Here is a 261,551-nt window from a genome sequence, read left to right as displayed (position 1 = left end):
TTCATGGTGTAGTAAAAGCTACTTTTCACTTCATCAACAAGGAATAAGTTGATAGGCCAAATTTCTCAGTCAAAGTAATGGTGGGTTTTTTTGTTGTTGTTGTTATTTGTTTGTGTTTTGTTGTGTTTGTTTGTGTTGTTTTTTTTTTTTTGTGGTGTTTGTGGTTATTTTTGATTACTTTTTTTCCTTTCTGTTACTGCTTTTATATGGAATAGATCAGGAGCTAAATCACAGCTTAATGCAAAGCAGTAAGTAAAATTCCTGAATGTAGACTATACTTTGATGAGTAAAACTCCTCAAACAGATGCAGTATATAACAATGTCCTGCGATAAAGTGCTATGTCATCAGGTAGTTATGGCAAAGAGCAAGAGAAAATTCAGGTTCTATTTACGCTGGCAAAAATTCTTTTCACCTGTCATTTTCAACAGTGTAAATGAGGTACTATCTTCATTTTCCAAGGGAATTTCTCAGTAATGAGATTTATAAATCTCTGCTTAATTTTCCACATTGATGTAAGAAATGACAATTTTTCCCAATCTTTTAAAAAAGTATATATATATATATATGATTATATGAATACCAATCCTTGTTTTTCCTTTGTGACACATTATTTCCTATTCAGACACACCAATTAATAATAATAATACAAATAATTTGTTCTCCTAATTGCATGTAACTATGATGTTAAACCTCAAAACACTTCAGTCAACACAAGTCTACTTCAGTTGCCAAATCAATAAGAAAACTAAACCTTGCTATGAAATACTACTTTTATCCTCTTTTGTCTACCAGAACACTACAGTCTGCTTCCTTAATACCCAGAGAGAGCAGGAGAAAAGGTGGCTACCTAGCTACTACAGTGAACCTTCAGCCCAGCACAGCAGTGTAATGCAGAGTCCAGACTGATGATGACCATTTTCATTTCCACCAAAGCAAACAATATTCAGTACAGACAAATAACAGGAATTAAGAGGATTTTAGTGCTTTCTTTTGGTGGGTAGGGTTTTTAGGTTGGTTTCTTTCTGTTTTTGTTGAGGTTTTTTTATTTTTTTTAGAAATATTCTAAATGCGATTAAAGGTTTTGTTTCGCATCTCTTTGTTTTGTAGCATGCAATTAATTACCAAAGCTTTTATATCTGGCTGTTACAGTTTGAATGTCCCCTAAATTGTGATATTTATTATTCATCTGTCAATGAAATAAATTGCTGCACACTAGGATAGATTCTGAGAAAACTGTGAAAACCTGCTCAGTCAAATTTATATTTAATTGGCCAAATTTCTCGCTCTCCTAAGAAACATCTCAGGCTGAGAGAAATTTGTAGAGAATTGTCATTTTAATTTTCCCCAATCTGTGACAAATGTATGTGATTTATTTGCACTACAAACCTAATTCATATAAAATAAAGGACAACTTCTTGGAATTAATGTGATATTACTCTTCTGATATTTTACCATTTTATATCTACTTTACATTTAATTTGCATGTGAACAATTATTAAATGTATACAGAGAAAAAATGATTAATATATCTCTGTCAATGCACATCTCCTGGAAAGGTTTACTTCACTTCTAAATGTTTTTTCAGTTATTCACTTAATATTGCAAGAAAGCTACTGTTATTCAACACAGACTAAGGCTAAAGCTGTTTCATCAAATTACTAGTCTCTGCATTATGGAATTATCAATCAATTAACATAATAAAAACAAATTTTAGATCCTAAATGAAATGACAATTTCATGACTATTCATGGTTGAATCATAATTCAGAAAGTCACGAATCTGATACTGAATCTCTGACTTTAACAGAATACTTCCCAACCTGGATTTCTCAAAAGATTAAGAAGAATACCAACAGTTTCATAAAACTGTATGACATTTCTTCTGTTTGAATTGATTCACAGTGGTGGAAATATTATATATTCTCAAAGAATATGTCTGTTGCATTTTTTGCTATATGCTGTTAGATTATATGACTTGCTCTTGCAGTTTCACATTCCTAAATCCTATTTCCGAACAATATATTTCAAACATCTCACACTGAACCTTCAAATCCCAGCACTGCATACGTTTATGACTGCTGTGTTTCTGAGTTTGCTGGCATGAAAAATCATGGTATCGCAATTATTACAATTATTACATAACTGATTCAGTTTTAAATATTGAACACAGTAATATCTTATTTCTTCGTTATTTGTGTACTTGTTCATTTTCTCTTTGAGGGACACAGTTCCAAATGCAAAAGATCATCAGTTATCTTCTCCTTTTTTCATTTGCTTCTCTTCAAGCAAATATTGTAAGACTTCCACATTTTTTATCATGTTCACACATTATTGTATTCAGCTTCACCAGGAAAAGAATACTCCTAGAAATTCTTCAAGAACCAGCCAAGCAAATTATCCATCAGAATTATGAAACTTACATAATTGTATTCAGAACACTGGCTTAATTTTAACTTCTGTTGTCACTAGGACTTCATACAGACGGGATTCTTTCCATTTGTGAGGATGAAAAACTGGAATGCCTCAGTATATGCATGCAAGAAAGAGTATTTTCAGGTGGACAAGCTGAAATGTCTCTGAAAGGTGTTCTGAAGGACAGCTCAAACAACACCCATAACTGCTACTTCACAAATATTAACCTATACAATTTACAAAACTGAACATATTAATTTTACAGTGTAATACCATGGACCTATTCATAAACTGCTCCATAAGGTAGAAAGTAATCACATTAACAAAACCCGTGGTTTCAGGTCTTGGATGCAAATCTGCTACTATATGACACTACATCAGATCACTGAACCTACCCTGATTTTCAAATTCTGTTCACAGCCTGAAATGGTGTCATCTCTATGTTAAAAATAATTTATTCAAACTGCTATAATGCCATTTACAGATGTTAGTATGTTATTTTTCAAGTGACTTTTACGATATGGTAACTCTTCCAAAACCTAATAAAATTCTGAAGAGATTTTTGTATCAATTTTACTTATCTGGTTTAATTAACGCTGTCAGTTCAAATAATGCACTTCAAACTATAAATCATCCTCTGGTTTTCACGTTTCTAAAGTGGGAGTAATAATACTTATTCACTTCTCTGATCTTTGAGTGGAACATGCTATTGAAAAATCAGAACACTCTCCATGTTAGTATCATGGCACTAACATGCAAGTTACCAGAAAAATGCACCCAGAAAGAGTTCAACGTACTTTAGTATAAACCTCAGAGAAGACAATTCAAAAGAAGGTGGTCCTCACAGAGACTTTGGATCAACATTTAATCAAATCCTGTCTGTTATCTCAAAGCAAGTCCGGATGCAGAATAAATCCAGAACCAAAGACTCACATTTTATGGAGTAAGTCACAAGCAAAGACCTGAAAGCTTTTCCCTGCCTCTGTACAGGGTCTTAGAAATTAGCCATATGTATAAATATATACATCCGCAAGAAATACACATTTTGGAAATACTTGTTTTGAAAAACTTTGCAAGAGAAAAAGTTACCTTATACTACATTGGAATGAGAGCTCTACTACAAATATTTAGATGCAGTTTCTCCTTAAGAATGAAGAATTTTGAGTAAAGACAAAGGACAGAAAATCTCCACTAGTGGAGATTCAGCATCTACCCCCAGGCAGCATTAGAAGAAGCCTGACAGGAACTTATACTCACAAAAATTAGTGTATTTGAGAATTAAACTGAAATGCTCTGAGGTACATGCACTGGTCAGTGTGTAAAAAGTCATACATCTTCCAAATCCCTTGAGAAAGTAATGAGCATCCGTCACATTCAAAAGGAGCCTAGACAACCTTAAGGGAGAACTGATTCATATCTGTCTTCAGTTTTATTAGCACATACATTAGAAAGAGCTAGACCTAAATCTAGGTGTATATTTGAGACCCAAATACCAACTGTGGCTGCATTTCATACTTGCTGCATGACCTTCAGCAAGTCATTTAATCTGTCTGTGCTTCCAGTTCCTCAGCTGCGGAGTGGAGGCATCTCTTACTTTTTGTTGTAATCTGTGAGGATGGAAAATGCTGCATACGAGGTAAAAAATATTCTTGTAAGTCAAAAAGAATGAATCTAAACAGAGTCTACTTGAGTCCCCTTCTTACCTTATTTCAAGTGCTATGCACACATTCAACTTAGACATTTACTGTTCTTTCTGATTTGCCACATCATATGGAAGACAGAGTCATGCTTAGCTGAACATTTGTTGACATAATTAACATGCTGAAAGACTTGCAAAGCTCAGGCTCACCAATACATAAAGATATGCACGTTTTAGAAAACTGAGAATAATGTACAAGAAAAATTAAGTTTGATGATTTATCATCAGTCCAAATTAAATTAATTCCCAAGGAATGTATTTTGGATAAAGATCAAATAAATCCCTTTAGACAGAAAGCTTGAAATGGGGCTTTGTTGAACATCATTAATGGTACAGTTTCTCTCTGCACTGATTAAGCTCATTGGCTGTGAGCAAGAAGTTTGCCCAGCAAGTGATCTTTCTTTTTTCTTTCTTTTTTTTTCTTTTTTTTTTTTATTTCAAGCATGTCTTGTTTGAAAGGGATAATTGTGCCCAGCAGATCTTGTTTCTAACGCTTCTTATATATAGTGAAATACTGTAATTTAACAGCTTGCTGGGGGAACAAGAATTTGTTCCAGTTCCTGATTTAAATGTTTATGCTAATTGCTATTTATTGGCTCAGATGCAAATGATAGGTTGGCCAAAGTGAAATTTTATGACGAGCAAACTCCCCCCTTTTGTGCAAATTGAAAAAGTGAAACAAGAAGAGGATGAAATGAGCCGAAGATGGTCTTAATGGTTGCTTTTTAATGGGGAAGATAAAATTAAGACTGATTTACGTGGCCAACTCCCCTGTTTTCTCTTATCAGCTCATTTGGCAGGAAAAATGGAAAAGTAATTGTTCCTCTTTCAATGTGGGCCTCAAACCATTATTTATTGGCTGAAATTAATCGCTGTTTATCCTTCATTCACGTGGAAACCGCTCTATCAGCATTATGAACCCCAGCAACTCAACTAGTCCCTTGCAATTTAGCCAACAGCAAGTGCAGATCCTGATGAGCCGTGCCTTAATTTTCTGGGCTGTGGGAGTTAATGAAGACTCCTTTCTTAGGTGGACATATTTGTATTTCTACAACATTAATAACAAAGGCCCACACTTTCTCTTCTACAGAATGTAAACTTTTTTTTTTTTTTTTTTTTTTAATAGAATAAAAATAAGACTATTCCTAAAGTTCAACAGGGATGAAAGAGAAAAAAGAGTGAAGACCAGTATTTCTTGGTACACTGAAGATGCTTGTGAGCTGAAGAATACAATAGGCAACTCTCTGACCGCTTCACAAGATGACCTGTGCTATGGAGTGTGTAGTGCAATTGTAATGGCTTGCCACTGAGTACTGTTTACATTTATCCTTCTCTCCTTATGTTTTATTTTCATTGCATCCACCTTCCAGCCCAGTACACTCACTATACCGGCTGCCCATGCAGTTAATGTCAAAAGGAAACTATGCGTCTGGGACAGACACAGCTGCATCTTATCTAATTCTGCCAAAGGGAACCAACTGGTGTTAACAATATGCACTTCAGGCAGAAGACTTCCACCACTTCTTTTTTGAGATGGTGCAAAGCATCAACAGTTCTCCTTTCCACATAGCCAGGAGGAGACTTAAATTCTTTCCTTTCCATTTCTTTTTTTTTTTTTTTTTCCTGGCCCCAGAATGCCCTTGGAAATAAGATGTTTGACTTCAGTAGTAGTAGCAGTTGCTGGCTTGAAAATATCATCAATAAGCAGAAGCAGTTTACATCATAATAGAGTGGAAAATGAATTTTTAAGCAGAGACTGAGGGAACTGTCAAGCTGGTTCAGGCCTTAGATGCACCTGGTCCTTTTCTGCACCTGTGACAGTGGCCGGTGGATAGGGTAAGTAAGAAGGTGTGAAGCAGTCTTGTTTGCTTCTTTTGTCCAAGGGCCAGCTTGATTTCTAAATGGTCAAGACAGGCTTTACCCTGAAGCACGAAGTTTAAAAGGTTGAAGACCAGCAAAAGCAGCAAGAGATGAGAAATATGCTTCTGCTAAACACTGGTTCTGAACATCACTGTTCAGGGATATATATGTGCTTAAATACATCCATACTGAAAAACCATCCTAATTCTCTAGATGTCCATGGGTCCAAAAGTACATGTTAAAACTGAGCAAGTTTTACATAAAGCAATATGTGCAGCAACTTCAGCTATAGTGATGTATTATTTAACAATAAATATTGGCTTTGTCTTTCTTCACTGATGCTGTGAGGCAGATCACTGGACCCAATGCATCATATTTTTCATGGGCCGGATCTAAAATTACTTTGCAAGTCAGTAGACATTTTTCCACTGATTTATATGTGTTTTGGATCTCATCCAAGCTTGGCACGTTACTGGTTTAGAAAGGGCAGAGGTAGTGAATTTGTCTCAGATTTGTAAACCCATTAATGAATTTCCAGATTTGACTTATGTTCCACTCACTTCTTACAGAGAGGGCAAGAATCTGTGACATACGTGTAAAACTGATATTAGTAGCAAAAGCAACTCTAAATGTTTTTAATTAGTGAATTAATTTGCAGAAAACGATTTCTACCTTAATCAGTATATAATTAGAAACTAGAAGAGAATACAAGCCTAGTTTTACAATAAAAATAAAAAATACAAATATTCTTACGTTATGATTCTAAGCAATGCAGAAGGAAGGGATTCCCTTCCCTTTGGACATGATCCAGCTAAAACTACATGTGTACATATACTTCAGAATCCCAGATAGACTGAGAATACATTTCTTGCAACAGGTTACACAAAACAGCAAAGGCACAGAGCTAGGGCAAATTCTGATGTGGATGGGAAATAGTATTTATGTGAATAAGCTGACAAGTCAACAGTATTCCTTTGAGGTCTAACTGATTCTTTTTACTTCCAGTTTGATGTTCACAGTTGCACACACCAAGAGAATAAATGTTCACAATTGCAACTTTGGAAAGGTTCCATCTGGGTCTTGTACTCTCATTGGAACGTACAAGATTTTTCCATTTTGTTTCTTATCTAAGCTATGGCCTTGGTCCTCCTTCCAGTTAATTTAGTGGGATTTTTTCCATTAACTTCAATAAAAGCAAGTTTAGACCCCAAAGACATTGATTGTGGCTGTTTTACAGTTCACCTCTGCTTATTGGAACACACTTCTTTTTTTCTAATTAAAGACAAGCCTGGGTCTTGGAGCTAAATTCTGATTATATTTTGGTCCAGATGTCTGAACTTGCTTGCCAAAATGGGACTCATAATCCTGTATATAAAGGCTTTGTTGAAAGTCTGAATTTCAGAGATAATGTCCATGAAGTAAAAGCCTTTCAGGTGGAGGTCTATGTGTTGTGAGAAAATTTGGAAGGATATTTCTATATCTAGAACCGATCTCAACTTCAGTCTTGAAGCTAAGAATGATTTCTAAGTCACAAGATTATCAAACTACAGTTACATATTTCCAGAAGTAAATTCTTTCACATCTCTTGAATCCCAGTTGTCTTCATTAAAGAAAAGTAAGTTTATCTTCCCGGTTTCCAGAAACAGTGCCTGTTTGTTTTGTGCTGTCAGGGAGTTCAGCATGAATGGAGAATTTCAATGAAAAAGAAAAGCTGATCTTTCACTGTCCAGTAGACTAATAAGTCCCATTGTCAGTGCCAAGGTGAGTTCTTGACTACTAAGGATCACTCTCTCCACTGCAGGAATGCGTGCTTCTACTTTGTCATTCAAAGTACTGCCGCTTTAAGATGAAAGACATGACAAGGAACAGATCTGTTTAACTTTACTTTGACTTTACAGATTTATCATTAAATTCAACAGTGTTGAGGTTAGCTGAGGATTCAGAATTTTATTAATAGTTAAGATTGTCTTTAATATTTTTTTATGATTAAAATGTTAAAATTATATGATTTTCCTATTTAAGAGTATTCTTGTTATTTTTCAGAATTGTTCGAGTCCACTTGAGTAATCTGCACGTGGACCTTTAATGCAGCTGTATCAATGACTGAATTCTTTTTGGCCTTGTTGACCATAGTCCTTTCCACCTAAACATCATAATTGGTTCTGAATGCAACAGCACTTGGGTGATACAGGAGTCCTGAAAGGATCTGGAATTGGGTTTTCTTTTATTTGTGTTGTACAAAGGCACAAGGTACTTAGGAAACACAACAAGATAATTCCATGTGTGGAAAAGGTCCACAATGAAACATACTCCCAGTAGAAAAATACAGTTCTAGGGAAATGCAAGAAACTTGTGTGGAAAACTACCCGGGGACAGGGAAGCACTGTTACTGCTTTTCTTCGAGTGCTTGTTTCTTATCGATGCGCTGAACAGGAACTTTGCCTTAGATCGCTGAAGTCTGTACACAGAGAGAATCTACTTATGTGGATAACTCACTCATATCTACTTAACTAGAAATAATTATGCAATTTGGGATATGCTATCATTTTTTTGAAGGAGTCTTATGAGAGCACATTCATGGAAGTGGGTCATAATATGTCTCCAGAGCAACCAAACAGAACTCACATGCGAACGAGTGTAACCTTCCAACAGATGTTCTGATTTTTCTGTATCCATAACTCATGAAATTTCCCAGGTACAGTTTTACCCTCTCAGGTGGATCCAACTTCCTGGCAACATTTCTGTCTCCCTCAGGAATCTGGGAACCTATTGCCTTACGTATTATACTGTCATTCAACATATACAACACAAGTGAAAAACACCGCAGTCTCTATTTTAACACTTACTTTGCTCTATGTTTATCTATTTATATCATAAAGAGATGATGACCCTACATTCAAATATGTCAGCCTTCTAATTGCACTTTCACTGGAGAAACAGACATTCAGTCTACAATAACAATAAAAAAACCAAAAAACTATTACCTCAGATGCATTTGATGATAAAATCATTTCAATTAAGTCCTTTGCTCTTCAAAACAAGTGTAATATTTTCCTCACAGGAGTTTGGGGAAAGCCTTCTCTTTCAGCTGAACTGCTAATCCATTTGAGAATAGCAACCTGTCTCATTTTTGCTGGGATTTTCTCAGCTGTTTATCTCAAGCTAACAGACTTCAGCTGAACCCACCTTTTTCATTTAACATGGCAGAAGCCTTGGAGAGAAAGGGACCAAGTGAACTTTCACAATATTTCTACCATCTTGTTTTGAAGGCAAAGATACCCTACCTGGGTTTACTGAAATATAGACAGTTTCAGTGTAAAGTATATATTATTTGTCTAAGATCGAAGACACTGCTACTCAAATCTGTCTATTACAACAAGGATATTTATAGATGGAAACTCACCACATACTCTGGCATAACCTGGTCCTCACTGAGATTGACTGGGATCCATGATAAGCAACACTCCGTTGTTTTTTATGGATGTCCCCTGCAGCTCTTCTTCCAGGGAGGCATCAGCCTTCTTTTTCTCTTGCAGGACGATTCATCTTTAAGAAATACAGTAATTCTGGATTAGAAATTAAATCACGGGTTCACACATTTGCTAGTGTTGAACAGAAATGTAGATCAGAAATTTATAGGTGATACACACTTCTACAGGCACATGAACCAGACTCCTGGATGGAGCAATTGACTAATAGATTCTGACTCACTTTCATAAAAGGAGCTCTAAATGCCTGTAAAACCTCAGAGTAAAGATGGTGCCCACTCTGAGCTAAGCCCTCTGGCCAGGAGATGTATGCAAATTCTGTCTTGTTGGGCTGCCACACAATACTGTACTGAGAGTTTCGTTTCTTACTCTGATAGACACTTGTCTGTTCTGTAGATTCACAGTTTTAAAACAGATTATTGTGTGCAGTGCTTACAATTTTCATATAGAAGCATAGAATCACTCAGGTTGGAAAAGACCTTAAAGATCATCAAGTTCAACCAGAAAAAAATGAAATGTGGAGCTCATCATTTAGTCCGTGCTCAGATGAGAGTTTATGAAAGTATTTTTTTAAGATGCCTTTTCATTAAATAAGACCAATTTTTTCCTTTTACAGTTTCCCTTCAGTTGGAAAACCTGAGCAGGTAGCACTGCTTTGATGGAAACACGCACAGTAATGCCTACCTTGCTCATGAAGAAGGTTTCAATGACAGAAAGAAATATGATAGTCAGTGGAGAAATAACTTCACTCTAAGGAGTGCAAAGCAGGTATCTTCCCATGGTGCAAAAATAAATTTGCAAAATATTCCCACTCAAGGAAAAGTTCCCAAAACTGAGGAACTATGTGTAAGGATACACTGAGAACAGATGACCTAAAAAAATATCTTTGTTGAAAAGGGACTCATATAGCTGAAGTAGTACAGAGATTGGAAGTTCAGAGAGTCTGTCCATAAAATTAGCACAGCCATCACTGTAATGTAGTGTGAAGAATGCTGAAGAACAAGCAATGAAGGCAAGAACTTGCGTTGATGTGCTAATTTATGTCAGACTCATTTAGTGTCATGAAAAATATTTTTGTGTTGACAAAAGACAAATTTGGCTTCTGGATTCGTATCAGGGAGAACCATTTCTGATTTTGCCTTTTGTTTATCCAAACACACCACTGAAAGCATAGATGTTCTGAAGCAGATATGCTAAGCTTGGTTCAAGTGTTAAATACCAAGATATTGGGACCATGAGGCGAGAGTAATTTAGGAAACCAGAAAAATGTAATAGCTTTTATTTTAATCTGATAACATTCTCAATCCAGTTTTCAGTCATTATTTTTTAATTGTTATTTAAAATAACAACAACCTAATTATCTCAAAAGTGCAAAATCATAAAATTAAGAGGACATATTACTGATGGATCTGTACAGTTTATAAGCAATGAGTGCAAATATGCAGTATAACTAGGCCCCTGCAATTTCCTGACAGGTCCAAGTTTTCAGGTTATTATTAAATGTCATTGCTTTAAGCTTGCTGTGGGCAAAAGGTGCTGGGGTAAATTAAGTACAACAATCTCCTACTTTCCTTTCCATAGACATGTTCCCAAGTTGTTTCCTTCAACCATGAGACCTGTAGGTACTTACAATATGTTTCCATCTAGCAAATCAATCTACACTATGCATTTGCCAAATACCAGGAAATACAAACTACATTTTGGCTGACATCTCTATCTCAGCATGACAAATGCTAAAAATCTCTCCATCTCTCAAAAATTAAGTAGAAAAAAGAAGTAGAAAACCCTAATATTGGTTAAAATGTCAGTTGAATTAAATGAGAGTGGTGTGATCTCTACCCATGAGGGGAGAAAAAAAGCAGAGCAGGTATGTTAGAGGTGTAAAAAAATATTGAGTTTCACACATAGCTTGTAGGAGTTGACAAGTCTGCTGGCAGCTGCCTGGTCATGGGGGGCTGTGAGAACACAGGAAAATGCAGACAGTGCCTTGATACTGAGAAATGGGAGAGAAACAAACAGAGCAGGGCAATGGATGTATTTCCTGACTCATTAAAGCTCAAATTGCTTTGGCCTCAATTCTGAGTTCCCAGAACTGAGAAGGACCAAAATGATACTACCAAGGGAGTTAAGGTAAAATGAGTCTCCTTTCTTTACGTAGATGATATTTTACAAGACAATATTGATTCCTATTGGACAGCAAACTGGGAAGACGCAGCGAGGAGGAAGCAAAGACAGGGTCATTTAACATGTTCATCTGGCAGACAGCATGGACAGGGTGCAGGCACCTTCTCTAGGGAGAGCTGCCCTTCTTTTCCTGGGCTGGGAAGACATAACCCCTGTTCTGCTGGCCTTCTTCATAAAATCTGCCTGCCATCACTTCCCTTATTTAGCTAAGATCTGACAGGCACTATCCATCTCTCCTTTCTGCTGACATAATTTGCTACAAATATATATAAATGTATATTTTAGGTACATTTGTGCATATGGTTGTGGCAACTGTAAACATCTGCATGCACAGATCAACATCTGAAGTGGGTTTTCTTTACCATAAAAATTTCCCATGAAAACTGATGTAAAATTCTTTTCTTTTCTGTCCATTATCTAGCCTTTTGCTTACTCTGATTGATCATCTGGCCTTTCCCTACAACCCAATAATGGCTTCATTGTAGTGATGAATCTGTATGCAGCATGAAGTCTATACATATTGGGTGCTGGTCAGACAGAAAACAAAATATAAATAAAGATTGTCATGTGTAATCTCAGTTTTTTTTCAGTATTAGTGTGAAGCTTGAGCAAGTTAATGAAAATGTGATTCTACAGATATTATTTCATACCTTACTCCTGGAACTTTTAAGCTATATTGTCAGTAATTTCCAGGTGATGAAAGAGAACGCATTATGGTTATTTTCAGTTTAGAACTATTATAATGTTCTTATCTTTCTAAATTTTTTACTTGTTTAATAGAGGTATCATTTTCTCTGCAAAATCAGCTTTAGTAATAACTGTTCTGACAACAGCATCTTATACTGTCTCAAGTTTTTGAACTTTTCCAAGTAGTCAGTGAAATAATTCATGATCACAGCCTGTCTTTCCAAATACAAAAATTAATGGATAATTAGGGATTTTACTGGTCAGTCACTGAACTCCAGTTCCCGTATATCCTGTAAGTATCCTTTTTTGAAATGATGTTTTATCCAATTGCCTTTGATGAATTCCTGCTGTGTGGTTCAGGGGATGGTGCTGTTTGTTTCTTTAATCTGTTGCAGTGGCTAAAATTTGTGATGGGTATTTTGATGCTAATTTTATGTGAATTGAAATGAACTATTACAATATTTTTTATAATTGTTATTAATTCAAAGCTGCACTCATTGTATTGTTCCTATATGCTTATTATTTTACTTGGCAGAAGGAAAGGTTTCATTACCATCAGCCAATCAACTCTGTGGCAGTTTGGGGGGTGAAAAACCCCACTTCAGCACATCACTTGAGCAAGCTCTTACCTCTTTACACATACTCAAATTTAATTGGCTTGGAGGTTTAAACATAATCTTTGCTGAACAGGACTGTAAGCATGGTTTCCTCATTCTTGGCAAATGGAGTGATATGGGAATGAGGATCTGTGCAGACTTTCCAGCAACTCATAAACCAGCCCTGGGGCTGTGGGGCTTTGGGATGCCCACATGCAACCTCAGTGTACATCCATATCTCAGCCTGACATAGGCAACAATGCAACTGCAGTGGAATGAAGCTTTGTTATGCATCAACCCATCTCACTGAGTAGATGTGATTTTTACATCAGAAAATGCAGAACCTAAATTTCAGGTTAAAACTGATAACTATTCATTGTGTGGGAAGTCAGTCTTCTTACTTTTTTGGTGCCAATATTTTCATAACCTTCATAAGAGCAATGGTTCAGAAAAGCCAATGTGAGAAGAGGCGCCCAGTGTGGGCAGCCACCCAGCCACGCCTACCTTGTGAGTCTGGCACACTGTTCCTATTTTGGCTAATGACTTCATACTTTAAAGCACCATGGTATCACATGGCAGGTTTTAGCAGATTTGAATTGTGTTGAAATCTTTAGACTTATTCCACCTTTCTGCCGAACATCGGAGAAGCTCCAGTTAATCTTCTTTAAGGCCCTATTCACTTAATGGAAACGCTTAGCTGCATAATTGCTTTGAGTCTATTGCTATTCCAAAAGGAAAATATAATAATCTAATGGTATTGTCTCTATAAGCGAATGAGAATTTCAGGAGTGGATGTTGGTGCCACCCATGTGATCCAGAGAGGTTAATGCAGTTAAAGTTATTTCACAGTCCATTAAGGAGCTTACGGTGACCCATCGACCTTTGAGCCAACAACACGGAATCCATTATCATCACCACGGAGGAGCCGGGGCTCCGCCGGCTCGACAATGGGCCCGGGAAATCCCAAGTTAGTACTTAGTCTAAAAAAATGCACTTTTCTTTCTGCTTCTTGGGTATGGCTATTAATACACCCTCCCATAATTTGTAACATTAACATTGCTGAAGGTACAGAAAAGGACATTGAAATGAAGACGTCAAAACTGCTGACTTGGTTCCATGTATGATAATATTAGCTACATATTGAAATGGTGGATACAGAACGGGTGAGCTCAAGATGAAGAAAGTCAAGGAACTCGAGGAAATTTAACAATAAATTATTGAAGGAACTGAAGCTCATTTAAGGAAATACTATCTTTACTCAACATTTGCTGTTGCCAAAAGTTGGTATTTTGCTTTGTTTCTATTTCTATTTTAGTTATGATTTTCAAGGTTCCAGATTTCTTTGTATGACATAGAAACTCAGGGAAAAAATAAAAATACTTGGAGTTTTCTGTATGCAGCACAGGCATGCTTTAGTTAAACAAATATACTTAATTTATATTCCTTTATCTAGAATGTTTACTGTTCTATTACTATAGCAATTCTATGAAAACACTGCTAACACTCTGCAGGAGGTTTATTCACAAGTAATGCTAAAATGCATACACATTTCATAACGTGCAAAGGAATTTCTGAAAGATAGTATTGGTCACAGAGAAAACAGATTTGTGGTGCCAAGAAGTAAAAATTTAATTGTAAAATCTTGAACTTTAGCAATAAAGTGTCACAAATTTCAATATTAATTCTGATGAAAATGCAACCTTTCATGTTGCTTAGCAAAATAAATAAGGATAATCATGTGATATACACACCCTCCTGCATCACTCTTTATAAAAATGATACTACATTCTAATACAGAAAAGCCTTTTGAAAAAGCTCCAAAAACATTAAAGTAATTTGTTGGCTTTATATTTACAAATATGAATATTAATATTGTAAGTGCATTTGTTTTGCTTAGAGACAAAAATGTAAAAGATAAATCTCTGTAAAATACTCGCAGGTAATTAAGGATCATGTAACTGGAAAGCTGGTCAGTGTCTTTGGTACCTCAGGATCTATTTTAACTAATTAGAAAATAAGATTACTGTGAACATTATAGCTCTGTGTGTCTGAAGTAAGGTAGGAATGATGAAGAAAAGGTATGCATAGCCATACAGTTTTCAAGAGAGCAGGGTTTTTATAGCTGAATGTGTGCTGAAATATTTGAAAGCAGGTTTACATCCTGATTACTGTAAGAAAGAATAGTGTTTCTTTAATTATATTTTTTAATCACAGCACTTGAGTTGAAATTTAAGTATATACTGTGGAGAGCTTAAGAAATTATTCTGCTTATCCCTTGTACAAAACAGTTAAAACTTATACATACCCTAATTTCTTGTATGTTTACAAATCTTATGAAAATAGTATGCTGGGACAAGATAATGTAGAAGTGGTTGTAATAAATACAACAGAATATTTTGTAAAATTCCAGAGCATTGTTGCAGACTACAAGTCCCTTTTCACTTCATTTTTGAAAAGTAAAATTGGCTAAATGACTCCATTAAATGATGAAGATAATGTCTCTCTGCCTGTTCAGCAAAAATGAAAGGAGTGGGCAAATCTGTGCAACAGAGTTAGTAGGCTTTGCAATATTGCAAATGTTAAAACAGCTTTCTTAAAAGTATATTGTTTTCTAGCTCACCACAGAGGCAGCCAACTCTTTTTAGAGATCACTGTGGTCACCCTGTCATTAGCTAAATAATTCAGTAAGTAGTGAGTGGAGAATAACAATTTAGCCCTGAACGATAACTAGCCTTAAAAGATATTTTATGAGATACGTGTTATTTTAGAAAACTGGTGAAGTCATCAGGGTTTTACGTGAGAAGAATACCATGCTGGCAATATTCTTTCTGTTTCAAGTCCTTATTTTTAATAATGAAGGGGTCATTCTGTTAATTCCTGTTCTCTTTCTCTACAGCAGTTTGCAGCCTCACTGAGCCTCAGTCCTCATTCTCTTTCTTTCACAGACACACAGCGGCACTCTCAAATACATTTACAGAGTAGCAATTATTGAGAAAGTAATCACAGTAAATTTAGGTGGGTATAATAATATAATACAAGTAATTAATCATGGGGTGTAGAATTCATTATGTCAACAAACTAGATGAAACCTCCTTGGGAGTGTGATATGAAACAATATGTAAGAATGATTTCTTTAAAATGACAGGCAGAGAGAATCAATCACAAAACTATCTGACAGAGCAGCATATCCATAAAACTGGAACATTTGGGATCAGGAAGTGTAGATAGCAGTGCTGAAAAATAAGACACCTTTCATGAAATTCTTTTGCAAATAGTATTAATGAGTGATATATCAAAACAACTGGTGTATTGTATTGCATCACTGAGGTAAAGAAATAACAGGATTTTTAGATACATTTTTTCAAAGGAGGGGATCCCTGTAATCTTTACAGTTATAAGGGTTAAGTCCTCGGGGGGGAAAAGAAATAATTAAAGATTTATGGAAAGACTGCATTTTAGAATAGCTGCAAAAGAAAGAAATAGCATAAAAGGATGTGTAGCAAGTCCCATCATCAGAAATGGGCAGAAAGCAAAAGCTGTTTTTTCTATCTGGAAACCATGTATACATCTACAAATCTGAGGCAAAAGTTAGCAATAACTCGGAAATGAAATAGTAACTGAGCAGTGAAAATCTTTGGACACAAATGAAGATCCAAAGTGAGTCTCAGACTTCAGTAGCCAAAAATAAACCAGTTCTTGGCTGAAAGACATTAGTGCTATTGTGAAATTGATATCCCTCCTTGGCTTATTCCCAGACAATATGTTGCCTTTCTGGGGGCTGATCAATGTGATTGATGTGATGTGTGAAATCCAGGAGGGAGCTCCCCTTTAATCAAACCCACTGTCCTCCACTGATAGGCAGCTGTGGACTAACACATTCTTCCCACTCGTTCCCTCCGGCTCGCCTGAGAGATCATACAGTCAAATAAAAAAAGGACGAGAGGGGAGAGGAAAACAAACTGCCAGACAGGACATGAGAGGGCAGCAACTGAGCAGTGTATTTAGTCCTCAAAAAAGAAAAGGCTGAGTCTCCTCACACAGCACCAGGCTCACAAAAGACAGCCCTCCTGCAATGCTTCAGAACTGGGATCTGTCCCACCTAGTCTGGTCCCAATGCACCCACGATGAAGCCCCCTCAGCATTGCTCACCTCTCTAACCATCAGTTTCAGCACTGATCTGATCTCATTCTCACTCCTCGGACTCGTACAGAGGTAAAATAATTAGGGCTAAAATATACCTTAAAAGGTTCTTAGATTTTGCTTTACTAATTTAGACATGATGTAATCGTCTGTGTAAAGAATTTTAAATACTGACCCGTTCTAATTTTACACATCACCGGCTTATGATCTTATAGGTCTCTATTTTGCTCATATTACAGAAGACATGCTGTACCTGCCCGACTGCTTTTGTTAACTGTAGTTCATGCAGGACATCCTTTTCAGTATAAAAAAATTGCTAATATTTTTCCTGCATGTGGAATGAATTAAATTGATCTAGCTTAGAAGATTAACATTACAGGATGATAGTTATTTTTAACAGGCTTACACTGATCATTGTAAAGAATTCAGAGTAACAAATCTCATTTGTTTAACTTTTATACAATTTGCTGTATTATTGTAATACTTGCATATCCTACCTTGATGACAGATTGCCAGCTAATTATGTCATAAGCAATCAACTAAGAAAATGCAGCGAGCCCTTACATGGAAAATGAATATGGTTTTGAAGCTAAACCAGAATAAAATAGCTTTTTTTGTTGTTGCTTGTTTCATAAATGTAGCATGTAAAAGAGCTTTACAATGTAGAACAAACTGAATCCATTACTGATCATTACTGAATCCAAAGTAGCCAGAGAAAAAATAGTTGGAGTAGTACCCATAACCTTTGAGTAAATGAAAGTCATTCTACTCAAGTTTTAAATGCATCCCAACTTTGAGTGTGTGGGCAACATCACGATGTCTGTCACTAATCACAGAATACATCTTAGTGTGTTTTAAAATGAATTTACAAAGACAAACTATTTTCTTCACTGAATTTCAGTATGGCTCTTTGACACTGAAGGAGCAAAGGCTTTGATTGGTGCAGCTGTTCTGCTCCTGTGATGGTGATGGTAAGTTTTATCTGATTGTTATTGCAGTCAGATGACTCCAGGAGTATTAAACCTGAAGAACCGTATTGTTTAAATGTATCCAAGAGCACAGAGGTAGGCATTCCTGCAAGAAGACCTGCCTTTCTCCTTTGGCATCTTGAGCATTAAAAATACATATTAGAAAGCAGACAACTATCTTTGTTGTACAGAGGTAAAGGCATGAAATGAGGCTTCAGTCACACTGGAGGCAACCATCTCCTAGCTGTCATGCCAAAATGTATGTTGGCCAAATGTTGTCATGGAAGTCAACCTGATCTAGAATATTTTTTAATGGAGAGCAAATACGTAACTTAATTCAGGTTAAGAGTAAAGTTTTGAAATGTTTATTTCTATCAAAGGAAAGCTGCATAAATTTTATCTCCAAATCATGTCTGGTGTGCAAGAAAATTTATTTTGACATAATTGAGCTACACTGTGGGAAAACTTTCAATAGAAAATAGTATCAATAAAAAAATAATTAAAAAAAAACAAAAACAAGAACAAAACAACACACAGTGAATATTTAAAATGTTACTCAGTTCACTAAAGTAAGGCATCAGTGAATATATATAGGTAGCTCTGAAAGTAATGCTTCCTACTTATTTCTGTGAAAACAACAGATACAAAGAGAATGATAACATGATTTGATAAAGCAGATTCCAAGCTACAAAACACCATTTTTCAACACAGACACCACCATTAGCTATGCATTTTCATCACTGATGAACAAAAGATTGAATGCTGAACTCATAAAAATCTGCACCAGCAGAGGTGATCCTCTGTTTCACAGCTGCTATGACAATGCCATTACTAGGAAAATGTTGCCTGCACAGTACAACTTTCAAGGTGCTCACATCCACTGTTTGCTCTCCATAAATGTACAGTGTCAATGAATGCCAGTGGGTGCGAAGTTTTCCACATGGAGGAGTAAAAATCTACACCTTTGCTTAATACATGTTTCCACATCAGATACCAATTTGTCAGAGCGCCGCTCTATCTGTCACATGATAACAAAATGTAATGGATTATTTGTGAGAAGGTTACACCTCTACTGCCATACAATCAACACCCACCTCTGGCACTGTGGCCAACATTATGAAATAGGAGGTGTTACTTTTGGAGCAGGGCTAATATATTGAGAGTAATGCTCATAGTAATGCTGGTACACATTCACTGAATATGCCTTCAGAATGAGTATCCTACTAAATACATTTTCATTGGAGTTGCACTTAAAGACTTCATGCTGTGATCTCAGTTCGGCTACTGCAGTGAGTTCTGCAGATAATGTCTAAGCACAAAAGCTGAACAATGGGTAGTCTGCCAAATTCTTATTTGTCCTTCACATGAAGACCATATTGACTGTTTCAAAAACTCTTTGTATGAGCCATTATTTTCAAATTGTTTCCCAACTTATACTGCAATTGAAAATTGGACAGCTCTTCAATTGCTCCTGCATTCCAATTGATTACCAATACAGGTTTTCAGAATTAAGAATATTGCTCTATTCTTTTCCACAGCATCATGTTGACTTTGGGTTGCGATCATTTAAATATTGCTGTACAGTTTATGTTGGGCTCCGGTGTTAAGATAACAGAAGGGAGAATCAATTAGATATATTATCTCTAAACTGTACAGTAAGTGATAAGACAACCCTTACACATAATGTAGCATTCATTTTCAAGGACTTATATAGTTGTACAGTTTTAGTAGCTTAAGTACCAGAATGACTTATGGTGTCATATTCAAAGGAAAATATTTCAAAATGAAATTAAAATAGTCATATTGTGGAAAAAATCAAAAGGATGGTAGATGGAAGCCCTCACTCGTATTCATGAGAGGCTTACAAAAATCTTGCAGTGGTTGACATCTAAAGCCTAGCTTACAGCTTGGAGATAGTATGAACTGGAGCACTCTGTCCAAATTTCTTGAGCTTTCCTAACTTCCTCTTGTCCAGAAATCTGTTTCTATTCTTTACCAATACATCAGGCTTAAAAATGCCTTAAACTTCCTTAACTCCAGTAAACTCAGACTCCTATTGTAAGTAAAAATAATCAGATGTTGTAGAAGTGATGGCTGATGATTTTTCATCCTTTAAATGAACTGTCTCACACAGAGTAAGTACTATGGATTGCTGCAAAGTCAACAGAATTCGAGTGATTTTCTGATATCAGCAAACTTGTTCATAATGAACTTGATTGTATTAATTGCCAATCTACAGTAACTAAAAGTAATAAAGAAATTCCAGCTTCTTAATTGAAAAGCACAAGTAGCTGCCTTTTTTTTCTAGTCAACATTAGAGATTTTCCTCCATTCATTCAAATTCCAATCAAACTAACAATCAAATGGGATAACATTGTGAGGAAGGTCATATATACAAAGGATAGTGAGCTTGATCTATCCTCTACAAAATCAATGGAAAGTTTCTGGTTGGTTTCAGTGAGAGTAAGACTGGGCCCATAGTCCTTTTAATATTTGCATGTAATTCTTCAGAGTCAAGTAAGTGCTCTGCTTTTAGTGACTTTGAAAAAAGAGAGGACCATTCCTCTGAATAAATTATTCAAAATCAACCTTGGAAATATCTCCCTGTCTAAAATACACTTATACCTCTGTCTTCTTTTGAAAGAAGGTAAGGAATTGGCTTCTCAGTAAATCATTTCCATGTCTATTAACTTCTAATATATTACTTTTTCAATTTTTCTACCGTGATAATACCTCACGTGAAATGTAAGGATGTTCTCTTAGATTCATGGCTTTTGTAACACACGCAGCTCATCCAATAGCCTATTGATCTGTATGCTGTTTGAACTGGATTTGCCAGTTTAACATTCTTAAACTGAGACATCTGAAGGCCCAAGTAACCAACATGCCATGGAAAGTTAAGGCTCCCATTGGATCTAGCAGACATACAGATTCCCTAGTCTTAGGTTCTCCAATCTGTTCATAACACATATTGCCTAAATAACACTTGAGAAATATTTTAGCCCTGCATCTGTGAATAATGTAAATTGGAGCATGCCAACTTGTGTGTATATAGAGCAAATCTCTGGCAAACTTTCGCTCTTGAAGTTTCTTTTATTCTTTGCAATATCAGTCTTATCTGGGTAGCTACAGAGCCCTTCTTGTAGTCTCTGTACAATATTATAATGTTATTAATTACATTGTTATTATATTATTTATATATATATAACATATTACATATATATATATTAATTATACTTTTATTATTGTCTTATTGTCAAATTATAGTCTAATTTTCACTGCTCTTTTTTTTTCTTCTGTGTTTTAATTGGGAATTTTAAGTAATTATCAGTTTGGTAATGAAACATTTTCTAATCTTATACAGTCCTATAGAATTCCCCTTAATATCGCTAGATGTGAATATTTTCAGTAGCCCTGCAATTCTATATCTGATCCATTTTGTGTTTCAATCAGATGGAAATGTTCAGCATCATTTTGCACAGGTGGTGGATCCAGTCCTACTTCAGGCATCATCTGGTTAGATATATTAAGGTGTAAGACAGCCTGCATTTCAAACATAAGCTCCAAGGTGCTGCATTCTGATGTTTCTGCAATACTGTGTAATCCACTGAGAAATGTTGCAATGACAGTATTTCTTTGAAGTACTTTTGGATGAATAGAAGCAATAAATTCTATAGATTAATATGTAGGTAGTTCATCATGTGTCTTTAATGTCACAACAAAATCTGACATAGATGTAGAAATTTAAAACTCTTCTTAAAATATTTGAGTATATTACAGAAATGTTATAATTCAAAACCCTATTGTTTTTGTTAAAACAAATCTGAAAAATAAACATAGAGCTAACGTATAATTTAACTTAAAATTGATGTTGTATTCTGAAAAGAAAAAGTAAAAAGTAGGCTAGAATTGAATATTTTAATTGATAACTATTGAATTTTATAACAATTTTATGGAAATAGGGCCTTGCAAACCACCATAATTTTAGACCACAGAAGACTCACAAAAGAAATTTTCTGTGCCATATTTGCTCATTCTCAAATCAGGCTGTAGGTTTCATAAGACAGAAGAGCCAAGCCACTTGGCATCCCCAGCTTCTCCTCCAGTTGGACAGCAGATTCACTTCCCATAGTCCAAACTGTCCAAGGGAGCATCCTTGAAAGCATTAGAGCACATGTAAAACAATCTCATCTACTTTGATGAGCCACTCTCCTTGACAGTCTGCATGCCAGAGACCCCAACAAACAAGAAGGCAGATGAAAGTACATATATTTATCCCACATCCAATCTCAAAGATGTACTTCGGGAGAGAAAAGTTCACTTAAATTCATTCACCCAACACAAGGAAGGGGAGTGAGAGCCAGAAGGTGTTGTGGCTATGATTAGCCCATGGCTGTCCTAGGACCAGGGTTGTTTAAACCCTCCCATCAGCAGCTGGTCAATAGAGGCAGTTGCTCTTATCTAGTCTTAAGAGTGGTCTGTGTGACTTTGGTCATTCCTTCTGTATACTGAAAGAAAAGTTAAAATTCAAAAAAGATCCTCAAATACAAGAGACTCTAGGATCTTATCATTTGAGCAGGTACTGTGAAAAGTCTGTATTTTGGATCTGGGAGCCTCACATGGCAATGAGGTGACAGACCAGAAAAATATCCATTATCAGCTGGGCAATTGTTATCCTGTCAGATGTGAGGGGTTGCATGGTAACACTCTGCTGGATTTCTGAGGTTACATCTGGTGAGAAACCATGACAAAAAGTGGAAATATTTTACATCACAAAAATAAGCCAAAGGAAAACTCTTCAAATACTGAGCTTAAAAAAGAAATCTCAACGATGTTTTTAACCCTCTGTTTTGATTTGGAAGTCAGCTGGATCAAGTCAGTTCTCTCAAGTGAATCCACATATACTGATTTATACTGTAGTTGATCTGATTATCTCAAAGGAGACGCAGCAGCTTTAATAAAAGCCTCCCTGTAAAAAGTGTACCTATTTATTGTTACCTTTAATATTTTGGTAAAACAAGAAATACTTGAAGGTAAGCAGCTTTAATGCACGTATTGATTTCCTTTATTTAAAATATTAATGAACTGACCGAAACAAGCTATGTTTAAAAATATATATCAGATTTAAACAACATGCATGATGTTTTCTACATGATCCCAAGTGTTTATATATTAAAAACCAAATTTAAACTGATTAGTTGATAATGACTGCAGATGCTGACCTTTGGAAAGATTTATTAGTCCTGCAAACTGTGAACTGGGCTACCTGCTCATTCTGACCTTGATACAAGAACAGAAACAGCGAATGGTAGATTTAACCCTTGCTGATTCTAAAAATAAATTCCAGCTAAAAGAAACATCAGTTGTGGTCTAACAGCAGAACTTCTAGGCTGTGAATACTAAGACAAGTTCTTTTTCTTCATATACCTATATGGTTTTTTTTCATATATTTATATGCCCTCTATCTCCCTGGTTTTTTACTAACAAACATATTTTTACCTGATGTAAAAGACTGGGGGAATAGTTTTATTGTGCAAGCTATATTATCACACTTAATTTCCATTCAACAGCAAAGACTGAAGAATGTAGATAATACAGAAAGAAAACAACTGCCTAGATTCGGTCTTATGATGGGTCTGGTCTCTCACTCACTGTCCATTGCAGGCAGCACAAATATTCCCACCGACTTCAATGTGAGAATGCACAAGTCTTATATGTGGAAAAAACTAACTTGAAAGCGGACATTGATCAAGCTAAGAAGTCAATAAGAATCGTAAATATCTGAGAAAATGATTTAATCACAATTTAGGCTTAAATAATGATGATAACTGGAACTGCCTTAGCTTACTTTTATTTATTTATTGTACCTTGTTTTCAAGAGCCTGTTAACAACTCTTTTCAAGCTCACAATTCATGCCTAATGACCTTAATACTGCCCATTACAACACTGATAAAGCCTGCTTTCAGCAGCTACTGTATGCCTTACTAAATTAACACCAAACATCAGTGATTATTCCTTTGCTTTTAAGGATAAAGCGCTCTAGTCTCAGCTGTCTGGGAAATGGATTCAGATCAGCTACAACTGGTTACACAAGCTAATCTTAGATAGTGGGGGAAGGAATAGGAGCAGGACTAGGAGGGAACAGGGTGGTTGCTTTTTGTTACTTTTTCTTTTTATTCTTTTCTCTTTTCTTTCCCCTACCACCCTGTGATCTACACTGCAATCTGTTTTGTCTGTTGCTTCTGACAGTATCACAGGGAACCTCGCGTGGTTAGATTGATTGGTACCTCCAACTTAGCCATTTCCTTGCAGAATGGCTGCCTGTTTTTGCCTAATGATGTTACATTTGTCCTGCAGATGATGTAGAGCATGCTGCAGAGGATGAACGGCTCTGCTCTGATCACTCCTTACTTGGCAAGTACTCACGCTTCACACCAACACTCCTCAGAACCATTAATATTACATATAGATACCCTTGTCACAGATTTACATTCGGTGATCCGAAATCAGGACAGGAAGGGTGAAGCACGCGGGGGGTGTGTGGGTGAGGAGGTGAGCTGATTTATTGTGAGGACTGTTGGTGAATAAAAAGGAAGTGATCAAATTTATATTAATGTCTTGACCTATATTCTCAGCGCTGATTTTTTCGCCACTCAACCCCAAAGTGTCTTTCCTCCTGCAACAGATTTCAAGAAGACTTTACAAACATGATGGTTCTGTGTGTAGATCCGCATTTACTTGCCATAAAATTTTTGCAATCGCAATTTTGTGCATCAGTAACAGCTCCTGAGGAGATTAACCAGACAAGAAGTAGAGGCCAGTCTCTCAGTATCTAAAATAGTACAAGCATAATCTGGGCATTTACAACTGGAGCCCCAGTCACTGATGCTATAAAACATAGAGAGCAGTTGCTGTGTTACCTCCATTTATGTATACATTCATTTGATCCTACGTATGCAATTCTGTAATTCTATATATATAAATAAGTCAGACTCTATGCATTTAAGTCTTGTGGCTTGCTTGAAAGTTCACTATCGAAAATCTCTGGCTTATGCCTTGCAAAGAAAATATCAAGCCATTCTCTCAAGATGAAGAATCAAAGAGCTCAAACTTTGAACAGCAGAAATAAGTTTACTCATAATCTTCCTCTGATGTCTTTTATTTATGCCTTCTAATATCTAATTATTTAGCAAAATTTTCATCTGATGTTTTCTTTTGTTCTGTGCATGAAGGGACAAATCAGAATTCCAGAAGAATTCCAGCTTTATTTTTCAAATGAGGTAGACCACAAAAAGTAAGTTGCAGAAGATTTTCTGAGGCTTCTTATGAGGTATTTGCTAAGTCATCTACATTCCTTACTGATTTCTCAGTGAGTCCTTTTAGGTCCAGAGGTCAGGTTGCTAAATAGCAAAAAAAGACCACAACATTTCAAAGATCTGTACCTTTCCTCTGTCTGAGTCCGGTGGAGAAAATAAAGCTAATTTAGGTGTGGTATGACATACAGCAAAAGTGCTAAATGTAGTTTCCTACACCTCTAAAAATAAATGTTATGACTATGTAAATATCGGCAGAAAATTCTCCCTAAATATAATAATTTCAGAACCTGAAAATTTTCAATATGTCCTGAACAGCACGTTTAACTTATAACTTTCATTTTGCTTTTGTAGACATATGTTGGTTTTTTTTCTGTGTGATAAATTTTTTCAAAATGAAAGTGCAGTTTCAATTAGAAAGCACTGAAATAAAATGATGTGTTGTGAAAGATCTGTTGTTGATCCAGAGAAAATTGAAATGTACAATTTTGACCATCTGTTTTAAAGACAGTTTTTTATTCACCTTTATGTTTTGGCTGTAGCAGCTGTCTGAAATTGTTACAAATTGTCAAAATATTTTTGGTGCCAAAAAGCTGTGTCTTCCAGTACAGAAAAATGTTCTGACTGTTGCTCTGCTCTGCCTGATATGCCCTGAACCATGCAAATATAACAAGAGAGATTATAAAAGCAGCCTGAATGGTTCTCATATGGAAAGCTGTATTGACTCCAGCACTGTAGAAGAGTTTGAACCCACAGTCAATGCAATATTGCAATGGAGTGATAAGGAACAAATACCACTATTATGAGTACTGTGTAGTGACCCAGTGCGCCAAGCACTCTCTCCTACTTACTCCAGGTGGCTGGTCAGCAGTAAATTAATGGTCCCTTAATACTTCTCAAAAGTATATTCAAATAAGTCATTTATGGTTCATTGAATATATGCTCTTGGTATTTGAAAAACACAGCTTTATAAGAATGGTTTGAGATACCTGATATAAAACACGGTCTAGGACTATTCTGCTTTCCTAATCTGGCAAAAGAGAACTTTGTCACTTTGCAGCTTTTCCAAAAGTATTTGGTATGAGCACCGCTGCACTTTTCCCGTTTTGGTTAGTGAAGCAACAACACTTAGCAAATGACCTGAATCATTTTGGTACTGTAGTCTCTCATTTCCAACTCAAAAGTTTATCAGTATTTGCAAAATTAAAATGTTCTAGATCTGAAAAATATGAAAAATGAAGACTACTTATGCCTCAAACATGTTTTCTTGTGTGTTCCTTAACATCTAGATTTATTATCAATACTTAACCACAATATCAAGCATAAACTGATATTAGCCGATTACCACCAATGCAACTGAAGGCATGAACTAATGCACCATCTTGCCTCAATGTAATTATAAAGTTTTCTAATAAAATGCTTTAAAATTACTTACAGTAATTTAGTTAACATGTTAAGGCTAACATGTACTGAGCAGGAAATTATGCTGTATTAATTTCAGCACTCACCACTCTTATTAGCCAATCATATTACTCTTCTTCTTCACATTTTATAATTATCATTAATTACCAAGTTATAATAAGTTTATTCAGCTAATTCAGTGCTGTTCATGCCCTGAAGCATAAACCAATACTGGTATCATTTGAACCTATGACTAATTAGAAAATTCTAATACCATTAGGTAACTTGTTCTATAAATGAAGTAACACAAGACTTCTTTAAGAATTATGAATAGAAAAGAGAGGTGTTTCTGCTTAGTTCCCTTCACTTTTGCCACATCAAGGTTTTCTAGGCTTTTGTACTGAAACAAAATATTTATCAGCAATAAGAAATCAGAATAGGTTATTACAATCTATGATAACTGCAGCTAGAAAATAAGAACCAAATACTTGCTAACAGATTTTAAACTCAGTGAATTGAGAGAAAATACATAGCAGAAAAGCCTGGAGACACAGACTCCTGAAGGTAAAATTTGGGTATATCTCTCCCAGGTACCAAAGAAAATTGTTTAGTGAATAACTTCTTCTTGTATCATTTTAAATGGGACTACTTAATACCTTTGACCGGGTACTCCAAAGAATGGTTCTGTAGTTGACAGAAAATTTTTCTTCTCATTATAATCTCCTAAAAAGATATTTTATGAATTATTGATAAGAGTATCCTGCAAGTTGATCTGGAATTTCGATTATGATGTAACAGCCCAATCTTATAAAGGAATATTAACACAGTAATGTTAATTAACACTAGCCTATTCAGTAGGAACAGTACATGTTATAGTCACATATTTTCCATATGGAATAATTAAAACATACCTAACTAGAATAGAAGAACTTGCAGTAGCATTTTTTTTCCACTTTCCCTTTTGTGTAGGGTACACAGGATTTCCTTCTCTCAGTTTAGATGATTCCTCAACCGTTCCTCAGCAAGTTCATTTTAAACATCATACTTCCCCTAACACTCAAATGCAAACAATCCTCCTTCTGCTTTTCTCCTTAAGGGAAAGCAAATCTGTCTTGAACCAATCACCTGTAGTCTTGAAGTCCCATTGAAACAACCAAATTTTAGCTGAGAGATTGCTAGTCATTCAGTCACTTTCAATGCATATTAAAAGAATGAACACAAGGTTTTAGATATTCCACACAAATATTCAAGTAGGAGCTTTGGACATATATACAGCTGACTGACCCTGTTGAAATTCTGAAAAATTACCAACATTTCAACTGCTAACTAGCAGAACTAAGTGACCATCTGTCATGCAGATCAGCTAATATCCAGACATTATAACTACTGTGCTAGGAATCTTGAGTGCCTCCCCTCAAAGCTCCCAGCCCATTTGGTTGAGAGTCTGTGATTTCTAAATTTTTGTCTGAATTACAACCTTCCAGGGCCTACCTAAATTTTCTCGTACATTTTTGACAGCCATAAGAGATCCACCTCAATTCTTTCTGTGTTGTCTTCTCACTGCTCTTCTGGTGCTCCCATCTGCAGGCAGACAGAGAAGTAGAGGACTGCAGGAGGAGGACACAAAGAAAATGCTGACTTTGCAAAAATCCCTCTGGCACACCTGCACCTCTCACTTCTCAAAGCAAAAAAATAAAAATCTAGACCATGCTCACCAGTTCAAATTATTTTCTAAACTAAAGACAGGGTCATTCTCTAGGAATCTGACCCTAAGCCACTGATTGTTTCATCTGTGGATCTTTCTTTCCTGTTGAACCACAGCTGCTAGCACCATCTGCAGAGGCAGTTGTCTTCCATGTTTAGCCTTTAGTGAAGGAAGAACAGTGAGGAATAGACAGGTAAGGCACAAAAGAACAATCCTTCCCTTTGGATGTTGCTCTAGAGACACCCTCTAGATTCTCCAACTTAGAGTCTGTCATTACTAGCCCTTAACTCATATGCTTCTCATTTAAGCCTCCAATACATGGATAACTAAAGGATGACAATGAATCTTAGTGGAGATAGTGTCATGCCAAAGGCGTTTTATTGTCATTTACCACATGGCTTCTAATTATGAGATTACTTGAGTCCATGAAGACAGACATGTTCGTGCATTTTCTTAAACAACACAGAAGTCAAAATACAGGTTTAGTTTTGGCTTCCATAAGCTTAGGTAACACAGTTCTGTGAATGCTTTGAGTTATGTAGGAGGACTGGCATAGTGATTGCTACCCTGCCAAATAAGTGATAAAATTCTTGATTTGTTTTCACATTGTGGCAGTGCCTTCAAGCCAGTCACTGCTGATTTACAAATTGATATGTAGATGTACAGATACTGAGGTTAAGATTTTTCCCTCTTACCTTGGTGACATGCTTCTACCTAGTATCTGTCAAAAAACTGACCACAGAATGAACCCTAAAACCACTAAGCACAAGGAATGACAGATACTGCCTTGTATTTCATCATCTTTAGACAGCACTTAATAATTTTCATATCATAAGTAGGATGCAATAAGCATAAACACATTTTAATAGCAGCTTTGTTCTTTGAAGAACTGTATAGTGCTCAACATAAAATGCATTGGGAGAACCTTGCTAGGACAGTGTTAGAGAAGGGAACTCAAGCAGATGCAAATGAATGAGAATGAGACTCAAGTCATAAACTGAATCAGAGAGTGATTAGTTCAACATAATACAGCATACTTGTTATCTCTGAAATCTAGTATGATCTCCTCAACATTTTTGTCAACTCTGATTCCTCCTTTCATAGTTCCAGTTGTGCAAGGATGATTACTGTCTATCTATCTGTGCTTTGGATTATAGAAACAACTTCACTGATGAGAATTAGTAGTGATTTTAAGTCAAGTTTTAAGGAGAGTTGAAAGAAACCATCAAGTGTGAAAGTACAGAATAACTGTTATTTCACAATGATGCTCACTCTGACTGAGGAGTAGGTTTTATTTGATAAATATTTCTTATGAAATAAATTTTTCATTCTTGCTCTTCATATTGCTACAGCTTGTGCACAGTGATTAAAAATTCTGATCTCACACGGATGGTTGCAAATCACGGTTTTGATTAATCAGAAAATTGGTTTAATCATTTGTTGCTCAGAATAATAAATTAATGCAGATGACGTCCATACTGCTGTCTGATGAACTATGAGTCTTATACAGCAGACATTCCTAAGAATTTGGAGAACTACTTAGGTGAGAAAGAATATTCAGCAATATGTTTGATCTATACATCTGTCTTTGCTACTCTGTTTGAAGTATTTGAGGTAGTTTGCTGTTGTATCTGTCCAACATTTAATTTCTTTTTGTATTCACAGAGAGTAAGCAAATATTAGGAACTAATGTAGCGAGGCGTATTAATATTATTAGCTGGCATTTTGAATAATGGAGTCATGATAAAATGCTACATTGGAGATGTACTCTGGACAAAGATAATTAATAGTCTGCTGACTTTATTCCAATATTTTATGTCTTTTCTACTTAGATAATAACTCTGAAATCCATGCTTTAAGAACTGATATGTTGGGTGGCATTGTGGCTTGGCTAGATTGTGTCAGTCCAGATACAAATATCAATAGGAACAGGATTTCTCTGATATCGTCACGTTTTAGGAATACAATTCCAGATTAAATATCAATTATATGGTTGTAAAGTCACCATAAATTGCAGAACTTTTATTTATCTTGTGCCTAATAGGGCAGAAGACAGGGTGAAAAAAATAGAAATCATACAGAAACACACTCTATAATGAGGAAAGGCTTTCAGGGACTAAGTAGGGTTTTCGCAGGCATTGCTAATGCTGGTTTTTACCAATGTCAGAGATTTTAAATTTTTGATCTGAATTGTGCCCTATTAACAATGACATTTATTATTTTCATTCAAATACAACTGTTTTCTTTATTATTTAAAAAACAATAGGTTTTCATGTACACACAAATGCACTTTCAGACAGAAATAGATTTCTCAGTTTCACTGAGCACAGTCCTCTGTTGATGGACTTCATCACTTCAGTAAGAAGAGCATGTTGAAGAAAGACAAATGTCACATGGACAGCTTTTTCCTAGATAAAAGTCATCTGTAAATAAATGATTACCAATCTCAGAAAACTGATACTAACTCTAGATATATGTCAAGCACCTTTATTTGGTGCTTGACATATATATATATATATGGTGCTTGACGTATATATATACAATATACATTTCACCACAGGAAATGCATCAGAATGCATCACCACAGGAAATGAATCAGAAATATATATATATATGAAATAGACCAAGAAATGAAATAAAAACTAAACCTGTTTTTGGCAGGTTGTTTCTCCTCTTTATCACTGACATAAGGAAGCATTTTACTCTTTCTGGATATTGATGTTTGCACCCCTCAACTTCACATCAACAATTATTCTACTCCAAAAAATTTCTGTCAATTTGACTTTACTTTGCTGCTTTGAAAGGGCTCCTGGAACCTCAGCTTCTTTCTGCACCTGAAGGTTGGTGATGTGGCTAAATACTATGGGCATCTTGTACTCAGCAGTTGCTCACGCCTCTCTCCAACTGGTATTGTAAATTGAGGAACTGCAGCAGAAAGACTGTATGTTAATGCTGAGTGCCAAAAGGGTGGGATTTCTCTGTCTTCTTGTTTATCTGAATATATAATAAAACTTCATGTTGCAGATTGTTGTAAGAAATGTAGCTAAGCTACATATTGTGTTTCTGCTCCACAACTTTACAAAGTACACAGGTTTCAGGGTTTCAGAGAGACTTCTTTCATCAGATCTGTTTGGAAATCTGTCCTGTAAGATATGGCAGACCTGAAGAAATTAATTTCAGGTTCTGGAGAACAGTGAAACATTACAGGTCTTAGAATAAGCACCAGGACAGTAATTTTGATTTACTATTTATGGAAACTGATATGTGGGATCAAAAGAGAGAGGTGAGATCAAATCCTAAGCAACGTGTCAAGAACTAAACACAGGAGATTTTGTGAAAGGACAATCAAACCTAAAACAGCAAAATATCTTGATCTTCAATACCCTTCTGTTAGAGGATGTTCATTTCCATGAACTGTTTAGTTTACAAGAATTGATGCACTGCATGAGTTTTAAGAAACAGCAGGGGATTTATGGCTTTCTTATTTGTTATCTGGGTCATGAATATAAGAATTTCATTCTAATGTCCTGGAGCCATATCATGCCATTGATTTTTTTAAGCAGATTTTGCCATTGATTTAAATGGGGGTTCTGCTTAAAAATCAATGGCACAATATGGCCGTAAGACATTAACACATTCAGAATATTGACAGAAAAGGAAAATAAAACCTTTTTTCCAAAAGCTCTGCCAGTGAAACTATCCTTTAACCAAAGGGTCCAGACATTCTGCTGTAAATTTTTAGCCTAAGAATAAATATTGTTAAATGCAGGTTAATAATTAGATTTATTTTTCTTTCCTGAAATGTCCATATGACTGGCATCCAATATTTTAATCAAATAATTGACTAGTCACTCACTATGATACAGCTTCACAATCGAGTCATCCAGCAAAACCCATCTTTCCTGACCCTCTCCTTGCCACTTTCCCTCTGCACTTCACTTCAGAAAATGTTCAGTACAGTCCATTAAGGAACACTTTAATTCAAGAGGGTCTGGCTGATCAAGAAAAATTAAGCTCCTAATAACAGCAAAATCGAAAGAAATTTGGACAAAATGACTCTCCGCATCACAGATTTTGTTTACTAGTGGGTAATTAATTCTCCACATATGTTGGGAACATCTGTCGCAGTGACCTGCCATCGTATCTGTGAAATGACTGCTGTGCAGCTCCTCCTCAGGTCATTAGCAATGCTCTGAAAGGAATCTTCCTCTTTCTGTCCCAGATGGGTAGTGCTCTCTGGGATGCCCACATCCCATGAGTCACCCAGGTCCCTGCCATCCTGCTTCTCACCTGCCTCCAGCTCCTACTGCCTCTCCTGAACCAAGCAGTGATCGAAGAAGATCTGGTGCCCGACAGAAAAATGAGCAAACAAATAAATAAATAAAGGAAGGAAGGATGGATTTAATCTTCTGCTACATCAACCAGAATCTTGTCACACCTTTGCAGGTTAGCCTTCCAGGCTAAGAAATCATCCTAATTTAATGCTTTAGCAGCCAAACTGTCTATTCTATTTCCCCTTGTCCAAAGGGCTTTGATGAACAGAGAAGAGAATGGGAGATATTTTTCTCTTCTGTGCTGGGCTTCCTTTTCTGCCCATACAGGGACATCAAGAAAATATAAGGATGTACCGAAGGAAGTAAGGAGAAGCCATGTTCCTTGGCCTCTTCTTCCATGCCTATATTAAATTGTTCGGTCCAAGAGATGAGCAGGTACAAGAAGTACCAAGTAGAGATGAGTGACCCATGAATAAAAATATACATGTATAGATCTGTTTGTTGTTTTTTTTATCAAAAGTGAAGCAAAAACCATAATAAACAAATACAAACATAAAGAGGAAAGCCCAGTATCTGTACTTGAAAATCAGATTTAGGTCATATACAGGCCAAGTGCTGCTCATGTGCCAATGCATAATCATATGCTTCAGAGATTTAGACGTTATTTTCAAGGTCACGCAAAGAATATTTTTCTGGTGAGACAAGCTCCCCTCCCTCCCCTCATGCCCATCGGGACTAGAATAAGCTGAGGAGGGTGAACACCTGCAGCTCTTCCAAGACACCTGTGTTTACAACAAATGCCACAGAGCCAACAAATCTTCTTTCATAGGAAACAAACAAAAAAAGAAAGAAAGAAAAAAAAAAGATGCAGACATCAAAGAAAATTAATCTATCTGAGATATCATTACACAGAAAAGAAAGCATTTACTGTTAGACTTACTTATGCATCTCTCTCTCTCTAATATCTCATTGCAGACAATAATCTCTGCTGTTTTCAAATTTCTTTTGCTTTTAAAATACCTTTTCTTACCTCTCCTAAATGTATATTATATCCTGATGTCCAGGATACGTGTCTGCCTTTAACTAATATACATATGTATTTTCCAATTGAAAGCTCTCTCACTTTTAAATTTGGGGAGGATTTGATCCAAAGGAATTGGCTGCAACTCCATAACTACCTGAGAAGCAAACCTGATTTACATCCAGGGAGATTGTTGGACATCTCTATTCATTAAAAAAAACCAACAAAATTTCTTTACTGCTGCTTCAGATAATAGTATAGAAGAAAAATCCCACTATTGATATTTCTTCTTAAATTAAGAAACTGAATATGAATGAATATACTGAAAATAAAGTAAAATATACTTTCTAGTTTTATTTTTCCTTCTGTGATACAAGCTGCTCTGTGAGTGAGCTGAAAATAAACCATAATTCTATGATTCACAAGGAAATCATATTTAGTAAATTGTGCTATATAAACAACACAAATCTTACCACTAAACTAAATTGGCTGCACTCACTTTTCAAGACGTTGAATTTGTTCATATTTTCAGAAGTCACTCAAATGAAATAGCAGCCAGAGCATAGGGCTGGGAAATGGGAATCTCTCCTCAACACTGAAAACTACCTGTGTGACCTTGGCAAACATCTTAGGACTCACAGGACTGATGACTGCTTAATGAGATAATCCACTATGAAAAATGGGGGGTGGGAGACTGTGGTAAGAACACGTGTGCATGAAAAGAACAAGGAGTTCCTGAGTGCCGTAGTCATGGAATCAGGCCAGTGTTTTAACAGGTGTTTCTATGTCTTATATACAAAGTCTGAAATTTTCAAGATTGTAGCCACACACAACAGGATGGGTGATATGTTACCATCCCTTCTATACAAACAGGAAACTCGGGAAATGAAACATTGAAGGCAGCTATCCTAAAGCACTCATTTATGTGAGTTTCTTAAAGTTTCTGAGGCAATTATTTCTAAGGTATCTGGCATGTATGTTTAAGACAAATATATTATTACTTTCATCTTCTGCATTGCACACATTTTCATAATGAAAGAGCGAACAAGTAATAGCTACCTACAACTAAACATCCAAGTCTACACAAGTAGACAGCACTGACACTAGAGTTGAATTTGACTTATTAACACAGTAACGGAGGAATTACATAGATTATGCTAAGGATTTCTGTGATAAAAACATTTTGTTTTCATTTTATTGCTGAAATCACAAAATTCCTTTCAGGAATGTACAGCAATAGTAGCCTACAAGCCTATACACAAAGAAGAGAAGGCCTTAAAGAACAGTATGCTGTCAGGGAGAGTGATACTAATCCCCAGGAGAGCTGTATATAATTAACTGTCATCATTTACATGGTTAGTTTCTTCAACACATACAAAATATACATGATTACAGTTCACTTACAAAGGATACGTTTGCTCTGTTCTATACCTTATGAATTTTTATGGCATGTAAGCCATTTGCCATTGAGTTGAATTCTTGACCAAACTTTTTAGCAAACTTCCAGTTTGCATTGCCCTTAAGATGGCAGGAGATTATATTCTTACATCTCCGTATTACATTTAATAATCATTCTAAAACTCAACTTTTATTTATTTGTGACTACATTCACTGTAACATTTGACTTATTTACAAAAAAAAAAAACAAAAAACCTGATATTCACCCTCTTCACAGATGTGTCAAAATTTCAATTCAGAAAGCTTCACCCAAGATAATTTTGATATTTTGCTATTGATATATTGCTATACCCAATCTCATGCTGCAGGATGTTGGTGAAGGTAAAACAAGATCCCGTAATACTATATCCTGTCTTGAAAGCTCTGGATCTTCCTTCTACAGTGTTAGAAAGGGAACAAGAGAATCCTGACATGAGCTAGCACTTCCCAACTTTGATTCCTCCTAATGTGCACTTCCCACAGTGGCAGCAAAGACAAATCCATGTGCTGGGCACAAGCCTAAGGATAACGTAGTTCTATTATGTGCAATGACACTTTTAAAGGCTAGAATTGAAATCAACAGAGGAAGAAGCTGAATTAAATTCTTCCATTAGGAAAGAGAAATGTGGTATTTTTAGAAGTTAAATTAATGAAGATCTTTGGCTGTAGTGAGAAAACATCTATTTCTTGGTCTGTGCATTGCTACATTAATGAATATGAATTTCAAACTGTAATTCTGTAGACTAGACTGTCTTGAAGGTGACTGACTTTAGACAAATACCCAGCATCAACATGGCAAAAGTGTCGATTTAGTACAAGTGCTCATGGTTGGCTCAAACATATTTAACATGGCTGTCCAGCTCTCTACTGCATTTACCTTTGTGGACAGAAACCAAAGCTTTGGCAGAGCTCAAAAGTTTTCAATAAATGTGAGAAACTGGTAAGTGCTTAAAGAACGTGTTGCACATGGCACTTTAATAATGTATTTAAAGTGCTGAATGACACAGCTAAGGAGACATGCATGTACCACACCTTCCTACGCACTGCATGCAAGAGTGCATTTAAAAATTTGTGAAGTCTAAGCAGATGCTGTTACCATGACAAATCGCTTTTTAATCAGTCATAATTTTGCACTAAGTGCTGTATAAGTGCCCTTTGTTTCACTACTTAAACCGTCAATGGCTAACACTGGAAGTCACAGACTAGTGCCTGTCATTAAAAGCAATTGGAAAAAATCAATAAAATTTTTAATTAAAGGTGCCCAATCACTTGAATTTTTAAGGAAGGAATCCTCCTTGCCAGTATATCTTGCCTTCAAGCATTGTCAAGCAGTTCAGAGATTAACATGCAAGCAAACGGAGGTATTCGCAGTGTGCATCTGGAAATGAGAAGGGGTATGATAATTCAGGGAAAATATTTCTTATTTGTTTGATGGTATCAGAAAAGGGATAAAGTACATAAGTACTGAAGTCTGCAGAAACCCTAAAACATGCTTTTCAGTAGATTTTTAAGAATATGGAAGAATATAAAAGAAGATAATGCTGCCAGTAAAATGTGTAGTATTGGTTTTTCTGTACACACTGGTGAAGAAACAGCTTGAAGAAAACTTCATATTGCTGCCATTAGTATTGAAGTATTTGTGTTATTGACTGCCTCAAGCATCTCATCTTTGTTTGGTCAGGCTTTTTTCATGTAGTGTTTTTACTGATACCTTTTCTTTCTCCATCATCCACGAATGCATTTGTTGAAGAAGCAGATGTATGTTTCATCCACAGTGATAAAATCTTCACTAGTGAATCTCTAAAAGTAGCATTCAAGAACAGTAACTGAACTCTAATTTCTCAAAAGAAATGTGACAGAAATAAATGTAAGGTCTGGACCAAATCGGAAGTCTTTCTGGGTACTTTCTGGATGGGTGTCCTTCCTAAGTAAGTATGTTTATTTTAAAATTAAAATAGCATTTCTGGATTGGGTTAAATTGTATCCAGTCATATGATATGATACCAATAAAAAACCACTTTAAATGAATGGTGTATGTTCATTTACACTAGCAAATTATCAAGTAATTTTGTAGCATATATGAGTCTGACCTGATCTATAAAATCTTAAATAACTGGTGTATTTTGCAGAGATTTATAATACTGGCAGGAAAAAGAGAGAGAGAATATATATATATAATATATATATAAAATCTGTGGGGTTTTTCATGTAAATAATTCTAGGTTTTTATAGATTTCAATTTTTCTTCTTGTAGTTACGAAATGAAGAACATTAGACCATGAACCACAATCTGAAGTGTAAATAAAACCTTTGTAGGAAAGATCTGCCTGAATTTGCCTTTTGATTAAATATTAATAATTACAGACTTCAGGAGTACTATAACTCTTTCAGTAAACTGACCCTGTGAGGATTATGTGGTTACAAGTTGTTGCCATACCCAATGCTTCAGCTTTTATTTTTTCCTTTTCATTTCCCTTTCTGTAGCATGTAACCTGTTTGTGATAACAGTAAAATAATGTATTTATTTTTCTTGCTTAAATTGCAGGGTTTCCATTAGGAGTAGTGAAGACAACTATGGGCATGCTGTACATATGAAATGTTTGCAACACTAGAAAATGAAAAAAAAAATGTCACAGTGACAATGCTTTGGGGTTTGAAATGCATCCAGTGCTTTTAAACACAGACAGAATGGCTTACTCTCATGGGCTAAGCTCAAGGAACTTCTTACTCTGTTTCGGCATCAGTCAGTCCTTCTCACTTGGCCCTTCACAGAGATCCAGATGTCTGGAATTTGGTTATTGTAAACATCAAGTCACATGCCCTCCTTTAGCATGTTAGCATGACTGAATCAGAGTACTCAGCTAAGCTGTTACTTCCACACTCAAAACTGAGAGGTATTCAGGAAGAAGTGACTGGGAAAGAGGCAACAGTAAATGAGACAGTGGAGCTCCACCACCTGGCACTCACAGAGTATCACCACCTTGGCTCTTGGAGTGCCTACTTGCATGGCCTTGAACAAGTTCCTTTGTTTCCATACCTCTAGGTCACACTCTAGTTTGGCCTTGTAAGAACTATGAGTTCATGAGACAAAAGTACCACATAACTTTAAAGATTTGCTGCCCTTCGATTTGTTTAGTATCTACTGAGGGTCTGTGTCCTCCATCAGTGCATTTTCCCATTTCTGTCTCAGAAAATAAGCAGCAGTATTTCTGGGGAGCTTTTGCCTTTTGATCTCCTCTCTGATCTAATGCAATTGTCCACTGGCAGAAGCGCTGCGAGGTGCAGAATAAAGTAATGAAGCTAATCTGATTTCCACCCCTAACCCCAGTATCTACATGTCCTTATTATATTAGATTCCTAATGAGATTCTCCGTCTGCACTCCAGAAACGGGGCTGAAAACATATGTATATGTGAGGAGGAGGGGATATTGTGGAAGGTTGCCTCCATTTACATCCCATCTTTAATGGATAAAATCTGCCTGTCCTTGAGTTCCAAGATATCTACCTTCAAAAGAGGGAGAAGCTACTGAAATTGCCAAGAAAGATTCATGCATTTAGGTCTGACGCATGTTTGGTACGGCAACAACATAAGCACAGAGAAATAAGGAAGAAACTTCTTATGAAGGTATTGGAGCTTCCCACCTAGCAAAATATGAGGATATCCTGCAGTGGGTGGAGAATGAGTTGAATGGATGCACCTGAGTCACACTTGCCCATAGGAACATGGGCTAAATGAACTTTATTTCATTAAGTAGTAAGATTTTGTTTCCCACTTTGTCAACACAGAGCCTGCACTCTTCTAAAGGGCCCATGAAAGGCAGTAAGGCTTTGCTTGCTGCTATGCAGCTCTGGGGAAAGTCAAGTAAATGAGGGAGGCTTGAATCCTGCTTCATGCTAGAAGGACCAAAACTTGATCACTTCAACACTAAGTTTGTCATTTGGTCCCAAGACAGAACATTTTTGTTGCAAATAACCCTCATGACAGATAAGTGTTTATGGATAAAATGCTTTTAAAGGAAGTTTAACAGCCTCAGCTGGGTCTTTCATGGACAAAGGCCCATATCACAGCAGCACCATACATAATTCACCACAAGAGAGCCCCAGAACTAAGCAAGAAAGCTAAATTGCCTGTCACTTCCAGAAAAAGTGTTCCCTTTGGGTCAAGGTTGAAATCATTGGTAAACCAATGTGAAAAAGATCGCATTGGTCTCTGTATGGATTCTCTCCCTGTGTCAAGACAGCAGAGAAAATAGACAGAACAAATGCTTACAAAAATTTCCATGTTATTCACAATTCCAATTTGCAAACCGGTGCATCACTCTCCAATCAAAGTGTGAGGGATGTGTGGCTGCAAAGGGGAGAGTATCAATATTTTCAGAGCAGCATTGATTCTTCTGCTGAAGCACAACAAGGCTGCTCGCAGAACGTGTATTCCATTCACAGGGGTGTCCTGTCAGAGGTGCGAGGCATTACCACTTAGTCTGAATACAAAAAACACCTCATTATTACCCAGGGTAGGAAATGCTGCTGGTTACAGGCAGTGAGTATGACTTCAGGAGTACAGTTCATGAGAAGCTGATGCCATCTGGCTGTCATTAAGTGGGTGATTGTGGCTTCCTGTGATTGACTGGTGATTGATTGACAGGTAGTTGGGAGGAAAGGGATACAGCATGTCAGCAAGGAATGTGAGCCTTCTGTTTCAGATCTGTAAATTTTATGGTGCATCTAGCTACCATGGGGGCAATTTTTTTTCTTAGTCCCATTGGCACTGCAGTTTCCATTTCAAGTAGGCCTGAAATCTGCAGAGAAGAGACGGAGAGTGTAGAAAGCGCTTGGCCAAACACTCCTGCAAATATTTACAGCTTAATTCTGTGATGAAGTGTCATTTAAAGAAGGTGTGTTGTTGTTTTTTTTTCCTTCTTCCCTTTCCATGGCCACATTTCCAAAGGCTGCAAGAGTTAATGTTTTTCTGCCATATTTTGTTTGTAACAGCTTTAAACATTATAGCAGTTTAATAACTTATTTCCTAAACATACCTAGTTAAACAAGCAGAAACATAGCTGATATTCAGAAAATAAAATAATTTTTAAATTACACTTTCAAGGACCAAAACTGCTGCATTTCAACAAAATACTTGAAACTGAAGTCTTTCTGCCACACTGAAAATTTGAGGTGTCAGCCTTGAATTGTGCTGAGCAAGGTTCATTTTCTTTAAATATGCATGGAGTAAACTGGAGCCTAGAACAGCAAATGTGTACAGCAAAGGCTTTATGCAGAGATGGATTACAAGCATTCCATGTCATCTCTATGAGGGCTGCACATCATAAGAGTCAGTAGGATGTGTTTTTCTTCTCCACAACACTGGCATGTATTATAATGACCATGCTTAAAGTTGCTTCTCGTTATAGGATCTATGCTGGATGCAGAACTTGTCGTTTCACTGGTGCAGGCTCTTGGCTGCCAAACACCCAGAGACAGAGCATTGTTGCAGTTAGGAGTTACTCCATACTGAGCACATGGAGCAGCATCTGAAGAAGGCTTCCAGGTCAGGAAACCTGTGTGCAATAAATCCTCTTGCAGCTCAACACAATCAATGGTACCTAGCAACTTATCTCACAGAAATTAGAAGGGTTTCTTTTCCAGTGCATTGGTTTAAATTTTACCTTAGTGCAGGCTTTGTGAGTGGGACAGTCTGTGCACATGTAGTGACTCATCGAAGTTTGGCCCTAATTAAAGAATTAAAATAACCTGTACAATATATTAGGTCATAAAAGTAGTAAGTAGTCCCTGTTGATATTAAAAGGGATTTCTTCTCAAAACTTAGCAGGGTGCGAGTCCAACCCGAGCCTGCTTGGGGATACCATGTGGCCTGCAGATGCCTAGTTTCTTAGCTCACAATATTTAATCTGCATATAATGCTATAATGTGATGGAAAACACAGCAATAATGGAAGGATGGCTAAGTCCTAGACTACTGTAAATGAGGACAAAAAAGGCTGTTGATGTAGTCTAGACTTCAACAAAGCCTTTGACACTATCATCTCCCACAGCATTCTCCCACAGAAGCTGGCAGCCTCTGGCTTGGACAGGTACATCCTTGGCTGGGTAAGGAACTGGCTGGAGGGCCGGGCCCAGAGAGTGGTGATGAATAATACATTTATATACACAGTAAGAAGCTAACTTTGTGCTTAGAGCATAACTAAATCTACTCGGACAAGTTGTAATTGTTCCCATGGTAACTGTATTATACAAGAATCCACTAAGTAAATAAAAAATAATAATTCATATTTGAACACCTGGATTCATAAATTCCTAATAATTCCTATTATTTTTTGGTGATACTAAGTGGGAAAAAAAATATTTCACAGCAAGGAAAAGGTAGGACCCTAATTTTACTAGAACAAACAAGGTCATTTTTTTTATTTCTTTTTTTTATGTTGGTGCCCTGATAGAGAAAGTAGCATGAGCACACAGTGCAATACCTTTCCTCCAAGTCAAAGCTTATGTTGCAGTGTGGCAAGCCCAAACAATATGTTCTTACAAGGAGAAAGAGTGAATTAGCTCAGCTTGTACAAATTATTACATTCAGCTCAAGATTTTACTCAAGGATTCGACAAGACTACTGCTGCTTTAAGGAAAGATGGTCTCCAAATGGTTTATGAAGTGATAGATCATATATAAATAGGTTGTTTGCTCTCAGTACAGATGCCATCATTACTAACTACTTTCAGGCTCTTTGAGAGCTAAATAATTTCGTAATGCATCATTGAACATTTAGTTGCTTCCATAGCAGATGGTTTCAGGGGTCCATCTGCTCACAGCAATGTTTTCAACAAGCCCCCTTCACCTTCACCAAAAGGTTCACAAGCATTAGAATATTCATTCCTCACCACAGGTGCCTTTCCTGGAGCCTCCCCATACACAGGCAGAGTAGGATGTACACTCAGAAAGACAGAGATGGCTTCTGAAACATGTGACTTAATCTATTGTCTATAGATTACTTCTGTCAGCACGTAAGGAGAGCAGTAATGTTAGGAAATACGAAGCATCAGGTTACCTGGAGCACAGCTTTCATTTGTCAGAGACAAGTTTGTTTTTAAACAGGCTCCCATCTAAACATAAAGAGTTGAATACATTTTAACAGCATTAGCAACATTAAATCTGTGTACAGTAACAGTTACATTTAACTCTGTGTACACAGCTGAAATTATTACTACTATTAAAATTTTTGTCCTTAGATGCACATGCTGTTGAAAGATCAATGCACAGCACAAATACCTGGGTAACAGCTGCTGGATGGAGAAATCCGACACAGTGAAATTCTAATACATAAAATACATATTGCCTTGTAATTTCAACAAGCACAATAGCCAGGGAATAAGTTACAGTTATCTTTTTGTAAGCTGCCTGTCATGCATTAACTCTTGTAGTAGAGACACACTGAAGACACTCAAGAATGAGCTGTGAACCCTTTGTTGGGCTTTTTACCTTGAAGTGAGTAAAATGCAGGCCAAAAATTACAGGAGGCACAGACTCCATTTTGCAGAAAATACGGATACATTTGATTTCTTAATTAACTACAGATGTGTCCTTCTGTTATCTGTTTCTCAGGTAGCCATGTAATGAAAGAATTGCTGCAGTTTTCTCAAATCTGGTAAAAGGGATCTCATAGAAGAACACCACTTCATGAAGACAGATTGAACACAATTGGGACACATGAGTTGGAAGAGCCTATGCATCTGAGTTACCACCTCTGCTTTTCATGGGATTTACCTAGAGTTGCATGAACTTATTTTCTCAAAATGTGTATATTCCTGCACAGATTTTCAGTTTCTTAAAGTATTTGGAAATAGAAATTCATGCAGAATTAATCAAAACTATCTTGGAGGATCAATGAAGCCCTTCCATCTACTAGAAGCTAAGAGATGTGTGTTAGGGTTAGTAATACCAGTTAATAACAATTAGTAAGTAAGAATGCATCACAGTTATGGGGCATAATTCAGGCACTGAAATAAGAGATGCTTCAACTCTTACATCAAGATTCTTTACAAAAATATAAATATGCAGATATATATTTATATACAAATATATAAATGCACAGAATCTGCTGAAATATTCCGTCCCAAAAACATGAAGTCTTTTACATACATCTGTAATCCCTAACTTAACACTGTGCTTCCGTTCATCAGAAAGCCTAAACCTGTATAATAGGAACTCAGTAATACTTTTGCCTGTCTAAGGCTGAAGAAACTCACACCTTTAAGCAAGGCAATGAATGTTACACTTGCATCAAGATAATCCCAGATATGCACACAGACTGGGAGAACACATTGAGAAGACCCCTGAGGAGAAGGACTTAGCAGTCTCGGCAAATGAAAATCTGGACACAAGCCAGCAGCATGCTCTTGCAGGAAGGCCAACAGTATCCTGGCCTGCATCAAAAGAGGATTGTTCTCGTCTACTTTGCATGTGTGATCCCTACAGAAAGATGTAGAGCTGTTAGAGTAGGTCCAGAGTGGGACCACGAGGACGATCAGAGGGCTGGAGCACATCTCCCATTAAGAAAGGTTGAGGAAACTGGGCTTGTATGAAGAAGAGAAGACTCCAGGGAGACCTCACTGTGGCCTTTAAGTACCTGAAGGGAGATTATAACAAGAGGGGAGAGACTGACTTTTTACAGGGTTTGATAGTGATGAGACTAGGGGGAATGGCTTTAGACTGAAAGAGGGGATGTTTCTAGGTTAGATGTGAGGCAGGAATTCCTTATTCAGAGAGTGATGAGGCCCTGGCATAGCTGCCCAGAAAAGCTGTGAGTGCACAAGACCAAGGTGGATGAGGCCCTGGGAAGCCCTACCCACAGCATGGAGTTGGGACTGGATGATTTTTAAGGTCCCTTCCAACACAAGATATTCTATGATCTTACGAATATATGTCATCTAAAATCATTTAATGAAAGGTTTTATTTGCACTGTACTTAGTAGTTAACGTATCTTAAAAAAATAAATAAATAAATAAATAAATAAAATGTAGCTTTTCCTTAGCTAAAACAAATAGACTGCACCTGCCAGAGTTAGGGTAACAAAGCAACAGCTTAAATCTATGGATAGATGATGACTAAAATAAGAGTCTTTCTGTCTACTTTGTTTTGCTATAGCATCATATTATTGCTTGAGATGGCTGTGTAAGGTTGTGATGCTGCAATCTTTCTCTATTGGGTAGCATTACTGATGTTTTATGGTACTGCTCATTTTATGAGTGTTAGGGTTTTTTTGTTTGTTTGTTTGTTTTTTTGCAGCTGCAGAACCTCAGTAGATGACTATTTTTGGTCACTCACTGCATACTCAGTTTCACGTTCTTGGGGAAAAAAAACCTGATAATTAACAAATAATTAGTTCTAACTATTTTTAAAAATTGAAAATAAGAGGGCTGAGAGACATGATCTGATAAAACCTTTGCCATTCACACCCTAAAAATATTATTTCATAAATCTGTTACAAAAATACTCGCAGTGCAAGAAAGAGTTGTAAACTGTCTCAAATTCTGAGGTGTGCGGTTCAGTGCACCATCCAAGTTAACTGAATTCTTCCCAAGAAAAGTAAATCCTCCAGGTAGGCTATTGCATCTACTTCTCTTATGTGCGAATGCAGCTTACTCACCTGCTACTCTAAATGCAAATATCAGTCTCTGTTCTTGAGTTCTCAGGGGTGGCTCTCATAAACATAGCTTGAGTCTTGTTGTTTTACAAAACTGAAAGACTATTTCCCCATATACAAGATAGAAGAGGGAAATACAATGAAAAGATGCAATATGTATTTTTAACTACAAAGAATTAAGCTAAGAACACTTCATATGAATATATCAAATAAAGAAGAGTCTTACATCTGATTCCAGAAACCAAACCAGCCTACGTATTCTATGCAGTCTGATAGTATTTCTTTTTTCCTAGTGCTTGGTGAACAAGAATCTCTTGCTCATTCAGATCACCCCATGACAAATTTATCTTAATGAACTTTCTTGCTCCAAACGGTGGGCAATTGTCCACAGAAAGTGACATTACATCACATTCAAGGTACAGGACTGGCTAAAACATGGGAACAAACAGCTGCAAATAATCATAATTTAAACTGAGGCTGATTATCACAAGATAGGCTCCTAGCAGAAATACACTCCAGCTGGTCCTGAGATTTTACATCAAAAGTCCAAAAAAGCCCTCCTCTGAACTCCAATCTTATGAGAATAGCACCCATTGGAAATAAATCTGACTTCTTCCAGATCAAGAGAAAATAAATTTCTTTTTTGCTTGTTTGTTTGTTTCCTTTCTGTTTGTAGGCTGTTGTTTTATTTCCCCTCTCTAAAGGAACAGTGTTAAAAGAACGGGCGTAATTCCAGGCCCTGTTCTTTATGCCTCACTGTAGTAAGTGTAGTAAGTAAACTATAAGTTTATAATCAAGTAAGAATAGTATGGGAAAAATAAAGTGCCCTATATCATTAAATAGAAAGACATGAAGGAAGAGTGCTGAAGAATGGAAAAGAAAATCATTTCTTTATCTAAACTGTTATTAATATACACAAGCATACATCATATATATCAGTACATTTCGTATTAATCAGGCCCAAGGAATTTATACATTTTAATTACATAAACCTTAGCACAATGTCCTCCACTATGCTTAAATACAGAGCGAGATCTACCTAATGGCTTCTCAGGCTTTACACCTGCTGTACTTCATTTACTGTGAGTGGATGTCCGATAAGCCTTGACTGATAGCTTTTCCCTTCTGTTGCCATCATAATCTTTCCAATCTTCCAGCATAATTTCATAAGGAATTTGAGTCATTTTCTGCCCAGACTGCTGTGCTTCTAATACTAGCCTTGCTTACATGTCTAACAGAATGCAGGATTCTTCCTCTCTTTTTGGCCCCTGGGTCTTTCTTTAAAAGAAAAAGCTAACAAACATGCCAAGTGGTATAAAAAAGTGGGATGTCAGTGCACTGGTGAAATACTGACATTCCATGTCTACAACCCCAATTTTCAAGTCAGTGTACAAGTTGGAAAACCACCAGTGGCAAGAACAGTTGCCATTTTGAATTTCATTCCAGCTCTCACAATAACACTGTGGAAGAGACTATCAAGCTTTTAATTTCTGTTTACAAATGCAGGTAGACAGAGGTCTAAGCAGGAATGATGCAAAGCATGCCAAATCAATTACTGCATAAGTATGGGGCTGCACATTTTATATTTGTATAGAGAGAGCTATAGAGATAGTTCACCAGATAAGTTCTTTAAAACATGTAAGTAAAGGATGGAAAAGATGAAGGATGAGGGTTTTTTTATTTTATTTTCAAATTTAAGGGTTATAAATGTACTGACAATCGAGTGTGTGTTTTATGAAATATTTTCCTGACATTTTAGTGTTTATATTCAGATTGAGTTAATTAGTACACAGTTAACTTTTTGCTGAAGAATATAATGCATTAAATTATAGAAAATAAAGTTTTTCCACTACTAAATTACAAAGAACTTTCTGATATCATTGTGTGAACAGCCTAAAATAGATACATATTCAATTTGTTTCATGCTATCATAATTCTGAGAATATTAATCTCCCGTTTTTAACTAATATATCTCTGTGTTTTTGCTAGTAAGTGTGGGAAACTGTGCATATTTATCTAGCTCAAGTGTAAGCTCAGTGCGGCGCATGGATCTACTCTAACACATTTCTTAATGTGCTATCAATCCGAAGAATCTGCCTGAATCTTCAAATGTAAATTAAAGCACTAAAATTAAAGTTATTTATAAACGTAGTTGCAAATCTGCATAAACTTCAAAAGATGGGATATAAAAATGAAACTGAAAATATGCTGTGATCCAATTATGAGTCTGTAGACACAGAAGTAAAGAATAATCCAATTATGTCATTCGTTGGTTGCTTATGATTAAAAGGTAACAAAAGAGTTCATTAAAAAAATTAATACAAATAAGAATTTTATTATTCTTAGAGTGAATGTGTGGTGGCAGTAATTTCCAATTATGTTCTTCTCGGTCTGTTTAGATGCTGAGATTCTATTCTAATGGGCCACAGTTTTATTCATGAGTGTATATAAGCATATATCAACGCAGTAAAAAATAAGCAATACATAACAATCACCTACCCTAATAATTTTATCTTGATTTCTTTATGATCTTAAATTAAATTGAGTCAATCTCATCAGCAGTAAGTGAATCTGTATCATAATTTTAATCTGAAGATTTATCCATGTTATGTAAAACTTAGTATCTGGATGATATCATTGAACTGGGTGCAAAGATTTATTTTCAGGAGTAATACCAAGCGGCTCCTCTGAATAATCACTAGGAAAATGTTCCATTTATAGAATGCAAGATTACAACGTAGTGCTTGGATATACTCTCAACATGTTATGAAAGCTAATATTTGAGGAAAGAGTTTCACTCAGACATTTTTAATATGTTTGTTCCTGTGTGATTGCTCTGGAGAGGAAAATAGTTTAACGTGAACTAAAAAATCCTACAGGAAAGCGTAGTACAATTAAGTACCAGATTAAGCTTTTTGAACTGACCTGTTATTCAGTTCATATCACACCAATTGCTTATATTAAGTATTATTTATAAAATCATACATTCCAGAGGTATGCTTATTAAGTTGATATTTTGTTCCAATATAAAATTGCCTGAAGACACTTCAGTTCATTGACAGCATTTTGACCCAATTCAGAACACATACAGTTTGCGCTTTTTTCTCTCTGGGGAAAGCAGGAGTTTCTTTCTTTCTTTCTGGCTTATCTATGAAAGTCATCTCACCATTAAGAAGCATCACAGTATCTGAAATTTTGCAGCAATCCTATAAGCTCCATCTTTAATTCATACAGTTTTCCTTCCTTGTCTGCATGACTGATTATTTTCAACCTTTGGAGTAAAGAAAATTCCTAGTGTTGGCCATATAAACGATGCATTAATTCTATATTTTAAGGAAGAGTGTTCAATTCCATTTAGAATAAAAGTAACATCAGGTTGTTGTAGGGTGGAAGAGAAGGGAAGGCTCTGGCTATTCAACTATTTAAACGAGTGCCCTGTGCTCATTTTGGAAAAAGACAGGGGCTCCCTGCACCCATTTCTGCTCCAATTTAATGAAGTCGTTAAAGTAGCAAGACTGACAGGTTAATTATCCTTTATAAAAGGGGGACAAATTGAACTGTGTCTTTCCATCATTTTTTGATATATCAAGAAGCTCCTGAGGTGCTCAGATGCCACTCTGGTGAATAGAACAACTAATCCACTCTGCTATTCTTTGCTGACCCTGGTCCCCCCATCGGGGCCTTGGACTATATTGCAGTTGGGGTTTTTTGCTTCACATTCAACAGATTCCACATTATTATAAATTCAGAAGGATTTTTTTCCTCCATATGTTGGCTGACAGCTCCCCTGAAATAACTGATGGCTAAATTTAAACTCTGATGAAAATTAACCCGAGTGTTAAATGCAAACAGGAGCTGCTTGGAAAGAAAAGAGTTATCATGGTAAATGCCAAACAGTGGAAAATGTGTGTAAATTAATGGAGTCTCACTGGTGACAAGCTGTCAAATGGTTTGATGGCTCTTGCTAGTGCTTCAATCCCACTGAAGTTGGCCAGAGGGCAACATGGACAAGTCCTGCTTTTCAAAAAGACCACGGGATGCTTGACAGTAACGCTAACTAGATCATCTAAAGTTCATGGTCAAATAAGATATGGTTTTTTTCTTTTTGCAAAGCTTTGCACTAAACAGAAATCATGCACAGCTGGGCTATGAATGAGATATCAAATTGCAGCTTCAGTACAGCGATCAAAACAGAATGGAGAGACTAAAGAGCAGCGGGGAAAGGAATTAAGTTGAAGTTAGTATCAGGTGGACAATAAAATTCTGGTATTGCTGTATTTGTTGAGCACAGAGAAATGCTTGAGAGCTTGCTGGATGAACATTTATTTCAGATTGGTATTTTAATTTGCTTTAAGAAACAAAATTCATTTTAGTCTTTTACAGAATCCTTCAGCTGAAGTATCCTTCAACACTAAAGAAAGCTTTGATATGTATGGAAAGATAGAATTCTCCCCCCCTCCCCTCCCCCTTACATATACATATGTATATATATAGCCTACTCTGGCAGAGTTTGATTATAGATTAAACTAATTTAGAGAGAATTAAGCTGAAACTGATACAAAAGATCTTTACCAACCTAAGAGATTCTGCTTCTGAAAGTTTTTTTCTGAAGCTCTCATCATGAAATCTTTTCTGTTAATTGCATTCCCAGTCAATTTAACCAAACTTTTGTCTAAATTTTCTGTAGATTGGGCATGGAGTGCAAGACTCTGCAAGCAGCCACTCTTGTGGATAATTAATGATTGCCAGTATTTACATGAAAGTAGTACAGCAATATGCATTCTGGAAATGACTGTCTGTATTGGTCTGGGACATTTCTTTGTAAATGTCATACAGTGTAAAGAGAAACTATATTTGAATAATACCTTGGAGAGGACAAAGGATGAAGTGTGTAGCACTACCCTCCATGAGCCATCCAACTCATGCGACCCCCACTGCTCCATGTCACCGCCTGTGACTGATGTCACCTGTCCACTGATCTGCATCTCCATGGCCTTTCTCCAGGATTACAAATAGTTTTGCCAGTTCAAAAAAGGCACTGACTTTTTGAAGTTCTCCTTCTCCTTCCACAGAAAGTTGATTCCTTCATGACAATAATCTTTGCCTAAAGATCAGGACAGACAAGACTACATCCAGAGTCTGTTTCCACTATATGAAAGAACTTCAGTCTTGCCTCCTGATATACTGTTTAACAGGAGGCCTGGAAGAAGAAAGCCTGTATCTCTTAATACATAAAGATTCAAAATCACATTTGGAATTCTTAATTATTTTACATGAAACAAAACTAATATTACTCATAACTAGAGGTGCCTGATGTTCCCTATAAGAAATGAAGAAATACTTTGCTAAGAGGGTGGTGAGGCCCTGGCACTGACCTGAGAAACTGTGGTGCCCCATCCCTGGAGGTTCAGCAGGCCAGGTTGGATGGGGCCCTGGGCAGCCTTAACTGGGGGGGGCAGCCCTGCCCATGGCTGGGGGTTGGAACTGGGTGATCTTTAAGGTCCTTTCCTACCCAAACCAATGTATAATCCTATCATTTTCATAATCCTCCTGTGACAGCACTCAATGTTGCTGCTTTTGTCTTATATCAATCCATTTTTAAATCTAAGTGATATAGAAGGAAGTCTGATGATTACAAAAATACTTGCCAAAAGCAAATCAGTCTGTACTGTGTTTCCAAGATTGTAACACCCTGGACAAGTTCATAACTGTAAGTGCTTTAACTGGAAATCCTTTTTTCTCTGTCCTGTACAAGCTGTGTTGTGGTGTTCATTAATCTCAGCAACCCTTTTGATTGCACACTGCTGTATCAGGGTCTGGAGACAGAGGTTGTTTACAAAATAGCCTGGAGTAATCCTGATTTCCTGAGAGAGAATGGGATATTTTTTGCTACTTCATGTGGACCATGGGACCTCCTCTGCAAAGTCTGAAATAAATGAAATTTGCCTGTGCATATAAAGGCTAGAACTTTGAACTCAATATTTCTCACCAGCTGCACAGATATGATGGAACTCAGTTTGCTGTCTGGATGTGCTTTCATTAGTTTTTTCATACCACCAGGAAGGTTCATTTCGAGCACTCAGCTGTGTAAATAACTGAGTAACATGTAATTCATTAGGTCCACACCTTCCAGTTGTTGTTCAAGTGTTATGACCAACTCATGCTTAAGTGCAAACTACAGTGAGTGAAACAGTCTGACTTTGCAATCAAAGCACAGTACAGAATAGGAGGAACTTAGAAAGAGTTCTGCAGCAGAGATAACCTTAAAAATACCTAAAATATGGATCCCACAGATCCAAAGCAGTAATGTGAAGCTGTGATAGGTGGGCATCTTTAGGGTTTTTCAGTGGGAGCAGATGAATATAAATAAGGTGCACAGACAGTGTATAGAGGAGAGGGGGAAACTAATGAATGTTCTAACTACTGGGTTTGGTAACAAGATGAAAACATGTTGAAGTTGACTTGCCTTGTGCTGCTGCTTTTGTAAAAGCTGTTAGCAAAACTGAATGCCTCTTTGATGCAGAAAAAGAAAGCTATGTATCTTAGGGATATTATGGTAAACATTTCATTCATTTGCTTAATCAGTAAATAGCTGATTGGCTAACAAGTGTGACTTTGGCAATCTTTCTGAACTGGGGCATTTTCAAGAGAAAATATTTTCTAACTCTGGGATCTTTAAAAAAATCACCAGCCCTTAGGGAGCTGTAATCTCCAGTCCCCAATATTATTCTACGTCTAAAAACACAGGGCTGTACAGAGATAGAGCTCATCTGTTAAACTCTCTCCAGAACAGGAGGCAGTAGAAATCTGCCAGCATGGTCTTGTGTGAGTGTTATTTGCACAGCTGGAAATGTAGAGCAGATCAGATTAAAATACTTTTAGTCCTCAGCAAGTGTCTCTTGCATAGGGTTGTGCTGTGCCATTCCTCAGCCTCACTGGGAGCCAGAAGAGGAATTGCTAATACAGCTCATTTGTGCTTGGTGCTGACATGCCTGTGTCTACCAGAAGAGCTCCCGCAGTGTTTACCACTCTGTTGATGTTTTTTCCTAAAACTACCTCTCATTCGGGAAGAGTTAAATATGTCAGCAGTGACCAGGTCCTGTCAGATGTATTTCACGCAGCTACTCTTTGAATAGTCTTCAATTGAAATTCATAACTGATCTTTGAAATCTGACTCAAATATGACTGCTGTTCTGATGAATATCCTACTCCCTGATCTAGAAATCCCTATCATTTCCCTAGGAAGACTGGGAATTATTTCTTTGGAAGGAGAGATCAGTAGGATGGGTGGAAATTAACCTGCCTAGAAGACTAGGCTTCTGATATTTCCCACATCCTTCTTTTATCAACAAGCACGTGTATGAGCACAATGTCATATTTCTCTGTACTGACTTTTTGTTGTTATAGGTGGGAGTTGTTTTTTTTTTTATCTTAACATAGCTTATAGCAGCTGGTTTTGGTTTAGAGTTATTCCACTAAATGAAAGGACATGGGTTAAAGTAGAGTCTACTCCATACTTCTGCATAATGTCAACATGGGAAGTAGTTGCAACATGTAGATACAAAGAAAAGAAGGGGAAATACAACCTAGCAAATCAAGCACCTTTAGTCTGTGCGAGAGCTTATAGGATTTCTGCTGTTGATATCATTGCATATATGGCAAATAAGAAACATAATGACAGTTAAATATATATGTACAAAGAAAGCTAGCAAAGCACACTTTATAGGAATCAGCTTTTTGCTTATCATGAAGTGATGGATAATTTCTGGAGTGCTTCAGGAAGGGAGAGTAAATGATGCAACTCAAGAAAAAAGAAAATGATGCTGGAGTAATCAGGATGTGAGGTGAGGAGATAATGTCTGGGATTTATCTTTATACAGTCAGATATGAAAACAGGTATCATGGAAATGGCACACAGTAAATATCTCCAGTGTTTAGATACAGGCTTCTGTGTAGACTCTGTTGGTGATAATGTCCAAAGTATACACCAAGACAGCTGATAATAGAAAAGAAGGGAAGAAAGGAAACCTGGGCAGGAAGTCATTTGTCTGAAAAAATAACAAAGTTTAGGGTTTTTTTCTGAGTAAGTTTACTGTTTGATTTACATTAAACACATTTGAAGGGAAGTAATAATAATGCAATATTTTATTTTTGAAATTATATAACAGATTTATGTTTCAGTATAAAGGTTGGCAGAATCTTTAAAAGGAAAGTAAAACATATATCAAAGTTAAGCAAGGATAAAAAGAACTCCTATGCAGTACGCTTAGGGAGGTAAGAGGAGAATGTGTCAAAACTGATGGGCTGAAAGTCATGGCAGGAAGCCAGACTGATGGGCAATGCTGAAGAGGATCAAGTCAGAGAGATGGGATTCAGCAGCTAAGAGACCAGAAAGAAACAGTAGTTCCAGTTTAACTTGGAACAGGTCAAATGAGGAGCCATTTTCTTGGAGTTTAGGAGAGTTGAAATAAGGTTTCAGAACAAATGAAAGATGTCAAGATGGGTACATGCAACTGATATTCAGCCAACTCTTCATCATATCAGTATCAGAGGAAGAAAGATGGTGGGAAGAGCAGAGGCCATCAGTCAAACTGAGAGGAAGACTAAGGCCAAATGAAGCAACTTGCCACAGCAGGATTAGATGGGGAGTGAGAAGTAAAGAAACTAAGTTTCTGAATGAAAAAAAGACAGCACTGGAAAGATTAGAGGGGAGTGAGAGTAGCCTTAAGCACATGTGAGATTTAAAATGTCTGAGGAAGGAGCTCTTGTGCTAAAAGGAAGGAGGGATGGGAAGATCTTGAATAACCTTTTTATGGAAAAAAGAACATGAGGAGAAACTGTGAGGAGAAGAGCACTTTATCCATAAGAGTAAGAAAATTCACAACAGAAAGATGGAAAAGTAATATAAAAGCTGGAAAAGTAATATAAATTCAGTGGATGAAAAACTGTCAAGATTTGTACGGGTGTCACTGAGGAGTAGAGAAGAAGAAGAGAAGAACTGACAGAGTTCCTTAGGAACAATCATCTGCACCCCCTACAAAGTGGGATGCAGAAGATGTATTTGTCTACATATTTCTAAGCTGGTGATCACAGGATACATACTAGCAGATTACCTTCAGATCTGTACCTGAAAGGTATTGGAAGCCAAATCTCTTAAATGTTGTGTTGTTAGTTGTGTTGCCAGAAAGCAGTTATTAGTTCTGTTAGCAGAACATCAGTCATCTCCCCTAAAGTCTATGAATCTACTTTGGTCATAATACTGACCTGCTTATTTGTCTAATGGGTTGGAAATTAGCTTTCGCGCCCTGTCAATATATTATTGCAATTATTACAATTTCTAGCCAGATAATCTGAACAATTATTAAACAGGGTGGATATAGAGGTGTTTTGTGCTGTTTTGTACTTTTTTCTGTTTGCTTAATATAGGATAGATGTGAAGCTCTGGTAATTAATTTCCTAAAATTTCTAAGAGGAAAAATCTATGTATTTGTTACAAATTAGTTTTCTTCCATTTTCCAAATCCAGCTTAATTCTTAGTAACAGCTATTCACCTTAACATCTTCAAATCTATTTTTTTTCTCTCATTCTTTTGCTAAAATGATCTATTTATACCACCAGTAAGGAGAGAGAGATTTGCTCCCTTGAAAGTGCTTACCTCTCCAATTAATGTATTAAAAATTCTACAGTTTCTGCTTGCCTGCAGGTATGTCAAACGAAAGAAGATTTCAGACTTCCCGAAAAACAAAAACTTCACAAATAATAATAATAATAATAAAATAATAATATAAAAACTCCCAATAAGATGCCCCTGGTCTTGTTACCTTTTTAGATGTCAGAAAACATTTCCATGAAATGTGTTCTTACAAGGTAGTCTGAACTGCTCTGAAATGCTCAGTGGTTTGCGTTGAGTGACATTACTCTTGCAGACCTCTTGTAAAAGTGCGTTATCAGATGATGTTTTGACAGATTTTTACAGGCATGATTTTGTTTTCCCTTCCTTCTTTCATGAATAATTGGAGAAACTGATTTTAAATCCTTCCCTCTCTTGTGTATTGAGAGGAAAAAATATTTAAGTCTTTACCTACTCTTGAAAGGCAATTTAAAAAACAAAAACAAAAAAAAAAAAAACCAAAAAAAAAAACCTCCAAAGCTGCTGGAGTTGGAATTACACTGTTATTAGGACTTAGCAGTCCATAGGCCAGCATTAATAGATAACCAAGCTCCTTGCTGGTTTAAAGCAGTATTAGCAGGCTTTCAAGCATCCTGAGTGTAAGGATGCTGTGTGACGCCTAATCAGTGACCGACTTTCTGATCCCCAGCGGATTAGAAATAACAACTCTGCAAAGCATAGCAGACTGAAAGATGCAGAACCGTCCTGTAGCGCTGTATCAGTCTACAGGTAACTGACACTGTGACTTCCTCTGAATAACTCGAGCCGGTCTTCCTTCTCCATCTTTTTACCTTTCTTGCCATCTGTTCCTGCTGCTCCGGCAGCCTCCCCGCTCTCCTCCCGCCAGGGTCTGTCTAAGCAGAAGGGTACGAGAGCCTCTGATGAGGTAGGCCTCGGGCCCCTCCATCACTCCTAGCCACGAGGAGAGCACCAGCTGTCTGGCTTCATTTGCATTTTCTCTCCAAAATAATGAAATTAGCCATGAGTATCCTGAGGTGATGCGAGACGCAAATTTAGGCTCAATGTGTCAGTGTGCACTAGGGAGGGAGAGGGAAGGTCATGGAGGCATTCGGAGGATGCTCACAGCATGGAAATTGAGGGCAAGGAAGCTTCTGCCTCCTGCAAGAGGCACAAAAGCACTGTGACCAAGGGAGGTACTCTGTGTGTAGCAAGCCTTTCCACAACCCCCACCCACATGTTCATGTTCTTACATGCAATGGACATGTCTGTGCTGCCCCAGTAAAAACTTTATTCCAAAGAGTGATAAAATACAGCTGTGGTTTATCTTCATGCCAGCCATGCTCTGAGGTCCAAATTATGGCTAGTATTTTAATTTGTAGGTTATGGATGTTTCTGATGAAGCTGCTCTTGCCTGCCACCACAGGTTTGCCACAGCGCTAACATTTTTAATTATTTTAATTAATTTGGTCATTTAGGACTTGCCACAGCTGTTGTACAGCACCACAGCTCCCTGGCTCTGCTTCTTTTTTCTTCTTGCCTGAAGTAGAGGAAAATGTTTGTGAAGTATTCCTAAAATTATGGCTAGTGGAAATGAACGAGGAGAACAGGCTGATAAGTAAGCTCTGCAAGCTCTGTCTGTGCTAGGGATGATCATGGATTCTTTTGGTTTTGCTTTTATTCTTTGCATATATCTGAACAGCATGTATTTATACAGCATAAAAGGAAGCTGGCTTTTCAGAGTCTGTACTTTCTTTGTGTTAATTATTCTCCAGAGATAGTGTATCTTTGGATAGTCTTTAGGATACATGTAGATTTGCAATGGAGAACTAACACTGCACCTAGATGAAGACTAAAATATTTAGAAATATGAATTTTGAAAACAAAATATTATTTTTTCTTCTGTGCAAATTTGTTCACACATGCTTATGAACTAGTTTATGCATGCAAGCAACAGATTCTGAGAGTATGTTACAAAATACTATCAAAAAGTTGAAGTTTTCATATTTAAAAGTTAATGTTCTCACTCACCAGTGGATCCTATTACACACTTATCCTCCCAAAATAAATCAGTGCACTCAGATTTTACTATCAGATGCTCATATTAAACTTCTTGTGGAAATGAAGAATTAGCTATATATCATAAATGTATCCAAGTGGGAGTAGTTTATGCAATTAATACATTTAAGAATATGGTAGACTACAGGAAGTTATTATAAAGTATTTCTATACAAATTATTTGCTCCACTGCAGCAAGCTAGGTGGCTACATGCATATAAGTATGTGTGTATCCATAAAGAAATGAAGCACCAGCTACCAGAATGGATTTGGCAACTCATTGCATGTCCAGTCTATGAAGCTGGTGAGAGCTTCAAGTGTAACCTGCAATATTGCATGTCCTTGTATCACTGTGAAGTCATATGTATCACACAGTTTTTCATCTTTCATTTTATCTACATATTGACTATATGGGTTTTCCATCCAAGAGGTTTTTACAGGGTAACAGGGTGTTGTGCTGGGCAGCAATATTTAATTATAAATATTTATCAAAAAGCTTGAGTATGATTTGCCTTGATTTGCACTAATTACAGACTTCTGATACCTTCAACTCTAGCTCAGTTATCTACCTGCATCTTCAAATATTTTGTACTTCATTACCTGTTCTCTCCTACCACGGTTCACATGTGCTTAAAGAGTAAATAAAGTTAGAAGAAACTAACATGGTATTGCCCTTTTAAAATCTTCCATTACTCTGAAGTGAAAACAGACGCCATAAGATTGGGCCAGGATATTTTGAATTCATTAGAGTTTCCAGTGGTTAAAGCCAAACTGATTTTGCCATTTGTAGTACAGTGGTTTTTGTCATACCCTTGTAAGTTTAAGATGTGATAGAAGACAGTAGCTGGCATCTGCGACATTCCTGTATCTTATTAAGGAGGATATGGGTATCTCCTATTACAGCCACGAAAAGGAGTAGATTCATATGCAAATGCTGACTGCTCAAACTTATTAGGCATCTCCTTCTTAGGAGTTTCAAAGTCCTGGCTTTGTTCTACTCAAGTTCAATGGTAGATACATATCTGACAATGCAGATGTACCCATTTTTCTTAGTTGACTATTCCATTGTATCTCCCTGCTTGCTTACAGTTCTATATCATCTATTGTTTCCAGCAGTGAAATAACTTTTCCAACACAAAATCCTGAATATATTTGGCTAGTAAAACGTGTATAGCAAATGCATAGTAAAAAAAAATACAACAAAACAGTCCCATGAGCCTCCCTATTTTGGGGGGGAAACTTTATATCTCATGAGTATAGGGAACACAGAAATACAAAGTGTGCAGGTTCTCTGGGACAGAGCAAGTTAAGAAGTACTTTGGCATCTACAATTATTCTCAGATATACTCAAGATATCTTTTTTTTGACTTACTGTCCAGATAGAATTATTTAAATATATGGTAAAGAGAAAATGGGAAGTCAATATTAGAACAATTTTTAACTGTCTAAATCTCAGTAAAATTATATTCCTTACATTCTTGCAATCTGGTTCTCATCTTTCTATCACAAGTTATTTTTCCAAACATACCAATGACTCAGACCCCTTAGTGCTTACTCACCACTTACAATGATGCACCTTACCTGACAGCTCTTCATGTCAATCAAAAGTCTGGGTCAGGCACTTATCAATTGACCCTGAGTTAAAGATAGACCCTCATTTCAGCACCTGTCAATAGCATCTTCTGATGCATTTAGAGTGGAGGTTGTATCAGTAGAGTGATTTGTACCATAACACGTGTGGAGTCAGAATAAAAGGAAATATTTCTAAAGTTGGTTTCTGGTTTATTTTCTTATTTAAAAAGAAGAAGAAAAAAAGAACAACAAAAAAAGAACATTTTTTTCTTTGTCCATAGGACAATTTTCACTATATTGATATAACTGGGAAATGTGCCGATAGCGAGCAGTGCAGTAAGCCCTACCAACACATACTGTTAAAATCTTTGCTAACTTCCCATTCCTTTTCTAATATAAATGAACACAAATCAAATGCTGGTCTCTTGTACTGTGCTAATGTGTAAGGAGAACCTTTTGATTATTAGCTGCAGTTACCATGAGCTCCCAACCTGGGATGGTGTCTACACTTCTCCTTCTGAGGTGTTAATCACAAATCTGCCAATCCTGTCCCACTTACAAGACAAGGAAAGAAATGTGAACATGTAAAAATTCACAGAGGGGCCCAGGAAAATTTCCCTGACACACTCCCGCTGTGACACCACAGCAATTGAAGAAGGCCTGTCATTTGGTTGTCAACCTTTGACCTCAACCAGACATATTTTGAAATGATGTGAAAAGAATTGCTGTGCTGTACGGCTGGCTCCTTACAGCTTTGCATGTCTGTCCTTGATGTCAGTCAAAAGTAGTTAACTGGCACCCATGGAGTCTTAACAAAAAAAAAAAGAAAGCTCCTTTAAAATATCAGTAATGACTTCTGTTAGCAAGACTAGCTCTTGTCAAGTAATGACTTTACGACATAAGGTATTGTTTATCTAGGCATCGTTCTCTTACTTGCATTTTAATGAGTCTAATTAATAATAAGTTAGAAGTCCTCAGCTATTTCTTCACAGCTGGACCATATGCACTAATTACACTGAGTGTGCAAACTTAGACTAATCCCTTCGTCAAAAGAAATATTTTAATTTAAAAAACCTCAATGTACTTTTTTTTTTCACCTGATTACTTTCAAGATGTAATCTTTCCATTCTGGCAAATTTGCACAGAATCAAAGTAAACCTGGGAGTGGAGAAATTCCATACTTTATAGTTTTTCTCCTGGCAGACTTCATTCTTAAAATAATTGAGGAAAAGAGCAGAGTGGTGTCAGGTTCATTTTCGATGCACGTTAGGTTCCATAAAGGTAAGAGATAATAACTTTTAATTTGAAGGATAATCACTAGTTTCTAGGAAAAGATCCTTCCTGAACAGAAGGATGAAGGATAACTAAGTCTTGGTGCAGATGAGGGGGGTTTGTTTCTATTGTCAAAACACAACAGCAACAACAAATCTGCCTAAAAGTGATATTATTAGTCCCAGTATAATAATGTGAATATTAGATCAAGTATTACCATTTGAAATTAACAGGGGTGTTTCCCCATAAATATACATATTTGCCAACTAATTAAATATTTGCATTTATAATAATTCCTCATTTTATTCTGATTAGGCAAGTTACATGATTGGTGTTTGCTTCTTTTTTCAACATGAAAAAGGCCCTTCAATAATTTTAGAATTCTTTAATAGTACATTTAACTACATAACACTCTATAGATTGCAATAGAGTACATTAAGAGCTACAAATAAGAACTACAGTTAACTTCCTACTGATTCTATGTCTGTGTTAGAGTTAAGTAGATTAAGTAGACTGATATCAAAATAGGGGTGGTTCAGTAACTTAGAAGAGAATGTAGAATAAATTCTGATATCCAAATCCTGTTACCAGATGTGAAAGTGTTTAGTCATCAGATGTCCATAAAGTCTTTAACTTCATATGAGTTCAAACTCGCATTTGTCTGCCTGTTTTCACATCAGAAGCAGAAGTCAAACAAGTCTCATAAAACATGGAGCTCCTCAAGTCTAGCTGACAGTATCACTGTTGCTCAGAATTAAAGTTTCACTCAGCTTTTTTTTGTTAGCCAGTAAAATATGTTACATTCATATCCTTAAACAATGAAAACAATTGGATTTTTGTTCTTGAGTTGAAAGGTAGATTTTGGCACTTTCAAGTTATTCCAATCAATTCTGCATTCACAGCAACCTCAAATATGATGGGGTTCATTCTTAACAGATATTCTGTGCCTGAGTCCAGGTCCTCTACTTTTCAAAAGTCACAACTACATATGGTTAGCTGAAATGCCCATAAGTATCCAGTTCATTAGCATGTGAATTTCAACGGCAGCAATGGAATGAATAAACTAGAATGAGCAAATATTGCTATCAGGAGGAGAATGTTTGATTATAAAGTAGTATTTCTATATATACACACTGTAAAGACCTTTTCCACAACAAAACATGTTAAGCAGTTAGCTGAGCCTAAGTTCATTTGTTGAACTCATGAGGCATTTCATCAAAGGAAAAACTGAACAAAATTTGGGTTACCAGACAGAGACCCAGTTTCATCCTGAAAACTCACTGTTGATGAAGTGAAAGCAGTTATATGTGGAATTCATATTCTCACAGGCCAGTCAGGGACCAAATCTCTAATACATACTGATCTGAGGAATAGGAAAGGTTCTTTTTATTTTATTTTATTTTGTTTGTTTGTTTGTTTACTTATTGATAAAAGCACAAAGCTTATGCAAAGATTTGCGTATGTTATGGCTTTTCCAAAGTGTTTCAAAGGCCAGTGGAATGAAGAAGTGAACACCAGCATTGGTTTTGCTAAAATATTTTACTATATTTTATCCAGAATCATTTTAGCTATTTCTGGGAATCTCAGCAATTCCAGCATATTCACAGGGAGGCTGTTAGGCCATCTAAAAAAGCTTTGCCAATAACTGTTTTACTGATGTGCTCAGTTTACATTTTCCATTTCTTATCTTCATTCCATTAGCCCCTGCTGCACATCACTGTATATTTTTATACTTCTTCATTCCTTCTGGCTCATCCAAGCTACATATCATTGCAAACTAGTATCTCATGCTCCCCTATTTGTTGTTTAGCCTAGCTTTCACTATGTATCTTCATACTTTTCAAGCATTGCTACAGTGAAGTGCTATTAACCTTTCAAGCATTGACTCTGGAAATAAAACAGTTCTTTCATAATTACATACTCCATGCATAATAGTTTGCATTAAAAATTAATAATGATAGTTTATCTTCTTTACAGAAAAACAGTTGAGTGAAATTAAGAAGAGCTTTTACAAAACTGTAACATGCACTGTTGTCATTTGGAACAGAGGGAAACTTTCCAGAAATACAATTCATTGAGTTTGAGGTTTCTATTTTATGCCGTTCACTTGGAAAGCTGAATCTATTGATTACTTCTCTAATTTGTATCATTTCCCTGGGTCTCACCAGACAGAGTTATTACTCCAGAAAATCTCCCCTCAGTTAAACACTTATAGCCTAATCCTCAGCATCCAAAGAAGTCTCAGCCTTCTTTGGACAGCAAGTTCCCATATGTACAGACTTCACTACTCCAAAGAGCAATGCAATTCTGGTATAGTCTCATCTGTGACCCACACCTGCAAAAGCAACCCAGCATAAAACAACTTTTAGGAGATTATTATCAGGGTAGAGGGGCAGATACAAAGGAGTAGTTCTCTTAGCTCTGTGCTCTGTTTTCTGACGGCAATTGCATGTTTCATAATAGGATTTTTCTCTCCCTCATAGGCTTATGTTCACCTTTTTTCTTAAGGAGGTGAATGTTTTGGGTTAGGTACTGCCCATCCACAGGTGTCCTTGATGTGACAGGGTGAACTCCGGAGTCAGAGTTTGACAGCACCACTAAACCACATTACATTAAGGAATAAACAGAGGAAAGGCAGCAGAAAGGACCCTGAGTGGAAATCCCTTTGGTTCCTTTCCTGAAGAACAGCTGCCAACTACAGTAATTTAGGGTTTGATCCAAAGCTCCTGGAAATCAGCTTGCTTTCATTTTTGGTGGTTATTACCTGCAGCAGCACTTCCCCTGAATGCTCAAGACCTCCAGTTGTGAATCACGGCATGGAAGAAAAGGAGGCCGACTGTACCTAAATTACCTCCTCTGTACTTAATTTATGCTGATGCTAAACTTTGTTCTCTCAGGACCTTCCAAATATAGACACAAAATTCTCTTTCCATTGGAAAGCTGAGAATCTTTCCTCTCCAGAAGGTTAGAGCTCCAGTTTATAACCTTGATATATTGTCTCATTCTAACCTTGTTATTTAATTAAGTCTGGGCTCCAGAGCAGTGCATTTCTGAGATGCTAATACTATGTCTGTTGAAGAAGAGGACATTGCTTTGCTTTTTTAAAGGCAGAGCACCTATGTAAGATTTACATTTTACGTACAATACTAATTATGATCACAGAAGTTACTTCTCTAAAGCCTTTTGCTCTTTGCTTCTCATAAGGTAGATCTAGATAATTCAGGTGCATTCATAATATTCCCAATTATTGTTAGCTACGATTAATGTATTAATCTAACCATATGGAATTAGCATATTAGTCTCAATATTGCAACTACTGTCCTATTACCTTTATGGCTTAGGACTTGGAGAGTTTGTGCAACTGGATAAATTCGGAGGAGTGTGATTAATTTCCTTTCATTTTCATCTTTTATTTCCAGTACAACCAATGTACTGTTTCCAGAATACACTGGGAGACTGTCACGGAGTGAGCTTTAGAGAGAACTCCGTGACAGCAGGAACAAACTCGGGGAGAGAAGGAACAAAGTACCTCCCCTCCCCAACAGCACGTGTGGCGCGGACCGGCCACGTGCGCTCCGAGAGAGGGGAAGGGAAGGGAAACTGCGAATGGGTCTAGGAGGGAAAAGGTGAAAAAAAAAAGAATGATCTGAGAACGAACGGCAGTTTAATGAACCCAAATAACACTAAACAACAACGAGAGAGTTTCAACAAGGAGAAAATCAAGTCCAAATCTCACCTGCGGGCTGTAGGAGCCGAGAAGTTCCGACCACGCTGTCTCCTCGCAGGGAACTGGGCCAGAAACCCCGTCGCCTTCCCGACCTCCCCTCCGGTGCCAGTACCGGCCCGCCCCCCCCATGCCCAATTAAGGCAGTGCACAGAAAAGAAATGACGACTGACCTCATCTCTCAGGTCCACCTAAGATCTCTACTAAGAGCTCTGGCAAGGCATTTAGGTACATTGTTTCAAGATTTTTTTCCCATGTATAGCTCTTTAAGATGTCACAAAAAGGGTTCACTGAAGATTACTGACATATCTAGCATTTGCTGTGGTTCAGTAAGACTGTTTTATCATACTATGATAGAATGGTTTTGTTGGAAGAAAACTTAAAGGTCATCTAGAGCCAACTCCCTCGCCATCAGCAGGGGCAACTCCCACTGGATCAGGTTGCTCAAAGCCTCATTCAACCTGACCTTGAGCACTTCCAGTGCTGGGGCATCCACAGCTCTTCTGGGCAACCTGTCCCAGTACCTCATCAACATCATCACGAAGAATTTCTTTATATCTAGTCTAAATCTACCAACTGCCATTACCCTTGATATAATTCTATCAGAGCTTTAGCTTTCTTAATCCAACCCTTGGCTGCTCAGATAATTTCTCTGTATTCCACTCAGGCTACTTGTCCTTGCTTGTAGACCTCCTTTTTGTATATGAGGTTGTCCAGGAGCTTCTTGTTCATCCATGCGGGATTCCTGATGTTTTTGCCTGACTTCCTTGTTGTTGGGACACATTGCTCCTGAGCTTGAAGGAGATGATCCTTGAGTATTAATCAGCTTTCGTGGGCCCCTCTTCCAGGCCTTTATCCCATGTTACTTTACCAAGCAAATACCTGAACTGACTTCTGTCTTCTCTCCTGAAGTCCAGTGTACTGAGATTGCAGTGCAAGAAGCTCCTTGGTGTTCTAAAGATCCTGAACTCCACTGTTTTGTGGTCACTGTATCCAAGTCTGCCCTTGAGCTTCACTTTCCTCTCAAACCCCTCCTTGTTGGTGAGAATATATAGAGGCAAGTTGTTTTGTGCTTTTTTTAAAGGGAGCTATTTGATGTTGATCAGATCTTTTAAATGATAGAAGTGTTCCCAGAGGAAATGGATTAGTAAGCAGAGGGTAGATGAGGCAGTCAAAAGCACAAACTGCAATTTACCACATGGTCTGTGTAATTTATCACACAAACGTCTCTGACACATACGTGCTACGTGTGTATCCTACAAGTTTGATTGTGTTGCTCTTATCTACTCAAGATTTTACCCAGTCTTCTTCCAGTGCTGAGAAAAATGTTAAGTAGCAGAGAGTTTGCAACTGCTTAGTCTGTGGAGCACAGTATAATTAAGAAAATATTCATAGCAGCGATTCATTGTGCTGAGAGGATCATCACAAAATGATCATTAAGATAGATGCTGAAAATTAGACCCAGACTGAGTTTAGATATGAAGGTACAAGAAAGAATAGCATCTTAAGAACCTGATGCAGGTTAGTTAGAAAATACTTTGTGCATCTCTACACACTCTACATGCAGTACTGAACAGAGGTGTCTGCGCTAGCTAACACATAGAGATGTATTTTTTGCAGTCTGCAGATGACTGCATGGATGTTAATGAGATTCAGTCATTTGTGCTAGAGGCAACATTTCTCCTAGATCATCTTATTTGTCCCATATTTTTATCTCCTGCCACATCAAAAGGGTTTAGTTTGCTGGAGTTTCTTTAAAAGTTACATTGTGAAAACAGTACAGGCATCATGCTGTGTTCACCCAATAAAGTTTTGCACCATAATTCCTATGAGGCTTTGTGCTCTTATGAAAACACTGAAACAAAATCGGTATTTTAATAGAAAGAGCTTATTGATTAAATTGTAACACATCTATACTATCAGTTTTTTTCAGCTGTGACTATACATTCTATGCAGGTCCTTTACTAAGTGAGCATTACCAATAAAGAGTGAATAGCCACCACTTCTTAATTACATTTTACATTAAAAAATGGAAAGTGCTGTATATGTTGTTAAGGCAACAGTGCTAAAATAAACAGAATAAATTCAAGTTCAAGGGTACATTTTTAATGATAATATAATTTAGTAAACACATCATCATATCTTGCTACCAGTACTGTTTAGATAGCATACTGTAACATTTTCATTATCTAAGTTTTGAAAAAAGGGATATTTGAGACAGATCAACATAAAATAGCTTAAAACTGCGTGGCTTAGATTTCTTTAAATCCATGGTAAAAAGTGTTAACAAACAGAGGATGACTCCCCAGAACAATGGTATATATTACCCCAGCTAAATGAGTGGTAAAAATATAATGAAACACCATTTTGAGGTAAGTATGTAGGGAGACACAGGCCAGCAATGACAATTGCTGATGAAGTCACCCCTCTTACTACCCCAAACAGTTACATAAGAAACCCACTAGAGTTTTGAGAAGAAGCTTGTGACATTCCGTGAGTTTAATCATGTTCAATTCATTAACACAATTAGAGCTGTGAACAGATCTATCGACAAAGCCAGAATTACTTAGAAACAGCTACCAGGTCATAGATTATTGGAACTTTTCCTCCATCTCTATACGTCAGCCATGATTCCCTGCAAAAATGCATCAGCCAGTCATTTGGGAATATATTTTTCATGGAATAAGCTTGTTATTTTCTCTAAATTAGTTTTTGCGTTTCAGCAGAAAGGCCTAATTGCATCCTATTATTAAAAGTAGCCTCCAAACAAAGACCTTAAAATGCATTACTGTCACACAGTTGTGATTGATTCCTCTGCTAAATTTGTTTATCAGCCTATTACTAAGATACATTTTAGGTTCAGAGCTTGATCAAAATCAGAATTCCCTCAAAATTTCTGGAGGACCTCTCTAAGATCCACCATTTTGTTCTGAGTACGTGTATACAAGTACTAGAAGTAAATCAGTGAAGTGACTGGCAATTCAGGGAGAAATGTACAGGGGATCTCTCACAGGAGAAAATCCTTTCTTGAAATCCTATTCCACACTCTCACCACGGCACCTCCCTTTTTGTGATCCACTCCCTACACCTGTGAGTCACAAGAAATTTCTGCAAGGTTTAAACATTCCTTGTGAAAGTGTTTTCATGCTATTGTACTTCTCAAAAACCTGACTCCACTGGAGCAGGATTGCCATCAAATGTTGTGGTTGTTTTCACAGGCCCGCTGTGATAAGGGAACCAAGCAAATGGAAGGAAATGTTATGAATCCTTTTGGGCACTCTGCTGCACTTCGCACTGATTACTTTCGCTCTACCTTGAGCATTAGGAGACCTGAGTAACGGAGATAAAGTATAAATTATATCTTTACTTTCCTCAGTGCAGGAGGAACTTGTGCGAAGGGTCCTCTCTAATTACAGGTGATTGGGAAAAATCTCATTGCAAATATGTGTAGAACCAGGAGGCTCCTATGGACAGGTAAGCAGCCCTAGTTTTGTAATTGATAGATGGTGTAAGACTAAAGGCTGTGTGCATATTGGTCCTTTCCTTTTTCTTTCTTTAATTCACTTTTATCAGCACAGCTTTGTTCCCCTTGTTCACAGGACACAAAAGAGCCCCAGAAAAAAATAGTTTCACAGCAATTTACTTTTAATACAGAAATACTGGTCAGCTAAGAACCTACTTTGAGTGAAGCTCAGAAATTGCTTGATCTATTTTCTAAAAAGGTTTTGTAGTTCTAGGGGCAAAGCAACAAATAAAACCAAAACACTGTCAGAGTCTACACTGTCACTAATTTATGACAGGCAATAAACTGGATCACCACTGTTCCTTTGTTAGGCTTTATGAACAGTTTGACAGGTCTGGATTCTGTCTAACAGAAGGCAGTATTCCACAGCTCCATGTCATCTGCTTCACAGATTTATTTCCTTGGAAATAAATTTGATTGGAATAGTCAGTTTCCAGTAGGTCCTGACAGAGATGTCTACAGAACTGCATGTGGCTCTGCATCTCTGTTGCATCCTTCATGGAATGTATAAAGTCTGCGTGTGACTTCTCATCACAAACAAATAATAGTCTCCTACACTAACACAACTTAGCATTGTTTTGCAGAATCATTAACACTCATTATTACATTACAGAATGAGAAGAGGACAGGGTATTTTTGGTCAGGACTGGTAGTGCTGATTTATTTCTTACCTTCTTCTGAATACATGGAAAATTCCCAAATAGAATACGCTTACCCTGACAGACACATTGCAATAGTAAAATGTGTATGTAGCTTTTGCAACATTTATAGTATATTAATTACAGAGATGTTTCTAAAAATATGGTTAAACTGTTGGATCTACCTTAATTGTACTATTAAAACCATATATACTGTGCATTCACTATTACACAAACAATTCACAGAGCATATAAAGGGTTTTAATAGCTGTCGTAAAAATTAATAATAAGATATGTAGAGGATAAGCTACCATGAAAACATCAGAGGAAAATGATGACCTTTATGTTTTAGATGATAGCCTGCATGTATGCTATGGTGGTACTTCCATTCAGTTAATGCTTTGTTGAAAAGATGCGTGTGTTACATAACCTGCTGGTTTAATGCATTAGCTTTTCACATCACAGGACCAAAGTTAAATTTGATTTTGGCTATATCTCAGTTGTGTTTTGGAGGGTCCCTCTTCTTAATGAATTTCTCAAACTGCAGAACTATAATAGCATTTGGTACAATTAATCAGAATTAATCTTTCCTGCACAGAAAGAATCTGGGAAAAGTATACTTGTGGCTGTATATGTCACTGCAATAGTGAAGCTAAAATGTCATTCTATCTGACCTATTGCATTTTTAATGTCATTAAGTAAATAAAATTAATCAACTAAGTTGATGCTATGAGTGCTCTTCAGAAGCCAATAATGAACTGACAATAACAGTGCATAGTTTAATGTCACGTTATGTTGGTGATGAGCTGATGGTTGGACTACATGATGATCTTAGTGGTCTTACCAACCTTAAAGATTCTTTGATTCTAATAATAACAGATAGATAGTCTTTTTTATCATTAGCTGAAAGACCAGGAAATGTGATTATCTGTAATAATATACACATCTGACTCCACAGCATCATGAAGAGATACCTGGCCAACTTTGGCTGTAGATACAGCACTCATATGTAGACTTGTATGTCCATTCTGGAACGTAAAGCTGTACTGCATCCAAGTTGACACTGGAATGAGCTGTGTTAGACACACCTGCATGGTGAACACCCCTGCAATAATTCTTTAAACAAGGTTAAATGCACCAGCATAAATCAGCATAGCATCCATAAGCTAAATTTATTTCTTTAAAACAAAAATGAAAAGTACAGAAAGCTGGAAAAGGTTTACATTCAGAAATAGACAACAGCTTTCAGTCTGCAACTAAGCTTTTCCCTGTCCAACACTAATACTTTCTTTGCTTTAGCTTTTTAAATCAGTCTTTCAGTGTATTACAGCTGTAAGTCATTGTGGATCTACTATAGACACAGAAGTGGCAGAAGACTTCTCTTTGATGTATGAGAGACACAAGTTCTGCCCCTGGCTTCCTAAAGCCTCTTCTTGCTTACAGCATAAGAAATGTAACAGTGTGGAGTTTAAATCAGTGGAGTGGCTGAGACTGACTCAAATGCACAGAAGCTGATTGATGAAGCATGATGCATCCCTTAATTAAGCAGAAGCTACTAATAAAAATGAACTTACTGGATGATTTGTGTGATTCTTGCAAGGCGGCCATATGTGCTGCACACTGGTAGTGGGAAAGGGTGGTAGGCAGCTGATGATGGGAAACTACAGAAGAGGAAAGTTGTTAAGAGAGGCAGTTTGGGCGCTGTCACTATCTCAGGGCAGTCTGTAATTAATGTCCTTCTCTCTTATCCTTGTCTCTGTGAGAAGTTGTCCTCTCCTCCCTCTCTGCATCCTTTCAACATTAGTGCTTGCCATCACTGCTGCTCCCACACCAGTATCTAGTTTTACTTCTTCAGCTGTGATTGCAGCATTTGGGGGAGATAAAACTCCTTGAATCTGCACATCTGTTCCCTTTTCTGTGAGCTATAAATGTGCTTGTCTCAGCAAACCTTTACAGCAGTCAGAGTCCAGGTAGCTCTCCCAGTGCTCATCTCACTGCAGCACCCTGGGTGGGAGCTGGAGCAGGAGAACACTGTATGAGTGGGATCAGGGGGAGCCTCCTGGAAGTCATTCTCTGTTGTTGCTTTACCTAAGCATGCAGTTCACCTCTTGAAGACCCAAATTAGCCTGAGTTTGCACAACCACATCAGGAGAGCAGAAGCATTACCAAGAAACAGCCTAGAAGTTAGGATGTTATGAAAGTGTGGGAATATTCTTTTGCTTACTGTTCATGGTCCTCAAAACATCCTGCTGTAAACCAAAGATTTGATAATACAATGTAAAGGAAGAAGAGACGTGATGTTTGTATCCTCAGCATCTCCACTCTGTATGTCTGAGAACTGAGACATTAATTCCAGATGTGTATTACTTTATCAATATGAAGAAAATTGGCTCTTATCTCATTTGTGTGAGGGATGTGATGTCTTCATGTAAATAAGCATTCTCTGGTTTGTTTGTTTTTTTTTTTTAATTCAACTTTTTCAGTCAACTTTTATTAAAATCAACCTGAATATGGGTAGGCTAGAGTTCCATAGGAAAGGAGCATGAATTTAGTGTAAAACAACAAACCTAAAAAAAGAAAACAAGAAGAAAAATCTTCATATTTGTAAAAGGGACATGGTAATAAAATAAAGGAATAAACTTTTCTCTGTACTCTTTGACAACAGGACAAAAACAAACAAACAAACTAAAAGCTTAAATTGAAGCAATGGTGATTCAAACTTAAACATCTGGAAAACTTTCAAAGAACAAGGATAGTTAAACACTGGAATGGATTGCCTAGGGTTGTTCTGGAATCTCCATGATTGGAGTTTTATAAGAACAGGTTAGACAAACATCTGTCAGGAATGATTTAGGTACAGTTGATCTTGCCTCGGGGTAGGGGGATGAACTGGATGACCTCTAAAGGTTCCTTTCAGCCCTCTTTGTATAAAAAGTACATTCAATGATTGCATATTGAATTGAGCTTGGCACCTTTTAGTAAACCTCATTGTGTCTGCTTTGTTGTTGTTCACTTTGCAGCTTGGCCATGCTGCAGAATCCAGGTTTCAACAAGAATCTTAAAAAGCTGTCTGATGCCAAATAGTGCTCTGGTTCTTTTACACTGTTACATTTAATTAGGGTTCCTAATTAATCTTCTCTGTGTATTACACTATATCCAGCCATCAATGTTAATAAAATCTTTGCTTAGTTTAAAGACTCTCTGAAAGTTTTCATTTGGAAAGTGAGACCATCTGGCCCCTCTACCTCACCAGGATTAGATTCTAGGTAAAGTGTACTCCATCTGTTTCTGAGATTCATGTACATATTACACAGGAGTGTGTGCTGGGGCAAGGCTAAGGAGGGATTTCATTGCCAAGATAGCTGAAATACAGTCAGATCTGTCTAGAGAATCTCTTTGATACTCTCAAGGCAAAGAAAAGAATCCTTTTCAAAATGTTCTCAGCATCTCTTCAGAGCAGGAGTGCTTATTGTTTCTCACTGTGTGAGGCAAGGTCTTCCACTGAGGTATAATTCAGGACTGAGTTATTTTAAATGTTGAAATGGTAATCTGCTTTATACTTTATTTCTCCAAAAGGATTCTTCAGCCTGCCCTGGTATTGCTGAGATAAAGGGACTGTGACACAGATAGAGTTTGTTAGTACAGACCTATTGAACCAGATCCTGAGCTAGTACCTCTCTGCTTGGTTATGCAGTCACATACCCTTAGCACCCCACATATGGCATCTGGCACCTCTCTGACATTATTGAACAAACTGAATGTCTTGATTTACTAAACAAAGCAGAGAATATTTTGCAAATGGTAATTTTGATTATTGAAATGCTTCCTCAACTATGCTTTTTTAAATGATCATACAACCAGATGACCGGATTTCCCAGTCTTCTCCCATCATACAAAGCTACTTTTGTATGCAGTTGTTATGTTTTGTTAGCAGACCTACGACTGAAGCACCTGCAATGTGGCTTCTGTTCCATCCATAGCACCAACTTCCTTATAGACTCACTCTATTACTCACAGAAGACATGAAGAAGTTATGGGAAGGTGGTAGTCAAGCCCAAACACCTAACTGGTAACAGTTATTTTTTTCATCACTTCAGGCCCATCCCCCACATTCTGCTTTTATTTGGATTGGATGATGTTAAAAGTATCCTGGGAATTACTATAAAATTTGAAATATGAATATGAAATTTTGGCTTAGGTACAGATTTCTGGGTGAAAATCCAGTCAGGATGAACTGTTTCTTCATATCATTTTGACAAGCAGCAACTTGTAGAGTTTCATAGATACTGAACTGAAATCCCAATTCTGATTTGACCTTAAACCTTAACTGACATTCAACTGGAATATCATTTTTTTCCAGCGTATTTTATACAAAATTGATTGCCATAATCAATAGACTGTGTGTGAGAAAATGCCACACCCTGTTTGGTTCTCATTCTTTTTGGCTGAAATCCATGGAGGAAAAAAAAATGTGCAAAAACTTCTTCAAACATTAAAACTATTTCATTAAAAATCAGTATGGGTGTGTGGAATTTCTTGCTCCCTTACAATGCGCCCTACATTTGCTCATGTATTTTTAAAACAAAAACAAAAGCCAAAAAACAACAGCAATAAACAAAAGAAAACAAAGGGGATTGTTTAAAGAGAGAAGTGTGACAATTTTGTCTCTGGATGTAAAGAGCCATTATCTATGACTTAGCTTTCTCAGCTTACCTATTTAGAACTTCGAGTAGATAACAGTGACTTTCATTGATGCTGGCAGATTTATGGGGCCATCATTAAAAAAGAGCGAAGTGGCCTTGATCAATGTTTTCAATGGATGAGGTATGTACTTGCTTTCCATCAATATCAGACATGCATCACTACTTTTCCTGCCTGCTCTTCTTCTTCTTCTTTTTTTTTTTTTTTCTTTTTTTTGAGAAAAGATTGTGACAAAGTGCAGAGTAACTGTTTACTTGAGGATCCTGCTCTAGTTTTTCATGGAGCAGACTGATATCTGCATAGAAATTTGTTCAGTTTCACACGTTCCTCTTTTTTTGATGTGTTTGATGTTAGATCCCTAAATGGGCAATTGAATATTTTGCATCATCAGTGCCATTTTTGTGTTTTGGAAAAAATTAGTAATAATTTCCTTTGACTCATGAAAATCTGGATTATATCTGTCATATAATTCATTACTTGCTAACAAACAGAAACAGGTTTCATTATCTGAAGGGGAATCATTAGGATTAAAAAGGGAGAATACATTATTTTCAGCTTTTAATTCCGCTTTGTGACATATAAGAGACTTTTTAACATTTCATTACATGGTTGTTCAAGTGTATTTTTTAAAGTTAGCTCTGCCAAATAAGTGCAGGAATAACCTGTTTTGCAGTCATTCCAAGCAACTTATTGAAGGTTTTATGAAGTAGAGCTATAAAATACATACCTCCTACCTCTGACGTTACAAGAATGGTTTAAAGGAATTGAAAGTAAAAAGCTTCTGAGCAGCCTCAGTAAACCCAAGCAGCCAGTAGGGTTTGGCCCACAGCTAGGACCTTGAATTAACCTCATGGCTCTCCTGCCTTTGCCCCACAGCTGGCAATCTACTTTCCCTTCAGCTTGGTGCCGTATCAGTCTCATCAGTAAAAAGGAAAACATCAGACCTTCTGCTTTGAATTGCTTGGGACTCTTATGTTGGTCATCTCCTATTTAAACTGTTACACCATGTACTGTGCAAAACTGTGTTCTGGTAGGTAATTTTCTAGCAATTGTTGGGTCATACAATTTATGTTATTCTTCTACGTATTTTTAAGATCACAATTGAACAAAAAGAGTTTGAGAAGAACAGAAGAGTTACATATATGAAGCAAATAGCTAGTGAATTGTCACCCAAATTCCAATCATCTCTAATATTTTCTTTCTTGGTGAAAGAATATTTTTCCTCTGTGAAAATCTATTGGAGCCTGCACTAAAAGCACAGCTTTTCAGACCTATATTCATAACAGCAATTCTTATAAGGCATTTTCAGAGAAGATGACTCAGTTGTTTGTAATTCTATTCACTTAGAATTTTTTGCATACAAAAGTGCCAAGATCCATCACTCAAGTCCTTGCTTCAAACTTACAGACAGCAATAAAACATTTAATCTTAGATGTGTTTTGCTAATTCTATGTGACAATCTGAGTAACAGACGTATCAGCTAAATGTGGTCATGCTGTGAAGAACCAGTTTATCAATATATTTTGAGAAACAGCATGGTTGGATTCCTTTTATCACTGTAAAAACTGGGGCAACCTAACAGTAATCAAGTTCAACAGAAGGTTAGTAGGGACTTGTTCAAGGTGGATCTTCTCTCACCTATCACTTCAGGCTTTCTTCTAAGAGAATTATGGTATTGTGAAAATGTTACCTTTTCTGTAAGCTATGAGCAATCTGGAATTTATGAATAATTTGGATTTGAATGAAAATTAGACAGATTAATCTATCTCCATATATAATTACTGAGGAAAATGTCTGAGTCCTTCACATTTTGTCTGTTCAAACAAACTTTTCATATTCACAATAGAATTTGTGATTCCTCAGAATGAATTCTCAGGAATCACTGGCACAGATTTTATTTTCTTCTTCTAAATAGTCATCAAATACATTCACTGTTATAAAAGTAAGAACAAATCATTAATAATTCCAGCTAGCTGCTGGACTGGGAAAAACAGAAGAATAACAAAATCAAAGGAGTAAACATTTGCAACTCTCTGCAGCTCCAATTTTTTCTTAAATTATAAGAGGAACTTTTTTTACACTTGTTATGATGATCAGCTTTATAAGGAACTATTTTCTTTGACAAATATTTCTCTTGAAAGAAGCTATGATGAAAGGACACATTTTTTTTCTTCCCAGCTTTGAACACCTTCAGCTAGAGTGCCTTTGAAATTGGCATGTATCTGAACATCTTTACAAGTCATGAGAAAGCAAACACCAGTGAGAGGTGAGCATATCCTATCAAAATCTGCTGATACTTGGAGCAATCGTTATCAAAGATGAAACGGGGGGGGAAAAAAAAATAAAAAGGAAAAAATATAAAAAAGGAGATAGAGATACCCTAAAAAGCCAAATTTTACATGTTTCACTACTAGACATCCCTTACAATAATACTGTACGAGAAATTTGCACAAAATTATCATATAAATTGTTTTAGGATCTACAAATCTTTGAGCATTTCTGTCCTTGGTCATAGCTTTTAGAACCTTCCCCAAGAACAGTTAGTCTTGTGCATAATATAATGTGCCTCACTGTCTTCTTCAGGTTAAACTTGCCAGAAACCTTTCCTGGCAATGGAGATCCTCTTTTAGTTCTGAGGTGTGACTCACCAGGTTGCTGCTGGTGACCTACCACATCCAATCTGTGACAAAACTATAAACTTCTATGTACATACATGTGGATTCTTTGTGGCACTGAGACATTCTACACTGGCCATAGATATATACATGTATATATGTATACATACATATTGTGTATGTATGCATATATAATAATGAGAAGGATGTAAGTGGGATAAACACTGATTTAGTAAAAGTGCCTTGTAATTTTAGCTATGATTATGCCTGAGGAAGAATCACACAGTCCTCACTGTAAAAATATTATATTAAGAGACCTGTACTTTGAAACCTTTCAGGGACCTTAAAGATTTTTAGTGGATGTTGATTCAATTGTTAAAACAGCTGATTCCAACTCACTGCATAGCATCTATAAAGAATTAAATAAGTAGATGGATATATTTTACGAGAAATGAAATACCTTGTCACTGTTTCCACATTGCCAGAACATCCTGATGACTAAATAGAAACAAAAATGTAGGAGGAACCCGAGCAAATATTCCTGTTTTCTAACTAGAAACATATCTTTTTGCCATAAATGGTACGATCCCACCACTCGATTATGCACTTGTAAAATATAAAGTCATCAAAAACCTTTCCTGATTCTTGGTGTTCGGCAACAGCTGTGAGATATATGACCATGAATAGAAATGAATGAGAGCTAAATCATGTGTTAATCATTCCCAGAACTAGGTCAAACATAAGCTCTCTCTTGATGTTTACAGACACAGCTGCCTGTCACGGTCATCCTTTTCAACTGTCATTAGACTACAAATGACGAACTAACAAGTTGTAGGAGCTATGGCCCCAAATATCTACGTGAAAAGTGGTCTCAGTCAGAATTTCTGCATTCTCAGGGGCAACAGCGAGTTGTCAGTTCATTCTTTACTGCAGAGACATCGTTTTGAGTCACTCCACTGTAGATTTAGAATGATTGACACAACTGTTTTGAATAACAGGGACTGATTCACACCCTTGCTCAGAATAATTCCGCCTCTTCCATTTTCCTGTTTGACATCTGGATAAAATGTTCCCACTCCTTTTAATATGTGCCACTGGTTAGACATCATAGAGAAGATTGTTTCCATGTTTCTTCCAGTTAGTATTTTATGTGCTTGTTTGGCCTGGTTCTTATGCTTGCTGTGTGGTCTTTAGACTTTTCAAGTAATTTATCTTTCCTTTAGATTTGTGCAGCAATAGCACAGAAGGCTCTCTCTTCTGAATAGAGCGCATGAACCCACTTGTGAAACATGACCAATTGTGATACTTACAACAGAAGCCCCCAGCAATATGATGGGCAGAGACCCTGGCAAGTCTGTAGAGATCTGGAGTTCAGCACTGACCTCTTCCACATCCAGTTTCTATTGCTGAGACACATGTGTACATCAGTGGAGACACAAATGCACCCATTGTAGATGACTTTTGAAACAGACCAGCAATTTGGACAGTTTAAGTAATCATCTGCACTGGAGATGGGGCTGAAATTTAACTTTCGAAAATGTAGTCATCATTAAACATTTTGATATATTCTGTGATTTGGAAATAAGCTGTCCAGTCAGCCATTGGTTGCAAAATGCTCATGCTTGTGTTACTGTCATGTGTGTTCATGGAACTGTGAAGAAATGAGCAAGATCTTTCTGCTAGGGAAAATGTTTAGATGTGATTCAAAAATCCAAAACCCGCAGTGACTTCAGAATTCTCCATTTCCTCTTTTGTCAAAGTGAAATATTGATGGCAAATAAATTCCTGCTTCATGGCAAAGCTTTGTGGGGGAGGAAATCTATCTACTAATATAGGGGCTTGTATCTCAGGAAGGTGAGAAACTTTAAGGGGCACAAATTTGTTCAATATTTGAGATTTTTATTCCCAATAAGTGTTTCAGTAAGTTTTTGTTTATTTGTTTGTTTAATGCCATCATTAGTATAAACAATAGATATGTTATGTTGCTCTGAAGAAGGAGAAATAAAGAGGATAAAAGAAAAGATCAAGCATGGAAAAATGCAGGAGGGTGAATGATTCCTAACAAGAACACAGGAATCTAACACACCTGGAACATAGCTTTGAAAAATGGGCAAAATGAAGCCAGGAAATATCTTCTGAAGTAACAAGAGACCACATCAGTCTGTTTGGCCAGGGTCTGAAACACAGCTGGCTGCATAATTTTGTTCCAAACTAGTAGGCATGTGTGAGATGGTTATTGCTGCTAAAAAAGTCAAGTATGGACAGTCTGCTTCATGTTGGTTTTGCATCCTATGTGCAGTGATTTACATGCCTAGATTTTGGCAAAAAATATCAGCAATATCAACAGGAAAAACTGAGAATGATCCTGCTCAAGAGAGAAGTTACTTCAAGAGTATATTAAAAGAAAGTTTAGCAGCACTTGTTTTGCTTATGTGTAAGTGATTAAAATCTACACTTCTTTCTTTACCTACCTCTCCACCAGAGTAGCTCAGACTATAAATCTAATGAAGTGGCAATAAACTGGAAGAACAACTGTTGTTACTAGAAAATGATATGGTGGAATCAAATGAAGCATGTGGATGAGGAATTACCACCATGCCATGCCACAAATGTATGGAGAAAAGGCAACTAAACCTGTTCTCATCCTCTTTTCACAAGAAGCATGTCTTAAAAACTGGCAAGCATTGTCCCTCTTTAAAGATAGTTATCATGGTATGAGAACACACAGCCTGTATTTGCAAATGCCCCTTACTTGTACAGTAACCAGAGATAGATAGATATATTATGTCGATGGCTAGGTTCTTTTTTACGTTGTTGAATAGTTTCACCCAAAACAAAAGCAATACTGAGATTCATTAGACAGCATAAAGTAGTAAAGAGATACGAGAGTTCAGTTTTAGACAATTCTAATCTAGTCTATGTGCTTTACTGGCTGTCATGTGTGAGGATGCTACCATGCCACACTTACAACAGCACCAGTCAGTGGATATATTTTTTTTGATCAAATATTATATACCTAGAGAAACAACGCTTTTTTTTTTTTTTTTTTTTTTTTTTTTTCCTGAAGTGCCTGAATGATTTATCTCAACAGATTTCCACACTTATTTCTTAACCAAAAGATTCTCAAAGGAAGCAGTTTAATGTAAACTCTCAATATGTCACATTTTGGCAGTGATTGCTTAATGCAGCAGTGCACTAATGAATTGCTCCACTGCATCCTCTGATCATGAATATGAATCGGAGTACTATAAACTGAACTCAATGTACTGATAAGTGACTGTATCTGATTGTGCCAGCAGCCAGATGATTTTCTCATTAATGAGTTGAACTATTAAAAGATGGAGGAATATGAAGCCAAGCCAGCTTTGCAGTATCTAATATTCTTTGCTGATATTTTTCCAGAATTATCAGAAATCTTTGTGAACTAGAGAAAGAAAACAAATAAAAAAAAAATGTATAAAGAAAGCAGTGAAGACAAATAAAGCTCCAAGGTCCAAATTCTGTTTCTGATGGCAAGAGTGTGACTCCTTTATGTTTGTAATATTTCTGTTTCAATAACCAAATTTTACAGTAAAGGAATTACATTATTTTCTCTGCTTTTTGCTCTCTGCTGTTCTGAATACATGATCCTATGGCTGTCCCTAAGAGCTCCTCATCCTCCTAACAGCTCCTCTATGCAGAACTTACGGATTCATTAAATTGAGAACCATTGACTTATGAAGGACATGTCACAAACACATCTTTTAGAATACCAGTAATCTGTTGGGAGATATGTTTGAAATTTGATCTTCTCAGAGCCTTATACAATGTCAAGAATTGGTAGGTCAAACTGTGTTGTTGTTGTTTACAAGCACCATAATTTTACTCTGCAGTTTAAATGTCGTCACAGCTCAGCTGGACACAGCCTTCACTATAAATCCAGAATGAAGGACCTAGATCACTCACAGTGTTCCTACCATCAGGACCTCTTCTGTCATACAATTTGAAGTGTGGATTATTTTAAACAACAACAACTAACCAACCAAAAAATGCCCTGTTGTTTGAAAGCTACAACATCAAATTTGGACAAGAAAATTGTTTACAGAGTAAACCAAAATGTAGTCAACACTATTATAGTAATTCTGCCTCTAGAGGGCATTACAAGCTAAATGTTTCCTATGAGGAGTGTTGAGCGCATCTTGGATCAGCCCAGAAGACTGCCCTTACATTGCTTAAATTAAGAGATTTTCTGTGTTATGGACATCATTTATGTAGGAGTCAAACAACATTATTGGACAGCAACACCGAAAGATCTTTAATCCACAGGGTAACAGCAGATAGATTCTTTGAGAAGAAATGTTACCAGACATTTCAAGTGTCCCTGAAAATTCTCATGATGTGAGATCCTGTGAGCAACTTGTAGCAGAAAAACATTCCATTTTAATGACTTTGCCTGAATCCCTTTTGTACGTGCAGTGATCCCCACTGGTGGTTAAACCCAAAGATTATTATCACAAATGCTTCAAATCTTTAACACCTGGAATGTGGGCCAGTGTATGTGATATAGGAATAAACAACATTGTTGTTTGACTCTGTCAAGATCTATGATGTATTTAAGGTGAACAGGTAGCACTGAGTGTCAAAGTATCAAGTTACAATCTTTTTATGCATTGGACAAGTGGCATAGTAACATTCTGCTAGCAAGATGGTTTTACAGGTTCTTCCCAGTATTTGCTGCTTCCTGAGGGTATTTGAAAAGCCACTTTAGCTGTGGAGTATGAAAATGCCCAACAGTATTTTTTTCTTCTATGCAAGTGGATTAAATCAATCCAAATGACAACAAAACATTTGTGTTTCCATGTCAGAGAAGCAAGGATTGTGCATCTCTAGCTTCAGGTTGAAGATACTTTTTTCAATTGTAGAAAACAGCTACTAGGATGGTTTGATATATTTTAGTTATGGATGCTTTACTATTCATATATTTTTTTTTTTTCAACCAAATTTGACTACATTTGATGAAGCAATTAGAGTAATTACTTTTCATTTCCTAAGGACTTATGACTTGGATACTGGTGTGAGTAGTCAACTATCATATCCCACTAGATTTCTAGAAAACAATATATCTTTCAGATTCACGAGATCATTTCAGGTTTTGAGTGTTCCTTTCCCTGTGCCTTTATCTACATCCATCTTATATTTATAAGACTGAACTGTGAAAATATGTTGCAACATCCTCCATAAAACAGAAAAATCTTGTCTAAAGTACACACTATTCAATAACAGAGGGAGGAAGGAATGGAGGGAGGGAGAAAAGGAATTAAATCAGAGAGGAAAGAAGGGAGAGAGAGGAAAGGAGAAAGGCTTATTTATCAGTTATAGTGAACAATGTAAAGAGGCTTGTGGGAAGCACCTAGTTGATAGAGATTTTTTTGTTTGTTTGTTTTGTTGTTGTTTCTCTTTTCCACTTTTGTCGTTGTTTGTTAAGAGGAGGCAAATATATTTATTTATTTATGTATAATACTTGGGTTAAATTATATGTATGTATCTATCTATATATATGTATTAGTCAAACAATTAAAATAAACAAGGTTTCAACCTTCATCTGTGCTGTGGACTCTTTGCTGTGGAGTACTACTGCTATTGCAGTGCTGGTCTGCATAGCAATCTTTGTTTTGTCCTAGGGTCAGAGATACTGAAAGGAAGAAAGAGAAAGAAAGACTAATCTGATAAAGGCATTGCCATTTCTAATCGAACTGATGGGAAACTGTGGTATGGAGTTAAAGAGGCAACACAGGGTGAATTTCTCTGAAGTGATGAACTACCTTAAAGCTGAAGCAATCAAATAGATAGCTCTCACATCTAAAAATTACTGTGGCATCTTTATTCATCAACAGTTTTGCACAAGTGTATCAAGCTCAATCCACTCCACAAACAACTAAAGCACTCTGAATACATTTGATGAGATTAAATTTTAATGGGGAGACTCATCTACTGAGGTGTCTCCTCACTTTTCAAAGTGAATTTTTCGTTTCCATGTTGAATAATATACTTCAAACTTTAGAAAATCGCAAATACCAGGAAGTAGCAACACTACAGTCAACACTTAAACTCATAAACTACTGCAATGGAACTGAAAGACCTTTCACTCTTGTGTGACTCCAGAACTTTTCCACAGTGGTTAACAGCTGAAAACCTGTGGAAGTGAAATTTGTGAATCCTAGTTCAGAAAGTGCTCGGACATGTTTACATAAACCTATATCCTATAAAGTTTTCCTGAATGCTTGGGGAGGACAAGAAAATACTAAATTAAATTCAATAATAAAAAGCATATCACTGAACATCTGATTCAAACCCCTAATAAGTGTGTTTTGGAGTCCTTCACTTGATTTCTCTAGTTCTTTATCACAAAGAATTTGCATTTAAATAAAAGAGAGCATTTTCAGAAATAGTTTCTAAGTGTCATCCAATTTTCCTAAGATAATACTGACTTCTTTTTCAAAATCACACACACACACACACAAAAAAAAACCCCACCTTTGATTAATGTTGAAAGCTGCATTGCTTATAAGATCAAGCAAAATCAATTAACAGTACTTGAGACATAGTATACATCACTTTACAAAAAGGTAATTTATGGGACATTCAGTCAACATACTACTGTGCATTTGCTGTATTACATTTATTGATTACTTATCAAGTGTCTTACATTGCATAGTTTACAGAGTGATTACACTATTTGCCCAGCTTTTGAGTAAGTTTTCCCAAACTTCTCGAAGAGAAGAATCGATGGTAACACAGTTTGAAAGTCCTAAAGAAATAAGAGAGAGACAAAAAGGGATGTTAAATTTAGTTTTCATGTCTTTACTTTTATTTCTCATAGTACTTTAGAATACTAAATATTCTCTTCCAGTTAAATTTGCTTACACAAATTAGGATATAAATTACAAAAAATAATGTGCATCCAAAATGTACATTTTAATATAATTTGTACATTAGTTTGGAGAAGAAAACGATAATCTCTTGATACAGCTGAGAGAAAATATGTATTTAAAATATATGTAAATAAAAAATCTTTTTTCTCAGGAAGTGAAGTGCTAAGAGTAGTTATCAGCTTCCCAGGCTCTAATGGTTAACTTCAAAGAGAAAACTTTCCAGTTTGGTTTTCTCTCAAAAACAAAATAATAACATTTGTTTTCCAAAAGTTGATGTGAAATATAATTATAATTTCCTAGATAATTTATATTTACTTACTTCATAACCCACAGTTCAGTTGAATCACCATAAGCAGGCAAAGCAGCTGTGACTTCTGGTAAGCTCTACGCTAATACTGATTTGGCGCAACTAAGTTTCACTTCCTGCACTTCATATTTCCACACCATGGCCACATCTTAGAGCATCTTAGAGCATAAATCTTATGGCAGCAAGGTAGATACATGCATTCAAAATGAAATACCTCCTCTGTGTCATTCTTTAATGAATTGTGTCTCCCAGTTTCTTACCCAACAGAAACTGCCTATTTGCATATTTTCATATTATAATTAAGAATGGCACAGAATTCTGATTTTCATTGTGTGTTTGGCATCACAAACACCTTGATAATGTAGGAAAAATTGTCCATTCAGGCAATTCAGAACAGGTTAGACTATTCTTTCTTTTGAAAATAGGAAACATAGTCTTATTTTCATATAGTAGAGTTAAGTTCTGGTTTAACAGTTTGGGAAGAAAAAAAGAGCAGAGAAATTGGGGTGAGACAGAGAAACCACAGTACACCCCCTACATCAGGATAAAATCAGGAATGGCAACTCTGAGCATTGAAGAAGTCTTCATTTGCTGGAGCAGACGGCTTTTGCCATTAGGATGCCTGGCCAAACAAAAACAATTGGCTGCCAAAATTAGCTCCTTGGGACGATTTAGGAGCCTTTGAAGTGAACAGTTTTTTGAGTTGGAACTAAGCCCAGGTCCAGCTTCAAAACTCAAATCAAGATGACAAAGAGGAAATTTTCTGTGCCACACGCCCCCTCAGTGTAAGATTACTTTGGGTTGGCAGCTGCACTGTTTATCTTGTTATTTAAAGCTATCTCACTAGATACTCACAACTGAGCATTTAAACAACTGGCTCTGATTATGACGACAGCAGTTATGTTCAACCACATTTGGGAAACATCACAGTCTGATGGATAATGGAATTATTACTGTCCTTACAGTTTGACTAATTTATGAAGTTTATAATGAATACTAGATGAATGTTGCACAAAATGCACATAAAATATGAATAAATTTTGAGGAAAAGACAGAATCATTTCTACATTTAAAGAGACAGTTTTTAATCAGTTTTTAACAGTGTAAAAAAGTCCTGAAAATATCATCCTTGCAAGATCTACTTCTTTGCACTGAATTGAGCTTATCGTACCATATTATTGTAGCTGATTGCTACAGAGTACTGAATTTACAGTTATGTAAAAAATTAGTTTGAATTATTTTGTGAGAACAAAAGTTGTGAGTGCAGAAAAACACGCTCTCCCAAAATTACTTCCATCCTATCATTGATGGTAGTAGGAATGAATTAGCTTATGAATGCAAATTCCCATATGCTGGTCAAATAGAGTTTGGCTGCTCCAAGATCTTAGGAGCATGGATCTGAGCTTTCTTCATTTATTAATTTTTTCAACAGTATGCATTTTTACAGTGCAATAGAATTCCTGGAATCAGAGACCTGTAATTTGCATGACATGAGACCTATTTTTAAATTCCCAAGCCAAGTTTATATAACACCTTCTTTTTAAACTTGTCAAGCTTTGACTTCTTTCACTCCAGTAAATTTTAAGTGACTCAATCCAAATGGCAGAGCTTAACAAGACCTATGAACTCTTTCAATATATTTGACTGCTTAACTGTCCTGCGCACTCGTCAGTTCCAAACAATTAAGATAAAAAGGTGACATAAAACCACCAAATAAAGATTTGTCTCAATTAGCACACTCTGATGCCATAGATTAGATCTGCCAAATGCTCACATAATTTATATTTGGGTAGTTATTATTAAAGGAAATTCTAAAGGAAATTCACATCTGTGTTCATGGACATGCATAAATATAAAGACAACGTAAAAACAATGGGCAAACAAGCAAATTGCAAAGCTATGATTGGATGTATGTATATTCAATTGGACTGAATTATTATTAAAGGCTTTCAAAATTGTGTTGCCTCAAATTTCTAGTGATAAATTTGTACTAACAATGTTTTTTTCCAAACAATCTTGAGTGTGCTGTACAACTTTTTCTAAAATAAAAATTCAGTTTGGAAAGAACTAGGAAATACGTTCAAGCTGGTAAATTTAATGAAGTGGAAAGCTAATAAGCATATCATAAGCTTGGAACAATTAGCTTACAGTGAACCTTGATTTCTGCTTAACACTATTCCATAGTCTTTCTCTGTAAAGGCAATAATTAATTTTGTTGACTATTTTGCCATTTTGGGCCCCTCACTACAAGAAAGATACTGAGTTGCTCAAGCACTTGCAGGGAAGAGCAACAGAGTCAGTGAAGGGACTGGAGAACAAGACTTATGAGGAGAGACTGAAAGAACTGCTGCTGTTTAGACTGGAGGAGGTCAAGGGATACCACATTGCTCTCTACATCTTCTTGAAAAGAGGTGATAGGACATGAGGCAACATCCTTAAGTTGCAACAGGGAAAGATTAGATCCAATATTAGGAAGAATTTCTAAACAGAAAGGATAGCTTTGCATTGGAACAGGATGTCCAGGGAAGTGGTGGAGTTAACTAACATCCCTTGAGAATAGGGATACGTGGATGTAGTGCTTAGGGATGTCATTAAATGGTGGACTTGGCAGTGTTAGGCAATGGAGGGACTAGATGATCTTGAAGATTATTCCTGATGCAGATGATTCTATAATTCCATGAAAAGAGATTTTTTTTACACAAATAAAGATTAATGTTGTTACATATGGTTGTATGAATGCAGTGGGTGCACTTCTGCGTGAGAAGTAGCACGCAAAACTATTCCAAAGATAAATTAAATGTCCTCTCTAGTAATCATCTATGCTACAGTGCTGATTCAGAGCACAAAGTCCTCTTTTGAGCCAGTTAAAAAATATGGAAGACAAAGTATGATTGCATGATGTCAACTATGATCCCATGTGCTATGCAATTGCTAGAACACAAGTTCTGTGTTCATGTATACTTTGTAACTGCATAGTAAAAACAGAGAACAAATGTCACTTCTCTTTTGCTTGAAATCAGTACCTATAGAAAAAAATAGCATGATACTAAGAATACAGTGAGAAATTCTGCATAAAAATCCATGCTATAGTCCCTTAGTATGTGGTAAGCACACTGTGCAATCTTACTTTTTTTTCCATAAAGGTGAGATACAGCTCATGTACATAGCTCATTTGAAAATCACACAGCACTGCCAAGTGCCATTGTTCAGCCATACTGCACAAGCCTCTGTTTAAAACTGTGGTCATATTTAAGTATTCCCTATGATCCTAATGCTTGTAATAGTAAAATTAGAGTTTTAAATTGAGCAGTCATTGTAAACCTCCTGACCCATTAATAGCCACAGAGGTCTCTAACAAGAAAGAAAACCAGAAATGGCAAGTAGTTATTCAATTGAAACGTTGATCCAGCTAACTTTTATTCTTAGCAAATTTATCAATACTGGTTAACAATACTTCCAACTAGTATGGGGCCTTCTGACATGACAAAATGAGTGTAACAACCCATTCTGTCAATACAACAGAAATGTCATTTCAAGTGCTCAAAACCCACTAAGCTACCCTAAAAAAGATTGATTTATCTGCTCTAGTGTTTCTTTGGGGCAAACTTTTCTCACAACTGAAACCAATTAGTGGGCCTGGCACTTGTAGTGCAGAATGTAGGTCAGCATCAAGTAATAAAAAAGTATTGACTTTTCTCTGTCTGTAAGCAGCATGAAAGGGGTGCCATGGCCTTGTCTTATATGAAAAGAGCTCCATTAATTTCACTTATTTCAACCAGGGCTGTCAAATACTAATGCTTCTATTGCACTTTTCACACATAGTACATTGACACCAATCCTGGCCTCAGTGAAACAAGTTTACAATATTTCAGACAGTGAAAGGGCTACTATAATTTTTAATTCCCTGTTGTGCATTTAGAACCTTTAAGCAGCATTGGTCAGAAGACCTAAGGAGAGATACGAGCTGGGACATTAATAATGGCCACACACTTCTTCCTATGGGCCACAAAACCTATTCCTTGGGCACAGTTTCAGCAGCTAATTAGCCATAAAGTTCAGGATGCGGTTGTTTGGCAGAACTCTGGTGGTGTTTGTTTTGATTGTTTTTTTTTGTGACTCGTGGGCAGTGGGCACAGACTAACAATTCTGCTTTCCAAAAATGAGGAATAGGTCTTCTGTGACTTAAGGCTATAAAATTGAAAAGTTAATGTGTTAACCAATTGGGTCAACTAGACCCATCAAATAAGAGATAATAACAAAAGCCCGTATCATGCCTTAGGGACTGGGTCTCATTGTGTCAGTGTAGAGGTATTGACTCGGAGGGAAAAGCTTCCCTAATCGGAATTCCCCGCACTAAAGTAGACAAGTGACCACTGCTAACTTAAAGGGGGTAAAATGATGCCCTTACCTATTCAGCTCATCAGCACAGTGGAGAGGGGAAAAGCAAGGAGCCATCATCTTCTCCTTGGACTGTCTACTACTATTACCTATCCTAAACCTTTTGTATTTTGTTCTTTTGTGTAAATGCAATGAGTAAAGCCGCTTCCATGAAAACATTATGTGCTTCTCCACACCGTGGATCAACACAGTGCCTTAAAAACTGACCTAGGATGCTATGAATCTATTTCTCTCTGTTCTCTGCAATATTCCTCCTAAACTGCCTGTTCTTTTTTTTTTTTTTCCCCGCAAGTGAAGTTTATGGTTTTTCTTGACAAACTTGAGGGCCCTAAGTGTTATGTCTAACTCATTCCCTAATTACCTCCAGCAAATGCAAATGACATTAACAACAATAAAACTCTTTGATTTAAAAAGACTGGGTGACTATGGTATGCAATTTTATACTTCCTTTAATGACTTTGTAAGAGCAAATCTTACCCTTTGAATCAACTTGCCGTTAGTTCTTAAAATAAAATGATATTGTATAGACATCATAAAAGGCAACTTTAAAACCTTCTGGGTTACACTTACATCAGGCAAATTTTTTACTTGTTAGTTTTAATCTTTTATTGACGTTATGATAATATGTTGTAAAAACAATTCAGGAAATTATGCTCACAGTAGGAAATCTAACAACACCGTTTTAATATCCTATCTTCCAAATAGAAACAGAAAACATTAATTGCTATTTAATTTATGTAAGAAACATTTCATTATCATTACAGTTAAATTTTCATAGAGCTTTACAACTACCACTGGCTCTTAGACATTTCATCTTTTGGAATTATAACTGACAAAGCCAAACCCAAATAGGGCTTGCCAAAAATGATCAAATTTTATGGTTCATGAATTTGAAAAAACACAGTTCTGACAATCACATATATTTTTGATTCTTCCTGTATGATGTCTCTAGTATGAACAACAGAGCAGTATTTGTTCCTCTGTGACAGTCTAAAATGGAAAGTATAACTCTATTCCTCACTTGCTATAATATACTGAGAAGTGCTCTACTACTAACCTGTGTTCAACTGTGTTTGCTTTCTTAGAAGCTTAGCTGCGCTAATTGATGGTTTGGAGATAACTGACTAAAACAAGTGAAGCTCTAAATCTTCTCTGCAGGAAGAGTTCTAGCCTCTTTGTGCCCCTGCGTGGTTGGAAACACCTCAGACAAAAGAACAAAAGCAGATCCCAGTACCCACTTCCATAGCTGCTCAAATTAAGCTACACCATGATATAAAGTAGCATTCCTTTTGAGAATACAATAGTCTGAGCCACTACAGGAAATTACAAATATTTCTGACTGAGCAAGATAGTTTTTTCAATATAATAGAACTGAAAAATGGCCTGGGTTGGAAGTGACCTCCAAGTTATTTTAGTTCCTACCCTATAGCTATAGGTAGGGTTGCCAACCACAAAATTAGGTACTAGATCAGGCTACCCAGGGCCCCATCCAACTAGGCCCTGAACATATCCTTTGATGGGACATCCACAGCTTCTCTGGAAAGCCTGTTCCAGGGCCCCATCACTCTCTCAGGGAAAAATTCACCTTTGACATCTAACCTAAATCATCTCCCCTATTTTAGTTTCATACCTGCATTTATTAAGCATTACAACTGTATTGTACTCTACAGTGTCTTCATGTGAGAAAAGGCAAATCATCTCATATTTGAAAGAAGTTTTGTTCAAGGAAGAACAAAGAAAAAAGGAGGAAGAATTTTGTCTAGTGAATTATTTTTCTTGTAAGCTTGCCTGTATAAAATTAACCTGCAATCTGAAAATAGCCTGTCCTTTATGTCATGTGCAATACAACCAGCAATGAAGATTTGTGGTCTGAATTTGCGTTCGTTAAATATGTTGAGTATCCTGCAGTCACTGTGGTTGCCCAAGGGGAAGGAATTCCCAGCTGTACCCTCTAAGTTCATTTAGCCCATTTATTGATGATCTGCAAGTCAGATACCGTTTTGCTCTTCCTCCCAAACATGTACTAACTTTGCTTTAAAAAGTACATCCTCCTTTATAAATACATATGCAGATAATTAATTTATTTACGTGCATAAAGCTAATCTACTGAGAAGGAATAGATCGCCACTATGTAGACACTTTATGTGCTTTTAGACATATTCAGAGCCAGCATCAATATTAAAAGTACAATTTGCCACACAAAGTTATAGTGAGTGCAGTACCTTTTTCAATGTTAAGAAACATCACCCAAACTCTGTTTTGCCTAATGTCTGTACTTGAACCAAAACTACCAAAGATAATACTCTATGACCTAATGCATTTTTCTGTATCAAGTAAATTAAATTAAGAAACCAATGTGAATTTCTCTACTAACTATTTCATAGTTGGATACCCTTGAACTTTACTGAATCTGGGCTTAAAAACAAATGTGCACTTGAAATAGTTTAATTTGTACTCAGAATCCCAAGAGGCATTTATTATTGTCATGTAAATCCCTACATCTTGCAGAGTGTTTAAATGTATATAGATATATTTTTAGGACTAGAGTAAATGTTAATTTAAGATGCACACATAATATTTTGTGCAATATGAAAATGCACTAATGAGTAACACATAAACCTTTTATGAAGTTACTAAATCTGAGATGGAACCATGCCTAACTACATTCCAATGTAAAAAAAATAAAAAATGTACAGGGTCTTAAAAGTGATGAAAAGTAAAGAATCCATTTTTATCACGTTGTTTGTGTTTTTAAACAGACTCCTTGTCCATTCCATCAGGTACACTCTCTTAGCAACATGATATGCATTAGGAAATAATGCATTTAGAATAAGTATCTTATGCCATTTATATGCTGCTTCTTTCATTGTCTAATCTGTTAAACCATAACATTTTCTTTCCAATAGAAAATAAGCCAGTGCCAAGTGCTGACTGCCAAGATAAACTCAGAACCACTTTTAACCTGCTGGACTATAGCCAGAAAATGTTTAACCTGCCAAGATCAAGTTGTAACTATCTCTAACTTGCCAAAATCATGCCACTAGGAGTTAAGGAGGGAAAACTCTAAACTGAAACCCTCATCTGAAAACAATATTTTCTTATCAGTTTCAGTTGTACCTTTTTGAACAAAAGTTGCAGTCATTTAACATCAATCAAAAATATATTTTGATTCTATCGTACTTGGCATATGCAGCAAAAATAATACTCAGCAAGACTGCATCCACTTTGATATTGTTCTGGATAATACTTTCCAATCCTTATTGCCTTCTGTGCTGAAATGACTAGACTCGTAGATGAAAGGAGAGTGGTAGATGCCATCTGTGTCAACTTTAGGAAGGCTTTCAACACCATATTCTAGAGAATCCTTTTATCCAACTTGGTTAATTATAGTCAAGATGTGCAGACTAACAGATGTAGTAACTGTCTGGAGTATCAGCCACAAATGGTAGCAATTAATGACTGGTAGCCTAACTAGAATCTGGCTGCAATTGTATTTCCTCAGGCACTGTCTTGAGACCTATCTTGTTTAATATCTTCATAAGTGACCTGGAGGTGCAGCTGGAACGTACGCTCATCAAGTTCACAGACAGCAACAGACTAAGGGTGCAATCGATACACTTGAGGGTAATTATTCAGAGTGATGCAGACAGGATAGAGGAATGGTCTGTCAAATAAAATTCAGTATGGCCAAATGCACCTGGCACAGCCTAACCTGAGGAACAATGTTGACAGTTTGGGTAGCAGCAGAAGAAAATCATGGGGACTGTGCAGACCATTCACTAAATATGAGCTAGAAGTGCAATGCACTTCTGAAAGGTAAGAAGTGACTATATCACTGGAATATAGCCAAAGTAGTAATATTCCCCTTTATTTCATGCTTGTTGGATATCTGGAACAGAATGTCTACTGTTTGGCTCTCTTATACAAGACTAGCGTAGATAAGCCTAAAGTCCAGAAAAGATTCAACATACTACTGATGTCTTTTAATGTGATGAGTTATGTTTGTTTGTTTGTTTGTTTGTGGTTTTTTTGTTTTTTTGTTTCTTTCTGTTGGCATTCAGAACTCATTGGCAATAAGAAGTTAATATTCTTCCATCAGTCACAGAATATATTCATTCTTTGTTTTTGTGTAGTCTTCATATGTAAGCGCACATAAGCCAGTAAACAAGCAGAAACATACATTCTAACTGTGAAATTACTAAAATTAACTCAAAGACTAAGACTTTGAAAAAGCCTGATTTTACTTTAGTTATAAGAAAATGTATGCTTTTAAAAGTTTACAATAAACATGCAAAAAAGAAAAACCCCAGATTTTAGACTTTCCTTAGATTTTAGACTGGCTCTGTAGAATAAATTCTATAATAATTGATGAGTTATTCCAATATCAACATTATATTTCTCAGCCACATCAGTATCACCATAATTATTTTTTTTTCAGGTTTTTCAGATTCATCAAATTCATGTATAGATGCAGGTTTTGGGGATTATCAGCACCCACCTTGGTACTGATAATTACAAGTAGCAAATAACAAAAGATTAACTTATTTTTATTTCATGTCTAGAACCAGTATTTTTATGTGGTATGACAGTCCAGCCAAGTATGCATTACATTTCCATGCATCTCACTCTCCATAAACTGAGAGGATAAACTGACACAAATTGAGAGGATATCACATATTATTAAAATGAGTGCTTAAAGCAACATTTCTTTATGGTAACACAGAAGGACAGACTGTCACTAGATCACAGATTGCTACTCAAGTGGTATTTCTTGAGACAATCTCCTCATTTGTACTTCTAATTAAATTTATCTTCATCTCCTAATCTTCTGACTTCTCTAAATATAAAAAAGACAGTTGTCATCCACTGAGATCAGAGATAACTATTTCAGCTTCTGGAAAGCTTTTTTTAAGAAAGTGTTAAGTTTTTTAAGAAAACACTTTTTTTGCTTAAACAGAAGAAATAACTACAAACAATCTTGACTACCATTTCTATCATGAAAAGCATAGACTGTACTAATTCTCACTTTGGTGCCATGAAAATTACTTATACAAAAGCAAAGTTCACTTTGAAGCAAACTACTGCCTTCCCAGCAGGGAGGGTTAGCATCAACAACTATTCACTTATACCACAGATTTGTTTTGTCATTGATACAAAGCTAGTTCTTGTCAAATTTCAGATGATTAAGAAATTTCAGGGAGAGGAACATCTGAAATTTATGACCAATCATTATTTCAGATTCAAGTGTTCAGAGAAATGAAATGGATGACACGCGTTAGCACAAATTCAATAAATACATTGCTCACAACACTTGAGCTAAGATCATGCTGTTGTGGTTCTGATAAGAATACATGTTATATATAACAAATGTGCCAGCATGTGCAAACATATTCTATGGTCGTACATAACAGGAAGTTTATTTCATTTTTAGCTGGCTAACTTTCAATGTAAATTCTACACCCCACTATATATGTTGAGGAAAGAATTTAGCCTTATACTTTAACATCCATGCCTTTTATGCCTATGCAGAATTTTCACTGTATAGCTGAATACTATTATATCTTATAAATGATAAACAGGAACTCAGATTGTTACAATGTTTTATATGCTAATTTATTCATTACAGTGTAGTAGCATGTAAGTTATACTGTGAAGTTTCCCATACTTTGAGGACTTTGGATTTGACCTGAAGTGCAAAACTACTTAAAATAGCAACACATTTTGGTCTTCCTGCTGCCAAAGGCTTGGGAATCTGTAAAAACTACAAATCATGCCAAACTCTTTGAGTGATATATGAAGGATCACAATCCACAAGGAAATAAGCTAAGACCAATTCATTCATTTCATTTAGGTCCTTCAGTGGGATTTCAACCATCCAGTCCACAAACCATGTCTCATGAGATTGCAGTATACACCCAGCCCACTGTAATAATGATTCATATACATATATGTGTATATGCTTTATTGCTACCTTTAGCTGGATTAAAAGCAATACATCAAATTTTATATTTCTGCCTCTTTTATTAGCTTTCTAGCACTTGATCAGCTGATAGAGGCAATAATGAAATGTTTTTTTATAAACCAGAGTTTGTAAGTCCTGTCCTAAGAACGTAATATTTCAAAAAATAGCCTAAGCTTTGGGGAAAAAACCAATTACAGAAACAGCATTAAAAATGCCAAGCACTGAGCAGAAGCAATTCTGGATCAGTTTAAAAAAGTGATTGATGAAACTCTAATCTGAGCTGAAGGAACAGTTTCACGACAAGCTGTGACCATTCCACACACTTCATTAGCTGCCATAATTAGCCTGGTGTTTCAATTTGTTAGAACTGGTGGGGACAATTTTACTGAGAATGCAAACATCAAAAAACAGGGTGCCTCAGACTTCAGAAGGGGCTGATGAGAAGCTTTTCTAGTCTCTGTTAACTAAAAGATTAATTACAGCTGATGGGAGGCTGTACTCTGATTGTCACTCTGTCTATGTGCATTACTTTTAGCATTAGAAGAAAGATATGGTTGACACTGCACTGCTCAATCAAGCAGGTTCGCATTAGTGTACAAAGTATGTTAATACGCAGGTTTTTTATTGTTTCTCTTTTTCTTTTGTTTTCTCATATCCAACAAGTTATACTGTAAAAGAGCAGTGCATTCAATTGCTAATGATCAGTATTTGTCACTTACACTCTCATTCCTTCATATAACAAGTGAGAGATCCTAACATGTCAGAAAGCCCTGGGCTGGGAATATTGTTAGTTTCTATTATCACAGCCAAAACGTAAATTCCTACTCAGAGAGACTCATTATGGAAAACAAAAGCAGCACAGTTAGAAAGCAGATACTATGTTCATCACAGTCTTTATCTTGTGCCGTGTACCATATCTACTATTATCCCTGTACATTAACTCATCAAAGCTTGTAAGGTTATTTAAATGAAAATGAAGATACAAGTGAAAAGGTTATTCTTGAGTAATTCTGTAACTCTCTTTCTTGAATATTAACACACAGTAATACAACTGTTCATAAATAACTACTGATGTGGCTATGAATTTCAGTTTCCACATATATTTTCTGCTGAGATCAACAGAAAACAAAGTATAGCAGAGAATGGGGTTTATCATCTTGATCGCAGTGGAAGATCCATTTAACTTAAACTTGTAAATGGTATTTTGCAAAGTTTTTCACTGGCATTAAATGAATAAATACAGAGGTGCACTACATCAGTACTTGAAATGATGGAAAGAGTTGATTCATGATCTACATTTTAAAGAAGCAGTAGATGCTTACATTAAAACCATGAGGACAACAAGCAGCCTGTGTTACTTGTAGATTCTCATTCACTCCAACACAAGTCTGAGAATAATCTACACTTGTTCTCTGGAGTGATCATCAAAACAACAAACATGCACATTTTCTCTCAGGTTGGACAAATATCCAGCATAATCTTTTAGAATTCATTCAAAGCAGATACATGTGCTAATAGTGTTACAAATGACACAGCTATTCAATCATAATGCATCAATACAATAAAACACTTCTTTCAGCCAATGTTTTCAGATGTGACATTCTGAAATCCTAACTGTATATGTTGCAGGAAGCCACTAGGACATGCTTCTTGGACTACAATTTGTAAAGCCACCAGCAACATGCAATTAAGATGAGATTCAAAGTGTCTGTTTTTCTGTGAATATGAGTAACAACATTCTTCCTAGAGTATTCTTCCTAAAAGGAAATGATGGAATTTTTCTGCATATCAATAATAGTCATTACTGGTTATCACATACATCTACGGTAAGTACTGAGAACTAATCTTAATATCCCAGGCATTTTTGAATAGCAGCATGGGCTGTGTTAGTCTTACAGATTTGTGAAAATCTTTATAGCTACCATTTCAACTATATTTAATTATCACAATCAGGCTAAAGGTGAGTTACCAAATTACTGAAAGTAGCATGCTTTTGCAGACATCCTCCATCAGGAATTGCTACTGACTTTTACTTTAATATTGTGACGAATTAGTTTGGTTGAAATACAGTCTTTGGTGAATTTATGAACAAATCTTAATTCCAAGAATACTGAACAGACCCTGCAAAACTGTCACCAAAAGGTAAGGCCAAACACCTCCCAGTTTAGTGAGAGGATTTTCAATTCTAGTAAATCAAATAATATAACAGTATCAAAGATCTAAAACTAACATCAATTAAATACTTTGTAAACAAACACTAGTGTTTCCAGTTCCACTTACAGGTGGGTTTTTTGTTTTTGTTTTTGGACCTAAAGTTCTGCCACAAGTTGCTGTAAGGTCCACTGAGTGTGCACTGACAAAACTAGGCAAGATACTCTATTAGTAAAGCTTTTCTTTTCCTCATTAAATGAGACCTCTTAAAATGTTTGAGCAATGCATAAAGTGGGAATTTAAATATATACATCTACCTCCCTCAAAAAATATTGGTTAAATTTAACTTACTAAAAGGCAAGATTTTCTTTCTATACTACAAACATGCAAGTTGCATTATTAAATGAAGAAGGTAGGCAAAGCCAGACATTTATCATCCTACAGACAAATGACACTGGATTGCTAGTTAGACAGTATAATAAGTACCATCTAATTTTCTCTTTCGAATCAATTTATTCTTCAAAGCCTTGGATCATCATCAAGGGACTGCATTTTCCCATTGAGAAATCACAGGACTGAAAATCGGGTTTTATAAAATATTTAACTAGTTACCGACAAATAACTACTAGAATGGATTTGATTAGAAGAGTCGTGACAGTATCTTTTCTTATGCAAATAACCAACTGAATGGTTTGACTTATCCCAGTCACCACTTTGTATTATTCCTTCAAAATCATACCCTGTAAGTCATCAGCAACCTTTGCTTTTCCAGCTTTTCTTTCCAGCCTTTTTTATATTTAGCTAAACAGCAGCCATTGGGTATCTTTTAATTTGCTTCATAATTTTAGCTTTCCTTTCCCTCTTAAGAAAGTAATTTCAGAGATGGCTGATACTTAATAATCATTTGCACTATGCAATGAGTAGTTTTTTAAGGGCAGCACAGTAGCAGTGACCTGAAGAATGTTTCTCAAATGAGAAAAAACCCCACAAAGAAACTTTTAAAATGAGAATTCTGAAAGGGATCTTTATAATAAGATGTATTTCTGTAAATATAGCATTGGTCAAGTAATCTCAAAAAATCATTATGTCAACAATCACAACTTGAAATTCTGTTTTTCTTTCCTAGAAGACTGAATGGATGAATCTTTTGAAAGAGATTTCACTTTTTGCCTCCAAGAATGGGGCATCCACAACCCCTGCATGCATCCTGTTCCAGCACCTCACCACTCTCCTGGTAAAGAATATCCCAGATGATATCCAACCTAAATCTTCCCTCCTTCAACTTAAAACCATTTCCCCTTGTCCTGCTATTATCTACTCTTGTGAATAGTTGGTTCCCCTCCTGTTTAGGCTCTGGAAGGCTGCAATAAGGTCAGCCCACAGCTCAACTGGGCTAAACAAACTCAGCTCCCTCAGCCTGACTTGGTAGGAGAGGTGCTCCAGCCCTCTGATCATCTTTGTGGCCCTTTTCTGGACCCTCTCCAGCAGCTTCCTGTCTTTCTTGTACTGGGGCCCCAGACTTGGACACAGTACTCCAAATGGGGCCTTAGGAGTGCAGAGTAGAGAGGGACAATCACCTCCCCGTCCCTGCTGGCCACCCCTCTTCTAATGGGGCCAGGATACCATTTGCTTTCCAGGCTGCAAGAGCACACTGCTGGCTCATGTTAAGTTTCTCAACCACCAGGATAACTCATGCTAAGGGTTCATCTGAAACATTTGAATAGATCCATGAAGTTACACTTGCAGTAATAATTACACAGGCACTGGCCAGAGACTGCTAGAGTGCAACACTTTTTGAATAACCCTTATCCCTGACATGGCTCATGAAGAAATCAGTAGTGTAAAACACAAACTCTTACAGATCACCTAATAATTCCCCTATAAGAGAGCCACTTCTAGCTGCCACATTATGTCAGCTTTACATTGCTTAGGAAAACACATTGCAATTGCACTGGAGAAACTAAGAAACTGATACTCAGAATGTCCTACCTCATGTATATTAAAAACTTATCTTACAGAGCATACTTGTAAGTATGGTGTTTAAATTTTCAAAATATTTAATAAGGCTGATAGAACAGATTCATATTCCTCGGGGATACTACTCTCTGTTAGAAAATATGCTTGTGTTCTTTTTTTTTTTTTTTTTCTCTGATAAAAAAAAATCACATATATTAACTCAAATATAATTGCTGCCAGGCTAAGAAAAGTCAAGTTATAGTGAGATTTAGATAAATTTCAGTATAGGAAGAGGTGGAAAACAATAGTATAATTGTAGTATATGTATATATTATAATATTATAATACAATATTACATAGAAAAGTCATGTGCGTAGAAAAGTCCTGCTCACTTTTGAGATTTTCAGGCCATCTCCTCCTGCATAGGTGAAACTTAAAATGCTGCTCAACTTGTTCTATATCACAAGTAACAATGAAAACAACTGAAACTATCAAAGTTCCAGAAGCAACAGACGTCATACAAAATAGCATGGATTTCCTCAACACTCAAGTTTTCTTTTTCATCACTGAAACTCAAAACTCAGTAAACTAACATAAGAACAGTTGAAACACTCATGGAGACCTGATTCTTGCAATCTTCCTTATGGTAGAAAGCAGATTAGACTTTTTTTCTGTGATCTGTTACCTCTGTTATCCCAAATAGGACACTTCTGCCAGTTACTGAACAAAGAGGAACAATTTATACCTTCTGTAAATCAGTGAAATACCTATCATTATACTAATGTCCTAACATTCATTTTATAACCTTGAGCTTGAAGTCCATCTACAAGTCATTATATGACTGAATGGAATACTTCTGCAACTCCACCTAATCTCGGCTGTTGGCAATCACTATCCAGCAAAATAGACGGAAACTGCTGGTTGTGCTTTGTGCTTTTATCCACACTGCCTGAATTAAGCTTTAAGCTTAATTCATTTAGCTCTGCCTCTGGTGACAGAGGTGGAAGCTATACCATTTATATAGCCAACAACTATGGTTTGCTCTAATGGTTACACAATACAGCATGAAAACGATATTGATGTTGACTACAGCCCAGTTTCTACTGCTCCAACATAACTAGAATTTTGTTGGTGGTGCAATACAAGTGCTGTTTTTCCTAGCCTATGCAAGGCCATCACAATCAGAAATATTTCAGCTTGATATTTGATTAATGCTGGCAGTACTCTATAAGTGATTTCCACTCAACATCTAATTGTTTAATTATTTCCCATTATTAATGGAATGAAACAATTCAAAACAAACAGGCAGAATGACTGTTTTGCAGGAAGCTCATAATCATCAATTCATACATGTAGAAGGCTTCCTAAAATTATATTACACTGGCCTGTTGAACTTGAAAGGCATATTTTATCCCAATCAATGCATAAAAGTAAAATTATCCATAACTAAGGCATGTTTCTCTGCTGTACAGTTCAGCTGTAATGATCCCCACACACTGCACTTGCACATCAATTATGATAATCATAATCACGGTCGTTAAGCTGAATGTTCATTATTATCAGGATGCTGGTGACAGCAGATTCAATCATCGGGTGCAATGGGCAGGCAGTCACAGTCCCACCCAAGTTTCTGCAGACAGCGTTGTGCCACATTAAATCTATGATGTGTTCCACATCCCACTCCATTCCAAAAGCTGTAGACGGTAAAGGTCAACTTTATGTTCTGTGCAATATGCTTAGGTTCTCTAAATTAATTCCTTGCAGTACTGGATATTTTTATGCTTTGTAGATAATAAAATTCTGTTTAGGGCCAAAATGCCTCTGCAAATAATGAAACAGTGATGCAGTTGTACTGTAATTCAACGCTAATAAGGCATCAGAGGAAAGAGTATTTCAGCAAAGAATGTCTTCAAACATCACATCCTGAATTTTCTAAATAAGAAAACATTTAATGCTGTCATTTAAGTCAGTTTTCAAAAATGCATACACAAACTAACTCCAATACCAATTAAAGGCTGTAAGCCATCATTTCTGCTTCAGTAAATATGAACATATGTGAGTGTTTTGACAACTGAAAGATTATAGTTAGTGTATTTGATCCCCTGACTGTCCAGCTATTTTGGGACCTATCACTGTAGATTAAACTCACAGTGACTGGTAATTTTTTTTTATATTGGTATTTCTCACACATAAATCAAAAGTGACCAAGGTATTTAGACATACATTGTTTCAACTTTAAAAATACGAATGCATTTTTACTTATATAGTAGTTTACAACTGGATAAAAACATTCTCCTCCCCCTCTAGAAGTAAATCATCACTACATTTCTTAACTTTTTTAGTTTTTATTGAATAACAGAACTAGTTTTCCCTTAGCACAGTAAGATTTTTGGAAGCTAAGTGGAAGTATACCAGAGGAAGTATTGCAAGGCATTACTTTTCATTGTTGCTCATTTTGCTTCTGAAGGAATTATATAATTTGCATACTAATCCTGTAACTTGAATTAAGACGCTTATATATACAAAAAAATCTGAAGGAAATACAACCCAAACATGTGCATGGACACACAGAAACCCTTTTTAATACACAATTTTTAAAAAGGCAATTAGTATCAAATAATACTTCAGCAAATCAGAAGAATCAGATTATTGACCCACTAACCACAGAACTGCCTCCCTGGAAGAAATTACACCACACTTTTTCTTATCAGCAATGATAAGAAAGATTTATCTACCATACCACTTTAAGAAGTAGAACATACATCCTGGCACTTATCAGTTATTCAGTGTGTAATAATGTATTAAAATATATATAATCTCACGGAAACCTCCCATAATGGCTGCATTAAACAGATGAATTGTTAAGCAAAATTCCGAAATGAAGGTTAATTTTGATTAAAAATGGGAGCTGGAAGGCTGTTTGTCATGTTGAGTTAACACATACAGCTATACATCTCCAGAGATTTTGGTTGAAATATATCCAAGATCACAAGTCAGTTCAGCGATATCAGATAAGTCCCATAATTTATATAATATACATAATACATTTTTTTATATTGTCATTTCAGTCTGATCAAGAACTGCAAAGGACTGGAAGAGAGAGAATCTTTAAATTGTAAGATAAGTATGACCAACAAATCTTTATACTGTTTTACAGATGTGTAATACTCATACAGTTGGACTCCAATCAAGTCCATCCTCCACTAATTGGTCTCAAACTAAATTTCCTTGGAACTTATTATATATTTACAAGGATAAGTTAGTTCCTAAGAAGTAAGTAATCACATCTTAAAAACTCTCAGAATTACTTATGTTGAAAGTGAGCTGTTGGCCCACATTTGTGTTTTGAACATCTCCAATGAAATGAAAGCAATTTCTAAAACCCCATAGATAATGTGTGCTAGTGTTTGTCTATGCTCACAGCATGGACTCACTAGATAGTTCTAAGAATTTTGTTCCATCTTCTTAATTCCTTCCCACTAGGAATTTAAACACAATAGTGAGATGCCCCTGATAATCTCCAAACAGAAGAGTTCCAGCTCTCTTAGCCTCTTCTTATATAAAAGATGTTCCACATTATCATCTTTGAGGCCTTGTGCTAGAACTGCTCTGCCAGATGCATATCTTTCTTATACAGGGAAATTATAATGTGATTATGATATCTAATGAAAAAAAATAGTAATACAAACACATCTATAAACATGTTAGAGTGCTGTTTTGGCTCATTTTCATCTTTTTTCACTAATTCTATACAATTGTACTATCCTAACGATGTAATTCCTTTTTCATATCGTTTCAGAGAGAGTGTTTGGTTTTGCAGGAATTGACACATGATCTAAAAAAACAAATCCTTTCCTGTTTTTTGTATAAGCCTACTGTGAAGATATAGAAGTTCTGAACCTTTGGTTTCCTAAAGTTGCTAAGTATCTGAAAAACAGGTAAGAAGCAATTGTTCAGTGTTCCTTTTTCTGTATCATGCTTGGTAAGCGATGGAACTTTTCGGACTTTTGAAATCTCATACTGTATTTGGTTTCAAGCACTGAAAATAATTTATATAACATTGAAAGTTCAGAGCAGAACTATTTCTTATAGCACCACAAAACTGAATATATATGAGATGTTTCTGATGAAGGAGCCATCTTAAAACAAAAATAATTTTTCATTCACTTGTACTATTTTTTGAAGAATACAAGCAATATAATGTTTTTGGTGTACTTTTCCCATAATTTTCTAAAGGTTTCTCTTTATGTGTGAAAGTAAATATATGTATTATATTTTAAATGAAGAAAGGCAACACAGAAACAGCAAAACTACAAAATTGATACAACCGGATATGTACTTAAGCATGCTCTTAAAACCATATCTAGTAGATGGGAGATGTGTTGAATTTCCTCAGATTTAACTTACCAGAGTGCTGAGGAAGCTTGATATCTCATCACAATAGCTCAGTGTGGTTTTATAACATACTAGAAATATTGCATTTGATTATCTCAGGATTAGGTCCCATCACATACAATAACTTTCTTTAAAAAGTAAGCAGTTCTTTAACTTTTGCGGTGACTTACCTTTCCTGCTATCCACTTATTAGGCTGCACCTCTCGGAAATGCTTAACTCCATAAGTTTCATTGCCTTTTTTTTCTGATGCATGAATTGACAGTTCATATTTCTTATTTCTATGATACGAAGAAAATGGCAAAAATCTGAAATTTAAGAATATTTAAAAATTACTACATACTACTCTGAATGGCACAGAATTTATGTAAATCAAGTATCAGTGAATTAGGATACTGTGTGGACATGCATTCCTTATATTTCCTACTCTAATTTCCTGAAGTAGCACCCTCCCAACCCCAGTACTGTGAAAAATATTACAGAAATTTTTCTTATAACTGCTTTTTAAAAAGAAAATTGGAACAAAGAGCTATTGAGCTTCAACAGCATATGACTTTTATTACTGGACTGCTTCTTGATACAGGCAATGCAGTCCATGCCACAAGTCAGTGGAAAGCACAGACCATGCGCAAGTAGAGAGCCTTGCATTCATCTTACAAGCTGTGTAGTCCAAAAGACACACAACACAACTTCTACTTGATTGTTCCATTAGGATGGAAAAATTTCAAGATGTCAGCAATTTAAGTATAAGTCAAATCTAAACAGAACCAGAAAGAACCCCTTCTGTATATCAAAACAGAAAATGAATCCTTTGGCAGCTGTTAAAGTAAAACATACTGTAGTCTAGTTTGTCGGAATGAAAACATATAGATAATACTATCGATATTCACATATTGGCAGGACACAAGGTAAATCAATGGTTTCTTTTAAATTTGCAAATTGTATACTTTACTCTGAAGTGGTCTTTTGGAGCTTGATTTTTTTGTCTTTGATCATACCAAGTGTGAATTCTCTTCTTGCATACTGCCACAATACAGTGAAATTCCAGCTACCCGCTTTGGACATATAAGAGGTTTTCAGACACCCCTAATCTCATGGACAAGTGTTCAGGATTGGACCCACAGTAAATGATGCGAAGGAAGGTAAAGGACACTTCATATATAAAAGATATGAAAGAGATCCTACAAAGGTATCTTAGTTTCACCTCTCTATATTAGTTTGCAAGAAAGAGAACAAACAGGTACAATTTCACACAAAGGAAAATCCCATGAAGGAAGCTCTTCATTGCTGGTATAGTAAACAACAGCAAGTGTTCTTTAGAAGAGCAAAAGAATCATTAAGTTAGAAATACCTGTTTCAGGAGCTTAAAGCACCACTTTATCTGCTGCATGTGTAATTAATTAAAATCTTTTCAGTAGTTGAAATCATTTCAGTATATAGACTCCCTACAAGAGTTAGATAGTCAAATTTTCATAAAGAGAGGGATAATAAAAACTTTCTGCCTCTTGGCTGATACAGACTAAGAAAATTATTTTCACTAAATAATCCATCAGAAACTGGGTGGGCTTGTTGTGTTTGTTTCTTTGTTGTTGTATTTAAATTCCACTTCAGAAAAATAAACTATTTTGCAATTTTACTAGTTGTAGCAATTTACTCTATCAAGTAGCACAAAAAATATTATGTAAAGTTAGCATGAGAAAAACACTGAGTTAGCAGACTTTTAAATTATACAAATCTGTAGTAGCATGTGTATACTCCTGGGAAAGGACACTCTCACATAAGACAGATTATGGTACTTGTAATGCTAATTTGCACATGGGATGGACATCACAAGCACACAAAAATTAATGCGGCCCCAGTGTCCCACAGAATACATCCAAGGTGCTGTGAGCCGGCTGCTCCACTTGCAGTTTTTATCACTTCTGAATTGCATTTTAATAGTACATTTTTCTTTTGTTCAGACATGAAAGGAAATTGGCTTTCTCAGGGGATTGGATAGCTGAGAAGACAAGGCTAGCAGTTTAGGGATTTGCCTATATATGCATAGAATTTAGTTGAGCCATAACATTCATAATTCAATATGAATACTGCATCAGTAAAATTTATACAAAATATGGCAGTAAAAAAAATATATATTGAGAAGAGTAGAAGATAAAGTAAAGGAAAACAATAATGATGCTAGTTTTCCCTATAGCATTTCCAATGTGGAGGGCTTGACTGCACTGCGGACTATTTTTATTTATTTATTTATTTATTATCAGACCAGTACTCAGAGTAATCCACTAGGGCTGCTCTGAAAGTAATGTTTCCTATTTATGATCTTGGCCCACAATGTCAGAGACAGATACTGGTGGTATGGCAGGAGCGGTTGAACCCTCCCATCACATTTTTCACAATGTTTCACAACATTTTGTTGCCATGTGACAGATGGCAGCAGAGGGGCAGCCTGACAAAATGGTGTCTGACATGCAAGAGCATATCAAACAAAGGGGTGTGACTGAACTCCTCCACATGGAAAAAATGGCACCCCTTGACATTCATCAATGATGAATGACACCAAAGAGTGGATGTGAGCTCAGTGAAGATCACTTCCTTCAGCGAAGAAACACACACTGGGTGGTGTGTTTCGGCAATGGAAACAGTAACATGAAAGACAAGCCATGTTCCAGATGGCCATGCACAGCTGTCACATTTTGATCAACTCATCCAGATGAATCAGGAGATGATGACATAGAAACTACGTGTGCAGTTGAATATGTTTCAATGCATTGGAAATGATGGTGGCATCATTGGAATATCACAAAATAGAGGAGGCATTATCTTCTTTTCAAACTCTGTATGCTCTACCATGATTCCAAACAAATATCTATACTTATATTTTAACATTTTAGGACTGTAAGTACACAACTAACCGTGTACTCTACACGCAACTTAGCGCAAACATAATCTTACACATTCTACTGCATATCTTCTCTAAGACCACTAACTGAAGTAAATCAACCCATAATATATGTCTGCAGTTGAGAAAAAAGTTAAAACTTTTTTTTTTTTCTTAACATTGAACAATAAAAGAGAGCTAAAATTGAAATGAAAGAATAATAAAGATATAATGGGATATGATGGCACGAAGCAGTAATTTTTAATTTTTTGTTCTGTATGATCACTTCTTGCTCAATAATAAGCAATGTTTGGAGTCGAAATGTCACTTACATATCATTCTTTCATAAACAGCAGCCTGAATGGAGATTACCACTGTTTCATCTTTGAATGTGGTAGAAATAAAGTTACAACATCTGACTGTGAAAATTTCAGGTCAGAGCTATGTAAGCAGATGCTGTCAGGGACAAGTATCAAGCTACAAGAAAAGATGTTTGCAAATTCAATGTCTGTTTAAAGCAAGCAAAAATCATTCTATGTGAATAAGTAAATAAAATAACATTAAAACATTCTTGTATGTGTGTGTTAAGTAGATAACCAAATTAATGAGAGTTACATGGAAGTCATTATAGCACTGAAACCAATAATTATAGTAAAAAAGTAAAAGCTCTGTAATAAAATTCAGTAATGTCATTCTGTTCTGTAGCTGTATATATACACCTAACAGAGTTTTTTCCACAACTTTGTGCTTTGAATGTGATAGAATAGAGTGAAAGAAGGAGAAAAAAAATCCAAATACACATTATGAACTGTTCAAATTCAGACCACAGTAGACTCTACCATAAGAAGTTCACTTGAGTAGGATTCTTATATCTGGATTTCAGCTATTCTTCTCACTTAAATGTAAATACAGAAGCTCTTGAAGGGTTTCAGTAAAAAAAGACAGAGTAAAAAAGAGTAGCAGGATGAAAGAATAATTAAATTCCATGTTGATGTCATGTTATGCCACAAGGCATAGTCAACATAAGCTGAGCCTTTCTAAAATTTCCTGATTTAACATGAGGTGAGTTTTCTCCAAAGAAGTAAATAAAAAAAAGAAAAAGTGATTTCATTTTGTCCATCACAAAAGCTTAAATGAGATGTACCAAAAATACAGAAAATACAAGGTGAAAGAGAGGGAATCAAAAGGAGAAACTACCTTGGGTTCTGCAAATAGCATTATTATATAAACAAAAAACTGAGAGAGGACCAGGACCACAGCTGGCACTGTCACTAGTAACAAAGGTCAGTTGCAGTTTTTCCAGGACCACAATCTGTTGGACTGAATTAGCAAGAAAAAAGACCTAGAAGCCTTGAATTAGTAGGCAATCCTAGACTTGACAGTAGTTCGTGGTATACATTTACATTTCAAAAAATAGTTTAAATATCTGTTAATAAAAATAAAACTTGCTTTTTTCCCCAGTCCCTTCATTCATTCTGTTCTGTATCACTAGGCTGCCACTAATTTAATCTAATTCTTCCTTTCTATATATTTTTCCCCCCTCATGCTCTTTCTTCCTGCTTCTCTTCACTTATTTTTTCTTCTTTCCCTGTCTCCTGTTCCAATATCCCTCTGTTTAGACAGGAGATGAAAGAGGCTTCTTAAATGCTGAAGGCTTTCTAGTTAGCCTGACCAAGTTGAGAGAAGTGGCAGCAGATATGGACTCCTGTGCAGCAGGGCAAACAAGAGGGAGGATTTGTCAGGGAATGCTTTCACAGGACAAGAAGTTCACAGGACTTTTAAACTAGAAGAGAGTAGATTTAGATCAGAAATTAGGGAAAAAGTCTTCACTGTGAGGGTGATGAGAACTTGGAACAGGCTACTCGAGAAGCTACAGATGCCTCATGTTGCCTTGACCTAACACAGATGAAAAGAAGCTCCCTCTGATTGTAATGACCATGAACAATTAGCTCCAAGCAAACCATCTGGAAGCTGTGACTCTTATCCGTCCCCACCCCTCTTTTGTTTGTTTTTCAAATGAAATATGTAATGAATTTCAAGTTTTCAGTTCAGCTTTTACCTGAAGTCATTGCTCTAAGCCAACACACTTCATCTTTATGTTTGGTGAACAAAGCAAAAAAAAGCACAATGGTTTCCCACAGCAAAACAATGGCAACAAAGCTGCCATTATGTAGTTCATAATGCGTGTACATTAAAAATCAAAGTTTTGTATGTAGCATATTTTACTTAGTGAATGTAAGAAGATCAGCACAGCATTTTTGCAAGACAAACTTCTTTTGGATGCATTGTTACAAATCTTGTCTGTAGTTATGTGCTACATACATATGGGTACTTTTTCAATAAACTATCAGTCATCTTCATCCTAATAGGAGAAAATCTAAGAGTCCTTTGTCTCTCTCCTTATTTAGCCCATGCCAGCCATACTGTACAGTGACGAAGGAAAGCACTGTCTAGTTCATGTAGGAAGTAAAAGAGATCTCTTCTGTAGTAAATTCCAGAACTTCTTAATTATACAGACTTATTAATCTGCATCCCCAGTGTTATAAAGTGCTAGAACTTCATTAGAAAAATTAAGATGGAAAAATGAAGGCTCTACTTTGTAAATTTCCACTGGAAATTAGCTGGAAGAAGCAGAGGAATACTGGATCAAAAGAGGGTAATCATGCTTAACTGTGCCCTAGAGCACCCGCATGTATAATACGATTTGCACAGTAACTACCTCTCCTATTACTGCTTGTTTGGAGTATTCTGTGTTAATGGGGTTAGCTAATTTAGTAGTTTAACTTAAAAAGACTCTGCTGATTAATAAATGTTGCACACTGTGCTAGTAATTAAAATAAATGGAAGAGTTACAAATAGAAGTTGAATTGTTAAGAAAACATTATCTGAAAATATATGATAATCCCTGTTTATCATAATACAATAACAGTCCGGAAAATATGCAGATTGCTGAAGTTGCAAAGCATATGAAAAACTAAGCATAATTTGAACAAAGTTTTCAAATGTGTCATATCTACATGACACAAAACATAGTGGCCATTTTCACTGCAGCTATGTCAGAAATAGAGTGAAAGAACTTAAAAGCATAAAAATAAGATTTTTTAAAAATCTTAAAATTTTATCAAATAAGAGCAACTTGTTTTCTTATATTTTTATTACCTTTATTGCTGTGCACATTTTGACACTGATGCCTTCAAGTACATCTTTGAGCACATCACTGTGTAGCACAAAAGCACCTATGCTAGTTTTCAAAGAAAGTGTCTTGCTGAAAACAAGTGTGAGACACGGTGTGCAAACATTGCATTCTGCTGCACACAAGTGAATCCCTGTGTTCAGGACTGGTGTGGCTGCCTATAGTACAGCTCTGAGCACAGAGAGCCAGCAGTGAGGTGACTTGCCTGATGTCACACCAGCAGCCAACAATAAATCAGGAAGCCTCAACCTTGGTTATCACTGGCGTACCCTTATTCTATCACCACGCTGCAACTCATTCTGATGTATGCGGACTTCATAAAGATATTTAATAGTATCCTTTGGATCATGAGGCATATTATCTGAGACACATTTTGACAAAATTAATGAAAATAATTTACATTTCTGTTCTCCGGAAAATTAGGCCTGTACATTGCTGCACACGACAGAGTAAAGAACTTTTCATGCTCAGTGACCTAAATATGCTGGATCCGGCACTTGGTGTCTCAAACTAGACACTAGTTTATTAAGTGGTCATCCCAAAGGAGTCCAATTGTCATTCCTCTCCAAGTGGAGAGGGAAATCACTTCATTTGTATGAAAAATAGCACAATAAGGCAGTAACGACTTCAATTACGCACGAAAAGGGAATCATCCTTATTAGGTTAGATTGCCCAGTTGCTCTTTCAGTAAAAAATAGTAAAATCCAGCAGTTGCTGCAAGCATACACAAAATCTACGCATTTATTTGGCATTTGCACTGCTGCTGCCTACCTGAACCCCTCCCAAAGCCTTCTCAATTATTCCTGCATTTCTCAGAAGCAAGAAGTTTTTCAGACCTTGAAATGTTTAAAGACAAATGTATAAAGTGATTTCAGAGCTTTTTTTGTTTGTTTTAAACAAAACATGGTGGGAATTCTGTGTTGCCTGATATAACAGCTATAAAACACCAATATTCATTCTTGAAAAATACAGAACAAGGTCTCTGTTTCTTCTTATATGCAAACACAAGCTTTTCCACAAATATCACACAGTTCCTCTGCTCTTTCCCTCATTTTCTAAAATATAAGAATGATAAGCATAGGAAGCACAACCAGGAAGAAATACAGTCCCAAAGTACACAATTACATAGAAAGAGACAAGAAATTTGTCAATTCATAATAGACACTGCTGAGAAAAGGATTACTGTAGAATCTGAGTAACCCTTTGTTGACTCCTCCCTGGAGACCACCATACCACACAGCAGCTGCGGCATTACTAGTGAGTGTTAGTCCTGATGATGACCTGCAGCTCTGTCATCACCTTTTCAAGGTTACAGATGTGACCCTTGCGTGGTTGGTTGAATCTGAAGCACAAACTGAAATAATCACAGCCTGAAAATGTATAATCCACTATACATTTAGTGTGCATGAAGCTGAGAATTACTGCTTCTGCGCATTAAGGATGGCACTAAACGCTTCTTTACCCATAAGGTAAATAAAGACTGCTGATCAACTGATATCTGTCAAAGTTGGCATGTCCAGATTTGAACTGTACAAGTTTAAAACCTTAACGATTTACTTAGCAGAAAGAAAGAAAAATAAATATTTCAAGATAAGACTTCAAACTGGCCACATAATGACCTCAGAGGTAAATCTTATCAAATAAGGACTGGAGAACATATATTCATTCTCATAAGTGAAGGACTTAATTCCTCCTTATTTGGAATGAATAATCAAAATCTTCTCAGTGAAAAGAACACTTTAATTGAGTGATAAAGGTTAATTATTACTCAGTGTTTTCTAGCTTTCAGTAAGATAAGTTAAAAATAAGTTTTAAAAAAGTCAGTTCAAATCTACACTGAGATTTGAAAATTAAGGTGCTTTTCTTCAATCTGAATGACAACAAACGGGAAAGAACAGAAAGCTGAGGTACACTTTTAGTTTTAAAGTTTCCCTATTGTTTTTAGTATAAAAGGAATCAAAATCAATACTATGATTTATTTTTGCTAGTAAATAGAAAAAATTAGAACAAAAGTAGCTGAACAACGATATTTCTTTTTTAAGCTGAATCTCCTTCTAATATCACTGTTAATATTCAATTAGGGAAAATATGAGAAAAGATTTAATTATCAAATTTTAGAAGTGCAAATCCATTTTATTCGAGCATACTGAAGTTCCTGTCCTTAAGCTAACATGAGCAATATGAACCAGTGGATCATGGGCTGCTCACAAGGAAAAGGAATTCCTTTCTGTCTAGAATTCTGATATTTAAATATCAAAGGGTTGCTAAGAGCAGGAATTCAAGGGAGAAACATCATTTGTTTCTAGTTAACTACGAAGACAGAACAGGTGAGTTAATAGGCTTTATTATGATTGAACAAAAGTGTTCCATCACAATAAGAAGAGAGCTGGAATGATTTTTGCAATAGCCTTAAATCTTTTTGGATAGATTACATCAGTATTTGGGATTGTATGGAAAACGAGCTGGTTTCTCTCATGCGATTACAAATGCTATGTCTCAGAAAGACAAACTGCTTCAGAAGTTATTACAGTATTTTAAAATCATGTTCTAACGTGCATCATATGCTCCCTTCCCTTCCAAGTGAGTTTTGGTAGTCTACTTGAAGAGAATGCGAGTCTTATCAGAGTGCAACATTTCTCTTCCCATAGTCTGGAAAATGCTTGAATATGAGGACAGAAACAGTATGTGTTCCTCGGCAAAGTACGTATGGCAAAAAGGAATTTGTATTTGTTTGCTTATTTCCCATTAAGCCCATCTGTTGCATCACATAGTACTATTATGGCAAGATCTTCTATTGATTCATAGAGATGGAAGGTACAAGTCACACAGTTACAAGATAAGGTCTCTGCTCTGAAGAGTTTATAATCTAAGGACAAAGATTTAGAAGTACGTACAGAGAATATTTGCTAGTAAGCTGTCAGGTTTGACATTTCATTTTGCCTGGCATGAAAGGTTTCTGAAAGCAACAGAATAAAGAAAACATTCTCATAACAATATATGGAAAAAAAAAAACAAAAACAAACAACTTACTCATTCTCATGTATATATTTTCCCCATTCCTCCCTTTTCATTTCCTCTCTGGCCTTCTCTAGTGGTGAACTGAATGATGCTGCCACTCGCAAGGTTGGCTCCAAAGGCTTGTAGCGCTGCCGCAATACTTCATCAGTGTCTCGGAAAGGCCCCTGAAAGGTATAGGATAATGTGTTTTATTGTGGTGCCATAGTTCTTTTACTTGCTCCTTTTATTCATGACACATCACTGATGAAAGAGGGCAGAGTGCCTGGGAAGTGTAGCAAGACTTTTCTTCCAAAATAATTAAAGCAGTTCATTTTGATAGAGAGTTACAGATAACACAAAGGTTGACAAAATGCTTTAAAGCCCCATGGAGAGTTTGAGAAATGTGCAGTCTAGATTTATTTAGGTTCTAATAAATAATTATTATTTTAAAACAATACATTGTTAGAACTGATTAGGAGAGCTTATTTTTTTTCTTGGGAAAAAAAAAAAAATACCAGTGAAATAAAATCTGATATACAAGTATTAGCTTCATCTAAATTCTGCTTGGGCAGAAAATCTTTTCATAGGATAAATCATGTTTCACCTTAAAGAACATGCTCTTTTCAATTTTAACTATAAAAGTATGTGGAAGGGATCCTGATACGTGACTTAAAACATAATTCTTCTAATACAATTCAAACTAATGACCACTATAATGTAACTGCATAGTCACTTTTTGAAAAGTCTAATTCCACATTTATCTGGCTAGTTTCAAAAAAAATCCTAAAAGCTCCTATTTATTTTATGTGTGTGCATACATCTATATTATACACTCATGTATACGTACATACACAAAGTCTATATATAGAGAGAATATATATATGTATACATAGAGAACTTTCCTCCTCAGGTTACACTGCTTAATAAGTGATCATACCAGCATCTACCATTTAGCAGCACAGATAAACAGCAGGAGAAAGTCCTTTCCTGAACCATCAAAGTGACATATACCATATCTTCCTTTTAGTAATAACCATTGAGAACTTACCTAGAGTACAATTAGTGCTATATTATGCTCAGGACAATTTAGTGGCAACTCTGGATTTAGAAGTGTTACTAATTAATTTTTATTTTATTTTCACCATTGCTGATCCTGCAATGAACTAGCAAAACCTTTGGAAACTATGAGTAGACAAAGAATCCTAATCACAGTCTTTATTCTTTAAGATATTCTTCTTTAAATAGGTTATCACTAACAAGTCACAGCTGGAGTTACTGCAAGCACTGAGTGAAGACTGCGGGGCTAATAAAAAGAAATGATTCACGCCTCATTTATGTTCACTTATGTTTTACATTAATAGAAACCAATAATAGGAACCAGTTACCATAAAAGTCATGGACCGTAAATAACACAAATGGCAAATAAGTATCATCTAGTACTTTTCACAGCTGGACAGGAGGATTGCTATATTTGAAAGTACTTAATGGATTTTTACTTGAACTTTACTTTTTAAAGACACAGCATCATGATTTGGAGATATTTTTAAAGATCCTAGTAAGTAAGCAAGCATATTGCTTAAACTTATTGCAGACACTCTCTTGATTTCACTTTCTAAAAGTCTCCACAAAAAAAACATAAAAAAGAAAAAGTTCATTTAGCATGACTACAGTGAGTCTTTTAAAGCAGAATGAAAACTTCATTGCTTGTAAGCGAATAACCAATACTATAAAAGGTCATTACAACTGGGAAACAATATTCTAATAATACATTAAGTAACGATCAAGATATAAAATAAGTTTTAAATTGTTAATAAAATGATGATCAGTCTCTATTGTAAGATGTTTGCAGAGCTGGATATATGGAGAAAAGAGGAAAGAAACTCTTGTCAAGTAATATCAGAACAGATATGTTTGCTTTTGGAAAATATTCTTTTCGAATATTCTATTTCTTCTTCATTATAGAAAATGTACTCATATTTCACGAGTGTAAGGGCCAATTCAGATGTCCAAGGAAGCCTTTTTCTCTCTCTTCAGTTTCTTAGAACTTTTAACTCTTTTTCAATTCATAGTTCTAATGAAATTAGTAGAACACAGCTAATTTTTGTTGTTTTAAGCACATATAATTGTTATACAATATATCCAACCCTATTGGCAACACAGTTTCTAGATATCTGAATAAACAGTGGAGTAACAAGTGGCTCACCCTGCTTGTGACACACATGCATACAGGAAAAAGAAGCATGGTGCCAGAAGGTGCTATCAGAGAGAACTAGGACACAAGCATAGCTAGTAATTAAATTCCTTACTGTCACACTGGACAACTTTCAGGATGATGTATTCTGATGGGTTTTTATTTCCAGCTGTTTCATCAGCTCAAAACAGTGTCCTTTCTTTAGACAATACAACCCTAAATTGTCAAAGTGTTGTGCAGGGATTTAGCCGTGTGACTCCCATTAACATCAATAAGAGTCGCGCAGTTAAATCCATGTGCTGTGCTTTGAAAATTTGCCCCACAGTGTACATCCCAGGGTGCTGAAAGGATTAAAGTATTATATAGTAAATTCCCTCTTTGAGGTGCAGAAAATAAACAGGACTCTTCTGGTTTGTTCTGGAAGGCTGCATGTGTACTACTGCTGTGTGTACATCTGAACTTAGAAACATCTATAAAATATTCCACACCCAAACTGAAGCTTGTAAGATTCCTTATATACAACGAAGTGGTTTTGCAAGAGCGAGTTATCACTGTAAAAACTATGACTTCTCTCTATTTAAAAAGCACAACTCCTGTACCATTATCACCTATGCAAAATATTCCTCTTTTTCCTGAGAGACAATGCATTTGACAAGTCACATCCTGCTGAAGGAATGTCATAGCCCTTTGGTCCCAGAAGATAAGGCTATAATGTCATATATATCTGGTTTTGAACATACATTCAATTTCAAACTCCCTGATCACTAAACAGTTGGGTCATGCTTTGACTTGGATTTAATGTGAGTCAATTAGCTCATTATATGAGGAAGCTTAAACAGCCAAAGTGTGCGGACAAATGGAGGGAAGGACAAAAAAGGTGGAAAATTTATTTGAAGTTGATCCTTATTATTACAAGCAGAGTGGACCTCTGTGGGACTCACCTCTATTTCTGGCAGATCTGCACCTGTTCCTTGTTCTCTAACCCAATTACTTCTGCTTTCACATCCCATCACAGATACTGACTTGTCCTCCTCTGGACAAGTCAGATGCGAAACAAAGGTGAGAAAAGCCTCTTGAGTGTGTGTTAGCCTGTGTGACTGTGACAAATGCAACCAATATACCACATGTAAATTGTGGCAGATGGCATAGCCAAACAAAGTTTGAACCTATCTGGAACTCAGACTTAAGACTGTATTTGGACATAGCCATGTCAATTCAGAGGAGTTAAATACCAATAAAGATATATATTGTTAATGGCTCATTACTGTTGCTTAATTTTTTCAGTTAAATGGTAGCTCTGTTAAGGTCTTATTTAGAACCACTGTCTTTCTACAACATACAAACAAACAAACAAACCCATAGAATTCTGAAGAATTCCATTTTAGGGCCAGTTCGCAGAACTTAAATGCATACTAAGTTTGTGGATGACACTATATTGAGAGGAGCAGTTGAATACCTTGAGGGTAGAGAGGTTGTGCAGAGAGATCTTGACAAATTGGAGAGCTTGGCAATCACCAACAGATTGAAGCAAGTGCCAGATTCTGCACCTGGGATGGTGCAAATCTACATATATGCATAGACTCAGGGTTAGTAGGGTGGAAAGTAGTCCCACAGAAAGATAGCTGAGGATTCTGGTTGACAGCAAGTTGAACCTGAGCCAGCAGTGAGACCCAGAAGTCCAAAGGGCCAATTGTATCCTTAGGGTGCTCCAGATCCAGCACTGCTGTCAGGTGAGGGGAAGGATTGTCCCAATCTGCTCTGTGTTGTGCAGCCTCACCTCTATCACTGAGTGCAGGTCTGAGTGCCAAAATACAAGAAAGACATAAAACTATTAGAGAGCATCCAAAGGGGGGCTATGAAGGTGGTGAAGGATCTAGAGGGCAAGATATGAGAGGTCTCATGGCTTGTTCATCTCAGAGCAGAGGAGCTGAGGGGAGGCCTCACGGCAGCTGCAGCTCATCAAAAGGAGCAGAGGGGCAGAACTGAGCTCTGCTCCCTGTGACAGAGACAAGACCAGAGGGAACAGCATGGAACTGCATCGTGGAAGGGACAGATATGGATTAGGGGCAGGGACTGCCCCAGAGGCTGGTAGGCATAGAACAGGCTGCCCAAGGCGTCATCCAAGATGTGTACGAGAAGTTCTGAAGATATTACAGTCCTTCAAAGTCAAGTTGGCAATAAAGTTTTTGAGTGAGGTACATAAAACAAAAAAGTTATCTGACTGGGCAAACTGAAAACTTCTTCAGAACGGAAGACAAAATCAATTGTCTCAAAAGTAATTGTACCAGGAATGTCTTGGAAAGAGCTATATGTCTGAAAAAATATCCACTTTCCATCAAGTGAAGAACATACAGGTCTCAAAGGTCTATCTGCTGTGTATATGGGATGTATTTCCAGTGGGTTTAGGTAAGGTGGTAAAAGCTGTTTTGCCATTCTGTAGTACATTTACTCCGGTGCATTATCTTGGAGATCTCAATTACTTAAAAGAGACGGGAAAAAGTTATGTGCAACACACACTGACATCAACAGAAAATGAAATTGAGACCATGACAGTTAAGAAAGGGAGCAGAGCAGCCTGATGACTGATACAGAACAATGTGTAGAAACTTTTGTAATTAAAGGTGACACACAGCTAGTGGACGCAAAAGAGCAGGAACTACTCCATACTGAGAGGATATCTTTTCACCTCCATATGGAAAATAAGGTTAAAAAAAAAAAAAAAAAAAAAAAAAAAAAGTAGGCAGTTATTTCAACTGACTAATTTGTCGTACTACCTTTAATTTTCCCTAACTTTTTGGAACCTAAAAATTTTACATCTGATGAATCAAGATGATACTCAGTTATAACAGATCTCTGACTCTCAGACATGACTTTTTTTTTTTTTTTCTACAAAGAAAAGACTAGAGAATCACATTTCCTTGTTTTTACATAACATATACTTTTCTTTAAGACAGATTGTTTCAAAGACTTATATCCTGAATGCAAGCATGAGTTCTATAAATGAAAAGAATCCATAAAATATTTAAACAAAAGCTGCCAAACAGATACTGAAAAATGTTACCTGAGGTTTCTGTCTGCCAATAGGTGGCAGAGGCTTTCCTGTGGGGAAAGTTGGAGGTCTTTTACAAGTTGGCCAGTCATACAAATCATATGTGAAGGGACTCTTTACTCGCTGCTGGCTGTGGCTGAAAGGCTTTGACTGCTGGAGCAGCAGTTCCATTGGATCCGGGGATTTTCTGAACGGCGAATTGTATATGCCTGGAATCTGAATAGAAGATGAGGTTACTTTAGACTTCAACTTACAGTTCTCTTCACAGAAATGTTTAAACAGGATAATGTAATGTATAATCTGTGTTTCAGCCCTTTGAATGCATGTAACTTTCATTTTTTACAAGCAAGAAATACACAGATGATCTTCATGCATCTGAAATTGAACCCTATGTACAACAGAATACTTGCAATATTCTTAATACTTTTAAGGTTGTTTTAAAACTCAGCTGTTGTTGTTGTTGTTATTATTATATTTATTTGCTAAGAAGTACTGAATAAACAGAATAAAAAAGACACCATTTTAGAGATGTGGGGAAAAGTAAGTAAAAAAGTATATGTTCCCAACCTTGCTTTTCTTAAGCCTCCTCCTGAACTACATACATCTTGGAGCTGAAAGAACTGAACAATCCCTATTAGCTCTACTGCATTTTTCATTAGCAGATCCTACTGGGAAATCACAATTCCTTGTCTCAAAAAAGTTAAGTATGGCTAATTTTCACCTTACTTAAAGGACAAAAATAATCAAAGTTGGTAGCTTATCCAAAATATTTTTATTAAATTTTAAGGGCTATAAGCTCAAATTCTGTAAGTGTTCTGGACCTGACCATATATTTTTGTTCCATGTTATACATTTTCTTCTTTGTGTGAATTATCCTACTATATTATCAGTGTAACTGTGTGATGGTAAAAAGGACATGAATAGAGATAAGTGGTAGATACATACTCATGTCAAGCAACTACTGGTTGTTCCTTCAGCTCATCAGGTTACCAAACTAAATTATAGAGGTCCATGCTTCAAATACCTGGCAAGCAGGATTAATCTGTGTGATTGTGACTGACTGCAAAATAGAAGTCCATGTCTTATTCTGGGCTGTAAGAAATCCATTGCTTCTATATTTAATTTTTGGAGAAGTAAGTATTAATAGCCATATGAGTATAATGGCGTTCTGAAACTGTATTTCATAATCTATATTGTGATACTATGCATGTTCTTGACATTTCTTTGTTCAAACATTTCACAGTAATGTGTATTTCATACAGTGTTCAAACACTGAAATGTAACTGTCTCAAGGTGCACAAATTGGATTGACTTTTAGCACTTTTAATGGCTCCTAAATTAGCCATAATAAGTTTGGGAACCCACTGATTCAGTGACGTTTGGATTATTATTGCTGAAAAGTTGCCTTAAATAAGAGTCATATTTCATTGCTCTGTTTTCACATATTATCAGGTTAAAAATACAAACAGTGTAACAAATATGCAAACAGACTTGGATTTTTAGAGAGGCACACTTGCGAGGTCAGCTGGACATATTGCAAGATGTTGAGCCTTCTATTGCTGAAACTCTACATAAGATCTGGGTCAAAATTAATTATGAAATGCATTTTAACTAATGATTTTACAAGCAATCCTGTTAATTACTTTACATTTTAATTATATGCGTTCAAGTATTCAAACAGACAGATAGCAGAGCAATCAGCAGAGTTTGTATCTAGATAGATAAAATTAATGCAAATTTACTCTAAAATCCCCAAGGTTTGTGTGTAGGTTTTAAGCCTAGATTTAAAATTAGAAAAGTTTGGTAGGAGATGTGTTTGATTCTATTTTCTAGTTCAAACCAATCTCTGGTAAAATTGCTTCCATTAATTTTAAAATATCTTTATAAATCAGAGTCATTTGTGCCATTCCTTGTGTATGTGAGGTGTACTGTAGATTGCCCTTTTCACTCTACACTCTGCAGAGAGATGGCAGTATGCAGAAATATAAGAATCTGAAGGATCAAAGCCCTTGGCATTTAATAGAACTTCTCAAGACAATTACCATAAGATAAAAACTTGAACTTCATCTTTTCCCTCATTTAATGCAATATCCTCTGAACTAAAAAACTACTGCAGTTAGTACCGCTTTTTTAATGGCAGAAAAATATCATTAAATACTAACTAATATTTTGATTTCAATGTTTTCTTCACTTTTAGTCCACAAGAATATATTTTACCCTCCCAAATATTATGATAGGTTTCAGAAAGTATCATCTCTTCTGTAGGGAGTATGACATTTTTCTGTACTCATGTTCTTCACAACTCAGAAAGTCCTCTGTCAAAGCCAGATTTCTGGGACTTCATTTCCAGGAACAATTTTCCAAAGTGACAAACACTATGGGGAAATTTGTGCTACTGTTAAAAAACCTGCAGCTGAGTTATTTGCAGTACTGTCATGCTAACTTCCAACTCAATAAGACCAAGGTAATCTCAGGAGACGACTCTGCTAATAGCTTCTTGCTGACCTCCTTGCATCAGCCTCTTCTACTGAATGGTGGCCCAGTGGTGAATATGGCAAATGAGGTGTGAAAGCACAGATTTTTTATTTATTTTTATAAGACTATGGTTCTCACCCGTCAGAGGAAAAAAAGAAAAAAGGGGGGGGGGAAAGGAGGAGGGAGAGAAATGAGTTATACAATAGATATATTTTTCCCCTAGAATTCTCAGCCTCAGACCTTCCATCATGGAAACCCAAGCATGACCTGGAATATTAATTGTGTCAGGTCAAGCATACTGGCAAATGTACCATTTGTTACCCAGTCATCCTTAGCATTACATTAATATTTTGAATGATTTTGAATTTCTAACACTCTATCATTTAGTTTCTCCCAAATATTTTCTTACATTTGTAATTAACGTTGGCATACTATATACCTATATATATAGTATATATATATGCATATATATATATACTAGAAAAAATAATGTATATGTTTTTTATATTCTGTATCATTTACATTTCTAATACTAAACTTAATATATGCCATAAAATGACCTTCTTTTTTGTCTCTATCTCTTTATCATTATCAAAACAGAAAAGTGTAATTGATATGTTTCCCCAGAATATAACAAAGAAATTATTTAGGAGACTGACTTGAAAACAAAACTATGCAGCAAAAGAAACAAAGTGCGAGGAGGAAGGGGGAGAAAGAGAAAAGGCAGAAGTAGAAAGGAAAAGGCAGGATGGTGTTGATTATGCTAGAGAGTTCCTCAGAAAAGATCAGTGGTCATGAATGGTATATTAAAATAAATAAAATGTAAATAAAATGTGAACAAAGATGTTGCAGTTTTACTTATGAATTAAAATATATCTCATTTCTTGACTTCAAGTAATTAAATTTACATCCACTATTCCAAACAAGACATGTCCTAGAAGATACAGTGAAGAAACGACTTTGCAAATTATTATATACATGAAAAATTACACCAATGAAGATGAGCTGAAGAGAAACTGCAAGGATGAAGTCAGTAGAAACTGTATCCTCATATATTAAAAATACATTTTACTGTAATTCAACTCAACTACAATATAGGTATGTTTTAATTTATTTTTCATATCAACTCAGAAATTCTGAAATAACATATATCATGAATATAAATGCTTCTATTAACAGCTATATGCAAAACAAACAAACAAACAAACAAAAAAACTTAGACAGAGGTGGTCTTTGTAAGAAATTGTCACAATGAGACCATGAATAAGGCTCTACTTTCTAATTCTGTTCTTTTAATAATGTCTTAAATAATTCCTTCTTCAAAATGCATGTAAGGAGACAGAAGAGAATTCAGCAAAATAGGGACTAAATTCAAAAACCTTTTTTTCTCCACTGTAATTTGTAAAAAAACTAAGCAAGCTGAGAGAGGAGGTAAGAGATCTTTAAAAGCCATAAAAGTAAAAGCATGAAGGAGAGCTGTGAATGAAATATTTGCTAGAGAAGGGATTGCTGAATCAACACTGACCAGTGCACTTCATCATAATTATCAGGACATACTACTGCCAGGGGATTTATAAAAATCCCACTCAGCAAATAATTGCCCTGCTGTTAGGAGATAGTCGGAGTGTTAACACACTGTCACAGTCCAGCGTTTAGTAAGATATTCAACATTCAATTACTCTTGCTGAGAACTAAAAGGAAACATGATCGTTTCTCAGCTACTGCAGTTATGCTTCCACATGAATTCCAGTGAACAATCTTGTTAATCCCCAGATATAGTTTCTCTGGGAGGTAAAAGAAATACCTTATAACATTAATGATTCACAAGAAAAACTCTTGCTTAAATGATGCTGCAGCCACATCTGTAAGGAAAAATAAATTTAAAACTACTAAATAAATAACTTATTACAGCCTATCAAAATATTCCATGCATTATGAAAATAGGATATCTCTAATGTGACATTTATTGGGTAAATATTCATCTATTAAAATTCTGTATAATAATAATAATCTAGCAACAAGTACAATGAAATGATGTGCACTAAATCAAATTTGAAACTTCAAATTATTTAAGACACATTACAGTGGCAGAACAGGAATAATCTGTTACTTTTAAACTAATATGAATATGTTTTTTTATGAGTGATTAATAAATATAGTGTGAACTTCATTGATATACTGGAAAAATATGATGGCCTGGTTCACCATCCTAATTCAAAATAAAATTTTCTTGCAATGGCTGCCAATAGAAAAACTGTCACCCAATTTTATCAATGACAGTTTAGTGCTCACCAAGATAATGCTACTTTTTAGGCCTGAACACACAAACTTCAAAAAAATAATAAACAATAAAGATATACTCTAAGGAATGCATTTTAAATGAAGTGGAAGACCTTGTCTGTTACTGTAGTTAAGGTATTTTAACTTTGAGATAGCCCTTTTATTCAAAGACAGAAGAATTCATAAATGAGTGATGAGGAGTGTATATTCTTTCAAGTGGAATTAATTACCTGTCTTCTGCTCAATATAAATACTGTTTAAACAGAGTAATAGAAGCATTAATTATTGTTATTCTGCCTTCAGATTTTAAGGCTAGGTTCAGTCCTTTTCATCTGTGAAATGTTTGTTTGATATCAAAACAATAATGCAATCACATTTTAAATTCACATTTAGGAGTAACTAGGCTGCAATTTTATAGACTATACAAAGAGGTGTCTAGGAAACATTCAAGTTTGGTACCCTGCTCACAGATCATAAAATCAACCACTAACCCTGCAGAGACACTGAGCTCAACTGCAGGAAATCAGAATGTTTTTCAAGTCTCCAAGCAGGTAAGTACTGCTTGGAGATTTACACAAAATGACTAAAGAAGAACAAAACCTTAGCTTAATGCATGGGTCAGTATGGCACAACATGCAGCACAGCCACACAGCAAATGCTGAGGAATCCAAAAATGTATCTGTCTTTCACTGCTTCACTCTCTGACTGAAGCTTGTTCCCTCAAATCTCTTTCATGTGCAGGTTGTTCATGACTTGACCAGATCAAGAATAATGACTTGAATGAGTGAGTGATGGCATGGGAAACAATGCTCATTATAAAGACACAAAATAGTGACACAACGTTCAAAGTTTTGTTATTGACTTCTCAATTGACTTCTAATTGATTTCAAAACAAGCAGAAATAGTTTTTAGCTCGATTACTGACTTTATTTTAAAAATAGGAATGGGAAGTTCCATTAGAATTCTCACTTGTTCTTTAAGAGCTGTTGTGAGTATGGGATCACATATGAATTCTAGGAACCTCTGAAATAAGCCTGCTTCTACAAACACCCTGTGAAAATGTGAATTTAAGAGATTAGTCTGTAGAATAACCCCTGAAGGTGGTTACACATTCTACATCTCATTAACTGCGTGTGAAAACACAGTATGTATTTTCTTGATGCCCAGGAATATATTGTAAGCTAACATTATTTACACTTGTGAGAAGTTTTCCAGAACCCTAAAATACTTATTTAAATGTGTGATACTATTCATGTTTTTACAATGAAAATTTCATCTACCCTCATTTTTACAACAGAATAAGTTAGCTTTGTGTAAAAAAAACAAAAACAAAACAAAAAAAACAAAACAAAAAAACCCACCCTCTTAACAGAAAGCCATAGAAACCATGTGTAAATTTATTTTGATTAAGAAAAAATGCTTGAGAATTCATTCACTTCTCCTAAAAAAAGACAAATACAGAACAAAATCATGTAATATTTAATTGTTTTTCCATTGTTCCCTGTGTCTGTTGCATTGTGCATACATGTGAACTTTCCCTCACTGACAGATTTGTTGTAGCAAACCTATAGGATTAGACAATGACTAAAAACTCAAAAAGTGGTAGTTTTTAGTTTTATAGTTTAAAGAAAGCAGCCCTCAACAAGACCAGTAAAGTATTAAGTGAAGACTTAATGAATGTTCATATATAGTAAAGAACTGGTTAGATTAGCATACGTATTAAAGGGTGATGCAATAACAAACAAGCAAGCAAGCAAACAAAAAAGCCCATGAGATTTTCTTAAAAGACAGTTGAAACAGAAAAATTAAAAGCAAATAAAACATGCAAAATAAAGGCAAAACCAATATCAGAGATATATGCAGTTCTCCTGATGCCCACCGCAGGAAAAGACTTTTTGGAAAGACTTCCCAAACTAACAGTATATATTAGATACTAAATAATAGCATTGAATATTGAATAAACTGTGCAAGTTAATGAAATAACTTTACCACTATGCTATTAACTTGCCTAAGAGCTAAAAAACAAAAGACTTGGTGTGTACATCATTCATCTTGAAGTCTCATTAAAGCAAGGATACCATCAGTGCTACTTCTTAATCAACAAGAAGGTTTGCTGTTGAGAAATGTACAGCATTTTATCTTCATGACTTCTCCCATGCCTTTCCTGACCTTCCTTCTTCTTATGCACTCATCTCTATTTAGCATATTACAGTTTCAAAAATTACCTCCGTAAGACCACACATCACATCAAACTTGTATAAACACCAGCTGGGTTACTACATAGCAGGCAAATTTATCCCACTAACAACTTCAGAAACATCCAGTCTATGCAAGTGTGTGTAAATGTGGCTTCATATGTGAGCGACTTACTTCATATTTGTACTATTTGGTAATTTCTTTGCAATATAGATTCTTTCTTAAAAGTGTGTAGCACATCATACACAAAGCCCACATTCAATATGTAACTCCCTGAGTTTTCTGACCCTGCAGCAATCCAACCCTTTTGCCAACTCAATTGAGAATAAAACACAAAATGTGGTCATGTTCTTTCTAAGATCTCAGCATGTACACTTTTGATAGATCACACAGCTTGTCCTTTAAACTCTGCCATTAATCCTATCCACGGGAATAGAGGAAGGATTTTTTATTTTTATTTTTTAATTTTTTTTTTCTAGAAAAAAACACAGAAACATAGGTTATGCAATTCAGATTCTGAAAAACATGTGTCTGTATGGACAAATCTTTAAACAACAGACTTGCAAGACTTGGCATAGGATCAGTCCCAAAAAAACTCCATCTTTACATCTCACTGTAACTTTCTTCTAGCAACAGATTATCTGTTAGTGTAAAATCTTTCCCATTTCTTTGGACATAAAATAACAGGCAAATTTTCTTGCTGGCATTAAATAGAAGGTATAAAACTAAAATGATTTTATAAGAAGCAGCCTCTAGAAAATTAGTGTGCAATACTGTTGTGCAACACGGTTAAAATGAATCATTTTTCCCAATTTTAATTTCATCCTTTCACTCTAAAAAATAGAATGAAAATGTCTCATTTCTAGGGAATGTAAGAAACAGAGAAATGCTTCTGGAAACACGTTCACTTGAAAAAGACATACTTCCTCTCTCTTATGCGATGATTACCACTTTCTGGAGAAAAGGAAAGGCTGATTGAAAAGGATATCAGCAAAAATGAAAAATATGCAGAAGTTGGGTTGTAAACTGCCACTTAATGGCTATGGAAGAGTGAATATAGGGTAAATTCTCAAGATGCCCTTTAGCTTTCAGCACTTTTCTTCTTTTTGCATCACCACAATACCGGGTTGAGTAGCAGAATTTTGGTCCTGAGTGCTCCCAGGATGAGTAATCCAAAAGAGCAAGAGCTGTGCTCAAATTCTAAATAAACTAAACATTTTTGATTGTCTGCAGAAATAATTCAAACTTTATTTTTTGGAGTTCAGAATCAGCAGAATTAACCTTTTAGATGAAAATAGGTTTTGTTCAGGTACAGTGCCTTCCAGAACCACAAGCAGATCAATTACTGGCCACTTCTAGTTTACCCTACTCTGTGTTTTGACAGAAACATTAAACAGCATTAACTGAGATTCCTTACATGCAAAGTGAGATTGTAGGTGAGTATAGTTTCCCTTGAATTATTTTCCTCTACTGAATACCTGTGAATAGAAAGAAACATCTGGCTTCCCAAACAGAAGTGAATATGTGAAGAAGACTTTAGGATCAAATATACTTGTCAGAAATACTATACGAAGAGTTTAAAGTAAATTGAGAATCCTTTAGAAATAGTATCTTATAAAAACAGAACACTGTAGCACAAAGTGCTTTACAGAGTAATGCTATTTGAAATGTATCTTCAAGTCTGTCTGAGAGCTAGAAAAACACACTGTTCCCTCTTTAATTTAAATGGGATTTTTTTTTTATGGTACAAGCTTTGGAAAGCAGTAAGAAGCATCTGACTTCTTGGCAGAGAAGCGATGAGTGGATATTAATCATTTATGGATAGGTGAAGATGTTCAGTGATTGGGGCACTTCCGTTAAAAAAATAAATAAACATTTTAGTTCAACTTCAGGATGTACTAGTGCTTATAATTAACGGTAATTTCATTCTCTGAATCTTTTAGAGACAGGATAATAAAAGTACAACAGTAAAGAGGAAAGAAATAAAATGGAAAAGGTAAGAGCTAATTCATTCTTCATGCTAGTGCAGTCCTTGGCCTTTCCTGAACAGACACAGCCAGTAGTAACAAATTATGTATAATAATTTTTGATCTGGACTGTTCAGTCAGGACTAAGCTAAAATGACCGAACTTGCAGTCTTGTCTCTTAAACTGTGCATTTGAAGATCAAAGGGCAATGCTCTATCTGAATCCTTATCTTTATAAGAATAAAACTGCCAGGTGTACAGATATAGAGTGAGTGTGGAAAAGTTTCATTTAAAATAACACTTATCCTGTTTTTGGTAGTTAATAAATGAAATTTCATAGATTGTTTTTACTGTTTAACAACAACAGTCTATGCTGTGAAATTAGCATGCTGCTAAACAAATATTGCAGAGAGAATGAGTCAATTTGGTCTTCAAAGCAAGCACAGTTCATGGGCTAGTTGATGTTGTGGGCTTACACTCATTCTGTTCAAGCAATTCCTTCTCTTAATATTTGAGAGAGACAGAAACCGGAGGAAAAAAAACTAAAGTGTAAAGCGGTATCTACAGTAGTGCTAGCAGCAGCTGACATGCTTGTTCTTACCCAGGATCAGATTTACTTCAGCACTGTTGCTTGCTCCACCAAGTGATATTTAAACAATCCTTCTCAGTATTCTAGCTTAACACTGCTTATTTGGATTTGATCTATCATACATTCCAATCACCATTGAAAGGCAAAGATTAAAATTTGCAAAATTTGATGGAAGGCTGCAAATACCAACTATAGGAATCACTCAACCATACTTAACAAGTGTGGACTCTTCATACTCACTTTGTTACAAAGTGCCATTAATTTATTTAGTAATTCTTGTCCATCTTTCAGTAACTTTACAGTTTGTCAGCCCTTTGCAAAGGACAGCCCCTTCTACAAATGTCCACACTGCTGTTATGACAAAGAGCAGAAGTAAGAAACTATTCAATTACAGAGCGTTTAGTGAATACAATGACAGGAATTACAGGGATAGAGATGGATGATATATATAGATCAACAGATCTATGATAGATATTAAATAATAACCTTAAAGATCTTTCTCATTTATTACTGACAACTGAAAAAACAGATTATGACCACCATAATGGAAACATTGCACTGTGATTATGGACCCATAATATCTTAATTATTTCAAGTTCGACATCTGAAAAAGAACTTCTAATTCATTCATAATATGACTGATAAAAATAATGGGAAAAAAAATAGCAAATGGTCTGCATTGTTATTTCTGCTATATTTTCAGTAATAGATGCCAAGAAATATTCTGAACAAAGGCAAAGCCTTGTTAAATATGCACTGCAATTTTTATTATATTCATCATGAAGTCAGAATTTATCCCACTGTTTAGGTAAAAACAAAAAAGGACAACATTTTTACATATATAAAAATAAATTTTGAAATAGGGGATTTTATTTTTTAAATGGAATTTTAGTTGGAAGCCTTACAGTTGCTACCTCACAGACTTATTGCTGTATTTTTACACTAGAACCTCTTGCAAAAAGCGACCAGTAGGTGGAGCAGACAACATAATTTATCACCTGCTAACTTGACTGTTGTTTTTTTTTTCATAATTATAAGAATCATGTTGGAGAAATTTTCTTCAAAGGAAGATAATGTATGTCAGGCATTACTTGACTAGTTACTGAAACTACTGGCATATGTTAAAAGCTCAGTGTTTCATAACAATGAAGTTTTAGAGTTCACACTTTATTTCTCTAGACATTATGTGGCAACTAACAGTTTAAATCAAACATAATTTGCTTTCTTTGTTCAAGCCAACGCTTGCACCTCTAAAGAGAATTATATTTGTATTGCATAGATATTGCAGGTACTACAGACAGAAAAAGAAGAAAAAAAAGTTGCTGCTTTTCAGAAAAGCTAAAAAACATTTTTTCTGTTTTGAGGTTGGCAGAATATATTAAGAAAAAAAAAGTATTTTCCTTTGTTCATCTTCCTTTTCTTTAAGCTTCTTTGCTAAAATAATTCTTTAATCCAAATGAATAGGTTATGTGTATTAAAATGTTTGTGTAAGTGCAATGTATTTGTACAAGTAGAATTGGGAAATAGACATGTTTTATTAGATTTTCATGTCAAAATACACTCCGTTAATCATGTCCAAAACATAAACTGCAAAACATAGTATAATAGCATTCATTTTTTACAATCCAACTATTTCCCTGAATGTCACTGGTTTGTGTTGATGGAAATCAGTAGGCGAAAGAAAAATTAAATATACCCTATGTTGATGTAATGCAGATAAAACAGTTTAAATGTAGGCATGCCTTCCCAACATTTTTAGGTTGATCAAACTTCCTGTGCCTGAGATTAAAGTGTTCACACCCTTATTCTGTTCATATTTTGAGCTTACTAGAAGCTGTATAATTGTATTAATTCTACAGCTAATATACCATGGCTCGCAACAAGACCAATTAGATTAGGTTCAGCCCCATGTTATAGCTCTAGATTGGCTTGGAAAGCAATCAAGGCAACCTCAGATCTGTCTATATAAGGCTATGTGTATATTGTTGCTCCCAGAAACAAAAAATAATTTATATAATAATGTGTAGATAATTCACAGTGCAATCTCCATTTCTTTTTTTTTTTTCTTTCTTTTTTTTCTTTAGAATGGAAACAGTTTATGAAAGAAATAAATACTTGAATAGGAAGATAATACCAGGAAAAAAAAAAGTTGACTTTATCATAAGCCATGCTTATGATTGATTGATAGAAAGACAACCCTGTACATTTACAACACCAGCATTTTTAGGATTTACTTTTTGAAATGTGAAATAATGCTACCAATTAAAAATTTGCACAGCCTTACATACACACATATATATTTTTAATCAGTGCAATAAGATTATATCTGTGAAATGCAAATTCGGAATTCAAAACAGGATTCACAGTCTTTAAAGACAGAAGGGATCACTGTATTATCTGCTACACTGTGTAGACCTACATGCTTATTTCCCTGTTTAACCTGTAACATATTTCTGAGTTAGTTCTGTGGGCTTCAGTTTGTACAAAGAGGAACTTGACATATCTTTCTTTACTGACAGTTCCTTTCTGACAATAAGTAAACACACTTTTTTTTCTCCGTGCTTGCAATAAAACAAAGATTGACAATATATGGGACATAATAAAAACTATTATTCCAAATACAGATTTTGTAATGCTGCCCATTTAACTTGCTTGAGTATCTGTAGTCTTGAGACCTGCTGTGGCTCAGCTCCATCATTACAAAAACTTCAGCAGATCAACCGCACTCATTGGGCTTTAGTTAAAATACTTTAAAATAAATCCATTTTATCAGCCTCCTCTTTTCATGTGCTATGTCCCCAGATTACAAAATATATCATTTTCTTTACTCACTTAAAGAGTTGACTTTTGCTGCCTGGTTATACTGAGACAATGAACAGACCTTGCTCAGTAATACAGCTAACTATCCTTTGAAGACAGAAAGAAGCAGCTGTAGTCGGGTCAGAAGAGCAAGGATACTGAGAGCAAATTGCCAGACACAAAGCATGAAAACAGTAAGATCTGAAGCAAAATCATTTGCACTGTAGCTTAGGAAGGTATTAAATTTTATGATTATGAGGAACTATTAAATACAGTTTGATGATAATAAATTGATGATTGCTGTTCTTCAAGGTGTTTCCTTGATTTTCATTCATTCATGTTTCAAAATACCATCTTAGAAAGATATTTCTTTAAGTAAAGTTCTGTGATAAAGGAAAAAATCCTGTAGTCATCTTTGCAAGGAAAATCAAGTATATTCTTGTTCTGAAACATTCTGAAAATTAAATACTACATAATTCTGTGAAATCAAAACCCAAATTCATCAGATCATAATTAGTGCTTCCCACTACCAGAAGTCCTCCAGGTGGAGGGCTAAAATAAGGCCCTTCTTGCCATTCCTTAGATAAGTGTCACAGTTTGCTAAGACAGTATCAGAAGTGAAATAAGTTTACTAAAATCTTTTTAGACAGCAAGCCTCTTAATTGTCAATAACAATCCATTTTTTTTTCCCCAGATAAATGCATTAATGTCTACCTAATTGTTTTAAATAAGTTTCTCCAACAGAAATATAGTATAGAGCAAAAGAAAAACAATGCACAGATAACTGTTAATATTCTAGCTTTACATCTGAAGAAATTAATTACTGTGAATTAATTTTAGTTACTAACTCCTTCAGAAAAAAAAATCAATCAGGATTTTTTCTGTTGTCGTTCAATAGCATTTTTATTGTGCTTTTTTTTTCCTTGCAAATAAAATTACTCACATTTTATTGGAAATTTGATTTTTGTTTTTGTAACTGATATCCAGTCAATGCATATAGATTTTAATTAATGTTTAGATTACAAATGATACCCAAACAGAAGAATTTTTTTGTTTTGTTTTGTTTTGCCACTAAGTGGCATGGTATTTTTCTTGCTTTCCTTAGGATTAGCACTTCTTCCACACAGATAATCAATATGAATAAATAACCAATCAGATAAATAAAGTAAGAAATGAGTAAGAATCAAGAAAAAGAAGCATTTAGTTTATGTCAACATATCCCAGCTGTCTGCTGTTCCTTATTCAAATGAAGTAAACCCAATCACTAAGCTCTTACGGTTTATGTGAAAGTTCACAAAAGAGCACTAACAAAAGGCAAAAGCACAAGCATTACCAATCATACTCATTTTATCTAAGACAAATCTATGGCTATGCTGTCTGCAAAGCAGCACACATAAGAAAGCTTGAAAAATATATCACTTCTATCAATACAAAACAAATTAATCAGTAAATATTTAAAATTTATGAGGCATTTCTATGTAAAAACAATTATGCTAAATAAGCTGATTCAGGCAGTTCTAGGAAAAGCTTTTACTGAAAAACTGCGTTTACAATCTGCCTTAAAAACAAAGAGAAGACCAAACCAGTCCCAGCATTAGCTCAATTTTAAAAAGGGGAAAAAATGAAATCCCTCCTCAGCTTAATAACTTGTTAGTTCTTGACAAGTGCAACAACACAACAATAAGCCAGTCAAAATGAGTTTTTAAAGCGAGGTTATGCCCTTCGTGTTGTGTTATCACAGTGGCAGATCAAACTGCTGACTTGGACTCTTTCTGCCAGCAGTGCTGATGCTGCCTCTATGAAGCTGCTGTCGTGGAATAGTCATGGTACCTGCTCTTGCCTATAGAAAAGCACTAAATTGAACTCGAAGTAGTGTCTTTGTGATATCTTTTCAACAAGTCATGTCCCATTCAGCCTGCTAGTTTATCTCTGTCAGGCTGGGGGCCCAAGTGGTTTGCATGAGCTGTCAGGAACAGGTATACCAACCTGCACTGTGCTAAGGAGGTAATGCATCTTTCGGGCTTTGTATTTCTTTTCCTTTTCTTTCTTCTCTAGGTCTTTCTTCTTCTTTTCCATTTCATTCATTTCTGCATACTCTTGGAGTTCGTTCCTATGATAAAATAAATCTATCAATCACGCGGTTACAGTAAAAGACCTAGTAATGTTTCATTTTACTTTAACCCTTTTATAGTCTCACGGTGTTTTGCTGTTAACTATTAGCAGTATACTGAAACACTGGAATAGAAAATTACAGTTCATCGAGTTCCACAGCAGCAGGACTCTACATGGAAACAGTTCTGAAGAAATAGGATTAAAATGCCAAAACCAGTGTATTAGTTCATATTGTATTGTTTAGTAATTACTTTGAAGAATGCATAAATCCCCATTTTAATAGTTTGACAAACTAAAACTTATATTTTGTTGTCTTCTACAATAATTTTTGACTTTTTTTTTTTCATAAATAGAATTGATTTTAATTTAGTAAGGTTCCTTCAATCTCAAAATAGAAGCTGTTCGCTTATGTTCTGAATAGTGCTTTGTGACATCTCCTTCTGATCTGCAAACAGGAGAGACCTTATGACATGAAAAAGCATAGTAAACATGGGATAAGAGTTTATATTCTCTCCTAGGCCTTTGAGCCTTCTGTAAAATTGAGTACTTATGCACAGAGAACTGGATATAAGCTTCTTATAAAGCAATGTTGTTAAAAAGAGGAGTTTTCATAGCATTGAGTTTCTTGCACAAGTCACTTTATACTCTAGTCTGATAGCAATACCATACCACAGGCCACAAGAAAAAAATACAACTGTCTCAAGAGGCAGTGTATGAAAGAAGTGTGCAAAAATAATGTCAACTAAATGGATGTAGTCAATAGGTTACAGGACATTTTTTTTTTTCACTGTAAAAGAACTAAAGAATGTAGAGAACTCTTGATTCTAAACGAACATATAGAAAAGAAAATGGCCATTGATTCCAAAGCAATGGCTTCTTTCATAGAACTACGTTTGTCATAAATTATGCAAATGGTGGAGAGAATCAGTGCTCTCTAAGAAACAAAATTTTGTGCTACTGTGTACAGTGCATACGTATGGATTTTTCACCCAAGTAAAAAAGGTTAGTTTGATTAACATTTGCCACATTTGTTATTAAGAAATGGCTAGTTCAGATTGACTGGCATGCCAAAGACATCAAATTCATTCGGTCAAGCATTTAGATTGTTTTAAAGTTAATTAGGTGATAAATTCTAGTTGTATTTTTTTGTTTGTTTGTTGTTGTTGCTGTTGTTTATTTGTTTTAAGCATTTGAATACATGGTAAAATTAAAAACAATGATAAATACTCATTAATATATTTGTATAATTCAAATATTCCAGCAAAACATATTTAGAGAGGCCCATATTAATATTCTCACCTGTTTTGGTGGATACTAAATAACATACAATAGGACAAAATCCAAATCCTGTCACAAAGTGCATGTGAATAAGTTTGCTACTCTGAACAATTCCATTGGAACATCACATTACTTCTGAAAGTGTGTATAAGATTGTGCATCCAATCTATTCTTAATATTTGAACTATCATAACATTAAAATTGTTCATCAATATATGTGAAAGACTGAATTCTTAAATAGAAATTGCGGTATAGAATTGTTATTTATTTCATGCTTTCTTTCAAGTTTTTATCAACTATAGCAAGTAAAAAATTAACTATTTACTCATTTTATTTCATATGTAACAGAAGAAAAATAGAACGGAAAGGAAATAAATTAAAGATCGGAAAAGATGTATAGGTTTCTTTCAAACTCTGGAAATATTTTTTGTTGCAGCTTACTGTTAAAGGCTGCTAATACAATATTTCATACAAGGTTACTTATGAAGCACACTGACGTTTAAAAATCACCATGCTATGCTTTTTCAGCAGTGTAATTTTTTTCCAACATAAGATTAAATTGCAAAATAAATGAATTACTTAGAGTGGCATGGCCCCCATTTTGCCACCCTTCTCTTGAAAATTGCTTATTAATATGAAAAAAGAAGTTGGAAAATAGCCTGTTTTACTTTATGCATAGTGTTTCGGGGCCTCAAAGCCTGCAAAGCCATACTAGCTGCACATTTTAGATTGTGTTGGCAAGCGGGTACGATGACCTTTCTGACCTGCATCTCAAGGCTATTATTAATCGCTAAGTAACCTGGTAAAGCCAAACAAATTTGTTTCCATTGAAAGGATCTCTATCTGTGTCTGAGAATTTGTGCTGTACCAAACAAACCTCATTAACTGTGTCCATTTTTGACAAAGAACTAGGAGTTGGAGAGATTGGCGACCTTTCTTTGTCCTTAAGGTACAGATTTCAGAGTCACTGACTGTAGGTACATAAGCATTTTACTTGGATACTCTTTGTTCTATATCAATCATAAATAAATAAATGGGTTAACAGAAAATGCATATAGTATCACTTAAAAAAAAAAAAAAAAAAAGGCATTTTACCTTCAATATCAGAGCATATGATCTGTTTTACTTATTTAATACTGCTTCTTGATCTTTTTAGATTACAGTCATCTATTCAGCTTTAGTATCCCTTTAGTATCAACATATTACTAGAGTTATTTGTGTTCTTAGATGTTTATGCACTTATTTCAAAAGTGTGAACATGGAAGCTCTGTTATTTAGAATGTGTGTTACAGATGTATTAATAGTGGAATGTAAAATGTTCCCCGTTGTCATTAAACTGAATTTACCAGAGTATTTTCAGGGAATATTTAGTGTCAGTATGTTATTAATTTACAAAGAAATAAAAAATAAAATAAAAAAAAAGTAATAATTAATTGAAAATCAAACAACAACAAAAAATTATTGTAGAAATTCAACACAATTCATGATCTTTTTAGGTAGTACTACAATTCAAATTATCAAGATCCTTTCCAGATAACCATGTCTTCCAGCACACTGCACCAGAAATCTTCCAAAAGTTTGCTTGCTTTTAGTAGTTACAAATAATCTTCAATATACACTCACAGCCTACACTTCTTGTTAGTTATGCTAAAATATTTCTATCACCTGTAATACTGCTGTGCACACTTGTGCAGAATATACGGAAAATACTGACAGGAGAAGGGGAGCTCCAAGGATGATTCTCTTCTAAGAGGCAATGGAAAATAATATTGTATTTTCAAAGAATTTGAATAGGAGCAACAAAATCAAGAAATCAAGAAGTGGTAGGACATGAATATACTATTTTATATGTGAGCAGCCACAAACAGCAACCACACATTATGCACTGTGAAGTGGGTTTTACTGTTACCATACAGAAGAAGATATATAAGCATAAGTGATATTAAGGACATAAATCTGGACTTCCAAACAGAGTTAGAGTTAACTCTTTAAGGTATTTGCCTGTTCAGAGAGAATAAATCCAAACTCCATTAAACTCAAAAGAAAATTCCATGAAATTAAATGATCTTTGGATTAAACTGAGCTTTCTCTTGGTTCATATACAACTCAAGTTCGATCAGTGATAATAAACAATGATTTCTTGGGACTATCTGATATGAGGAATACTAGCTACTATGCATGATCAGTAACTTTATCCTTTCAGACTGGATGCAATTTGCTTCAGGATGAACCTTTCATGGTTCACTGTCAAGGAAGAGCACTGAATATAGAAAAATATATTGGTCTGCATCAAATTTGTTGAGAGAAAAAAGCTTCTATAAATGCTAACATGTTCTAGGATAATTAGTAATCTTGTTCTGTTTTTGCAAATACTCTGTCTTTTACATGGTTCACAGTTGGAATAATAGCGCTTATTAAACAAACTCACAACTAAAAAAGTTGGTATCTTTTTTAACATAATTTTCTCATCTTAAAGAATATTAAAGTTTTTTAACATCATCTGCTGTATCTTCCTAGAAACTTGGCTTCCACTGTCTACCTTGTCTAACTAGAGTTTCTGTCACACAGATTTTTATATAATACCATCTTAGAGGAAATATGTGTAAGTTTTGACAAATATAGTGCTTTATCATGACTTGAAAACTGTTCAAGTCCAATGAATATCAGTGATCAGTGTTAATTAGCATCTTTTTCCCATTCTTTTTTCTTTTGTTGTTGTTTGTTTGTTTAAAAAGTGAATATGCAGGGTAATAAAAAGTATATTTTCCTTGCAATAGGGAATACTCCAAATAATTGAAACTAAGCATAGCATTATCAATGTACATACCCAAAGAAAACAAAAATGATCTTGTGTAAGAAACCTGTAAAGTAGTTATTGATTTGCTAATGACAAAATTATTTGCTTTATATAGTTTGACAATAAAACATTTTCATATGACAAGGTAACTTATTGTTATTCTGATACTTCATTATGCAGTAGGCAGCAGTGCTGGTTCCAGCTATGAGATGCAAATTTGGTTGACAGTACTCCTGCTGTCTGTATAAAGGTTAAAAATACACACATAATATTGGTCCTGGCACTTTTGGAAAGGTCTTGAAGTGATGATTTCAGCAATATACAGATTTTCATAATTCTGCAGAGAACTGCAACATTTTACAAATTCACGCTGACCTACATTTATTAACTTCATCAAACAATTGCATTCTGTCTGTACTTCCACTTAAATTCTGTGATCCTTTGATGAGATAACCATAATAAAATTGTAATATTAAATAAACAAAAGATAATCCAGGCAAATCAATAGCTGTTCAATAGTACCCAGAAGGAATATAAAGTTATTGTGATTTTAAATAGTTCAGACTCCCAATCCTAAAATTCCAGGAAAATAGCAATAGGTGATCTTAGCATAAAAGGAGAAAACCTAAATCAATATTTCCTTCCTGACTATCTATCATCCTCCCTCCTCAAACAGAGAATATGAAACCGAAAATGAAATTAGTGGGACAACACTTTTGGAATGCAACTGCATGCCACTTGCTTTCACATTACATTGGTGTATATGAGAATACAATGTGACTTGCCATGATATTATGATTTTACTTTTATCTATTATACTTGGGTAAAAAATGAGGTTTATATAAAAGAGAGCAGCCCAGGATTTACAGGTAAGTTACAAAGAATGCTATAATTTAAAGGAAGAATTTTAACAGAACACATACATTGCATTCTTGAGTTAGCTTTGTCAGACAGCTTAATCATCCTCAACCTAGTTCAGAATACTTGAATGAATCTGTTCAGATTTACTGAGTAGGCAGAAAGGCTCTGTAACTCTGTGCACTCCTCCACTATGATGCTTACCATCATGTCACCTGACATCTACACCTGTGCAGTCTTGCCCAGTGAAATCTGGGATAAAACCATTCTTAAAAGAATATTATTATTGTCTCATGAAGACAAGTGCTGTATAGCTGAGAAAATGGGAGGGAAAACTTTAATAACCTAGATATGTTTTTAAGGCAGCATGTGGCTCAGAAAGAAACAGAGGAAAGAGTTTACTTAGGAATAACAAGTGTGTTCATCTAGAACAAAAATATAACCCTGAACTTGTTAAAATTTCAGTCTAGAATAGCTAGAGATACTGACATTCAAATATATTCTAAGTTCAAAGGATATTTCTGCCTGGCAGAGTGGATTCATTTTCTGAGATTCCTATTTGAATTTAGAAATTCTGCAGATTCAAAGAGCAGGGTCAGAGTCAATTCTGAGGAGGTTTCCAGTCTGCCAAATAAAGAATGTCTCTATGGTAGAGACTTTAAGTCCAACACAAGCAATTGAACTTCTGCAGCTTGACATGATCATCCGATCTGGATATAAAAATTATGACCGTTGTGTAAATGGTATACCTAAACTTATTTCTACCAATATGATATGCACAAGCACACATACACTATATTTTTAAAGATCAGAAAGTATGTCTAGGACCATGGTAAATCCTAGACTGCAGGACAAAGTGAGGCAAGAGGCAGCTTGCACCCCTGGACACTCAGTACACATGTGTATCCTGACAGAATCTCTTGATTAAAATGTTTGATCTCAAGTTGCAGCGCAACAGATGTTACACAGGGCAGACATTTATTAGGGCTATGAGGTCCAATAAACACCTATCACAAAACTAATTATATCAATCTGTTTGACAACTTAACAATGACATGTCTCTTCAAAATTTGGTTACTGGTTTGTCATTGCAGTGCAGTGAACAGGAAAATAATAAAAATAACAAACAAAAGCAAATGGATTCTGTAGTTTTTCATATTAAAGAAAAAAAATTGTTACAGTTTAAAATCCCATCATTATTTGTGCACAGCAGAACACATTCTGCCCACCTTTCTTTAATCACACAGTGTACACTGCCAATGGAATTAGGCGACGTACCAGTTCAACTGTCAAGGTCCACAGTGTGATCAATATGCTATGTAGGAAATGTGATGAACATAGCAGCGAAGGGCATACAGTGAATGAACACCATGTACAGATCAGGAGATCAGGACACAGCATGTATCAGCTGATAGGAAAGAACAGACTGATGTACCCTTCTTATCCTTCCAATTTCCACTGCTGCACAGTTATTCAACAGAGCATAATGGCTTTTGAAGTTACTGGTAACATAGTCACTTTATACATAAAATAGGGAATACTTTCCTTAATTCATTATACAGAATCTTCTAATTAAGGTTTCAACTCATATGGGATTTTTCCTTACACCTATTTAAAAACTACTAAATTATTTAACTTTTTGGAAATACATAAAATTAACATACTGGTCTAAATATTTGTCCTTGTGTATACAAATCCTTGGGCTAATTCTAGTTCCTCCTTACTAGCAGCATGAAATGTCATGTACTTGAAAAACAGTTTTTGTAAAAGGCATGATTTAAACACTGAAGTTTTGTTAGCTTAATTATTTTGATTTAAAGTTATAAAATCACCCATTATGGATGCAGCATAAGGATATCGACAGTACTGTAATTTGCATTCATTGAGGATCTGTATCCAAGTACGCTGGTTCAACTTTATTTCTCCTCAGTTTTATACTAAAAAGCTAACTAACAAGCAGAAGCAAGGTATGGGCAGGCATTCATTTTTCAAGTGAGTGCTTGTCATGAAAAATCAGCCTGATTAGTCTAAATAGTGAAATTAGTAATTAGGGGTAACAAAGCTGATTTGGTCCTGAATGGATTACACAGCGCCGACACACAAGTTATTCTAACGGCAGTTCAGTAGCAGTGGTCATTCCTAGCACAGTGTCAGGGCTAAGCTGCTAAGACAGCTGTCAAGTTCTTAATTTTTCCTGCAACATATGAATGAAGACATCTAAAGACAGACAGCTACCAATGGAAGTTCTCGGTGAATATAATGTGAAAGTATCTGTTCTTTTTTGGCACTGCAAATCCCAGCAGACTGTGCATGCTACCATCTGCACAGTAATAACTACAGGAAAGCACACTGCTATGCTATGCAGTTGCAGCTAAGTTGTTCCTAATACAAAAACACACCCTCATTTAAGCTGTTACCTTTCTACTGCAGTGCAGGACAGTATATGGGACACATGTATGTATTTATTTTACCTTAATACATGGCACTTGGCAATATACACAGTATTCAACACTAGGTGATTTAAAACCATGCTATAACTTCTAAAGGTTACCAGCTAATTTTCGTTCTCAAGGCTTTAAGCAACAACTTGGCTGAAAAGCCTACTGACTGACTCACATTTTTTACTTACTTTGATATTTAAAAGTCTGCATATGTTTGGTATACATTGTTCACATGAAATAGGCCTTACAGTGGCAAGGCAGAGAGAGCTTTTATATATTGACCCATTATGTAGAGCACAGCAGTAATGCCAAATCTCACAGCACTCTAATGATTTTCACTGTACCTGATGGCTTTTTAAATTCCCAAATAAATTCGAGTGTAGAGTTTGTGTTACCACCTGAGCATCTGCGATGTCATTTTTTCTGCATAAAACACTATGAAATATAACAAGAGAACTGAATTTTTAACATAACAAATGAAATCATTTTTGGAAAGATCTAATATTTTTAAGTACTGCGTTATTACTCATATGCAGCACAACTCAAAGCAGTGGCTAATTAGCAATATGAAATTATCAGCTAGATCCCAATTATTCAGAAGTGCAAGAATATATTGAAAATATTATGTAATCAAGATCTCAAAAATCAGACATTTTTTAGGTGATGAGACACTCAGAATTAAAGTCTATCACCTGAAATTTTGTTTCTTCTACATAAAACAGTACAGCCAATTAGAGATTTAGGTATCCATTTTTTTATGCTGAAGGAGTACATCTGATGTTTAGATTTTATGGTCTAGACCTAAGTATATCATTCTTTTACTTGGAGTACTAGATCCTTTTTTGAGTAAATAAATCCAAAGGTGAATGCTGGTGAGGCCTACAAACACTAAGTACAAGCAGGCTAACAAGCACTGGATCACTTTGAGTGTCAGGCACCTGGGAGATCATATCAGTCTGTTACCTGAAGCTGTGAATGTTTTCAATCAGCTAGTAAATTGGACAATAAAAGAACAGCCTAATTGGAGAAAAAAGGTTGAAAATGTTGCTTTTGTTAAACACTCTTATGCTGCTTTGTTTTGAAGACAGCAGGAACCATGAAGTTCAAGGTAAAAGAACTGGGATTTAGCTTCACTGTCAAGGATAAACAGCTTAATGGATTCATGTAATTATCCCTACAAGGTGAAGAGTATGAAGAATTTGAAAGGAGGATAACAATAGGGAAATGGTTTGCACAGCTTAAAAAAAATCATGCTCATAGTATGTGGAACTATACTATGGCTTGTAGAGGGGTATTACAAGTAGGATTCACTTTTCTATGACCCAGTGATGAAAAGGTATATAAATTAATACACAAACTGAAAATCCATCAGACTAAAAATTTTGGTTATTTTTATTTATTTATCAAACAGAAAACAAACAAAAAATAGCTATACAAATATATGGATTTTGGATATTTAAGTAGTTTTCAGTCTATCAGAGGAAGATATAAAAACGAGCAGTGGTTCAAAGAAGAAATTAAAGCAATTCAGAGCAGAAATATGGAACATAAGATAATTAACTTCTGCAATAGTATACAAATGGTATGTTCTGTCTTTTGGAGATATCAAATTTAACTAGACTGTGTTTAACCAAAGGTTACTGGACTAAAATAAATATTGTTATAAATTAGTTGATGGATATGATATTGATGGATCTGATGTCAGACTAGACCATCTGATTCAAAGCAGAAGAGTATTCTGAGAATCACTAGAAGAAAATAAAAAAAAGCAAATTTGACCTTCAAAGATTTTTTGTTTGTTTGTTTTTATTGGGGGGGGGGGGGGGGGGGGGAAGAGTAATGACTTTTGATTTTCTTTTGTTTCTTCAGAAAACAGAAAGACAGGCTAAATTTCAAGAGATTCTGCTGAAGATCTATGTGTAAATCAAGTACTCACTAATGTATCTGGAGATGAAATTACACATGAGACGGACTATTTGGACTGTGTAGAGCAAGATTAGTTTGTTAGCCATTTGTACACAAACTGCTTTAGTAAACAAAATGTCTGATTTTCTAAGGTAACAAATTCACACTTTCAAATTTTATGCTTTCTTATTAAGCTGAAAGTTGCAAACCAAAAGAACCACCATTTTTTAAGTGACAAATGTACTTCCTTAAATTAGTTGAGTAGATGGCATTTAAAATGTCATTTTTCTAGTGTCTTAAACAGATAACATTTATTGGTCTCCAAAATATGCATGAAAAAATATTGATACACTTTCTCAAGAGTCCTTAGTCTTCAAGTGGTACAGCTCTTCCCTGATAACTGAGTACAGCCTGTATATAGATGGCCTGTCATGTCTCTACAATTAGATAAAACCAGAACTGCTATAATTTAATCAGTTACAAACTGAAAATTGTATTTTGAAAATCAAGTTTATTAATATGTAATCTTTAGGTAATCATATTTATGCTCCTAATTTACACAATATTTATAGTATTCTACATGTCCTTGAAATAGGGAACAGGGACACTAGACTATGAAAAAGTAGCCTAGCTGCTGGAGTTCATAAATTTTGTTCAGCTTTGGATGAGTTCAAAGAATTGCCATGTAAGAAAAGCCTTACAGAGGGAATTTATCTGATTATGGCAGTAATAATTACCCAGCTGTTTATTGCAGATAGAGAAATAATTCATGTAGGCAATAGGCCGTGGTGGCAATGACACTCCGCATTTAGTAAATATGCAAACTGTTCACTTCTAATTAACCAAGCTAGAGGATGCCCTTATTAAATGTATAAACTAAAAGTGCCTTCCTGACAAGTGATGAATTGTTACATTGCACAAACTCTTGCCACAGAATTACTGGAGTGAACTTGGGGCTTAACTTCATTAAGAGATCTTGTGGGATAGTTAAATGAGGATGGACAGCATAACAAGACCTACCTGACAGTCAATGATATGTTAGAGCTTAATGAAACTGTAACTCTTCCCCTTTTCTACTTATTTTACAGCAAAGATACTGCCTCAGTCAAAACATAAAACTGTGAAGCCTGTCTTCATAGAACAATATGAAATGCTAGGATTAGTCAGTCTGTAAAAAATGTTTTATAAATAATTTTAAGACACCTAGTTCAAAATAAATGCAATTCAATGACCGAATGTCAGGACCTAAAATTTCTTTCTACAAACTCAGATTAAAAATTTTGCTTTGGATATAAGTGAAATAAAGCTTAATATTTAACCCCTTAATCTAACAAGTGAGCTTACTGCTATACAAAATACATGAGAAAAAAACAGCCTTCATATTTTTAAAGAGTACATTCTAACCAATTACATTACCTAGGTTAGTCAAGTTTATCTGAAAAGATTGTTCTGTATTACTCAGAAATGGCTAAAATATCATTTGCTCAAGAGAGGCCTAAATAGAATAAGACACACCCGAGATATGTCTAGCTGAATTTGCACCAGAAATGTAGCTATTTAGCTTTCTGTGTAATCATACTGCTTCCTACCTTATTCTCAGTGCAATCAGAAATTATTTTCCTATGCAGTTAAAATAAGATATTCCTTGTTTTATAGCTTTAGCCAGTTCACTTCAATTTCATGACCAAACTAAGAAGAAAAAAAATTAATCTAAAAAGTCTTGGTTTGCAAAATGCATTATTGAAAGCCCATAGGAATATAAGCACATATTTTGTATAAAATCATATGGCTATATGCACCTGTGTTAGTATCTATAAAGGTAAGTAAAAGGAAGACCTGAAAATGGACTAACTTGTCATGGATTTTTTTAATGCTCTTCATGGACAACACATTTCAGAATGAACAGCAATAACAATATACATGTCTGTAGATAATCTAACTAGACATAATGCTTTAAAATGATTCTCTTAAAGCTTTTCTCTGGTCTAATTCCCAGTTAAGCTACTGCAAACATCTTGATGTAGTTCAGAGGAAACTAGATCAGATCACAAAGAACAACGTCAGGGATTCTAGTTCCATATTTCCTATCACATATAGCAGTCACAGCTAAAATTCTCTGGAAAAGGCATAGATGGCTCAAGTTACAGGAACTATCACTCAAGATTAATATTCAAATGAAAGAAAGCATATTTGGCACTCACCTCTGTTTCTATAGCTCCCAGAGAAAGCTGACAGGATATGTTTACATTCACAAAATTCTAATTACAGGCAAATAGCGTAAAAGCTATAATCTGTTTCCTTTAGATATCTTTGTAGACAAGAAAGAGAAGATGGGTTGGAGATAAATTAGATAATTAAGCATAAAGTGAAAGACAACATTACAAAAATGAGCTTTTCATTGTTTCAAGAACTCCAAGGAGCTGTCTGAAAGGTTTTGGCACTAATTGAAAATAGACTACAGAATCAATTGCTTCTGCAGTCAATGAGGAGGAACATTTTAATTGAATTATAAGACAATATATACATTCTTCAAAATACTTTGACACTTGAGAAAATAGCCAGCACCTGGACTTATCTTTATCAGAAATAATCAGACAGATGGAGGCTAAACAAGTTCTCCTCATATTAGTATGACAACAGATGACTTATTTCAAGCCCTCCTTGAGGAAAACAACAATACCTCAAAAGTTTTAAGAAGCAAAGTGCCTGTCATGTTAAAAGTAAATAAAACTCAGAAATGCTTCGGTAATCAAGAATAAACTCAATACTCTTACTTTTTTCCATGCTAAAAATCAAGCAGATTTGCAGAAAAGCTAAACATTGGGTTAGATTGCCAACAACATACAACACTACTATATTTCACTGTTCAATAGGATTATAGAAAATTAGACTATATAAAGGATTTTTAAATATATGAATTATTAAGCAGGTGATTCATATTGCTTTGCATTATCTATTTCCTTGGTGTTATCTGAAGAAGCTTTAATGATGACTGTGATTCCAAATCTGCTGATAGAGCAGCTATTCAAACCTGCATGAAAGTCACACACAAGGGCCAACTCAAGACCTTTTCACTACAAGAGCCAACAAGAAAAGAGAAAAGAAAAATAAAAAAATGGTGTCAATCTTGTCAGCGTGTAAAATTCATGAGTTAACAGTGCTTACATACACCATGATTCTTGTGAAAAACAGACTCTGGTCTTAGTCTGTAATTTGGAAGTCAGTGTTTATTCAATAGGAAAGAAAGACTAAATTACCTGCCTTGATTATACAAGAAGCCCCTACACCAGTACCATGACACTGCTTTACTAGTTTTCTGATAGTGCTATCTTACTGAGCTGTATACCTAGGAAAAAACTAAATGGTGCCATTCATCAGCAAAAGGAGTCCTACATCCCAAAATCTTATCTCCAGTTGCACACCTGACATACAGCAAAGTTGCTTTACTGTAGTTTAAAGGCCAGTGTGTAGATAACCTTAAACAGAGAACTGTAAGTTAATCACACAGTTGGACAACTGACATTATCCATAAATTATTTTGATACAATGGCACCAGGATGCTAATTTATGCTATGTCCATTTGCTTATCATAGATTGGAAACTGCTTCACATAAAACAAAATTCTAACAAATCATATGGACTTACAGTCTATGCTAATTGCTTTTGGCACATTTCCCTTTGTAACAATTTTGCCAAGTCTCAGAGATGTTAAATGTAGCTCTAAGAATGTTTCAAAACAAAGTATTTTTCCTCAACATGAAATATAGTAATTTTAATGAAGAATAACTGAATTAATTTTAATACATTTATGCATGCAGCCATCCAACTAATCCATATTGAGGCTGAATACAGTATGCATCGGCATTTATTCAAATACAAATGACTGTAACATATGAAGAATTATTACAAAAATCTACATAGCAGAATTCTATTAAAAAAAAAAAAATTAAGCCTATGTTTCCTACTTGGTTGGTTTAGAGGTTCCTAAAACCAGGCTGTTTTCAGTGGTGTCTAGTGCCAAGTCAAGAGACACTGGACACAAACTGGAGTTCTCCACAAACAGGAAGTTCTCTGTGAACACCAGGAAGCATGCCTTTACCCTGCACCTGATGGAACACTGCTACAGGTTGCACAGAGAGGTTGTGGAGTCTCCCTTTCAGAGATCCTCAAAAGTTCCCTTGACTAAAAACTGGGCAATTTGCTCTGGATGGCCCTGTTTGAGTTGGGGGGGGGGGGGGGGGGGAGGGGGGAAGGTGGGATCAGATGGTGTCCAGAAGTCCCTGCCAGCCTCAGCCATTCTGCAACTCTGTGAAACCTCGTACAAACTTCAGAATTTAGGACTATGAAACTCATTTCAAAGTTACACTGAAACTAAATGATACAAATGTAGAGAAAACTTTGGGTATGCCCTCATGAAGACAGAACCTAGTGTTCAAATTCATTCTTTTGCCATCTGTCAAGGGATTATATGAATCACTTCTTAACTTAGGACTCTATGAAGACTCTACAGCCATTGAATTTACTAATTTTGCCCTTTATTCTTCAGCCAGTTTGGGAGCTAAAACAGACAGCTATCTCCAGTTCTTACAAAAATAGCATCTTAGGTTAGGAAAAGCAGTCTGTTAAGGTGTGTAAACTCACACATAATATAACTATTATTATTTAATTATATTTTAGGTCAATTTCTGTTAAATCAATTTCTGTTAAACTTAATTACATCCCTCTATGGCTTTAAACTGGGGCAGCTTCTATTAAGTTTACTTTCTCCAGAGACTTTCACAGTAAAGACAAATAATAAAGGTCCAGTTACTAAATGAGGGCAGCTATTAAATAAGGCCAGATGGTATTAAAGCTGGAAGGTAAAGATGTGGATATCAGATGAGATTACCCCCTGGTAAAAGAAATGTCCTGTATGGGGAAAAAAACCAAAACCAAAACCAAAAACAAACAAACAAAAAAAAAACTGAGGAAAGAGGAGAGAGAAGGCAACAAACAAAAGATGTTTGATACCTACAGAGATACCTTTTAGCAATGAAGTTGTACACTCCCTTTGATATAGTAGGGGATGCAAATATGCAGAGAATCCCTCCTTCACCTTGTTCAGTATTCCTAGTAGGAAACACACTGGGCCACCTTGGGGCCAAAGCATTTGGCAGTAACTTAGCCCAATGACAGGAAAAATCTGTTTGGCTGAGGGCCTACACCTGATCTTCACTAAGCATCTGTTAGATTTAATCAAAAGAATGTTGAAGATAATATACATATTAGTTTTCAAATATACCTGAGCAAAAATTACTGCAGCAATTCTTGATCGGACTTTAGAAGTGAAGAATTTTTAAAACTGAAAGGATATGTTCTATTTGACCAAATTTTCCAGAAAACTCATTTTTACCTTTTTGGTTTTTAATCTGAAAGGCGGATTTTATTTTATTCTTTAACCTGATAATTAAAAACTATTCTCTAAATTTCAGAAGGCAGAATTCAAATTAGCATCAACATACCAATAGCCAAGTAAGAGCTCATACATACCAACTCTGACACAGTTTCAAACACCTGAAATTATTCAACTTACCTGCTATAGAAAACAAACACATTGATTTAAGTACCTATACAATTATAAGCACTATTTTTTTAATGAACTGAAATAAATACTAGGAAATTCTGAGCAAAAAGATATGTCAGATGTTTTGAAGATACAGTTGAAGAGATTTTTTAAAATCTAATTTTGCAGAGTTGTAATCTAACATTCTGTGCAAAAATACATTTAAATAGGCTAAGGGTAGGCAGGTATCATTATATTTAATTACATCAAACAATGTAATGCAGGAGTTATTTTAATGCTGTGACGAAGAGGACACCAACAGCACTAACAATGGTTGTGGAAAAATAATATAAATTAATATGTAGCATTTAAGAAAGTTGGATAATTTGTGTTTTACATACAGAAATTCCATATGCTGTTTTCTGTAACAAAATTCTGATTGTCTCAGTCATGTGACCTACATGAGACTTCCTAAAATATGAATTCCTCACATTTACATGCAAAGATTTGACTCAGCTTTATGCATGGCAAAAACTGTCCAATACTTCTTCACATTCAATGAGAAAGTAATACTTATATTCAGCCAGTGAGTATTTTGACTGTATTCTGTCTGTTATATGTAGAAATTGTCACATATTAGGACAGTGAATGATGAAGGGAAAAATAATTAACCTCTATGTTACAAAATTTTCATTTTAAGTTCTGGGAAAGAGAAGATAAAACAGAGAAATATGTAACGATAACAGCTTTAGGCATAAATCTAACAGAAGAATCTCTACTGCAGCTATTAGGAGAGTCACTTCCCGGTGTCCAAACTAGTGTCTTAAGCCCCAACGTCTGCCCACACTTGCTCTGTTGAGAGACTTTAAGCCTAAGGAGGTTCTGATGTGCTGTGAATGTTCTGATACTTAACCCTACTACAGAATCCACATGAGCCTTTGTTTTACAGGCCTGCTCTTCACAACACAAGCCTCTTTGTTTCTTAAATAGACATTGATCTTCCTTCTATAGTGTAAAGTCACCAATGAACCAGCATGAGAAGCTAGAATACCAACACAACAGCGCCTTAATTTTTTCCCGAATGATTGTAAGAACTTGAGTACAGCTAAATAACAATTAAAGTAAAATAATATTCAAACAGTGGCTCACGAACGTAACTTAGACTCAAATGTACACTTTCATTCTTTGTCAATAATCAATTTTCAAAACAAAATAACAACAACAACAAAAAATCCAGTTCAACAGATCACATTTATAGCATAATGATTTATTTGTTTTGAATATGGGTGAAGAGGCAAATTCTCTTTTATTAACCTGGTACAAGCCAGGTATTTCCAATTAATTTAAAGAAATTAGAATTCATGACAGTCAAAATGAGAGCAGAATGTGGCACAACATGCACAGGACTAGAATTACAGAGACTTATGACTGAAATGTACACATATATTTGATAGCGGAAGGGATCCTACACTTCCAGTTTAATTAGCAACATATTTTTTTTTCCAAGTAAAAGAAAAGAAAATTAAGGTTCTACCACATAAAGTTTTTATCTTTACCTGACAATTTCATTGTTAAGAGAAACAGCTTCCAGGTACTTCTTCAGTGCGTAGTAATTATGGGTATATTTTCGGACATAATATCCTCTCCATGTTTTCTGAATCTACAAGAAATAAAAACTTTTTTTAGTATATTTCAAATTGAAAGTTTTTATGTGTATTAAATAACTTATATTTCCCCCAAAATAGCATGTCCTTAAAGGCAATATCAAGAAGCGACATCACTGTCTTTAAGTTAAGAAACTGCAGGTAAGATGTAACAGATTGTAGTTAAACGGTGATATGAATTTACTATTAAATGCCAACATCAACAAATAATATCAAATTTTAAGTAACTGTTTATGTTGCATCTGTTTATGTTGTTAAGAAACATCTGCTGCTGCCAGTGGCATTGCTTCATGTCAGAATGGTAAAAAGAAGTGGAGCCTTTTTTTGAAGTTACAGCATCTTTACACTCTTTTGTGCTCTGGATATGTTGTAAACTGAATGGAAAACTCCCATTTCCTCAGTGAATGAGGATTTCTGAAACCATCATTTATGAACTGTCAGTCTTTCCCATGCAAGATGATGTGCGTCTATTACACATTAATTACAACCTACTCACAAAATCCTATTCCTTCTGCCTAACAGATGAAGCTTAAAACAGAAAAGGTAACCTCTTTTCTGTAGTTAGTCCTTGTACTGTAGTAAGAACAGAAATTATGTAGTGTCGTTCATGAGAAAGAATTCAGCTTGATGTATTTAAATTGCATCAGTTTCAAAAATAGACAGTTCAGCCTGGCTCTTCCCAAGTATTTAGTTTAACAAAACAGTTTAAAATTTCCCTCATACATGAAAATGATAATTATGATGTTTCTGAAGTGATTACAGGTTTACTGGCTGTATGTTTTGTGAAAAGGGAAGTATTATCACTACTGCCATTTGCTAGTCATATCTATCCCTCTATACTGCATCACATTTACTGATGCTGCTAGAAAATATAACTTCTTTTCGGTCATGCTGAGGGCTGTTTTCAGTCTTCATTACCTATATTGTAACAGATCAGTGTATTTTGTATCAGTACATTTCAAAAAAAGATTTACAAACTTTTTCTCTGTCCTCACTGTCTGAATTTCTCTTTATTTACATTCTTCCACCCTTGAATTTATCTACTTATAAAATATTCTTTAATTTCTTCTTTGCATTGTTTCTTTTGCTTCTAAATGTATTTTAAAATTAATTTCTCGATTTCCATCTTCAGTTTTGCCTTACTTTATTCCCGCTCCAGCTCACACCTCATGACCTTTGCAGCTTTGAAATGTTATGAGACAACAGCAGAACAGCAAAATCCACTAAATAAATATAGTCTGAGGTCTTACTATCAAGGAGGAACTCCACAGTTAAGAAGCCATCACCAGATGCACTGAAAAGAAGAACACTGAGATTTACCAAGAACTCTCCTTTTCCCTGGGCCTCTGGCTACTAAATGATTTAAGAAATGCAACTCTTCACTGTATCTACAAGGAACACTTTTCTTCTTTTCCTTTTGGATCAACTTTTCTTAGAACCAAGCTAGGACTTTGTAAGTGGAGTAAATCCCTCTTTTGCTACTCTGTTGTTGCTTTCGACTGTTTTCTTTCCCTAATTTTTATTCCAAAGTAGCATAATGCAGAAGAGGCAGAAAGAGAATCATGAACTGTTCTTGATTTGGGAAAGAAAACAAGGGGAAAAAAAGCTGCCACTTGGCCAAATCACAAATCAGACTTTGCTCACAGTGACTTCATCTTCAAGTTTTGGCAGAGCCTTTAGGAAACAGGCAAAACTGTCTCTACCCCTTCCAGTTCCTCTGCGGTTGAACTCTGCATCACTAACTGTGGTAACTGACAAAAGTTACTGCAATTTTGCAACTGACACCATTTTCTGCTCTGAAAACAGTAACAAACTGGAACCATCTATATGGAGATCGATTAACAACTGCATAATTTTAAACACTGTCTCTAGTGTCATTTTTCAAGCACAAAAGAAAAAACAACTGTTTAAAGTAAAAACAAGCATTTAGTCTGAACTGATCTAGTCTATCTAGACCTATTCTATCATCAGTTATGATTATTTCTTTATGTAAGTTGTAATAACTATCACAGGAAAGCTTTCAGTAAGTCTTTGAGTGATATATCACAAAAAAAGTAAAACAATTCACTAAAGGTATGAGAAATAACATTCACTTTTAGTGTTAGCATTCCCTTTGAGCATCACTGCGCTTTTTCTCTCTTCTTAAATGAGACTCAAAACTAATATAAAAAGCTGGTGTTTTCTTTTTCCTATGTGTTATTTCTTTGTTTTTAATAAATACATGAAAAAAAGAGTTCAACCTGTAGTCATTGATATAAATAAATGTTGTTTAATCAAGTGAACATGGGAGCAAGAAATGTTCACACTAAACACGCTTTCTATGCACAAACTGTAGTAAATTTCATAGTCTTTACAACTCCCTTTCTCATACACAAGTGCATTGGGTTAAAAAGGGATATAGAAAGAGGAAAGAATGAGCATGCCTTCAGAGATGTGGGATTAAGCAAAATCCTTTGCATGTGAATAAGGATCTTTGTTTCTCTGTTTGGCTTCAATATTTCTCAACAAGAGTAACTTGGCTCCCATATAGCTGTGTGCTCATTAATGCAGGATTATGGTCCCTTTGAAACTATTTCTGACAGTCTTCACTTCCAGCTATAAATGCAGAACTGGATATTTGTGGGTTAAAGGATCAAAACTCAAATGGAAGACAAAAGAGTAAAATTATATAAACCTGTAATTATCTCCAATAGGCTCAGTACACCAATTAAACATCACATTCTACCTTTATATATACCACTGTCTGTCTAGAATGACCCCACTGAACGAATCACAGGAAAGAAACATGCATTATATCACAAAATATTTTATGCTACGTAAGTTGTTCCAGAAGTTGTGTCTCCTACGGAAACATTGTTTCCACGGAAATTACAACTGTTATAAAAAGCACATTAAAACTATTTGATAGAACAAATTTGCAGCTACAAAACACAATTTTTGAATATAATCACTATCATTAGCTACGCATTTTCACAAGTGATGAACGAGAGCATGGGTGCTGTGTTTGTTAATAATTGCTTGGCCATTCAGTAAGCAGCTCGTCTTTCACATCACTGTCACCATTGCTGAAACTCATTATCCACCAATTCAGTGTGCTCACAGCCACTGTTTGGTCTCCATAAATGTTTGGCAAACATTGATGAATGTCGATGGAAGCCATTTTTTCCACATGGAAGAATTAAATTCCACCTCTTTGGTTTCACATGCACTTCCATGTCAGACGCCATTTTGTCAGGCTGCCCCTCTGCTGCCATCTGTCTTACAGCAACAAAATGCAATGGAATATTGGTAGGAATATTCGGCCTCTACTGCCATGTCACCAACATCCACCTCTGCTATCATGCACTAACATAATAAAATTACTTTAGGAGTAGCACTTGCTGATTTCTACTACATTAATTATGTGTGTCACAATGTGTGACTAATCTCTTTGGAAAATAATACTTTACACATCTACACTGATGATGCTCTCACTTGTAATTTGAACATTCTAAACGTTTGGTTTTATAATAAAAGACAAATGTTATCTTGATAGTAACTCAACATCACAATTTAGTGCCTTCTGTCTTTCATCTGTTTTGGATGATGAAACAGGGACAGGCAACATTTTTCAAACAGTGTTGCTATCATAGCAGCTTTGAAAGTGTGGGTCATCTCAGCCAGTGAGATTTTTACAAGCATGGTATACAGGCTCTTGTTCATCACTAGCAAATTGACAAAGCCAATGGTGGTAACCATGTTGAAAAATAGTGTTTTGTAGCCGAGAATTTGCTCTATGTTATTGTGCTATTTGTATCTACTATAGTTTCCAGGGAAATAACAGGAGGCATTACTTTTGGAGTGACTTGTGAAGTATTGCAACTATATTTCTTTTTAATTCCAAGGTGAATGTTTTAAAATTTCTTGGAAAACAAGAGGCAAGTGTCTATGCCCTTCAAAGTAATTAGCAAGTTTCAACAGTGATTGGTACAAAACAATTATTGTCATTGATCAGCACTGAACAGATAATTTTAAACAAAGTCATTGTGTGCTCAGCAGATTACAGCTTGTTAACGGGCAAGTTCTAAATGACCTCTTAAGCTAGTCAAATCAATGATGCATATTCCTCATTAAGTAACATCAAAATGTAAGTGGTCTTATAAATAACATTTATTTTAAGCACTAAAACAAATGGCAAAACCTTGATATATCAAAAGCCATCTGCTCATGAAAATATTTTTTTTCGCAGGGATTATTTTTGCAGCCGAAAATTTATAGCATCTTAAATCTTTTAAGAGGGAGAATCATGCTGCAAAGAAGTGCTCAAAAGTAAAATTAATTAAAACGAGTTCTTTCTTTTAACCTAGAACGGTGGAACTGATGGTTCTGGTTACAAGTAAATGCAATACAGGGAGACAGAGATGTAGACTGACATCAAAACTATGAGCATGTGCAATAATTCTAATATCAAAATCAAAAACATCTTTCCAAACAGTGACTGGAAACCAAAATAAATCATTTAATAATATTATGAAGCAAAAGTAAGTAATCTAATACAAAAATATATACAGCTATTGTTATATTTTCAAAACACTGAGGCATTTTAATTGTGAATCAAGTCCATTATGTGTAAACGCAAGGCACTGTTGGCTTAGGAAATTCAAATTTTGACCATACAATTTCCTAGCACAAACTCAACAGGCCTTCAATGCTGTTGTTCTGCATTTCAGTTAGCTCCTCAGTAACCAGATAATGGCAAAAAAACCCCCACATTCAGTGTTTCAGAATTGTAGCATTTTAAATCTGCTCTGTAGATGCGGCTGCAAAACATACAGAGAGATGAGAATTGGATTCTGATATTTGCAAAGAAATAATGGTCTGTTCTCTTGTTTTCTACTGATTTAAATTTCCATTAAAGAAAAGGACGACTGAAAAAATGCCACTTTGAAGATTTATATCACCTAATGATTCAACATTATATTTCCATTACAAATGAATGAGAACACATTCAATTTCAAAATGAATGACCAAATGCAAAACACTAGTTGACTAGAATATGTAATTACCTTTGAAATTTTGTCTTTATGTGCCTTCTAAAAGTACATAGCAAACTTTTGAGAGAGGACTTGCACCATATGTTTCCCACAGATTTTAACTGCATGAGTATGTAGCATTTACCCTCTATGGAATAGTTGCAAGCCAGCTAGCTAAAGAAGAAACTAAAGGAAATAAGTACATTTTTTGAACAATTAGATTGCTGTAAAACACGTTTAGCTCTCTAAAATACACTGAATGTAAGATTCTTGTGCTTTTGAGGGAAACACCATCAAGTCAAAAACCTGATGAGAATCTAATGACACAACATTTGATTCTGACTTATCTGGGAGACAAGAAAGGCCACAGTTCTGGGGATCTTTCCACTTTACAAGAATCTCCCTGGGTTACTCCTACTCCATCACATCCCTACATTTGGTAGAATCGAAAATGTAATATGCCTTGCCTGGAGAGATATAGACCTTTAAAGTAAAGCAGATTTGGTTTGGTTTTTGTTTTTTTGTGTTTTTTTTTTTTTTTTCCCCCCCACAAAATAGAAGAAGTGAAGGAGGCATAAAGATTTCATCTCAAGGATTATCTCATGTCCTTATCTTGTTTGCTTTATTTGTTCAAATACAGATCCTGAGTTCAGGAAAAAAGTGCAAATTTTAGTTTAATATATTTTGCAGCTTTCCCATGACAACTGTATATTTATTAAACTTCAAGGACTGTTTACTCACTTCTTCGTCTAGCAGAAATCCCTCAAAATATCATCAATGAGATCAGAGCAGCTCTAACCTATGTCTGGCAATGAACTCATCCAGTACAAAGTAACTCTTCTGATATTCGATGCACCATTTGTAATGTATTAATGAAAGAATAAGCAACGCTACTTTAATGAACATTACACTTCTATTGTTTGTCAGAATTTTAAATAAATGTCTACATTTGTAAGAATACTCCCAGGCAGAGTGTTTTATCATCATATATGGCAAGGTACAATGAACATTTCAGAGGGGCAAGACACACACAAATGCCTTCAATTCAGCTACAGTTTTCAAATATAACCCAGACTACTGAGAGTAACTTTAATTTTTAACTAAGTACTATTTCCCACTGTTGCCATCAGCATATCAATCAAGTGTATATTATTCTGGTTTGCTCATTTTATTAAAAGCAAATTCGGAGCACAATTGACTTTTCATTTGTTTAACAAGTGAAGAAATATTTACCCTGACAGCCATTTCATTGTAGAAATTCATCTTCATAATAAAATATGCTGTCTGTGAATCAAGGAAAAAGAAAAAAAAGATGGCATATATTTCAGTTAACACAAAGACAGTGCTCCTATTTTTACATATAAAAGATAAGAATCTTTATACATAATACATAATAAGAGTCCTAGACTTAGAGAGAATAAAATCAAACTTTGTATTGAAGAGATAGGCTTCCTAATACATAATGCAGGCTTAACCAGAAAAATCTATGGTAGTCAAACTAGGAGCTAATGGAGATATATGATCATAAAATGCTCTCCGCTGAGTTTGATAATCAATGGTGCTCTACTGAGAGTAGAATAACAAAGCAGAAATATTCACAAGTGCTGGTGACACATAGTATTGTATGATTTATTCACTGGGGTTCTTTTAGCCAAAACTCACAGAAACATAAAAGGAATTCATATTTCAAGACGTCTGGTTTAATGAAAAATTCAAAGAAATGCTGTCTTCAGTCGAAATCGTTCAAGGATACGGATGCAGTGATGGAGCAAAATTGTGCCTTCCAACCATCTGTACTAAATGTTATGTACTTAGCTGTCTCCTGAGTAATCCTTGGGAATTTTGTTTCATTTAATATTCATTTTAACATCATAAAATCATAAATACAATGATACCATGTTACAGTGAATCCCCTGATATAGAAAACATTTCCTGAAGTCCTGGTTTCCTTCCAATAAAGTAGAATTCCTCTCATAGTGAACGAATCCCCTATTATACTAAGCAATCACTTGGCAGCATAGGTTATTTTAATGGATACATCACTTTAAACTAAGCTTTCACATCTGTTCCGCCCTCTAATTACAAATGCAAAATGAACATAATTCACAATTGTATCATAAAAAGTAAAATATAAGTACTTTGAATGCAAGAGTATGTCCTTTATTTAGCACAACATGCAGCTTTTATGTTTTTCTCGTGTTTTAGGCACAAATCAAAGGCAAAAGTGCTTTCCCCTGATATAGTGATTTTCTCCCCCATGGCAAACAGGAATTCACTATAAAAGGGTTTCACTGTAATTAGTGTTATTTGAATTGCCTAGTCTGATCCAAAGCAAATTGTCTGTGGAGAGCAGCAGGACTGGATTATTTATCAACAGTCTGGGCAATTAAGAAACAGTTGGCTGCAATATGTTATTTACAAATGAACACAATGATGCTACTTCATTTTAAATTCTTTTTCTTCATTACATTAAGCAAGGCATAATTCCTGCAGTTTAATTAAGGTGCATTTTAAATGCTCACTTTAATATCATACCAATCTACTAGTAATAGATACAGGAGTAAATATATTTCCTATATGAAAGAAAAATGCAAAACTGCTAAATCTAAAAAAAAAAAAAAGTTTCCCAAGTTTCCCTTATATATGTATATGCATATACACAACTATGTTTATATATATTTTTGAGGGAATCACAGTTCCAAATGCATGAATTAGAACAAATAGCAGGCTCTGCCTTCACTTTTCTCTACGTAACTACTTTCTAAGTGATGCTAACTGTAGATATTGGACTGAAATGTTTACCACAGCTAAGTATATTATTAAACACTTCAATTAAATTGGTATCATTTTGCTTTGCAGATCATCTTTTCTTTCTTTGGAAGAGAAAGTAAGAGTTGTAGTACCACCAAATAGCTTAAATATGATAAAGGATTTCTCTCCATCAGTGATTAAATTAACCAATCTGATACTTTTTTTTTTTTTTTTTCCCTCATGCTTGAAGGCCTTGAGCACTTTGGTTTGAAGGCACTCTAATTCACTGCAGAACCTAACTTATCATCACTGAGCTCCTTATGTCATTGGTACTGAAAGAAAGTGGGATCACTTTCCCTCTGAACTTAGTGAAGTACTGAAGAGCTCTGCAAATGCACCTCCCTATGACATTTACAGACAGCTAGAGTGCGAATACACCTCACAGAGGCATGACAAATCTGTGCCTTACACTGCCACTACTCAACACAATCACTCATAACAGAAAGGGAATTACACATCCCTCCTTTTATTCAGCGTTGCTCTAAATCACAAATCAGTCAAATGGAGAATTGCTCATATCGTTTTGTTTCACAGTTAGCCTCTCCTGTAAATTCTGATCTAATCTTGATTAGAATACAAAACAGTAAACTCTGCTTTTACAAGTGATGGACAATGTGTTTATCCCTATTCACAAAAGCATAAGCATTATTTCATGCTTCAGTTCAAGTATGTATTCACATACTTTCCTAGTAAACAAAACAGCTTTGAATACAACGTCCTCTCTTATCCAGAAGACACCTGCTTATGCCCACTTTTCTCATGCAACTTTCTGCATTTCTGTTTGTGATCGTTGCTTCTCATCATATCACTGGACACCAATTCCAAGGCTACATTTTCATGCTGACTCTCTGGGAAGAACTATCTCATAATCCCATCCACATGAACCACCACTTCCACTATGTAGTGTTTGTATCTGCCTTTGAGATTTATGAACAGATCTCCCTACTAATTCACTTTAAAGGCTATGATTCCAAAATTGAATCTTTTTGTGTATGAACTGCTGCATGATGCTTTATCTTTCCCTTTTTTTACTATTTAGAAACATGTTTGGAGATCACTTACAAATATTTTCTGATCATCATTACTATTTTCTTTGCATTTATACAGATAATACGAGCAGACAATTTCAAAGACCCAGAACTGTGACTGCAAACAGACATAGAGAAGGAACAGTCATTTGGTCTGAGTTAATGTGCTTTTCTTATAAAAGAAATAAGTGTTTGAATAATTCCTGCTGATCTGGGAATTTAAAACTGGCTACTGAGTTGAAGCTAAATAATTTAAGATGGTTTCAAACTATCTACTGTAACATACTTTTTAGATATACATATTCTTCCAAAGGGAGCTGAAAACAAGCCCATTGTGCATGCCAACTTCATTTAATAATGAAATGCTAGAATTCCATTTGCCTCAACAGGCGATTTCTTGTCTTTGGGAACTATTATAAAATGGAACACAAAGATACAGTCTGATTCATGGTTTGGTGTTTGCCTGGTTTTAAAACTCATCCTTTCCTCCAGGCACTTTAAGACTTTCAAAACCTACTACTACCAATGTAACAAAGGCATTAAGAAACTTATAGTAGTAGCTCAGTTCTTAATTTTAACTTGATATTAATGTTAAGAAAGAAACCTTTTTACCAAAGCTGCTATAATATAGAAAGCTCCATAGCTTTGGTAGCGTAAACTCTATAAATAGATTTTTTTATTAAGTTAATGAATGTTAACAGAAGAGGCACTAGAGGAGTAACAAATGAAATACTAGTAGTGATGCACATATGGACAGCCAATCTGATGAGCCTCAGCCTTTGTTATTTTCCGCATCAGTACCACTCACATTTCACAATTTTGAATATAATCATTAAAATGATTTACTATCTATGAATCATGGGTATTTTGTGCATATGCTTTGCCTTGTTTGCTGGCAGCAGATACCAATATAGTCATTATCAGCTGAGAAATTTTGAAGTGACCAAATTTTTTTGTGTTTAAGAAACCATCATGTCAAACATATTCCTGCATTTCATTATCATGAGTCACTACAACAAGTGTTAGCAAGAGTTCAACATGAACATTAAGTGATCTTCTAACTGAAAAATTGCATTTAACCACTGATAAGAATTTTGCTTCATTTCAAAATTTTTCAGATTCACCCAGTCACTGAGTGTGGCAAAACAGGGATGAATATAGGGAATGAACTAGAACTTTGTGTCTAAATCCAATCTGATAACAGATAATATATAATATAGCAGTCTAAAGGGGCAAAATTATCTGATACTTGTATAGTTTTCATGTTGGCTTCCAATCAGACTGGGCTATTCAGTCCTCTCTAAAGAGTCAGGAAGCACAAATTGAGGCATTCGAGGGAAAATATGGTTTTTTATGCTGATTGCTCCACATCACTTGCTGATGAGATTCAGTTTTTCTGAAGTTATGGATAATATTGGATGAATGTCAGAAACTAGATGGACTTCTAGTATAATTTTGAATATGTTTTTAAGTGGGTGTGCTGTGCTTAAGGCTTTGTCATACATTACAGCACAGAAACCAAACTTCCATAAATTCAAGGACAATATTCAGTGAAGTTCTTTTTCTCTTTTTTTCTTATTCAGAATCCAGTCCAACTACACAGCTTTCTAGCCTACATAAAATAATAATAATAATAATAATAATAATAATAATAATAATAATAATAATAATAAAAAATAGGAGTGTTTTAGAAGATGGAGTGAGAATCACAGCCTGAAAGGATTACATAATTAATTATTTTAAAAATTTTAATTAATTACATAAAGGTAAGCCAGGAAGTCTGGAAGAGGTAAAATTTTAATTAGGTTACTGATAATTGTAGGAAAGGAATAGAAAAGTTTTAGGCATACAAGCTTTCAAACACAAAAACATAGTTTAGTAGGAGGCATGGACATTAGCCTGTAACATACGAGTTATAATGGCTCAGCTTTTTCCTTCTGCTCAACTTGTCAGTTTTGACTAAATACAACTATTAAAAAAAAATCATCAAGAATAAATGACTAACAAGCCAAAATTACTGTAAAATATTAACACAAATTGACAAATTACAGAAGTTAACTACACATTAAAAACTTTATTATTTTAAGTTAAAGATAAATTAGCTTCTTCTTAATCTCCTAAACCTGTTAAAAAGGTTTCAGCTAGTGTGCTGTCATATACTTTCACTATCTTATGCTCTTTCAAGGGAATTAGATTCACTGTGATCTGCTGTGTGCCTTAAGGCAAAACCTCAAACACTTCAAGGTTCATTAAGTAGAAATTTAAGGCACTAAAATAAAGAACAGTGGTATGTAGAGATACAGGCTTATATTATAGAATTATATAGAATTAGAATTAATGGCAGAATTAGAAATTCTACCAGCAAGAACAAACAAACAAAATCTCACTGCTGGATTGGGAACTGATACTCCAGAGCTGCAAACACTTTAGAACTAACTTGACTATCATGAACAGACAAAAATTCATGGTGTTTTTCATCACAGTAACAGTTAAGTATATGACTGCATGCATCAAGAATCAAAGTTTCAGCTCTTAAATTTCAAGGCACGTAAATGAATTACTCCGTATTTATTCCATAAATACTCAAACAAGATTTTTAAACCTGATTTTCTACCTTAGTCTCTTCTCTGAAGTATCTTCTGCTTTGGTAACCTCTCCACCATTTCTGTATAAGAATCACCATTTTGCTCAGATATCTAAAATTAAACATATTTAGAAATGTTATTTTGAAACTGTACAACTGCAAATGTGTTATTTCCTAGTATTAAGAATAATGCATAGTGTATTATCCATACATACTCCAGAATGAAAGCCACTGCAAACCTACTTGATACACATACATGCATTTTACAGACATGAGTAATTGTTTATGATCTCCATTTTACAAATGGTGAAAAACATGTAATGAAACATTTAAAAAAATGACTTGGCCAAATTGAGCAGTGGAATTTAGTTTTCTACAATATGAGTTCAGTTACCAAATGCTCACTAGGCGATACTTTTAAGGTCCACAGTAACTGAGATATGAAAAGTCACTACAAACAGCATTTCTGAGGAATATCCTCATTTCCCCAGTCACACTGAGATCTCTTAATTAATGCTTTCCATCTATTAGGATCTATTAGTGTAGTGTAGGTAGGACTGCTAATTATATTCTAAAGGTTTGACTTATGAATTGGTATCAAAATAAACTGAACTTATTCACAGATAATGGGAAAGACTGACAAATGTGTCCTGATGTGTAGCCATCATATAGTTCTCTGTAATATGCAAATCCAAAACAATTAATACAACCTTTATAATATGCGAGGTTGGGAAATGAGTACTCCTTCTTGGACTGAAGGGGCAGGTGCCAATCTCTTCAGGTGAAAAAACCAGGGCCCAAGGGAATGGCATGAAGACATGTCTGAGCAGGGTTGGGTTGGGGATTAGGAAATGGTTCTTTGCCATGGAAAAGGCTGCCCAGGGCAGTGGTAGTGGTCCTGTCCTTCCAGAGATCAAGGATCACTTGGACAACCCCATGAGTCATAGGGTTAGAATTTTGGGTGGTGCTATTTGGAGCCAGGAGTTGGGACTTGATGATCCTTATGGATCCCTTCCAACTTGGAACATTCTATGATTCTATTTATGAAAATGGACTGTTTCTGTATTACTTATTAGCTGCTTATTAGCATCTTGACATTTTAATCCCATGCTGTTCTGAAAATCAAAAATTAATATATTTTTTAGAGTAGAGCATATGTTTTATCCATTTGATAGATTTTTTTTTATTTTTAAAAAGATTTCATTTCATTAAAATCAAGAAATACTATGAGAAATTTTAGAAAGAAATTCAGAAATGAAATACAGATTAAAATACGTCTAACATACTACCTCAGATAGGCTCGGACTCTGCATCCTCGAAACCAGCTCTGAATCTTGACAGCAGCTTTGTACACTATTTTTCTTTCTTCATCCACAGATCTGATAATATGAGAAGGAATAGTAAGTTATAGTAATAATAGAAAATATAAAAATTAATAACACTTGTTGGCATAACAATTTACTACCAAAACAGAAAATTCTTTGTTATTATTTCTTATTGTAGCTGGTGATCTTTTTCACTGGATTTTTGCACCCACAACTAAAACAGCTACAGAGAATTATAGTACTCAATGCAACAGCTTATTGAGCTCAAGGATATGATTTAGTGGAGGGTTTTTAGAGTTAGGGTACTGGTTAGGCTGTGGTTGGACTTGATGATCTTCGAGGTCTTATCCAACCTGGGTAATTCTATGATTCTATGACTCAAATATGTAGAATTTGGAGATAATGTAAAAATGAAATTGGCAGATCATTGGTGTGTGCTGCAGGCCAGAAAAGAGGGAGCAAAAGGAAATGAAGTAGAAACATGCTGAGACTGCAGGATTGACTAGCGGAGATGCTAGAGGAACTGATGATTAAGTGAGGGTATAGAGAAAGATGAAGAATTTGTTTTTAAGTTACATGAGAAGAAAGGTTATCTACAGAGATACTGGTCAGGCAGCTGAAGGTGCAACATGACCTTAAATGGAGAACTGATGACCTCAAAGAGATCTTCAAGAACTATTACTTGTCAAAGTCTTATGTTAAATTAGATAGTAAAATTGAAAAGCGTGTGCAGAAATGGGGCAAGAAACACAAGCAAAAGGGCCTCATCAAGAAGTTACTTAGTAATTCCAAGAGATAGTCCCTGCTTGTCTTCTTCCTGTGACTGTCTATTAGGAGAACAGTGACTGTGGAAAAGCAAAACGTCACATAAGGAAACTAGGAATCTAAAGGAGACTAAAGATGAGAGTTTTCAGAGAGTTCAAGAAGAAATAATTACTACAAGTCCCAGTGCTGAGGGGCTGAATCTTTTTTATTTAAGCAGATCATTTACAGAGTTTTTCTTGCAGTTTAGTTTCACAAGTTTCTATTTTGCCTTGTCAGCAAATAAGTGGTTTGGAGCATAAGTTGTTCAATATGTTATCTATCCTCCTGATCAGACTGCATAGTTGCCAGAGTGTTTCAATTAGGCTTGAAGAGTGAAAAATACTTCTCAAATACAGTATATTACAGTATGTAAAAGTAGTTCCATGACAAAATAAGTGCGCTAACAGATCCTGTATATTCTAATGCTAACTGTGAGAAAGTGCAGGCTTAATGCTTCTTTGCAATGTGTTATAATTGGGCAAGTCCCTCCCTAGGAGGGTGCTTTCCCTAAGAAGAAAAACAGTTTAGGAGATCCCATACTCTGACACAAAATGGAGTTCTGCATAAAGAATGACAGGAACATTACTATGATCAGAAGAACACCCAGGTTAAATTAATCTCTGGTCTAACCACAATCAACAGGTGGGAACATTACAGCCATCAGCCTGCCCTGATCTTTAATGGAACAGATATAGAGTGCTCAAACAGGAAATGCATTCTGAAAGATAAAGGTTTTCTAATTTGGGATTTGCTTTCAGGCACTTTAATTGCTGCATTCTGCCTGCAGAAGCAATTTCTAGCAAGAATATTTAGCTCTCACCAGGGTCCCGTTAAGTCAAGTTGATCTGGAGTTTCTGCATGTTCTACAAAGTTCTGCTTTTAGGTTTTGACAGATAAGTAAAGAAAGATGTGCATATATATATACACACATATATATATAATTGCTGTTATTTTGTGGTTTTGTTTTTAAATCTGTTTGGTACTCATAGACCTAAACCCTACAGGCTTTACTATTGAAGGTACTTGAAAACAGCACAATTAATACCAAAATAACCCCAACAAACTGACTACTTTGCAATCTATACTCTTCTGCACTTTCTGATGTTTTAGATAAATTTAAGCATTTGGGAAACCTGATATTTCATGGCAGTATAAGGACTTCAAAAAGTGCTTTTTAAAACCACCACTGATTTCTGTATGAATACCATTCAGCTAATGATAATGAATGAACACACAGATTACACACACAGGTACTCACAGCATCCCAGATTTGGCTATTTTAACAGACCCATTACTGTAAATAGAGCAGTTCTGCAGTGGAAGTGAAAGCTGTTGTTTCACTCTGCACAAAATAGTTCAAAGACTACTGCAAAACTGACACACTTCAATGCCCAAAGTTTGTTAAATTTAAAAGTTAAGCAAAAGATCTTTGCATTCATGTAGCATTCCACATCTTAATATCCTTCATTCACTGGGCTTGGCTGAACAACCATTCTCAACTGAGCTTAAGTATAATGAAGCAAAATGCTGAAAGGAGCATTGAAAGCATGTAATAAATAATTTCATCTTCATTTTTATTTAGAAAATGCAGAGTAAGTTTGATGACCTACTGGGGCTGTGCTATCTATAAAGGAATGCACCTCTGAGAGTATTTTGTCTCATCATTGCCTAAATATTACAAGGGGCTTTACAATTTCTGCCACTTCACAAAAGCAATTAATATGCAACTTGATTATTAATACTTTAAACAGACATGAAATCAGATGCAGTGTTTTAAGGACAAAAACCAGTGGGCATGGTGGTGGTGGGTTGGCAGTTTGATGACAATATTGGCGATTTAGTGATCGTTTCCAAACTTCACGATTCTCTGATTCTATCAAAATCTCTAAACAAGTTGTTCTGATTTGTTTCAAGGTTTTACTGACAGCCTTGTTGAAGTAGTTCAAGATTTGTGCTCTAAAGAACAGAGATCAAATCATTGGTCAGCCCTTTAGCTCAATGGGAGTGTTTGAAGCCTCTAATTTAAATTCTTAGGGTCTGTAAGATCCCTTCCAACCCAAACCATTCTATGAGTCTGTGCTAAGAGAAGATCATACAGCCAACTGCTGTGTATACAGCTCCAACAGTATGAACCAAAGTTCTGCAAAAGAACAAATAACAGAACTCTTTATATGCAGGCAGAACTTCAACTCTTAACTTTTAGTAACGTTACAGCTGTGCTATTGATGCTTATGGTGTTGTAATTGGTTTCTGAAAGAAATGCTGCATTAAATAGTGAAGAAAAAGTAAAGCAACTATCCTAAATATGTGAGTTTTAATGTTACCCATGCACTAACAAATACAGTGCATTTAGGTTTACATTATGAATTCACAAAGTAATAAAATAGGTCTTAAAACATCTTATTTCCTAAAACATGATATGAGTTATCAGCTCCTGCCTTTGTTGTCATGAAAACCCTTAGAATCCCTGGGCCAAGGAGATGGCAACAGGTGGCCTGGGCAGATGGTGCTCTGTCCTGGGACATCTCAGCAGTGCAGGTGTCTCCTTCCTTCGAAGGAGAAACATAAAACCTGTCCTGTGTGCTGTAGAGGACTGATGTCCCGAACCAGAAAAACCAAGGACCAGTCAAACTCAACGATCAACGATCTGACGTAGCAACAAGGCACAGTTTCAATCACTGTGGATATTAAGTATCAACTCTCTCAACGACTGAGGAACTTTCAGTTGCTTAAAGTGAATAAATAAATAGATAGGCAAATAAATAAATAAACACTTTCAGCAATTTCAATACCTTTCAGCAGCACAAGTTAAACATCGAGTAAAAGTCACACTTCTGGGCCAGAATAGCACGGACCCTCACAGTTTCGGCGCTTCACGTGAGGCTTTTCCAGATGCCGGTTTTCCCGGCCGGGTTATGAGAAGGACAGTGCCAATTTCCACCTCCTAACCGGACCCTCTAGGGAACCTGCTACTCACTTCCCTCAGACCCCCCGGCAGCACAGATGGGGACGAGCAGCCGCCATCTCGCAGCCGGGGAAGGACGGGGCTGGCAGCGGTACAGGCGGCCCCTTCCCAGCTCCAGGATCCGCGTCCCATCCCACTGGAGTTACCTGTTCTTACGGAAATACTCCTCCCTCAGCCGCGAGAGTCTCTCCTCCAGCCGAACCAGCTCAGCCATGCTCCCCCCGCCTTTCCGACGCCACAGCCTCCATGGCAACGGGGCCGCACCACTCTCCGAACCCGCGGGGGGAAGCGGCGTATCCGACGGCCCTGCCGACGAGGAGCGAAAGGCACGAGGGCAGCGGGAGCACAGCGGGCCGGGAGCCGTGAGGAACTGTAAGGAGGGAGCGAGGTGCAGGAGGGTTCGTGCGGCGGTGCGGACGGAGAGGGGGAGAGGCGAGATGGTGGTCGCGGCCACCTTCCTCCCGGAGTCGCGGCCGCTTCCGGGCTCTCATCATGGGGGACTGAGGAGCAGCGCTGGTAGCTCGTGTCCTCCCCGTTTGGCCCTCGCCGCCACCCCCGGCCCCCGTGGCGGCTCCCCTCGGCTCAGTCTTTGCGAAGCGGCGCCAGCCTCCCTGGGGAGCGGCCGGGGCAGGCGCCGGGTTCATGTTCCGGGTCGCCGAACCCAACCCGACCCGAGCTCCGGCAGCGAGGAAGAGCTGGTGAGGCCGGGCGGCGGGGCCGCCGCTTGGGTGGGAGGGGAAGCGCCGAGGGAACGTCGTCACAGTACCGGGTATGGGGTTCAGTGCTGGGAGTGATGTGCCTCGGGCTCGGCCTTTGCCCAGGCTCTGCAGGATTTTGTTTTTCACCGAGGCACATCTGCCTTGTTCGCCTCACCCCTTGGTGTAGGCTGAGAAGATATCCAGTGAGGTGAGATTGCTGCTCTGGGCCCGTGTTGATTCGAATCGAGAATCAACAAGTGTGGCTTTGGCCAATGGCCGACAGAAGCGTAGTAGGTTAAGCTCAATGTGGTTCATGTGTTGGTTGTTTCCAGATGCTGGGGCAGCACGTGGCAATGAAAGGTTTTAAAGGTGGTGACAGGTGTGGAGCACAGATCTTTTGGGGAGCAGCTGAGGGAACTGGAGAAGAGGAGGCTCAGGGAGACCTTACCACCCTCTACAACTGCCTAAAAGGACATTGTGGCAAGGGGGGGGTCAGCCTATTCTGCTGGGTAGCAGTTACAGGACAAGAAGGGATGCCCTCGAGTTGCGCCAGGGGAGGTTCAGGTTGAATATTAGGAAGTATTTGTTCCCAAAAAGGAGTGATAAAGCACTGGCCCAGGCTGCCTAGGAAGGCAATGGAGTTACCGCCCCTGGGGTTCTCAAGAAACATGTGGATTCTTCGGATCTTTATGAGCACAGTGATTCCAAAGGTTTTATTACATCACTAGTAGGACTATGGACAATGGTAACTCAGTAGCAGAAGATGGAAGTGAGTGTTGTTTACAAGCAGTGGAGATCAAAAGGCTGTTTGTGGGGAGCCCTGATGAATGAGAGGCATCCCAGCTTTGGAAACCAGGTTTCATTTCCTTCACAACCAGCTGGCATTAATCTCCTGCACAGTATTTTTATTTCTTGTATATTTCACAGGGAACTTAATGCTTGATTTCATTTTCACAAATGGAAGTGGAGACATGTGAGATGAGTTGGTTTTGTTATTTGGTTTCTTGGTTTTGTTTATTTTTCTTTAATGTTGACAATGATTTCAGGCCTGGCTTGAAGCTTCACTGCTCTTTCTAGAGGCAGTTTCTGTATAGAAACATCTGCATGTAGAGTTCCCAGATTTTTCAACAGATTTGCTCTTATCGTTGTCTTTGTTTCTTATGTAGGCATGGGGAAGAAGAGGAGGATGGATTTAGTATTTAAATTACTCCTCCACTTCGTTTGACAGCATCACTTTTTTCCCTGGCTTTTTTCATGGCTTCTCATTACTTTATATGAGAGAAGGCTTTCAAACTAGGATTGTATTAGCCTAGATAGCACATAGGTCTAGAAAACATGATTAGTAACATTAGCATACGTATTTGCCTATTCTAACTTTGGTTGATGTAGTTCATAACGCTTCAGAGAATGAGGCGTGTTTTTTTGGCAGAACTATACTTACTTTATTAGTAATAATAACATTATTACTAATGCTGCATGTAGAAGAAGCATGGCTTAAGACCATCCTAACTTGTATCTTTACTGTGAGAAAGTTTTCATTATATAGTTAATTTGTCATTTGTCTTTAAGTTTTATTATTTTCTGCCCATGTAAAGTAATTTAATTCCTGAGGCTTTAAAATGGAAGTTCAGCAAAGCAGGCTATGTGATTTTGACATATACTCCTGTAAGTGTCCTGGGACAGTGATGATTTTGCTTGTCCAAATACACTGCCCAGAGATATTCAGTACCGAGAGAGATATTGACATCTTGTAATTTATAGGACTGTTAGTTTAGTAGTTCTGAAGGGAGATCCATTAAAAATTCTAAAGGTCCCACAGAGTTGCACTTTTCTTATCCTTGTTCTGTCATTTAAAAGAAGCCTTTTTGAAATGCAGCGAAGTATTTTTCAATGCGTAATACTTAATGTAGAAAATAAAGAACTTGGTCATAATAAAAATGTTAAGGCACTAAAAAAGTTCAGTTTCTGAACTGCTGTAGAGTAGAATTGTTCACTTTGGTGTATGAACTTTGAAAGCAACGGTTTTTCATTTTCTTCCTATGAGTACCTATGACAACTCAGGAATAGTTTGCAATTTGGATACTTACTGGGCACTCTGATTCTTAGAGTGATGACTTTGATTGTACAGCAAATTATCACCATTTGACAGTTCATGTGATTCTCCACCTTGACAATTAATTAATGAAGTCAAACATCTGAAAAGGGCAAGTACATCAGTAAATGGGAGTAATAGTATTGCAAGAATTGCTACCTCTAATGATAAATTGCCCCAAACCTCATTTCTCGCTGACCAATTCATTTGTGTTGGACCGTTATTAAATGTCAGCATCTTTCTGACTGTATACTGTTGCACAGCACTGAATACTTCTTCACTGTTAAATATGAGTGGAGAGTGTTGTTTAAAAGGTTTGACAGTATTTGTTGTTTCTCCTTCTTAGGTAAATAGCAATTGTAGGAAAGCCAGAGGAACTAGTTACAGGTTTGTTTGGCTTTAATTTTTAGGGGGACCAGCAGCGTGATCAGCTGATGAAATTCCATCATTCCTCATATGCTTTCTCTTGTATAGGTCAAATGTAGTAGTATTCCTAAACCACGTCTAAAGTGTTTTCTCAGATGCAGAGTTGGGTCTGAGAACTGACTTTAATGTATAACTTGGGGAATAAACTGTTGTTTGTACAGATAATCATCTAGAAGCTATGTATTTGATATCAAAGCTAGTTCATTGAAAATTCCAGCAAGTGTAGTAAGTGTACATCTATAATTGTAGAACTATGACTTAAGTAAAATTTCCTTTTTTTGAGGCTCTTCTGCACTTCTGGTTGTTCACGAAACGGATTTATATATATATTCACACGTCTTCCTACAAAAGAGAGTTTTCCTACCTTAAAGATGAACTATAGCCTAAGATTTGGGGCTTAGTCTTCACAGGAAGCACCGGGCCAGATTCATAGAAGTGGAGGAGATTCTCTGTTGCTTGACTGCTATCTGCTATGACCGTGATGGTTATTGGTACAGGAGTGGAATGCATTGGGGTCATTGTGTAACTTCTGCAAACCTGTTAGAGAAAACCTAAAGGTGTAGCTAGATGCAGATCAGAATTGGATTCTCTGGGTCCTCCTGTTGAGGATGGCTACTTGATGACTGGTGAGTTTAAATAATGGAGGCCCAACTTCTGTTTCTTCTATATAAAATAAATGTGTATACCATAATATATAACAACAACAAAAAAAAAGTCAGTCTTTTCCTTGCCTACTATAGTATCTTATCAGCTGTTTAGTAATTTGTACTTATGCTGCTCTGACATGATTTCTACTTCATGCTTATCCCTAGAACAGAGAAAGTTCATTGGAATCAGTAAATTCTCTTGGCAGGGCAGTAAGATTTTTCATCTGCTGCATCCTCCCGAGTGCTTACATCTGTTCAGTCAAAATTTCAGCTTTGTGCAGCATTGATGTGGTCTTAAAACTGTTGTTTTGAGAAAATAAACTCTGAGATGGAAAAAAACTGTAATGCCTGTTTGCAGGTTACGGTGCAGTGTGAGTACAGTTGTGTTACAAGACATCAAGGAATCCATATGAGACAAGATTATGTAAGTCTGGTTTTATAATCCTAGTGTGCAAGGGAACACTTGATTTTCCTGTGCGTTTAACTTGTAATCAAGGTTGATTGCAAAGGCAGCGAAAATAATGGATCTGAGGAAACTGCTTTTCTTTGGATTTGTTATCAGTGGTTCCTTTTCAGAACTGATGAGGCAGACATGGCATAACTTCTGCTGCATGGAACACTTCGTCTATTTAACAGAAAAATCTATAGAACTAGAAAGTAAATGTAAATACAGCTGTCAGTAGAAGATATTACTTCTTCTTAAGAGTCTTGCAACTGTATTAGCTCTTTTGTCAGTGTGTTAAATGTTTGTTATATGTTTCATGAGCAGTCAGAGCTCTGCATTATGTGTTTTAGGTGGGAAGTGAACAGAAAGTATGATAGTTGATTTGCATTGCAAAAACAAGTGCCTAAGTAGTAGTACTAATAGGAATTGGTACTACTATTTAGTACTTAATGGAATTGCTAGTACTACTTCCCATTAGTGGTTTCTATACTGAATATTAATGGTGTAGGTGAACTGTGTGAACTGTGTTTTGGGGTAGGTAAAAGCAGTTACCTTGTTCTCTGCAACCTACTCTGGTAAGGATAGAGAAGAAATGGGTCAGATTTGAGTGACCTACAAGAAAATTGCTTCAGATAATTGTAAAAATCAGCGTAGGCAAGTTATATTTCCTTACAGTAGAATCTTCTCCTAGTGAGGACATTAGTGTTTATTGCTGGCTATGGGCTGTTGCTGTAAAAACATTTTTATAGCCTGCTGTGAGTCATGCTAAACTACAGCTCAACTTAATATTTTATCTATCAAAGTGTGTTGTTCTGTGTTCCTTATTGCCGTCTTTGAAATTTCTTGTCTTAGAGAATACAGTTCAGACTCACAGGTAATGTCTTTAATACTTTTTTTTGTCTGACTCTCATTATCACAGTTGTTTCTCTACCTATTTCAAACACAAATATTTTTGTTACAGTGATGATTAAAGTGTACTATGTGGGGTTGGAATGCAGCCTTGACAGCTGGTTGTGATCAATGCAGAAAGCTGCAAAACTGGGTTTGTCTGATAAATAGTACAGTGGTAGCCATATGCTCTTTAATTTTAGAACAATTGAACAAAAATCTGTTCCCATCTGATACCAGAGAGATCATAGCAAGAGAAAGGGGAGCTCCAATAAAATTAGAGAGATTCCTTTTTTTCTTCAGAAATAAAGTCTTGATGTTAGCCATCCTCACATTGAAAGTACAGTGAGGTTAAAATGCTGAAGTACAATGTGTTGGGGTAAAATCTACTACAAAAGAAACCTATCCCATGCAGTAAGAGAAACTTCAGGAACCAAAGGCAAGAATTAGTTTTAAATCATTGTAATGCTGTATGCCTAGAAGTATAAATAAGCACCTAGAATTCTAGATTAATTGACTTTCGCTTCTCTCCTTGAGTTTTCAGGTAATAACTGCTTCGTTTGAAAGACTTTTCCAGCTATGTTGTTTCTCTGGCTTTTGAGAGTGCTTTTCTATGCATATGGATATTTTAATTCTTGGGAACCAAATGGATTAAGGAGGGTTGTAGAGAGTTTGATTCTTAGGAACACCGGGATTAAAAGCAGTTGTAGCAATCTTTCAAAGCTTTTTCATTTCTTACAGGATAATGCAAAGATTCTCTTGCGCTAAGAGACAAAGAAAATGTTAAGTGAGAGAAATGGGACTAGAGATTATAGCAGGTTAGAAAAAGATACAAAGAATAAATGCAATTGACAGAGTAGTTTTGGGAACTCAAAATGGTCTTATGTTTTTAGCACTGCTCTTGGTAAGGTTGCTGTTGAAATTCTAAGTACATCTGTGTAAAAGGAAAATGTATCGTTTCCTTAGGTAAGAGTTTTCATGACCAACTTGGACTTGTTCTTAAGTGTTCTCATCTGACCCTCTGTTAATATTTAACATTTGTGTGTTTCTGTGATCCTGACTATTCAGTGATTACTGTCTTAGCATCTTTAACATTGGAGTTTGTGGTGAATGAGGGAACTTATGTGCTATGCATACAGTATTTCTCAATATCTACAACTCTGTTGATGTGAATAGATAATTAGTTATTAATTCTGTCGTTAAGTTGTATTACAAAACAAAGAATTTTAATCTTGATTTTAAACATCCTGTGTAAAACATATAGACAGTCCTTCTATTAATCAATTGACATAGTGGTGTGAAGGGCATGAATTTTCTTGGCTATATGTCAACAAAAATGATCTTCCTGTACTTTGATGTGAAAATCTGTTCCTTGTGTTTACAGAGAAGGGTCGCTGCCATCAGAGAAGGATTAGAGTTCAGCAACCAATTGTTTTCTTTTTGTAGTTGTGTTCATGTAAAGCATGGCTGAAGTTACCAAAGCCTGCTGAGTTAGGCATGCTAAGAGCTGGAGAAGCTTGAGGAGGGAGCAGTTTAAAAGGCTAAGTCAGTAATCAGTCATTGTGATCAGGGATTCTTTTTCTTACACAAGTGTGTGACTCTAATGATGCTAGTGCCTAGACATGGTGGGAAACTTTGCATTTAATACTCTGGAATTACTTTTAGCATGGTATTCTCCCTACTTAATATCATTCCACTGAATCATTTGGAAAGATGGAATTAGACACTATTTAAAAAGAAAAAAAAAAAAAAAATATATATATATATATATACATATATATATATCAAAGAATAACTGTCTTAATTTTGGCATCTAGTTACTGTCAAGACATAATTAACCTTAAAATATTTTATCACAGTGACAACTCTTAAACAGAACTCACTAATATACTATCAAGGAAGAATATTATGTATTCGGTTTCCCATTCGTAACATTAAAAGATGCTCCCAGCCTGAGCTTAGAGTAAAAGTTCTTACTGTGGTGGTGCCATCACCAAGTGTAATCCTTGAAAGTAATGAAAATATGGTGAGGTTAAAAAAAAAAAAGCAGATAGAAAGAAAAATGTTGCTCTCGCCTCCAGAGGAGAAAATTGGGAAGGTAACTCAAAAGGAGAGTATACTGATAAGTATACTGCAAGTTCTGTAGGACTGACTGGGAAGGATTTGGATCTCAGCAGAAATACAGTAGCATTTGTAGAGTAGAGAATAAGAGTACATTGCATAAAGTGACTTAAACGATCTTATGTAAAACTGTTAATAGTTTTTTTAGATTAATTTGCTGTTTGTTTTTCTCTTGGAAATTATAGGCATTTCAGTAGGACTATGGAGGAGCTGGTTCACGATCTAGTCTCAGCACTGGAAGAAAGTTCGGAGCAAGCCAGAGGAGGTTTTGCTGATACTGGAGATCATTCTCGAAGTGTCTCTTGTCTTCTGAAGCGGCAGGCAAGAAAAAGGAGGGGACGAAAAAGGCGTTCATTTACCACCCATCATCCCTGGGAGACTGGTCACTGTTTAAGTGAAGGTTCTGATTCCAGTTTGGAAGAATCAAGCAAAGACTACAGGGAGAATCATACTAACAAGAAAGACCACAGTGACTCTGATGACCAGTTGTTGATTGCTAAACGCAGGCCTTCCTCAAACTTAAATAACATTAGAGGCAAAAGACCTCTATGGCACGAACCAGATTTGGCTGTGGACAATTTAGGAAACAGAACTTTGCGCAGGAGAAGAAAGGTGAAACGAATGGCAATAGATCTGCCATCAGAAGTTTCTAATGCACTGACAATAACTCAACAGCAGGATAATAGAGATCAAGAAATGGACAATGACAATAAATCATACCAACATCAGGAGTTTTCTAAGAGCAAAGTGAAAAAGAGGAAAGTAGCTGCAGTTCGACATGGACCAGAAATCTTGGATGAAGGAGTAGTAATAGAAAATGAAGAAATGAGCCAAGCAAATAAGGACAAAATGGAGTATGAAGAGCAAAAGGGCTCGGATGAGAACATGAGCGACAGGTTATTTTTCTTTCTCTTTACAGAAACTTTAGATAATATTTGTTTGCCTGTGTTTCTATTACTAGTATTGGAAATATCTGTGCTTTTTTTTCTTTCATTTCAGAGTCAGATTGCTTGTACAAATGGCATCTGTGTAACAAGTAACTTTTAGGGTTGCTTGATGGTTTTTGTGGTTTTTTTTCTTGGGTTTTTTTTTTTTTTTTTGACATAAGTTTGCAGTTTTTTAATATAGACTGAGCTGAATTGATCAGGTAAATGGAATCCAGCATAAAATAGTCAGGTAGCAGAGGTAGTAATAATAGTAATAGTACATCGTAATTGTTTCAAGGTTAAGAATGATAGAATATAGAAATGATTAATCCTCTTTGTTGTCTTTTTTTTTTTTTTTTTTTTTTTTTTCTGAGTATTTCAACTGGAAACAGTTCTCGGACAATCTCACAGGCAAAAATTACGATGTTCATAATTTCTAGACACTGATGCTTTGGTTATTATCTCTTAATCAGAAAGGCTGTTAATATTTAGGTTTATCTTTTAGACAGTATGTTTTTCTTTGTCATGGGCTTAAAAAGTCTGCAGGTTGTTAAGGATATACATCATTTATGAAATGCATAAACCAATTTACAGTTCAGAAACACCTGAGCTTGCCATTAGAGAAATGGGGGAATGATGACCCTTTGGCAGTACACCTCATCCATCCATTTCAGACAGCAGGCATACTACAATGGTAATTGTTTTGAAAGTACTATTTTGACAACACAGTAAGGTGTTAGTCATTTTTCCACCATACACAGGGGACTTTACCTGCAGGGCCTGGTAAGCCTGATTATGTTTATCCCGTGTGTCTGGTTCTCAATGCAGAACTGTCAACAAGAAAGACTCCTATTAGAACACGTAACTTTGATCAGTTGCTTGACAGAACTACTGTCCCTGTTTGGTTGTGTTTTTGTTGTTAGATTTATTTTTTTTCCCTAGGCATTTTATCTACAAGCTGTTGAACAGACAGATTGGTTACAGTAATAATAGCAGTGCTGATAAGTGACTGACTAACTCCAATTATTGTCTGAAAAGTTATTTGAGTTGTTTAATTACATGCTGGCATTGTCTCTCACCAGCAGATCATAAGCAGTTGAAAAAGTAGTGTGAATCTTGACTTCTAAAGTCTTCCTTAAGTCTCAGTTACTAGAACAGAAGCAGTACTACTTGGCAGCCAGTTTAGCTTCAGACATCTCACTTCACATTGAAGTCAGAGGTATGTCTCATCAGGGAGCCTTTAGAACACTTCCCTCTTTGATACAGGGAATTGGCTTCCCTCAGGATCAGTACCTAAAGACAGATGATTAGAAATCTTCCCAGGAGCTCGGAACTGTTGCATGTTTCATCCTCTGTGCATGCAACACATTTTTCAAAGTTTGTTTTTAAAATATTTTCCCAATGTTGATTCCTACGTTTTGTTTTTTTTTCTTCTTTGAAGTTCAGGGCTCAGTTTTCTGGCTCTCAATGCCAGTATCTAGACGATATGATAATGGCAGGATTAATTAGTAACCACAAGGCAAGGGGACAGTTTGCTAGTAATGATGACTTAAGTAGATTATTGCCTTTTCTTTTGTTTCCACAAATGTTTGGATAAAGCTTTGAAAGCTTTTTCAGTATCAGAGGTGTTCCTGCAGAGTTTTTGCTTGCTGTTTTTTATTGCTGAAGGGAATCTGACTTAGTTCATTGACTGCCATGTTGCAATTTTCTCAGGTGGAGTTCCTGCCTAATCCTAACTGTGGCTTGAGAATAATGAACACTGGTTGTTGTGGGATATGTCGGCTTTGTATTGTTTGTAATTTAATGGGTTTTTTTTGTTCATTTTAATTTATTTTTTAACAAGGGGAAAAAAGTCTGTTTGAATGCTCCACATTGTTATGTTGTTGTAAACTGGCTAGTCCTTCAGTAAAAATAATCGCACAATTAAAAAGTCATATTTAAACAAACAAACAAGAAAAGACAACCAAAAAACTCTGTTCCCAAAATATGGAATAATAGGAAAATTCGGTGGGGTAAAATGAAAGAAATATTAAGGCTGAAAGCATTCCTGACCTTTCATTTTAAGAATGATAAGTGAACAGAAAGCATCCATATAAAGGAGGTACTTTTTCTTTAGATATGGTGTAAAATTGCATACAGCTAAATGTAAGGCTAGTAAAGTTATTTGTGTTGCAATTAATTTGCTGATGATTGTTAGAGAAAAGTTACTACTATTCACAGCATCAAAAGGCTTATGTCTTGGTCTCCTTCAAGAAAGATAGTTACAATATCAACACTTGTAATATGTCACCTTTCTTCTGCTTAAAACAGCTGTACAAATCAAGTGCGTGAGTCTCTGTTTTGTTTATATTATGTAAAACATGAGTATAAGTTTTGCTTGTTTTGTAAGAATATATGTAAGCAGAACATGCAGCAATGATTAAGGAAACTTCCATCTTCAAATTTATGTACATGATAACAAAACAAGAAACTCCACGCTGCTTATTGGTTCCTGATACCATATTGTTTCACGTGTTGGAATGTTTTTTTGGTAAGCAGAGAAATGTAAAAAGAACTTGTGGTTTGTTACATGCGTGGCTTGTGTGTAATGTTGAGAGTAACTGTAGTATTTGCAGCTTTAATTTGAATGTATTGCAAGTTGATTATTATTTTTTCCCCCTCAAATTGCTTAATGTTCCACTGTAAGTAGAACATGATTAACTTTTGGTGAGATTACTTCCTGCTCTGTTCAATGGAAAGTAATAAGTGATTTACAAAAATTCCTTGTAGGTGAAACTTGCCAAATTGCGAGTTGTATTATTAAAAGAAGAGAATATTTTAAGTGTTTAGAGATGCATGGAGTGATTTCTTTGCAATATGCGTACAGTAAAGAGAGAAGTACATTGATGAATCTGTTGTTTTTCTCGAGAGAAATTACATGCACATTGTATACAGGCATTCTGATTTTAATGTTCTAACAGAAACTGTGGAGGAGTGATCTGTACCTTCTTTGCTTTTGTTTGTGGGTTGTTTTTTTTTTTCTTGGTATTGTGTTCATTGTGTTGGCGGTGTTACAACCATTGACCATACTTTGTCAAGATAGCGTTTATTTTTATATACTTTGCTACTAGTGCTGTCAATTTTTTTTTTCTCAGTGAGACAATAATATATTGTGAATCCTTAAGCAATGAATTTTTCAGATTATTTGCCAGTGATATTTAGAAAGATAATTTGTATTTTTTCAGATTCCGATACTTCACATGCTGAAGGAAAGCATAGATTGATTTTGATGGAAATTTTTCCTATTTTATTGAGCAGTGGTGTTCCAGAATCAAGCTGAATTGCATAGCATAAGAAAGGAGCAGTGAGCATTTGATGGAAGCACATATTAAAATGCATCAATTGTGTCAGCACCTCGTAGCAGTCACATCTGGCCTACTGTCAGGGTACCATTAGATTCCTGTGGTTTTATGTTCCAAAAATAATATTCTGTAGTTAATGGAACTAGGATATTTGCAGTTTGATTAAAAAATAATAATAATGCGATCCTACTTTCTTTCTGATCTTTGGTGTGCTTAAGTTCCATCTGAGCACAGCCTTCTCTCCTTAACATTTTACGACTGAAAGATCAATTATTCTTTTGATCTCTTTCTTTCTTTCTCTTATTACAGTGAATCCAGCAGTCTGAGCAGCAGTGATGCTGGTTTGTTTACCAATGATGAGGGAAGACAAGGTATTGAAACTATCTTTTCTTTTACCCCTCAAACAACCTCAATTGAAATTCCATTAAGTGTTACAAGTTATTTCATGAGTTAATTACTGTTTGAATTGCTGTTACTATTTTAATGAGCTGAAATAGAGCTTTCTTTCAGAGGTTTGGAAGTGTTATGAGAGGACGTCCAAACCCATGACTTAATTTATAAAAAATACATCTTTTAGATATTTTAAATTTATAAAAAGATTTTAAAGATATTCTAATTATCTAAGCTACTTTTTAATGCTTTGAGCACTCCACTTTTCTGACAAGACCGTGCGATCATAATATTGCCTTTCAGACTATTTTTGATGTGACTTTTTTCTTTTATTCCCCAAGTTGATGTATTTGTTTTTTTCTAGAGATGACATTTACTGAACAGCCACTCAATTTTATCAGTCTGACTGACAACAGATGTACCCTGTTTTAAGCCTCTCTTCTCAGAAAAACTTGAATTTAAATTAAAAATGCAGTAAAGATTCAAAATTTCCTTTATTATACGTGATCTTATCACATTTTTATATGTTATAATTACTTAGGGTAATGTTCCAATATTCTGTTTTTTTTTCAAGCACAGTTTTCACTGAGCTGTTTGAAGTGCAACTCATTTAACCCGCACAATGCTAGCATATTTGCCAAACTCACAGTGTAGGAACCTGCAATTTTTGATAATGTAAAAAGATAAAGCAAAAACAGTCCCTCAAGTAATTAAGACTTGCTATGTTGTTGATTCTAAGTTGATGGTGTTGGAAACTACTAGGTCTGCTCCTGAAGTAATGCGTATTTTTTACGTTGGCCCACAGTGTCAGAGGTGGATGTTGGTGGCATGGCGGTAGTACTTGAACCTTCCCACTGATATCCATTACATGTCGTTGTCATGAGACAGATGGCAGCAGAGGGGCAATCTGACAGTATGGTATCTGATGTGGAAGTGCAAATGAAGCAAAGAGGTGGAATTGAATTCTTCCAAGCAGAAAATATTGCATCCATTGACATTCAGCAATACTTGTTGAAAGTTTATGGAGACCAAACAGTGAATGCGAGCACAGGGAGGCAGTGGGTGTTGCATCTGAGCAGTGGTGACAGCAAAATGAAGTATAAGCTGTGTTCTAGATGGCCATGCAGATTTTTACAAGCATTCAGGCTCTTGGTGGTGACTATGTTGAAGAATGGTGTTTTGTAGCTCCCATTCTAAGTATCTCATTTTTCCTGCATTAACATGGAGCTTTTCTGAGTAAGTTCGGTTGTCTTTGAAAGTTTAGGTCGACCTTTTAAATTTTTAAAAATACAAAAATCAAAATGAGATACCTACAAAAGATTTACATTTTTATCCCCAGATAAATTTCCTTTTTGACTTGCAGTTTTTAAAAACATTTGTTCTCTACTTTTGCATGTACGATGACTTAACACATTTCACTGCTACACATTTTTGAAGGGCCATTCTGATGTGTTAGTGTCAATATTGTGTTGTACAACACAATAGGCCTCACTAGTAGGACCACCTGCAGTTCTAAGGCACTTTACAACTTAAGCTTCCGGCACTATATTAACAAAGCTGTAACATTTAAATAATGTTATTCATGATTGTACTTTTTGGAGAAACGGGGGGGCAAGGGATGGAGGAATGTCAAATAGCAATTTCTTAAAATAAATGTTTGCTCTCCAACATCTATTAGTGCACTTTGGGAAAATAAAAATTTGACTTAAGGCCTCTTAGATCATGATAGGTAGCACTGAAAATGTCTTTAAGATTGCAGAAAACTGGAAGCACAGTTACATTGTTAGTCTTAAGTAGCTGAAATTGAAGATGGTCAGGGAATGAAGTTCTGCTGTGACTAAACTTTTAAATCTAGCTGTATTGTTATTTTGTGATTAAACATATATTAATTAAAATGCCCTCTTAAATATTCCAGTACTCATTTTGTGTATCTTTTTTGTTTTCTCTACTGATAAGTTAATTTGAGTCTTACGTAGCATCTCTGCTAGTTGCAGTTGTCAATGTTGCTTTCTGATAATACAAGAAATAGTAAGTGTAATAGTAAGCATAGGTGCAAAAACTTTCAACTTTTGTGGCTAGTTTTAGTTTTTGTAGGTGCGGAAGAAACATGAAGCTGATATATGTGAACAAAATAATTGAAATACTCCCTATTGTCTGTGGATCACAGCTGTAGAAGTCAAAGCAGACGTCACGTGGTGTTACTGGAAAATATCAGAGAGGAGGAACTGAAGTGCCTTGAAATTTCAGAATTAATTTGACATTCTTGTTATGATTGAACATAAATTGCTTCAAGGTAATCTATGAAGCAATGGTTCTGGTCAAAAGCAAGTGTGTTTTATTTTAAATAGGTGGAGAGTGTGGGGGCTCAGATCTGTTTCTGGAGATCTAGAGGTATTTTTAACTTTACCGTGTCTTGAAAGAATGTGATGTTTTAACGTAGTCTTGAGTTAAATAGAGATGGTGTTCAGCAGCCCTAAGAGGAAAAGAAGTGTTGTCCATCATTTGAAATATTTTGAAGGCAAAAATTCTGCTTTGAATTTGAGAACTGCCAATTCAGTAAGACAAAGTCAAAGTGCTGTGTTGCTCAGCTCTTGAACTAGGAGGCCTTCGTGTTATATTCTCTGTACATGCATGGTCTGAAATAGATTGAACAGACTGGATCTTCCCTGAGCTCTTTTGAAAAGGGTGATCTCTTAGGGTGAAGCAGCAGGTAAGCAAAATGTCTGAGAGTGCTCTCACCTAGATAAGAATAGCAGTAATAGGCTTATGCCCATCTCAAAGTGATAATCCAATCGAAAATAGTCAAGAGATTCAGAGTTGTTTTTCAGCTTGCATGTGCACTTTATGCAGGAATACCTGAATTCTTTCATCATGTCAGAAAAACCTACAAGGTTCAGCTCCAAAATCTTATATTGTATCTTTGTCAAGGAGTAACTGGCCAGTAAAGGAGGTGTTAGAAAATAAAAGCCCAGTTGTGAAGACTATGTCAAAATTCTTTCTTAATTTCGTTGATGAAAGGAAACTACTTTGAGTTACTTGTATTATTTTCTTTAATCAGGGTAACTGGAGCTCACATCTTATGACAGAATATTCAAAGGTTATTTGCACAAAGATTTGGAAGATCTAAACAACGGAGTCCAAACTTAGATTATTGGAATTAACTTTTTTCAGCCCACCAACCTATCACCACTGTCTGTGTTCAGTACACTTAGGCATTCTCCAAAGTAATTATACCTGACCAAAGTGAAACAAGAATGGAATTAATGGTGAATGCCTTCATGAATAGTAATAGCTATAAATGAGAATCACAGAATCCTTAGAGTTGGAAGGGACCTCTGAAAGCCATCTAGTCCAACTCCCCTACAATGAACAGGGACACCTAGATAAGGTTGCCCAGGGCCTTATCCAGCCTCACCTTGGAAATCTCCAGGGATGTGGCATCAACCACATCACTGGGCACTCTGTTCCAGTGTCTCACTGCTCTCACAGTAGAAGTTTTTTCCTTATATCTGACTTAAATCTACCCCCTTTGAACTTGAAGTCATTTCCCCTTGTTCTATCACCACATACTCTGCTAAAGTCTGTCCTCTTCTTCCCTGAGCTCCCCTTTAAGTAAATGAAAGTCTGCTCTCAGGTCACCTCATAGCTTTCTCTTCTTGAGGCTGAAGAGCTCCAGCTCTCAGCCTGTCCTAGTGGGAAAGGTGTTAAATTCCATGGATCATTTTTGTGGCCCTTCTCTGGATGTGCTCCAGCAGGTCTATGCCTCTCCTGCACTGAGGACTCCACACCTGGATGCAGTACTCCACGTGAGTCCTCACTAGTGCAGAGCATAAGGGGAAGATGATCTCATTGACCTTCTGGCCACACTTCTTTTGATGCAGCCCAGGGTACAGTTGACTTTTTGGGCTGTGAAGGCACATTGCTGCCTCATGTCCAGCTTTCCATTCATCAGAACCCCCAGGTCCTTTTTGGCAGCGCTGCACTCAGTTCTTTCATCCTCTTGTTTATATTGGTAATAGGGGTTGCCTTGCCCAAGGTGCAAGATCTTGCATTTGGATTTGTTCACCTGGGCCCACTGCTTAAGCCTGTCTAGGTCCCTCTGGATGGCATCCTGTTGCTCTGGTGTGTCGACTGCACCCCACAGCTTAGTGTCATCCAATAGATCCTCTGAATAAGCTGAATTCTGCTTGAAAAGTCTTCAAACATTACTATGCAACAAATTCCAATTTGGAGAAAGTGTGTTGAATTTTATTTTTTCCCGGACTTAGATTTTCATTATTTGTGTTTTTCCATTGTGTGAAGGAGTAGTAATGTCATTTCACACTAATGCATTTTGTTCTTAAATTGGTGTTTTAAGTCTTGCCTTTATGTCTTGAGTCTTGCCTAATAAAAATAAGTAAATACTTTGAGGAAGAGTTAAAATATATAGCACACCCTTCAAAAATCTAACTTTTGGATATATGGCAAGTTTTCTTGCTTGTCTTTGAAGATATTTTCTAGTATTCTGTCACCTATGTAGTTTGTTTATAAGATGTTTTAAAAACAAACAGCAATTTATTTTAATTGCTGGTATTTTTATGAGGCACATGTCAGATCAGATTTTCAGTCATCTCGCTTTTGCCGTTGACTCCATGTATTTAAATACTACATCTGTAAATGTTAGTAAAATGACCAGCTTTGTAGAATAATGTAGTGTAATTCTCAATCACATGGTACTGTCAGTTTTCATTTAAAATCAACTTTTTCAAAACTTATTTCTAAATGAACTTAATCAGATTAACTTCATTTAGTCACATCTGTTCATGATTGTTTTCCCCTCTTACTAGCCATACAAATCATGAAATTAAGCTAATTATATACCATTATCATCTGCAAAGAACTAGTTTCACAGTTTTATACCTTTTAATTCCCTGCAGGAGATTAAAGCTTGTTTTTTGTTAATATGTAAAGTGCAGCAACTTAAATGGATTTCCCTGCAGTTATTGCCAAAGGATTAACTAGTTTATTATTGTTTTTCACTATTGTAAATTGGTTTTAAAACATTACGTTTTATGTGCTTTCATTGATGGCAACAGTTGTCATGCTATTGAGAAACGTTTTCCAAATAGAACTGCTATACACAAGTAATTGTTGTACAACTATAAAGCAAAAGAAAGAATTGTCCTGTCAGAGTTTATGGATGGTAACATCTGACTTTTATCTTCTCTGCTCCTCCCTGATTTCTGGGGGGTTTGGGTGTATGTCCCTACACAGGTGATGATGAGCAGAGTGACTGGTTTCATGAAAATGAATCTGGTGGAGCATGTGGAATTACAGGAGTCATTCCTTGGTGGGATCAAGAAGACTCTACAGAACTGGAGAGAGAATTGCCTGACCCAGTCTTTGAAAGTATCTTAACTGGTACCTTCCCCCTCATGTCCCATTCAGGGAGGAGAGGTAAGTGACAATCATATGCAAACTGTAGAATCACTTGGGTACAGTAGAAAGATGTCTATAGATTAAAGTATGTTCAGTATTGAGAACATTTTGGAGATGCCAGTTTGTTTTTTTGAATTATGTCACTTTTGAGATCTCAGTAGACAGAAATAATCAGAAAGCTGTCAATGATTAGAGAAGTCAACGTAAAACTTAGCTCATTTTTCATAGCCTTTTTGTTGTTGTCTCTTGGTTTTTTTTTGCATTGAGAATTAGTAAGTATTGGTTAAAGTGAATCTTTCTATGGAGTTCTTTGACCATTTGCTTTGCTTTATGGTCAGGCTTCATTGTTTGTAAAGAAGAATTGAGTGCTCATTTAGAGCAAGGATTGAGATCGTTACTAACAGTATTATCTAATTTTTACTTTAAAATATTTTAAATAACTGTGGATCCATTGTGTCTAATGGTAAGGTTGTTCCAGCACTTCATTACCTTTACATATAGATCCACTCTCTTTCAGGACTGAAATTATCAGACCTCACCTTGCTGCAACAATTCTATCTTACCTCTTTTCACATCCAAATCTAGATCTTCTATGTGAATGGTGGTCAAATTACCTTCAAAATACTTCACTACCCACTGAAGACACTGAATTCTTATGAGGTTTATTTTTCTGATACTTGCAATTTTTTCAGTGGTCTTCTCCTCTGCACGTTCACAGGATTTAATGCTTTCTAGTAGTAATGATGTAATCGATGCAAAATTGGCTCCCTGTAGTTTGATATGTTCTGCTTATTTAGCCAGTTGGGCATAAAACTAGGATGGGATCTACAGAAACGTTTTCATTGCAGCTTAGACTTTCTTAACCACTTCCCCTTCTGTGTTGTCTTTTTTTTTCCTATCAATACTCTGGCTATACTAAGATATTTTTGTTTAACTAGAGGTAAATTAATAGGTTATTATATAAAGGTAAATATGTTTCCCTGTACGTTATAGGAAATATTCTTAAATGAATCTCTACTTTTTATTTGAAGGTTTCCAGAGCAGGTTTAGTCATCTTCATGGAATGCCAGCAAGAAACACAAAAAAGGCTTCAGGAAACCAAAATGCACTGGTAAGTCCTTTAATTGATACTAACATTTCTACCAGCCATTCTTATTGCCTTTTTGTTTGTAAGTGCATACTCCTCTCATTCTTGTTTCCTAATGTTGCAAACAGGCAATGGAAAGGTAAGACTTCAGTGTCACTGCTGTTTCTGTGCTTTAGAGTTTCTCTACTATGGTTTTATTTTAATAGAATATATCAGGGTGCTAAAATAGCAGAAGCAGTCCAAGATTGTCCCTCAGTGCATGTTTTACACTTTGTATAGAAAAGGTCTTTTTGTTGTCTTAAAATTAACAAAATTTATGAAAATGTTTCTTTCATCTTAAAAAGAAAATCAAACCCAATTCATTTCAAGTTTATCCAAGACTGGAGGTGTTCTAGGATGGGTAGGTTGCTGTAGCAGAAATGTTAAGCCACAGCTTGGAGGGAAGGCAGGGCCACCCTAGGGGAGTTCAGTGGTGTGCAATACCCCTGAGTGGGTATTCATTTAAATGTTGGCAGTAGAAGTAAGTGGATCTTGCTGGAGATCCTTGTGTACCTGAGACTTTCTGAAGGTGAGCAGATTATTTCCTGGCTGTTGCATTTGAGCAAATCCTCACTTGCTGATGCCTAGGACTTCACTGTCATTGCTGCGCTTCCCATTCCCATTGCATTACAGTGTTACAATACTAAATTTTGTTGTTTTTCTTTCCAAAATATGTGTTGAAATTTTGTTCATGTTCTGTTTAATTGTCGAAGGGGAAAGAGTATAAGCAACAAAAATTAAAGCAAATTAGTGACACACCTCTCATAGACATCAGGTGTTTTTTGGGCTGAGACAGTTCTAAAGCTATGACTACAAATAGGATTCGTTTGTTCTGGTTTTTGTGGGTTTTTTTTGGTGTGTGCATGTGTCTCTAGCTCTAGGAGTAATACTTATAAATAGGGGAAAAAATCTTGCTGTCTTTGCTTTTATGTACAATATATGTATTTTAAAGTATATTTATTGTAGTGCAGTCTACTCCTTCTTTATCAGGAAAGTGCTTGGAAGACAAGGAGAGATGTGAAACACTATCATGTTGGGATGTGCTTATTATTCACTGGTAAATTATGCAGCATTGACTTTCTTAGTTATTTGAGAGCAGTAAATGTTTTCAAATTTTAATTTACCTCAACAAAATAAGGTAGTTCTGTGAAATGTAAGTTCTGTTGCATATGCAGAGAATAAGTAGGAACTGTTAGAAATGTAAGTTGTTTTTAAAAGAGAAGGTTTTTATAGCCATTGAAATCTCTATCCAATAATTGCTATTTGAAGCAGAATAAGATGCCTTAAAACCTTGGCCTGTGATCTCTGCTGGTGGTGGTCATGAATTAGATGAATGTAATCTAGTTCTTGGTTTCATATCTACCTATTTTTATTTTTGGTTCAGTGCTTGCTTGAGCATATCTAGGATTTGTAGCCCATTTTCTAGGCTTATTGCAATTTCACTCTGGTATTTTATAGGAGCTATTATAACTGATAGGTTAGCTTCATGCTATTGATGATACATGGCCTAACTACCCTAAAAACTGCCTTTTCCTCTAAATTGTAAAAAGGTGATTAAGTTTCAATTGATGAAGATATACTGTGTATGTATATATATGATAAAAGTCCCTAATGTTTATTTTCTTGTATGCTTTCTAGGTTATCCTTGGGAGCCCATTTTGTCATATCTCATATATAAAGATAGTATCATAGTCTCCTTTATAACAAATATGAAAGCTGATCTACTAAAGACTGATAATTCAGTTTCAGTTATTAAATATGTCATTTACATACTGTTGTGAAACAAGTTTGACATATGAACGTACCTTTTAAACCACTGTGTTTAGACAGGAGAGCATATATAGAATGGATGTGCAGTTGCCTCTTCAGATGCAGAGTTTTCTGACCTTCCTAGCAACTATTTATGTGGGCACATGTGCTGCATCTGTCTTTGCAAAGAGCTCATGTACTTCCTTTTAGGCAGTGATTGCTTCTTATAGAAAATCTTTTTTAGATACTTCAATGACAAAAAGTAATTTAATACCTGTGACATGTGATAAAACAGAACAAGAAGTAATTACTGCTATTAGATGGCAACAGTGAAGACAACCAGGAATGCTTTTAGAAAGATTAATATCCTGAGGAAAGAACAGTACATACTCAACTCATTGAACAGAGTTGTGATGTGACTTAGTTCTTTCATCTTTTTTTTAACAGTGAGGAATCTGATGTCTCTATCGCTGCTTTTACGCAGACTTTAAGGGAGACACAAAAAGAAAGTATATATATTCAGTCTAAAGATATTGTCTGTATCTGTGGAATGTGAACACAGAGTTAATGGTTTGTAAGACGGCATGTGTTTAATTTTTAACTTTTTTTTGGTCATGATTTAGTTCAAGGTACGTGCATGTAGCCTTGAAAAGATTACTTGTTTTGAGAATGAAAAATACAGAGGTAAAATAATACCTTGATAAGTCATTACGCTCTAGGAAAGAGTTTGAATGCTCAACTGTTTGAATGCTATAAGAGAAAAGTTAGGCTAAATATATGATTATTTGCTGTATCCCAACGAGGCTGCCAACTTTCAATTTGAAAGTAAGTAAAAATTCGCACCATGATTTCTAGAGGCAGTGGGAACAGAGAGCCAAGAGAAATTACCTCTTTGCAGACCAGTTAGTGATCTTTAGTGTGAAGTATCTACATCTGATAGTCGGAATCTGTCCAGATGTTCTTTCTACATTTTATTCGTTGACTATTTGTTTAAGCAAACTCGTGAGACTTTCTATCATCGGTTTCTTGCCTTGGAATCAAAACACTTTTTTAATAATTGTGCAGAACTGCACAAGTATGAGAGAAGTAAAACAAAAACAACTGTGAACATGATAAATACCATGGATGTCTCTACCTAATCTAATGTGCAGGTTGAATGAGCTGCCATAGAGCAGGTAGGAAAAAACATGATCACAGAAATTTTAAATATAAATATATATATATATATATGCATTGCAAATATTTATATCCCTTGGATTGTTCATTCTACTTACTGAAGAAAGGTACAGTTCTTAATGGAATCCCTAAATTAAATAATTTATCAGGCATATATTTTGACATGCAATTATAATGCTGGGATTTCATGTTGCTGTTGTTTTGCATTATGGCAGCCTCATCTTTAACAGAACTTTCTTTGGAAGGCAAGAGGGAAAATGTGACTAGTGTAGTGCACTATGCTTTTGATTCTGCCTATGTCATATATTTCTTTTAGCATTTTTGTAGTTCTGGTCTGAAATGTGGTTTTTACAGTTGGAAAGATTAGTACAGTGAAAAAGATAATACAAGAGTGAAATGGCAAAAGGGACAAACAGGAAAAGAATGCTCACCTGTCTCCAAAGATCTGGGCACATAGGGAAAAATTCCACAAGGGAGGGATCTCCAACCAGAGATTTAGTTTAGTTGCTGTCCCTTTGCTTAGGGCACAGTAGCCATGTTGTTTGGTTGTTTGTTTTTTTGAGATTATTTCTAAGTGAATCAAGAGAGACTTGTAAACCATTTCAACTGATCACTTGATCCATTTCAGTGTAAATGAAAAGCAGTTCTGATAACTGCTGAAAATATGTTCCTATCAGTCCCTTGCATTTTCATTTAGCAAATTCCAACTTCAAGTTACTTCCTATTCTCTGTATAAACTGCAGTCCCCAATTTGACAGATGCTTTTAGAACCTGTGTACATAAGTATGAAAATAACTTCTGTATTTTGTTCAGCTTAGCAGTCCTGCAGATAATAGTTTTCTTTCCTCACCTTTAAAACTGTCCTCAGTTCTTAGAACCAAAAATTGTCTATTTATTTCATATTTACTGCCAGCTGATGAGCGAACTGTTGGAACTGTCTTGTTTTAAATGTATATTTTTAAACACACCTAAAACTCACTTTAATGAATGTTAGGCAAAATCTGTGCAATTTTCCTTTCTCCTTTGATGCATTCCTGTTGCATTGTGGAGTTCTAAAAGATTTAGTAGGCAAAGACATTAAAAAGAAAAAAGTAGATATAGTGGATTTACAGTAATTTTGGTGTTGTTTTATTTTTAATCTGTCTAAAATGGGATACAACTGGAGAAGGGAAATGTTGTTTTTTTTTCTTTTCTTGTTCCATACCCTTAGTTTTTTACTGCATGCATGCAGTGATTGAGATTTTGTTATCGAATTTCAGTCTTCTTTATAAGTCTGGGATCTAATCGCTGATGTAATGGCAAACTAAGACAATTTACAGTCCCTAAATAAGAGTGTTTCCTGTTGAAAGTTACCATAAGGCAGCTTTACTGTGCATTGAAATGTAGCATGTAAGCAAAAGATTAAAAAAAAGACTGTAGAAAAGCTAAACTTTCTGAAAAGCTGGTATTTCAGTATTAAGTTGGTCATAAATATTTTAAAGCTTCTTGCTGTCTCTTGCTCAGAAGAACCGTATGCCTATCTGCATTTTGCCAGATTGTCAAAAAAGCATGTAATAGACAAAGCATGTATAATACTTAAAAATCGTGTAGGTTTCATTAGAGCTTTCTTTGCACAAAACTGATGTCTTTATTAATTCCCTTATATCAGTGACGTATATGCATATTTTCTTAAAGCTTTAATGTGATTTTTCTTGTAGGAAGACAAATTCAACTTCATTTGCATAGTGCTTTACTGAATCTTGTATTAAATATTACTAGAATGTGGAAAATGTTCTAAAAATATTTGGAGGTTGATGGATTAGTACTCTTCAAAGGGAAACAAAACACTAAATATTTCTAATCCTGCATTATTTACCGCATGGGTGGTTAAATGCTACTTTAAGCCCCATAAAATTAAAAGGGAGAAATCTGCCAACTGTAGCAGGAATTGGATTTAGGAAGAGTGGTACAGAGCCAAAATATTGCTACAGAATTAGATGTCAAAAATCTTCTTTAATAGTAGATATATAGTTCACAGTGCCTGGTTATGATTAATACATTTAATCTAAATCACTGAAAGTTGCTCTCTCCTTTTCCATAAAATACAATAGGACACAAATCAGTTTTACTGTAGGTGGATAACAATTGGAAAATAATGCATCTTCCCGCCCAATAAATTGTCAGTTATACCTTTTAACTAAAATCGATTCATCTTTCCAAAATTTATTACAATTTCTAATAATAAATCTTTTCGAATGTTTATTCATTTGCTTTTTGATACATTTGTGCCACTTTTGCTATGGTCTAATGTTTTTTCTTTTGATTCATTGTAAATTAGAAAATCTATTTTGAGTCAATTTTCTAGTTAAGAAGTTAAAATCTATAACCTAGCCATTTTTTCATAGTCTCCTTTGCACATTTTAATACCCTTGAACTTACAATCCAGTAAATTCTGATCAGAAGGTGATTAAAAGACTTTTTCACTGCAACTTCTTGACTGAGGGCCAGATTCATAAAACAAGTACTTAGGAGATTGTTCACTGCTTTTCTCCTGTGCTTCTCCTTGTTTCAAAGAGAAGGGCTGAATGAATTGTATCAGATGAACAGACACGTAAGATTTAGCCTAAGATTTTTAGTTAGATGATCAGAATTGCTACCTTTGAATTAAAAGCCAGCTGTAAGCATGCAGAGTATGATATAAGCCTCCTTCTGTTGTCTCTTTGTAGCAGCAAGACAGTAATATTTCGGGAAACAACTAAAGCAGTCTGTATTGTTTCTGTAATTGTCCAGTACTAACCTCTGAGGGAATGGTCATCTGTCTTTTCATGTTCTTAAAAATAACTTTTCTTGTTAAACAAGAAAGTATTTCAAAAGAAACTTCTCTTTGCTTTCTCTAATGATTGATATGCTAATCTGATCAGTGCAATTGTGTTCATTGTTCAGCAGTTTCCTGCTCTGTATGTAACAAAATGTGTCAGAGAGGAATAGTCTTTTTTTTCTTTTTTTTTTTTTTTCCTGAATCTACTAATAGGTGTGTTTCCTGTTCTCATTCAGTTAAGTAGTGTGATCTTTTACTTACTTTTCTGTCAAGAATTTGGTATGAGAAGCTTGATCTAATATGTAGGCACATCAAATTGCTTAATTTACAAGTTTGTTTTGTTAGTAATTTAAATGTCATTGCTGACAGACAGACAAGGGGGAGAGGGGCGAGGGAGCGTTTCAAACATACGTGTGGGAAGATGACATTGATAATCTGTTCTTGATCTGTAGCAGCATTTATTGGTAAATTTGTTTAGGTGATGGCATCTCGGATTTTGAAGTAATTGATTCCAAAGTTGTTTAAAAAAATATGATTTGTGTAGATGAATTGGAATTCATTAATTTTACTAATTGCTCAGTGAAGAAAACAGATGTTTTCTTAGGCAAAGATCAGGCTTTAATTACAGGTCTTAGCTACTCATCTAAAAATAGTGTCAATATGTTAATGCCTCTCAAAGTTAATTTTTTATTTTTATTCTGTGGGAATGCCATTCTGTTACACATTTCTTAGACCCTACTGTAATGAATTTTAATCATAAACAAACATAAATCGGACACACAGAGTATTTATGGCAGTATTTATAAGTCACAGTGCATCTATTTAGAAAACTCTTTAATAGTAAGTTCAGTGGGTACTATTTATTTAAAATGCCAAAATTGATACTAGCTAGTTAATCTATTTCATGTTATAAATTACATGTTACAAAAATACTCAAAACAATTGAAACTTTCAATTTATGATTCTAGAAAGGATGAGTTTCCAGTAGTTATGTGAATCTATATGAATGCAGAGCCTCCTTAGGGCTGTTATTCAAAGATATGTACTCTGTAGAGACTACCATAGAATTGTGAGCTGGTTTTGCCTTGTAGCAAATATAATAAAATAAAAATATTTAAATATTTTGTTGGTTCCAAATGCTTTAAATATGTATTTTTTCACTGCTATGGGGAGGTGGAGATCACCTAACTAGTACTAATAATTAAAATGATCCAGTGAGAAACTACCTTTGAAAGCAGCATTGGTGAGCAACAGCCTTATAATGCATATGCAGAAAGAGTTACTATGTCACATGCTTGGAAAACCACTAAGTGGAAGGAAACTAACAAAGCATCCCTAAATGTAGTTGGTAAAATAAATATGTAACAGGGTACACAGATGCACAGCTACAAATGAACTGTGAGATTTAATAATTGTGATACTAGAAAAACATGATTATAATCTAAAATTCTTCCATTATATTTTCAACATTTTTGTTGTTGTTGTTCAAATCTTACTGTTTTCCAGCTGCATTGAAGTATTTAGGGAAGATGCTGATGTTTAAATAGTTTGCTGTGGAAGGAATTGGCATTGCCCACTATGCTCTCTGTAGCTTTCAAAATGTGTTCTTCCTAATTGCAGTTATTTCTTAAGCCTTCTGAAGAAGATGAACAGGCTCTCTTGCCTACCTTAAGCTAAAGGGAGAAATAAAACTGCCTGGAGATTCAGGTACATCTGGCATTCCCTTTATTTTACCGTGCCTTGCTGGAGGAGCTGCAAGTGGCCAACCATGCTGTCAGTGTACACGTAGCCCAGAGGTCTCAAATGGCCTTGACTTGCACAAAATAGATTATTCCAGTAGGGTGACAGAGCTGGTTGACTGCTAAGGGAGCTAATCAAAACGGACACAAGCCTAAGTATAATACCAGTTATTAGAAACTCTGCTGGCATCAGACTAATTAAATGTAAGCACCTAAAGCATTCATTTATTTCTTTATCAAAATTATCAAACTGATGAAATGCCCACAGCTGGGGAGAGGTGGGACTTTTTGACCTCACTTAACCTTTCCAGTATAGCTAAGAGGATTTGTCTTGGCAGCCCCCTCTCCAAGGGGAGATCATTGAAACCATTAATGATCTATTCCTTGGCAAAATGCCCGACACAAATTCTTTCACAGCAAACTTTTTAAAAGCTTTACATACGTTCCTTAACTCACATCTTTTAAGTTTGAACATTCTGAGGAAGCTGATGGTTCTTCTGTAATTTGTAGGTAATTCTACAACTTTGTGCTTTGTATGGATGTCTCCTTTGTATCCACGTGTGCAGTGTTGCTTAGTATCAACCAGATCTTGTGTGGCTTGACAAAACAGAACTGCATACTGTTGTTTGAGTTGCAGCACCTATGTGCTTAAGAACTCTTTTCTGAAGAACAATTTGGGGAAGGCAGGAAAATTCCAAGCACTGAAGTGGTAATCCAGAGTTGGATTGCTCTTGCATGGGTTTCTTCACCACGGTACTTTGGGATCTTACCTCCTTCTCAGTCTCCTTTCCAGTCCTTCCTCAGGTGGCTTATTTGCTTCAGCAGTTCTCCTGTTCTGCTATGTCTTCTGCCCTTCTCTTTATCTTGTCACTTGCTCTTTCTCATGTATTATTCCAGTCCTGATATCAGCTCTTGTTTCCTCTGTTCTTAAGGAACCATTCTACACCAGTGTCTCCCTTATGTCTTTTCATGTGTTTCTCCCTCAAGTGTTTTGTAGAGCTAATGGGAACACCTCTAACTCCATCTTGGTGCACGATGGGTCTGTTGTTGAGCTGACTGATACCAACTGCCGGAGAGCAGGCCCTGACCACGTCCTACACAGGAATCACCTGCAGCCTATTTCACTGTTAAAACCCTGCCACCTATGCCTAATGCAAACTAAAATATCTTTGGCTGGGTTTGGATATGTAGGTGTGTACAGCAGTACAAAGAGAAACTCAAGGAGAATAGAGTGCAGGGAGAAGTTGTTTTCAGAAGTGTTATTTTTTCATTTGTCTATCACTAAGATTACTTATGCAAACAGTTTGCTTCTGTAAATGGAAATTTGGGACTGAAAAAAATGTTCTCCTCTGTGCCTGGATATCCATACATATATAGCTTATCAATGCCAATCATATTTTAAGAAAGTAGTCCACATTAGTTCTGTAGGACCAGCTTGCTTCTTAGCAAGGAGAAATAAATACACATAACACAGTGGTTAACTTCTCAAGAAGCTAATATTTCACTGTAATGTAGAAAACTACAGTTTTAGTAACTACGTTCACTACACCTGATTTGATCGTGTTAATATGATACCTGCTTTGAAAATGATGCAAGATATAATCTCATGCTCTACAGAGGAATGAATAATTCTCTCTAGTACTGTAATCTCAATTTGTAGAGGCTAAATTTTATTCGTTTCATCCAGTACTAGCCTGGTAATTTCAATTAGTTTAGTATTTCTGAGCACTTAGAGCTAACAGATTCTGAGGAGCGGGAACTTGGGTGGAGTTTAAACTCTGTAAGTGTCCATTGTGTGGGTTTTTCGCTCTCTCTAATATCTGGTAATATCTTCACATTCACTAGGAATGGAAGAATAAACACCAAGTATCAGGGGAGGGGGTCTATGGATTATGAACGTATAACTTCTCAATTCTGATTGAATGTATAGCAAATAAAGCCTAATTTTGTTTTTGATTAAATGCATCCACTTCTAAGCTATTGATTTGTAGGAATTTATGAATGTTCTGAAAAGGATTCAGGTTGCATCTTGGGGAAAGAAAAAAACACAACAGAGTGATTCTGAAATACTGTCAGAAGAACCTTGAAATTGAATTACAGCTTTAATATTCAAACTGGGGCATGTATTGTTATTTGTGATATATGTAAAATGACTTTTATAGATGAAATTTAAAATCGGTGACGCAGAAGAGGGTTTATAGTGCATGGGCTTTAAGAAGAGCAAGGAAAGATGTTTGATGTAAAGCATGTGGCAGAAAGATGCACATTTATTAAATAAAGTAATACTAAAATGGGTATCTGATAAAAAGAAAAGATTGTTCTTGCTGATAAATTATTCAGGTGATTTTCTGTTGCTAAAAACAGATTCAGACTGCTTTAAGAATTTTATTAAATATTTTTCAGATGTACTGGAAACAATTAAAATAATGAAATATTTATCTTATAACACAGTTTAAATTATCCATGTCAAATCTTAGTGTTTGAGGCTTCCATTTCCGGAAGTCTGATGCTTTGTATCATGGTATCGGTACCACCTACATTTCTAATTAAGTACTATGGCTTCTCACATAATTCACTTCAGTTTTTATAAATGTATATATCACTTTCACTCTAAGCCTAATGCAAAGCTGAGTGTGCTTTGCCGTTGAAGAATAGCAACAGCAAAGACTGAAAAGAAGCAGCAACCCCTGCTTGGCAATGCATTAGACAGCATCTACCAAATAGAGCCCCACTCCAATAATTTCTGAATTTGTGTTTTGATGGTAGCTTTAAATACGGCTTAGCTCTTAGAAATGAAACCGCTTATGCTTTCTGTATATTGGAAACAGAAAGTACAAAGAGGAATGTCTTCTCACTCTTGCTAAGAATGCAACTGAAGAATTCCATTTTGAGTTATTTAATCCAGTCTCTCCGTTCAAATGGTCTATTGCAGTACTTAAAAGTAAAATTAAAATCAGTCTCTACCATTCATTGCAAATTTAGCATAGCATCATGGTGAACAGTTGGTCTTATTAACACTAATTTGTTATGTTCAAAATTGTAGTCCGTTTTCAAATTACTATGAACTTCATGAATTCATTTGCAGAAACTGCGGCAACTTTGATTATATGCTAGGAAGTACCAAAAAGAGTGGTAGTGTTGCCAAGAAAAATATTTCCCTATAGAAGTGTTATGTAAAGGTGACATAGTCGCTTACCTCATAAACAATTATCACTTGATCAATTTAGAGCTAGTAATTTCATTGGTGAAGTATTATCTAAGGATTTTTCTTTCTGAAAGAATGAATTATCTCTATCCTTCAATCCATCAGTGATGAAGAATGCAAATTGAGAATCACAAAAAGCAACTTTACAGAATATGTTAATCAAAACTTCCTTGAGATCCTTTTGAGTTTGTCTCAGCTTGCCCGCCACTTCTCAAATAATTATTGTTTAGGGGCATGGTTAAAGAATCTTCCACTTTCCCTTTTATTAATAGTTTCATACCAGCCTTTTGTTTGCAGATTTGCTGAGTATCTTGTCCTCACAGAAATAGAGACTTGTCTTTACCATTAATATGTTTAAAAATATATATAGTTCTTTTTTTCCTATGTGGCATCTATGATTTTATGTCCATATTCGTATTGAAATTGTTGTCATGGATTTTACATTTGTGCACTTTCAGTAAAAGTTCATTGCAGTTAATACACCTAAGACTGCAAAACTAGGAAAGCTAACAGTGTGGTTTTGAAGTAACAGAGAGAGAATGTGTTCAGTTGTAGAAGCGAGAAGGGAATTTTTGTTTGCCCTTGGGACTTTGAGAACTAGTTTTCTTTTTGTGATATCCATTTTACTGATAGTTGCCTGAGTTTGAACTTCTTGACAATAGCAAGCAGTTGGACCAGATTGTGAAACAAACGATGAACGTTCCCATCTTTTTGTATACAGTGTGGATTATTTTTTCTTAAACTTCATTAGGTAAATAGGCTAATACTAAATAGAGTTCATTTCAATGTGTTTTTATTTTTAGATGTTTTTATTTCAGAAGGGTTTTTTTATGTTATTCTTTGCTTGAACCTAAGTGATTTAAACTGTTTTATCTTGTCAGATTTGTATATGCTAAGTGCATTTGCAGTTTGAACGCTTTCAAATTAAAATATATCACTTGTTCCAAATGTATTGATTTATACATCTCTTTGTCAATATTAAATAGAACAACTTTTCCAATAAGTTAAAAAAGATGTGGCAAGGCGGGTTACATTTAGTAGATTGACTTAAGTTTATATTTCTGCATGTCACCTGTTTGGGTATTTTTTGCTATTTTGCCCTTTGTTCTCAATCACTGTTACAGATATTTGAAATGTCTGCTAACAATGCAGACAATTGCACTATGAATTAATACAGAGTTACATCAATTCAAATATGACCCAACTTAAGCTTTCTGAGCTTTAAACTCTAAACAAGTGGTTCAAAAGACAGTCCGTTTAAGTCAGCGTTTTTATTTATGTATTTATTTTTGGTGGTGGTTTAACACCTAAAAAACCTTGAAATGACCTTTGCAAATCTTAAGTTTGAAGAGGATAAAGTAATTATGAATTCTTAGAGTGACCAATTGTACTGTAAATGTTCTAGAGTAAAATTCTAGTTTTGTGCCTTTTCCTGGTAGTGATAATGAAGTTCTCTCTTCTGTCTACTTCTTTTCATCAGATAGCTGCTTGCTATGTACAGGATTTGCCATTGCAAATACTACCTCCTTCTCTCACTTCTTTAGTCCCTGAAGGTTAAATTGTTTCATTTATTCTAAGTAATCAGGTGACTAATTACACAGTTCTTGATAAACTGTAGGTGCATCTTCTAACATGCTCTGTTAAAACATATTTGTTCATATCTTTATCTGTTCAACTTGCTCTGCTGATTGCTGAGCTGGAGTACAGGTGAGATATAAAACTGGACACATTTATATATTGAACCTATCTGGTGTGAATCAAGTATTGTGAATGTGAGCCTTTTTATTTGTAAACATGGTCTTAGTAGTCACGTTTAGTAAGCTCACATGAATATTTACAAATGCAAGGTAAGTCCACTCTGGGATAGATGAGTTCCTGTCGTTTACTGTCATTCCAACTGCTTAAAATCTAGAAAGTGACAGGCATTCTGCAGGCTGGATATGTAGTTTCTATGTGCAGTGGTATCTCATTGCTGCTGCTTGCAGGAGTCTTATAACATTGGAGTATCCAAGAATGTTGTTGAATTTTGTGATATCAGCTCTGTACACATGTAGGGAAAACTATTTCCCAGAACTTCATACGTGTAGATACTGTAGCTTAGAAAAAAAAATCTGCGGCTTCCTTTGTCTCCTCAACCTATACTGAACTTCATGATTTCTTATCATAGGCTTCTTAATGATAATTAATTGCAATACATAACTAAAATTGTATAACCACTTCTGTGAAAGTGTATTTCATTGATGTTGGTATCTCTTCCAGCACAATAAATCTGTTTTGTTGGGGTGTGAGGGGAGAGTAGGTTGCTTTATCCACTGTCGTTCTTTGGTTGGAAATTCAGTTTTTACCTTTCTGTTTTTAACAGGACATTCTATGGGAATTAGGTAAGCTATCATCAGTTTTGCTCTGTCTTTCTGCCTCATTCTAATAATTTCGGAAACTCCTAGTTAAATTTGACATTCCTTCAGAAATAAATGATTATTAGGTACCATACGTTTATTGAGGAAAAAGTTGCCAGCCAGAGGTGACAACTCTAGATTTAATAATTCCCTTGATGAAAGGCTGTGGCATAAACTCAGTTATTAGCATGAGAGAAACCCATGTGGGAATGACCTTATAAATGCTTCAACATTTGATCAGTGTTTGTTCTTTTGTTAGACCTCAAAGTCAGTTTAATGTCGTATGTAAAGCCATAAGGAGCTAGGTGGTGTTGCTTGTTTTCTTTCCAGTTAACAGTATCTCTATCCAAAATGAATCATGAATAGAAATAACTAGAATAAATCCTTCAGAAACAGTAAAGTTTAGTTGCATCGAGTAAATGCTGCCTTCTTCTACCCTTAATTATTTTGACAATGTTCTTTATATTTCAATTCATCATAATGAAGGATTTTTTTAAGTTACAGAAGCTGTACTGAATTCTTTGTAATGTGTCCAGCTCTATGGCTGTAGTGACTTCTGATTCCTACTTTAACTTTTGAGTATTCTAAAACTGTAGCATTTTCCTGTTTTTATTAGTGTACAAGGTTAAAATTCCCTAAGGTACTGATAAAGAAGATTCTTGGTAATTTTTCAAGAAGGTTGAGTCCCTTGAGTTTTAGGAATGATGGGTCAAGGAGGAAACAAACGTGCTTCCTGGTAGTACAGAATAAGAATTGGGTCTTAGCTAGTTGCAGTCAGCTGAAACATATAACAGGAAAGGTAACAGTAGAATTCATAAGAGTTCTTTGAGTTTGGGCCATAAATGAAGCATTTTTATTTTGGTCAGCACTATTAAGTATCAGATAACATGAAGTAGCCATTTTACATGCATTTCATACTATCTTTTTTTTTTCCTTCACATGGAATTTCAATTTCCAGAAATTCAACAATTTCATTCCTTCTAATTTCTTACCACATTTTATTATATCTCCTGCAATATGAGGTGGTTATTAGGACCAAATGAGCAAACTGAATGTTATATTGATAGTAAATTCCTTGAATATGAAAAAGTCGTCTTTGGTTTGTGGCTCAGTACTGCTGATCATGGATGGAAGCTCATATCATAACCGTGTAATTCTGTAGGCATTCAGTACTTTTGCTGGAAGTAATTGTTTTGTGTTATTGAAAAATAATAACATTCAGGAGAGAATTTTACTGAGTGTGTATGGTGGTTTTGCCATGTCTGTCAGTAGTATTAGCATCTTTGTTAGGTAATACAGGCAAAACCTATATACTTCATCACAACTTCCTGACTGGCTTTATTATTACATTGATTTTATTCCTTATCTAATACTAAAGGATATCAGTAAATCTGGACCATAGGAGAAAATTGTTTGCTAAGATTTTTTTGTGTCGTTGTTCCATAGCAACATAACTCTCACAGATTTAGTTAGTGTTTAAAAAGTTTAAAAACTAAGGAATTACGGTAGTAGCTTGAGATAATGCCTGGTAGTGGTTTGGTAATTGTTATGTCACAATAAATGGTGGGTAAGAATTCCAACTCTACTCTTTCTCAACATAGTCCAGAATATTTAAAAAGATGTAGTAATATAAGTTAAATCCTAAATGTCTGGAGTTTGCTGACTTTCTGGGGATTGCTACATTTAATTGAGAATTTTTAAGGTTTTGTTTATTTAATTAAGATTCTCGAGAACTAAGAAAAATACCTCCAACATAAGTTAGTTATATTACTTCATGGCATATAGATAATTGAGGTTGAAGTGAGTTCTCAATTTAATCTCATGTCATATACTCTTGCCTTACTTGTACTCCAATACTCTAGGTTTTTACCTGGTTTTGTGATTGTCATGAACAACAATGTATACCATATGACTACTACTTTCAGGACATTATAGAGTTAAGAAATATTTTCATACAGAATATGTATTTTTTTTTTATCTGAGTATTTTTCAGGCTTTTTTAGCAAAACAAAAAACAAACAAACAGAAAAAAACAGAACAGCAATGCTAACTGTATACTCAGTCATCTGCTTAATCCTTATCCCCTTTGCATTGTCAATACCCATCTAATTCCACTTTAACAACGGTAATTGGCTGATGGAGTAGCAGATATAGATTTGTTTTCCTGATGACTCCTTGACTTTTTTCCTCTGGTAATACTAATAGAATTCCAAATCCTTACTGGTGTGATCATGTCATGAGTAGGTCAACAGTCATGTCAAGGTCCTATTGGAAACTTCATAGCCAACATCTTAATTTAGACTTAGCTATCTTTTTTCTTGTATGTGCAATTGTAAGCAATTCTTTCAAGTATCAGACTCATTCCATTATAACACAATTCATTTGATGCAAAGGGTGATGGTTCTGCATGTGAATTGTTTACTGAATGTTGTCCAAGTACAAATTCAGTAAATTTCTTTCCAGATTTAATGTGTTATCTGAATAATGCCAGAAGCTTGAAGAAAGAAAAATAGAAAAGTCGTCTTTCTTTCTCTCATGATTTTTTCTTTTTTAAACTCATTTCTAGTTTTTACCCCTTCCTCATACCTGCTTTATACTGTGCTGGTTCTTCCTCTTGCAACAGTTCAGGTTTGCAAGACCCATTTTTGAGCTATGTCAGTTTACAAGACTGGGAAAGAAGGAACAAAATCAGACTTTTCTCTTTAGATTAGATTTCTGTGATAGGAAAATGAGGTTGACAGCAGGATGGAAAGGGGGAGAAAGTAGGACAGCCCCTTTCAGCAGCCGTGAGTCATTTAGGACAGTCTTTGTTTCCTGGTGGGATTTTGCTGTTGTGTTTTGTTTATATGACTTAGAAATTTCATTGAGAAATGAAACCAACCCAGCACAAGCTCATGGAGCCTTAAAACCTCTCTGGCTTTGGTGCACCAATTACAGTCTTTTCGACTACTTGAAGCTTCATATTTATTTTTGCCACCAGTGTATATCCACTGTGGGATTAGGAAGTGCGTCTGTTGTTGCCTTTAGTGGACTTGAAGTAGCATTGCAGAAGTTCTGTTATTGATTTGACTAAGAAAAGTGTAGACGGTGTGTACTCACATTGTCAAAAATAAAAAAAGCCTGTATCAACTGATTAAGCACTTTTGTCTCTTAAAACTTGTCAGATTTATTTGAGTGGTTAAGAGTCAACTTTAGCAGAAACTTAGTCTCACCTAGTCTTTTGGCTAACTTAATTGTACTCAACATTGAAAGGGTGCACACAGCCTCTTGATAGAGATTTATGTTCTTGGCCAGGTGCTTAAATTTTACAGGAAAACATTTAAATTCAAGTGCTTTGGTAGTCCTACATCAGAAACAGACTTAGGTGTTACATCCTTGTACTTGTTTTCTGTTCTCACAAAGTAATATGTACTTTCAGATGTAAAAATATCTGTCCCTGACACAAGGAGGTAAAAACAGATGTGCAAAGAAGATTGAGAGAAGTAGTGTAGTGGGGTATTTGACTGTTAGCTTGTAAATAAGAATTAAGCTGGGTTTTTTGTTGTTGTTGTTTTTTAATTAACTTGTCAATATACATCAACTGGTTTTCCCATGGGCAGCATTGCAGATGAGGATCTTCCAAAGGGAATTAACTGGAGGAAGGGTGAAAGCTGCACTGATGAGTTCATGAAGAATGTAATATGCACAAGAGACTGGAAGAAATCATCAAAGCGAATGCTGGAAGAATTTAAAATAAATAAATAAATAAATAAATTGCAGAAACTTGTCTATGTCAAAGGAGAGGGGACATGACATAAAACAAAGCAGGAGAAAATGTGTGCAGGACATGAAAAATGTGACAAAAAGCTCAAATTAGATTTTGTGCTGTTGGTGGTAGAATTCAAATAATCCTCTAGTCTGAAACCTGAACCTTTGCTTCAGTTGAATATATTTGAAGAGGAGAAAGGCCGAGATATTAGTATTACTGCTAATCATAGTTCTGTAGGATTGTCTAAAGATTTTGGAAATAGGAACGGGTTTTATAGTCCTTTCAGTTGCAGGCATGGATTTTATTTATTTATTTAGTTAGTTAGTTAGTTCAATTTTGTTGTTTTTAAGGACTGCATTAGTACTAAACTGAACTTGAGACATTGTTTTCAGGAAAGGAGTTGAGCTAAGAAACGAATGATAGAAGATAAACACATTTGAGAGCCTGTTCTGTACTTCAGGATCTCAGCAGCCTCCTTTTTTTTTTCAGGGTGCAGAGCTAAATGTGTGAGGAGCTGGCGGATACTCTGAATAGTTTGAGGCTCTCTATTTGAAACTAGCTGAAACTATTTAGATGGAATGCATTGCTGAAAGTACTTTCCTATTCTAGTCAAGCAGACCCCAGCTCCAGTCTGTTGAGCACAATGGAAAACTGAACATTTGTTCAAGGGTGTCTACAAAGAGGAAAGTTCAGGGAGAATGGCTGTTAAGAACTCTATCTCAGTGAAGTGCAGACTCACAGCCAGGCTTTATTAATTGTATTGGAGGTGATCAACAACAGCAGTTAAAGAGCTGGTTCCATGGAAGTATTTTCACAGGTTTAATTCAGAGTTTACTTTGGCTTTTAACTTAAGAACTTATGTAGACAGTGGGACTTGTAAAGAATGATGCAAAACACTAATGTTAGCTGTTTGTTTCATCAATTTCCTTTCCTTTCTTCTGTCACCATTCTACCTCTAACAGACATTTCTAGTGGTAGAGTTTCCATGTAGTGTATAGAAATGCTTTGGGTAATAGTGCAAAATGGAACCTTTGCTGATTTAAGATGGTAACGCTTATTCTATAGACTATGTTACTAGTTATCAGTAACTGTATTTGAGGTGAAACAACAAAACAAAACAAAAACACAACAACACAAAAACCTGAATGTCTTTTATTGTGTGAGTTAAGAAGTTCAATTATTTGCTTGCTTAAGCCTGAATTCAGAAATTTTTCTCTGCTTTCATACTGTCACAATGTTATTATGTTTCCAAGCCTAATTTTTCTGGTGGTCTAATTAGCAGACAGAGGAGGCTGATTTAAAAAAAAAAAAAAAAAGACATCTACTGGTTTTGACACTGAGAATTAATTATGAAATAAAAGACAGATTTGTGCTCAGGCTAGAATTAGCCTAGCAGTTCAAAATATAAGCAGTCACCTTGGAATCATGTAACAAAAAGTGACACTCTTTCTTTTATTATAGGCTAAATATATCTTGTGAACTTTAGTTGGATAAATAATGTGTGTGTCAGTTCTATCTGTTATTCTGTTTAATTAATTTGGAAAATAGTTGTTGCTTTTCCTTTGACAAGCACAGAGTTCATGTTTGTTAAATGCTTCAAAAAACGTAACCATTTCTTTTAAGTGGTTAAGATTATTATCAGAGGTTTTTCATTCTCACTACAAAAAGGTGACATTCAGCACATGGTCGGTAGTTGATTTTAAATGAAGTAAAGTTTCAAAAGAGTACCTATAATACTGTTTTTCAAACTCTTTAATTAGCTTTTGCATGGAAAACCTTACACAAAATGCTGGCATAGTATTTTGCTCTTGTTCCTTGAAAGTGAACACAATTTGAATGCCATTAATGCATCTTTCCTTATTTTATGGCAACAAAGACTCCTCCAAATATCTTGTGCTGGTTAATACAGGAAAAAACACCCTATTGTGACAGTGTGTTAATCTTGAGCGCACAAAGAACCAGTGGAGGGTAAGAGGAGGACATCTGTTGGATAAGCTTTCAATATGATGAGAATGATAAGAGACCTATAACTGGTGCAAAAAAGGCTAATCTTTTACAGCATGTGATTAAAACCAATACATATATTCTTTTCAGAATTTGTTTATTTGTGCCTAGTTTAATAGCCATGTAGTTCATAAATAAGCAAAGAGAGAACTTGCATTTGATAAAACTGGCCAGTCAACCTGCCACAGTTCGTACTAGCTACAGCAGTAACTTTAAGTTTTCAGGCCTACGTGTTCTGACTGGATTATTTTTATAATGAATTGTCACTCTGATGGTTGATCCTCTGCTACCTCTTTTACGTGTTTTTTTTTACCACAATAGTGGTTGTCATAATTCTATAGGAGGAATTGGTAGGAAAAGTTGTACTATTTTGTAGAAACAATTCTTTAGCAGATCAAGAAATTGTGAATCATCTTAGAGTTTTGCATAACATTTTAAAGTGTTATTACAATAAACAGGTGGCTGTGAAGAATAGAAAGAAGATGCTGAGAAATCAGCTTTTGTTAACAGATAATGTGTTTCCTCTCGGTTCAAGAGAAGGAAGTTCTTGCCCTTGTCTCTTTTAGTATTTTTTTTTTGAGGAGTGGTATGCATCTTTTATATATGTCAATTCAGGTAGTTTTATCTGCCTTTTCGTAAAGTCTTTGCATATCATCACTATGCACAAGCTTGTTGTATTTAATAATGTTTCTATTGAGAGGTATGTATTGTGTCACTTCCTAACACTGGTGAAGCTTTGTTTGGAGTCATAACTGATAGAACTGTGTTCATGTATTTTTCTTAAAGTGAAGGATGTGGAGGCTTTTGATGCCAACTAAATAAATGAAATAAATGTAGGATGGAGTCAGTTCTTTGCTCATTAAATCAAATCCAGAAGTACCTGCTGTAGTATTATTTGGCTGTAAACCAAAAACAAGCATGGTTTAGTTAAAACTAGTTAAGAAGGAAGAGGAGGAATCATTTAATCAAATTTATGCAGCTTTCTGAAAGTTGCTGGAACTAAAGTGGTTGGTGATGTAATGTATGAAGTTGAAGAGTATTTTGCTGTGATGGAGAAAACTAATGGAAACATTCACTTGGGGTAAGACAAATGGTATTAAATGAGAAAACACACCATGAATTGCAAATGGAGCTGAGTTAATTTGTTGCTACAGTAGTGTTGCCCTACTGTTAAATGAAGGCTGTGTAATTATCTTGCTGGCAGAGATAATGTCAAAACCTCATTTCTCCTTACATGCCTCATTTTTACATGAGGGCTAATTGAGCTGCAAGGTGACAACTGATTATATATGGCTATCATCAGGTCCTCTTGCTCAATTTGCAAATAATGTTATCTTTTTTAAGTGATGATTTTTATCACATCAGATTGAGGCATTAAAGAAACTTTTATAAAGCTGTTTTAGTAATCTGTAACATTGCACTTCTGTCTCCATTTTATTTATGTTTTTCAGTATTAATTAATTCTTCCTCAAAGATTCTTGACAACCATTTTCTTTCAATCCACTTATTTGAAGCATATACAGATGTATATTAGTCAGTTTGCTTCATGTTTTTTTGGTTGTCATGAATTAAAAGATCCTTTGCAGTCCAAAATATATTAATTTTTCTTTAACTTTCTTGTTGGCATTCTAAATTCATTATTGAATTCATTCTTGAAGCCACTAGAAACTAATCACTTGGAAAGGAGGTCAAGAAACTTTTCTCTACCTTAAGAAATGCAAGGATCAGTAAGTCATGTCTCTTGAGCTGTGGTGCTGCACACAGTGGTACATGTAACTGGCATGGAGGCACAAGTACAGAGAATGTGTGACACAGTAGCATGCTTGAAGGCAATGGAAATGTTGGGTGCAAGAATGCTGCTTTTAATACTTTATATAAAACATCATTGAATTTTCTTCTTCTTCTTCTTCTTCTTCTTTATTTATTTATTTATTTTGCAAATAGGTTCTTGAATGCCAACGTTTCTTTGCTATTGCAGAACTAAAGTCCTGGGACCTATGACCATTTGGTGTGATGCTTTTTCTTGGTCTCCTCAGTCACATTTAAAAATCCCTATGTTTTGTTTTGTTTTAAGTCCAGGTGTGATCACAAAACTGATTTATTCATTTATTTATCTTAATTCCAGTACTGGAATGTAGCAGTCAGAATTTACTTATTTTTGCCCCAAAACTGTGAGCTACAGAAGCAAAGCATGAGAGAAGCCTTAAAAGCATGTCGTGAGATAAAGAAACCACATTTTCAAAACCTGGCACTAATCCTGAGGTGGAGGGGGCAGTTCTCGTAGATATACTAAGTAATCTTGCTTCAGTTGGGAAAACTATTCGTAAAATATATACAATATATTTGCCAGATAATAGGTTCTGAAATGATTTAATGATCTTAGTTTCTTGACTACTCTGTCTTATTGCAGATACATCTTGCTTTTATGTGGAACCTGGAATGTTTGATACCTTTGTAATGATTATCTTTGTTGTAGAGGATTCAAACACTTTCCAAACTCTTAATGTAGTAATAAGTAGGGATTTTCTTGTTGCTGAAATGATATTACGTTTAAATTAGGAAAATAATTTTAATTGTAAAGTCCCAGATTACACTGAGATTGTTTGTGTTGTATTACATAAATAATAAATAAAAATATATAAAAATAAATAAAATAAAAAAAAAACAATAATAAATAATAAATAAATAAATAAAAACTATGATTTTTAGCTGACTAGAGTTTAACAATGAGACCTTCAGGTGTGCTAAACCCCTATACTTATTCAGGATTCAAAGCAACTATACACTTTCATTCTAATATGTTTTAGTAAACTTCAATATGTATTTTTTAAATTAATAAATATGTAGATTTTTGTCTTGATTGGATATGATAAAGTTCTGCCCTTAATCACAGTTTCAAGTGAAATGATGATGAGAAACTATTGAAATTAAGTCTTCTATTTTACCTTATACTGGGGAACAACAGACTGAAGCTTTGCTTTGATGTGAAATACCTTAAAAATACTTCAAGATTTCCTTATACTGACAGCCTTTTTCAGACTTTCTGTGTCTTGTAGTGTCTTTCTTAGATGCTCACTTCTATTAGAAACGCCATAACTGAGTAACTGAGACCTTAGAGCATTTTTGCGGTATTAGATAGTTCTGTAGTTGGAAATTAAATGATACTGCATTAACGAAGAAAAAAAAAATACTCCAACACAGCTCTGTGTGTCACTTGGTTGTGTGACATCAGTGAGAGAAAAAAATTACAGAACTTTTCCTGAATGAAAGGAGTTACTTGAAAGTGAAATGTGTAAATCCATCACTGATATTTTAATAATGTTAGGTCATGTTGAGTTCTGTATAATTTAATCATTTCATGTATGTTTGCATTTCTGTATGAGACTCTGTCGGAAAATACCTTTTTAATGACTGACTTAAAGCCTAAGCTACTTTTTGTAATAATACCATTCCTTTTTGTAATAATAACATTCCATGTTTCTGTCTGTATATGGAAGAAACTGGAACTAGGAGAATCCTGATGATCTAACAGTACCAGAAAATTGAAAAGCTTTGTGAAGGGACTTAACCAGCATGCGTAACCATGACCCAGAGCAGACTTTGCTTTTGTTTTTCTAAAATTGCACCTTTGCAATAACCTTTAGGTAAAAGTGTTTCTGCTGTGTACTGTGGAGTTCTGGTTAACCCTCCTCACTGGCCTAGCTTATGCCTGAACAGAATTTCGGATCTTTTCATTCACGAATACCTTTGATTAAAAGTTTGGCTTGTTCCATCCCTTTTTAAATGGCTTCCTTTAATAAAGAGTAGAAGCATTGCTCATGGTTTCCATATATCATGTTTTAGCGTTCGTAGAATACTGTGGGCAATTGAGAAATCAGCAGGTTGTTTTAATAATAGAAGGGCTACTCTAAAAGAAATGCCTCTAATGTTATTATGTTGGCTCTTGATGTCAGAGGTGGATGGTGGTGGTATGGCAGTAGAGGATGAACCTTCCACCAATATTTCATTACATGTTGTTGCTGTCTGCAGGTGGCAGCAGAGGGTCAGCCTGACAAAATGGCATCTGACATGGGGGTGTGTATGAATCAAAGGTGTGGAATTTAACTCCTCTAGTTGGAAAAATTTGCATTCATTGGCATTCATTAAAGCTTGCTGAATGTTTATGGGGACCAGACATGGCTGTGAGCACATTGAGGTGGTGGGTGATATGTCCCAGCAGAGGTGACAGACTGCGGGTCACCTCTTCCAATGTGGGTTTTTATAAGCACAGTATGCAGAATCTTGTTCATCACTGGTTAAAAGATATAGATTATGCGGTGGATGTGTTGAAAAGTAATGCTCTGTTGCTCAGAATTTGCTCTATTAAATAGCGTTGTGCTCTCTGTATGTTGTAGTTTTTGTGGAAATTAAGATAGATAGGAAGCATTACTTTCAGAGCAACCTTATGATGGCTAGTGGAAGGTAAATTTATACTTAATAAGATTTTTGTTTTAGAAATATTAGTTGTTCTAATGAAGAAAAAAATGAAGTGAGAATTAAGTATTACACTAGAAACAGAACATAATTTGTTAAGTTGTAGGAATGGAAGATTTGATGAGGATCCAGTGTTCTGTCAAGAAAGCATTTCCCTTTTTTTGCAAGGAAATTAACATTCATACACTTCAGTATGTACCAATGCTGGCAAAAACTGAGGTACTGGGTAACCACTTCAGTTTTTAAAATAATTATGTGGAGGGGGAAAAATAAATAAATAAATAAAATAAAAGAATCATGAAATTACATAATTCTTCCAGTGAAATATTTTTCTTTATTATTTTTGATTTATTTAAACTTTGCACATTGTACATCATGTTATTTTGTAGTCTTAAGAAAGCTTGTCTAAAAAGTGCACTGCCATTGCACTTCCTCATAGCTGCATAAAATATGTATTTTTGTTTTGTTTTACAAATATAGGAGAGTTATAGCACCAACACACTGGATTGTGAAAGAGGAATAAAATTGTATTGTGCTGCTAAAGAATTAGAACTTCAGAGACATTCTGAAGCATCTTCACCTACCTTAACTGTAGGTGAAACATGGCATTCTGAAATGTCCAGGATAATGGTTCCAAACCTACAAGAGTAGCATCAGTGGTATTTTCTGTGGATGCCTCTCAGGCCTTGCTGAGCTCTGTGGATGCTGGGCTGCCCTAGCAAGTGACCTCATAATTTCCAGAAGCAGGTGGAGGTGGCAATTATAGCTATGGCCACTATCTTGAACCTTCTGTAGAAAGTGATGAATTGTAAATGGCTAGATCCAGTGCACAACAATAAAATCAAATAAATCTTCAGCGTGTAATAATGACAAGACTGAAAGACTGGCAGTTATAACAAGGCTGCTGTTGTCACCCACTTTACTGTAGCCTTGATATCCATCATTATCAGCTGGAGCTAGCTCAAGAGTCGGACAAGAAGGTCTGAAGAAGGATGAGTTGTTTGCGCTGAAGCATCCAGTAGGTCCCATCTGGCTGAGAGTAAATGGGATTTTTTTTTGCCTGTTCACTGGGCCAGAGCTGTCCATCATTTTGGGCAGATATCTGATCACTTCATGCTGTGGGACAATATGGCTTTGTGCTGTTTGGCACAGCAATGGCAATTAAAATAACTAAACTTTTCATTTACTTTGAGCTTCTGTTTTACCTTAGCCAAAGGTGATCCTAAGAAGGAATTTTTACATTAATGGAGCTTTTATTTATTCGAGACATGAAATCAAATTAGACAGATCAGTGGCAAGTTAATGAAAACATTGAGGTGGTAATGGAAAAAGATTCAAGGAATTCTTTTGTTTTCCCCACAGCATGCTTTAAATTACCTGAAAATATCTAAACACAACAGACATTGGCAAAAATTTGGAAACATAACTGCTGCTATGGAAATAGAAGAATTGGTAGCCCCCAGCAAGTTTCTTGTAATTACTATTAATCCTAATTGTCTTAATGCATCTTAACTCAGTACTTTTCTTCTGCTAAATACAACTCTTCTGGGTTTACGTTGCATATGTAACTTTCAAGTGTATTAATCAGACAAGCATGAAAGATTATTTAAATAATTGCTGTACACCAGAAATAAAAATGTGAAGACTGAAAACTACTTAGTTTAACATGGCAGCTTATCTAATATTCGTTTGATCTTTAGACTTTTCAATAAGATCATAGGATTAATCAACATAACATGTTAATCAGTGAATCCCGGATTGATTTCCCCCTTCCCCCCCTTAGGTATAGCAGTTTTTCAACAGAAAACAATTGAGTTTATTGAATGTTAATTTATGAAGTCAATATAATTGCTCTCTGCAAATCTGTTTTGTTCTTGTGTTTTAAGAAACATAGTGGCATGAAAAAAGAATCCTGTCAGATGTCATCATTTTGAAGTGAAGGTGATTTTATTAGAGGATAGAAATTTATAGTGTCTGGATTGCAAGCGGCTTAACAGCAGTTTCTTCTGTAAAGCTGTCTTGTTTTACATTCATGGTAGGTTCTTACATGGCTTAATCCCAGCTTTAAAAGATTCAAAGTTGTGAATTGATGCATTACAGGTATGCAGAGTCAGGTGTTCTTTTAATTTTTAGAGTATTAAGTGCAAAGAGAGAATAATATTCAGGTTTGTATGTTCTTTTGTTTGTATTTCAGAAGCGTTACATCATATACGTGCCTTAGCTGTCTGACAATAGTTGTTGAACAAACATTTTAATATGCATGATTAAAAGAGAAGTCTTCTGAGATTTCAGTTCTTCCATATTAGCAGGTTTGATAGCTAATAATGTCCAGGCAAACTGGCATACAGTCACTCATTTTTATTTTCTTTTTTTTTCCCTTATTTCATGATAAATCTTTGAGCCTAGAGGCATCAGATGCATATGATTTCTCTGCATTTTAGAGTCTTGATGGAATAACAACTTCCAAATTTAAAATACTGGCCCATTGTATTCCAACTCAGTAGGCTTATCTTGAAACAGCAGTAGCCGCATGAAAATATATGTCAAGAACACTGTTTTCTCATATTGGAATTTAGGCAATTTGTTTTCAGTCAAGAGAGCTGTTTCTAACCTATTTTTGGAGCCCCTTTGTGGCCTGACCATACGTTCTAACATAATTTATGGTGGCACTGTAACATATGGACTTTTCATCATTGTCCAGCTGAAATCCTCTGTTGGATGTGGATGCTACCCATATACACAAGCTCCCAAAGCAGGTATTTTAGAGTGCAGTTTAGTTTTGTGTAATCTGAATTAATCACTGTGCCTAGCATGGAGCTGGGGTTGTTCCATTTTTTGAGGTGTTTTATTTAGCAATAGTAAGATACTTCTACGTGCAAATGAAGCTTGATATTTTTAAAGTACTATGCTAAATAAATACCAGTTCATCACGAAACCACCTAACAAGACACAAAGCTTGAAGTTCTTATGAGAATGAGAAGTACAAAAGTAGAAATGCTTTTGTTTTTCTTCCTTGTAACAGTGGACAGAAGAAATGACATGTGAGTGACATTAAGTACTTTGTAACAGTAACTGGCAACTGAAGTCATGAGTACATGATAGTAGACAACATTAATTACTAATATCTTTTAGGGCAAAGTGGTTATAAAAATCTTTCTTCATATACCTCCAGTTGTTAAAATCTCTGTCCAACTGTACTGATGCACATTATTCATTTGTTACTGAAGGAAGACAATTCTCTTCATTCCTTAACTTATGCTTTTTTTTTTCTTTTTTATGTCTTCATTTTCTATACCAGACAGATGTTAATTAGTCTATATGGAAGATAAAGGATTTTTACTGGCAGTTTTTCCAGAAGACAGCTGTATTTTTTCTGTTGGCTAATATCTTAATTGTTTACTACTAAAAGAATAAGCAAGTCTCAAAAGATGTAAACACCTACAGACTATGCTTCAATAAATATGGGGTTGTAGACAGGTTCCTTTCTTGAAACACAATTCAAATTTCTGAGCCTTTCTGATGTCTACCTAGAAGTATAGTGTCTGTGGAAAGAATGCCATAGTGGATGCTTTTGTTCAAGGGTAACAATCCCCACTGCTTCTCTGGAAGATCTCTGCCGGTCATGCCAGTAAGAGTAATACTCAAGAGAGCTCAAACTGCTTGATAAACTAGTCTACTGGTCCTGCTTTTAAAGAGCTTCCTGAGAGAATCAGAACACATTGCATCCCACTTGCCTGCTGATGCTCAAGATGAGCATCTACAACTCCAGTGTGATCTTCATGGTTAATTTGGAATATGTATTCTAAACGGTAGGATGTGTTATTTATTGAATGAACTTGGTTTGCGATACAAGTATCTCAGTAATATGGTGGGATTGGCAGAGTTGTATTTTTAAAACCTTAGTATGAAATATCTCACAGCCAGATTACAGTCTCACAAACAGATGTTACTCTAGGGTGTTTATCACCTATTCTACAGTAATATTTTTCTCTTCTAGAACACCACAGAACTCTCTAATTTGTTTTTGCTTTCACACAACAGCTCTTTTGGTATGTAAACAATTAGCATACAAATATATGTAAATTCACAGTTCTATTCAAACAAACCTGTTGTTTAACTAAAATTATGGTGTAAACAGTTTCTGACAGGAGTCTTTTAGTCTTTTCTCAGCAGTACAAGATATGTTGTAATTCAGTACAACCAGTACAATTCCAAACAATCTCCAACTTCTACATGCAACAACAATTTCCTTTTCTTTTTTTTTTTTTTTTAAATAACTCTTTCCTGCTTGATATTTACATTATAAAACAAAACAAAAACCCCTCACATTTTCAAAATGAGAAACCAATGCAAGAATGTTAAACAGATTTACTGTTGCTTTTTTGTTATTTTTGTTGTTTTGTTCAGTAGTACTTATATTTAGAAACAGTTATAAAATGGTTATGGGTATGATTCATCATTAGGCCCATTTTGTACTTACGTAGTGTGTTATTTTTTCTTGAATATAGAGAGCGAATATACCTTTATAGTATAAGCATCTGTGTATTGGGAAGTACCTAGCAAGTGAAGAAGTTCAGAATTTTTAAACAAGGTATATACTGTTACTGATATTTTGAATAATCTGGCTACTCTATGATTTGTGCTGTTTACTTTTGAAAGCAATTGTAGAGAAAAAACATTCCATCATTTAAACCTGCAGTATGATCTAGTTATTTGGATATAGTCCTCAAGATAAGTTGTGAAAGACTTAAAATAGTCTTCTGTCATGTCAAGCTAAATTTTTGGAAATTATACATGATAGTTGTTTAATTGCTTATCCAAATTATTATATCTCTTACTTAGCAAGTAGTATGTATTTGCACTAATTGTACTACCAAAATGTTTAATTACTAAATTAGTTGCATATTGGAGGGGTGGGGGCTTTGATGTGCCAGCTGAAAGCAAGTTTGTATCTAGCATTCTGTAGCAATTTTGTTTAAAGTAAATATTCAGTATTAAAATAGTATAGTATCATCTTGGTCTGAGCTTGAACAGAAACTATTCTGAGCAAACTGCTGGGAAATACTCATGTTGATGTAGCTGAAAGCAGGATAGGAATATACTAGATGATGAAACAGTAGAAGTAATTGAATATGCTACATAGTATTGCTTTTTAATTGTTATTGCAAAGTACATATAAGACTTTTTTTTTTTTTTTTTTTTTTTGTAACAGCAAATTTCTCATAACTGGTTTTCATCCCCACCTAACCCAGTCCTTCCCCTTCACCTGTAATGCTTCAAATGGACCAACATTTATCTATCTTTTTAGTATATACACTACGTACTTAGTCACTGTGGACTATGCTTCTAGTCTTAGTCATATCAGTCAGTAGTATCAGATTTACTTAGCTTTCTTTCTAAATTGTTTTATTTGGCTGCTTGCTAAGAAACAGCCTTTCTTTTATGGTCTTTCTGCACAGTTTCGATCTTCTTGCTCTGACTCCTATCTCTCTGTATTTTTAGTTACAGTTTCTTGATTAGTCTTGACAAAAGACATTTTTTCCTTTGCTTACAATTCTTCCGAATTTGTTTTTGTGGCCTAAAATCAAGTGCAGCCTCTTATCTGAGTTAAAACTGTAGTTTAAGATTTACACTTCTTGAGAATTTTGTGTGGCTGGTTGTTCACAATCATGTAGCAGTTTCTGTGAGGTACAAGGATTGTGGTTTCGTATTGCTGCCTATTGTTTGTTCAAGTACCTCTAAAAGCAGTTATTTGAATCTGGTGTTATGGTCTTCAGTCTTTATTACTCTTTTTTTTGTTACCCACCTTCCAATTTAAAAATGCTACTTTTTTCCTTCATCATTTTTCTACATAGCTGGAAAAATCTATCATTGATGCCTCCCTATGCATTTCAGTCCAGTGGTCTGTGATCTTTATTGTAAGATAGAGTTTGTTTTTTTTAATCAATTTAATAAAGATCTACCTTTTTCTTTCTTTTTTTTTTTTTCTTTTTTTTTTTTTGGCAATCATAAGCTTTTAACTCCTATAATCAGAGATGACAATGTGTGTAATTTCCTTTAATAGTAACCTCTTATTTTTGAAACGTTGTATGCCAAGCTTTCCCACTTCATACTAAGGCACAACTATACTTTACTAGTGAGTTAAGATGTGAGAAACTGGTGTTCTATCCCAGCTGTTAGTGTGTTCCTTGAATGTGTTCTGTTCCTGAAGTTATGGGCTGTTTTGTATCATGCATCTTTGGTTTTTGCATGTTTGTTTTTTACAAGAAACAAGAGCAAAAGACTGGATCTCACTCTATCCCCTTGACCAATGTTTTAGAAAACTAGTATATTTTGAGAAGGACAGATGAGAGTTTTAATCCATAATCACCAAAAAAATCAGTCATCTTCTACTCAAATGACAGTTTCAAATCTGTGAAAACTGATGTATGTGTGCATACTTGCCCCAATATCAACTGTTACAGTGCGCTGTACATGCTGTGACGTCTAACAATCAGCTTTGCATTCACAGGGCATGCGGTGTACTGTATTTCCCAATTCATGCTTTCAGTAAAAGGAATCCTCCTATTTTAGAAAGTCTATAAGATAAACACACAAACTGATTTAAGATATTTTCATTTCTTGATTTCTTTAAAATTTGCTGAAGTAACATGCTAGCATGTGAACTAATAGCATTCTCAGCATGAGATCCTTTTCAAATTCATAAGTTTTTATCATGATTATAATTTTAGAGGGTACAACTTATAAGCTGAATATTATAAAAACGTTGAGACTCTTCAGAAACATTGCACTTTAATTTATAATGTATAATCTATACATACTGTATAAACTATATAAACAATCAAGCAATCATGTCTTTCAGTGTTATCTATTGCCATCATTCCCCATGCATTGAGGCTCTCACTATAGCTACTACTATAAAACGTTCCCTAAGTACATAAAGGCTCTAATCGTTAAGATTTTTATTACCAGCCACACATACAGAGCTGCAAATTGCCTTGTTTCAGATTTATTATGTATTACTCCAGAAATTCTATAAAGATCAAAAGAACTGATTACAATGTTGACCTTTGCATTAACTCATCTGAATTTAAATTCAAGTGTTTGATTTGGGAAAATAAGTCCATTTATCATAGGTCTGCTACTGAGGGGATTGTGCAGCCCTGATTGGGAGTGCTGAGACCAAATTTATTTATTGAGCGTGGGCTTGAAAATTGTTTGTAGGACAAGAGGAACAAAAGTTTGACCTGCCATTGTGTTGCACCCAGGGAACAATGTGGCAGCTGCCCTTTTCTAAAAGCTTTCAGTCTTTTCTTGCTGAAGAGCTGAAGGATATTTATAGTTTAAATATATAGAACTATTTTGAAAATGCAAACCAGTGAGCTTTTTTGCACTGTGAGATAATTAGCTTCTAAATATAAATGTTACAGTCTAGCATTATGAAAGATGATGTGATACTCTAGATCTTAATATTTCCCCTTTCAAATCTATTTGAAGTTTATTGTCCTACAAACATAAATATTTGAGTGTACATTTTAGAACTGGCTTCTCAGCTAATACAGGGAATGTTGTTTTATGAATTAAATGTAATTCATCTAATATGAATACTTAATACTAACCAAAAGCCTACTTCCTTTATTTTTAAAAGGGTAAGAAAAATCAGAATTTAAAGAGCTGAAAGTAACATGCAGAGCGATATCTTTGTAGTACAGCTCATTTTCTTGTGCAATACTAGAAAGGAGAGCTATGTCAATTAAGTGCAACTTATTATATGCTGTTTACAATAGTGCAAATGTTTGATATTGCATATCCAAGTTTAGCAAAATACAGTTCTATTTTATTCTTGAGTCAATCCATAGCGCCAAACGGTGGTGTTTGCTTATGTTGCCTTCCACTAGAAATGCATTTACTTGTGATAAACTAGTATCTTACCTAAAGATGAATTGAGTCAGTTCAGAGAATTCAGGCAGTGTGGAAAAGTATCACAGTAGGTATGAGGAATCTTTCATAAGGATTCGAGGATGTTATCCCAGTGGATCATAAAATATTGTAGAAGGTAACTTCAGAAACTTTAAGCTTAAATACAAAAGGAAAATAAATTGTTGTCCTTTGTAACTATGAAATCTGGCTATAAATGGGAGTTTTTGTAGCTAATACACTTTCACCTTGGATGAGAGCTAACACTTCCACCCCTGCAGTTCTTTCCTCTAAACTAGTTTAGTCAAATATCAGGATAAGCTGGGGAAAACTGTAGAAGGGCAAGTGGGTCTGCATCACTTAGTTCATTCGAAGTTACAAAGAGTTTTATGGTGTCTTCCTCTGCAGTGATGTCCAGTCACTGGTTGGTGTCCACCAGTGCTTTATATTCCTATATATTTGTTATGGCCTTACTCGTCTCTGCAGTTCTATCCACTGTACTTATTACTACACATAATACATGCATATCCTCACCTCATTTGAGTATAACATAGGACCTTAAATAGGTCCGTGGCGTTGTAGTGTCATGAGTTCTTTTTTGTAGCATCTTTTTAAAGCTATTTCTAATATCTGACACCTACACAATTTAAACCTGTCAGGAAGTATATGTACAGCTGTGCTACTGCTGAAACTTTAGTAAGCAAATGCCACAGATGGGAATTGGCAGCAAATGAAATGCAAATTTAATAACTCACTTGGTAAGCTGTGCCTGGAATTGTACCACAACCAACTTGAAGGGCAAGCGCTGTATCGAGCAAGTTGTGTTATATGCACAACCACTAGGATGTCTTTGGATCTTTTAAGAGTCTACCATGGTTTTCTATTATGTAGGGTTTTATATCGTACAAAGAGAACCTTAAAACATTCTTACTGATAAAAAGACATTTGACAGTAGGATAAATGCATTTTATTCTTTAAATCTAAGTGGATTTGATGGTTGATGACTTAGCACAGTCCATTCATGAGCTTCTTGTACAATACATCTTTGGTATCTGCATTATGTTCAAAATCTTGAACTGCAACACTACTTTATCTTAAGTGTTGATATCCTGATGTGGGACCACTGTTAACTCTAACATGCTTGACAGTCTCTTTTAAAATGTATGAGTAGAATTCCCACCTTTGATTTCTCACACATCCCTACTAGAACCTACTTGTTTCCATTTCTTCTATAATGGAACTCATGAAATATTTATGTTTGATATTTGAAGACAAGATGATGGAAAAGCATGAGAGTATCTTGCTAAGAAAACGTGTTTTTATTGTGATATATTTAAAATTTATTTCTACATCATTTTGCTTAGGGGGAAATACAGAAAAGAAATATTCAGCCTGAATTTTGCTTGACTTTAACAGTGCTCAATTAGACGTTGATTTCTGAGCTTTCTGCTTGCTAACTCCTGTTATCTCTGCTGGCATTAACTGTTGGAGACAATGGTTATAGTTACATGTTGCAAGATCAGATGGCAGGGAAAGTGGTTAATGCAGTGATTTCTAGAACTAGCCATTCATACAAGCTTGTAGGGTAAAAGAGATCCAGGCGAGCTCAAAAAAGCCCTGTCACCCACGTACAATAGTCAACAATGAAACCACTCAAGTTTGTGTCTGAAGCTCTTCAAATACCTTTTCCCTGCTGTTTTAATTACTTGTGGGAGAGAACTTCAACTGAAATACAAATTAGTTTGTGGGCACTAATAATTCTGTTGCTGCATTATCTAAAAGGTGAACGTTCAAATGTGTAAATTTCGTAACGGCTGTTATTTATCAATCTGTATACGTTCTGAACATTATTTTATTCCAGTCTTATCAAAATATATATCAAAATTTCCAATACCTGGATTTTTGGAAATGTATGTAGGATGTAGGAAATTCATAAGTATGCTGCAATCAACATTTTTAATACCCAATTTCCCTACTAGCTTGCTGTTCTGAGAATTGATTAGTTTGTTTGGCTTTTATAATCTGTAATATAACTAATTGAATGCCACATTATATATTAAAAAAAAAAAAAAAGAAGAAGAAAAAAAAAAATAAAAAAAAAAATCAGCAAATGAAATTTGAGTGAATCAAGACTTTCAGATATGCAGAACTGAGGTGCCAAAATAGGAAACCTTTCTGCAGCAGAAAGATGAAGGTGAGTTATCCTTGCAGTTCAGTCTGATCTACCTCTGTGACTGATAGTCCTAGCCATTTTCTCAGCTACTGGAAGTACAATCATGTAGAAACTATACAAAAGGAAGAAAGAGACTGAATTATTTTACTTCAAGATAGCAAGGGCTGTGGGCAGTGGTGCTTTCTGTTCAGCCCAGTGGTAGGCCATTTGATTTTCATTTAGTTGTAATTAATTTCACTAAAATATGTTTGTCGTCTGAAACAGAGATGATGTTATTTGCAATTTGTATACTAGTCACAGTATTTTAATCTACTTTTTTATAACATCTGAGATCTAACGTTAGTACGTCTAAATATATTCATTGCTGTGTAGGTTAATGGAACTGATAACAGGATTGAGTTTTAATGTACAAGTAAAATGAAAAGACTTTAAAACAAATTATTTAGCTAGAAGTTCCATTTGTATGGTTTGTGTTTCAGGCTAATCATTAGGGCTTACTGTAGGTCAGCATGTCATATCCCAGTGGTGTCTGGTGAGATGGAGGGTTATCTCATATGTCAACCAGATAGCCCTGTGAACCATTTTGAGCAGTCAAGATAATAGGACTGAATTCTGAAATGAGGTAGAATTTTGAAGTGGGGTACAATTCAGAATGAGAGCTGGAAATATACAGTGCCACATGTGAGCACAGTGCTGTTGCTTATAAAGGCAGTCACCTTTTGGCATGAATAGTGACTTATGTTTGACAATAGTCCCTCAAGGCTGGGTGCAGTGAAAATGGAAAAGATGGCAAATCAGGTATATATTCCTGCAGAGAAGAAAGACGAAGGAAAAAACTGACTTCCTTATCAGGGCGCTATTTTTTTGTGTGTATTTATTTTAAATCAAATTACATACTAGTTCTTCATTTGAATACTGATATTGCATGACAACCTAGTGAGTATTTTTTAGTACTGTTTTTGACTACCTTTACCCTGTGGTGTTGACCACAATTACTGTCTTGTTTTTGATCAAAACAGCAACCAGAAAAAATTGAGTATTTCTTTTTTTTTTTTTTAATGAAAGTGTAATTTTTATGTTGCTGATGCAATATTGTGACTAAACTGTCTGAGAATAGATGCACTTCCATATTTCTAGGGTAGCTGGTTTTCTGTTGTTTTTTATGTTGCATTTTACATTTATAAATAAGGAAGAGGCCAAATCTATTGCGTATTTCTGGAAGGAGGAGTTCTGTACTCTCTGCTGTTCTGTACTCTTTCTCGTCATCTCAAATAATACGACCAGATTTCTAATTGCACATCTAAATCAAATTTTTGATATCATAATTGAAGTTGTTAATCATCTTTTATATAACAAAAATAAATTGTAAACTGCTTTAGTATTGTGTTTATTTTCAACTTTAGAGCTGGGGCAGTATATTCTGCTGAATTCCATTATCAGTGTTGGGAAAACAAACTTTTGCATGCCTGTATTTACAATACTTAATTTGAAAAATTACAAGCATTGAGGCTGAATATATATATATTTTCCTTCTGCCTATCTACATATGAATTGCATTGTGTTTGCCTTTTTTTTTTTAGTCATGTAGGTGAATGTAGGTCAGTTATCTGTCACTGATGGGCAAATTCTGCTAGTATTTCTTCACACACTTGATTCTGTGTCTGTAAGTCATAGCAAAAGCTTAGTGACTTATGTAGCTTTTGGTCAGCCAGTAGAGGCCACTCATAGCTTACTCCTGAAACTGGACGGTGATTTGAAAATAGGATTTTGTTGTGTGCATGAGTTTTCTAATTCACTCTGAGTAAGCTTAACAAGAACTGTCATAACATGACTTGTACCTGAAAAGTGTTCTGCTTATGAGCAGTTCTGCTTGTGTGTTTGTCTGTGTTTAATATTGACTTTTTTAGTTTCCTCTAATAAGTTTCATCATATTAAGAATAGTAATCACCTTCAGTAGTGTACTTCAAGCAGTCTTAAAGCAAATGCTTTAATTGCATTTTTTAAATCTTTTCTGATACAATTTTTACTTTCACTATATTACATTACTCACATGAATTAAGGAGGAACTGCTATAATTTAGAGTTCTTGGGGGGGAGGAAGGTCTTGTTTATATGTTTTTGTTGTTTCTCCCAAATATACAACTGAGTTGAAGTAGAAACTAGCCAAAGGTCAAAACAACAAGCATGTAGCAGATGGAGGAACTGAGCACAGTCTCACAGGCTGAGGCTACTATCCTAACCACTGTGCTCTGCTCTTTCCTTCTATCTGTATAACCGTACAGGTAACTTCACTTACGATAATAATTTTACATAAAACACATTGTTTCAGCATTTTAGATCGTTCATAACTAACAAGGATGAAGTCCTTGTACTACTGAAGTAAAAATCCTGTTAGCTCAGTGTTAAGCTAAGACTTCACCCTAGGATAAGTTTTATCTATAGATAAATATCACATGTAGTAAAGATCTTTTCATATGCAATATGAACCTCAACATTTTAGTGGCAGCTTTTTTCTATTAAGGGAAAGTTTGATTTAATTTAAATATAGTTAGTTGAATTCTAGATTTTTTTTTCAAAACTAAAAATTGACAATGTTTTATTGTCGTACTTAATATTTTTTCAGACATCTATAAGAAGATTTTCCTTTTCCCAGTGTATGAAATTGACATAGAGATACTATATGGAGTTTTGGCAGTCCTGAAGCTTATATGTGTGTTTTGTACCACAAGCTGGTTTAAATTAAAGAAAAAGGTTTTTCTTCTGAAGTCTCTTCTTAACCCTCAGTAATGTCAGTTTCCTTTTTGCAGTGCTCTGAGCTGCTGTTGGAGCGAAGACACCACGGTTTTATTTTATATTACACATCAGACATCTCGAAACATGGTCTCGTACTTTCTCCTTTTCAAACACTTTCCAAAAGCCACTTGTTTTAATGTTATAATTAGTTAATTTCAAATGCATGCTTGATCTTAAAAAAAATAAATAAATAATAATAATAATAAAAAAAAAATGCAGCTGAGAAAAGCTGTGTAAAAGCATAGGTTTAGAGTGAAGTTCCCTCTTTTGCTTTTATATGTGATTTAAATTTCCTATCTTTCTTTGAAGAAATGGTGTGAAACTGGCCAGAGAGAGAGGTGAACTTGCATGTGTTCTTTGACTCCTAGAAACATACTTTATCTCACATGTATAGGTGCTTGTTTCTTTTTTTTTATTAAGAGAAAGTGGTAAGACATATACAGGGCGATAAGTGTTAACTCAAGTGTTAAAGATCAAGTCTTCTGCCCTTTTATTTATTTATTTATTTATTTATGAGGTTTTTCCTTCCTATCACTTGCTTATGTTTTGCAAGCATAATGGCAATGATCCATTGAGTTTTGCAATGCTTTGTTAGTGAGTTTGATATTAAATAATTATAGAGTAGCAAGAAATTGGCATACTTCTAAGTATTCTGCTAATGGACCATGTCTTCATGAAGACGTAATATAACCAGTAGGTCAGCCCTACTTTCCCTTTACACATCATATTTTGCTGCTTTACTCATCTGAGCCAGAATACAGATTGCAACACAACTGAGCTGTGTGAAGACCCGTGATATTTCTTTTGTATTTTGAAACTCAGTTTTGTTCTTCATCCTTTAAGACATTATTCCCAGTCATTTGATACATCTTTTTTTTAAAGCTATTCTTATTTGGGGGGAAATGGATAGAAATACTTCCACTTTCTGAATTAGTTATACCTACCTAATTTCCATTGCAAGTGAGTGTGCTCAGTTATAAGGTAATAGGGCTTGGAGAAATGCAGCCTATTAAATACACTGGTAAAAACCTTGAAAGAAATTATTGTGTAGCATCAGCTCTGATATACTCTATACTTACTGTTAACTAACACGAGTGTTTAAAAGCTAACAGTCTTGCTGAATTAAGACCTTTAATATTGTGCATGAATTGATCAGAAACACACTGTTAATGAATGAACTTCATTTTAAGTTTAAAACAACACTCTGGTCAATCTTCTACTTTCCGATCACAGTAATTATGATTCCTTGGGATGTGTGTGTACACTCAGACCCTACCTGCTTGCATACACTCTATAGAAAAAAAAAAAATAAATTGTAGGATCATTGAATGGTCTGGGTTGGAAGGGACCTTGAAATTCCATCCTGTTCCAACCTGCTGCTGTGGGCAGGTTTGCCACACACCAGATCAGGCTGTCCAGGGAATTTTGTGATTGGGAAAAAATGAAAAGAAATCTTTTGTAAAACTTCAGTTCTGTTTATTTTTCATTTACCACTGGAAGCCCAGTACTTACTTCAGCTCCTTTTTGTGCACTGGGACTTCTAAACCAGCTCTAGGAAACGATGCGATTTTTCTACATGAATAAAAAATCTAAACAGTTGAGTGGCTATTTGTTTCCCTGTGCATAAACTTTGCAATTTATTTTGCTAATAGTGACTTAGCAGATTAAAATTAGTGATAGTTCTTTGTTTCTTTTTTTTTTTTTTTTTGCTTTTTTCCCCACCCAGTTTTGCAAGGATGAATTCCTTTGCGTTACCCATAATGAATCTTACTGTCATCACCATTCAGTTTTATATAAAGATCTGTAATTTTGCACTATGGTTTTAATTTTATCAATATTGTGTGTGTGCTCAGTAAAAGTGAAGCTTTCTAGGTTATGTATGAAAAACCTGAGTGGCGTACTCTGTGAGCAGTTGTATCTGTTCATATAGTTCATATTCTCATATAAATTAATGGAAAAATGTATTTGTCTTTTATATATTATTTTAAAACTGAAAATCTGTCAAGTGATTTTTCTGGGATTTTCAATGCTTATTAAGTTTCAGATTATGTATTTTGAGTAAGCTGGAAACTTAAACTTGTTTCCATAAGTACGGCTGTGGGTAAACAACCAATTTTAGTCCAGAAAATAGCTTTTGCTTCTGTCAACATGTTGTTTATTTTCTCCCTGAGATAAAAAGTTCAGTTTTCTGATATTTGTACCAAGATAAAGTCTATAAACAAGATTAATATAGTGTGGAAAAGGTTGTCAGCAGCCCTGGCAAAGGAAATAAGTTGCCTGTACACAGAACATACTGTAAACTGAATAAAAGTGTCAGGTCCACCATGAGATAATGTGATCATGAACCTCTAACAAAGCATGACATAGGCACAGTCGGCTTTTCTTATAGCCATAGTGTAGAAAATGGATTACTGTATTCCAGGGGTACCCACTGGAGTAGCATGAAAACTTCATTTTGAGATTAATGCAGGATGTAACTCTTGAGAGCCGAGCAACATGTTTACCTGTGTTGTTAAAGTAACAGTTTATTTATTAATCTTAACGTTTATAAATCATACATTTAAATATTTGATTGTGGTTTTAGGTCTGTCTTTGTGAACTGGTGTTTCTTGCTCTCAATTAATAGATGAATACCAGTGTAAAAGTTGTCTGAACTTTGGTCACTGATTTACTGCTGTCATGTGGCTGTGTACAGCCTCAGTAACTATAAAAACTGTAAAACAGTAAACTACATAAGCTGGTAAAGCACTACGTGTGTTATTCTCCGTGTGTTCTCTGTGCTAAAGATAATCCTTTAGGTAGTAAAATTATGTTGCCACCCTCATTTGCTGTACTGGGGTTTTTTAATGCACGCATAGATTTTTCTGCAGTACTTTCTTTTCAAGCATCACCAGCCAGAAAAGTGACAACATTTAGGGGTCCCTTTTTTAGGCCCATTGTTACTTTTAAGGTCAAAGGAACAGAATAGAGTCAAGTACTTAAATCTTGGAGCTTTCAAATTACTTCATAATTGTTCTTTCAAAGTTTTTTACATTTGGAGCTCCAACTGCCATGGTTTTTCTCCATCATAAGACAAGATATTTTTCTTTAAAAGTTGAAGGAATTGTTCTTAAATAAATCACAGGCTGTTTTTAATTGTGAGCCTTATGTTTGTTTTCTTTTGGCTAGTCTGAGCCATATAATCATATTATTGGTGAATTTTGTGGCCTCCTTTCAAAGCTGGCAGAATGTCTGACTTCTTTCCTGCTTCTACTGACTGCAAGGCTAACTCCAAGGAACTAAAAGTCAGTTCCTGCATTCCCTCTGGCAGGCACTGTTTGCCTTCTGCTTTGTTTTTTGAAGGCATCAGTTTCATTGGGTGGTCCCTAATTCTTCCTGTGTACATGGTGCAGACAAATTAGTTCTATTAAGGTGATTATAAAAATAAAGCTGACTGCATATTTGAATTATACCAGAATATTATCTTCTGCACATTACAGGAAAATTCTATGTGTGATGTCATAAATTCTTATGATTGCTCTTAATTTAAATCTACTAAGTCATTTTTACTTCAGTGCACATAAAGGTTTAGACAAAAACTACACAACATAGTATGGTAAAAATCATTTTCTTTGCTTTTTTTCTTGCATAAACTTTAGTTTCAAGAGTGGTGGGGTTACAAAGCCTGAGGAGATTTTTTAATATTATTTTGTTGTTGTTGTTGAATGTGATTTTCAAACCATCTAACTTTCAGTTTTTCCGAGTAAGCACTTCATGGACATTCAAAAAGTAACATATGTCCCAGATACCTGTAAATGTCTAACATCCAATCAGAATTACGCCCAAATGATTTGGTAAATCCTGTACAGTAACTTTCTGCATTCAGTTTTTAATTTAAAAATGCAGATATTGCTAATTGCATTTACAAAATTCAGTAACTACACTAGATACTGCATCCAGTACATGCAGTATGCATCCTTAATAAACAGTCTCTGTGTTCGTATGCTGCTCCATAATTCAAAGAAAATTTTTTTCCCTACTTTTCTCTCGTAGATAACTCCAGGACCAGGTGGTAGCAGAAAGACCATTCACTTGTCCCAGGATTCTCTTCACCACGAGTGAGTATCAGTACTGGACTTAGAAATATTTTTATTTTTGTTTGTGTTACAGTCGTACCTCTTCCCTGAAGCCACATTTTGCAACTGTACAAATGTGATAAGGGAACCTCAGCTCAGCTACCTAATGTTCGTTGTTTAATAGTAACATTTATAATCCTTTGTAATACATTTTATGTTTCTTCACGAAACATGCAGTTCAATACTTTGTAAATGTATTTTTATTAAGCTGCTGATTGTATGCTCTTCTAAAAAGCAACACTCTTTAGTGCTCTAAAACAGGATAGATATCAAATTTAGCAGGATGTTTAAAAAGATGTGCTTTGTTTTTTTCAAAAGTGAACAATTACAGAAATGCATCGTTTGAATATTTGAAAATAAAAAATAATGTTCTTGAATTTTAACCATTATGTATCATGCAAGGAAAAAGCTTATTGTGATTTTAATGAAAATACATTAATTGTTTGGATACACACAAATAAAGAATGTCATTCAATTTATTTAGCTACTGCAGTGTGCAATTGATATGAACTGCTGTTCTGTCCAGCTGACAACGTCAGTTGTGTTCTTTCTTATTTATTCTCTTGAATAATTACAGCAATAAGGTAACTTTCCTATAATTTCCAAATCATACATCTGAAAGTCGAACTGTTCAGTGCAGCTGTTGAGCACCTTTCATTTCCAGCTTATATTAATGTCTGCTAATTTATACGTCAAAGTATACTTGTAACTCTCTTGCTGTCATTTCTTTTATTTTTTTTTAATTTCACACTTGTCCTTTAATTATCTCAAAAACAGAAATATAGGATTTAGCAGTACATGGGTTCCAGGTACAACTGGTATTGTATGATGATTCCTTACAATACAGGAAAATACAGGAATGGGAAGATGGACTAATTATCAGCAACAAGCTTTCAGATTTGTGACTTAAAAATTTACGTGCATTGCTCTGAAAGTAATATCTCCTATTAATTTCCATAGAAATTACAGTAGATTCAAATAGCACAATCATGCTTTTTGATAGTACAAATTCACAGCTACAATAAACTGTTTTTCAACATTTTCACTGCCATTGCTTATTCATATTTGCCAGAAATAAACAAAATCCTGCATGCTGCACTCTTCAATACCTGCATTAGTAGAAATTACCTACTGTCACCGCTGCTGAAACATAACACTCACTGAGTTCACGTACACTGTTCTGTCTCCGTCAATGTTCATCAAGTGTTGATAAGCGTTTGTGGGTGCCTTTTTATCCACATGGAAGAAGGCAGTGACACACCTTTGCTTCATATGCAATTGCATGACAGCTGCCATTGTGTCAGAGTGCCCCTCTGCTGCCATCGGTCACGTGGCAATAAAAACTAATATATAATCTAAGATATTTTTGGGATGGTTCAACCTCTACTGTGATATCACCACCATTTGTATCTGATGTCTTTATACAATATAATAAAATTGGGGGCATTACTTTTGGAGCAGCCTTCATTGCTCAGGCAGTACCATGGGCTTTGCTTCTTCTCAAAGTACACTAGTTAAACTTGATATATGAGCATCATTATGCTGAAAAATCATTATTTTTCCAGAAAAAGTGGAAATAAACTATTATATTTGATAACTTCAGGAAAAGTGCGACAGTTGTAATTGCAAACAGTTAGAATAAATCCGTGGAATAAGGCTGCCAATAGTCAAAATTGTGTAATTATGTGTAGATATGAGTCCACTAATTCTACTGACTTGGAATTTCACTTTAGATTCCAAGTCAGACCCTGGTTTATGAGGTAGTACAGTTACAATTACCAAATAGTCCAAAGTATTTAAAAATGTTTCCAGCTATGATCAATAAAAAATAACACTTCAGGATTAAATATCAGGTTATTTTTATTTATAACACTTGCATTTTAGTATATTAAAATATGGTCATTTTAATATTATTTTTCCTTCTCTGACGAAATATAATTACCTATAAATCCAGTGGCTACTGAGAAGTGAAATTTGTAGTGTATTCTTTCAGGACTGTAGCAGACTGAGAGTTCAATAAAAATATCCCATTAAAATAAAGCGTAGCCAACGGCTGTATTTTCCTGGCAGACAATAAAATACCCAAAAGCACGCACAGGCTGGTCATATGACAGCATGTGCTTTGTTAGTTATATTGTTAAACCTGTCTTTTCTTCTTCTCCCACAGCCATTGGTTTAGCCCTGGGGCTAGGAAGGAACATAGCCAGGTAAGAACTGTTTTGATCAAAACCAGTTTACTTGAGATGTGTTAAGGAATTTAACTACCTCTGTGCCAGAGGCAGCAGGCTAATATTTGAAGAAATGATCAACAAAGCAGGTGCAATCTCATATTTCCTTGCAAATATTTTATGAATAGCAGCATCTCTCAAAGAATTCTTAACTTAATTAAAAATCATGAGTTAGACTTAATTTCAGTTGTTTCCTTGACTTCTGACAGGCTGAAGGAAAAGGTCTCTTGTTTTGTTGCATTTTTGATTCATTAAATAAAGGTGTTGTTAATCGTAAAATCTCTAAGTATTATTTTTCTTAAAATGTGGTAAAACTAAATTTATTCCCTGATTTTTGTGAATGAAGCATAACAGTGACAAGTGTGGGCAGGCTTCTGCAGGATGATTTTCATTTCAATTTTTCTTAATTTCATTCTTTTGAAAGACCACAGCAGTAGCAGAAAAGGTCTGATAAATTTCCTTTGTATCCAGCCAAGGAAAGAGTGCCATGATACAGCTGTTGGTTAGGATAAACTATAGGTTTATCTACTGGTCCTCTACAGAAGAGTTCTTAAAATGTTCAAACGTAGAAATGTGCTCAAGGGAATATGAAAGCATGTTTATTTTTAGTTGTTAGAGACATAACACTTAATTCTTTAGCTTGTTTCCAGACATGGAGGAATACTTTTCCTTATAGACAGTTACAAAGTCCAAACAACATACTGTCCAAGAACTTTCAACTATAAAATTATATCTAGTTTTGTATAGTTAATATCAAATATTAAGTAGAAGTAACTGAATAAATCAGTGATGCATTGAAGTGACATTTCCACAGTTCACTTTTCAGTTGGTAAAAATTCTTGTAACACAGTAGATGAAATTAGATCTGTACCACTTCACTTGTGTGCTTACAAATTTAAATAGATTTAAGACATCAGAAAGAAATAAGGTGCATGGAATCTTTTGAAAGGTTCATCATTGGGTGATCCATCATGAGCACTTGTAACTCTAGAAAGTCAAAGTTCAGATCAGCATGTTCCTTTTCCCATGCCCCCCCCTCCTTTTGAACTCCATAGCAAAGCTGAATCTCTATTTTACCTGCTCAAAACTGTTGGAGTGGAAAAAAGTGTATAATACAGTTTCAACTATCAATTGAGAACTTCTGACATCTTACAGTAAGCTGACTGACACTTACTTAACATCGAAACAGACAGCTTTATACAATTCACTTTCAACTCGTATCAGTTTGAAATGTGTTTCTTAGCAGAAGAATCATAGTAGAACAGCTTTTTAAAAACGTGCGTGCTTCGTCTTAATAGTGATAAAAGATTTCCTTGGGGTATCTTTATCCTATTCCTGAAAGTTTGGTACTATAAGTAGCAAAATTTACTAGATTAAAATGAATTTGAGGAATTATTTTTGAGGTTTTTTTAAAATACAATGCTTGTCTCCAAGTATAATCTTTTCTCGGATAACAGTAGCTTTGAATTAATTTTAAATTCTCCATGTTCATTTTGCATTTCCTAAGGGCTGCAGTTTCAGAGATTGTCTTAAATTCACTCTGTTCTTTACTTAGCCTATTAATGAAGTCTGAAGTTAAGCTAATGTCGAATAATACATTTGCTTCTGGAGCATTATGTTTGGTTTTGTTGTGTTTTTTGTTTTTGTTTTTTTTGTTTTTGCTAGACCAGAATAAGAAAATGAGAGAGTCTATAGAATTCTCCCTGAAACTGTGAAGACCGATACTGTCTAACTGTACATTATGCAGGCTAAATATTTTCTCTTTTAATTTCTGAAATTAAAATTGTTGCATTAGAAAATAGGTAATTAAAATCTGGCTGGTGATCCGTATTTTCATAAGATACAATTTCAATTTACTTTTCAGCCACAGTATTGACAATGATAGAAATGTTGTCTTTATCTAATCATAAGATAAATACACACTATAAAATAATCATACTGGTAAGAATTGTGGCTGTATTTAAGTGGAGTTTGCAAGTGCCCTGATTTGCTGATCATAAGAAAAAAATAATAATCATAACTTGCAATGATGTATCAGAATAAGTTCTCTTTACACATCCTTTGATTGACTTTTAAAATAAAAACGCCCTTATTCACTGCATCTGAAAATTTAATAACTGAAATGACAAGGAGCAGTCCTTATGCAAGAAACACACAATAAAAATTAGGGAGAAATTAAGCATAATTTTTAGGTAGGTGTAATTTTTTCATACTTACACATATGATGAAGGTATAGTTGACCAAGTCTTAACACTCAAGAATTTCCCATGGACTTTTAAGTTCATTCAATACTTTGTTCAATATACGAATAGCTCTACTTTTTACATATTGTTGAGTTTTGTTTTCACTACTACAACTTTTTAACAGGATTTCTTTGCTATTAACTGCCACTTTACCAATCTTGACAAATATCAAAATGCTGGAAATACAATTCTGAATTTTGGAGACGATCCTAACAAAAAGTCTTCTGTTGTGTGTTTAAAAGGGAGTTAATCAAAGCTTGTTCCAGAACTTGAGACAGTTAAGTTGCTCCTTCATTATCCCTGCTTCACCACTATGGTGGGAAGCTTTAATAATGTGTTTTTGTTGCTTCTGCAGCTTTCAAATTATAAAAACTCCTGGGGCTTAGAGAAATTTACAACTGCTTCATACTTGCTTAGCTACAAGCACCGACCTGAATATATTTTTTTCATAATTTAAGTCTTCCCCAACACTTTTGATTTTAACATTTAAAGATTTGAGTATGGAAATAGTGAAAAGTTTTTGAGATAAATAAAGTGTGACATCATGAGTGGCTTTGTAATGTACTTTTAGAATGCTCGTTTTTTCATTTTCAATTAATTGGTAATTTATAATAAGGTGTGTGTTTGTGAATGTATCTTGCAATCTTAGTTATTACCATAAAATGTTATTAGGCATCCATCAGTTTTAGACTCCAGGGTGAAAACATTATTGAAGGATTATTCAAAAGTCAGGAAAGAGTAGCATTTCTAAGAGACAAATTGAGGCACTGCTTATGAAACTGTTCTTAGCAGTTTTCTTAATGTCTTCAGCTCTTGCGAGACAACCGGTCAGACAGAGGACACAAGAAGAACAGCTCTGTAAAAACAGCTAGCAGGTAAGTTCTGGTTATTATCAGCTGTCTTTACAACTGTTAATGCAGTTGTTGATTTATTAATTCTCCATTTTTTTTTAATATAAATTTTGTTTATATTTTGGGATATTTCAGTGTTTTTTGTGCTTGTAATTTACTTTAAACAGTCTCTTTTGTATAACCTAATCTTTGCTGGCACAGACTTTATCGGTGTCTGTATCCAACTACACTTAATAAACTCAATCTCTTTAATAAACATGAGAATTAAATGGATACTGAGGCAAGGTTTGTGCTTCTGGCATCTAAGTTAATTGTTGAAAATGTATGAAATTACCATTATGCATGCTAACTTTTGAATTCAAGAAGTCAACATAAATACCATAACACTTCAATTGTTCTTAAGTCATGTTTCATCAACAGGAATCTCAACATGAAGACTAATCATACAAATCTAGTTCTATCCTCCAGCTTGTTTCCTCCCCCTCAAAATAAGACGTTAAATACTGAACTGATGGGCATTAGTCTACAAGTCTGTTCCTAGAGGGGTTTTTGTGTACATTACCTGCTGAAATCAGACAAGGCTGACAAAAGAATTCATATAATTCGAGTACTTTTTCAAAAGTGAGAAACTGAGGGAATGTTTCACTGTTTGTGCACAGCACTTTTCAGAATGGTAATTGTGTAAACATGATGTCCTGAAATAATTTTGAAAAGTTATCATAGATTTGTATCATTGCAAAATACTATGGGTTTGTGTGAGTCAATGCACCAGTCTTTCAAGCATATTATAGTATATACATAATCATCCTGAAATAAGTTTTTCGCATTATTAAATAATTGCTTTGATGAATAACTGGAAAGTGAGTACAATATTTCCTTCTAAAATGTGCATACTAAATATGAATCTGTCATTGTATTCAAATTTTGTTTACACAGTTTTTAAAATGCTGGTTGGGCAAATGCTGGTTATTCATCTTTGGAAATGGTGGCTTTGCCTATTTAATGTTTTTCTTATTAAGCAAAAATTTCTAAAAAGTTTTACATACATTTTCTAGCAAATATTTTTTATCACACTGTATTTTTGCTCAGAATATTGGTTTGAGTCCACATTAGATAAGAATCTTCTCTGTAAGTACACACTATCAAGCTGCTTACTTGAAACTGACAGAATAAGTGGACATTAAGGAGCAGATTATATTTGAAGTCTTTCAAGGACCTTTTCTGTGCTTTAGAACCTCAGAACACTGTCTGAGGAATTCAGAATCATAACTTTCATTGTTATTTTTGTGATCAATGAAGTCCTCTCAAAGTGGCTGATATCTACACAAGCAGTTAGAAGAGAATTTTATTTTATTTGTTTAAATAACAGTAAGTGCGAGGAGTGATCTTCAACCTCTCTTCACATACAAATCAGCAGTAGGTTGATAGACCGTATTTTGAAATAAATACCTGTTAGGATTGTGTGAAAGCAAATGCAAGTCTGAAGACTGTTGTTTTCTCTAAAATATGTTTTGTGTTATTAAACAATGACTTACTTAAACTATTATTGCAATAGACATAGTACCAGGGTATGTTATCATACCGTAGTATGTTTAAAAATAGCAAAATCACCTGCTGGGTTGTTATTAGGTTATTTCACAATAATTTCTTGTGGTTTTTCAGAAAAGCAGGAAGTTTTCTCTGTCTACCGTAGAACCCTTGTTGTTAGTTCTTAGGAATGAATGGAAAATAAGTTCTCAGACTTTTATGTTAATTATTTTTTTTTATGAGGATACAACTCTTAGAATATCAAGAAAGTACTTATAAGCTGTATGTTGAACTAATTTTAACAGGCTTGCCACAGTTTATCTGTTGCAAAGAAGAATTTGATTTGCACTACATGCAGTCCTTTTTTCTGTTAGGCCAATAAACGTCCTAGGGACTGCTTTCTTCCTACAAATTATAGTGTTCTTTATTGTAACATTTCACTTACTATCAAAAACTGTTCTCAGCAAAATAGATTTTTCTCTGCATATATAGGAACAGCATGTGACAAATACATATTTGATGTCATCATATGTTCATAATATCTACTCTCATTCAATTCACAATTGTTTGTCTGGTATTTCTTCTTTTATAAATTAAATTCATGGTGTCGTGTGATGTGGGTGGCAACCCTGCCCATGGCAGAGAGTTGGAAATGGATGATTTTTAAGGTTCATTCCAAGCCAAGGCATTTTATGAATCCAAGAAATGTAAGATTTATTTAAGGTTAATATTGAAGTTTGTCTGTTTTAAAACTTATAAATTGTTGTTTCTACTGTGTTAAACTTACTTTCATCACTTGATACAGAGAAAACATTTTTACTTAACAAAGTACTTACAAAAATTAGTTTTAATGGTGCATATTAGTATAGTTCTTAAAATGGTTCTCTCAGCCTTATTACAAATATGCCGTTTCATTGTGTATGGAATATTAAAATAGAAATCTGTCATTTAGAATTTTGTGTTTTAGAACAGAAAACAAAGAAGAAAACAAAAACAACAGCAATGAAAATTGCAATAAAAAAACACCACTAAGAGATACAAGTGCCAAGAGGTCACAGCAGATCAAATTTTAGATCCTTTCAGAATTAAGCATCCTTGAAGTGAATGTTTCGTGATTGTATTGTTCTCTGTTCATGTGCAGTTATCTGCATTCTTTTGCTGAATGTAGGTGTTCACTCACACCTGAGAGTCTGAAGCATTCTAAAACTGACATTAAATTAGTTTGTGTTTTAGACTATTTAAACTAACTGATGCATTGAAGGTAATTCGGAAGAGTACACAAGTAAGGGTTGTAACATTACATTGTATTGCTGTTCAGCTGCTAAATGTGCTGATGGAATAACAACAGTGAGTAAGGATTGGAAATTCTATAGAATTATTGTATTTACCTAGAATATAGTTTAATCGGACTCTCTTACTGCAAGATTTAATTTCTCCATCTGTTTCTTTACATAATTTTCACAAAACTGCATTTTTAGTGGTGAAATTTATCTTTCTATTTCTATTCTTTAAATATTTTTTCTTTTTTGGAATGTGTATAAGATAGTTGTATACACGCATGTTTTTTTATGCTTGCTTAGACTGTTCCTTGCCCCTGTTGGGTGACTGCACACAGTTCTTGTCTCAGCGAGTAGATGATATGTAAGCACCTGCATTATGTTAGATTGGTGACCTGTGGAATAATTTATTGGGTAAATACATCAATAAGGTGCATAGTTCTAAACACTGCAGTGGTCTGAAACCATTCTATCCGTAGTGGAGTACTGCTTATATTTTCTGGGTAAGATTTACCATACTATGTTGCTTGGATTAGGTTTCTTCTCTCAAAATCAATAATTATAAGCAAATCTTATGCAAATTAATAGCAAGCTTTATTATTGGAAGGATTTTATGATTGTGGAGAACTGTTAATAATGCTATTGAGCAACAAAATTTTAGGAAGGGACAGTCCTGCACCATAATACATGTTGAAACTGAATAAATTTAATGATGCTGATTCAATTCAACATGTGATCTTCTGTATTTGTGTATTTATAATACACATATTTATTTATGTCACCTTTACAAGTAAGCTCTTCTGTCACTTATTACTGAAATTACATAAATAGTGCTACGTATTTCTGGTTTAAAGGTGTATGTTTATTCCTCCTACATAGCCTTCAAAAAGTTCTTTTTACGTTATTTCTTTGCATTAGGACAGGAACTATTTCTTCCCAAATCCCACTACACTGCTTGAAGGTGTTAATGCTCCCAGTTGCTTGTTTTCATGCTATAGTCTTTTGCCAGTAAAGTAGGTTTTTTGTCTCTATTTTCTTAATACGCTTTGGGCAAAACCAGCCTGGTTAGTTCAACTCACCTATTTAAATTAAATTGGCTGGATATGTACAAACCATTTTAGGGAGTGCTCACAAGATTTCTTCCCCCGGCAGAGCTGTGGAGATGATAATCTCTAGCAGATGTGTGATAACAAATAGCTTGGGATAGTAATGTCTTCATCTGGTGCAGTTGTTAGCAGACCAAATGTCTGTCTGTAGCCTGAGGCGGCAGGCAAACAATTGAATATGATTGAGTTATGGCAAGTTAACAAGTTGTTGCTTGGCAGCTGAACTGCCATAGCTGAGCATGTGCTCTTTGTTTGCATGCTCCCAGCAAGAAGTGAAACGAGTTTTCTTAGGTCACTTTTGTAAAATTTTAGAAAAAGGAGTTGTACCTAAGGAAGATGCAATGAACAATGTGAAGAACACTGAAACAGAGTTAAACTGTATTTTGCTAGGCTACTATAACATCACTGTTCTCAACAAGTGATATATTGCTATGTATTTAGGGGGACCTCTGTCACATAACTATCTGCATGTCTTAATTTTTCATATGTTTGTCTTCACAATATTCTGTAAAGCTAGGAAGTGCTCCTATATTCTCATTTGATGGAATAATCAGAGTGCATAAGTAAGTTAAAGTTATGTTTTTGGTTATACAGTCAATACTGTAACTAGTTATTTATGCTGTAATCTAGAAACAACATTTCAGATTGGGAAACCACTACTAGTAAATAAGTTAAGCTCATATAATTGTTTCCTTTACTATGCATAATGGTCTTGTGCCTTATTTCTTTTTACAACGTGCTCATGTTAAGTATCGATCATTATTTTATCTACATATTTATTTATTGTACTGTAAGAATTTATGACACACACACGGATGGAGAAATTGAAAAGAAAATAATGTCCAAACTTCTGCTGTGTGCAAATTCTTTAGTTGATCTTGATGACACCATGTTGGCTCACCACACTCAAATGCTCCCCCAGTGATTGTTAAAAGGAAAAAAAAAACTATTTGTAGTTCCTATACAGTTCAGTCCTGACTTGAACAAATTCTTACTCACAAAAGTGATTTCAAAGTGGTATAGAATTATTCAAGTTAGGGTTAAACAAGGTAGCTGATGCAATGCTAACAATCTTGTCAATGTAGCTTAGGATGAACTAGGTATCCACTTCTTGTGGCTACAAAGTAGATCACAGCTTGAGGTGGAATCTTAATATTTACTTAAGAATCAGCAGCAGCACCAACTTAGTGGTTACCATAGCACAAAAGGAAGACTATGTGCCATTCTTCCAATGGCCACTTGTTGCTTTTCTGTTCTGAGTTGTCAAGGCTTTAAAGCATGCTCTTGCAATGGCAGACAAAATAGGCTGAAAAAGCAGCTTTCTCCACTAGAGACCTTAATGGAAGAGGGCTATGGAAGTAGTTCAAGTGTTACATGAAAGAAATGTTAGATTATACTAAATGATGATGAGTGTCAGTTAAAACAGTGTTAATCACAACTTCCTGTGTTTTCTGCAAGTTCTTTGCTTTTTTTTATAGTTCTTCCCTATCCAGGTTAAATTTATGCCCTGTGTTGGTACAAAGTGTTGTCCCTCGAGTATTATATGTCTGTGATTGATTGTTTCATTTATCATGACTAACAGTATTGTCTTAAAGAAAGTTTTTAGAAGAAAAGTAGCACCAAAGCTGATGAGAGGTTTTCAAAAGTGTTTTTTCCTCTGAATAGCAATACAAATTTCAGCCTTTCCCAGTTTGGAAGGGAGACCCCTGTTTGTATGTTTGTATAACACTTGTTCAGTTTCATCTGATGATACAAAGACAGTGTTTTCTTTCTCACAGATGTGACACATAGAATTACAGCTGCTCTTTATTTGATCTTCTAAAGAAACAAAGATGTGCAAGTATTCTGTCTGCTCCCTCTTTCCACCGTGTCATCTGTTGTTTGGGAAAGAGTCCTAATTTGCAGTAGATACAAAACTATTTGTCGTCTTGCAGGTTTGCCAAAAGTAAATGAAACCATTAATTACTACATTTTTTGAGCAGCTGTTAATAGATTGGGATAAGAAAACTGTACATTAGACTACTGGTTAATTACAAGTACTGTAATTGTTTAATGTGGCTTTTGTAGAATGAAATTACAATACCAGAGGAGGCAAATTCAGCCAGGTTTTTGTTTTTTGTTTTTTTTTTTAATTATACATGAAAATGTGCATATGGATGCATTGCTGTAAAACTAAGGACTGCATAACTGGTTTACCCCTGGTTCATTTTTACCATCAGTTGAAGAAATGCTTCCAACAAAAATATTTTAAAAGGTAATGTTTAAACATTTTAATTTAAGTGTACAACTATTAAAGGTAATAAGTTAATGTGTTATAACCCCAGAGCTAATCAATCATGCAGGAGAGTCAGATAAAATATTAAAATCCAAATGTGTTTACATCATTAGAAATTAACAACTAAGCAGTTTTATCTCGTCTTTGGAGTGCCATGAAGCACTAACTCTACGCTTATGATTGGTGCTTAATAATATTTGCAGTTCCAGATTAAATTATGTGAATGTTTGAGGACACATTGCTTTCTTCCCTTGTCATCACCCTCAGGGACAATGTTATTTCATCAGTTTGCAATTTTTCTCTTTGAGAAGAGATGGTGCCATTTTGAAAGAGGGCAATTTCTGATCTAGTTTTCTGTGCCATGACCTTATTTTTAAGGTCATAAAAAGAGTTGCCTATGCGGGAAGAGGGGAGAGCAGTTTGGTTGTTATTTCAAAGGATAGCTAGTATGTTGTACTTTGGAAAAAAATCATTTAAGGAAATACTTAAGATTCTATATTCATTCTTGGATGAAGTATCCATTGATGAAATTAATATTAGTCACTATCTTTGAAGTGTAACATTATTTAAACTCAGCTCCTCCAACTTCATTTTGAAAAATACATTCTTTGATTGCATCTGTAATATAAAGCTTTTAACAACAAAACCACAAACAGAATTTCGTTAATGTTGTACTAAAAGCTAATATAGTTTAAGATACTCTACTTAAGTAAGCTGCTAAATAATAGTGAAAAAAATATATTTAAAATTAAATTCCAACAGTAAATGAATGTATTAACTATCATTGAGTTAATTGGTCTTTATTTTAAAAAACAAAGAAAGAAAGGTACAAAAAACAGAATGACAGAGGACCTCCAGAACTGGTGTACTTCTGTATTTTCCTTGAATCTTACCTAGTATGAATTGACAGCAAGTTTTTCACTTTCATATAATTGAATTTCAGCATGATATGCTTGTTTCTCACACCAGTTTTTAGCTATGTTTTTTCTTAGTTGCCAAATTGAAGGTTTCTCCAGTTTGTGCTCCAAAACATGAGCTGAAGTTCCCTTAACTTTTTAGTCTGTTGTTAAACAACATTGCAATCAGAACAGGCCTTTTTTCTTTCTGGTTTTCCAGCACTCATTTGTTCCAGCGTGAGTTTTTGTGTAATCATAAAATTACTCATACTGGGGAAATAATTTGTACTAGGGTGATCTAAAAATTTAGATCCTCTCTGTCTTCATACCACACAGGCACATGAAAGCTGTTTTCTTCGAACATAAGGATTAATAGTTATGCATGGAGGAAATGGGATTTCATTTTTCTCTTCTTGTAAATTGAAGTGTTTGTGTAAGTTTTATACTAAGTTCTTGCTAGTATTTGAGGAATCCCTGGATATCATATACTTAAAGTAGTATCCATAGGTGTGTGTTAACTAAAATTCTTAGTGACAAGCATAGGCAGTGTGGCTTCTCTTCCAACTGTGATTTTCTGTAAGGAGAGAAATTTTAGAAAATGTGAGTAGCTTGTTTCATATGATGTAGAATTTTCTTTATTTTCTTTGTTATTTCAAAATCGTAGTCGTTTAGTTTAATAACACATTTCAGCCTGTGTGGAGAATGTCATTCAAGAACTGTCCTAGCCTAAAGGAAGAAGAGGGCAGTAATCGGCGTGATGTTTTTGGATTTGGGACTTTGTATTGTCAAGGCTTTTTGATGTTTTAGTATCATCCATTAGTAGAGAAAAGAGGCCATCAGTCCATGCTTCTTTAGCTTCTTCCTACCTGCTCTTCTTTGTTATCAAAATTCAAATTTTGCATTAGCTCCTACATGTACAGACACCTTGTACTTAGTGAAGTTGTTATGGTGAATGGATGCAGAAAGTTAGGAAGCATAATTAGTTTAATGTTCAGTGTCAGCTTTGGTGAATTTTTTCCCCCTCTCTCTCGTACACACGGTTATATCTCATTTTCTCAGATTATTGTCTGAATTATAACTGTACTATCTTGACCTGAAAATGAGTTTGTTTCAAGAATTGTTCGTCAAACATACTATTAAAAACATGAAAGTGAAAAGACTAAGGGGAATGATGGAGGAGTCCAGCTGTAGAGATGTTTTTTTCCTGGAGCCTGTTGATAGACAGTAGGCTAAAGACTGATAAAAAGCTTCTGGATCACCTATCTAGATCTAGGCCTGAATGATCAGTTGAAAATCATTACGTTGTGCTGGCTGTTTACTTGAATGAATTGAACTGTTAGTCTGTTACAGTGGAGCAAATGCATTTCAGTTGGCTGTACTTTCTCATTTTTTCACAGTAGAAACGAAGTAGGGAACCAATATCAAAGTTGAACATTTCCAACCTTATAAACGTATTCCATGTTCTGTTATTAAGCTACTATGTTAGATATTTTTGATAGATTTTTACACTGTTGCTTCGTGTTCTCAGCCTCCACTAAAAGAAAATTTTGAAAGTGGATGCAATGATTTTAAACTATCCCTACATGAGTATAATATAGAAGTGTGGGTATAATACAGAACTGTATTTGCAACACTTATCAACAAGTTGCGTTTGTCCTGTACAGACTATATTTAGTGAATGTCATGCTCAGTAAACAAATATGTGTTCAGAAATACCTGTAATGAACAGAGGAGCTGAGTAAGCTATCCTGTCCCTGTATGGAAGTATCTGTTCAAGGCCATGGTTATTGCTCAAGTCAAAAAGATGCTTTTGAAATTGTTTCAGACTACATGAGGACCCATATCTTTTGATTATTAATGATGTTGTCAAAAGATGAAAAAGGAACAAAAGAATGTTTGCTTTAGAATTTGTGAAACAATATTGTCCTGTAACAGAATGATATTTTTTTGTGGAACCTCTTTTCTATCTATACTACATAGTCACACAAAGATGAGCATTACTTATTTTTATCAGGTGTTCTGTGATTAAAAATCATAACAGGAAATGTATATTCAAAACTATTCTGAAATATTCTGCTATAAATATTCATTTCTAAAAGCAGGAAATCATGTCATTTGAGGAAAAAAGCTGTAATTTTAGCAATTTATTTTTTAACAGAAGTAGATTTTTTAGTTCTATTCCATCAATGTTCCTTGGTGACTTGTTTGTACACTAAGATATTGGTTTAGATTTGCCTTTGTGTAATTCATATACTTTTGATCAATTCCAACTCATGCCCAATTATATTGCACTAAATTAACATAATTCAACAGATGTTGATATTTAAATGTTTTCTGGCATTCACATCTTGGACAGCTGTCTTAGAGCTTGGGGAAAAGACAAACATTTAGAGTTAAATGCTGAACATATGCTTAAATTACTAATTAGAAACAAGAAAAAACAATGCATTATCCTTTCTGAGGGCAATAGGCCTCGAATACAGAAAAAAAAATTAGGGACTCTTGATTTGCAAATACAGTATGCAAATACTTGAGATTACGTGTCACATTGTTTGTAATGGTGTAAAATTTTATTTTCCATAGTGTTTGTTGTATCTGCATAGAATTTCAGGCCTTGCACTACTATATTCGAATGACCCTCAGAGGTGCTGGAAAGGTAACACAAAGGAATATATTAGGATACAGTATTTGGTGGTGAGATAAGTTGATGTGGGCAGGAGGAAAACTGTATTTTTCTTAATAATTGCCATAGGGCTTTCAATAAAATAGGTATGTCACCCTTATGTTGAAAGTTATGTTGTGAACAGATTGGCTTAATATGGAAGGAGTTTGACATGCACTGTTTTATCACAGCTGTTTAAAATTTTGTAAGAGGACAATAAAGTCCATAGCTTTTGTGGTTAATATAATATTTTTTTGCACTTGTGGAGGCAGATGCTGCAATCTGTTGCATGGATGATGTCATTCTTTAAACAAGTTTGAAGAAAAGCTTCAATGTTTGTAAAGGAAGTAGAGGAATCAAATGTGAAACTGATTTCATGTGAATGCTGCCTGAGAAAAATGATACCAAGAAGAAATCTATATTCATCTTCATAACCATTAAAAATTAATGTTTATGCTACATATGAGTTGTATTTCTATATTATTTTGCCAGTTCTTGAGCACTGAATGAAGAGTAACTGTAAAAACTTTTAGCATGTTTTGTAGACAAGATTAATTTGCAGACAAGAAGGAAATGCCTTCAATACTGTCAACACGAGTGTTCAGAAGGCATGGGGGGAATTGTACTGTTCTTTCTACAATCTCCAGAATGTTAACTTGAGGTAATATGTTCAAATCATTTGTGAATGATTTCACATGTTAAAAACAAAATCAGGACTACTTCAGGCATACCAGAGATTATTACGTTTTTGATTTCTGGGAATCAGTCTCCTAGTGCTAAATATTATAAGCACTACTTTTGCAGTTTCCATAAGGGCCACAAAATCATTTTAATTCGCTGGGGTGAATATGATAGAAGTAGAGGTAGACCCTCATGTGTACCTGGAGTGTATGACTTCAGCATCACATATCAAAGATTTTTGTTCTTTTTTTTTCCTGCAAGGAAAATTTAAGTGAAGAATTGCTCACCAAGATTGCAGCTATCACAGTAGCTTTAGTGTAGACAGTGGAGGCTGCTCTAATACTTAATGCTCAGACTGCCCAGATTGCCACTTGACTTTGACTTGAAGAAAGATAAACTTGTACTGTGTGACATTTATCTCACATACTCTTACCAAAATGTTACTGAATCGTTTTTTTCAAGATTACTGTATTACTTTATACTGAGATCTGGAGGCTTGATCTTTGTTGATAAATCCATTTTTCTGTTCATTCTTATTTGGTGTCATCTAATCCACAGAGATGACCTCAGAGTAGTGTCCTGCACATATGCTTGAACTGCACATGCACTGTGCATATTTAAAGAGTGAGAGGGTTTAGAAACCATCTTGAGGATGGGCAAGAAGCCATCCGTATGTGTAATTGTTCATAAGGCACAAATGTTACCACAGGTTTACAGTTCTCTGGCCATTTGCATTGAAGCCAGAGGCTGTGCCCACATTTGGACACTCAGTCAAAAGAAAATGTAGATGTTCATGTTCATCATAATGTGATTGGATGTTTAGTAAAATGTACATAATAGTCTTTAATTCTGTTAAGCTATAAAGTGATCATAAACTGTTCTGTGGACTCAGGTGGTCTTGAAGCCATTGTTAGTCACTTCTGGAGAGGTAGGAGAGTAAAGTAGGAGTTAAAAATGCATCCAGGCTTTCTATTTAAGCAGTGTTAATGAATACGCTTCCTTTGGCAACTGTATACAACAGTATCTGCATTTTGAGCCATATAATAAACATGAATCTGTAGTACAGGTCCAGTATGTGTATGAATTTCAAACCTTTTCTGTGATATTGTCATGCTAATGATATTTAGGTAATGGGAAGTTCACTCAGATTATGCTTTGATTTTGGAAAGTTGAGTTACACAATGCACTTCATTTTATTGACTTTCATCTGTTACTCAATTTTGAAATCTGTTGCTTTTTTTAATCTTTATGCTAATGTGAATGTTATTTCACATACTGTCTACTTAATTTCAGTTTATAAGGAATTGTCAAAGCATTCAAAGCATAATGTGAATCATGGTCCTCACTGCATTCTGTCTTCAATTATATCTATATTCATATCTATTGCTTATCTATATTGTAGGACTGAGAAATGACAGTGGCAATTACATTTCCACTTGAAAATAATTATCTCAAGTCCCTTCTAGACTGCAAACCCATCAACTCTTGCTTTATTTTAATCTCTTCTTAAAGAATTTTGCTTATAAACTTTTGTCAAGCTTCTACAGTAGCTAAAGCATTCTGATGATAAAAATTGAAGAGTTCTACAGCCATCTGCAGGAATACATTGATACTGTGGCAGAATGATGTGGCACTGTTTAGAGTGGGTTTGTTCCTCAGGTGAGAGAGAGATGTTGGTTGGAATATAATGGATAGACAAGTATTGATCATTACTGGTTCACCTAATTATCGTATTGAAATCAGGCTTCTTCAAAACATTATTCCATTATAATACCCACCAGCATAGGGTTTTCCAAATCTAGAGTACAGATAGTAAAAAAATGTTGTTAAACAAAAGATGCAGACTCTTCCACATCTGACTTTGTTATTCATCAGTACTTTTATCCATTTTAACATGGAACTCAAAACCACAATCTCAATTACTTACAATTTGTCTTAGCAGTGTTGCAGTGTAGTAAGCTAAATGGTTTGACACTAAATATACTGAATGTTAATGAAGTTAACTGCACTAATAATGGCCTTCATTGCTTCTTTCTGAAAAGACTATAGACTAAGTATTGGATTTGATTAGTTGGTTTTTGTGATTTTTGTTTCTTTTTTTGTGTGTGTGTTTTTTTTAATCTGGGGGGGAGCATTGAGTTTGCGACCACTGTTATTGTTGTTTGTTTTAGGGGTTGTGAGCTTTTTGGTTTTTTGTTTGTTTGTTTGTTTTTTACTCCTGTAAAAAGTTGTGATTACATGTAGTAAATAAGTGAGACAGAAATCATTTGGGTGAGTTTATCGTATTACCCTTCTCAGTGATTGGGCTAGTGAATTTTTAACTCTAGTAGCTGCAGAGTTCTGTGTTCAGTTGCTCACAAAGTGGATCACCATATAAGCGGCACAGCTGTAGGTTCCATCACATGGTGGTTTGTTTGAGGGATGTTACCAAGTGGCCCATTGTCTTCAGAGGGATTTTGCAGACATTAATCTGATATAACCTCTAAGAAATGTCTTAGACACCTGAAGGTGTTCAAGGGCATACTGTATGTAGCTTTGGGCAACCTGGTCTGGTAGATAGTGACCTTGCCTGTGGCATGCAGGTGATCATTAAGGTCCCTTCCAACCCCAAACATTCTGTTATTTTATGATTGTATGGAGACGTGAGTAACAGAAAAGGGACTCATGAAAATCATTTGCTTATTCAGCTTTGCTAATTATGGGGGGGAAAAAGGAATCTGTTCTGTCGGTATCGATAGAATTATTTGGGGAGCAAAAATTGTATGGTATGATATCAAGGGCAAGTTTCTTGAGAAAAAAAAAATGATAGGAAAACTGCAACTATTTAAGGAGATAACAGAATTTGAATGAATGTTTGTCACAGTGTCTACTTGCTTCTGAATAGTTTTGTGTCATGATGCTTCTCTACAGAGGAAAAACAGATTTGCTGTATCAAAACTGCTTTTCATTGTTATTATTTCCATAAAGTTTTATTGTTTGTTTTGGTGTTCCTGCCTTCTGTAGTCTATGTTCAGTTTTGAGGCTCTTATTTTTAATGAAGAGTCTAAATGCAGCACCCAAGATATTTTTTTTTAATAAATAAATAACAATTGACAGTAGTTTATCCAGTGTTTTTGTTTAATATGTTGAGGCATGCCACAACAACAATTCCTGGCATGCTAGTGTAAGTTCACACCAGCCTGGCTTTTGCAGCCCTCTGATTTCCCCCTGCCACAACTTTGCCGCGGCTGTGACACTCGCAGGCCTGCTCTGCCGTGGTGCAGCTGATGCCCTGTCCATGCTCATATTTTTCTTATTGACAGTGAGTGTTCTTGCCAAACGCCAGGGACCATAGTCACATCTGTTTGTCTCCCAAGCTTGTCTGAGGCTGCTTGGGAACACTTTTTATCCAGAGGGCAGCTTTAACTAGGCCTAATACTCTGGAAAGCCTCTATTTGTAAATGCATACAATGAGGCGACAAGTTCCTGTTGTCTTTCCTTAAAAATTATTCCATTTGACACTGCTTGCTCTAGTCCCTGTCACCAGCACGTCAAAAGCCAAGTTTTCAGGCAAGGTGGTCTTAACAAGTTTTATTTTTTCCCTAATAAAATGCCTGGCTTCCCTGCAGAGCACTATTTATAAATGATAGCTAGAAGCAAGCTAGGGATAAGTAGAGAGTAGTCAGGCAAATAGCTATCTTCCTTTCTGTAATCCTCACTCTTCTGAATTAATGCTAAGGAACATAATGCTGAACTTAGCCTGATTGAGGGTCAGAGTTCTCCCTACTTTCTAATATCCCCATTACAAGCATTTCAAAATGTAGTGTTCTGCTGAAGTATGATGCTTCATTCCATCTAACTGCTGGTTCAAGAACTGTGATGGTTCTTGTCCATTCCTCTTAAAACCCCTAGCTTTATGTTTCGCTGCGATCTGAATTGGCGGTGCATGTCAGATGGTAAGACCTGGGTGAAAGCAAACTCCACTTCTGCGTTGAGAACCAGTCTGAGATTTGATGTTAGTAGCAATAAAACAAGATTTGACAAAGCTTTACTGGGACTCTAGCATATTGCTATTTATTTGTGGCACACGGAATTTTCAGCAACAAAGAAATACCCACACTCACCTTGGCTGGTGATCAGATTGTTGTGCCTTGCAAAGACAAATGATTCATTTATGCTGAAGGAACCAGGCTGCCTTTCAGATGTTCATTGATTTTAAATTAAAAAGTAACTGCTGTGTTCTACATGAAGGGTGACAACAATAACAAAGTAGTCCTTACTTAGTGTTATTTGTTGCAACTCCATTCCTGTGCCTGAAGGAAAAGTGGGGAGACCCAAGTACCATAATCTTTACAGATCAATAATCTGGATATCTCAATGTAGTGTAACAGATAATCAATTCTGGGTAAAATAACTCAAACACTGCTAGCTGTTACTGCTCTAGCTTGTGTCTTCAGGTTCAATTGCCTGACTTTATTAATTTTTATCTTTCATCCTGCTTGTATTCCTCGAGACTTTTTCCATTTTTCATTCTGAAAACATGGAGTTGCACACTGTTTGGCATATAAATTACCACACAATTTATTCTACATGCTTAATATCAATGTTATATGTATCTCTTAAATATTTATTTTCCCATATTATGTTTAAGTATTCATTTTCTGTATTGTACAGTTGGTTATGAGTTACATTCCTTGATTTCTGTCTGAATTTGGGGCTGAAATATAGCACTATGTTACTATAGTGCGGTATCAGGATGTTAAATAGGGCAGTATTTCTACTTAAAACTGCAAGGAAGAATAAAACTGAAAATAAGAGGAAAATGTGTTGAAATAGGGACTCATTAAGTAAGGCTGTAATACGTTCCTGCATGAAACTTGTTTACTAGAATATTTTACTGTTTAAATAAAAGCACTGAGTATTTCCTTGTTAGTTTACTGTATCTTTTTTATTTATTTATTTAAGTATACAGAAGACTTTACATTGCCATTTTTTAATCAATATATTCTTTTCACTCTAAAGTCTCTCAACATAAATGATCATTTGTTATTCATTGAGGAGCATGACAGCTTAAAATAAAAATTATACATATAGTAAAGGCCAGGTCATATATCCATGCTGAAACCAGATTTCCTGAGTGACAGTATTACTATGCAAAAGTAGACTATCTGATGCAGTTCTCAGCATGTAGTTTTATCAGAATTCACCACAATATTGTGGTAAGAGGTTCACAAGTCTGAATGACGTATCCAGAAACAGTAAAATTATGGCATTAATAAATTACTCCTTTTATCCCCTGTTCAGTTTCATTTCTTTACACAAAACAATGCCAACTATGTATTATGTTCCCTTCTACAGGAATTGTGCATTACTTTGAGAAAAATAATGTCTTCTTTAAGATTATATTGCAAAATCCATTATTTGGAAATTCCAAATTTGCCCTTTTGCTATGATATCTCACTGCTAGATAGATGACTTTAGTGTAGTAACTTCGGCTTGTCTGCTGTCCTAGGCAGGTCCAACAGTTTACCAGTCTTAAGCTTGTGATTGTTTAATGAGAAACTGGACATTCTACTCAGTTATATCATAATCATACCGTACCTTTGAATTAGTAAAGGGCAAAGTGTTGTACTGCAAGACGATTTCATTTACCTTTGAAGAGTTTACTGTTTCATGTTTTCTCATTTGTTCTTCATCTTACTTTAAAAAGAAATTGACAGTGGTTTTCCTGTAATAAATGCTGTTCTGACAGTTAGGCATTGCTAGCCAATTGATATTGTACCAACAATATTGTGATTTCTTTAGATAATTAATCTTAGCTATTTTCCTGTCAGAAGCAACAGTGTTTTTGTTGTTTGTTTTATGTTGCACTAGAAAGATAGCCAGTTTTGAAAATTAAAAAACATTCCTTTTATATTATTCATTCCAAGAACGATTTATAGTGCTACATTTAGATACTGAGCACTTGTCAACAAGCGTAATTATGCTTCGATATAAACAAGATTGGTGACTTCACAGCGCAGCTTCATCTCAGTTGAATGTTTTGATATAGGTTTGTATTATACAAGCTTTGTGTTTGTGGCATTTTTCTTCCTTTGTTAATAGTTTTCTCCTATAATTACTTGCAGGCAAACCAGTGTGCATTTAGGATCATTGTGCATGGGAGACATCAAACGGAGAAGGAAAGCTGCTCCCCTGCCAGGACCCACAGGTAACCAATTTCAGTGGGACAGAACACAAAACACATGATGGTAAATCTGTAAATACAAAGCAGTAGGTCAGTGACCAAGATTAAGGCTGGGTAAATTCAGTAACTTATATTGTAACTTCAGTTTTTTTCAATCCTTATTTGTTAGTAGAATTAGAAGAGTGTATCATTTTAATCTCTCCCTCAAACATTCTCAATTTCTAGATCTTTATGACAGCATTTCTTTAAAGGGACTATATCTTTTTTCATATACTAAGAATCACAAACAGTAAAGATTATGGTTCATATTGGCTCAGGCATTACAAGGTGGAAGACTTAAGTTGTCTTGTATTTTTCTGTGAAGAGAGCATATGCATATAGTAAATGTCCTGCAAACAACTGAAAAGGTGGTGATAGGCTTTAAAATTAGTGCTGTGGATTAAACAGGAAGCAACTTACAAGCACATTTCTGAAAGATTTTTACAGATGCGAGGTCACAATCATTATGTGCTTTTTGCTGATGTCCCTGCTGCGAAATGACTTTTTCAATACGTAGTAGTGATTTATAGGACACTTGTCAGTTTGTTTGTATTAATTATATATGTGCATACTGGAAAGAATAGATGGTGTTTGTGTGTCAGTGTCTGACATTTTATGTATAGGTGATATGTAAGTCTGGATCGTACATGGTAGTCATTTATAAGTTATTATAGCAACATACATAGCACATATGGTTTTTCATATATATTCTAGTTATCTGTCTTTGGAGAAGCCTAATATTTGTATTCCAGCTGAATTCCCTCTTCAGAAATTTCATTGTTTTAAACCTCAGTGGCAGTAACAGACTAAGAATAATATTAAAAATGTTATTAAAGCACCTCAGTGGCAGTAGTATGGAAAAAGAGAATGAGTGGGTCAGGTTCTAAGACTCTGAACATATGTGAAGTGAGAAAGAAAAATACTTAATGGTTGAAGAGAGAATAATATAATTATTTCTACAAGGTGATTTTCACTTGATAACTTTCAAGTACTAAAGGATGTCATTTTGTACTAAGAGGGTATGAAATATCATGAAATTCATTTTATTGTTCATTTTACCTTGGGCTTTCAGTGTTCAGTATTTTATTTTACAATCTGGTTCCTCTGCGCAACTTTGCAAAGCCAATATTTTGATACTAAAGCAAATGGATTATATTCAACATTGTGTGTCTCTGTATTTACAAATTTAGAGATTCTGAATTCACAGGACTTTCTTTTCTTTGACAGATAACAGAATAAAGACGAGAAAATGTATCATATGAGATACCTTTTAAGCAATTTGAGGGTTTATTTTCTTTTTAAATTCCAAGTAATTGTCTCAGTTTTGTTCTTTACAGAAGGAGGGAGGATTTTTTTTTCTGTACTCTTACAAGTTTTTCCCTGCATTTCATTATTGGAAAATTTTAAACAAATATAAACTTTGGTCAAGTTCTACAGAGGTGTAGATAATTTATATCATTTCATAAATTATAATAATTTTCTGTTTTGAGGCTTGATTATATATGTCAGTATTTTGTACTATTTTGTGAAAGGTGTATGGTATCCTTTAAGAATGTCATCAGTGAATGTCACTGGGTGCCATTTTTTACACGTGAAAGAATTCAGTGACACCCCTTTGCTTGATAGGCACTTCTCTCTCAGATGGCTTTCTGTAAGACTGCCCCCCTGCTGCTATCTCTCACATGGCAACAACCTTTAATGGAATACTGGCAGGAAGGTTCCATCTCTGCTTCCATACCACCAACATCTATCTCTAATGTTGTGGGCCAGCATAATAAAGTTAAAGTAGGAGGCGTTACTTCTGGAGCAGCCCTTGTAGGTCAGACAGTTCCATACACTTTGCTTCTTAAAGTATACTACTTGAACTGAACATTCTAGTATGCTTTGGGGAAAAAAGTGGAAATAAACTATTGAATTTAATAACATCAGAAAAAGCATGACATGCTTAAGCTTATAGTCTCTGGAAACAAGTTTTAAAAATCATCTGTGTTTTTCAAAAAAATTACAGTGATTAAGTAATTGCTGTAGTGCTGTGCACAGCCTTGAAAATGATCTTTTATATGTTTAGATACAGCAGTAGTAGAGAGAATGACTGGTGATACCAGTGAAGTTTTGAAATATGTTCTCTGTTTTGACTCTCACAAGAGTAGCACCTGCTATTTTCAGACATCTTAAAAGCTATAGACTTCTGTAGCAAGCAGTGTTATTGGTTAAGCGTTTATTAATTGTGACAAGAACACCCAATTTATTTCAGTACTCCAGCTTATTTACTGCTCTTTCACCTTTGTATTTTGTATTGAAAAAGTAAAATGAATATTGATAGAGTTAGATATTGATTTCTAAATTTATAACCTGTTCTCAGCCTGGAGTCAAAGTCACATACCAATAGGTTTGTGTATATTAGTAACAAAGGATGTAGATTTACTTGTGCAGCAGTGAGAAACTATTGAAGCAAGAAAGTTTGAGCGACACACTGCGTTTTATAGTTTGATAGTTATGTCATTTGTAAAGGTGAAGAAAAGCTGTGTTGAAAAGCAATGAAGAAAACAGGAGATAATATTAGGTATGGGTTGTTAGGACCTGGCTGTACTGAGGTGGTGAAGTCCTGATCTGTCTTTTATTTTATTTTATTTTATTTTATTTTATTTTATTTTATTATTTTATTTTATTTTATTTTATTTTTTACTAAAATAAATTTTCTGGATTTTGGATGCATGTTATAGCCCCATCTGTGTATTAAATGAGATTAGGCAGGTAGTTGGTTTATCAACTGAAAAAAAAAAAGATGAAAAATTGCTTACTTTCTACAATTTCTTGTACGAACAAAGTGTTGTGTATTAGGGGCCAGGTCATTCACAATGACTTTATGCCTTCTTTGACTATTTACTTGAGCAGTAGAGCTATTTCACATGACACCCTGATGTATTTCATTGCAGCAATACAATGTCCTCAAGTTTGCATTAAAAGCTCTTAGGCAAGCCAATATATTATCATGGAAATAACCCTACCAAAACTGGGTTCTGGTACCAATGAAAATAATAACAAAACAAACAACAACGAAAAGTTGTATGTGAGAGGAAGGATATTCTCTGTGAAGTACTGTTTGTAGTTCAAATGAGTGCATTGGAAATGCTTACAGTAAACTCAGATTACCTATTTAAAGTCTCATATCAAATTGGTAGATGCTACCGAATTTCAGATACTATGATACCTTTACCCGTTCCTCTCCTAGTGACTCTTATTTTTCAGTCAGCTATTTTTTTTTCCTTTTTTGTTTGTCTTTATGTCAGATGCGTCTAAATCTTGCTTGCTGAAATTGTGTGCAAATTCTGCTTGACACCTGAAGGACTTAATTTAAAGAGTGTAGAAAATTGGATCCAAAATAACAAAAATGTTCAGTTTTATTTTTATGCATTATGAATTATCATTTATTTATGTTTGAAAATGTTCTTTTATATCTGGTGCTTATTAGTGTGCTTTGTAGTGTAGATTTGCAAAATCTAAGTTTAAAAAGAAAGCCATCTTGTAGTTGAAATACAAAGCTTTACATATTCAATGTATGTTATTGTACATTTTATCGGCAACTTAATATTGATCATTTTTAAGAAAAGCAAACCAGATGTTACATCTCCATCTAGTTGGTGTGTTGGATGCTGTGATACAGGCTGATACAGACTGAAATGACAAAGTTAAGATTCTCATTTTAAAAAATGTTTTTAATGAAAAAATATAATTACAGCAGAAACTCTAAGAGCTCAGTAATGCCATCATGACTCACTTTAACAAAGTAATCAAAAGGGTACATGTTTTCATTCCTTTTTAAAAATTGCCAACAGAACAGCTAAGCAAAGTATTTTGCTGATGCTTAATATGTCAGTGATTAAAAATCAGACCTGAATATCTGCAGTACCAAATGATTTGAAAAAGATTGTGATTACACTGTGATAACAGAGGTTTCTGAGGGTAAGTTTGTGGTGAAGGTCAAGTTACTGAAATAGTTGCAAAGAAAGGGAAGGCTTTTGCTGAATCCTTTTGTTCTTGAATGAACTGTCAGTAAATTTCCAAAACTATAGACAAACTATTTTATGCCTCCTTTCTTCTTAGCTTGATTCATGGCTTTTCCACCTACTAAATGTACAACTCTATTAACAGAAATGTCTTTTCATAGAGCAGTTACAACACTGGGATGTTCTGAATACTCTTCCTTATCACAGTACACCAATTCTTATCATCCTCTATGGGTTACAAAGCCTATCTACCTGAGCATTGAGCCTATGGAGATATGTGTGTGTGTGTGTGTGTGTGTGTGTGTGTCTATATATATGTGTGTGTGTATTGTATATATAATATACATAAATTTATAATGTATATATAATATATATATATTGTGTATATATATATATACAGTATGTGTGTGTATATATATATTGTGTAAATATATATACATACATACATATATAAATGTATGTATGTATTTAATGTAGTTTATTTCTGCAGGAGTTTGAATTTTAGAGGCTTTTTTCATTTTTTCACTAAGTCAGTTAAAAAGTAAAAAGTAAAAGATCAGGGTGTACCATATGGTATTGGAAACAACACACTAGGTACTGCAAAAGAAATGGTTCCTCACATAGGAGCCACCTGCATTTTAAATTACTGGGGGGGGGGCGGGGGCGGGGAGCTTTTCTTTTTCTTTCTTTTTTTTTTTTATTTTAAATTTTGTTTTGCTTTTTGCTTGTTTGTTTTGTCATCTACTCGGATGCACTGATAGTTTGAGTTCCTGATCTTGGAGAATATGGGCCTGGCAAAGAGCAAAGTTAGGGCTCTGAACTTCATGACAGTGGACATCCATCTAAGGAATTAGTGTATTGGATCCCCAGGGATACTGGCCATAGGGATATAGGAATGGGACAGAGCTGGCAGCTCTTTATGGATGCTTTTCTGAGAGCAAGAACTTGCAGGAAAGGCAGGAATCCAGCATGACTGAGCAAGGACCTGATGGTCAAACTGAGAGAAAATAAGAAAATGTACAAGCAGTGGAAACAGGGAAACATGGCCTGGAAAAAATACAGAGGGCAGCCATTTGGTCATGCAGAGATGGGATCAGGAAAGCCAAAGCACAGATAGAACTGAACTTGCATCATAAATTGTTCTTGGAATGAATAACTTAAGGGATGTGAAAAATAACAAGAAGGGATTCTGCAGGTCAGAAGAGACAAGCAAAGGAGGGTGTACCGTCTCTGATAAATGAGAAGGGAGAACTGGCTTCAGAAGGCATGGAGAAGGTTGAAATACTCAATGAGTTATTTACCTTCACTGGCAACTGGGCTTCCTGTACCTCTCACTATCCTGAGCCTCTAGATGAGACTGGGGGAACAATATCCAACCCCCCCCCCCCGTGTAAGAGTGGAGCAAGTCAGAGACCACCACCCCATGAAGCCATGAACCACCACCAGTCCTGAAGGAACTGGCTGATGTGGTTGCCAAGCCATGTTCCATCATATTGAAAAGTTGTAACTGTGAGGCAAAGTCCCTGGTGACCATTGAAGTAGACCAGAAAGATGTGGAGAGACTTGAGAAGTGGGCCCATGTGAACCTAATGAGGTTCAACAAGGCCAAGTGCAAGGTGCTTTGATTGTCAGCCTATAGCTTGACATTGCTACTGCTGAGGTCACATCTAATATTTGCATTCTGATGTCTCCATTACCAACACAAGGACTGTAGTTGGCTTGTATAAGTGACACAATTGCATGTTAAAGAGTGCTGCTGGATGTGGTGTTATTTTTATATCTTTCAAATGGAAAGGGATAATTCAGTGTCCTCCCAGATCTTCATTTTATTAGAAAGCTCTCCAAAGCAAGAGTTGTCTAAGTCCTATCATCATCTGTGTATTCTAGCCAGAAGTCTTAGTAATGTTCCAGTTTTTGTTCTTTGTGTTTATTATTGTATAATGCTCAGTCAAGTAGCCTCTAGCAGCAGTGTAGATATGGGCCCTGATAAACAGGAAAATGTTTATTTAACCTATAGTAAATATATATTTGTGTGGATGTATTTACTAGTTTCAGTAAGTTAATCTGTGACGTAAGATAATACTCCAACCACATAGGCATGGAATCAGCAATGGAAGTACTTATTACCCATTACCAATGGTGTCCTGGTGTTCCATCCAAATTTGGTTTAAGATTATTCAAAGCCACCATAAGAGGCATAGTCCTAATATCCATTTAATCCTCAATCTTTCTGCTGAAATTAATTATAGAGCTGTCCATTTGGAGAACATTTTAGTGGTTTAAGTCCTTTTTCTGCAGGACTCAGTGCAAGGTTACAATTATTTTCATACAAGCTAGAGAATGCTTTTCAGAAGAGGTTGATGTTGGCAAGTGTTGAGGGGGTTGTGCAGAACTTTGGAATTCTCCCTGGTGGAAACACTTCTGAAATGCAGTTTAGTGACTGTCTTTCTGTCGGCATAGATAGGGAGTAAAGCTGGCTTCATTTGGACCCCAGTGAAAATGCAAATATGAAAATTCAAATATCAAGAGATTCCACCCTACAAAGGAATAAGCAGAATTCTACTAATTCTGGCTTTTTCCAACCAAAGGTATTAGAGATTGAATGGGTAAAACAATACACTTCACCCACAGCGTGGTCCACTAAAGCAAGAAATAGGAAGAGCACTTGGAAGTCCAAATCTAAGTGATCTGCAGTGATGGAAGACCAGTTAAACTGGTTCAGTGTCCAAATTTTTATCCGTGTGTGGTTTTTTAATTTGGAATATTGGAAATAAAAGTAAAATCCAGGGTTTGTACTACAGGATGCATTAACCCCTGCTGCAATTATGTAACAATTACTTTTAGTGCAAGTAGCAGTGGGACAGTAGGAGTGTAACTGTAGCAGTGCAGACATTGAGGTCTGCTGTGGGTGCTAGGTAGATATGAATGCTTCTAGTAGCTTCTAAGATTCTGACTGCTTTCTTGGCTGGCTTCATCACTCTATACTGGCTAGAGTAGAATGCAATGCAAGAGACTTGCCCTAGACCATAATTCTTCTAAGGCTATTATTGAGACATAGTCCTTAATACTTCACTGTAAGGCATATATGAAAGTTTGGTCTAACGATTCAATCTCAAATGCTTAGATAAATAATGCAGTGTTTTCATATCTGATTTTGTCTGTTTGCTTGTTTTGGTTATATAGCCACAGCATAGTGAATTGTGAAAACCACTAGAGGCACTGATTTTAAAAAAATCACAGTATGGCTGTCAGCCATGCTCACATTGCTGACTCTGTGCAATTATCCAAAACAGTTTTAAGAATATAAACATCTGGGTAGTCTGATTCCCATTTTTTTAGTTAGAATGGATGTAGAAAAGATGTGCTGCAGCAACATCTTATTTTGATTACATTCCTTCTAAAACGTATTGTGTATCAAGATCAGTCCCTACTGTTCTGAGCTCATCTGTCTAGTGAGAAATCAGAAGAGAAAAAGAAGAGATGGAATATTAAACACTTTCAGAAAATGATGGGGAAAGTGCACTAGCTTTTAAAGTGAAGCAGCATGTATCGTATCGCCTTCCATTGGCTGTTTATCCAACATCAATACAACACTTTAGGAGCCAAATTACTAAACAAGCTGCCAATTAGGCTTGCAGTCAGCTGGATAGATTAGTGGCTAAGAGAGGCAGATACAAGATTTTCATCTCTTGAGCCAATTACGCAAGTGAATTACCATCCACAATACTCCTTGGAAGATTTGAGGTAGAAAGACTGACTCTGCTGTGATAGACATAAGTGAGATCCAGGGTAGGGGGTAAGGGTTAGCAGGCCGTGTATTGCAAAAATTACCCAAGCAAAAAGAGATCCTTCTAGGAAAGGATTTAAAGGATTTAAGGCTGCTGAGAGAGATAGAAAAGGAAATAATAGTTGTGGAATGCTCTGCAAAGGCATTGCTGTTCTACTCACAGGTCTTAATCATATAACAGAAAGATGTAAGGCCAAGACTATATTTCTGTACAGTGTCATTTTCCCAGAACTGTTTAAAAAATACCCATTTTCTTTACATCACAAAAGTTTGGTGACCAGAGAGGAAATTATTGCAGTATGCCTTTATTTGCTTGTTACAGCTTAAAAATAAAGAGTAGTGCTTTTTAAAATAAGAGTTATTTATGAGATTGAACCTAGCTGTATTCCGACTTTATTCACGCAAATCTAAACCAAATATACTTGATTTTAGTCTTACCCAGAAATTTGACCATACAAATAAATGTTGTCACAATTAGGGTTGGCAGGGCCACAGTTCCTTTTTTATTCTACAATGCTTGATAACTTAATTGGTGAGCTTCTGAGTATTGTAGAAAGAGCTTTTAGCAAATAAAATGTATCCAATGCATCAAAACTGTGCATAGGCTCATTTGTTTCCTGCAGAGGAGCATTGTTTCTTAAATATGAAGCAAATTTAAAACCTGAACTTTTGCAAGCTGTTGTATCCAAAAATGATTAAACAGATGTGGAGCCTGCAGCAGCATTAGACCTCTGATCTGATTTTAGCTTACAGATGGAATTAAATTAATTCATGGCAATCACTGTAAAATCAAGGGTATGGCACAGAATGCTAGTGCACTGTTTAACCAGGACATACCTGTCTCAACAGCTGTTAAGAAAAAATTGCATGCCTTTATTTTTCATTGAAACTTGCTTTTAATAACATAAATATCATATCAAAATTACATAAATGCCATGAGGGTTTTTTTTGTTGATGTTGTTTTTTCACTTCCTAGTTTTGTTTCTTTCTTATCATATTTCTTACCATATTCCATGTATGTAAGGTCATATGCATAATAAATGTAGACCTTGAAGTGTGTCTATTCATATGCACAAATGTTTGAAGGTAGGGTTTTTTTAATTTATTATTCTGGTTACCAGCATTGCTAAGTGAAGGGATGCAAGAAGAGGAATTTTTAATTGCTGTCTTCTCAAGCAAGCTACCATTCCTCAGTATTAGCTCCTCACTTGTGTAATGGTAACTACTCCTGCATGTAGACTTCTCATCTGAAAGTCCAGGAACCAAATTGTTACAGTAGCTGAAACGTTTTCAGTCCGTAAAAAGAAAAGACTCTACATAGGGGATTCCAGCAAATTATTAATACAGAAAGTTCCTCATAACTCATGCAACTCCACAAAGCCCCATACAGCAATAAAATTTGAAAAATGCATCCCTGCTCTTTTGCTTAATCTGATTTTGCATAGTTATGTTTTGTGGGGTGGCACAGTGTGTTGATTTTATTCTTGCTCCCGGGTGGGTCAAGACTGAACACGTCCCAGAGGTACCACAGCCCTTTTCAAGGCCAGTGTGCTTGGACCATTCTCTCTAAAAGGCCCTACTGGCAAGTCCAAGATGTGCCCTGGGCTTGAATTAAAATCTGAACTTGAAGATGAATATTTCAAGGACAATTACCGATTTTAATTAGAAAATTGATGCCCAAAGCATATGAATTGGGGGTCAGGGAAATAACAAACAGTGTGGTGTGATTTTTTTAAGAGTTCTTTTAGATCATGCAGTGGGTCGAAGATGCAGGGTTGGCTTTATTTCGTTTTTATTTCTGATTGACCATGAGATGGAGAAGAAAAGCAGTTGTGAATACAACTATCCACATTCTTCTGATTCAGGAAAAAAAATATTTACATTATAAATTAGTATCCCTGCAATTCTCATTCGTCATTTGAAAAATTTAAGACAGATATAGATATGTTTATATAAAAACTATGCTGCAAATGATTTGCATGTATTAAACCTTTTCAAAATTGAAATAAAAGCTATTCATATTTACATTATGTACATGAAAGAGTAATTAGTCAGTGTACATGCCCATAACATAAGCAAGTTGTGTGGCTTTTTGGTTTTGCTTTATTATAGCTGCTGTACAAAGCCTCCAAGCACATTATCCTTTGGACAGTGCATGCTGCTTGACTGTTTGCCCAAAAGGGAGTGTGGAAGCCAAGTTTATATGGTGGTTTCTGCTCTCTCTTGTTGTTATTACTTGGCAAAGTGTAAGAATGAAACAGAAGGCTTCAGGGCAGGCCTTGGTGTTCTAATAGGAAGTAGAAGTATATACAGTGGGGGAAAAAAAACAATTTTCTTATGCATTTCTGATATATGTATGTCTGTTGAAACAAAAAGTATTCTAATTTTCCTGTCAGTCACAGAATGGAAAAAGCAATGAGCAACATGTAAAAAAAAATTACAAAATAACAACATCTGATTATTTAACTATATCATGGTACAGATCATTTCTGCATGCATCTTTTTGTGTGAAGTTGCTCTGCATCTCTTGAGTTAAGTACGAAGGTACGTATTTTACAGGAATAATTATGTGGGTTTTCCCCTGAAAGGGACTAACAAAAAGCTGTTTATTTTGAATCAAGCTGTGCCTTGCATGCCAGCCCAGCAGCATTTGTCTTTGTCTAAGCAGCGTTATGAATGGTTTAGTATTTCCAATACTTATGTGTCATGAAATATACTCTTATCTTTGTTTTTTCTTGCTTGATGGATCTCTTGGATCTTTCTTTCTTTTGAAGTTCACTTAATTGTTCCATGGCTACTGAAACCACATGCCATTTCTTACCATGAGTTGTTATGAAGAGTGGACCAAAACAGGCTTCTAGGATTTTACCTGTGAGGTTTACCTTTGCTTTTGTTGAACCATTGCCTTTCTTCTTTCTTTTTTTTGACCTAGAAAGTATAACTAAGAAGGTTGCAAAGCCTGTGTTGTGTATGCCAGGCAATGTCAGGGACTTGACTGTATGAAAATTGCCTCTGCCTGTGGGGGCCTGAAAAGAAAGGAAGTCTTGGTCATTGAATTCTGTGCTGGTCAGTTCAAGGGAAACCCTCTCGGGGATGAGAGTCTGCTGACTTAAAAGCCTTTTTTAAGTCTAGCATTAAGCATAGCTTCAAACTAGTATTAAAGAATGCCTTCTCTCAGTGCATTTCCCTTTTTCTTTGACTCGAAGACTAAGGTACTTGGAAGCTGCCTACCTTTTATGTAGCCACTGTTTTGCTGAATCTAAACAGATCTGTAGTGAGTTGTGTTTGAGTACCATAGATTCATCATCTCAGGCACCATAATGCACCTCTTCTTTTGAGCCTCTATCTCTCTATGGGGTTTCCCCTCTGCAGCTTTGCTTTTGTTTTGTGGGTGTTAAATGAGGCTTTTCAGAAGTGCTTGTTCAACTTTTGTTCCCGTTTAGTAAGCGAGCTTCTTGTCTGGTAAATTCTTGATTGAAGACATTATAATCTTCCAAATCAAAACACCTTGTACTCCTCCTAAAATATTTTGCAGAATAAGTATGTAGAAAATTAAACAGATAATGTCTGGAGCTGGGCATGTGGTGGGTTTTATTTGTTCTCTTGTCAGTGGGAAGGAGCATGCTGTACAAAAGATAAAAACAAAAACCAACTGCCTGCATGCAATAGCTTGTACTAGCTTAAAAGTTCATTCTTAAAATTTTGCCTTTTCTAACTTCCTAAGGATCACTGCAAATTCCTGGAACAAACTGAATTTGTATTCCTGATGCAAGGTAGACACATAAAGGAAGGCAACCCATGTGTTATCTCCAAAAGTTTAGCTTGAGGAACTTGGCAGCTTGGAGAAAAAAACAAAACACTTGTATTTGACATTCACATTTCTTCTTGCTGTTTTCATAAGAAAGTGAATGTTAAGTTGTACTTTGCAGTCTTGACCATCTTTTCTGTAGACAATGTGAAATGTCCTGCAATTGTGTAGGAATGAAAAAATCTCAGTTTTGTAGGAAGAAGCCTGTAAACAGCATCAAATATTATTGAAAATACCAAAAAAGTAAACTGGACAGTATCAAACCTCGTGTAGTTTTAGTAAAACAGAAACTGAGTAAGGATATAGCTATATTCCAGACTATTAGACCATTTGTCACTATTATAGTCTCTGCACAAGTTGCAAGTGTTTAATCTGAAAACATTTGTAGTGTTTATTGAAAGTTATCTTCTTGAGCACTGATAATATTGCTGAGAATGGAAAGGTGGCCGTGACAGTATGGTTTGTCTCGGCTTAATAATTGTGTAGGACAAGACATTTGTGTGATCTTGCCCCTTTATAGGTAGACTTGAGCATGTGATGCATATTCTTCAAGACCGATGTAAAATCCACTGTATTGGAGTAAAAAGGATCCCAAATGCTTAATTACTGAGTCAGTCTTTAGAAATACTGAAAATTAAGCAAAGCCTTAGGTTGTATTATTTGGGCTCATATGCAGTCAGGAGGTCAACATATGCAAAGACAGCCTGTTCTAGCAACCTATTAGATGAATTAGGAGAATAGAAAGATTTAAAGCTTTAAAGGAGATTATCCTGCTTTTCTCCACATGGCAGGCAGTGCTGATTAATGCTGTGTGTTTCTTTAATCTCAGGGTTTGTAGGTGAAAACACCCAACCAATCCCAGAAAACAACATTGGAAACCGAATGCTTCAGAGCATGGGCTGGACTCCTGGCACTGGCCTTGGACCAGACGGGAAAGGGATCGCAGAGCCAATTCGAGCCATCCAGAGACCAAAAGGACTCGGACTTGGATTCAGCTGACATAAATGCACTTTAGCTGCCAAGTGAAAGTAAAGATTGAAAATAATTTAAAAAGACAGGAATTGCAAACTTGTAGTATTTCTTATGATCAGCAAATTCGGTTGTTCTTCTCTCAAAGATCACTGAAGCTTGTGTGCTTCACATCAGCTACACCAGCTGCAAGGTACAGACACAGTGACAGAACCGGAGTCTGAATCTCATTTTACAATGGTGCTAAAATGTACAAACACTTGTACTTTTTTATTTTCTCTGGTCTTAAAGTTTGTATTAAGTATAAAATTCAGTATATTTGCTTCTTTTCATAGAACCTTCTGACACAGCAGATTTTAGTATATAAGCAGTTTTTTTTGTAAGTATAATTTCATCTCAAGAACCTTGATAAGGTTTGTCAAGGAAAACTGAACTTTATATAGTAATTGTGTTTTCCCCCTTTTCAGGCCAAGTTTCCAAACCTGATATTTCTAGTGTTTAACAGTATTTGAGGATAAGCTGTCATTTTGCCTGTAAGATATACATGTTTTCTGCTGGAAGGTGATATGTTATACAATTTTGTATAAGAGCATGAAAAATGGTTTTGTCATCATAGGAATGCCATTTCAACATCATTATCTGGCAATGCATCACTGTCTTCCACATTCAAGCTCAAAAGTAAAGCTTTTATACTTGTTTTTACATTTGCAGGGTTATCTTTTTTTAGCAGATATTTTAAAATTTTAAAGTTTATCCTGAGTGTGGATATCTCTTTATATCAGCAATCCTTAGTGTGTCTACACTTAAGGAGGATATATTTCAACTATGAACCAGAAAGTTGTATTTTAAAGATGCCTCTGTCAGTGTTTATATGCTGGGATTTGGTATTTTAAACAATGCAGTGTTCAGCGTATGTTTTGTGATTGTGCTGGTGCCAGTGAGACACATTGTTTAAGAAACATAAAGTAACTGAAAAAGGGCAAGAAGTGAGATTAGGGTGGATGAAAGGAGGGAAAAAGATACTCTGATAGCTTCTCAAACACCCAAGCTAGCAATTTAAAATCAAGAAGGATCATTAAGTGTTTTAATCAGTATCCTAATGTATCTAATATCAGCAGAAGTAATTTCATTAAGCAGCAACCAATCAAGCTCCCAGGGCACTATTGGTCTGTAGTATAAAACAAATTCCACTTTAAAATTAAATGATAGGGCTGAAGAAAACATTTGTGCAGATGGACTAAGGAGAAAATCTTGCACCTGCTGTAGTAGCCAGAAATATTTACTTTGATTGCAGAGGGAACGGGATTTGATTCTTCAGTTTCTTTTCCTTCCCTGTCCTTGCTACCAAACTGCTTAGAAAAACACCTGCAGATTATTGCAAAGATAATTCCTGAGAATAAAGAGAGTGCGCCTTCCTTCACATGGCTGTGAAACTGTGAACTGTTGTTTTTTTTTCCTCTGGTCTTTTTCTTTCAGATTCACCAATTTATTTTTTTTTTTCCAGAAAAGCAATGCTAGGAAATGTAGCAACATTGTAACACTGAATTTTCTTAGAAGTTCTGTTCATTCTTTCCAGGGTGAGTACTGTCAATTCGAAAACATTCTTTCACAACTTAGATAATGTAGACTAAAAGATTAGTACCCATTGTTGTTCTTGACGATCACTGCGTGCAGATGTTCTCTGAGTTTCAGAAGAGCCATTTATTGTTTTTTCCATCCTTGATATGATTGTGTGGTTTTGGCTATTAACATTATAAGATTTTTTTAAAATGGATTTGGCACTAATAACCAACACAAACTTTTTGTGGAAGGTTTTGGAGCAAAGCATAATGTATGTTAGACACTTCTAATATCTTTTACACACCAAACCAAGTTAAAAACATTCCATACCCAAAGAATTTCAGGGCCACATAATTGCAAAAAACCTGGAATTTTGCAGACAGAGGTGCTCACTTCTGTATTTATTATTTTCAGTAATAGATTTATATGACACACTCCCATTCTTTCAGTGCCTGCAATTCTCTCAGTGTGACCATTTAGCCAGTTCCTTATCCTGTGAGTGATCCATCTGTCAAATCCCTTTTTTTCCAATTTGGCAGTCAAGTTGTGCAGGACTGTTTCAAATGCTTTGCAAAAATCCCGGTAGATGATGTCAGTTGCTCTTCCTTTATCCACTGATGCTGTAATTCCATAAGAGGCCACCAAGTCTGTCAGACATGCTTTATCTTTGGTGAAGCCATGTTGGTTACCACCAATCACATCACCTTTGTTTTCCATGTGCCTTAGCAGGACCTTCAGGAGGATCTGCTCCATGATCTTGCCAGGTGCAGAAGTGAGACTGACTGGCCTGTAGTTCCCTGGATCTTCTTTCTTTCCTTTCTTGAAAATGGGGGCTATGGTTCCCCTTTTCCAGTCAGTGGGAGCTTCAACAGGTTGCCACAACTTTTCAGATATGATGGGTAATGGTTTGGCAGCTTCATCTGCTGGTTCCTTCAGAACCCCTGGATGGATCTCATCGAGTCCCATGATTTTTGTTTTATATCAGTCTGTTAGAAATTATTAAACATTAAAACTGGTCAAATTGATTTTGATATGGAGATAGGTACACCATTACTGTTTACAAGAAGGCATTTTTAGATACCACAGCTAGTGATAAGCTGTAGAAAAAATTGATTTACTAGAATATTTTAATCTCGTGTTTTGAGGTAATTTAATGCAGTAAAATTCCCACTCAAAATCACATCATTTGTCTGCTTCTCATAAGTGTAATATATGATACTCCAGTAGTGTAACTTTGCACAATTAAGGCTAGCATTAGGAAGAAAACAAAAAAACAAAGTCATTGTGGGTTGGTTTGTTTTCTTTTTTAAGCCGCTGCAGTGTTTGTTGGCTTTAAAACAAGTTGGAGTACTTGGGGTTTTTTTTCTTCAGGTTTTTCCCATGTAAAACTTAAAATCATCTGCTGTATAACTTACAATCACACCTGCTATAAAACTGGTTCACATTATTTTATAGTACATCTAGAACTATTTCCAATAAGAATTCGTACTGACTAAGATACTGAAGGTTTTTATGCCTACATAAATATTGGTTCATCTTGTATCTAAAAGTTACTGTCACTCACCAAATTCTTTCCATTTAGGTGCTTGATTAATTGGTAGTTAAGCTGTTAACATTCTGCCTATGCAGAAAATTTAGTAAAAAGAAGACATATCCAGTATTATCAACATTGCATTTTGCTACATTCCATTGTGTCTCAGAGTTCTGTGAATTAAGCCATTAACTGTTAATAAAAGAAACACATGAGCAGCTGCTGGCAGAATCCTGTTTTTAAGTAAATATTTGTTGAAGTCAGAGAAGCGTTATCAATATGCTTATTTTAACAAGTTTGTCCCTGCATTTGTCTTTCTTCAATTAGGTCAATAATGGGTGTAGAATGGCAGTAAATAGCTAAATAATATGTATTGAACGCTTTGCTTTAACAGCACAAATGCAAGATGAAATAAAATAATTAGACTCCACGGGTTTTGTATGTTCTTTTCTTTAAATTGCCTTTTTCAATGGCAGTGTTACTGCTCAGGTGAATGCAAAAACATTGTTTCTGAAAATGTAATTAGGATTGCTAATATCTTGTGCTAATGCTATTTTAGCAGAAGTGTTGTACCTCCTTAGCAGTACTTTTCTAGGTGGTTATTAAGGAGAAAATATGAACTGCATCACATAGTGCCTCATATAAAATATCTGCAGTACCTTTGTTATTATATTGTTCTGTTACTGCTTAAATACAAGTCCTCTTCATTCTTTAAGTATGTGTATGCTTTGATAGCTGTGACATGACTGTGCTTTCTCTTCAAGCAGGTCTCCAAATCTGTTGCTCCAAGGAGAACTCACACCACTTTTTTTCATCTTTCTGCTCCCTGCACTGAGCAGTAAAAGCATATCAGAAATGGGGATCCCTTCTCTCTCTTACATTATACAGTGAGGAGACCTTTTAATTAGGCTTTCATTGATAACAAAGTTTTTGGGAGCAGCATAGCTAGCACACAGCATCTGCCAAGGTGCCCACAACAGAAACGCATACCAAAAGACAGCATGTGTTCAGCCTGCAGTGTGCATAGTGAAAACAAGAATTATTTCACTATCCACCTGTAGTTCAGCTCTAAAGCTAATCTAGCATGTTAAAAGAACATCATTTTGCTTTGAATTCCTCCTGAAGAAGTTTTGATGTAGCTGTTTGTTTATTTACAAGTACAGTATTTATGGGTTGTTGGTTTTTTTTGTTCATGTGTGTTTGTTTGCTTAATGATATTTCTGTACTGGAAAAAGTCTTTGGGAATGTGCAGCAATTTCAGTACAGATATTCTGAAGTGGTGGGTTTTGTGGGTTTATTTGCTGTAGAAACTGTGTGAGCTTTACCAGCATAGATTGTTTATCTATGGTATAGCATATATACAAAGTTTGGTAAGTATATCTACAAACTCTTTAATAAAAGTCTGCTTTGTGTTATTGCGAAAAACTTAACTATAGCAATGAAAAGTTTTATGATTAACTGCCAGTAGGATAATTCTAGTGGAAATGTGTAGGCTTCCTGTGTGTCTTTTCTGTCCTGCAACAAAACAGATACTGGAGGTATCTTAACTATAACAATAGATTGTTTGCTTTGAATATTCGATCTTTAAGTGAAAAGCTGAAAATGAAAATTAGATTATTATTCAGAATATTGGATTATATATAGGTATCTTCAACTAAGTATGCCTTAAGTCTTCAGTATTGTTCTTCCCTTTCAATTTTTTTCTGAAGTGTAACTATATTTCACTGTAATTTGTGAAATAAGTAGAATATTTATTTAAAATATTTTAAATGCCCAACTTTCAGTGTATATGGTTGTGGGCATCATATTTCTCCTAGTAATAGATATGTTCTACAACATAAAGTATACTTACACATAATTAATGCTAAATTTACAAGTCTGTTGACCATGGATAACAATAATGTATGTTAACCTGGATTAAAGGCTTCCTTAGTTCTGGTGTAGTTCAATGATGAGAACTGCCACAGTGGCAGTTTCCACATGTCTAGTTGGTGAGGACTCTTGCTGATTGCCAAGAAGACATGTGCTTTATGATTTCTTTAGAAATTGTTGAAATGACATGTGAAGGACGGTGTTTAAGGCATCTTCATTTAAACCCAGTGTTAATTATGTTACTTGCTACTGCATGTGAAAAATGTGAGTTGTCATTGCCATGAAAAACTTGGTTTCAAGTTCTTGATCACCCTAGCTGCTGCTCTACAGTGTGAAGGCTCTGAAGGCTCATCCAGCAGCCTACAGACACATTGACTCTTATGGAATAACTGCTTCAGGTGCAAAGGTGAGCATGTGGAGCACCAGCTGCTGAGACATATTATCAATAATGTCTTGGTTAAGTGCAGGCTTAGACTTCCAACACGGGTAGGAAGTCACAATATGCTGCTCATAGTGTTTGATAGCCATTAACGTGGATTTTTTTTTTCCTAGCACAGGCTGCCAGGAGATGGAGAAAGAGCATCTGGATGATGTGTGAGGTTCATATATTTGGCAGGATCAGTTCATTACAGATGCACATTTTTAGGCAAAGGTTTGAGATAGGGATTGTTCGTAGTGAACTACTACATGACTGATTGTATGGGACCATAACAAAAAGGTTACAGCGCCATGGTAAGGGAAGCTTGGAATTTTGCCACAGTCTTGAATAGTGGCTGCCTGAAGAATGTTGGCCAGAACCACATTCCTGTGCTTTATTTGGACCCAGCGAGTCAAAATGTACAAAAGTAATTAAAAATAATAGTGATTTTAAAAAGCAT

The 261,551-nt window shown here is 35.5% G+C and overlaps 2 protein-coding genes across 7 annotated transcripts; one reads left to right on the top strand and one right to left on the bottom strand.

The window, feature by feature from the left end:
- Window positions 1–81,208: 81,208 nt before the first annotated feature.
- SPATA17 (spermatogenesis associated 17) lies at window positions 81,209–162,609 on the bottom strand. Of its 2 annotated transcripts, XM_015857265.3 has the most exons (10): window positions 162,533–162,609; window positions 158,582–158,671; window positions 157,323–157,404; window positions 152,103–152,153; window positions 145,750–145,853; window positions 129,247–129,370; window positions 114,968–115,171; window positions 109,749–109,900; window positions 100,820–100,955; window positions 81,209–81,356 (listed from the first exon to the last, which is right to left on the bottom strand). In XM_015857265.3, the coding sequence occupies exons 1-10, from the start codon at window positions 162,598–162,600 to the stop codon at window positions 81,276–81,278; spliced, it is 1,092 nt and encodes a 363-aa protein (XP_015712751.2). In that variant the 5' UTR covers window positions 162,601–162,609; the 3' UTR covers window positions 81,209–81,275. The 2 variants fall into 2 exon arrangements, with proteins under 2 accessions (XP_015712751.2, XP_085399074.1); XM_085542948.1 differs by lacking the exon at window positions 152,103–152,153.
- Window positions 162,610–162,795: 186 nt separating this feature from the next.
- On the top strand, window positions 162,796–259,231 carry GPATCH2 (G-patch domain containing 2). Of its 5 annotated transcripts, none has more exons than XM_015857254.3 (10): window positions 162,796–163,155; window positions 169,889–170,599; window positions 174,280–174,341; window positions 179,614–179,796; window positions 180,810–180,889; window positions 221,106–221,170; window positions 223,356–223,395; window positions 226,470–226,534; window positions 243,042–243,124; window positions 255,571–259,231. In XM_015857254.3, the coding sequence occupies exons 1-10, from the start codon at window positions 162,824–162,826 to the stop codon at window positions 255,738–255,740; spliced, it is 1,791 nt and encodes a 596-aa protein (XP_015712740.2). In that variant the 5' UTR covers window positions 162,796–162,823; the 3' UTR covers window positions 255,741–259,231. The 5 variants fall into 5 exon arrangements, with proteins under 5 accessions (XP_015712740.2, XP_015712743.2, XP_015712742.2 ...); XM_015857257.2 differs by having other exon boundaries at window positions 162,856–163,084; XM_015857256.3 differs by lacking the exon at window positions 162,796–163,155 and adding an exon at window positions 163,162–163,292.
- The last annotated feature ends 2,320 nt before the right edge of the window (window positions 259,232–261,551 follow it).

The sequence above is a fragment of the Coturnix japonica genome, chromosome 3, assembly GCF_054131305.1.
Source record: "Coturnix japonica strain WE chromosome 3, WE-NBRP24, whole genome shotgun sequence".
NCBI lineage: Eukaryota > Metazoa > Chordata > Aves > Galliformes > Phasianidae > Coturnix > Coturnix japonica.
The sequence above is the reverse complement of the archived record's forward strand: the minus strand, read 5'-3'. Positions and strand labels throughout refer to the sequence as shown.

What these genes read in the sequence shown, in the direction of transcription:
- SPATA17 (XM_015857265.3), bottom strand. Translation starts at nt 162,600, where the DNA reads ATGGCTGAGCTGGTTCGGCTGGAGGAGAGACTCTCGCGGCTGAGGGAG. An exon ending in GAGTATTTCCGTAAGAACAG is followed by an intron (nt 158,672 to 162,532) that starts GTAACTCCAGTG and finishes TCATATTATCAG; the next exon opens with ATCTGTGGATGAAGAAAGAA. An exon ending in ACCTCCTTAGCACAGTGCAG is followed by an intron (nt 115,172 to 129,246) that starts GTTGGTATACCT and finishes TCTTCTATTCAG; the next exon opens with ATTCCAGGCATATACAATTC.
- GPATCH2 (XM_015857254.3), top strand. Translation starts at nt 162,824, where the DNA reads ATGGTGGTCGCGGCCACCTTCCTCCCGGAGTCGCGGCCGCTTCCGGGC. An exon ending in GAACGTCGTCACAGTACCGG is followed by an intron (nt 163,156 to 169,888) that starts GTATGGGGTTCA and finishes TGGAAATTATAG; the next exon opens with GCATTTCAGTAGGACTATGG. An exon ending in TCCCCTGCCAGGACCCACAG is followed by an intron (nt 243,125 to 255,570) that starts GTAACCAATTTC and finishes CTTTAATCTCAG; the next exon opens with GGTTTGTAGGTGAAAACACC.